Source organism: Ostrinia nubilalis, chromosome 2 (genome assembly GCF_963855985.1).
Source record: "Ostrinia nubilalis chromosome 2, ilOstNubi1.1, whole genome shotgun sequence".
NCBI classification, from domain to species: domain Eukaryota; kingdom Metazoa; phylum Arthropoda; class Insecta; order Lepidoptera; family Crambidae; genus Ostrinia; species Ostrinia nubilalis.
In genome coordinates, this window is record NC_087089.1 from 9,704,178 (window position 1) to 9,992,535 (window position 288,358).

General features: G+C 37.4%; 9 protein-coding genes, 2 long non-coding RNA genes and 1 other non-coding gene across 13 annotated transcripts in view; 6 read left to right on the forward strand and 6 right to left on the reverse strand.

The window, feature by feature from the left end:
- The first annotated feature begins 482 nt into the window (after positions 1-482).
- Positions 483-12,852, forward strand: LOC135078580 (dynein regulatory complex protein 9-like). Its single transcript, XM_063973112.1, has 10 exons — positions 483-625; positions 3,516-3,647; positions 4,516-4,586; positions 5,501-5,582; positions 6,110-6,256; positions 6,725-6,830; positions 7,138-7,308; positions 7,401-7,499; positions 12,339-12,470; positions 12,615-12,852. The coding sequence occupies exons 3-10, from the start codon at positions 4,526-4,528 to the stop codon at positions 12,816-12,818; spliced, it is 1,002 nt and encodes a 333-aa protein (XP_063829182.1). The 5' UTR covers positions 483-625; positions 3,516-3,647; positions 4,516-4,525; the 3' UTR covers positions 12,819-12,852.
- Positions 12,853-15,736: 2,884 nt separating this feature from the next.
- On the forward strand, positions 15,737-73,350 carry LOC135082652 (uncharacterized). Its single transcript, XM_063977447.1, has 11 exons — positions 15,737-16,052; positions 24,490-24,692; positions 55,429-55,610; positions 57,157-57,252; positions 60,427-60,535; positions 63,279-63,412; positions 64,274-64,468; positions 67,167-67,307; positions 68,429-68,850; positions 71,180-71,344; positions 71,924-73,350. The coding sequence occupies exons 2-11, from the start codon at positions 24,493-24,495 to the stop codon at positions 71,984-71,986; spliced, it is 1,707 nt and encodes a 568-aa protein (XP_063833517.1). The 5' UTR covers positions 15,737-16,052; positions 24,490-24,492; the 3' UTR covers positions 71,987-73,350.
- A 65-nt stretch (positions 73,351-73,415) lies between these two features.
- On the reverse strand, positions 73,416-132,489 carry LOC135082683 (ATP-binding cassette subfamily C member 4-like). Its single transcript, XM_063977469.1, has 27 exons — positions 132,088-132,489; positions 131,746-131,833; positions 131,099-131,184; positions 112,265-112,424; positions 102,222-102,429; positions 101,112-101,334; positions 99,265-99,421; positions 97,865-98,067; positions 94,088-94,333; positions 93,306-93,477; positions 92,572-92,714; positions 92,318-92,470; positions 91,455-91,648; positions 90,534-90,734; positions 89,708-89,916; positions 88,279-88,448; positions 87,478-87,704; positions 84,604-84,754; positions 83,822-83,948; positions 83,320-83,423; positions 82,908-83,025; positions 82,047-82,286; positions 78,414-78,600; positions 76,618-76,790; positions 76,232-76,331; positions 75,971-76,111; positions 73,416-75,028 (listed from the first exon to the last, which is right to left on the reverse strand). The coding sequence occupies exons 2-27, from the start codon at positions 131,820-131,822 to the stop codon at positions 74,972-74,974; spliced, it is 4,227 nt and encodes a 1,408-aa protein (XP_063833539.1). The 5' UTR covers positions 131,823-131,833; positions 132,088-132,489; the 3' UTR covers positions 73,416-74,971.
- On the forward strand, positions 85,294-86,393 carry LOC135082694 (uncharacterized). Its single transcript, XR_010259454.1, has 2 exons — positions 85,294-85,895; positions 86,177-86,393. It is a non-coding gene; the product is annotated as an uncharacterized LOC135082694 (long non-coding RNA).
- Positions 132,490-144,258: 11,769 nt separating the features above from the next.
- On the forward strand, positions 144,259-146,093 carry LOC135082736 (beta-1,3-galactosyltransferase 6). Its single transcript, XM_063977511.1, has 3 exons — positions 144,259-145,099; positions 145,184-145,374; positions 145,598-146,093. The coding sequence occupies exons 1-3, from the start codon at positions 144,485-144,487 to the stop codon at positions 145,869-145,871; spliced, it is 1,080 nt and encodes a 359-aa protein (XP_063833581.1). The 5' UTR covers positions 144,259-144,484; the 3' UTR covers positions 145,872-146,093.
- Positions 145,913-163,933, reverse strand: LOC135082710 (UDP-glucuronic acid decarboxylase 1). 2 transcript variants are annotated; one of them, XM_063977493.1, is made up of 9 exons: positions 163,859-163,933; positions 154,955-155,274; positions 154,641-154,820; positions 154,423-154,528; positions 154,080-154,193; positions 153,651-153,838; positions 153,445-153,577; positions 152,800-152,936; positions 145,913-146,850 (listed from the first exon to the last, which is right to left on the reverse strand). In XM_063977493.1, the coding sequence occupies exons 2-9, from the start codon at positions 155,117-155,119 to the stop codon at positions 146,734-146,736; spliced, it is 1,140 nt and encodes a 379-aa protein (XP_063833563.1). In that variant the 5' UTR covers positions 155,120-155,274; positions 163,859-163,933; the 3' UTR covers positions 145,913-146,733. The 2 variants fall into 2 exon arrangements, with proteins under 2 accessions (XP_063833563.1, XP_063833554.1); XM_063977484.1 differs by lacking the exon at positions 163,859-163,933 and adding an exon at positions 155,493-155,662.
- On the forward strand, positions 148,201-150,868 carry LOC135082701 (uncharacterized). Its single transcript, XR_010259457.1, has 2 exons — positions 148,201-148,619; positions 149,859-150,868. It is a non-coding gene; the product is annotated as an uncharacterized LOC135082701 (long non-coding RNA).
- Positions 161,320-163,346, reverse strand: LOC135082726 (uncharacterized). Its single transcript, XM_063977504.1, has 2 exons — positions 163,126-163,346; positions 161,320-162,826 (listed from the first exon to the last, which is right to left on the reverse strand). The coding sequence occupies exon 2, from the start codon at positions 162,819-162,821 to the stop codon at positions 161,718-161,720; it is 1,104 nt and encodes a 367-aa protein (XP_063833574.1). The 5' UTR covers positions 162,822-162,826; positions 163,126-163,346; the 3' UTR covers positions 161,320-161,717.
- A 6,381-nt stretch (positions 163,934-170,314) lies between the features above and the next one.
- LOC135086511 (uncharacterized) lies at positions 170,315-171,761 on the reverse strand. Its single transcript, XM_063981240.1, has one exon. The coding sequence runs from the start codon at positions 171,666-171,668 to the stop codon at positions 170,463-170,465; it is 1,206 nt and encodes a 401-aa protein (XP_063837310.1). The 5' UTR covers positions 171,669-171,761; the 3' UTR covers positions 170,315-170,462.
- Positions 171,762-194,729: 22,968 nt separating this feature from the next.
- Trnas-gcu (transfer RNA serine (anticodon GCU)) lies at positions 194,730-194,811 on the forward strand. The gene has a single exon. It is a non-coding gene; the product is annotated as a tRNA-Ser (tRNA).
- Positions 194,812-201,393: 6,582 nt separating this feature from the next.
- On the reverse strand, positions 201,394-227,154 carry LOC135082746 (pair-rule protein odd-paired). The gene is made up of 2 exons (XM_063977518.1): positions 226,815-227,154; positions 201,394-203,195 (listed from the first exon to the last, which is right to left on the reverse strand). Exons 1-2 carry the CDS (start codon positions 227,119-227,121, stop codon positions 202,564-202,566), a joined length of 939 nt encoding a protein of 312 aa, XP_063833588.1. The 5' UTR covers positions 227,122-227,154; the 3' UTR covers positions 201,394-202,563.
- A 54,616-nt stretch (positions 227,155-281,770) lies between these two features.
- The window catches only part of LOC135082768 (ATP-dependent RNA helicase DDX3X), a 20,379-nt gene continuing 13,791 nt past the window's right edge, over positions 281,771-288,358 (reverse strand). The window contains exons 8-13 of the mRNA XM_063977536.1: positions 288,349-288,358; positions 287,093-287,219; positions 286,112-286,264; positions 285,184-285,379; positions 284,020-284,192; positions 281,771-283,368 (exon numbers count right to left, since the gene is read on the reverse strand). The exon at positions 288,349-288,358 is cut by the window's right edge and continues 345 nt beyond it. Of these exons, the coding sequence (XP_063833606.1) occupies positions 283,262-283,368; positions 284,020-284,192; positions 285,184-285,379; positions 286,112-286,264; positions 287,093-287,219; positions 288,349-288,358 (766 nt within the window). The 3' untranslated portion in view covers positions 281,771-283,261. The remainder of the gene's footprint in view (positions 283,369-284,019; positions 284,193-285,183; positions 285,380-286,111; positions 286,265-287,092; positions 287,220-288,348) is intronic.

The window sequence follows — 288,358 nt, forward strand, 5'->3', positions numbered from 1 at the left end:
GTTTGGGCGATAAATTAGCGGTGCAGCGAGACCAAGCGGAGTCTGCCACAGGTTGTGCCACAAGCGAGGAGCTACGAGTAAGTAGTTGAAGTTATAGTTAGGTAAGTATGTTAGAGATTTTTCATTTTCAAAATAACTAGGTACCTAACTGACTTTGAAAATTTTCATGTACTTAGGTTGTTGGTTGGACTAGAAAGCCAATATTTTTAATTTTACTTAATATACCAATATTGAGAAAAGCCTAATATGAAATCGCATGCTACTCAAACCAAAAATGAGGTCATTTTTTCAGGAACTTTTACAGAATTTTACTTTTTCATACGTGCACACAGCACACCCGTGTTTTTACAGTGCCAGCTATCTGGCATGCACTTAAAAAATATTGACGTCTAGCTACGGGCGGGTAAGTTTCAGTGCAACAAAATTTGAACCCCAGGAGTTCTCCCGTCTCAGCTATAATTAACGGTGATTTAATTTGAAGGCGCCTCGAGAGCCACGTGATTTCATTACCCTTCGACACGTTTCGACACGACAACGAAAGAGCGTCTAGCCGCCGGCGACTTACCGCCAAAATTTTCACATCGCGAATTTTCACCCTTCAAATATTTTTTAACAAATAATCACAGTAAGTGCCTCGCTTTGTAAAACTTTTCTCATTGAGTCTCTCGAGTTTCTATAGAAAAAACCTGCTAAAAGCGAGCTGTAACGGCGTGCAGAGGGGTACTTACATTTTCATCGCATCTTCTAATGTATTTACCTCTAGATGTAGGTACCTACTGTGGAGAAGGATTTATGTGGCAGGTAATTAGATACGTAAGTACTTATACTTTATGTTGATTTTCACCCGTAACAGCAAATGATATCATTAATTTTTAATATCAATACTCCGAGGACGAGGAACTAAGAACACCTATTTGGATATTTTTTTTTTAATTTGGGCATTTTTAATTTCAGAGAGAGCGCGGCGCTATCGGTTTACGCGTTGCTCTCTCCTATGTGATTTAGAATTTTAATTGTTGAAAGGTTTTAGGTTGCTAACTATGTTTTCAATGTGGGTGGTAAATGTTGTTATGGAATCTTGCTTGGTTATAATTTGTTGGAAATTGAATGGGTCGATGTTGTAAAGGATGATGGGCACAAATGTATGGAAAGTGGTACCCGCTCCAATAGCCATAACCAATATATATTTTAAAAGGCCTTTAGATGTAGGAAAATGTCTGCTATGGGGCCAGTTCTAATTCACGTTTTGAAAGCAGTAATTCCACTAAGTATTATAATGAAAGTATAACACAATCATCCATGTATACGAGTATGTATTATGACTACAATCTAATAATATAAATAAAAGAAGCATTGAAAAGGAAAGGATTATACCTACGATGAACTACCCAAGCTATTAGCCCTTTATTCGCTTTCATCATCATCATCATGATCATTTTAGCCATAGGACGTCCAGTTGAACATAGGCCTCCCCCAATGATTTCCACAATGGCCGGTTGGTGGCGGCCTGCATCCAGCGCCTTCCCGCTACCTTTATGAGGTCGTCGGTCCATCTTGTGGGTGGATTTATTGGGTCTTGTGGGTTTATTCGCTTTAGCAACCCATAATAAAACCCTTAAGAAGTAATAAAACTTTAACCCCTTTATTAATAAAAGTTACACCCTAGTTGAACTCTGGCTTAAATTGTCATTTGGTATGGAAATGTCATTTTAATCCAAGGTTCTTCCTAGGTGTAACTTTTTATGGGGGTAGTACTTCTTTAAATAAAAATATTTATTTCACAATTATCCCCATCAATAATTATAGAGTTAAGGAAGGATGCTGGAGCAGTAAACCCTTCCTGCCTCGCATAATATAAGTACCATACGATGGACACGTATGATACTTCTTCTTCTTCTTCCTCGGTCCCTCACTGATGAGGATCGCGACCACAGATAGTGTTCCTCCACAGACTGCGGTCATAAGCTGTGTGGACCGCACGATGCAAACTCCCGCCCACCGTCTTCCTCACCGCGTCCGACCATCTCGTCGGTGCCCTGCCGCGAGCGCGTCCCCCTTCATACTGTATGATACTTAGGTTACACAATAAGTATCTTTATCTTCGACCGCAACCAGATCTGAGGCTGGTGGCCATAGTAAATGTTGTTCGTCTTGGTAAGACCTTTCAAATGACACTACAAACATAACTATTGGAGCCGGGTACCATTCTGCAAAAAAGTATGTATATCTTCGTACACAACCAGATCTGAGGCTGGTGATCATAGTAAAAGTTGTTCATCTTGGTAAGACCTTTCAAACGATACTAGACACATATCTATTGGAGCCGGGTACCATTTTGCCCATTGTCCTTTGGCAAACTACCTATATTATGGCTAAGTCTTGTTGATTGAAATCTTGGGCAGTCCTGAACGAGATGCAACATTGATTGGGTGGTTATATTATCACAGGGACATGTGTCATTGTCAGTAATCTTGAATCTGTGGAGGTATTCTTTATGGTATCCGTGGTTTGTGAGTAACTGAGTAATAGAAAAGGAGGGTTTGATATTTGGATATTCTGAAATATTTCTTTAAAATTTTCTTTTAAATTGTTACAGAACCCCAAAAACTTTACAGCAAGATTACCTCAGACTTTTTTGGATCTACTAAAATGATTCTCTATTTCGTTTTGCACCCTCCTCATTCAGAGAGCTTTGGTTTTCTTTGTCAGCTGACCCATATCGTGCCAAATTAGCAGTGCAATCAAATCACTCTGTACTTATTGCACGAAAGCAGGAAAACTTTCTTACCTCACTTAACCAACATATTCAAAATCACAAAGAAGAGCTACAAAATAATCAAATAAGATGAAAACAGACAAGAAGAGTAAGTAGCCGACTGAAAAATGGTATAAGAAACATATTAAAGCTGATATTCGATAATTATTACTATCAGACAATATTGATCAAGCGACCAACTGTTTGCGTACGTTGCTTAGACTTTGTGTACGTAACGAAGTAAACAGACGCTGTTGTTAGGTAAACCCATTGACCGGCAACAGCGTGTATCTCAACAGATATAACATTAATATTAGGATAATACAGATCATTCTGATCGCACCTTTGAATCGCCGCGGCATCGGAACAACGTATTGTGTGTCCACGCTTTGATGGTAAGTAAGAACTGTTTTTTTACTCTCGTTATTTAAACGAGACGAGTTATTTAATTTACCTAACATTAAGAATTACAGGCCTACTTTTAAAGTAGGGTGTGGTTACAGAGTTGCTTTGATCGTCGAATCTCGTCTCGATATCTTCTTTAGCGCGAAAGGTTTCTCTAACGCTATTTCCGTATTTTCAGATCCATTTCTCCCTCTGAAAATGATACGCTATCGATAGAGACAGATCTGAAAACGGACTTGGACAGTAGCCTCGTTTTTGGCAAATTTTATCCTTCCGATGTTTATCATTTTCGAAACAAAAATCATTAATATATCGAATTGCGTGCAACTGAAAAGAAATTCATATGTTGTTACAGCAATTTCCGAGCGAAATTAATCGTCAACTCATCCCGACGTTCGTTACCCGCAGCCGGCTCTTTGTAGGCGGAACAAATTGGCGGGCGAGTAGAGCCGGATATTGTACTTCGATGTTCATTAAAACTCCCTAGGTAAATATTCAGGTATATCACTCACTCTTTTGGGACCACTGCAGTCAGATGAGCTAACGACCGTCAATTATGTTACGTTGTTACCATGTTGTAAAGTTGTGTGAAATAAATAGTAAGTATAAGCACAGAATAATAATAAGTACTACGTACAGAAGTTTTACTTCGCGAAGGTATTTAAAAAAATGTATGCTCAATGTCATTAACAATATGGTGTAATTTAGCTTGTCTCAAGAGTCAAGCAAGTTTGTCAGAAGTTTTGTTGACAAACGTCAGTGATCGGTACTGCGCCGAAGCTATAGGGCTGACTTCGGTAAAATGATGTGACGTGAGGTGCCAATCTGCAAAAAATGGCGGAGGAAATACATGATTTAGCATGAATTATCATGAATAATATTAACTACTTATTTACCTCTCCGTGTCTTGAGGCAACTTAAAAAAGTACATTCTGTGTTTTTATTATTATTTAGGCAGTTAAATACTGCACAGTATTTAGTACACCATTTTCTTTATTTTTTTCCATCATACACAAGAATACGCGTGCGTGAGTCAATGTTCGCTCGTATGTGAGGCCTTGTCGAATAGTACTCTTGTAGGGGGCAATCGTGCGTGTTTTGTTTTCGATGTAAACTCGCGGAGATGAACAGGCCTGGTATAAGTAAGTACTCGTACTAGAGTTTGGGACGTCCCGTCATTTTGTTCGTCAGTGGTCTCCTGAGATTTTGAAAATGTCGAGACTTCCCAAAACACTCCTGACTTACATTATTGTCGGTGAGCTTTTCAAAGTGCAAACCACACTGAAAACTTATTAAAATAGCGACTAAGTTTTTCATCGGTTTATTAATAAAAGTTACCTCCGTTCATTTTGCAGAGAACGAAAAATGGACGCCTTGCTGTTTGCGTTGGCTTTGGAAGTGGTTCTCTTGCAAATGCGGATACTCGGTGAGTTAAATGAGGTAGTTAACTAACAAACATGATTGACCATCACTTAAAAGTAAGCTAAATAGCAATGGAAGAAAGTTCAATTAGCTTTCATAACTTTACTCTAGCAAAAATAATAAAAATAGTATTCTACAAAGTACCTACTTTTAAATTGCCCAGCTTGGCATGCATTCGTACCTATGATGAGACTACTGTCATGAAAAAAATAGTCTATTCCATTTTGATCACCGGATTTGATCACTCAGGTGATCAAAGTGGACCCCAGGCGTTCTATAGTCATAGTCATAGTCATATATATATGTTTATTGCATAAAGGGGTCTATTCCATAAAGGACACTGGACACCTAAGTGTGGTTGATCACCTGGGTGATCAAATCCAGGTGATCAAAGTGGAATATAACGAAAAATCTGCTCAAGCTGAATTAGACCAAGTCCTGAAACAAGAGCCTAAACAACTATCGTGTTTGTGGTCATACTGTTGGTTGGATGAAACGGTCAAAGTTATATTAAAACTCACCACAAGGTTGTAGCTCTGTACAATAATAGATAATTGACTTTGGTAGACTTTCTGTCACGACTTCGTTATTACGAGACAGTAAACAAAACAGAAAATAATAAAGACTTGTAGACAGTGAACAAGAAGGTAGGTAAATAAAGTCAATAACTGTAAAAAGACAGTACGTATCTTTAATTTAACTTAATAATACTTATCTTGTGTGCCTAGTTGTTTTTCTGCTTTGACGCTATCTACGGTATTTATATTTACATAAATTTTATTTTAAAAACTTTTGAACTTCTCCCTATTACCAAGTTAATAGTGAATTTAAAACTTTTCTCTAGTTTTCCATTAACTAAATCCAACACCGACACCCGACGCCATCTTGCGGTTGTTTCATACAAACGCTTACTTGCAGAGAGCACCACAGAACTGAGGTTGCGGGTTCAAATGAACACGAAAACCGACAAAGCACAGCGAGGGAAACTTGTGAGGGACCGGTAAGTACACTGATTCGCGAATAATAAACAGAGGGCGTTGTAGAGCCAATATCGTAGACAGAAACTTTTTTCAGACTCTACAAAATTTATCACCATTAGAGCTCATTGCAATGTCTTACTTACCTAGTAGATTTTTTAATCGAGTTCTTATTGAAAGCAGTCAATAATGTAAAGATTATGTACCTACCAGTGTACCTCTTGCGTGCCTCTTGTAATAAAACAATGAGTTTTCCTAAAACAAACATTTTTTCTTTACTGCTCCGTCATTATTCGCTGTAGTAGGATTAAATTTAGCCGAAAGTCTTCCTTGATACATGGGCTATTCGACACATTAAATAATTTTTCAAATCAGACCCTGATGAAACAGTTCCTGAGATTAGCGCGTTCAAGCAAACTAACAAACTCTACAGCTTTATAGCACTCGTATTAATATAGATTAATACAACGGTAACATACTTCCCTTAACTAAATAGATAGAGTAGAATGTTATTAATTTAATTATTAAAGTAGATTCATATTTTTTTCAGGCATACCGTAAAAGATGTTATTCGAAGGACGCTCATAGAAGTCGTAGAGAGTGGCGCGTGGGGCACCCTCCAAGAATCAGTCCAAGCTCTCCTTGATGACGACTCGTACGCCGTCATTGTACGATCGGACCATGAAAAGCTTAGATTGTGGGTTTGAAATTTTATTTTAATTTAATATTCAATCAATCAAAATCAAAATAAAAAAAATCAAAATCAAAAATATTTATTCAGTTTAGACCACAAATGGCACTTATGAACGTCAATAGAAAATAATAAAAAAAGAAAAGGTAGCCCTTATGGGGAACTTTACATGTCTCCTTATCTTTTGGGCCCTACCAGCGCTTCGAGACAAACATATGGGACACAATCATACAAAACATGGCAAGACTGTGCTTGCTAATTCTCTTTTCATGCTCTGCTCATGTCTGAAATCTAAAACAAAGTCCATGTTTTTTATTCTACATAAGTAGGTATTATTCATAAACAATAGTAGGTACATTATGGCATACAGACCAGACCTGATAAAAATACAACCAATTGACTCTACTTTCATCTAATAATAATACAACAACAGATATCTACTTAATTGAGTTTCTCATCATTTTTGTATTCTAGCTCTCGCACGTCAATTATCAATGAAATGAAGACAAAACGCAAACAATGGGCAATCGAACTACAGAATGCCGACCACAAAATTGCTGTTGTTCGAGATAAGATAAAGGTAATATAATATTTTTATTAGCACAAGCGAAGGCTTTTCTTTATTTCCCACTATTCTGTTAGCAAAAGCTGAGGCCAGTATTCTATCATGAAAGCTCAAATGAAGTAGGCTTGTTTGATTGAATTGCTGAAGACATTCGCCTCTAGCAAGTCGCTCGTTCATAGCTGTCTGATAAAATAATTAGCCGAATTGTTACTGATATAATTTTTGATACGATATTAGAGTGTCTTACGGTCAATTCGCATGAAAAAGGATTACCTACCTACCTACCTAAAAATAGAAATATAGGTACCTAATCTCCTTTCAGAACGAGCAACAGAACGCAAACGCGCGTCTATGCTACGTAGAGAAGTGGCTGTTCGCGCGCGCCGAGTCACTCGACATGCAGCTGGACGAGCCGCGTGCGCCCGCACCGCGTGCCGACCACGAGCACCGTGTGCACGACGAGCTGGCCAAGGCATATGAGTTGCAGATCAAGGTAATTTTTTCCTTTATTAATTTTCACGTATAGAACAGCAACAAGATAGAAAAGAAAGAACAAGAATGCAAACGCGCGTCTGTGCTACGTAGAGAAGTGGCTGTTCGCGCGCGCCGAGTCACTCGATATGTGCCGACCACGAGCGCCGCGTGCACGACGAGCTGGCCAAGGCGTATGAGTTGCAGATCAAGGTTTACATGATCTTCTCCTTTTTCCATAACTCGTAAGATAGAAAAGAAACAATATCAGCGAGTGGAATTATACACATTTTTGGAACCATGTTACTGCGCACACCTGGCACTCTTGTTAAATACCTCCGATCAAGGAATCACGACCGCGTAGGTATATCTAGAGTTCTTCTTACACACTTCTACTATTCCGAACGTAGAAACACGTCTATGCTGCATATACAGGGTGTTAGGTAAATGGGTATATGAGCCGACACTAGGCCATGTTAACATGGGCATATAAATGGTATGGTGAAGTCAGAAAATTGATATCTTCATTTTAATTATTTTAATTTTCATACTAATCGGATTTTGTAAAATTTATTTTGTATGAAAATTTAAAAAAAAAAACAATGATTAAATAAATTTTCTGACTTCACCATACCATTTATATGCCCATATTAACATGGCCTAGTGTCGGCTCATATACCCATTTACCTAACACCCTGTAGAACTGACTCTACTATACAGGGTGACTGGAACTGAACCCGCCATAGGTAATACGCGTATAGAGGAGGTCATTTGCTAATTATTGAACCTTACTTTCTATGACTAAAGTTTTATGGTTTAGGAGATATGTCAATGTTTATACATTTTCAGATTTTTCCGAAATTTGACCTAAAAACTGCTTGAATTTTTCTTTTCGCATGATTTTAACAGATTTCTTTATTTGATACTAATATCGAATAAACCTTTAGTCAAATAAAATAAATTTCAGATCCAGATAATGATTGAATAACTAGTTACGAGCCGCCAAAGTTCAACAAAAGTACAAACCACGATAAAAAATTCAAGTTTCAATTCGATTAAAAAAAAAACTAATGGTGATAATGGATTGCCAATGACCTTAAAAATATCTCTACCTTCTATTCTTTCCAATGATATATCACACGTAGTAATTAGATATTGAAATTTATTAAAAATTCAAAGTTTAAGGAAGAAAATGGAGTAATAATACGAAAATTATCATATTCATTATAAATTTTATCGTACATGTGATTCCCTTGACATTTACAACATTCGGTCAACATACATCAAAATTTTGGAAAACTTTCGTTAGAGTTACCTCGAAATGAATTCAGGATGGATGACTGCTGCAGAGTTTTTGGATTATTAGAGTCCACAAAACCCTACAAAAAGAAGTCTGCTGGAATGAGATTGGCGCTTCTTAGAGGCAGTGAAATTTTACCCTTGCTTAATTGGTTTGGGTATTTCGCCAAAAATGGTCAATTTTGCCTAATTTCCTTGGTACGAAATATTTTTTTGTTTTTAACTATTTTTAGGTTCCCATTGCATTAAGTAGCAAAAACTAAGCTAATATATCTAAAAGGGGTGTCATAATTCGTTTTAGAAACAAAGTTATAAGGTCATGAATTTTTGGTAGCCAAGGAAATTATTATAAATATTTTTTTCTCTGAGTTTTCTTCTGTAATTTGCTTTTTTTTGTTCGACCCATTTTTGTGTACCTTCGCAAGCCAACATACCAATTAATATTGTATCATTACGACCTTTTTACACAACTAAGGAAGATAAATGCAGTAGATTGAGTTTAGAGTTAAAAACAAGTTGTTCTACAGGGTGTTTCTTGTAACGTGTCAAGCCGAAGGCAGGTGATAGGTGAGGACTAGACCTATCGATTTCACCCCCATGTATGTTCTACGATTTTTCGTAGTTTAGAAGTTATCGTTAATTTTGTGTTTTTTTTTAATTTTATGACCTAGTAGGCTTTAAATTTTTTATCTTTTTTTTGGGTTAACTTTTCTCAGATTTCTTTTTTTTGACAGATTCCCTAGTAATTGCAGATGTTTGAAAAAAATAATCACTTTCCTATCTTTGATGCAAGATACAAAATTTTTGCTAGAAAAATAAAAAATATGCTTTTAGCAGAACATTCTAAAATTTTCAACTTAAAAGTTTGAAAAAAAAAAAAGAAGTTCCATAGGTGCAAAATAATTTTAAAAACTGCGCAGTTTTCTGAACTTTCATAATAATACAAAAAAACATGTACTTAATAGGCCATTATTTTCTGTAATCGCTCTACTAAAGTAGTAAGTCGGAGATTCCGTTACATGTTTTTGACTTTCTTAGGACTAACTAATGTTTGCAATCCCCTAAGTTTACGTTATGTAGAACACATTTAGAGACAATAACTGAAAAGATTTTTTTTTATCCACAACGTGGAAGCTCTTGCCCTTCATCTGACCTGATGGAAAGTTGGAAACTGATGGATGATCAGCGAGCTTCACCCGGAATCTTAAACCACAGAGGAATTGGCTGTCTTAAATAGGTAGTCTTACCACTAGACCACAGTGGTGATTGTTACTTTACGGTTAAATTTGATATACCTACCTATTAAAGTGTGAGAGAAAGGGAAAGAGTGTGTGTATGTGTGTGTGTGTGTGTGTGTGTGTGTGTGTGTGTGTGTGTGCGTGTGTGTGTGTGTGTGTGAGAGAGAGAGAGAGAGAGAGAGAGAGAGAGAGAGAGAGCAAAAAAGGGTGTAATGATTTAATTTAAACTAAATGTTCAAAATGTCCGCCGCTGACCTGAATGCACATTCGACAACGACGGAAAACAATTATTCGTAAATTTACAAAAGCTTCTTGCATTCTAATATGGTTTTGTGCTTCAGTCAGCTTTGTCCGCAGTTCATCAATATTTTCATATTCCCTTTTGTATACCAGATGAAGAGCAAGAGCTTCCACGTTGTGGATAAACAAAATCTTTTCAGTTATTGTCTCTAAATGTGTTCTACATAACGTAAACTTAGGGGATTGCAAACATTATTTAGTCCTAAGAAAGTCAAAAACATGTAACGGAATCTGCGACTTACGACTAAAGTGGAGCGATCACAGAAAATAATGGCCTATTAAGTACATGTTTTTTTGTGTTATTATGAAAGTTTAGAAAACTGCACAGTTTTTAAAATTATTTTGGACCTATGGAAATTCTTTTTTTTTTTCTCATACATTTCAGTTGAAAATTTTAGAATGTTCTGCTAAAAGCATATTTTTTATGTTTCTAGCAAAAATTTTGTATCTTGCATCAAAGATAGGAAGGTGATTATTTTTTTCAAATATCTGCAACTAATAAGGAATCTGTCAAAAAAAAGAAATCTGAGAAAAGTCAACCCAAAAAAAAGATAAAAAAAAATTAAGCCACTAGGTCATAAAATTTTAAAAATCACAAAATTAACGATAACTTCTAAACTACGAAAAATCGTAGAACATACATGGGGGTAAAATCGATAGGTCTAGTCCTTACCTATCACCTACCTTCGGCTTGACACCTTACAAGAAACACCCTGTATATCTATTCTGATACCCATTTCTTAAAATGACAATGATAAACTTATTCCAATAAAGAAATACTAAAAATTTTACTTAATGCCGAATTAAAAATGGTCTTTCATAATTTCCTAGGCCATTTTATGCCACGGAAAACAAGGAAATTAGGGCCACAGAAATTAGATTTATGCCTAAAAGACACCACAGACAAAAACCTATTTACCCTATGCATTTACTATTTAAATCATGGGTTTACCCCTACAGACACTACATCTGTGTAAATAAACAATAAAATTAATCCATTGCTTAGCTGCAACAAGCCGTCCAAAGAAATTGACTTTTTAGTAAACAAAAACCCAAGGAGGGACCTACTTATGCGATTTGTCGCGAAACTGGTCAACGAAGTACTGTCCTGCCTCGATGGCCTTTTGGGACGAAATGGCCGAGTGTAACGGTGCAGTGCATTACATTCTAAGTTCTTTCGTTTCGTTACTACAAGGGTCGAAATGAAGACCCAGGGAAATTATACTTTTGACTCGGACAAGAACTTAACTTCACTTTATTTCCTTCCTTTAAGTATTTGACATTTAATGTTTTTATTTTCCGATAGCCAAACGTTTCTCAAATATAAAGAGAGTGCTATTAGAATGAAATTACGCTTCAATTTGTTATAGTGTGCCTTCATTTTGGCAAACAACAGTAATGGACATAACAAGGAAATTAGAAAAACGACTTTTGATTAAGTTTTTCTACGCTATTATTTGTAGTATCTGCTATTGTAATAGCAAAAACAAATAAAACTTTTGATGAACTTTCCCAGAAAAATAGTTTTATACGTATAGATATAAAAAAACATGTGTTCGCCTGCCTGGACACAGAAAATTTACTGTTTCGGCGAAATACCCGTTTGTTGCATTGAAAGGATGATTAATTTTTGAGAGCGCTATACTGGTAGGCTGAAAAGCTTTTTGATTTCAAAGCTGCAAGATTCGCAAGGTTATGACCGGAGCACTTGGTATCATCAAGATGGGGCTACGTGTCACACTTCAAATGAGAGCATTTAGATGGTAAGAGACATGTTCTCACAAAAAATAATTTCAGGCAGTGGTGATAACTATCTCCTGGCCATCAGGAAGCCCTGATCTCACTCCAGAAATTCTTTTTGGTGGTGTTACATTAAGAATAGAGTATACTTTTATAATCCAACAACCATGCAGCAACTGAAGCCAAGCATTCGGCAAACAATTGAAAATAGGTTTCGCGGTAATTCTAACGAACGCATTTCAAGATTTTGATACATGTTGATCGAATGTTGTAAGCGTCAGCAAATCTCCTGGGAGATGTAATTTAATAAAGGTAAATTTAAAAATAAATTGCATTAAATTTCCTTTAAATTGCAATAGTTAAAGTTCTATCAAAATGTACAGTTTTAGTTTCCTTGAATTTTCAAAAGTGTATTTTCTTCTGGGCCACCCTGTACTTGATACCTACCTACCAAAATTATTGACTAATTTTACAGGAACGTGAAGATTCGTTGGAATATTGGAAGCAGCGTTACGTGAATGACACGAACAAGATGGAAGATACACTCACTAAGAAGCGCGAAGAGCTTCGAGTAGCCCTCGCTCGTCGTCAGGATCTACAAAAATTGGTAATATTTGGCACTTTTTAATTAATTTGTAAATATAATTGTTGCAAGTCACGAAGGCGAGTGAGCTTTACATGTGTGGTGGCTCGCTACTGTTCGTTTTCCAAAAGTTTATAACTACTCACATACTGTTTTTCTACCTTCCAGTACGACCTGCATGCTGGAGAGATGCGAGCTTGGCTGACGTTCAAGAGCGAGAGAGCAGCTCGCCTGGCGCGCGAGGAGAGACTCGCGACAGCCGCTAGAAGGATCCAGGCGTGGTGGCGCGGAGTCATGGTGCGACGCGCGATCGGCGCCTTCAGATACCTCAAAAGTATCAAGAAGTCACCTTCAAAGTCTAAAAAGAAGTAGAAATAGTTATTTACAATACCAAAATTTCCCTAGAGTGGGGTTGGCGTCCTCCTGAAAAATGAAAATACAGAAACACGGGTCTAATTAAAAATGACGCATTGAGACCCGTGTTTCTCAATTTTTATTGAAATGGAACACGAAAGTAGTTTCTTTCTTTCTTTCTTTCTACTTATATTTCAGAAGAGCGGCGGAGTTTGGCGTCTTTCTGTACAATTCTCGCGCTCCTCATCGTAATTAACAACATAGATTAAACATATTCGTAAGGTTCTTGTACTTAAGCCTGAAACTGTTAGTTATAGTCAGGCATTATAGACAGTGAAGTACTTACCTGCGTGTAGCATATTCTTAATAACTTATTTTAAATACAAAATAATATGTGCGTTTATAACCTTGTCTTTTTAACTATTCCCCTAAAAACATAAATCCTCAACTCCTATGACGAACAAAAATCAAAATTCAACGAATATTTTAACGAAAACAAATGAACATCAGCAGATTACACCTAACACCTAAAAAAAAGTTTATTTTTAATTTTCCTGGCTGTTATTAACACAAAAAGAAACAATTTTATTCTTGGCTGCGACACGGTAATACCGAGCCTGCGAGTGAGAGCGAGAGGATAATAAGAGCTACAAACTTTTTTAAATCCATGCATAAAATGGCGGGAATTCGTAATGTTGCCAGATAATAAAAAGGTCCCATTAATTGAGCAAGAGCTTTCAGCATCCTAATACTTCTGAGTTAAAAAAAAAAACTTACATATTTATAACATTATGCTTATGAAAGAAAATGTATCTACTATAAAAATTACTCGAGGCTTTTGTTACTATTTTGTTTGATACTGACACTGGCGGAAGGTTGATTTATTGAATATTTTAGTAAGTAGTATTAAAGGCCGGTCGATCTATTCTCATAAATAAAACATTGGATACTCATCTTGTACATTATATTGCCTTATTTTAGATACAATTCATCACTTAGTACAAAAGCGCGCGGAGTCGTCTCCGCGCGTCCCTCTATTCTGACGTTTGATTCTCGTGTGACATTGACAATACGTCAATGTCACTATGACAGCAGCTCATTGGCTATAACGATACCGCTATTTTAACGTTTTATATTTTTCACAATTAACAGTAGTTACAAATACTAGCGGGTGCGGGTCTAGTATTTTTCTGTTGGTTGTCGTCATCATTAGCCTCACCTCATCATTATTGAATAGTAATCCACTGCTGAACATAATCCTACCTTTCAATATGCTCTATTTATTTTTAAGCCTGTCTTCAGCAATAGCATGATAAAAAAAAACTATGGTCATCTAATTTAAGTAAACATTTTTAATACTCACTACTAATTATTACTCTAATGAAAAAATAAAAATAAGCAAACGCAACCAAAGTAACATTTTAAAATTTCGAAGAAAAATATTTTTATAAATACTTTATAAAATATCGAGGTAAGTGTTAAAAACATTGTTTATTATAATTGATTATTTTTTTTAGCTGTTTTATTTGTCGGAAACGGAAATCAAACACGATCTAATAAGATGGCGGCACGCTAGCGCCACCGAGTTTAATGAGGTTTTCGACACCGCTCGGCGAGGAAGCGACCACTTGTTGTTGATCAGTCATCCTGTGAAGACTTTTTGAAAACTGTTGTGTCGTTTCTCTGTTCATAATTAACACGGTCATAAAAATTTAATGTATTCTAACGTTTACAATTGTTGAAATATAATTCCGTTAAGTGAAAACCCCGATACTATGCGTGTTGTATGTTGTGACAAGAGGGTAGCTGAAGATCTTCAAAACCACCCGACATCCGAACAAACGACGAGCCACCAATCTGCTTGTAACCATGGCTGTAACTACAGAGCTGAAACTTTATGCTGTAAGTACATACTGAAGTTACTACACATTTTGAGATCCGTTGTTTACTGTTTTAAAAATATTATTCGTAATTCTAATCTTCGTGTTTTCATATAACTTTCAGACTGAACATTATTTACATTTTTAACCGACTTCAAAAAAAGGAGGAGGTTCTCAATTCGAGTGTATGTTTTTTTATGTATGTTACCACAGAACTCGGTTAATTACTTATCAACCGATTTCCAAAATGGTCCCTTGTCACCAAGTCATGGTCTGATGATGGGATCCTTGGGAAATCGTGGACAATTCTCAAATTTTATAAGCACGTATAATATCGTTTTTCATATTATTTTATAAGTTATTCAAGCGTAAATGCGCCTGGAAATTATTATCCTATATTGATGAGCTGATGATAGAAAGTAAAACTCCTTAATGCTTAGGAGTTAGATGATAATTCTTTTAATTTTATAGAAACGTAGCTTCATATTTACGTTATTCAAGTGTTTGCATCAGGTTATCATCTTCATGAATTGGTGATATGGTAGGTACAACCCTTAACGCTTAGGAGTTGGAGGTTAATTCTTTCGTGTATTTATAAGGTGGGCTGACTGTTTAAGGTTTTTTTAGGTAGCCGATGTAGTAACCTGTATTTTGTAAGGAATAATTAACAAAAAATAAAACCGTCTTCAAAAAACATGCATTAAAAAGTAGAAAAACAATTACTTATTATTATTAGGACGAATTAATAAAGTATACCATGATTGATACTTTTGGAGTCGGTGTGCCGGCAAATTTCATACGTTTCATAATCTTGGCACCGCCTCCGAAAGTATCAATCATGGTATATAATAATTTGTCCTAATAAATAAGTAATTAGTTATTAATTTTCTACTTTTTGCATGTTTTTGGAGTCGGTTTTATTTCGTAAATGCATTTTTAAACTCGCGCACTTTTTTTCGGGTAACTTAAAGATATGGTGCTGGCAACATTGTTCTGTCTCTTTCTAACAGCATGCTCGCTCGTTTTTACAGCTGTCATTTTCATTCATTCGTATGGTGTCGTCTCTTTCATTGGTCTGACGCATTCGGTCCTTGGATTGGACAATAATCTGTCTAATCTGTGATTCAGTTGTCAGTTGCTGTCATAACCACGCGGTGTTTGGTTTGGTGTGTTGATCAGTTGCAGTGATTTTGAAATTAATTTGTTGCCGGTTTTCTCAATTCGATGTAATTTCTATGAGATAAATTGGCTTAGTTTAGATGGTTTTTGTTACTATCAGTGTTGTGCCGCATAATGAACTGGAATAATACGATTGACTGACTTGGTTTAGTTCCGAATTCTGAGAACTTGGATTTTAACATTTTTAGATTTGGTGAGTAATCCTTATTTTATATGAATCGTATTTCGTTTTCTCGTGTCTTGCTTTATTTTACTGTATTTAAAAGTTAGGATGATTTGAAACTAGTAGGTACAAATGTAATTTTTGTTTTTCCAAACTTAAAGCGTGTGTTCAGATACCGGGATAATTTGCAATGTGCTTTTAGAAAAATCTCAAAGAAAGTTCAATTTAAGTAAATACTTACTGCCAACTCTTTGACAAAACTGCAAAGGACTACTAACATCAATTAAAAAAAAAGTTAACAAAAAAAAGTAACAATATTATGTTCAAGTAATAACAATCTTAAGTTTTTATAGCAGACAATCATTAAAATAAACTCTTTTTCCTGTGTACTTATTTGATAGTTTTTTAAACCTTTCGTAATCATTAATTTTCCAATGTTAAGTCAGTCATTGGTCAGATACCTAATAAATTATAAATTGAATGTCTTACTGAAGGTTGAACAAAATTATGAAATTGTACTTTAAAGTTTAAAGTAAATCATATTTTAAAATTTACCCTCTTAGATTTAAAGGATCTACAGTACTCCTTGCCTAAGTCAATGTTAAATCTTGGTCAAAATTGAATTTAGTCATTTTTTGATGTGGGCCATGTTACAATCATACTTCAGGTGTAATGGCTAAGCCTTTACTGCTTTCCATGCGCGTATTTCGGGGGGGCCGGGGTCGCACGCCCCCCCCAGAATAGTCTGGTGCCCTCCAGAATGGTCTGGTGCCCTCCAGAATGGTCTGGTGCCCTCCAGAATGGTCTGGTGCCCTCCAGAATGGTCTGGTGCCCTCCAGAATGGTCTGGTGCCCTCCAGAATGTTGGACTACTGATTTGAAGATGATAGTTGATATTAAATTAACTCTCAGCTATGAACTAATTGCACCCCCCCATGCCATGTCACAAACCCAGGCCCCCTCTGAAAAATAACCCTAGATATGCCAATGCTTCTTTCATGTTTATTCTCTAAATGACTAAACATGAAACCAATGTTGAGTAAATTACTGTGAATTGTAACAACAAACACAAAATTATGCTGAGTCAGGTCTTGGATGGTCAATGGTAATATTGATGTGTGTGTGTGGTGTTTTTCACTGGTAATAAACTGATATTTTTCTTATACTCAAAAAGGTTGATTCAAATTTTGCATCAAATTGAATCAACCAGGTTGACCACTTTCCATATTTGTGGATATTTATTCTTAGCACCCCCTACATCTTTAAGTTTGTTTAAAGTTCATTAAATGTAATATTTTAGCAAATTATTTGTCTGTTATTTTGGCCATTACAAAAGATCTGAAATTTCTTCCAGTTCTTGTGCAACAAACACGTAATTACAGTCTTAACAGGTATTAACTTGATATAATTAATGTTATAAAAATTATCTAAAAGAAGGATGTGATAAAACATAAGTGCCTATGAATAAGAAAACCTGTGAATCATATTATTACAACTGTTAGTTCAACATTATCTTATCATGAAAATTAAATCACTACCTAAATGAAAACATTATTTTGTTAAAATAAAATTATTTAAAATTCATTAAAACTTGGAAGAATAAAAACAATTTTTGAGTAGGGTTTTTGATTAATGAATATCAAAATTACAACAATTAACAAATTATAATAAAAATAAATAATAATAACGTAGTTAGTAATACGTATTTTAAAACAAAAATGCGCGCGATAGTCTTCCTGAGATAGACTGATATTCTCGCGGGCGACGCCGCGGGCAAAAGCTAGTTATTGGTAAAAAAAACCTAATAGCGCGAGAGAAGGAATCTTTTGTTACCTAGGTAGGTATTACTTTTATAGCTTTTAGAAAATATACACGAAATACCACAGAATAACTAAGTAATAGTACCACTATACTAGCATACTGTCGCGTAATTTTTTAGATTTACCCATAGAACATTACGTAGTCTTAGTAAGCTGTAAATTGTATACAACTACATAAATACAATATAGTTTATTTTTGAGTAAAGAATTAAAACACCTGGTACATTACTTTATAAAGAGACAAAACAGGTTTTGTCTGTAGACTTTAGAGTTTAAAGCAGGTACCTACAAGGTGAAACGCTTTTTTAACCTTTATTTCTCATGTAATTTTTAATTCTCGAACCTCATTTTATCATTTCAACGTTGTAAATGTCTGGCGGTGACAAATAAGGCACTCGTCAACTTTACAATGAGTTTACTTGTCTTTTAATTATAATGGCTACAAAAACCAATATCTCAACAATATTTATTTAAAGACGCGTTGTAGAGTTAATTTAATCTTCCAAGCTACACGATAAACGTTAAAAGCTTATAATGAACAATGTGCTCTCAGTGGCTCTGGGGGTAGAACACAGCATCGCTCTTGGCCCCGCGGTAATTAGCTGTTTAATCACTCTAGCTCGGTGCAGTTGATGCAACCCCGCTTCCGAGAAGGCTATCAGCGCAGCCCGCGAAGGAGCGGCAAATTGCCCACAGATATGTGTGCCTAGGGTTGCCAGGTGTCCGGTCAAATATTATCTTGTCCGGCCTGTCCGGGTTTGTTAGGCTTTTTATGTGGCTGCCGAGCCAGTCGAAAGTCGAGCCACAGAATAATATCGAGCACACCTGGGCATGGGATCTTGGGCTACTGATATAAAGATGATAGTTGATAGTCATGAGTTCGGCTTTTGTGTTTTTGAACCTGGCAACCCTATGTGTGCCGTGTGTACGTAATTGCAAAAATCACTCGGCTCGCCGGTACGAGCTTACGGCCCTTGTATTACTCATGTGCTACTGATGTCTAACATACTTACGTAGCCATAATATAATCATATTATCTAAATAAACGTATGTACAATTGTAACCGCGCTACCCATAATATGTGGTTGTCATACCCTTAGATGTAACATACCTGTTGTAACTGTACTGTTGACATAACGATAAAATTATGTATTTTTGTGCTAAACCCATAAATAGGTATTTGGGAAGTAATGATTAACTTAAGGGTTATAAAAGCTTGTAATAAGTTGGATGGAACCAAACCACCAATTCCACCAATTTTCCACATCTATGTGATGCAATTTTTTCATTTTTTTTAAAGCCGTTGCGCATGGATCATATTTAGACGCAAATGCTATCATTGTTATCAATAACCGCATAGCGCAGTCATCATCATTGTATTTTTTGATGCAATATACTCTTAGCATTGGTTACAAATCCAATAGTGTCAGTTTAGTTTGATGTGTTGCACCTACATTACCGAAATTATACTGAGAGATCCATCAACTATCGCCATTGAACGCGGTATCCATCAAAGCCTAATGAACGGCTTCAGTATTCAGGTTTCGAGCTCGTTCGCATGAAGGAATTACCATCCCAAGGCGTTTGTAACCAACATTAATCAGTGGCGATTTATGCACTGCTATCACTAGATAGCAGTGTATGGTGTAAAGTTTAGTCTGTCTCAGATAACTCATCATCATCTCAGCCATAGGACCTCCACTGCTGAACATAGGCCTCCCCCAATGCTTTCCATGTTGCCCGGTTGGTAGCTGCCTGCGTCCAGCGCCTTCCTGCTGCCTTTATGATGTCGTCGGTCCACCTTGTGGGTGGACGTCTCACGCTGCGATAAGTAGTGGCTATCTATTTTAATAAATCCGTAAAAGTGCATTAGATAAATTAGTCACTGAAATCTCTGCAGTAAAAAAAAAATGCGTTGATGATTTATTAATTTGCGTTCATCATTCAAAATCAGATTTTACTCGTTTTTAACCAACTTCTTAGAGCGTAATATTTGCCACCTCTACAGGTATGATTAATTACTCTGGTAATTAATTACAATAGGTGAATTAGGTGTACCACTGTGTGCCACAATGTAAAAAGTTTGTGAGTACATTCGCGCAGACAATACAAATCAATTAATGATCTCACATACGCCGCGATCGTTAATGTGATACACGAACATCATAATAGTTATTATTCTGTATCACACAATATGTTTACATAGTTATTTAATTTTTAGCGTTAAGAGTCGCATCTCAAACTAATTTGAAAATTATAATTTTTTCAAGTTATTTATAATTTTCAAATATGTTTACAGTCAACAGAGTGTACCAGCAGTCCAGCATAATATCAGACTAAAAAATATTTGACGCAAAACACCACCTGTCTGTTACAAATTAACATGACGCTTAAGTGTAAAGCTTTTGGAAATCATTGGGGGAAGCCTATGTTCAGCAGTAGACGTCCTATGGCTGAAATGATGATGACGATGATGGTGAAAGTGTAAAGCTTAAAGTGTCCCGTAGGGCCCGTATACGTGACAAAAGTAAACCGGATGCTATTCTAGTTACTCTAGAAAGAGTATCTTTACTCAGTCCAATGAGGTAGTCTATTATGAACCCATTAATTGACATCGATTGATATTTTCAAATTAATTTACTATTCATGCACATCCTGGTAGATCCTGGCAATTTTTTGACGTTTGAAAACATCAGCTTCGTGCCTGAACAAAATAAAACCATTACGTCAATCAATTACCTTAGAAACTGCCATTTCATGTATCAATGCTGCTTTATTAATAATTTCAATTTACTTCGAAGGTAGAATGACTTACCTCTTTTGCATTTTAATAAATTTCCTTGTTTATTGTTATTAGTTCTTAGACTTTCAGCGGTAAACGGGAAGTCTTTATTATGAGTCAATAGTTAATATTCTTGTCTTTTTCATTAGACAAATAAGTAGGTAGTTTTTATATTTATTGTTCAAGGTAGGCTATTGGTAAAATACAAACGGAATACTTTTACCATCAATGAAACGGTTTAGCAGATAGCTCTGCCTATTTAATTTTAATTAGCTACTATGCAAAGCATGTCCCTGCACTTATAATAGATTTCATTATATTAATTCTCATAACTAATCCAATCATCATTTATGACAGCTACCAAGATGTCAGCTAAAAGTTCAAACCTAACTCGCACCGAAAAAAATACCCAGTGCATTACCATTGTGTTACCATTAAGTGGTTAATGTCGTTCCGAGAACTTAGGGCCCAGTCACTCGCTCCACTGCCATATTCGTAGAATTATAGGTCATTCGTTTAGTCAGTATTTCGTTCGGCATACAAGCCATTCGCTTTTTCCATTACATACCGAAATGAATATTTAAAAACAGTTCTATGAACTTAGTCACACCCCTCCCACCTAAAGCACGACATCACTTTCAAAATACCCGGTCATTAAAAAAATATTTCAATAAAAACAATACGAAATATTTTTCTTCTGTTGTATTTTTAAAAATATTCGAACACGCAATGGCATATTAAATGTTGAAAAAACATGTATAATATCTATGAATTATTATTTACACGTTCACATCCAGGTATCGTTTCGAGTTCATACTAACAATATTTTGCTGTAAGGCATGCGTGTCCTGAAGGTTGGAGACTCTACACTCGAAGTTGTCGACAATTATGTATACCTGGGACAAACAGTCCAGTTAGGTAGGTCCAACTTCGAGAAAGAGGTCAATCGTCGAATCCAACTCGGATGGGCAGCGTTCGGGAAGCTTCGCCATATACTCATGTCCGAAATACCGCAGTGTCTCAAGACGAAAGTCTTCGAGCAGTGTGTGTTGCCAGTGTTGACATATGGATCCGAAACGTGGTCGCTTACTATGGGCCTCATAAGAAGGCTCAAGGTCACCCAAAGGGCGATGGAGAGGGCTATGCTCGGAGTTTCCCTGCGTGATCGAATCAGAAATGAGGAGATCCGTAGGAGAACCAAAGTAACCGACATAGCTCGCAGAATTGCTAAAATCAAGTGGCAGTGGGCGGGGCACATAGCTCGTAGAGACGATGGCCGTTGGGGCAGGAAAGTTCTCGAGTGGCGACCACGGGCTGGAAAACGTAGCGTGGGCAGGCCTCCTACTAGGTGGACCGACGATCTGGTAAAGGTCGCGGGAAGAGCCTGGATGCGGGCAGCGCAGGACCGTTCATTGTGGAAAACCTTGGGGGAGGCCTTTGTCCAGCAGTGGACGTCATTTGGCTGAAACGATGCGTGTCAAACAGACGCATAAAAAGTCAAATTGTCTAGAGCCACTGGCGATAGGCAAGAACTGTAAAATTTTATAATAAATAATATACAAAGCTCTTATGAGGAAATACACAATTACCTCCTCATTTATTAATCTTTGTATTTTAGTTAATTCTCCTGTGAGGCCGAAAAAAGAAAGATAAAAGCTTGCATCAAAAGTTGTGATTATTTTGCACGGAAGGTAAAATAATCTTCCAGTATTAAAACAGGTACATATTAAAAACAACTCGAACAAACACGTTCAAAGTCACAAACAACATCAGTTTTAACTGTTACTGTTACGTAAATAAAACCAATTTATTCAGAGCTTGTCAGTTTTAACTAAAAATATTATTGTTTGTCGACGAATATCGTACTTAGAAGCGTTTACAATAACTTGTCTTGTACGACTTGTACCTAGTTTGAACACAAACAATAGTGCGAACAACAAAGCTATAGGTAGAAATGACGAGGTCTACGCTGTACCGAGAATTGTTAGGGCTAAACCCCCATTATCATAATCCTTGGACTTTCTATCGAAGTACTTTCAATTGTTTCTGATACACCGGCGAACCAGTTCGATTGTTGCCAATAATTACTTAGGTTCAATTATGAGAACACAAGTAATTCAAGGAAAAGGGGGAAGCAGTAGTACTTGTTCATAAATTATATTAGCGTGGTAATTCTTTTAAAAAACCTGTTTTTTTTTACTGACAGCTAAAATACCATAAATACTTAATCCGGATTATGTCTGACGAACAATGTTAACCCGCCGAGCGTAAGGTTGGAAAAAGTAACAAATAGCGCTAGGTGGGTGTAGCACACCCAGATCGTGATTGTGTGGTTATTATACACTATTATTTTAAATATCTATTTTCTTTGATATTAAACTGATATTTAGTTATATTTTGAACTTATTTAAAAAACAAATTACAGTAAATAATTTAGCAATGTTATTTATTTAAGAAATTAAGAAAATTAACAATTAGAACTTACAATGGCACATGTTTATGATTTTTTGTCAAAAATATGAAAACAAAAACAATAAAGACTATTTTTTCTTTAAATAGACTCAACATAAGAACAAAATAACACTAAAATGGATAATAAAACTAATAAAAAGATACTTAATTCGTTTTGAGATTTTGTGCAGTTTTTACAGATGAATTTTTGGTACTGTGAACCATTTTGTTCCATGTTTTCCCAACAAATAACTACCATTGCCTTCGCCATCCTTCATGCTGCCCTTTGTCATACATCTCCTACTCCTGTGTCACTTTCAAAATTTCTATCGTTGTCATCATCAATATTTTGGTCACTACCAGACTTGTCGGAAGAACTGACTTCAGTTTGTTTGAAAAGACCTGATAATCTATTTGATTATCTTCGTAAGACATTCTAGATATTTAGCCTGAAGAAAAACCAAAAAAATCGATAAAATAATAAAAACAAAATAAAATGTGTTTGATCAAATTCGTTACAAGTAGCGTAAGGCGGGTGTCACGCACCCGCGGACAGCTTCAACCTCGTCCTCAGCATACCCCGGGCGGCAGTCGCCTGAAACAGTGGCAAGGGACGCTTCCGTATGTCCCTCCGCGCAGCTACTCAAGCGCACGAAGCATAACAACAATTCGTTATTAAAATATTAATCGATTTTTCAAGGTCTGGGTGTACCACACCCAACCTTACGCTCGCCGGGTTAAATACTTGTTTCTTTACTGCATTGTTTTATTGTCAAACAGTGAGCAGTAATGTAAAGGACAGCATATCTGAGTAAATGATTCATAAGCGGCCTTCTCGGGAGTGTAATGAGTGTTATTTTTATTTTCCTTCCAGTTTCACAAAGCGGTGCGTTGTTTGAGAGAATTGCACGTGTTGTAATACCCTTTTTCCCTTTTCATGTAATATTCAAAATACTAATACCGCTGGAATTTATGAAATTGTTAGTTACCAAATTGAGACTAAAATAATTTTGTGTATTAACCCCAGCGGTAAAGTGGAGCGTTTTTGAATAATACTTAACAGTTAAATTAAATACTGTTTATTATCTAACCACCACAATACAGATACTGTTTAGTTTAAATAAGGTTAGGCAAGTATTTATTGTGATAATAAAATTAACCATCGGACGAGCAGCTGGTATTTGTTCATATAGGTTCTAATCGCATCCTCCAAAACGGCTCTACCGGCCGAAAAATCCTAGATTTCGAAAGCTTTCATTTTTGTAACGTGAAATGTGGATTTTCTTTGGATATGATTATTCTTTTGTCTTTTATCTAATGTTTCTTCTTTTCCTAGCCCTTTTTCCCATTATCTAATGCAAGTGATATAAATTATCTGACAGCTTGTGCTCAAAACATTTTTTTGTTTTCAACAGATAATGACGTGGTTGCTCCTGACGCTAGGCGTCTTGTCCACGGCGGCTGCCACCACGGCCGCTGGGTACTGCTCAGTCAACACACTGCCCACCAACTCCTCGTGGATGCAGTTCACCAAGGAGCCAGTGCCTCTAGAATACGGCTTTGAAGACAAATTCAAGAGCATCCACTGCTGCGTGAAAGGATACAGGAGTATCGAATGGTAAGTCTTAAACTACTTTCACTTAGGCTGAGTTGCACCACCTTATTTTTACCCGACTACGGCAAAGCAAAAGGAGGGTTATGATTTTGACAGGCTATGTATGTATGTATGTATGTATGTATGTATGTTCATGTGTACCCTCGTAACTTCTAAACTACTTATCAGAATTCGACAAATGACATATCATTAGAAGCGTCTTAATTGTCCGCTGGTTATAGGCTATATGGCGTTTCACAAAATCTAATGTGGCGCTCTCTAGCGGACAAAACATACAGAGTAAAAAAATAAAGTTAAGATAAATATGCCGTGTTTGGTATCATTTGAAAGCGCTTTACTTGTACATTTTGAATATATATATGGGTGTTTCTCTGCTATTTGGAAAATCGTCCATACAAGACTGTCCTGAAGTAATTTTATTAAATGTTGAGAAATTTTGTTAACGAAATTCAGGGCAATAGTAATTTAAATACATATCTAAAAAAAGCCCACACATTTTCCCCTTAGTTTTTGAGTTATTGGCGATTTTTCGCAAAATTGCGACAGGGGAATGTTGCAACCACCCAGGGGAATGTATTATGGACAAAAACAATTAGTATTTTTCTTTGAATAAACAAACTCTTTATTTTTCTTTGCTATTATAAAAATATGTAAGTTTTTGAAACAAAAAATATTATTATTAAAACAAATATTACTAATTTATAATGACTTTTCTTAAGCCTAATAACAGTAGCATTAAACTTAACGAACAATTAAGTTTTAAGACTTAAATTGTATGACACTAAAGTCAGTCTTTATAATAATCAAAAATGTAGTATCCTGCCTTTTAAAACAGAACCAAAAAAATACAAAAAGTAATAAACAAAAAACATTATTACTGCTAATTTTTGTTTTTTGACCCCGTTTCTGGTGAATGTAATATTGAAACGCTATTCTTGTTATTTCGTGTTGGGTCAGATGATCTTAAAAAGGCGCCTGATGTTCTTCTGCGAAATCTTCTGAATCAGATGTAGGTATTTTCCCTTCCGAAATTATTTGTTCATTATCATCATCATCATTTCAGCCATAGGACGTCCACTGCTGAACATAGGCCTCCCTCAAAGACTTCCATGTTGATCGATTCGTAGCGGCCTGCGTCCAGCGCCTTCCTACTACCTTTATAATGTTGTCGGTCCACCTTGTGTACCGTAAAACGCAGCGTGGGACGTCCACGCGGCCTCCACTACAGAACCTTGCTGCCGATGGGCCATCAGTTCTGCGTACTATGTGCCTTCCTATTGCCACTTCAGCTTGCTAATCCGTCGAGCTATGTCACCGACTTTAGTTCGTTTACGGATCTCCTCATTTCTGATTCGATCTCGTAAAGAAACACAAATTATTTGTTATGTCTTCATGACTTTCTTTTTTGCACGAAACTTAGCACAGTGCTCCCTCCAAACCTTTTTTACAGCCTTATGCTCACGACAACTCATATCTTTAACTGATTTTATTTAAAGTTTTTCTTTTTTCTTCTTTTTTTCAATTTTTCTTTTAGGGTAATGTTTCAAGTCGATGATATCATAATTGCACAACTATACGTTTTTATTCTAGAAATTCTTCTCATGTTTCGCGTAGCTTCTTTTTCGGTGAAATTTTGAGATAATACCTACTAAAAAGACGTTAGTTTAGTGGTCAAAACCTAGGAAAACAGTAGTATGAACATTCCCCTGTGGTATGAACAGTACCCTGTGCTATGAAATGACAGGGGAATGTTCGCCAGGGGAATGTTATTTTTACGTGAATACTTCATAAAACAATATCATTTAAAAACATTAAAATAAACGCAACTTATGTGGCTACATACTAGAAGATTAATTAATTTAAACAAATTATCGTTATTAAAACTCTTAAAATAGTAAAAAAAAGGCTCACCAGGGGAATGTTTTCACTGACGGCCGAGACGCGTGGTTCACCAGATGACGCAGTAGTAGCATTAAACAAAATAGCGGCTGCCCACTAGCTACACAACTGAACAACCTTAACACCTATTGCGTTCCGTTTTGCGATCTAAGTGCTTTGCGCCAAAACTAAATATGACTTTAAACCGGTTTTAAAATTTTAACAGGGGAATGTTTTAATAATTTGAGGACAGCATTCTCAGAAGGATATTTTGATTAAAATTATATTGTAAACATTGTTTGTGATGTATTAAGATGCTAACTGTTATTGTTAATGTATTTGGATATTTTTTATTCAAATATCAACAGCAATATAATAAACATTTGTTACAATATGTGTAATTCTGGAAAAGGGACGTACCAGGGGACTGTGATTTGAGACGTTTGAGGTTATTTATTCGAATATTCCATGATTAAATTACTAAATATGCTATGTCATGCTAAGAATACCTAATTCTATGTCGGTATTGAAACAAAAACCTGAGAAATTTTAAGGTTTACTACATAAATTTAGCTTGGGACAGCGATTTTCCATTTAGTGGAGAAATGCCCATATATTACTAGCATTTGCTTGTGACTTTACCTGTATTCATGGGCTAATTGCATATAATTCACATCTTTTCGTTCATAGCTTCTTTACTACTTATTAGTTCATCAATTTAACTTTTGTTTTCACAAATACACTTTATCACCAAAATAGTACAAATAATAAAAAGTAAAAAAACTAAAACCCAACTACGACAAAAAACGACGCTGAAAAAGTATAAAACAAGATTTTCAGAATACTAAACTGAACAAAGTTGCTAATGTAGTTGCATAGTAATTTTCATGTTTGGAAAGGCGTAGTCACACGTTACATATACCTACCTACCGTAGCACTTTGACAACGTGTGACTGCGGTTTTCCAAACATGAAAATTACTATGCAACTACATTAGCAACTTTGTTCAGTTTAGTATTCTGAAAATCTTGTTTTATACTTTTTCAGCGTCGTTTTTTGTCGTAGTTGGGTTTTAGTTTTTTTACTTTTTATTATAACCGTAACAATAACGATAACCGACGCTTTTTGTATGGAGTTTGATAGATTTTTGACGTTTGTCAAAGTTAAAGTAAGATGGCGCAACTCAGCCTTCTGCACGGTTTCCTTTATCATTTTCCTTTGTTGGCTTTCTACTATCTCAGTTTACAAGTTGTTTTGCAGCTTCGCGTACATTTATTTGTTTTATATTTGGTTTTATTGATGAAATAAATATTTTACCGCGACAAGCATCACAGATAGCAGTTTGTGCGTTTTAGTCTTGTTGCAGCGTATTTTTTGCGCCCCCACTCCATAGCAGTAATGCCATTTTCAATCGGAACTCGATCGTAATTTACTGCACCCAGTATGTACCGAGTATTTAGCTAATTGGACTGACAGAAGATTTGAGATTCTTCCAAGTTCAATAATGCCAAGTGTTCTATTGCGTGTATTTTTTTAAGTCGTTGGTCCTGCTCAATATTTCAAGCACGCCATGTGAACCATAAGGGCAGAAATACACTGATGAGCAATGCACAGGTGTGTGATGTGAAGACACAAAATTTCTCAGAAATTGCGGCCATTGTATGCGCAAAAATACTCTTCGATAATAATAAATAGGACTTGCGAGACGGGAAACTTGTGTAATTAATAATTACATTTTATAATAATGAAATTGAATAGTCATTAAGTATTTAATTTAATTTGTGACATCGAGAAACTGGCTTAATTCCTAAAAATAAGTTTTATTAGCATTAACTTCACTTAACTGTATATTAAAATAATGTATCTGAATAAAAAATACATCCTTCCTTCTTTATCGTTACAGTTAATTTTAGCAGCAAAGTGACCGGACGTTGAAAAAATTACACCTTTCCCTAATTAGTTGGCCGAGTAAACCATTTGTGTCGTTAAATAAATTTGATTTTATTACTTTCTGAAATGAACCGTTGCAAGCGAATTGCCATATAATGATAATCGCTTTAAGTCAATTTGCTATGAAACACATTGAACGTTTTTTCCCGAACAAATATGGGACTCGAGTGTATGTAATTAATTGCTAATTAGTGACATCGCGAGTCACGCAACATTGCGCGTCGATTTATGCGCCTATAACTAATTTTACTAAGAATACCTATGACCTGAAAAGTTAATAAGAACGTTGAAGTACTATCTTCTTTTTCATATGCATATTATAAAATAATTCGACGGAATATTTAACTCGCATAATATTGGCTAATCATTCGCTACGCTATTAATTCTGGAAATTGGAAGGTGTGTACTCGATGAAATCATTGTGTAATATTAATATTACCATTATCAATAAATATGATATCATGGACACGGGCGGATAAAGGTTACAAGGTTTTTTAGTTCCACAATGTTATTAATATTAAACAAATACCCAAGTAGTTAAAGATTTCTTCAGAAAAGCTACCGCATCGATCGTTGGCAACTGGCCGTAAACGAAAAAATAAACCATTATAGCAACACTAACTTGATGCTAATATTAAACTCTTCACAGGAATTCTCGGTTCCATGAAAAAATTAATTGACATTAATTGGTTAAATTCAATTATAGCGAGTATTGGATCTCGTTCATGCTAACCCTTGCTGATGTTTTTATACGCCGGCCGAGAGCTGCTCAAAGGTTTTGAAAGTATAATGCACATCAATATACGTAGCATGATTGCACCTGGTGCGAAAACAAGTGCGCTTCTGAGAATTGGTGATTGCCAGTCGTTACTTCGCCCGCCGCGCCTCGCCCCGCGCGCATCTCACCAACCCAACCTGACATTCTATCTGCAAAAAATAATGCCCACCACGTCTATCTTGACTCGTCTCCGCATCGATTATCGAGCGTCAAATTAAATTTGCCCATCTATGGTCACCTCATCCATTGCTTATAGTTTCTATTTTCCTAAAGTAACCATTTTAATGGGCACCCGAGTTGTAATGTGTATAGCGGCTCCGGATTTAATCCAGCGTACATCTTTTTTGATATTTATTATTATGATCTTGTTTTCAACCGACTTCAAAAAAAGGAGGAGGTTCTCAATTCGACCCGTATGTTTTTTTTTTTCTATGTTTGTTACGCGATAACTCCGCCAATTATGAACCGATTTGAACAAATCTTTTTTCAGCGTATAGGTAATACCTCAAGGGTGGTCCCATTTAAATTTAATAATAAAAAAAACAACCCCCAAGGGTGGAAAATTGGGGATGAACTTTTTTATACGCAATATCTCCGCCGATTATAAACCAATTAGAACGATTACTTTTTTGTTGAATAGGTATTATCAAAAGGGTGATTTCATGCGAATTTGAAGAAAATATTTCACCCCCAAGGGTGGAAAATTGGGGATGAACTTTTTTATAATATACATTAAGAATATGGTCTCAATGTACTGCCTACTTTCAGTGGTAACATCAAGGTAATAATTAGTTAACTAAAAAGCAAGAAATAAGTTAAATTTTATAAAATAAAATAAAACCGACTCCAAAAAACCTACACTAAAAAGTAGAATAATAATTACTAATTACCTACTTATTTATTAGGACGAATTATTAATATTTATGTAGGTATACCATGATTGATACTTTTGGAGTCGGTGCAGGCAAACTTTACATGTTTCATAATCTTGGCACCGACTCCAGAAGTATCAATCATGGTATACCTACATAAATATTAATAATTCGTCCTAATAAATAAGTAGGTAATTAGTAATTATTATTCTACTTTTTAGTGTAGGTTTTTTGGAGTCGGTTTTTTTTTTATAAAATTTATCAAATGATAAAGCTCCGTATTTTTCGGCGTTATTGCCAAGATATTACTGGATTAACTGGATAACACGTGTCTGTTAAAAGTAATAAATCATACCGTTCTTGGTACAGGCATATTTTTATTAAAAGGTTTTATTCCTAACTTTGGAAAAGGAAGAAACAGATCCCTAGCTGTGAACTTCTATTTTCTTCCCTTTTTGTTAGGACTAACTTAGTCTTGATTGATTTAGTTTTAAACTCTACATACAGTTTACTTGGGTTTACTTATCAAATCAAATCAAATCAAATTAGTTTATTGCAATTGTAGGTACATATCTTAGTTTACTTGGCAAGATCTACATCTTGCCTGCTCTACAGGAGTTGCAGTTATCGGACTTAAGTGACTGCTGATTGATATTACAAGTCAATAAATTAATATTAAGTGAGTAATAAATGCCTTGTAGATGATAGCATTAAACTGCCTAGTAGTATGCTTTATAGATTAACAAAATGCGCTGGGCGTGAGTCATAAAACAGTTGATATGAACTACGTCGTCGTCGCGCCAGCGGATTATATCATTCCTTACTTGTTTTGACTTGTCGTAGAAAAACACACAATGTGATTAAACCTTATGACATATTATTATATTCATATAAGTAATATTATGAAATACTAATACATATTTGCATATTATGTAAACGGAAGATCTTTAAACCAGAGTAGGACCTTGAACAAAGCCGATGACCTAACAAGCACTGTCTGCTACCGTATCAAATCAAGTTTGTTGCTAATCACCAAAGCGCTAAGCAGCACAAAAGCTTCAGCAGCCCCTGTTTTACGACTATTGTCTTCTTAGGTAGTCACTATTGGGTGTTAATTGCGTCATCTAACTCGACAATATATGCAGGATTAGTTTCGTGTAGACCATGTGTAACATGTACACATGTATGTACGTTCTCGGCTTCATAAACGCCTACATTGGTAACTTTAAAATAACCTAGCATATTACTGTGAAACGTGTCGTAGAGCGAACGTCATTATTTCGCCATAACGACACGACAACGCTCGTGATAGTTTACTTACCGGAGACAGTTCTAAGAACCGCGTACATTATTTCCTGCGTTATAGTTTTCTACAGCAAAAAACACTTGCAAATATTCAAATCGATAAAAAGTGTACTGCTACTTTAATGTTTGCTTTTATATCCTTAGTGAATGTCATGTGTAATTTATCGTGGACAGATCCGTATCCTGCAATAAAAAGTATTTTCGCTGCACAATGAAAAGTGTCTTCATAGGGGTTTCTCACAGCCTTTTTAAGTCATCGTAAACTGCATTGTTCTTTTGAAAGTTTGCTCCATTCTTTTAACTTTTCAACTGTCAAAATGGGTGGAGATTGTTGGACAATTTGCCAGTTTGATGGTCACCCATCGGTCAAGCGCGGAGCGAGAGTGGGCCGGGTGGCTCCGTAATAAATCCTCCGGCACGGCCGCCGGAACGGGTTGTTGCTCCGCCTGGGAATTTTATTTTATCACCCCACTTTTACTTTTACTACGCCGGCTCAACCGTCTGTCAGTGTCACTCGTCTCTCAGTTCTTGTCGTCTCTTCTAACTTATTCATTAACACACGCATTGTTAACAGTGGGATAACCAATTGACTCGTCGCCAATGGACTCTACTCCATTCCGTTGAGGTTAAGTTGTTTAAGGTTTTGTTAGACATTAATATCTTAGCTGAACGGATAGAGCTGATACTTTTAGAACTGTCAGACAGAACTAAGCGATGCTCTTAGTTTTTATGTTTGCTTAAATTTATCTGTAAGTCTGCGTTATCTATCTTGAATTCTTGATTTATTGACTAGCGGTAAAACAGATGCACAAACTTGAACGATAAATAACTAACGAAAACAAATTGCACTATCGCCGAGTCCTAGTTTATCTATCTTATTCCTAAAATATACCAGGCAGGATACGTTGTTCTTTATCATGGTCGTCGCCAATCTATTGTCACGTTCAATATCTTCGCGGTAGATAACGACCGAACATCGATTCGGTTCGCGGAAAACACGTTTGGTAATTTCGAGTTGTGAAACTCGCATGACAATTGAATAGTTCGGTTGTGGTACCGATAACCTCGTTGTTTTCTAAAGGTATTTTCGTGTATTCCTATGTTCAGCAGTTCCTATGTGAATTGTAATTCGATTATGGCAAGAAATGGCAGGTAGCTCTACCTATATTTTTGACTTTCTCTTCATAATTTAACGGGTAATAGATAAGTTAGAAAATATAGCAGTAAAATTCGCACACGATATGTTTCCATGCCCAACTATAATATTCGTTCCGAATGCATCATGCATGTGTGATGCGGGTGTACCTGGCCGGCCGCGGCCAGTCTCTGCGAAGGTATCGCACGTCGGCCAACCTGTATTGTGGCGGTTCCCGGAAGGCTCTTTGTTGCGAGCCGCGGCCCTCGCCCCGCCCGCAGTCGCTTCGCCATCGAATGCTGCTGGCAACGTTGTCTGCTGCTATTTTCTGAAACCCGTCAAACCGATTTCGAAACATTCAGCATTATCTCGCTCGCTCCCACCTAGGGCATGCATTATTCGTTCGATATTGGTATTCGAATATTTCGAATACTAAAATTTATGGTATTCGAATACTTCGAATAAAACGATTTTTTCGAATACTGCTATTTTCAATATAATGTAAATAAAAAAAAAACACTTTTTTGTCTATAATCATTTTAATAAGGATCAATTTGCTTAATACAATCATCTAACTTCAATAACTACTTGAAAAAAAAAAACGCTGCTATCGAAGGTATTCGAAAAAATACTGTTCAAACGAATGAAGCCCCACATCGGCGAACTGATACCTAAACACCAATTTGGTTTCCGGGAAAGACACTCCACAACTGAACAGGTCTACAGAACCATAAACATCATCTCAGAAGCACTAGAAAAGAAACGATACTGCTCAGCTGCGTTCTTGGACATAAGTCAAGCCTTCGACAAGGTCTGGCATAAAGGGCTCTTGTACAAACTGAAACAGAATCAAAATCAAAAATCAAAATCAAAATCAAAAATATTTATTCAGTTTAGACCACAAGTGGCACTTATGAGCGTCAATAGAAAATAATAAAAAAAGAAAAGGTAGCCCTTATGAACCTCCCATGTCCGTTCTACGACATACTTAGGTCGTATTTGAAAGACAGATGCTTTGAAGTGAGATCTGGAGACTTTTGTTCTGCCCTATGCAACATAACGTCCGGTATACCCCAGGGTAGTGTCTTGGGGCCCGTGCTACCGCAGACCTGCCAACAACTGCAAATACATTCACAGGAATTTTTGCTGACGACAATGTAACAATGGCAACACACGACGATCTAGTCACGGCCTCACTCTATCTCCACGAAAGCCTGACGGAAATGGAGAAATGGTACCATTCATGGCGGATTAAAGCGAACGGAGAAAAATCTGTGCATGTTCTGTATCTGGGCTTGCACTTGGACCGCAGTCTAACCTGGAGAAAGCATATATGGACAAAGAAGAAACACCTAGATGCCAAACTAAGAAACATGATGTGGCTGCGGAGTCCAGTCACAGCTGAACACCAGTAGCAAAATGATGGTCTACAAAACTATCCTCAAACCTATCTGGACCTACGGGATACAGATGTGGGGAACAGCTGCCAACTCCAATCTCGACATAATCGAGCGCTTCCAGATAAAAGCCATACGTTTGATTTACAAAATCCCGTGGTATATCAGCAACAGGCTCATCTATCAGGACTTGCCATTGCCCCCATAGTCAGAGAGGAAATAAAGAGCCACACACTCCGCTACAAGGATAAACTTTCAAATCATAAAAACTCATTCAGTCCAACAACTCATGACCATTGAAGGCTTCCTATTCAGCAGACTGCAAAGAGTGTCAGGAGTCTCCTTAGTAGATTCCAGGATAGTTGAGAGACCATGACCACTGAGGGCAACTGAGTCACTGAACTCCTGCTGATTTACTACAAACAAAAAATCTCATTACAACAGGAGATAACTACACCATAACACTAGCACCATCGGAAACCATATGCCTGGCACTTTAACCTTTTTCGCGAATATTGGTTGGCACTTGAATGGATATCTGCGATTGCGCGCACTTGTCCATACATCTAACCTTACCGCTAACTTCTTGCCTGCAGTTTTAACAGTTTTAAGTTTTATTAAGTAGTTTGCGGTCAGATATTTTTACAAGTTTTTAATAGGAAAGGCGTATTCGTATTGTTCGAAAAGACCGAATAATTCTAAAGATGCTATTCGAATAATAAATGTGGCGAATATCCGAATAATATGGATATCCGGATATCCGAATTGCATGCCCTACTCCCACCACAAGATTCTTATATGGATGAGAGAGACGAATAGAACAAATTGATATCGCTGCAATTTTTTGCAGAATAGCCCTGAAGGCATCTCTGAATTTTCACTGTGCGAGCTTCGGACAGTTGATTTTCATCTGAATATCGCATCTGCTATTTGCACACAAGCACGGCACGTCTGTCCTATCCTGTCACAGCCCTTGTTAAATTTCCCGTTATCCGTTTGCTGTTCGATGCCGGTATTTTTTATGCTCCCGTGTGATTTTTTTCCGTTTTCCTTATCAATTCGGTCATTCAACTTCGTTGAAAGCTGCTATTGAGGACTTATCATGTGCCAATATTTGGGAATCGTCAATCTTCTGCGTAAAAAGTGACCCTTTTATCAGTATTTAAGGACGTTGGTGTATCTGGATTTGTCATGTCATTGAGACCAAGAATTAAATCAACAAAATGTGTAAGTTATCTAAGGAATAAATTTACGATCTTTTCACACAAATTCTATGGAATAACTGTCATTATGTTAAAATTTGCTACATTTAAGTTTTCGAGAAGCGGTCCTAAACCATACGTTGGTAGCTAAAATGTAGGAATTATCTACGCAAATAAATGGCTTTTATCTGTTTTAGTAGCTGAGTGAATTTAATTACACGCCTTAACATACATAATACCTATTTTAACGAGTAGGTTGTATGTACTACATGCAACTTCATTTACCTAGTAGGTACTCGCGTCATAGCCTTGGGTCTTTGTTTATGTTATTTTCTTAGAAACCACAACATAAATGATGTGTTTAGTTAAATAATTATATCTCAGACCTCAATTCAAAAGATTAAAACGCGTGGTCATCAGCTTACGGCTCGATATAAAGTCATTCAGTCGACTTTATCTATTTTTCACACCTTACTTTCAACGTTGATGTGTCAATACAGCTCGAGGTGACCATTCGACGGGCACCTTAATGAAGTGGCCATAAAATTACAAAACGACCATAGACATCCCACCGGGCCTGTAACAAAAACCGACAGCTTGTCCCGACACGTCCTAACGACTGTTATATTGAATCGATTATACGTTCTAAAGGTCGACCCTAAAACAGTCCTCGTTCAGGTAGGAAGCATACTTTTGTTTTACAAATCGGTGATTGGCTTATCGTCCGATCTATCCACTGGAAATCGGCTAATTATATGCATAAGGCAGGTTGATATTAAACTTGTTTTTGTGGTATTAAACCAACAAAATTGTGCATCAGTGCACATGGTGTTAATTTTCACGTGTGAAATATTCGCGGCGCAAATTCATTCACTCACCTTTGCCATTATAGCAGCTATCAATTGTTTGTTACCTTGATCTTTATTATGAAATGTTTTTGTTTTGATTGCAAAAGTAGCATTTTCATGCACGAGTAAATTCGTCCGCAAATAACCCTCTTGTTTTACATGTTTATTATTTCTACGTAATATACAATCCCTGAACATAATACATCTAATAAATTAATGTAATGATCCAGTAAGGTCGCTTCAGCACTTCAGGGCTCAGGCAATTCGTTACTTTCATGGTCAGTTCTCTCATTCTGTGAATTCTCATTCAGCTAGAACACTAATAGAGTCATAGAGATCCTTTGTATAATTCCCACGAATTTACTAGTCTATAGAACTTGAATGGTCTGCAAGTACGTGTTGTAGGTATACTGATCTTATGTAGGTACAGTTTCTTAAAAAGGCTGTTTTCCAAAGCCATGTAAGCAGACATGTATCGTCAAGAGCCGTTAAGTGCAGTCTTTAATTGAAAGTAAAACACCGGCCGGTCCCAATACGGGTGGTGATATACTGCTCAGCGCGTGAGCGTCTGTGTGCAGGCGCATAGGAGGTCGGGGGTCTCGCACACGGCAGCGCAGCTTTCACAATGGACCGTTTTATTTATCTACCGTATTGATCTTACTTCGCGGCTTACTATTCACTTTTTTCCCTTGATCCGTGGAATACAATTCTTTTGTAAATATTTTTTGTTCACATATTTCATTGTACTGTTACGATGGGACAAGGAGGTGTTCCGCGTGAATAGAACCCTCAATTATATTGTATTGTGCCAACATAAGTGTTTCTCGCTCTCTAGTTGGTTACTGGGGTGTGTTTAGTGACTTCGTCACGGTTTATTATCCGCTACTTGAACTGTTTTAACACTTTTTGAATAGTGTGGTATTTAAGAGCATCAGGAAGATAGCACGTGCAGTATTTTCGAAAGACAATTCGCTTTGCTTTTTTAAATATTGACGATCAACGGATTTTTCCAAAAGCCTTGAGATATTGAGGAATTCCTGTTGTCCGGTAATTTGATCTGAGGTTCCATTCATGATTTCATCGCGCTGAGACCGGCCCGCGGCTAGGGCGTGTTCACATTCCGAGACGACCGCCGAATGCCACACAAATTAGTCTCCTTAACTATCCATCTACCTGACAGCCTGGACGATCTTGTCCTCTCACGGTCATTATTCGTCGTTTCTTGTGTTGTGACACTTACTATTATATTTGTGAGCGCATTCTTCTGCGACAATGATAGCGTTAGAATATGATTAATATCTTCATCTCTACGAGCGCTTTACATTACAGTACTTTAAGTTTTGGTATTATCGTGTTCGTAATTTGTTTTGTCGGAACAAATACCGAGATTATGAACATAACTATTGTGTGAACAGAGACTCGTGACTGCGCTGCGCCGGCGCAGCGTGCATCGAAGCCTTTGGAAAGCTGGCAACCGGTAATGATTTCAAACGGAAATGACAGTTTGCTGAGATCGGATGCTTACTGCTTGCTGGCCGCTACTCGCCGGCCAGTTCACACGCTTATCCCTTTACACGATTGATTTATAAATAGGGTCTTATTGAACTTCTAAACGTTCTTTGTTTTCGGTCGTTTCAGCTCAGTTAGAACTTTTAATGCTTGAAAATTTTCACATTCACCAATTTGACCATTCGCCACAAACAATGGGTAGGCATATCATTTTCAAGCTAAGAACAATAGGAAATGAATCCGTATGTATTCAATTGCTTTGCTCAACAATAATCATAACGCACGCGACCACCGGGGTCGTCGCTATCCAAATGTTATGTCTATGATATAATACAGACAATGTAACGAGCTTCGGAAGCTCCGTGAAGGGCTCGGAGACGCCTACAATGTGAAACAATGATGATGACCCCTATACGAATGGATGTCGCATAATGGTTTCTCCCGTCTTGAATGTTTAAGTGCCAATGTCAGGAATGCGCTTTTTGCCAGTCATACGCACGCTGAATGTCTGAGTTGAGTCCGTGCTAAAGCTCTGTCTGCGTCGAAAACTAATTCAGAAACGTCGCATAATTCATGCAACAATAGAGATATTGCGCGGTCGTCGATTCGTATGGGTTTCGAGAAATGTGGCGCGAGAGCTCGTTAGGGCGTCGGCGCACGTACGACGAATGGCTTCATCGTGAAAATTAACATTCGGCCTGCACTCGCGCGTCCCTCCTCCGCCCACCTCAACGCAAATATTGAACGTCTCTAGTAGGACCTCCGAGGAGTGTCGCCTTCTCACTACACAATCGTGTAAATAACCCGCTTTTTTCGATTCTTTGGAATAGTCAATCTGTTGGTTCCCACATTAGCTTTTGTTTTTTAATTTAAAAAAATGTCGTTTGTTTTTAGATGCTTTTAGCTTTAGCCAGCTACTACTTCATGTTTGCATCTTTATCCAATATTGTTCTTTTATTTACTCGTTTAATCTGGGTTAATTATTGAACGTCATTGCAATCGCCACTGCGTGAATGGAAATTCCAGATAGCTGGAATAACAAATATAGGACTTTTAAATGAATTATGACCAGTCTAAAACGGTACAAAGCATCACTCATTCTGCCTGACTTTTTATCCCTTTTGTCTACTACTATAGTAAGTGTACATTCCAAGTAACCGCAATATTAATACCTATAGAAATAGAGGTCACGCGATAACTGTTGGTATGACATAGTCTTGCACTCTGGCACGGCACAAATATAATGATATTCTATTTTGAGCTTTACGTTTGAGATGTTAAAGATAGTTGTATGTTACGCCAATTTTCGTGTCATAGAGGTGAGTGAAGGTAATTTATAGTGAACCTGATGTAAGCGGCACCGTGAGTCACTACATGACGTCATAATCTTTTCAATATGTACCTAGAGATTTCTTTCCTTACAAACGGAGTATTGCTATCAATCATATTCATCCCTCTAATTACAAAACCTTATTCTAAAACTCATTCCAAGTCATGTGAACTCTAAAATATCATAACTAGACTACTAGAATTATGTTTTGCTATATCTAGAGCTGTGAACGTCTCTACAAATAAACGTTGTCCTTTATCATTCCAAAATTCCTGTCGACAACGCTGTATTACCCCCCACAGCGCTCTACATACCATAACCGGCGCTTCACAGCTTCCAACTCCAACTCTGGTTAGGTTAAAACATTTTTTCAATTGATTTGCTCAGTTACTGTTACACCGAGTATGCAATGGAAATCCTTATTTACTCTACAATAATGTTGAAAACATTCCTCACAATTTGCACTACAATTACGGCCGTGCTCGCTGCCAATAATGATACATATTTGGATAGAATCAGACCAATCTGCAGCCGACTCCAGCATACATGGGCCTGGTAATTGTTGTTGAGCTATTTCAATAATTACTATGTCATGCTCGTAATTTACATAAGCTTTTTGTCGGGGCTATCATTGTTCATTATAATAAGTGACTGTAACGCGAGCCGGTCCTGCAGTGCGCGGGAATTATCCTAATTCAAGGTTACGAGGTGCATGCTGCATGCGAGCGCTCCTCGTCTCTTGCCGGTCTCGATTGTTAGCGTAATAACCATTTGTAAAGTATTTAAAACCGTGCAGACCACAAATTCGATTTGTCGCTAGGGGACATTTAGAGCTTTTTTGTTAATCAAATTATCAATCAACGCCTCCAAAGTTCATTAAAACACATAACATGTATCAAATGAACCCAAAATATATCTTAGCATGTAAATCATAAACACCTAACACGTGTTCGTGGGAATGCCTCAGATAATGCACGTGAAGGAATCCACATTGAAGGTAATCGATTGGAAGGAGCAGCATATTGCCCAAGCTGCCAGATTCATTCTATCTGCAATCTGCACGTAAAATCACACAATTTGTTATGTGCAGTGCATTCCTGGCAAGGAGTGGTTGTAATAATAAGATAGGAACGTTTTCTCCTTCAAAATTTAAAAAGGCAGGCCTGTGCTTACTGTTAAAATGTAAAAGCTTTATGTTAGTTTCCATCATTATTATTCCCTTAACTTGTATGTAAACAATTCACGGAACAGTGGTTTTCTAACGACTACAGTGCAGTGTTACGATCGGTTGCACAGCAACTGTTTTATGTGGCGATGCAGCGCCTCCCCAACCGTCAGGTGCGTTAGAAACGCATACATCGTTGCGAGCGCGTACGAGATTAGTAGGTACCATTTGCTACCGAGAAGCCTAATTGCACGAGTGAGTCTGGCGATACATGGGCTGATTAGCGAGAAGATGGTTGCGTGCGCCTAAGATCCGCCGCCCGGCCCGCGGCTGCGGCCCGCATCTCCAGTCGCCACGCATGCGATCACGCACTTGAGCTTTCTAACAACGAATCCCAAAGATGCATTTACCGCACAACGCCTGTGTAATCTACGCATGCCTACCTTCACTAATGACTGTGATGATCAAAGAAAAGCTGCACCAACCGTCCAACAAAAGAATAGATATCGTAAATCGTAATGCGCGCTATCGCACGTGTATCTTGGCAGCGCCGAGCGCAGCGGCTTATTATGCTGTCGCCGTGTGTCGCGCGTCCGTCGGGGATCTCCAGCGGTGGCCAACATACATTACGGCATTCACATTATGCCTGAATAACTTACTTGGGCTGTTTTTCTTCACATTTTGCTTTCACTCGACCGGTGTTTGATTGACTCTTAAACTTTTTAAACCGCCATCCGGTTGACGACAGCCGATTGAGGCATAGAGATTACTGAAAACAGACTCTATCGGTCTGTTTCGAGCTAAGCCTGTTAATAATGGTATACACTGTGTACGTCCGTTTCGCTCCAAGAATGATCATTATCGTCAAGTTATGAGAAAAAGGGTGGCGTTCGAGTTCGTGCCATCCAAATCGATCATTTCACGCACCCGCCGTGCATAATGAAACGGTCATTTCCGGCCGTTTCGCGGAATCGAATATTTAATATTTCGCACAATCGAGTTGCCATGGCCGCCGGGGCGCTCCGACGACTCTGCACCGCCACCTTTTTAGTATTCTTCGCGTGACACACAGCAATAATAAATTCTTGTGCACTTGCAGTTTCACGTAGTGCCAAGAAACCGCGAGCGGCTACCGAATGTATAATGACCATTGTTCGATGCATAACTTTACCTATCTTTTGATCTGCAAATGCGCTGCTGGCATATAAAGTTTTATGATGCAATTCCGATGTTTTCCAACGGTCGCTCGCTAGCCGTAAAAAGTAGAATTGACATTTCTATAATTGGTAGAGTTCCTGTTCCGGGTATTTCATAAAGCGGTACATTCACTTGAATTTAAATACAAAGCATTAGTATGATTCAATACCGGTAGCTGATCGGCGGCGTCCACGTCCGCCCAAATATAACCAGCGCCGAGCGGGCTCATTACGCAGTCTGACAGCGTTACATTTCTTACTGCTAATTTGATAACTCGAACCGGATAAAATTAAAACATCAACACATACCTATTTAACTCAATCGTTAACAGCTCACATGTACCTTACCTTAAATTGTGATTTCTATCTAATCAGCAGAGCGTCGTATGCAAATGCAATTCATGAGGATAATAACCGCGTCTCGTATTGCTTGTGTCATTCAGCACATTCCCGAGCGAGTATTCCAGACACATTGGGCAATAATGAATTCAGCAAAATATTCCCAATAGCCAATAGCTAAAGGCAAATCGAATGAATGATCTTACTTCGGATTTAGGTACGTTCCTTGTTTAAGGAACACAGTCGCTATCTCTTTACATACCAGTACAGTCGCTTCGTGGAATCATTGAGCACAAAACGTTCGCTCTGGAGAGGCAGAACTTGGATTCCAGCGCAAATGTTTTCATGGCAACCCTAAGGTTTACAGTTACGCTCTCGCGCGTCCATATCGGTTGTGGGATTAGTATTTTGCCGGGAAAGTACTAATCACGTACAAGAATCGGGTTGTACAGATGTCGCGATGGTCGCGAGCTGTGTTCCCAGGCGGTGGCATTCCTTGCCCATACGCAGCCGAACCACCTGGCTGTTCCGGGATTCGTCATTAAGCTTGGACCACATCTTCACGTATAGCATGACCTAAGCAGGAACCTCAATCGGCAGACGCTACAACTTTTTTGTTTTACAAGCTGTTCTTCACGCATAGCCAGTACTTTCTGTACAAATTTTACAGAGCGCAACAACTAGCGCGCTATCAAGCTATAAAGAAGCTAAGATCTTTCTATACGCCATTTCACACGAAATGGTTTCGCAGAGTTCGTTTTAAAATAAAATGCGCAATTATACAGCTTCTATACCGAGTGCTCAGCGCAGGATTCCCCCAAAATGAGTCACGCACTTGTTTTGATAACGAAGACAAGTATTAATTCGGTCTGCGAACTGTTATTTGCGTTTCATTAACAATGTAGCTTGCATCGCATTGCTCTTATTTCCCTGACATCGCAGATGTGTCCAACGCGTTGTCCTTGTTCTCATATGTGTTTTCTAGACATTCACAAGTTAACCTTTTGCAATGACTAATGTACTGAAAGTAATATCTCCGTTCAACGTCATAATTTGCATTACACAGACCAATGATTGTAAAAGTAAACTCCTACAAGACACAATTTTTTTTGAAGCTCTTACATTATATTACTTTTTTAAGTTTAAGTTCAGCTCTACCATATCACGAGAAATTATAGGTTCACCGATTTTTCCCTGAAAATGATTTTAATGACTTGAAAATCAGAATTAAATCGATCCAATCGATCAAAATTTCGAGAACCTAGAAACAAAAAACAGAGTTACTCAGAGTATAGACACAAAAGAATTTATAATAATGAAATATCATGTTATTATTAAGAGCCATTTCACAAAAATATTCCGCGCGAATTTAGGTAAAAGCTGTCAACGCAACGTCAAAAGAGTAAAAAGAACGCTGAAATGGACAAAAAAATCTTGAGCCGTGACCGTATTAAGACTTGATTTAAGTTATTAATTTTAAGGTAGAATGAGGTGTTCAAACTTGATTAATGAATTTAAATTTTTAATAGAGTTTATTAAGTCTTTTATATTTCGATTCATAATGAAACACGAACAGGTATAATATGTAAAATATATATTAAGTACAAAATAAAGACAGTCACATAGTGAAAAATAAATCTGCCCCCTTACAGCTCCATCATCGGACCCTGGATACGAATAATGAAACACGAATAGGTATAATATGTAAAATATATTAAGTACAAAATAAAGACAGTCACATAGTGAAAAAAAAATCTGCCCCCTTACAGCTCCATCATCGGACCCTGGATACGAAATATTCGTCAAGGCGAATCACACAAGCCCAAACTCCATATAGTTCTATTGTTTTGTTACGGAGGTGGCCATTGCATCTCCTCCAGATCCATTATCAGACAGAGCTAAGAAATAAATAAATAAATATTATTATAAGTAAACAAATAACTAAAATAATTCATCTTACTATCTTACTTTTTACTAGTCTTACTAATATTATAAATACGAAAGTTTGTGTGGATGTCTGGATGTTTGTTACACTTTCACGCAAAAACTACTGAACAGATTTTGATGAAACTTTACAGTACAGTACAGCAGTACTAGGCAGTCTGTGTTCAACTATCACTCGGGTCGGACGTTCCTATCGCAAGACCTTTGGTTCACTCAGTTCCGATACGACTCTAGTGCTGTGTGTAATTATTTTCGTTAATACACTGAGTTTATTAATTTCTACGAGTGGATTTCATTTTGCCTGAGACCTACGCCATGAACCCTGAACCAGAAGACCCTGTCGCCAGCGACAGCGACGCTCATCCATCCCTGGCGTCGACCAGAATAACAATGTATAGGCTATAATTTATGACGATCTGTGACAAACTAAATTTCAAGCGGGTGAAGCCGCGGGCAATACTACATATTTCATACTAGCTTTTTGCCCGCGACTTCTTCTGCGATGAAGTGGAAAATGGTTCTAATAGAATTAAAATATTCTAAGAAAATTGATTTTGTTAAATGATTATATTTTTTGATATAAAATCTACACATCATTATGTTTAAATATTTGAATACTTACAAAATTATGAGATCTTTCTAAAACAAAATTAAAACACTACACCTGCCGCAGATTTCTTTGTAAACAATGTTTTTTTGTTTTTCCTTCAGGTGCTAAAATCACCAGGCTATTGTGTGCGCATACTCTGGAGTATTCCTCATACAACTGGTCGTCGGAGAAGCATAGATTTCCATTAAGTCTACTCCCGCTACCATAATTATGGAACTCCGCTAAAACTCGTGAGGGCGCCAACACTTGCTTTTGTATCGAAAATTAGTATGAGCAGCTGCGCACGCGGTTGCCCGTTGCAGGCTCTATGCAACCACACTATTTTAAACCGTGGTCCCTAAGCATGAGATGGGAAACTGTACTCTCTTGAATTCTCTTGAATTTGATGGTGTTAGGGGAATCCTAGGAATGAATACAGACTTTCCAATGGAATCTCCTCATCAATATTGCGAAATTGCGAGTTGCAATGCAATGTTACGTTTTCACTTGTTATTTTATTGTAATCTGACCTTGATTTTTCAAACACGTGTCAAAATAAAAAAAAATAATTTAAATCAAAAGTACTAAGGAATATTTCATTGATATCAACTTAGAAACAAGCACAGATCACATAAACTAAAGGGAAATGTGACAAGGGACAAATTGGAACATATTGAAAGCAATGATGACAGTAGCGACGTCATTATGTAAACAGTTTATATTGCTTGCATAGTACTAAAGATTATTCGAACGTTGAATACTGATACCGCAATGGATAATGAGCACATAATTTGATTTCTTTGTGTGTGTGAATTTCTAATACGACACTGAGTTTCGAACTCAGCGCATTACTTAGCATCTCTCTATATTTCTATGGAACCAATTTATCTCCAAAATAACATTCCACACCTTTATAACCTAGTCAGGTAATAATTTTAATAAAATACGAAGCACGTCATCTATCAATAGGATATTTATGTATATTTTAGAAGTTAATAAATTATGCATAAAATATAAACACTTTAGAAATTTAGTTAAATCGTAGAATTTCTGAAAAACAAGTACTAAAATCGTACTGAAAAAAAAAGTATTAACATGTTATCCAATTTATTTATTAAACGTCGAATTTTATCAAAGATTTTTGACTAAAGTTTTTGAAAATATTTTATAGCCTACAAAGAAAAAAATTAGGATTCTAAATCGTGAAAGAAATTTTTTTCGGAGCCTATTGCCTCTAGAGATGGGTTTCCACCCGGGTAAAAACCCACATGAGGGTAAAAACCCAATAAAAACCCGTTTCATTCCACCCGTGGGTGTTTACACCGGGTGAAAACAAATAATTTTATAATTATTTCAATTGGTATGTTTTCTTTATTTTTATTGAATTTTTCTAATTTAAGTTTATTGATTAATAAGTAATAAGTCAAATTTAACACTAATATGCATTAATATCGTGGCCAAATCGTAAAATTGATCACTGAAGCGATTTCGATAAAAGTGGACTGTATAGCGATAGGGAGACTTCCAAAATATTTCTGTGACTTGGGTGAAAAACTTTAAGATTGAAAATAATGTAAAAGGATTGCGATCGGGCTTACCTGGCTCCTGAAGATGTTTAGCCTGATACGTACAATTCAAGTAATCCCCCAGTGCTGGGCCCAGATGAGTTCCTACCGTCCTTGTAGTAACGGCCACGCTGGACACCTTCACACCGCCTCTCACGCAATCGATGATGGATTTAATAAATATACTACTTTAAACTACTGCGACACTAATTGAGAGTAATTTCTATGCTTGCGCGATAATTCCGACAAGTTTAACCGCCTTTTTGGCGATTCGAAAACGAAAGCGACGCGACGGCTGAATCCAAATTTTGCAACTAACTTTATTTGACATTTCAACCAAATGTTGCTATACAAAAAATATTAAATAATGCTACGACTATGGTTTCACATTTATGTCAAAAGTGAACAATCACGTTATGATGATGTGCCCAATTATTTTATAAAATGGTGTTATTTCAAGAATCGTTGAACCAATTTAGAAGAAATTTAGTAGGAACGCAATAATTTGTGATCATGGCAAGGACATGGAGGGGGGGAATGCCAAAGATGCCAAACTCTCTCATTGATGACATTACGGTATAAAGTTACAAATAACAACACCAACTACAAAGTACTTCTGCTTAAAAACTTGAAATCGAATCGCCCTTCCGCCACTGTAACGCATTGTAACGTTTTTCAAGACCTCCTCTCCCCCCAGATTGCATTACGTAACATTAGAACGCCCCCTTAGCAACAAATACCACTTCTCACTTTTAAAAAACGCTATTTTTGTTTTCACCCACCAGAATGGGTGATAATGGGTAAAAACCGGGTTTTTACCTAAATCACCCAGTTTTAACCCAATCGGGTGAAATGGGTTTTTACCCACTACCCATCTCTAATTGCCTCCAAACAAACAAACAATTAAATCTTTCCTCTTTTATTAGTATATATTTAACAACAAAACAAAACGCTTCTTTTTCTTCTTCACGAAACAAAACTCAAAGCGGATAAATAAATAAACAAATCTTTGGACAATTTCACAGCGCCATCTAGTCCAAAAGTAGGCAACCAATATGCTTGTGTTAAGGGTGCTAGCATAATGGATATACTTTTTTATAATTTATTTATTAAATTAAATACATGGTACCTACATATTATACATAGTTACACCCAGATCCGTCAAAGAAATTAAAATTCATCATTTCAATTTCTGCTCGGCCGGCCGACTCGAAACAGCCTCTCGGCATAGTATCAAATGTATTTGGTCGCCGTACAAATCACCGCTTTACGACACGAACGCACGTAAACGTCACGGCGGGAAAAATGACACAGGTCCTGCCTTGACGGGCGCTCGCGCCATACTAATCGATGTCGGCTTGCGCATTGTAATTTATACTGATATTCACATCAATATTTTGACAAAGTGGTAACTAATATTTAAACAATAACTGTAGAAATTAATTTTACAATGAATATTCTTTATTTTGGGATACTTTTATTGCAGTTTATGCTGTGTTTTTAAACCAAAAACCACGATCAAAATGTGACGTTAATCTTCAAATTTGCCAAATTATTTTTAGATTTTACTCAATAATGGTAATGAAATTCAAGAATCTATTTCATTATTGGACTACAAGAATATATGTCCGATGATAACTATATATTTTTAAGCTTATTATATGAGCATAAATAATAGATACAGGACTTTGAAAATGAGTCTGCGGCAATTTTTTCGTAAAATGGTTCTGGGAGATGGGGCACTGTGAATTAAGCAAAAGAGTTTTAGTAAATCCGTTTCATTAATGGTCAACAACAAGGATTGACCTATCTTTCGCAGTTATTAAATAATCTCTGGGTGTTGCTTAAGATAGTAATTCATGCTTTCAAAATCTTAGAAATTCGCACGAAAATGTAAAATGGCTCTTAAACAACAACCACCAGCCGAGGAAATTTCGACGAAATATCCTTAGCTAAACTATCGGAACAAGCATGCAGAGATTTTCTGGGAAGCCGTTTTTTAATAGCTTCGCAACTCGCTTCTCGTGGCCCTATAGCCTATTTGAAACAATTTTAGGAATTGATTGTTGATCCACTAGACCGTTTATAATTTTGATAGCCCAAATGTGGGTCTTCACAGATTTGTATCTAATAAATTATGTTAAACGGTTTTCGTGGTAGAACTGCAGGGTTTTTTCCCTATACACGTAAAGGACCGCGAATTGAAATTAGTTTCTTATACTTATCCTCTTAAACTGTGACGCAACAATCCTCGTCATACATTGCGTTTATTTTAGATTACGATGATGTAATTGTTCTGCGATACGTTGTTGCGTTTTTTTTTAGCAATCATGACATCATTTTAGGACTTAGCTTTTTCTGTAAGCATAGATGGTTTTTTGATTCAAAACTTGTAATGACATTTCGGTAGTTTGGCTTCAGTAGTGTAGGTAAGCAAGCAGTCCGAAGACAAGTAATTGTCGTGAGCTCAAATGTATTATTTCAGGTGAACTTTTTCTAGCTCTTTCTGTAATCTATTGGTAATCTATTAGCTTATCATATGAGTAGTTCTACAGTTTAGGAGTTTAATTCTGCGTCACTCTACACCTCAGAATTCTGCGTGTCATTTATCCAACAAAAGGCTTCAGATTAATCGTTCGTTGAATGTTATGTCGTGAGTCCCAGCGAGTCATTTAAAGATAAGTTACGGTGGAGTTGTTTTATGGTATAGTTAATCTCGTGCTTCCGCGTCACCGCGTCCAGGCTGGACTCGTCTTTACAGTTGTAGCTTGTTAGGGAGCTGCGCCCGCGCATCGGGAGACCGCGGTTTCCCGTTCACCTGTTTTACAATCGCTCAGTCTGTGCATGTTGCAAAATAGCAACTATTTCAAGTACATAAGATGCTACAGCGTTAAGCTCGATGTGCAAGTCTGTACACACAAGTTTTTACCGGACCCGGCAGTTTGCGGTTTTTCTAAGCGCTCCATTGAACATTACAGCCATTCCCATCGCGCATCCCTAAACCACACTAAATACATGCAATAGATCCTACACGTCTTGTTAGCCATGAGCTCTACATGCAAGATCATGTCTATGTTATTACAGTACAGGAATCTACTCGAACATGTGGTTATTCTTTACATGCGGATAATTATTCGTGAAGCAGTAACGAGTAACGGTTGCCATCCTCGGACGGTATCCTGTTCGTATTAATAGCTGTTTTATATGTTAAAATGCAGTTCAGTCGAAATCGCAATAAATTACGGGTTTATCGCGATTCATATACCCACGGCAATGAGCATTGCGTGCGCCCGATCGCCGGTGCGTTTTAACAGGCTCACTCGGGACCGTTAGGGAGGGAACTCGCACCGGATAAATGCATTTTAGCGCATGCATTAACGTCATACACCCGTGCGAAGTAATTCAAGGCTAGATCCTAGATTATTTGGAATGAGGACGTGTGATAGTCAATCTTTAAATTAACTTCTTTAAACCTGTTTTGCACATCTTACACTTAAATTTTTGCCTTTGATCCCTTGCATCCTGTATTTTATATGGTTTATTTACAAATGTACGTTAATTATACCGTAATAAAATTACCAGCCTCGTGATATCTGAAGTTTGGAAGCATAAGTTTGTTTTATTTCTAGTCATTGCGTGGTTTTTCTTTGAAATTATCAAATTAGGAAACAATTTGTAAATCATAAAGAAACCTATTACGGAGATTTCCCATCACGTGTTGCTGATTTTACCTGTTCGTGATTTAGTTTATTAAAGTTTCACCATCAAGTTGGGATTCTATGAGGATTACAAATCTCCATTAGCTTAAAAGCAAAACCCTATCATTGTCATGGGGTATGAGTCCCTATAAATGAAATAACATACTTTGTTGCAAACCCATTCGCCTATAACGCTGGAGTTCTTCAGCCTGCGTTTGCCTGTAAATCATAAATATTTGCAACATTTGAAGAACAATTTTTATGTTGCAGATCATACATATTCAGTTTTCCGATCCACAACGAATAGTTGTTATTATTGTCATCGGTGCGTGACTGGCAAACGTATGATTACAGAGTAATGTAAGGGAGCGCGGTGATTATGCGGTGCGTGTGTGTGCGACAACTGTTCGCAACTCGAGTGTAATTGCAGTAGTTCAGAGAAACTATCAGCAGCCCGTCGACAAAGGGTTGGCCGCGGCCTCCTCCGGCGGTGTCATTTTGGCCCGCAGCCGGCTCCGCTAGCCCTAATTACTTATTCGTGGAATGAACCTCCTCCACTGCTCTTCCAGTTACTACGCCCGACGGAGACGTTCCTCTGAAAACCTGCTGGCTTGAAGTCTCGAGGTCGCACGGGCACCCGCAGTGCATCGACCTTAATTGCTTGTAATCAATTTAACATAACATCTTCTTAATTTTTTACAATCTGCATCGGGTTAAGTAATTGACGTGAGACATGAGCTGTCTCCCACAAAAACCCGGACATAATCGCAAGAAACAATCATCTTAGTTGCTTATCATCGTGGGGAACAATTCTAATTACAATCTGCGTGACATCACTGAGATCATTTGGATTTTCCGAATATTCTTGACGTTCTAGATACTTATACTTGCCTAATAGTTTAGAATCGAATATATTGAATGTTAATATTGTTAAATAGATGCAAATTTTATGTGATCAGTGACAAACGCTTCCAGTGGCATGTATACGAACTGTCTGCTTACGATAATTCTCCTTGTTCGATGCATTACTTTACATGGCGGATGAACTTCCACTGACTAATGGCCGGATTTCATTGTACACCTTGACTATTACATTTGCTGTGAGTTTATGCTGATCCTTAATGTTCGCGAAAAACAAACCTTTGCTACTGCGAAATAAGTTGAAAATTATTGCCACACTCTTCAAAATTGAGAAGATAAGTGTTGTTTCGTGATACCAGACTGAACAAAAACCGTCACTTGGTCATATTATGTCGTTACGTAGTAAGATCGTCAGGTCAGTGTTCACTGGAGCACGCATCACAGCCTCCAGCCTTGCCCCGGTTTTTGAGTTGACTGAGCTGCACTGAATCATCAAAAATGTTAATCATGCCAATAAAACTTTTATAGCAGCCCGAATACCTGACTAACTGCAGAATGCATGTGATTTTTGAAAGTTAAATTTCAGTGTTTTAAAATGAAATATCATTTAGAAAATATTTGCTTTGAGATATTTAGTTAAAAAACGTGTGAGCGAGTGAATACAATTTCATTTGCAATAGTACCTCTATACGTAATCTTGTAAAGTGCCAATTCCAGGTATTGAATCCAATATGAAGTCGTGACCGTAGAATAAAAAAGTATGGGGCTAATCATGCAACTCTGATTGTGACCATAAGATAGGTTTTATGATTCAGAATGTAACCGAAATATTTTTAGGTGATTGTTTTGATTTAATTTTAAGATAAGCGATCAGTAAAATAAAATACTCGGAGCGGAGCTGAATGTTTGCAATGTTAATTTTTAATTGGTGCCTCAATATTGCAAAGAAACTTTTAATGAACTGCGAGTAATATTTTAACAAGATTCAAGTCTAGATCTAATAAAAGATGTTAATAATTAAGTTCCATACAACTTGCGGAGCATTTTCCTGTAACCCAAAATCTTCCTGGAACTTAAAGCTAAGTTACGGCGGGGTATTATTAGGTCCTGTATGTCAGCAGCCTCGAATGATTTGTGGCTGCGGTTAGGGCTTGCGATCCCGGGAAGAGAGATCCCATGGGAACATGTAATTATATGCATATTTGAGCAGTTTATAAGGCGAGAAGATACCAAGTCTAAGACACGAACAGGATTCGCGCAAAGACCTAAAGGAAAAGCTGAATAACTCACAAAAGAATAATATTTTTTGATCATTGTGAAATTGTGAGTGACTTTTTCTTCACTGCAACGATGCGATGTTATTCGTAATTGTTTTATCCAAAAAAAAAAAAAAAACACCAGATGCTGCAATCCCAATCTAATAATACCTACATAACTTAAGAATAATGCTCTTACTGGAATCAAGTGGACGTTATTATAAGTGTCGGCATAATAACCGCGATTGCGTTGGCTGATTTAAATATGTTAATTTTTTCATTTAATTTTTTATTTTGGCAACGATCCCACGGGACCACGGGATTGCAAAATGAAGCGAGATTGGTGCAGGCGGGCGCGGTCAAGGACCGGTTCGGGTAGGGTTGCCAGGCTTTATTCAAAGCTCCACATCAAGGCTTTATTCTTCTTTAGTGGCTTATATGATAAATGAAACAGGTCTTACCTACTTTCCTCGTCTAAGCTGTAGCTACCAACTCTTGTGTCAGATTTTCTGGACCGATGACGTCAGTCTTGGTTAAAAATACATATGGCTTATAGTGCTCTCCGAAGTACGTAATCATTTTTTCACCAGACATTCTGGGCGATTTAAACCTGCAATGTCTTCTCATCCCAGGAGTAAAATAGTCCCTTTTCACTAACTATTACTGAATCTGGGGAAGATGCTAAAATAGTGGCGGCCTTTCTCTCTCTCTCGTGTTGTTCGTTTAGTCGTGCTCTTGGTGTCTTCTTATTATAATCTTCTTCTTACTAAGTCTTTTTACCTCAATGTCTAGATGGCTGCCAAATCCAGTTTACCGATGCAATAGCTGGCAACCCTCTCTCGGGCGATTTGGGAAATGTTCGCGGGGATGAGGCGGCCGGAGGGCGCGGCGGCTGGTTGGTGACCTCACCGCGGTTTTTGTTTCGCAGACCTTCGTTATCTGCCCATTTAATATGCGCTACAATCATTAGAGATTGCTTTTGAGTTAGAGGTTCTTTTATTTTGTCCGCCATTTTACACTGACGCATTCTTCTTCAATCTGAAGATCCGTTAGGAACAGAATACTCCCCGTTCGCAGTATTGTTTGTTAAAAAGTTAATCCAATAAATGCTGACATCATTATACAATGTATTCTTCATGTAGATTAAATCTAGCTGATAGCGTCATATCAACTGTCAAACTTACCGATTATTTCTTAGAATCGTTTATAAAAGTTTCATCCTAGTTTTTATCATTGTTTGCAATACTAATCACTGCATAGTTTATCTCTTTCTGACATAAGATATTTAACATGCAATGATAGAGATGAAACGCTATTTATCTAATACACTTTATATTTTTCACACAATAGCGATGCAAAGGTCAAACATATTCTGGTTGTTTTTAGCACGTCAAATAAACAGTCGTAACAGACATCGTTCTCGATGGTGCATTGTCCGTTATGGTAAAACAAGATAATAAAGATGTCCTGGGTTTTGTTATAAATAGTCGATGATCATTATCTCAATAATTGCTTATATTGTTGTCTTTATAATAAGTCGCCGATCGAGCAGGCCCATACCAAAAGTCAAAATGGTATGATTCTTCTTATTGTTTTACTTTCGCTTTACTACAGACACGCACGACTCAAATAAAACGCAAATGTATTTCGGAGATAACAATACCTACAGTGTCATTCGGCAAAGAGAAAAGATTACGATTAAAGATTGCCTTGAATTATGATTCTTGGAAAAATCTTCGCAACGTTAATGTAGAGGTTTACTTACGAGCTCGCATTTTATCCTGCTCATATAAATATGAACTGATAAAAATATGATAAATTGTCAGACAATTTTTAACACTGTCATTGGAACATTACCATAAGAGCTTTCGATAAACAGCATGCTTCAATATTTATACGTGTGCGAACATGAGTCACTGCTGCTAAAACGATAAAAATATTCAATACATTCTCCCAGGGATGTGTAAAAGTAGGATGAATGCCGTAAATATACTCCCTGGCGACGTTTTCAAAGAAATGGCTGAAATAGCCAACTGGATTTGTTGTTGAATTCGCTCGCGGAAAACGTTTATCGCCAAGGTCGATCTACAGCGCACGTGCCATACCCCTCTGATATGGTCACACGAATAACAAGTAAAAGCTAAATAGTTTTAATGGTTTCCACGAATCCTCGTGATTAGTATCGGCTAAACCGTTCCAATATCTGCTGTATTTTCCCTGAATTTGTTTTTATATAGGTAACCACCTACCGTGCTGGTTTTGTTTATTTTAAACTGTTGGGCGGTTCCACTCCTCTACTTTAAACTCTATCGTAATGAATTAAGATTAGTGTCGAATTTGATCTCGTATTGGCAGACCACACGTGGGCTATCTTTTAACAAATACATAAATGTTGTATGTAGGAAGTGGTTCGTGCGTAGCCTCCGCTTTGTAGGTATATAAATATGCTAAGCACTGACCAATCGTGAAAATAGGATATCTTAGACATGAATCGCGCGCCCCGCCCGCTTCTAGGAAACAATCCCGCGTGGCCTTGCGATGAAACATCAGCCGAATGTTTGTTTTCCTTCCAAGCTATACAAAAACGGCTCCCGCAAAATTTTACTGTTCCTCGGAATCGCGGGGTTAGCGCGATGTCTTGTTTGCGCAAGCCAGTTTCGTCGAACAATTTACAGCTGTTAGCTTAGCCGAACTGCTAATGTAAATCGAGATGAGACGGGAATTATGCCGTGTATAATTGCGAACGTCAATTGAGTTGAGTAGCATGATTTGTTCATCGACGTGGATGTAATCGTCTATTTCGCGGAATCGCGCTGTCGTCGGCAGCTGCATTGCGCCAGAAGCCGCGCCCCACGCCGGAATGACGGGCCATTAGTCGTTACTGCGAATTATTTCCTGCACATAGAAGTGCAGAGTGGGTTTCACCGGGAAATGACAATGCGCCGCGGATGCGCCCGCGCTCGCCGCAATCTCTAAATCGCGCACCTGCACCGTTACCGCTCGGACTCGCCGCTACAGCTGGCGAATTAAAATTCATGACGTAGCTAATGAGAACATAATGGACTCGAGATAACATCGCGTTTTTGCTAGCGTACTTACACTTACTTGGAAACAAATAATTCGCGTAAGTTCTCCTTGCATGAACATTTACTGAATTCTTGATTTCGGAGAAAGCGTTTTAATCGCCACCGCCTTTAATATTCAAATTAATTATGTGAAAGTTATTGAATACTGTATGAATATGATACTTCTGAATCTAGGTACTTTTAGACTACGAAAAAATACGTTACTGCGCATTAAATTATATTATTTTCTAGAAAATAACTGCTTTTATCACTCATGCCTTAAAAATGTATTTATGCATATAAATACGAGTATAGCTTTGTGTAAAAGGTTTCGCCAGTGCCTTCTGCTCGACGTAGTGTCAGCAGGAAAAGTCACATTACTTTTCCTTATGCCGAAGGTAATAAGGTTTCAAAAGCATTGCGGCTGCACTTACTGCACCGCTCCGAATGCCCAACGGAGTGCAGCCGAGAACAATGGTCGTGTTCCGGCGCCCGTTCCGCGAAAACGCTTTGTCTGCACTCACTTCGTGCGTTTTGTTCGTATATTCTATTCAATGTAAACTGTTTTATAATCGGAGCTGTGAATTGTATAAATCACACCTTTGTATTGCTCATCCAGTTTCGTTCCGAAATAGGGATTCCCGGACCACTCGATTTAACGACAAACTCCTCACAATGTTTAATTTGCTTGATTAGTTGGTTTACCTTGTTTTCTATTCACTCTACCTTATTTCTCCATTTAACGTCTAATCTCTATAACGCCGAAAAAATGATCAGCCCCTTGTTGGTCGTTATAGAGTTTACACTGTTATATCGTTGAATTATCATCGTTTACTAATGTCCTTCTTTCTTCACCAGGTTCAAGGATGGAGTGGCGTATCCATGGTCAGCAGGGGTGTCCAACCTCATCTTGTACCCGGAGGCAGCTAACCAGACGCTCTACACTCAGCGGGCAGCTCGAGGGGACTCTGGCAACTACACCTGCCGGATGAGCAACGAGACTCACAGCGAGACGCACACTGTCAGGCTGGATATATTAGGTAAGGCAACCTTATTCAAAGAAGTAGCTAATTAGAATGGGACTAATCCTAATATACCTCTCTTTGCCATCACTGTAAATCCTATAGTCAGGAACACTGCCAATTCTACCTCTCTTTCTTAGATAGCCAGGATCTACAATTTGGCTTCCAATAAAATCCAACCAATGAAGTTTGAAACCGAGGCTTGCTATCTAGCTAAACAGAAGCAGCTATCCAATACGCTCTGGCGCACTACCTCATACTGTACATCTAAGGTAAAAGTAAAAGAGAAATAGATCCAACTAGAACCAACAGACGTATGGTACGGCGGCAATAGGAACGAGAGACACGCTCTTTTAAGCACGAAATCTTAGACAACATCCAGAAATAAAAATGAGGAATAGTGAAAACCAGACGTTATGTATGCCGGATGAGACACACACCTAGCTAGGTGTCTTAGGTAAGACCAAGACATAAACGAGGAAGAGACAACTTACCAAAGGATGTGTATCTCCATAATGAGCTAAGTAACTTGGATCCTATCTTTCTACACGCACGTATTAGATAACAGACGACAGTTCTAGAAACTCTTAGGCTGAGTTGCACCACCAAACTTTGAACGATAACCGGTGTTTTTTCTATGGAGTTTGACAGATTTTTGACGCTTGTCAAAGTGAAAGTAAGATGGTGCAACCCAGCCTTAGGTTTGTGTAAGACCTATTTTTTGTTTGCTACCTGTGTGTGCTGTATGTTTTCCCAATAAAGAAAATAAATAAATACTGTGACATCTATTAAGTTGTAAATAGGTGCTATTTTGCAACAAAAATGTAATGCCTGATGTGATTTTAACTGTACATAACTCACTGTAAATACATATTAAATGGAATAAATAAAACACATTCTGGTAAAAGGACATTTTTTATTGTAGCCGGGTTACCTACATACTGTGAATGGTGTTATAAATAAATCTACGAGGTAAAATGAGAAAAGAGTTTCGCATTTTCTCTCGTACACTTTCAATAAACATTAATAGATAATATTATAAAGGTATTAAATCTGCCTGGCTCTGTTTGCAATTCCATTAAGTGCAGCGCTCATGTTAAAAGCAAACATTTAATCTGTACTGGTGCTGGGAAATATCGTAATGGTGCTCTTAAACATACAATAAAGTATTAAATCGCTACATTTTGGTTAAATTGTTTTATTATACGTCACAGGACGTTCTTATATGCCTGCTTATAGATTTCTTCCTGTACAAATTAATTTATAAATAGGAATTAATAATTGGTAGAAGCAAAGTGCTTTTAACAGTCTCTGAATATTCATGAAATGCGTGAAACTTCTGTTTCAAATATAAATAATATTCTGGCAGCTCTTCATACAATGAATAAGTAGAGTAGGTATTAAAATCTCCGTAATGAGCGATATGAAATCGATGAGAATAATTTCTGGAAATCTCTGGCAATTTGAAACAAAAATACATAGTCCTACCAGAATAGCTTTTGTAAGTGGAAAAAATGTTTTAACGAGAAAACGCATGATATTAAATATGATTTCTGTTTCGCAGAAAAGCCTACGGGGACGCCTCGGACAATGTTCATATCCAAGGACCAGTGGGTGGAGGAGGGGACCGACTTGCGCCTCTACTGCGAAGCTCTGATCGGTAAGTTTAATATTAATCTGTAGTACCTATTAATAACTTAATAATAATTTGTACTTATTATTTCGTCCGATAATCCTCATCCGTCAATTATTTTCGTACACGTCTCATCTCGATATATTTAATACTCATTATTTTGTCTACCAATTATCATCCGCTCATTATTTTCGTATACACGTCATATAAATACTTCCCCTACCACCAAATTACTGAATGTGGGTATGAAAGAAAGGTCTATGCTTAACCGACTTAAAAAAAGAAGGTCAATAATTTGGGTAAAAAACTGTTTTTGTATATTGTTACCTTAGAACTCTTAATAGATCATAAAAATAATTATTCTAACAAACGCCCACCCTTCATCAATAACAGAGCTTATTTATGTTCCACTGAAAGCCTACAAAATAAACTTTTAGCAAAATTCAACCGCTTCAAAAATCACTTTAATTGGACTCGGTTTTATTTATTTACAAATACAATTTGCAGACTGAAAGCAAACCTTTTTAATATTCATTTGCTTTAGCTTTACTTTATCAATATCAAAGTCAATGGAAACTAATTGGAATCGAAGTTAATTGAATCAAAAGCCGCAGGGAGTCTTAACGTGCTTACAGCGGGGTTATTCCGTAAAACGTTATCCTTAGTTTCGAATCTTGCCATCCTTCTCACGCAAAGCGAGATGTCAGCATGAGCGACAGTGACAGATAGACCCAAAACTACGTGGCAGCGTTTCGAAGTATTCCTGCAGAGGTGGGCCAAAGGCGGCAGGCATATAAGCATATAACAATGGTATGAAAATTGAATGTGTTCTGTTGCTCTCGGCTGAATTAACGTGCTACCGACACGGTCCGATACCTTGATAATTGTAACACGCTTTGACCCGGCCTCTGTGTGAATTTTAACGACGTGAATTCGCGGTAGGACCCAGATGTACGAGTAGCATGATTTTGATACGTTTCAATCTTTCAATACACAGTGAAATCTAATTACAAACTAGCAAAGCTTGGTTATGGGTGCCAAACAAAGGATGTAATTATCTTGCTTCACAGTAAGTGTTAGCTCACGGATTAGTTCTATTTCGATAAGGCATTTAGTACTTCAAAATTTCAAATGTGATTTCTATCAAAAAACCGTATTTGTTCAGTGATTTTCTTCTAACAGTGCGTAAGTAATTTTTTGACGGTTTTAAAATTTTAATGCCATTGGATGAAGAAAGACCACGTGCTTTTTTCCGACCAATCTCCTGTAAAATGCACATTTTTGACTTACGCACTGTTAGAAATTCTGACGATTTGCTGCTTAGGCTCTAACTAAATATGTACTCGATTCCATCTCAATAGTTCATGTTTCAAATTGAATTTAGCCTTGAGCTCTTGTATTATGTAATCAGATCATTATGATCCTTCAATACAGATGTCGATCACAGCTGACCTGGTTGAAACAACGTGGAGTCATGCATGTCATATCTAAATAATAAGTAGATAGGTACTACCTACCTACGTCGCAAATACGTTGTAACCGTATCTCGGCAACGATCGTCAGTTGCTAGGTATGCTAATTGCTCGCTTCTTAAATAATACCACTGGCAATATTAAAAGGAACTTTCTTTCGTTTTCGAACTTTCTTTTCGGTTGAAGTTTCTTACTGTAAATTAATTTCAGAGATCGGCTTTTGGGACGTATTTATTAGTTGACTGACTGTAGAATTAACGGCACGTGGAACTTAATACTTTATACATATTATAGGGCTAGTTAGATGCGATATTGTAACAATATGAGTAGTCAATGGGATGTGGACTGTACTAAAGCAACATTACATTCAGATTGAAACCTACATCTCATAGACGTTTGTTGGTTCAAACGAAACTACAAATATTGTTTGAAGCTGCCATAAATCCAGTATTTGATGTGGATCTTTTGAATATTAACGACAAAGGCGCCCCGCTCACGCTCGTTAATCCCAAGCGCCGTGGGATTCGTCACGCCCAGCTTCCCCTAACATGTCATATAGTGGGGGTATAAAAGGGGGTGAGTAGGGCAAAATGACATCGGTAGCATCTGATACTATTCTAATATTAGTATAGATGCATCTGCTGTAACTGCGAGTGTAGTAATAATAATTAAATTGGTTTTTTACGTTTTCAATTGTCCGTTTCTTGATTTTAACCGCTGAATCGTCACTTACTTCTGTTTAAAGTTGCATAATGCTCTTAGTCTCATCTACATATATCTAGTCTTAGTTAGAGGCATGTAGTTGTAGTTTGTCGCAATAGAAAGATGAAATGGGCGAAAAGTATAAGAAAATAATACGATAAAGGCTTTTCATAATCGTCTGATATCCACGTGGGTGACGTAGCTGGCAAAGCTTGTATTTTATTTATGACCCTCGTTTTAGTTCAACATAAAGTAGGCACAACATTTTCACAAACATTTCAGGATGAAATTAATTAAAACTCAACGAGTATAGTTCTTTCACAGCAAATGTTAAATTACTTGCTACTTGCCAAGTTGGCCCGCCCTCTGTATTCAAATCTGTTAACTATTAGCAATTTAAATTGAAATGTTTCTCAGGAAGTGAATTATTGTTAATTCTTTTAAGAAATAAAGTTCGTAAACCGTTAAACGGGCTAATGTGCTAATTAATTAGATTACTAAAGTTAGTGTGAAAATAGTTTGTAGAATTTAATTAGAATTCTGACGTTAATGCGTTCAACAAAATGCGTTGAAAAAAGCTCTTGTGATAATTTAATTGAACTTTTCCTCCAAAATTGCAGAATACCTACATTTTTGACGCGCATTATTGTTTTAGACTGATCTAAAGTCCAGTCAATAGGTATTTTTCCCCTACAAAAGATGGAAAGTAAAATGTTTTAATTTGTACTGATTAAGTATAGGCTAGTCATGAAAAATGTAAGTTTTATCTTATACTAGCGGATACCGCCCGCGACTTCGTACGCGGTACCCCCTTAGAGGTTGAATTTTGTAAAATCCCGTGTTAGTGAGCACCTACTTTCTAAAAGGTTCTCCTATGCAAAATTTGAGACTCCTAGCACTTTAAGTTTCTGAGATTTCGTGATTAGTGAGCGAGTCAGTCAGTGACCTTTCGCTTTTATAGATATAGATAATCGAGCTTTATATATTATAGATTATATCACACTAATGTTAATTCGTTTGACCACAGGCAGGTCATACTTGGCCGACGCGCGCAGCGACCTGCGGTGGATGAAGGTGTGGCCCAACGGCACCGAGGGCGACCTACTGCCCACACAAACAGAGATCAAGACCACACGGTAAGTGAACATTAACAATCAGTTAATGCACCTAGGTAGATGGTTTTAAAGCTTATTGTCAATTTTCCCCAAAATCGATTCGTCAAAATTTGTAGTTAATATGTACGCGTAGGTATAAAGTGTGATGAATTTGGTTTGGTTTTCCCCGTGAAGAGTAGATTCTGCGGAAAATCGTCAATTTTCTTTTTTAATGTCTGAGAACCCCACGTTCTTAGAAACTGCCCACGCAAACAGAGATAATAATAACCGGCACCTTTTCGTTATTGTTATTTTGATCCAAAATCCATTCGTCGTAATTTGTAAGTTTCATTGAAAGTCATCATCATCACTATTTCAGCCATAGGACGTCCACTGCTGAACATAGGAATTCCCAATGATTTCCACAATTCATATTCTTTTAAAGAAAGTTACGTTCTTAAAGACGGAAGACTAGCTATGCCCGCGATTTCGTAAATCATGAAATTGTTTTTCAGAGCGTTGTCTCCTATTTGAAATTATATTATATCAAAACCAAAACCTTTCATTTATCAAATAACTACTTACGTCATTAACTAAAATGTATCCCAGATTTTTAGTTACTTACATAATGTACCTACTATCAAACAACGCTAATAAAAAGCTATTCATGTCCATGAGCAACATCACATTACGAAAAAACACAAAAGAATGACGATATTTAATAAATGTATGATTTCATTGCCCTAACATTTCATTTGTTAACACAAACTACCTATAGTTTACAAATTCGTAAAGAGAGCAACATCGTTGTTACATGACATGACATGTTTAAACGTTATATTTTCGTTTATTTTTTGTTTCTATCGAATCAATTTGTGTTGATTGATAAATAAAACAAAAGAGCGGTCATGAATAACAAACAATGGAAACGTCGCACAGTGTGTTATGGGACTGTATAATCGGACATTCTCATTGATTTGATGAAACGTATAGAGCTCAGTTATACAAACATGATAGTAAAACTCCCGTTTGAAAATTCCACGTAGTTTTCGCGGTATAAAAATTCAAAGTTACCTATTTTTTTACTTCAAAATTATGCAAAAATATTCTCACTCGTTAACTAATAACATTTAGTCCGGAATTGTTATAATACTTCATAGAGCTCTTAAAACTACACGTAATAAGCGTATTAAGTGCTTCGTGAACGCATTCAGTTAATTAGGAAAAATGATTTTAGTGATTTTTGTTTTTATTTTTTTTCTCAATTACACCTTAATATATGCAAACATTTTTAATTGCAAGATATAGTCTGATATTTAATCTAATTGTATTAATAAAATCAGCTTTAAACTCCGTGATATATTTGAGAAAAAACATAAAACGTCTTAATAAAATTTTTACGCGTCTAGGGTCGACAATTTTGGAAAGAATAATTCATGTCTAAAAAGTTTCAAATCCCGCCTGTTATGTGCATAGTGTTGAAGGTTCTAAAAAGTTACATTCACATTGTTTTTAACCTACTTCAAAAAAGGAGGAGGTTCTCAAGTCGAGTCTTTTTTATTTTTTAAAACTCTTATATTAACTTAAGTTGTATGTAAGTAACTAACTAAAAAAGTATGTAAACAAATCTAGGAAGTCGAATTTAGCCTACCTTTAATAATTATCTCATCGATTTGAAACCTATGTAAATCGAATGTCAATACAATAATTTGGTACAATCGAGCTGATGATATTTAAACATCCAAAAGAAATATTGCTATTAAAAAGTGATGGGAAATTTACAATTCTATATTTCGCATATTTTCAATTTGATTTTCCTCAAATATATCACGGAGTTTAAGGCTGATTTTTTTATACAATTAGATTAAATATCAGACTATATCTTGCAATTAAAAATGTTTGCATATATTAAGGTATAATTGAGAAAAAAAATAAAACCAAAAATCATTAAAATCATTTTTCCTAATTAACTGAATACGTTTACGAAGCACTTAATATGCTTATTACGTGTAGTTTTAAGAGCTCTATGAAGTATTATAACAATTCTGAATTAAATGTTATTAGTTAACGAGTGAGAATATTTTTGCATAATATTGAAGTAAAAAAATAGGTAACTTTGAATTTTTATACCGCGAAAACTACTTGGAATTTTCAAACGGGAGTTTTACTATCATGTTTGTATAACTGAGCTCTATACGTTTCATCAAATCAATGAGAATGTCCGTTTATACAGTCCCATAACACACTGTGCGTCGTACAGATCAATGTTTCAGAGAATTCTGTTTTAAATCATTCGGCGTATTCATTTGTAATCCCTGCCACAGTTATGTCAGCAAACTGTTTTAATAATTACTAATTCATAGGATTTTTGCTGGAAACCTAAATTGATAGATTTTAAGTATTTGGTTAATTTTATAACGATTGTTTTATCGACTTACATTTTGAACGGAATGTTTCAAATGAAATGCATATTATAATTTCTGATAGTTTGACAATAATTTAGAAACTAATTAGCTAAGTCTATTGTTTTTTGGCTTGTCATTAATTTAAAATGTGTTGTAAAATTAACAGGCTCTCTAGAAGAAAGTTTGATTCATCCGTAGCTAGGTTCAATTAAAATTAGTTGAATGTCAATTTATGTTGCGAGTTTTGAGCATTTTCAATTATTTTATAATACATTTCAAACTCTTTATTATGGTTGTCAACGTTTACTATGTTCCATAATAAGGGTTGTCTCATCTTACTACACAAAACGATAGTAATGTGATTTTTTCTGTCAATACAGGGATGATGTGGAAGACATCATCGGCTCCTACCTACGGATCGAGCGCGTAGCGGCACCGGATTACGGCATGTATGCGTGTGTGGTGCACAGCAACGACCACGTCGACCGGAAGTACGTCACCGTGCACTACAAATGTGAGTATCCACACTTTATGCGAATACTAGCCACTGTAAGGCTCTTGTCCCAACACCTTGATTGACTACATACCTATTCTCATACTAAAGATCGGAACGCATTTGAAAAATTGTAAACACAAATTCGCCGTGGATTTTTCCCAAATAAAACACATAATAACATCGAGAACAAACTTCATTTTCAATTTGCGAATAGTCCAGGGAAATAGCAGAAAAACACAGTGAAAAAGTGAAGTAACTGAAAAAGTGTTCACTGAAAATGTTCGCGCGTTTTTCGAGCGCCAGTATTAATTGGAGCAAGCCTCGGTCATCTTTTTTCTACCATTTTTCACGTTACATGTTTCCTAGCGCTACCTACGTACGTTAGCATTGACAAATAAAACATAAGTTTTTTATGCCGTCGCGTCCGGGGCGAACTAAGTAATGAGGCAGGTCACTAAATAAAAATAGTACCTTACAAGTTACAAAATTAGTACTGCCAATACCACTTCATAAAATGCTACCTTATAAAGCTTTGCTCGCAATGACCTCGCTATACTAAGAAATTAAATAAATACGTAGTCTATTTTTTGCTATGCACTTGTATTTCTGTGCATAATGTAGAATTTATCAATCGCTTATACAAGATGTGAAAGGACCTAACAGAACTGATTTTAGTGATTAAATACAACACCGTTTGAAAATCAGAAAAAAGGCGCCACAACGCGGCATTTTAATGACATAGTAATTCAAACTTTTACCTTTTTACGAATGTTTAATGTTAGAACAAAAAATAAATCAGCATAGATTATGCTGATTTATTTAAGGAGATTCCTTTCAGGGCCTTTATAGGTTGTTATCTATACAATTTTTTTTCCACAGTCAACGGCCTGTCAGGCATCACATCCTGGTCCGGCGACAGCAGCATACCCTGGCGGCCCCTAGTGCTGGGCATCGTCGCGGGGGCTTTACTCCTGGTGTCTCTCATCATGCTTCACCGGCGGTACACGCTGCGACTTCTGCTGGCGGCGAGACAAGCTAGGGCTAGGACGGCTACTGCAGCGCACAGAGCTCGAGGTAAGATTTGGTTATTTTCTTTTTTAAAGAATATTAGTACCCTGGCGGCCTCTAGTGCTGGGCATCGTCGCAGGGGCTTTACTCCTGGTGTCTCTCATCATGCTTCACCGACGGTATACGTTGCGACTTCTGCTGGCGGCGAGGCAAGCTAGGGCTAGGACGGCTACTGCAGCGCACAGAGCTCGAGGTAAGCTTTGGTTTTTTCTTTCTTTTAAAGAATATTAGTACCCTGGCGGCCTCTAGTGCTGGGCATCGTCGCAGAGGCTTTACTCCTGGTGTCTCTCATCATGCTTCACCGGCGCTACTCGCTGCGACTTCTGCTAGCGGCGAGGCAAGCTAGGGCTAGGACGGCTACTGCAGCGCACAGAGCTAGAGGTAAGATTTGTTTTTTTCTTTTTTAAAGAATATTAGTACCCTGGCGGCCTCTAGTGCTGGGCAACGTCGCGGGGGCTTTACTCCTGGTGTCTCTCATCATGCTTCACCGGTGGTACACGCTGCGACTTCTGCTGGCGGCGAGGCAAGCTAGGGCTAGGACGGCTACTGCAGCGCACAGAGCTAGAGGTAAGCTTTGGTTTTTTCTTTCTTTTTTAAAGAATATTAGGCTGAGTTGCACCACCTAACTTTAACAGCAACTATAACGATAACCGGTGTGTTTTGTATAGAGTTTGACAGATTTCTGACGTTTGTCAAAGTCAAATGCACAAATTACTAATAGTCCCGTTAGCTCCTCGTACTAAGCTAAATATATGTGTCACGAGTGGGCTCACTACAATAGTCGAGCGTCAGCGGGGTTCGAACCCGCGTTTATCAGATGACGAGTTCGACATCGTTTTCGTTCGGCTATCGTGGCTTTTACCTGTTGTAGAACTCTAGCCATTCGAGTTAGAGATAGACATAGGTGCATTTTTGCGAGCGTATTTGTTAGCAGCAGTAGGACGAAAACTAGGGCCAGGACGTATAGCGAAAAAAGAAATCCTAAACAATTCGAAACTTCTATTTATTTCTGATTACATATTATCGTAGTTAGGTACACTTTTTCAATTAAAATGTGTAATTTTAGCATGTATCACATGCTAAAATTACACATATCATCCTACGTAATGGTTTTGTTTGACTGTAGTGATTTTTTTCGCCTAATCCTTCGAATTCAGATCATAAAAATATGAACTCGAGAGTAACTCTCAGTGAGATTAAAAGGGCTATGCTTGGCCTCTCAAGGGTATTATCGGAAACGGAATTATCCTTCGAAGAACTCGAGTTACGATATACCTGCTCATTTATTAAGTACATATTTGTATATAAATTAACTTATTAGTGATCACTTATCACGTTAATATGACCTCGTATTGTGACGTGAGTCACATTTCTTGAACATAGCAAGTGGCACAAGGATACGTTCTTAGAAAAGTACCGTTCCTTTCCTATTATATGATTATTAATGATAGAAATAAATAATGCCGTATTTGTTAGAAATAATATAATTGCTAAGGATTCTATTAATAAATTATGTATTTATAAGTAGATAGTACATACTTTATTTAATCAAGATCATATTTAATCGTAATCGTAAACAAGATCTGAACTTCTGATTTGCGTGCTTTTAAATTACAGTGCCCTAAGCCTTACTATGTACTATTTCAATTGGGGACTCCGCAGCACACTTTGCGTACTTAGTTCTTGTAATAATCTCTATAATAACGATGAAACGCTACTTTAATAATTGCTTCGCTATACTACTCGCTCGATATTGCAGCGCGCATGTATCTATTAGCATTCTAAATAGGCAACAGCACTATTAAATATCATGTTACAAGTTTATAAACATATTTTAATGCCGTACTATTAGAACCTGTTGACAGCTCGCGAGATGGAAACCTATCTGTGTCAACAAACATGCTTATTTTTCCTTTAACGTGAGCTAGAAACATTTTAATAGAATTTTCTTAATACGCTTTACCGGGAATCGCAGTGAAAACTACTTTGAGCGCTTCCCGGTAAAAACAGTCGACAACATAATTCTACATGTATTATCATCCATTTCCGGAAAATAGAGAAATATTTCCTTTCACGATCGCTTCTGCGAAAAATGCCGTTAGACGGCATCGATATCCATAGAAATTACCTATTTGCATTTATATTACTTTTTCTGAACTAAGCGGGTGTTATTCATAGTTTGACGCTTTGAACGAATTTTATGTTTATTTGTTTGAAGTTTTCTGAAATATGTATGTTTATTGATTTTGGCCGTTTCTCCACAAAAGTGGAGCAGAGCGGATCGGTTTCCACTTCTGCGCTCCGCTCCGCTTTGGTGGAAACCGGGCCTTATCAATTGACAATAATACATAAGTATTCCAAAAACCCTACCTACCTATTTGTATAAAAGTTTAAGTGACGACACGAGATTTAACCCATATCCAGGCTCAAAAAAAGTCATTGCTTTTTAACCGTATTTTTAATGCTGTGATTAAAGTTGTCTGATATTCATCATCATCTTTATCATCATTTCAGCCGTAGGACGTCCACTGCTGAACATAGGCCTCCCCCAATGATTTCACAGTGGCCAGTTGGTGGCTTGCATCCAGCGCCTTCCCGCTACCTTTATGAGGTGGTCGGTCCACCTTGTAGGTGGACGCCCTACGCTGCGCTACTCTGTATCTGTCGCTCTCTGATAATAATTTATTACAATTCCTATTCCCAGTGCTGGAGAAAGAGTTCGATGTCCTGGTGTGCTGGACGGCGGTTGACGCGGAGTTGGTGCGCGGCGCGCTGCTGCCGACGCTCGCATTGAAGTACCAGTACCGCGTGCACACGCTGCAGCTGGCCACGAGACCCGACCACTGTGAGTGTTACCAGGCCTGTTCATCTCCGCGAGTTTACATCGAAAACAAAACACGCACGATTGCCCCCTACAAGAGTACTATTCGACAAGGCCTCACATACGAGCGAACATTGACTCACGCACGCGTATTCTTGTGTATGATGGAAAAAAATAAAGAAAATGGTGTACTAAATTCTGTGCAGTATTTAACTGCCTAAATAATAATAAAAACACAGAATGTACTTTTTTAAGTTGCCTGAAGACACTGAGAGGTAAATAAGTAGTTAATATTATTCATGATAATTCATGCTAAATCATGTATTTCCTCCGCCATTTTCTGCAGATTGGCACCTCACGTCACATCATTTTACCGAAGTCAGCCCTATAGCTTCGGCGCAGTACCGATCACTGACGTTTGTCAACAAAACTTCTGACAAACTTGCTTGACTCTTGAGACAAGCTAAATTACACCATATTGTTAATGACATTGAGCATACATTTTTTTAAATACCTTCGCGAAGTAAAACTTCTGTACGTAGTACTTATTATTATTCTGTGGTGTTACTTATGACAGAGCTTCAGCTTGCGTGTGCAGCTAATGTAAATGTAGTGTGAGAATATGTAAGTGCGTGGAAGTGATCTTTTGTAATAGCTACACACGTACCTAGGTACCCTAGTCAATAAGTCCACTAATCCCTAACATCCTAAGCTACGGTACAAGTGAGGGATGTCTGCACCGTGAGATCTATTAAGGTGAGACACGGAGTGTGGCGAGGAATAAGCGTTCCTGCACGGTGCCGTCACCGCGCCGCCTCCGTGCGCTTTACCTCGCTTTGATTGATTCATTCCATTATCGGCCGCGTACCGTGCACGTGCGTACGCGGCCGCCGGCGTAGGAAACGCGCGCGGAGGCGGCGCGGTGGCAGGCTTCGCGCGACTCGTATCTACAGTGTAGTTGCGCGGCGTGACGGCACCGTGTGCAGGAACGCTAAGGCTGTTCAAGAACTGATGGCTAAGAGGAGTGTAGTTACTAGGTGGAATGAATAATGTAGTCCCAAGTTCAAAAAGAGAATTTATTATACAATATTTACATCTCTACACTTTACACAATTTTTCACTGACACCCTTCTCCAAATTTTCAGGGTACAACGAAGTGATGAGCCAGATGGCGCGCTGCCGCTCCGTGCTGGCCGTGCTGTCGCCCGCGCAGTACGCGCCGCAGCAGCTGCTGACCGCGCTGCGCCAGCTGCGCGCGCTGCCGCTGCCGCCCGTCGTCGTGCTGCTGCAGGTAGGTGTCCAGCGAGCGTGCAGCGCTGCACAGCGGCGATGCAGCGCTGTCCCCGCGCAGTACGCGCCGCAGCAGCTGCTGACCGCGCTGCGCCAGCTGCGCGCGCTGCCGCTGCCGCCCGTCGTCGTGCTGCTGCAGGTAGGTGTCCAGCGAGCGTGCAGCGCTGCACAGCGGCGATGCAGCGCTGTCCCCGCGCAGTACGCGCCGCAGCAGCTGCTGACCGCGCTGCGCCAGCTGCGCGCGCTGCCGCTGCCGCCCGTCGTCGTGCTGCTGCAGGTAGGTGTCCAGCGAGCGTGCAGCGCTGTACAGCGGCGATGCAGCGCTGTCCCCGCGCAGCACGCGCCGCAGCAGCTGCTGACCGCGCTGCGACAGTTGCGCCCGTCGCCCGTCGTCATCACAATGCGTGTGATGCAGCGCTGTCCCCGCGTAGAGCAGGGTACTCACCTGCCATGTAGCATGTAACGTATCCAATCTTCAAGTGAGTACGGCTCGTCTACTGTCATCGCGTATCTAACTGCGAGCTCCCGGATCCGCAGTGATCGTGACAATAGCCGTCTTTGTGTTCTCCCTGCGAACCACGCGCTAGCAGCTCGCAGCGGACTCGTGCGTATGGTACTCACTTGATACAGTATCTGACACATTACATGCTACACGGCAAGATGAGTACCCGCCGTATTACGCACCGCAGCAGCTGCAGCTGCTGACCGCGCTGCGCCAGCTGTAGAGTGATGTGACGCTTAAAAGCGGGTATTGAGGCGCTGTACTGATTAAGATGCAGCAGCGTCAGTGCGTGATGTGGTACATGTAATATTGCAGCGTGTGAAACGTTATACAGTACAGAAGACGCAACTGCACAGACTACACGTCTTAGTCCAGTAGAATTAGATTTTAAATCGGAAATAATACAAAAGATTTAATTGCTTTAATGGCTTCATTGGTTGCCCATTAAGACTCTCCTAGGTTTTCGACTTCGACGGAGTTGTGCTTAAGTGGTGGGGGCCCCCAAAAGGGGCGCTTTTTAGGTTTTCCGGTTATACAGCGTAAAGGACTTACCCTATCGAAAAGTGGTCTTCCTGACGGTTGAAGGGCATTTAATCCTGCATTAAATAAGACCAAATTCATATGTTTTGGACAAACCGTTCTCGTGCAAATGTTCGGCAAAGTAGAAAATATGTGTATAATTAATGACCCTCTCCACGTCCAATAGCTCGTCACCCGTAGGCTCCCAAGCCTTGTAAAGGGTCACCTTAACCAGCGTATCCCTGTCAAGGCTCACGAGTTGGATTCGCCTATCCTTGTTCGTCCCAGCCGTTCCTTAACTGCGGTTGCTGCACCTCTTCCTGGTACTCTCCTGAACGACTCTGTGTTACCTAATGTGGCTGCCCCTCTTCCTTGTACCCTCCTGTACGATTGCATTGCTTAGCCATATGCCTGGTCCAAGGTTCGACGCCACAAAATCAACTTCGTACGCGTGAAAATAGTTTAAATACTATTTTCCGTGCTTGCAACATTTTTCTTTACTGCTTCGCCTCTATGTAGAGTGATTGTAGGTATATATCCTATAGCCTTCCTCAATTTATGAGCTATTCAACACAATAATAATTATTTCAATCAAACGAGTAATTCTACTAGATTAGCGCGTTCAAACAAACAAACAAAAAACTCTTCAGCGTTTTAATATGAACTTGTTGTTGTTGATTTTTGGCGTCGAACCTTAGACCAGGCATACTGCTAGGCAACGTAGTCGTGCAAGAGGATACAAGGAAGAGGGACAGCCACAGTAGGTAACACAGAGTCGTTCAGGTGAGTGCCAGGAAGAGGTGCAGCAACCGCAGTTAAGGAACGGCTGGGACGAACAAGGATAGGCGCATCCAGCTCGTAAGCCTTGATAGGGTTACACTGGTTGAGGCGCTTTTTTTCAAGACTTGGAAGCCTGCGGGTAACGAGCCATTGGATGTGGAGAGGGTCATTAATTATACACATATTTTCTACTTTGCCGAACATTTGCACGAGGACGGTTTGTCCAAAACATATGAATTTGGTCTTATTTCATGCAGGATTAAATGCCCTTCAACCGTCAGGAAGACCACTTTTCGATAGGGTAAGTCCTTTACGCGGTATAACCGGAAAACCGAAAAAGCGCCCCTTTCGAGGGCCCCCACCACTTAAGCACAACTCCGTCGAAGTCGAAAATCTAGGAGAATCTTTATGGGCAACTAATGAAGCCATTAAAACCCTAAAATCTTTAGTAGGAATTATTTCCGATTTAATTCATATTTGTGTTTAATTCTACTGGCCTAGTCTGTGCAGTATTGCGTCTTTGACGATGCAACAGGTAATATACGACGCTTCTAGTTATGTAGTATTCTACAGCCAGAGATCAATTAGGCCTTGTCCAGGAGGGCGAATTTGCCGCGAATGTATTCGCGCGGACATGAGGGTCTGTATGACGCGATTTACGCTGCTAGTATCTCGCCAGCGCGCGTATGATTCTACGCGATCATACGCGCGTAGGATTCGCGGCGAATTCGCCCTCGTGGCAAAGCCGAGTTACTCGAGTTGAAACCTAATTAAAAAATCTAACCAAATTATTTCTAATTCGCAGGACTTACCCAAACTGAAGCGGGAAGCGAAGGAAGGCGGCGAGCGGCTGTCGGAGCTGGTGTCTCGCACGCGCGTGGTGGCGTGGCGGCACGTGCACGAGCGCGCCTTCTGGACGCAGCTTAGATTGGAACTGCCGCTGCCGCCGCCGCCGCCAGAGACCCTGCATGTAAGTTTGAACCTTAAACTTTACAGCAAAGACTACACAAAGCACTGTCGACTATAGTTCATTTCATCCACGAAGACGCGCCCCACCAATTTTTGGTCCAGGGAAGCTCGAGGTGCGAGGAGTTTGATCCGAGCGTCATTATTGTAGTGTGCGTGTGCACTCATGGCTGATTTAACGTGGACCGGTAACACTCAAACATTAGCGGAAGATTGGTGGGGCGCGTCTTCGTGGATGAAACGATCTATACTTATGTGCATTAGAAAAATAGCACCTATTGTCTTACCAACTATAAAGGTGAAAGTTTAAGATGGATTCTGTTGCTTTCACGGAAAAATTTATTAACGATTTGATGCAACTTTACAGTATTATTGTTGATATGCATAGAATATTTTAGTAGCTATTATTAAAATAACAATCTGTGACAAACTCAATTTCACGCAATTTAAAAAATTACTAAATATAAAGCAGTGCTCACCTTGATGTGCCGTCGTCCATGATTTTAAAGTTGTGTTGCCACAATTTCTGCATTTTTTGCGTTGCTTTAAACACAACACATGTTAACCCACTCATTATTTCCAGATCAAAAACGAGTCGACGGACAACAAGAACTCTTGCTCGGGCAGCCTGACGGCGCTGGTGTGAGGCGACAGTGTACGACACTCCGCGCGTGTCCGACACACGCGGCGCGGCTGTGTCAGCTCTCGTGCTGCAGTGTCAGACACTCGTGCGCCAGTGTCAGACACTCGACGCGGCAGTGTCAGACACTCCCCCCGCGCGTCGCCAATCGTATCAAGACTGTGAATAGTTAACTTTTTGTAATACTAAACTTTATATCACATTATTTTTTAGTTATGTAGCTGTAGAAAAAAGTAAATTCTGTATACAGTTTTCTAAAGATCTCGACATCTTTAACCCTTTCGATGTTTCGACGGAAATTCTCATCTCGATTTCTCTTTCTTGTGCCAAAGGGAAGTAACGAATTATAATCATGACAATGTATTTCTTAGTTACGACTTATTGTGCTATTTATTTTATTTATCTTCTTGAGACTTCTGTCACATGCGCTTTAATGTGTTGCTTATTCGCTTACGTTGTTTCACAGTACATTGCCTTGAAGCGCGTGTGGCAAGAGTGTGGACTAAGCGACGTGTACATAGGGCTATTATAGGGTACTGCGTACAAACCTTACTTTCTTCCATGTCTGTATTCTGTTGGTTATAATAATTTTAAGATTTTCCCCATTAATCTACGTATTATTGTATAGTGTAGATTCTATATATAAAGCTCTTTTGTATTCGCGTTGTGGTTGTCTAGAAGTCCTTTTTATCTCGTAGGTTATGTTGTTTGATGACAGCAGAATGTGATGTAAACGTCCCAGGGTCTGTGATAAATAAGGCTTAGCTATTATCGAGTATGGATGTTGGCTGCTGTGGATTTTGAGAGGTTTGAAAAGTCTGAAATCTCATAATAAAAATCCAGTGATGAATGATTTGCAAAGTTGGAAAGAATGATAAGTTATGAAGGTTTGGAAATGCGTAAGAATAATAAAAATAGGCCTCGAAGCAAATTTTTCATTTGCTTTGCTTCATTTAAAGGCAGATTGTTTTGTTGTTATCGGAGTAGGTCAAGTTTTATTTAAATTTTAAATGTTGCTTCAATAAGTATTTTATTATTCTTATGTCCTTTGTGCAAGAAAAAGCCAAAACGGTGAATGGCTTCTACACAATGCGGACTCAACCAACGCCTATATTTTATCTTCCTAATGATAAACATTTCAGTATTGGGTGTAAATATAATTATTGTTTAAGTATTACCTTATTGTTCACAATACATCGTTATTATATGTAGTTAGATACAAAAAGCTGAACAGGATTGTAGTATAGTTAATTTTATCATAGCATTACATCTTACTCTTTACATTCCTTTAAATGTTTTAAGGTAAACATTGATTACATGTAAAACGATTGTGAAATGCGTATCAAATGGAAAATAAATTACTTTGAAAATATCTTTGTATTATTTGGTGTGATAGTGTGAGGAGAATTGGCTAACAAAAGTAGAACTCAAAATATACATAGAATAACTATATTTTGTTGTAATATCCAACAACAACAGATTCTTAGTGCTAAATATAATTCAAGTTTCTCTAAGTATCAGGCACAGCATACACATTTTAAAAAAAATTATCACATTCAAATTAAATAATAAAAATTGGTATACATAATCAAATCACTGAATAAAATAAAATAATATGCGCTAGTTCATATTGTAAAAAATATTTCTAAACATGCAATAAGATGTCTCACAGCGTAGATTTGGAACATTTCATCAAACCTAAGTACGTATTAAGGCCACAATCGTAGAAAGTAAGTATAAAACTAGCACCGCAGATATAAAATCAGTCGTGATTGCACAGATCGTAATTTACTCAGACATAAGTAATAACAACGAGCAATGGAAATACAGATGCTTGGCGTTTCCCTACAAGTTCACAAAAGGAACGAGTGGATCAGAGAAAAGACGAGGATCAGCGATGTGGTGGAAGAGATTGAGAGCCGTAAATGGAGATGGGCAGGGCACAATGCACGGATGAACCAGGATCGCTGGGCCAGAAAGACCCTGGAGTGGAGACCCCGCAACAACACCCGCGGCAGGGGAAGACCGCCTAAACGATGGACAGACGATATCCGGCAGCAGGCTGGAGTGAACTGGATGCGTGTGGCCAGGGACAGAAGTCGGTGGAGGGTTGAAGAGGAGGCCTATGTTCGAAGGCGAACCCAAAGGCTGACATAGATAGAGATAGATAGAAATAATTTTTATGAATTTCCAGATTCATAACATTTCATTTTAGTTCTAAAATCATTTCGAAAATTTGGTTAAAAATTATATAACATGTAAAATATGTAAAAAAAAATCTCACTTGTCCTTTGTATGTATTCCACAGCTACTATTAAATCTATTCTTAAACATAGTGGTTGTTTGTATAATATTAACTAATACATTCGACAAAATTATTGTGACGTTACATTCTATGACATTCACGCATATAACGACACTTCCCTTATTGAGTATGAAGTTTTTAAACACATGGCGATTTTGCAAGTATAAGCACAGGTATAAGTAACAACCGGGCAGGATGTTGCGTTAGCAAAAGGCATAAAATGGGTATAAAACAATGGCAGTAACATTTAAAAATTGTATCACATTTTCTTATTGTCGCGACTACGTCTATACAAAATAGACAAAAAGGCTGTACTCAACGTACTACTTACGATAAATTCGAAAGTTCTTAGTGGTAGAGATTCGAACAATAAATTCACCTAAGGGATTCTCAACTTTTGCTAACGCCTCATTCTACACAAAATAACCTAAATAAGATCATAAAATATATTAAGCATGTGATGGCAGCGAAATGCAATAGAAAATATGTCATAGAAAAATATAACTTATTCAAAATCTACGAAACCTAATTCACCAACAGTGTAAAGATTCAAATTCAATAATGAATTGAAAACGACGACAAAACTCGACACAAAATTGACAATGTGGAAATAGTATTTTTAGATCCGTTGTACATTATTCAACGATAGGAACGTGAACATAATTTAAACCTATTAAGTAACTTCATCACTGGCTGCTCCCGTGTGCTTGAGGTTCTTGAGGCGCATATTTCTTCTCGTATGCCTGAAATACACGTGAAAGTTTGCTTGAAGTGATTTTATTGTAAAGTTATTCACTGTACTTCTGTAGCGAACCCACACCACATAAGCATATTATATTAGCATATTTTATATTGGGTATTCAAGGATCATACCCTATAACCCTGAAATATCTTAAACAATTTTGTTGGAATTACGAATAAATTAATTATAGCCTGACCAGGAACATAAAAACCCTCGCCATGTTGCGGAAAACTAATGGTACTAATTTCTTTTAATGGCAACAGTAACTGAAAACTTCATTGACATGTCACCTTGCATGTCAGTCTATTGCTGTCAAAGTGTAAACAAACTTTATTTTAAATGTGCGCAATTGGTTTTATGAATTAAATTGCTAAAATATTTTTATAGTCGTGAAAGAAAAGTGGTTCACAATGTGTTAAAGTATTTGTCGAAGAGAAATACTAAGGGTTCGGACAATATTTTCATTGAATAATGTTTCCGACAAAGGTTGTCAAATTGATTGACATGTTTATCGTATAGTACAGTCCACTATGAAAATTAGCTGTAGTTTGTTTCACCTACCTATTTTAAAAATTTTGTCACTTTCTAAGTGTTGAATTTTATGGGATTGGGAAATAAGTACCGAGTTTGAAGCGTTCATGAGCAGACATTGCAGTTGAATATTCAAGTTCTGAATTTGATTATTGATGAATAATAAAATAAATCTACTAGCTCGATTGATGGTTTCATTTAATTTATTTAAATCAGGTTACCTATAATAATATGTTTTCGTTAATTTATGAAAATATCAAATTAGCCCGTAATCCTGAATCCTGATACATAAAGTTAGCCTATTAATTTAACACAGGTACGACTGTACTCAGTGTTGCACTATCAAATGCAATTGACGCGCCTCTATGCCAGGGTTTTTATGTTCCTGGTCAGGCTATAATTTAAAACTGACCTGTTGCGCAACACGCGCGAGCGAGTCGGCCATAGAGCGGCCGGTCTGTTCGACCATCGCGCGAAGCACGCCGCCTTCCTTCTGCAGCAAGTTGTGTGGGTGGTCGAACTCCACCATTTGACCTGCGTCCATCACTAGCACCTGAAGTAAACGTGAAGTGTTAGTAGAAGGAATTTTAAACATAATTGACGCCTTCACAAAGTTAGTTAGATTTAAAAAAACTATGTACGAGTAAGATATAGTTTAATTACAAGTGCTTACCTTATCCGAATCCATAACAGTGTGGAGCCGATGAGCAATCGTAAGTACAGTACAGTCTGCGAACTTATTCCTTATTGTAGTTTGTATCAACGCATCAGTTCTGTAAAAATTTTGGAACAATTTATCAAGTCTCAGTAAAAACAAAACCAAGTGAAATATTTGATAGTAGCGCTCTCTTGTAAATGAAGGTAGTTCAACGTGGCAAAAATCGGAACTAACAAACGTATAGACAGTGGCGCCCTCATGTCATAGATGGGACAGTTCAACTTTCTGTGACATCTTTATACCTATGTAGCAATCACGGTTTGACTCATCACATAGCGGATAACGGTCCTTCGACATACGGGCATATGACTTTGCCATTGTAAAAGTTAATCAGTACTTACTGAGGGTCGACGTTGGCAGTAGCCTCGTCGAGCACCAGTAATCTGTTGCGACGCACAATAGCGCGCGCCAAGCACACTAGTTGCCGCTGGCCCACCGAGAAGTTGCCGCCGCCTTCTGAGATGCGAGAACTTAAACCGGCTGGCAGCTCCATCACTGCTTCTTTTAGCTCCACCTGGAACGAAGAGAGCATACTCAATACCCAATATTGTTGACATAAAACAGTGATATCTAGTCACCACTACACTGTTTATCGGAACTCCTATATTGACACCGTTGGACTATTGTCGTTAAAACGTCAAACCTGTGTAGGGCTAAGATGCGCGCCGTGATAACTTTTATCGACGTCAAAATACGGGAAAAATCGATAAAATGGCGTGATAACCGTTTATCGCGGCGCGCATCTGAGGCCTACTGATATGCAGTGTGATATCATTACAATAGCACAACGGTTGACAAAGAACGAATCTGGGATATTTTGTGGGTAGCGCAGAACAAGTCGTAGTGGCAATCCATCACAGACCTTTATCCAGCGGAAGACGGCATTAGATTGAAACGAGAACAGAAGCATAAATTCGTGTCGTATCGGTTGAAAAACGGCTGTTCTAGTTCTTTTGGGGGCGTTTGTATTACATTTTATGGGCTTAAAGTGTGTTTACCCAGGTGTAAGCAACGCTTGCGCATCATAGATCCGCAATCTGTGAGGATGAGTACAGCCTGGTCTGTGAGCACGTAGAATTTTGTCCAATGACCCCAAGCTACCCATTCCTTATCGCTCGCGCGTAATTATATTGCTGTCGCGACTGTGCGACGGGCGCCCGCAGTGAGTGTGCGAGCGCGACAGCAACGCGATAAGGATGGGTAGCTAGGGGTCATTGGACAAAATTCTACGTGCTCGCAGACCAGACTATAGTAGTATTTCAGGATAGTTGGTTACCTCCTCGAGAGCGCGCCATAACACCTGGTCGGGGTACTCGTCGAAGGGGTCGAGGTTGTGGCGCATGGAGCCCGAGAACAGCACGGGCTCCTGCGGGATGATGGGACCCCAAGCTACCCATTCCTTATCGCTCGCGCGTAATTATATTGCTGTCGCAACTGTGCGACGGGCGCCCGCAGTGAGTGTGCGAGCGCGACAGCAACGCGATAAGGATGGGTAGCTAGGGGTCATTGGACAAAATTCTACGTGCTCGCAGACCAGACTATAGTAGTATTTCAGGATAGTTGGTTACCTCCTCGAGCGCGCGCCATAACACCTGGTCGGGGTACTCGTCAAAGGGGTCGAGGTTGTGGCGCATGGAGCCCGAGAACAGCACGGGCTCCTGCGGGATGATGGGACCCCAAGCTACCCATTCCTTATCGCTCGCGCGTAATTATATTGCTGTCGCGACTGTGCGACGGGCGCCCGCAGTGAGTGTGCGAGCGCGACAGCAACGCGATAAGGATGGGTAGCTTGGGGTCATTGGACAAAATTCTACGTGCTCGCAGACTGAGTCTAGTAGTATTTCAGGATAGTTAATAATAAATAAATCTTTGGACAATTTCACACAGCGCCAGCTAGCCCCAAAGTAAGCAACTTAATGCTTGTGTTATGGGTGCTAGCTTAACGGATATACTACTTATATACTTTTTTTTTTAAATACATACATATTATACATAGGCACACCCAGACCCGTCACAGAAATTAAAATTCATCATTTCAATTTCTGCCCGGCCGGGAATCGAACCCGGGACCTCTCGGCATAGTAGTCCGTTCTGAAACACTACACTAAACGGCTGACTAGTCTATATAGTTGGTTACCTCCTCGAGAGCGCGCCATAACACCTGGTCGGGGTACTCGTCGAAGGGGTCGAGGTTGTGGCGCATGGAGCCCGAGAACAGCACGGGCTCCTGCGGGATGATGGACACCTGGCTGCGCAGCTCGTGCAGACCCATCGACGCCGTCTCGCGCCCGTCGATTATGATCTCGCCCTCGATTGTTGTAAGCCTGAGAAACGAGATTCAATTTTAAAAAGAAGACTTGTAAGCCCTTCTAAAAATTGTATCTATATTTTCTTAAATACATAGGTACTCTTTAGGTTATACCACAGAATAATAATAAGTACTACGTACAGAAGTTTTTCTTCGCGAAGGTATTCAAAAAAATGTATGCTCAATGTCATCAACAATATGGTGTAATTTAGCTTGTCTTAAGAGTCGAGCACCGTTTTGTTGACATACGTCAGTGATCGGTACTGTCTTGATGCCATAGGGCTGACTGCTACAAGAAGCTACTGTGTCGCCATCTAGCGCACCACACTTGCATTCACTGCTCTTCGCGGCAACGCGCAGCTACATGCGGCCGCCAGTTATATAGTGTAAGAGCTAGCACCTAAATATTTTATAACACACATAACTGTGACAATTTATTTCACGTGGGCGAAGCCAAAAAGCTAGTAAGAAATAAAAATTCAATTCAGTAGGTATTTCAAACCAAATTTTATTACATAAACATTATACTAATTTCATTATGGGCCCTTAGTATGTGAAAACTGCAATTGACGATATTTCGCACTGTTTTCAATATTATGTATTACAGAACGTATGTGTGATGGGATGATATTTTCGAAAACACGATTAGAAAAAAAATTTCTCGAAAAAAAAACATTTACCTCTGGATTTTTTTATAAAAGTTTAATATTACCGACCGTGTTTTACAATAAAATTCCTATAAAATCACAAAGGTATCATGTTTGCCTCTTTGATTTCCTGGCTGTTTTAGATTTCAAAAACCTAAATATATTAATTTATTAACTTTCTGATAAAAATGTGAATGGCTCTTACGATGTCCCCCCCTTAAATCAAAATGTCTTTATTTGGTCTATATGCCCATCATCACTACGTAATAATTATAAAAAAAAAGTCGCTTTCCTGTCTGTCTGTCCCTATGTATGCTTAGATCTTTAAAACTATGCAACAGATTTTGATACGGTATTTAGGGTTCCGTAGCCAAATGGCAAAAACGGAACCCTTATAGATTCGTCATATAGTCTGTCTGAACATAGAACGTTTTTGTGCACTTTTTAAAATGAGTTAACCAAGTATATGGCTATTAGACTTGCACACGTCCGTCCGTTTTTTGTAGGATTAATATAATTAAGTAACATTTATTTTTTGCATTCGGCTCTTGGTCTAACCCAAACGAAACACGAACAACTAATGAACTAACAATGAACAAAGTTGATAAATTAGTAATATGTAAATAATGAATTTGTTTTACGAGCTGTCCCGGCGTACTTCGTACCGCAAATTAATATAAAGTTGTTTAAGTGATTTATAAAATCGCAATATTAATTTTTGAAAGTACTTAGGGTCATTGTGCTGGTTTTCTATCTAACTTCGGTTTTCGTCCATTTCACTGAGCTGCCATAAACACATGCGTAAAATTTGAATACAAAGTATTGTATTCACAGAAGGCAGTAGCCATCCCGCGCTAGTTTTGTTGCAATCTATAATGCCTAAGCAACAGTTCTACCTAAATGAAAATGTAATTTAAAAAGTAGTGAGTTCCAAAAAATTACGTAAATGCGCGGCCATACACCGGTCACCGGTACATTGCAGAAATCATCGCGCTAGAAAAAAAACGTGCTGACAGGAAAAGTTTTTGGCACGTATGTCTAATTGATAGCATTATAAACACAATTTTAAGTGTTTATTAAACTTCTTCATACAAAATTAAATCTTAGATGACTAAGGGTCATTTTTTTAAAGCATAGCTCAGGTCATATAGCAGGCAAATCAACTAGGAAAGGGATCAACAACGTATCGCCTTTTGTGGCATGGAGGTAATAGTGGAGAGGAAATATAGATCTATACAAAAATTCGACAAATTAATGACAAACAGCTGTTTATCTCTTTCTAACTTACCCCTGGTGATGTATAAAAAAAAGAAATAGATAATGTTTGGTCAGTACTCATTCTGGCAACATTTTCATGTGACGTCACTAACTACCTGACTTGTGCCGAGTAGGTACCTACATACAAGATTTAAGAAAACAACATATTTATAGGCAATCAGCTGACAACTACACGCACACACACACACACACACAAATACCTGTCAGCTGATTACCTATATTGCGGCCATGTTGTTTTCTTAAATCGTGTATGTATTTATAATGCGTGTAAATGTGTGCGTAATGTACCGAGTACGTTTATTTTAAAGTTACGCCAAGTCCATGAGACATTGATATACGTCAGTGTTTTGCGAGCTGTCATTGCCCTTCGCGCACTGTCATCGGCGAGGCAAGGCGTTTACGTTACGGTGCGGATTGTGTGTGCGTTGCAGTATGGACTTTAGTTGACTGCCTTTATGAGCACTCGAACGACATAAAATAATATGATACATTTATGTAAGGGTATTTTAAGATCACAAAGTTGGCAACTCCGATAGTTGGACGAAAACCAGCGCAAAGACCCTATCCTGTTTGACACCTATAATAATTGACAATAGCTGGCTCGGCGAACTTCGGCAAACTAATGTGTGACGTGAAGTGCCAAATCGCGGAAAATGTCGGAAGAAATACATGAATTTGCATGAATTATCATGAATAACAGTAACCACTTATTTACCTCTCAGTGTCTTCAGGCAACTTAAAAAAAGTTCATTGTGTGTTTTTATTATTATTTAGGCAGTTAAATACTGCACAGTATTTTTTACACAGTATTTTTTTATTTTTCTCCATAATACAAGAGTACGCGTGCGTGTGTCAATGCTCGCTCGTATCTCGTATGTGACGCCTTGTCGAATCGCCTCCTGTAGGTGGGCTATCGTGCGTGTTTTGTTTTCGATGTGAACTCGCGGAGATGAACAGGCCTGGTTATACGCTAAAGCAAAAGAGAGGTGCACAAAGCGCATGCCCGCCTTGCATCACATCGATGTTCATCTACCAACGCATTTATGCTTCGTGTTGAGGTGCATCCGATTCGGGCGTTTGGGCTCGATAGCCCAAAGCGTAGCCTTTACGCTACGGTGTTCAACTGATTTGAAGAAAAAAGACATAGGCCCACCCCCCGCCGCAAGAAGCGCGTCTCACACGTCCGAACCACACTGCGATGCCAACACTATTTACAATATAAATGCGATTTTAGCGTAGGTCCATAAACAGGCAATACGAAAAAATAATTTTTCGGTATAATATCCGTATATTTCAGTTCTTCAGTAGTACCAACCTGAACAACGCGTTGATAAGCGAAGACTTCCCAGCGCCGGTGCAGCCGACGATGCCGACTTTCTCCTTAGGCAGGATTTCAAAGCACAGGTCTTTGAGCACAGGCGGCTCGAGCAACATAGATTGTGCCTTACGTGCTGCGCAAGAGTGGCTACTATCGCGCGAGCAAGCTAGAATGTGACTTATTTCCTATGCATTAGCGTCTAGTTTTACACATACTAACCTGAAGAGCGCGTTGATGAGCGAGGACTTCCCAGCGCCGGTGCGTCCTACGATGCCGACTTTCTCCTTAGGCAGGATTTCAAAGCACAGGTCTTTGAGCACAGGCGGCTCTCCGGGCGCGTAGTAAAGGAACACGTGTTTGAACACCACGCGTCCGGCGGACGGCCACGATGGCGGCGGCTTCTTGTCCGGCTCGGACGTTAGAGGCGGCTCCGGCTCGATGTTGGAATACTCTTGTATTCTATAAAATAAAAGTTGCATTTTTTAAATTCCGGTAACCCCTCGTGATAACTACATTCTTTCAAAATAAAAATCACTTACAAATAAATAATTTTATATCTTATCTTATTTTACACACGTTATAAATAACGTTGTCGTCAACACAAGATCAACGTATTGAAAGAAATAATGAAAAAAAAAACCTTTTTAATTCAAGCCTCGGGACTACAAGGCAAGTTAACACTTCGAGATCCGACAGCGTACTGATGCAACTCGGCAGCCATTTTGTTAACTCGTCTCAGTGGCGCCACCTACTAAAGCCTGGTCCTGTTGTTGTATTGCTGTCGCGACTGTGCGACGGGCGCCCGCAGTGAGTGTGCGAGCGCGACAGCAACATAATTGCGCGCGAGCGATAAGGATGGGTAGCTTGGGGTCATTGGACAAAATTCTACGTGCTCACGGACCAGGCTTTACAAGTTTATTAATTCAGACGGCGGAAGTCTAGTGACTTTCCGGCGACAATAACGTCACTAATCAATGAATAACGTGATGGTAACATACATTTTTTATTCGATTTTTTTGCAGTTTTTTTTTTTCGATAAATCCAAGTTAATATTTTTATCCTTTAATTTTTTTCACAAACCTTTCTACGCTAGTCATTTGATTCTCCAGTTCTGTGGACTGCCGCATTCCCCACTGGAACATGCCGGTGAGGCCCATCGCTTGCGTTATGGCCAGACCCACGTTACCACCATGTTCAGCTAAAAAGCAATAATCACTACATGTTACAAAATAAACTCCTCCAACGCGTCTATATGCTCAAAAACTATTGAACGGATTTTTGTACAGTTTTCACCAATAGATAAGAATTTTTAGAGGACGGTATAGGAATATAATTTGACAAGGAGAAAAACCTAGGATAGGCGACGATATTCTTTCTGTCACGGACATATTCACGCGGGCAATGGCTAGTATACAATAATGCTACATGCTCAATCGAATAATTGAGTATTTCTGTCTATTTTCACTAAAGAGTATACGCTATAGTAACTTACTTTGTCCAAAGACGAGGAAACTTAACGTAACCACTGCTATGTATACGACGCACACGAGATCCAGCCAGAAACCAAACGCTCTGGAGCTGGCAATGAACAAATACCTGGAACAAAGATGATGAGGATGATTTTTTTTGCTTAAATTTATCCTATATTTTTTTTACACTTATCAAGATATCATCTTATCACTTATTGATCTTATTATTGTTTGAGATCTAGATCAGGAGTTGGAAACTCCTTTAATTCCTCTGTTCAATTGTCGGATAGGACAGACACATTGAAGTCACTTGGAAATATTATAGTTCAGAGGACACGTGATACCAGATGACGAAAATTACATTATAACCTCGCAATGAGTGAAATTATAACTAGAAGACTCAAATTGTGCCTCCATGTGCAATGATTAGAAAGATAGATTAACCACTTAGAATTTCTTTATTTCAGAATCTTCTTCAATAATATTTTTTTCAAAAAAAAAACATTCATCTTTACATTTACTTACCAAGCTGAACTGTGAAGGTCCTGGTGATTGTCGAACTCTCTAATCAGAGCCTCTTGCGCGCCGAACGCTCGGATCGTGGTGATTCCTTGCAGCGACGCGTTCAAGTGAGAAAACACTGGACTGCGAGCTGGGGACAAACGCACACTCATAGCATTGTTGTTTGGTTTAACCCTCAACCAAACAATGTTAATTTAGTAATTACATTATTTTGAACTTTATTGCTTTGTGTTAAGTTCCAAAGTCAATAAAAAAATTGAAATGCTTGTCTGGTTAAGAGTTAAAAAGAAATGCTCCAATGTTCACATTTTTGAATGGCAAACGTGTTAAATACCGTGTCTATTCGCCACAAAGTCGATTCATAACACTTTCGTAAGTTTCGTGTATTGACACTTTGAAAGTAAATTCGTCACAAATTAGCGCAATTTGAAACCCTTATTGGCACATGCTTTTTACAATCCGATCCAGCTAACTGCGCACCTCGCTGGAATGAGAATCCCTTGCACTCACCCGCGTTCGTCCTGTCCCGTACCAGAGCGTCGATGTGACGTCACGGCTGCCAGGTGCGCAGTTAACTCGACCGGATTGTAAAGTTGTAAAACACTGAACCGTCCCAGCTATGACATTGACAGGGGGCGCTATTATCAATACTGGTTACTATTTCAGATTTTTGCCATTTGTCGTTTCAAAATCGTTGGACTATACTGTATTTCCACACGGGTGTGACGTGTCAACTCCGTGGTAAACTAACAATAGGCCGCTATGGGCGCTCAGAGATGACTCACTCACACCCTCGAGGCGCTTGATGCTGCGCGACGACGCCAGGTAGAAGATGCGAAGGCCGTAGAACACCACGCCGATGGCCAGCGTCGGTAGAAGAAGCCAGTAGTTCACCACCGCCACTACCACCACGATACCGATCAGGGATAGACCGATCTGGAGCAATAGAACATTGTTGAAGTTATGTTGTTTATTTACATGACAAGGCATGGTTTAAACATGACAAGGCATTTTACCGCAATCGCACCTGGTGTTAAGTGAGATGCAGTCTAGGATGGTACATATCTGCCCTGTAAGTATCTATTCACTCTCGCCTTGAAAAGGCCTGAATTATACTGTTCAGGAATGATTTTTTGCAATTTGGCCTTTGAAAATGCTCTTACGTCTGATACACAGTATAAAAAGGTAACAGTAATACAATACACCACTAGCAATAAAAGGAAAAGAAAGAAGCGAGAAAGAAACTGAGAAAGACCCATTTATACACAGCATGTTTCCGTGACGCTAATTAATCACTTATGTTAGTTAACGCGCGCTGCGTTCTCGTGGGTGTCGTCAAAGGTGACTAAGATACAAAAATGCGATCATCAGGCCTCCCCAAGCCGTCTCGTTAGCATGAAGATTGAAAGCCAAATCCAGCATTTGCCTCTGTAAATTTTATTATACTCTTGCAGTGGAGACTGAATAACCTGTAGGCCTAAGATGCGCGCATCGACAATGACATGATATGATAAGACAATTTTCGATCACGTAGATAATTTTATCATTTTCCCTAACATGGGACCATCGATAGAAAAGTCTATCGACCGCTATCGCGTGATAACCCAATTGTTGCCATATTAAGAAAAATTTGCGTTATTATGTTGGCCAACCTTGAAATATTTTAGCTCATTCGTTCAATCTCGTTCATTTCTGCTATTAATTCGGCTGAAAAACATATCTTAAAGCGGTGAGAACGTCATTAAAAAAAAGTTATGTCAATTTTGTTGACATTACATGACTGCTTGATTGTATTTGTTTGTGTTTTTAAAATTGTATTTTTATGTTTCCAGTGATATTTTTAATATTTCTAAAGTACGGAAAATATCAAACGAAGAGATAACCAAGTTAAAGAAAAACAATGAAGAATTCCTAATCATACCGATAGTATTAAAGAATGAAGTCTTCAAAATTAACAGAATAACCGAACTCCACTACCTATCCCATAATGCGAGGTTTACAGTAAATTCAACGTACATGAAGCAGTCAGAAAGTTTATTGAGATTTGAGAAATAAAGTTATACTCATAAGTAGCAAAGTAAGTACCTAAAGTCTAAAATATTAGCTATACTCCGCACATCTTGATTTTCATAAGTAATAGCACCTGATAAAAGGAAAAATATCTTTATTCCTACAAATAAGCTTTCACCTTCTTTCCTATATTTATTTCACATAGTTCTTTCACTGTGTAATAATATTGATGATCAACATTTTGTATGTAAACTTAAAATACAAATAGGATTAAGTAAATGTTTGTATTTATGAACTGTTTATGTAATTGTAATAATTGTGTTTAAATAATATTCTTTCTTTTTTCAGACAGTGGATGAAGAAGTGTGGGATTATGAGTGATTATTTCATTCTAAAGCAGACATAAGCAAGTCTCGCTCACTGTCATGAAAATTCACAATAACAATCAGCAAAAAACTTCAAGGATACTGGCTAGGCTAACCAATTCATGGAATTCTGTTAGTGTTTGAAATTATCAATAGCTATTGTAAAACAAAAGTTTTCCAAATAAAGATTTTGTAAATAATGGTTGAATTATTTTGAAATTACACTGCAATAATGAATTTATTGCCTGGTTGGTAGCGACCTGCGTGATGTTGTCGGTCCACCTTGTGGGTGGATGTCCCACGCTGCGTATTCCAGTACCCGGCCTCAACTCCAGAACCTTGCTGCCCCATCGGGCAACAAGGAAAGCATTACAGCAGTGGACGTCCTATGGCTGAGATGATGATGAATGAATTTATTATAATGGAATAAATTGTACAAGATTATCATCCTGTCACATTAAAGCCCATAAGAAGCTCGGTCACCACATTCCGCCCCATTTTCAATAATTTTTACAAGATTATGTACAGATGACAGTAGGTACTTAAATCAAGCTAAACACTATGGGGTATCTCACGTCATTTGCAACTTAATATTTGTCTGATGTACCTACTGTTGTTGACTGCCTACCTAAGTAGGTAAGTAAGTAATGGTTATTTTACAAGGTAGGTAATGTAATAATTAAATGTGGGTGGGACTGTGGGAGCACTTAGATTTTGCAGTTAATGATTATAAACTGTCGCAAGATTCGCCTCACATCCATTGCAATAATTACAAAATGCTGCTTCTGATAAACTCTTGAACTAAAACTCAATCTCCACCTAGAAGTAAAAGTATCACAAAGGTGCTAGATTCCTTTCTTTGAATTTTTCTAGCCTCAAATTAATCGTAAAATGTCATTTACCATTGTAAATGATAAATAAATAGAGTTAAAGTAGCTTGCAAAAAAGTTAATCTCCTATCGTCTTGCTATCGTGGGCAAGGATCGAGGACGATAAAAACACCACATCCTATCCTATCGTGATGTCAAAATATGATATAGTTAGCGCTTCATGTTAGGGCTTGCCAGGTTTATCACAAAAAAAAAACAAATCTATCACTATCACATTTTGACAGATGACATGATAATTTTCGGGGTGCCATGTTAGCGCCGGTAGATAAAACGATATAGTGACGTCAAAATCGATATAACGCCGCGATAGCAGTTTATCACGGCGCGCATCTTAGCCCTGCTGATCATATTGCACGATGAAATATCATTTCAAAGGTAAAATAGATCTCGTTACCTGAAGCACATCAAGCAAAGCTGACGGCAGGACCTCGTCAACAGCGCCCATATCCTTCGAGAATCTGTTCAGGATTCGTCCAGAAGGGTTGACGTGGAAGAACCGCATTGGTGCACGCGTGATTGCTCCAAACATGTTATTGTGTAGACGGGTTGACGCTCGCATCGCCATTGAAAAGAACATGAACGAACGTAGCAGCGATATGATCACTAACGCCACCACCATACCTGGGGAGAAAAAGTAAATAAATATTTAAATATTGTGATTAAAAAATGTTACGGTTGAAATGGCAATATAAGCTGCCGTGGTTGCTAAAATCATTGACATTGTAATTTCAACCGTAGCGTTAAAACTTTAAGGTACATTATTATTTGCCACGTAAAAATTCCTTGCCGTGCGTAGCACTTAGCTAACCTTGCAGCGTACTATAGATAGGGGTATGCGCGGTTTCTTTATAACATTAAATTAGAAAGGAGGAGATCCGTAAACGTACTAAAGTCGCTGACAGAGCCCGATGGAATCGAAAACACGCGCGGTGGCCACGCCGGCAGCCGGTATGGCTAATTCGCAAGTAATTCACAAGCGCGCAGTGACCGATCACTGAATAGATTTAGTGTGTTTTGTATCATTTTTTGAGTAATAAGAGTGCAATGTATTTCTCTAGTATGCAAACGAAACGGTGCTCGACTCTGAGGCAAACTAAATTGCAGTATATTGTCGATTATATTAAGTAGACATTTTTAAGTACCTTTGCGAAGAAATTCTTATGATATTCATATTGTAATCATGTCAATCACTCACCAGTATAAATATAAATGCAGTCGTAGCGCGTCAGGCCGCCGGGCTGGTATTGCACGTCCTCCACGAGTCCCTCCCTTATCAAAGCTTCCCTTTCAATTGGCCCTGTGATATTCCTTGCCAGAACTAAGGAGTCTACTAATTTTGTGCTGTACGCCTCTTCGTTATTTACCCTGAAAACATGAAATATTATTAAAGTAATTGTCATCGGTTCGGTTTTGTTCCCTGAGTGCCCGAGCAACTGCACGCAGGAGGATTTAAGGAATGCTGCTGACAACGCCACTCTTGTAGCGGAGTTTTGAGCTGACACTGTGTAGGTTTGTTGTCGACACGATAAGAAAAAGAATGTAATAGGCTAGTTTCCCAAACAAAATTTTTTAGTCCGTCATGTTTAATATCAAAAAATATTGGACACATATATTTTTATTTGTCAATCTAACAAATAATTACATAGTTATGGTGCGTTGAAGTTCCGCACGACGTCACAACGTGCGGCACTTTTATGCAAGCATTGACGTCACGGGCCTCTTCTTATGAACTTTGGCGCGCTTTATCTCTTTAAATTTTCATTAGTTTGAAAAAGTGAAAAATACGTGTAGAGTATTTTTTGATAAGTTAACTGACGGACTAATTAAAACTCTTGCTTTTTGACCCAGGAAACATCCCTATTGTGATCTCTGTACCAATTGACTTGCTTATTTTTAATGGTATTTAATTTTTTATCTACCTATCTAATAAATAAACAGTGGGTCTACGCCGCAGCGTAACATTTATGTTATCGATACATTTGGCTCTATCACTCTTTCTTATACAAGCGAAGAGCGACAGAGAGAGAGGTGAAAAATCAGACATCGACTCTCGGGATAAGGGTTATTTTTCCAAAGACTCACAATTCTCGCATCACTGTCAGGACAGCAGATATTTTTTTAATACAACTTCAACTAACTCATCCGCCCGGGCGACTAGTGTTTTTAAACAATTTACTTAACGATAAAATATACTGAATTTGATTTAACACATACTTGGTATAGAAGACTGAATTATTGTGATAATAGAAAACAATCACACTAAGGCCGGGTTGCACCATCTAACTTTAACTTTGACAAAAGTCAAAAATCTGTCAAACTCCATATAAAAAACACCGGTTATCGTTAAAGTTACGGTCAAAGTTAGGTGATGCAACTAAGCCTAAGAAGCGTTAAAGCCCGGTCTGTGAGCACGTAGAATTTTGTCCAATGACCCCAAGCTACCCATCCTTACCGCTCGCGCGTAATTATATTGCTGTCGCGACTGTTCGACGGGCGCCCGCAGAGAGTGTGCGAGCGCGACAGCAACATAATTACGCGCGAGCGATAAGAATAGGTAGTTTGGGGTCATTGGACAAAATTCTACGTGCTCACAGACCAGACTATAGTAACAAAATGTATCTTACCAAAAGCTGGTCCACCAATCGGAGCCGGAGCCCAGCAGTTGCGCCAGTACAGCCACGAACGCCATAAAGAACACCAGTAGCGGGTGTCCGCTGGCGCCGAGGTACGCGCCGTACACTTTGCCGGACACCGCGCCCGCTGAGCGAAGCTCCGCCTCTTCGCGCCCACCCTCTGGCGGAGCGGTCGCGGTCAGGTTGTCCACTGAACTCACCTGGATCGTAAACGAATTTATGTTATTGTTATTTTCTGCAATTTAGTCTTTTATAAAGCGCGTTTACACAAGATTTAAATTTATGGGATCAACTGTTATTTTAAAAAAATCGAAATCGAAAATCTAAACGTTAAAGTATCGGTATTATAGCCAATGAGCTGCCGTCAGAGTGACATTGACAAAAGTAATGTCAATGTTACTCTAGAAACGTCAGAATAGAGGGACGCGCGCGGATGTTACCGCGCGCTTTCATGCTCAGTAATTGTATTTAAAATGAGGCAATAATAATGTGCAAGTTTAGTATCCAATGTTTAATTTATGAGGAAAGATCTACCGGATTTTATTAGGACTAAAGTCCGACTACTGAATTAAAATATATGTACAACAAAAAACAGGTTATTCAGTCTAAAATACATGATTCACTCTCAGTGGCGTGAGTTCTTGATGTGTGCAACTAACAAGCTGTCTTTATTATAGCACTATCAAACTCAGTTGTGATTGTTATCATCTCTCTTCTTTGTGCCAAAGTGGTACCGGTGGCCGGTTTCCGTTCCTCCTCCCCCGTGCCAGAAAATTCTTAACCTTATATTCTAAGGAGTTTCCAAACACGTACTTACCGAGTGTATACTCATCTGCCTTTTTCGGAAACTGCCCTGCAGCACAGATTCCTCGGTTTCAATCGTGGGAGTCTGTTCTGGCGCCGGTTTATTTTCTTCTTCTTCCTCCCGCGCTAGCAGCGAAGCGAAGTCCAGACCTGATGCACTGAGGGTGTCGAAGTTACCCGCAGCGGCTATGGTGCCGTTCTTTAATATTATAATCTGGAACGAATTATTTTATTGTTGAAAGACAGTGATTTTTTTTCTCTTATAGATTCCCTTATAGATTTTTTCCCTTATATTCGATTTTTTTTTTACTGGAGTTATAGAGCCTCCGCTAGGACAGAGCGGGTGCCCGCTACGGTCGTCCGACACAGGTATGCACCCGCAGTGGGCAACTGTCAATTAATACACAAAAATAAACAGAAATGAATGTCACTGTCCACGGAGACATAGTGCGCGCGTATTCGACTATTAACGCATATTTATTATTTTATTTTGTATGTAAGCTGCATGCTTGCAGCTTACATAAAATTGTGTTTTGCAAGCAGGCGTACTAAGCGGACAGTATCACTTAGCGGAGGCCCTTAAACTTGATTAGGTTAGAGTTTTGAATTCAAACCTGTTGTAACGATCGGTTGTCAATATAACCAAGGTTTCAGCGTGACCTACGAGCCATGTCCACGCACGATAGCAGAGTATTTAATGCCCGTTTTCACCATCAATCCTTAATTTTTGAGTGACCCCTATAATAACTCTTATCAGGAATTTGGTTTTCATAGGGGTCACTTAAAAATTAGGGATTGATAGTGAAAACGGGCTTAAGAGTTTTGCTACAAACAGAACAGCCCCTCCCCATAGGCTAGAAGCTAGGTACCCCCATGGCCTCGTGATTCCACATATCTATTAACTAAAGCAAAAGAACTACTCTCTCAAACTGACCTGGTCGACATCCCTAAGGAACTGCAGCTGGTGCGTGACGAGGATTCGGGTGGAGTTGCGCAGGTAGCCCACCACACACGACTCGAACAGGTGTCTGCCCACGTGTGCGTCCACGGCCGATAGCGGGTCGTCTAGTAAATAGATGTCCGCGCGCTTATATACCGCACGCGCTAGAGATATGCGCGCGCGCTGGCCTGACGAACAAAGGAAATATGTATTAGGTTAGGTTTGTGTCAGATAATAAAGCCCGTTCTCCGAGCACGTAGAATTTTGTCCAATGACCCCAAGCTACCCATCCTTATCGCTCGCGCGTAATTATGTTGCTGTCGCACTCGCACACTCACTGAGGGCGCCCGTCGCACAGTCGCGACAGCAATATAATTACGCGCTAGCGATAAGTATGGGTAGCTTGGGGTCATTGGACACAATTCTACGTGCTCGGCGACCAGACTATAGACAGTTCACATCACTAGTCAATCAGAGTTGCGGTTTTAGCGCTCTGTAGTTGGTCACCGTTACTCACACTTACAGTGACGTCACACTAGAAGGTGCAGATGTGATCACAACACTATCTTAGCCACTAGCAAGTGACAAGCCTTGCCTTTAATTGCGCCAAATCTTAACCAGTGATAGCAGAACTTCTGTACAGTAGCGCCACCTTTGTCAGTGCGAATGCGAGTCCTCCTACCTCCCTAGCGCTGACCAATTGGCGCCACTACATGACGTAGTAAGAATTCATACTTTGTTCATTATTGCAAGACTTATTTGATCGTGAGAGCACAATTTACATAGATTCGATGGACTTTAAATGCCCTTTATGTAGCCTTTTAGAAATTACTTAAAAGCATAAAGGTACTTCTTACCTCCACTAAGACTGACACCTCGCTCACCGACAACCGTCTTGTCGCCGTGCGGTAGAAGTGCGAAGTCTCTGTCGAGCGCGCAACGGCGGACGACCGTGTTGTACCGCGGACGGTCCATCGCCTGCCCGAATAATATGTTTTGCCTGACGCTGCCTGAAAAAAAAAAAAAGATTAAAATAGTACAGAGCATAGTCTTGTATAGCTGTAATAAGGGCGATTTTGCTGAACATGAAAAAAAGGCACATTTCAATTACCTGCGAATAACCATGGTTCCTGACTCGCGTATGAAACAGTTCCCCCTATGTGCACGCTTCCAGACTGTAGCGGTAACTCTCGTAATAACACGTGCAATAAGGACGATTTTCCAGCGCCTACTGGTCCGATCACAGCTATCAGTCTGTGGACAAAGATTAATTTCACTTACTAACAGATATTTTTCAGTTTTCTGAAAAGTATCAATTCAATGTTTAGAGGAGTAGTTAATTCACAATTAATGGTTTTTGGTAACAAGTCAGAAATTTCTAAAAAATCGAATAACTTAGTAACCATCCAGTTTTGACCCCTTGTTCACTGGATTTAATTTGTTGCTAATGACCTCTAGTATAATCCCTTTCAAGGAATAGGTCGAGTTTCCCTGTCACCCTGTATAGATAACCTTATAATTTCTGAGATTAGCCCAAACAAATATCCAGCTATTCAAAATTCCAACAATCGAAGATGAAGCGAATGCGGTAAATCTATACTAATATTATAAATGCGAAAGTAACTCTGTCGGTCTTGCTTTCACGCCTAAACCACTGAACCGATTTAGATGAAATTTGGCATAGAGATAGTTTGAGTCCCGGGAAAGGACATAGGATAGTTTTTATCCCGGTTTTTGAAACAGAAACGCGCGCGATAAAGTTTTTCTGTGACAGACAAAATTTCACGCGGGCGAAGCCGCGGGCGGAAAGCTAGTAATAAAATAAACCTTATTCCAATCACTCACTTGCCAGGTTTGATTGTCAGCGAGAGGTCTGTCAGCGTGTTCTCCGTGTGCGACACTATCCATTTCGCCGTGGCGTGCTTTAGCCTAACTCCCCTCGAGTCTTCCTCTACTCGCGTCGATAGTTCCTGGTCGTCTTCTTCGGCGGATTCGAGAGGCGCGAGAGTAGCGTTACCTGTGTGGAAATAGAGTTCATAATCGTGTACAACTACTTATTTTATTTCAGTATCAATTTAAATTTAATTAAAAATATGCAGAGATATCTCTGTGGTAGCATTTTTCAAACGATAAAGCTCGATAAGGCGGTTAGGCACACTGTGCCGCGCTCCGCCGCGGTACGCGGGACGACAGATTTAATCATTGTATGCAAGTACCTCAGTTTGTATAGAAAACACGCGCGGCAAACCATACTGACAACGCGTCTGCGCGCGGGATTTTTTATATGAAATCACGCGCTCCGCGGCGAAGCTCGGCGCAGTGTGATAACCGCCTAAAAGTCATAAAGTAACAGTAATTTTGAAGCGTCTTAGGTCTGCAATGTATTTTGCGAACTATGTAAAAATAAGCTGGTGAATTCCTACTTGGCAAAATACCTTCCTTTGATTTTAGATTCAAACTAAAATCGCAAGGCTTTTTATGCTAAGCAGGTATATTCTTTAGTATTAGTTTAGACCTTACATTTTTCCTAATAACCTTCTTTTTCAAAACCAAGGAGACTTATTTTACAAAATCAAGGGGGCAATATCTATAAAACAAACAAAAAAAAATATTCTAAGATTACTTACCATTGCCTTTAGCCTCATCCTGCTTGCTTGTCTCCGCCAACAAAGTTTCAGAGGTCTCGGACGCTTTGGGCGTTTCTCTCGGAGTTTCATCCTCTTTAGCTGCCTCTTCTAAATCTTTCTTGTCTTTGGGCTTCGTGGAGGTCTGTATCTCGGCCAGGCCGGGCACTGGTTTGCTCGTGTCTTCGTACAGCATGAAGCTCTGGAGACGCTTTATTGATATGGTCGCTTCTGCTATTTGAGCAATACCTGTAGTAGAAGATTATTTTGGTGTTAATGTGATTATTTATTATTTGATTTAGTACAGATTCAAGAAAAATAAATGTTGTCGAATGTAAGAATAGGTGTTCCAAGTTTTATAGACACAATCACTCTGCAAACGGCAAATCTTCTATTTACTAATGTCTAGCTGATACATTGTTACACTAAGAAAAAGTATTGACGTTTTAAGAAAAATACAGTAACACGATTTTTGTACAAGTCGAAATACTTGGCGTGTCATTTATTCCAAATTCAGCTTATTAAATTCAATTTATTCGGCTTTCTAGACATAGTACCCAGTAGTGGAGCCAAACTACTGTTGTTTTATTTCGTGCTAAGTTGAATAACACGAAACTCGAACAATACTGTACAACAATTTGTAGAATTTAAGACTTCGCAACACATCTTTATGTGATCTTTGCTCATCATAATTCATCATCGCTAACAATCTCACAACAAAGCAGTCTCAACAATGTACGATAAAACCATTTGCAACAATAATGGATAGTTAACAATGAATACAAAGCAAGACAAGATTAAAAAACAGTAGAATATCATTTTCATTTACTCGTGTGTCGCAAGCATTCAAGTTTTTCATAATAAGTAATGATGTTATCACGTCGATGTCCAGTCAACTACTGACCGATAGAATTGTTTTTTTCAATCAATAAACGGATTAAACGGTCGTCTGTTTGTTACTTTTAGAAAAATAATATTCAGATAATTTGATAAAACCTACAGTTGTACGTGATAATTGCTTAATAATCAAATGCAGACGTCTCACTGTGAACCAAAAGGCCAATCTAGCTGGACAAAATTATTTAAGGCTTGGAATAGGTACTAAACGCTTTAAAAACTCTTACTTTGATATAATATGTTAAAAAAAAATGAACAGAAAGCTTTTAATAATGATAAAACTATAAACCAGTATAAGCTGACCCTCTTTATTAAACATTTTGTACGTGTATGGAGGTCTAGTTAAACTGGACTTGTTAGGTAAGGTAAATTATTGTTTTTTTTTTATACTGGTGCTTGATATTTTAACATCTTTGCATAAGTTCTGTAAAAGTACTAAGGTATAATGCTAAACCTAAGCCTAACTTTTAAAGATGGCTTTTTATACTGAAAATTACAAAGCTGAAGACCTTGTTTGTTTTGCGCTAATTTCAGGAACTAAGCTACAGCCCTATTTGAAAAATTATTTTTGTATTGGATAGCCCATTTATCAAGAAAGGCATTAGTCGATATAACACCCTACAGCCAATAGGGGTGGAGCAGTAAAGAAAAAATTTGCAAAAACGGGAAGTATTATTCAAACTATTTTTACGCATACAAAGACGCGAGCACAGCTGGTTAATAAATAATGGAAATTAAATAAAACTATAACAATACCTGGCCAGCCATTACCAAATCGTCAGTAGGTACAGCAGGACTTAAATAAATCGTCAACTCGTTGCGTCTTCTTTTTGTTTTGAACGCGGCTTGGACGAAGTCAATCTTTGGGCGACCAGGACTTGAAGTACTAGATTGACTTTCCGAAGATGACGTAGATGGATGCAAAATACGTGTATCAATTTGAAGTTTTCACCATTCAGACATTCAACACCAATCGGCCTTGTCACAAAATCGTCCCCAATTTTACCAAACTGAACCCATTTTTCACCAAATTTGAGCTAATCTGACTAAATTCTTTATAATGTTTCTTAAACAACACTCCATAACCTCTTTTTAGTCTTATCTAGCTAAGAAATAATCGAATAGTCCTGAAATTGTATTGTTTTTGTGTGTTTTAACCATTCGTAATAAAACTCGCTTCGGGTCACCGCCACTACGTTTTCTGCAAAAAAATCAAAGTTGTGCTTCAGTGTGCTGTCTACAACCTACTATTTTTTGAAGCTCACATATGTGGCTACTTCATATAAAAAATCCAGCCCGGGGACATGAGGGGCCATGTAGTTCCTGGTCTCGCAAATACAGAAAAACGTGAAAAAATACGAATTTTCATTTTATTTCTACATGTATCTTAATTAATTAATAGGCTTTAGGAATATTTTTTTGGTTTTATATGTAATACGTACCTTCTACTTCACGATCCATAACAAAAATTTTCACAATTGTATTAGAATTAATCAGGAGACACTGATATATCAACCTCAAGAAAGTGAATAATTTGATCGAAAAATACTCACTTGTTGAAGTTTGTCTTACAATTACTAAATTATCAGAGGATAGTTGCTGAAAATAATGACTGAATCGTTGCCTCTGGTTATTAAGCTATCGTTTTTGCTAAACGAATGAACGATATGCGATGACCCTTTTTGTCCAGCTAGATTGGGCTTTTGGTTCATAGTGCGTCTGGTCGATAAAGCATTTTCACAGCCCTTTTATCATATCGATCAGTGCAATATAAAACAATAAATGCATAAGTAGCAAGTTAGCAACTACCGTCCTTGATCCTTAGATTGTTCTGCCTCGATTAGTATATTACTTATACGTCACATAATGTGGCTAGTATCGCAAAGAAAGGCATTAAGTTTATGGTTCTGATATTCACCTTGGGGGAAGAACACGGTTATAGTCTGTCTCAGTATATTATAAAGCTGGTGATAAAAACACCTACATTGACGACTCTTTTGGCGTTTCCACGCTTACAATCGATAAGGTTCTGGGGACTTTTTTATCGACAACGAGGAAGCTCTTGGCCTGTATCTCACCTGAAGGTAAGTGATGATCAGGCCGAATGTGGAAGCGAGCTTCACCCGGAATCCCCAACCATGGAGGAACTGGCTATCTTACCTCCAACTGCCGGAACACAACAATGCTGTTAATATTGTTGTTATGGCGACAGACTTAGGTAAGATGGTGGTAGCTAGCCAGGCGGACTTAGAACAAGCCCTACCACCAAACAAACAGAACAGAAAAATCTGCCCCCACTGGGAATCGAACCCGGGACCTCTGCGTCTGAAGCAGGTGGTCTTACCACTAGACCACATAGGCGGTTACGGACTCCTTGCAGGAAGAACCGATCATGGCCTGCCTCAGTAAGTTACAAAGCTGCATAATGACCATGGTGATGAGTGACGAACACTTACATCGACGACATTTTTGGCATTCGCATGATGAAAGTTTCGGAAAGAAAGGATCAAGCTCTGAGACTCACCTTGGGGGAAGAACACGGTCATGGTCTACCTCAGTATATTGTAGAAGCTGGTGATGACGAAGACCTGCTTCGCGCTGATGACGTTGTTGACTAGCATAGATGCTAGCGTTGAGGTAGGATGTAGCTCAGCTCTGCTTTATCGTGCCTGTTCAAGAAAGGTTATGTCTTATTGAAACTCACCTTGGGGGAAGAACACGGTCATGGTCTGCCTCAGTATATTGTAGAAGCTGGTGATGACGAAGACCTGCTTCGCGGTGATGACGTTGTTGACTAGCATAGATGCGTTGTTGATGTAAGATGTAGCTCAGCTCTGCTTTATCGTGCCTGTTCAGGAAAGGTTACGTCTTATTGAAACTCACCTTGAGGGAAGAACACGGTCATAGTCTGCCGCAGTATATTGTAGAAGCTGGTGATGACGAAGACCTGCTTCGCGCTGATGACGTTGTTGACCAGCACGTACGCCAGGATCGAGCAGAACAGGCAGATGCGCGTCGTGAACATTATGAACGAGGTGAGCACGCCGCGGATGTAGGAGGTCGCGCGGATCTGCTTTATTTCTTGCCTGTTCAAGAAATGATCATATTTTAGTATACAAAAGAAGGCATTTTAAAGTCCTTTGTTCATTTTATTTATTTCGTGCCTGTTCAAGAAATTATCATATTTTAGTTTACAAAAGATGGCATTTTAAAGTCCTTTGTTCATTTTATGTAGTTGTTATAGCTAATATTTTACAAAAAAAAACGAGGTTTTATGTCCTATCAACTGTATGCCTACAGTGAGCCACAGATCTAGGTGCCCATTTACGTTTTTTTGTTTCGATCTAATCAGATGATATTTTTTTTTACAATAATAACGAGACGACATGACCGTAAATGGGTAGCTGTGGCCCACTGTACATTACTTATGCAGCAGAAGTATCTAAGGTTTGTCGGATTATTACTAGACTTGTCAGTCTGTCTGCAACATACTTAACGCTCTTGAAACTCCAACAATATCGCTGATATGTAACAATAAAGCAATTAAATTGTGAAGAATACCGTTAAGCTCAATGCAAAACATTTTGCATTTGTTAATCGACTTATTATTATTTATTTCAACGGCATCAGATTACGAATTTGAAAATACTGAAAAGTTTTCTTGTAGGTACAGCTGGCTTAAGAAACGTAACGGTTAAAAACAAAAGTCGCTCATAATTGGCATGTAATAAAGGCAATCCCAAGGTCAAAATGTTACGTGTAATGTGTTGTTGTACACCATGTATTGTAGGACCACTCTACCGTGACGTGAAAGAAACGCGAAACTAAACGTATTTCGTGTTTACGAGAGCCGTTCTAAATTGCGGTCAAATTGGAGTTTCAACTGTCATTGTGTACATCAAGCAGAACTTACACGCCACACCAGCCATGTCTGATCTTGCTGTATACGTAATAGTACATGTATAAGTAAAGTACGTTATCTTATGTAATACGATACGATAATACGAACCTAAAAACCTGATGGTGTCCTTCGAAGTCTATTAGGACGGCACTATAAACCGGTTCAGAACTAAATGCTTTGGATATTTTTTCCCAGTTTCGCTTATACATAGGACAGACCAGAGACGACCCGGTTAAATTATGACCTTCTACGATGAATTTACCATTACTTTCTACTCCTTTACAAGTCTGTCAAAATATCAAACTTATCCCGAACACAAAACTTAACAAACCACTGAACAATCAGTCTTAGAAACTATTAATACTAGATTTGTAGAACTCACTTTCTAGCTTTCGCGACGAGGTCCGCGAAGGGTTTCTCCCAGGTGTACATCTTGATGACCTGGATGCCGGAGAGGATCTCGTTCATGAGTCGCACGCGCTCATCAGTCCTGAGAGCCGTCTTCAGTCGAAGCACCGAAGTCCGCTTGCCGAGATACGCTGCCAAAGGAAATTGTACTTTAATATGTTAATTGTGAAAAATCTAAAACGTTAAAATAACGGTATCGTTATAGCTAATGACCTGCTGTCATAGTCACACTAGAAAACGTGAGAATAGAGGGCCGCGCGCCGGACGACTCCGTGCGCTTTTATACTAAGAGATGAATTGTATTTAAAAATAAGGCAATATTATGTAATGTGAAATTTGAGTATTCAATGTTTTATTTATGAGAATAAATTAACCGGCCTCTAACAAATACCATGTCGGAAAGTACTCATTTCTATAACATAAATGTCACGGCTTAATGCCTCATTCCATAGTCAAATTAACACAAGGGGTTATTGTACCTAAAAATATTTAAATATTTGTAATAAAAATAGATTTTTTCTAAAAATTCACCATGCAAAACGTACATTTCATAGAAACTGAAGGCCTATTATTATTATGTAAATGAATCGTAGTATAAATTAAATCATCACCTTATTTACTACATGTTAGGTAAGTAACGGTTGTTTGTTTGAGAGAATACGTTATAGAAAATGCGGGCATGAGTGAGGAAAACCTTAAGTTGTCTTCCTAGATTGAAAATCAGACCAAATAGTCGAAACAGATTATAATAATATCCTGAAAGTTTTTGTAGTAAATATTTTTGTGATAAAATCCATTTCTTTCTATGCAAAAAGGATCGTAACTAAAAAATATTTAACGTACAACCTTTATTAAGTAAATCATACTGACCCTTGTCGATTAACATAACTTAAGTAAACAAATGGTGCATTAACACTTCACTTGTTTTTAATAAATATGTTTCAATTAAGGGACGTCCACCTTCATCGATAATTTGCATAACCCAAACAATAACAATTATTACCAAAGACGCATAATATGCGTTTAGGTACAACAAGCTAAATATTGTGGCATCTTATGTATTTTTTACAACAAAAAGTATATCTACGGTCGACTTTATAAAGTAATTTAGCTTTCGCTCGTATTCACAAACATTACTATGAGGTCTCACAGTGCGCGTGGACGCACAGGGTGATACACGAACCAATCACAGAGCTCTATTCAACGCTGTGCGTTCGATTTTCTGTTTCACTTAAGCAAGCATTGTGAATACGGGCGTATGTTTTTTGTAAAGTAAGAGATAACTTTTTGACATAGCGACATTGGACAGTTACATTAAAAATATTCAGCTGAATAAACTTGCAAATGTTGCAATACAGTACTTATTTGTATTGCTCGCTCGTTAACACGTTTTGTGAGTTTAATACGGTATAACTATAATATAGAAAATATTTATCCTGGATTGTAAATTATTGTGCAACAGGCAGTGTAGCTTGTTTTGCAGCCATGATCTAGTTTTGTCCCATTACGCGTCATTGGATATTTTCAAATTATTGTGCAATACACACACCAGTCCATCGCACTCTCAGTTAGTATGAAGGTTAAAACAAAATGTCTCCACCTATTAACGTTTGTTGAAAAATCGCACTAATTTCAACTCCCATAAGAAGCCACGTTAAGCCTATTGTGCTGCCGCCGGTATATGCATTGTAATGAATACCAGAGACCAGTGATAAGAAGTTTGAGTCACATAACGATTAAAGTTCATGAGGAACATGGCATGTCCTATCGTTGTCTGTTCAATAGAGGGTTTTATTGGTATTCGTTTAGAGCATATTTTACCTTGTAAAGGGATGAAGAGTAACATGAATCCGACTCCAACGACTGCCGCCCAGCTGATTTCCAGCCACATGAGGTATGTGATGATGACGGTGGCCAGCGGTCCTATCCACAGGTAGTGCAGGAATATGATGGCCACGTCGAACCGGTTGACGTCATTTGACAGGAGATTCACTACCTGGCCGACCGTCGTCTCGCCGAGAGCTGTTTTTGACAGCCTGAGCGACTGAAACAAACGAATAAATATTTAAAGACTGTTCCATGCAAACTAAAGGTCGGGAGAAATAAGAGTAACTTCGATCTTCTTTTATTTTCTTTTAAATAATTTTGTTGCGAGTCCCATGATAGATGGATAACTCTGCGGGAGTGGACAATCTTGGCTTTTACTCACTATTTGAGTTTATTTTGAAGGTCGAGCTGTAGATTCTGGCTTTACAAGAGTTGTAGCAGGTGGGAATGAGAGACTGAAAAAGGGGATGATTAGCTTATTCCCATGTCTCTAAAAGCATTCCTACATTTCTACTAACATTTTAATATCTTCACAAATGAACTTTGCACTTTAAACTACAGCATGTTAACACAACAGTCAAGATATGTACCGGGCACCGGCATACTAAATTATTCGTGGCATTGGCCGTGACTGCCGATAATTCCCGCGGTAACAATACCAACAATAGTCTCGTGTAGTACCACGCCTTATGGCATGGATCTCAGTCGTTGGACTCAGGTTAAAGTACCAGTTATTAAGAATTGAAACGGTCTCGTAACGGAATGACGTCATATACCTTGACTACAATGAATCAAAAGGACGCTAATAGCATTTTACAGGAAATGAGGAGGCGTTTGGGATCGCAGCCGAGTTGTCTGCATTTTCTGCATGTTATTGTTATTAAAAAAACTTATTTTAACATTGTCAAAGTACTACGAATTAATTTATTTGTAGTATACCGACATAATAATACTTAGCAATTAAATTAACACTACAGTCAGTACGCACGCACATTATTATAAATTCGAGCAAAAAAGACCAGAAATCAAATGAGTTGCCATAAAAATAAATTAAATACTTTTTAAAGAGCAAACTGGCTGAAAAGAAAAAGTAAACGCACTTACCTTTCTGTAAATAAGTGAACAGCAAGCCACTCTAAACTTCATGCCCATATGCAGAATGGCCATCATGTAAGGATGCACGACGAATACATTCAGAGCAGAGCATAGCACGACGGCCCCCGCGTATAAGTACGCTTCAGTGAAGTCCATGTTCTTGTTTTCAGGACTGTAGAACTGGACCAGTTTGCCCAGGAACACTGGTTGGGCTAACCTGGTGGAACAAAATAAGAACATGAAAATACATCGACCTTTTTAGTAGTTTAAAACAAAATTGTATCTGACACTACCATATTACATGCTTACAAATAAATAAATTCATTCCAAAATGATATTCACAATATAAAAACAATATTGCGGTTGACGACAAGCTACATGGTTTTTTAATTAATTTTAACATAATAAATAAAGTACTAAATAATAAATACTGGACCGCATTAAAATACCTATAGAATTAAATGTATATTTACGATAAATATGCTAGGTACATGAGAATGATTATTATATTTATCAAATTTTTAATTAAATTACGTTACACCTAGGTATTTGCTCATGAATAGCTTGTAACAATCAATACCTATAAATAATTAATACATAAATCGTAAAGAAATAGATGGCTAATCATGTACTAGATTACTACAGAACTAGTAAACGTACGCCACATGCTCTACAAATTGAGACTAACATTCAAGGAGCTTCTAAACGGGTAGAGCAATATGAATGTGGTTGCACTTTTGAAAACTAATAACCAGCCATAACAAACATTCAAATTCTTTATTAAATATCCTTTTCAGGCCCACATATTGCCCTAGCCCCTACCACCACCTCGAGGAAACATATCGGCAGGTTAGGGCTGAGCATTCTTTGGCCACCGTGTTGCTAAGTTGCTATGTAAAAAATTAAAATTCAATATTTTTGCAAATAGGCTTTTACACGTCCCAAAATTAACCCTACCACTGCTTCGGGACAATAAATGGGCCAGTGCTGAGAAGCAGCACACACTATAGAAAAGCATTGGTTTAGAAAACCCCTGGACTCCTAAGTTTGCCCGTTTAGAAGCACCTTTATGGACTTTTAAGATTGCTAACTTCACATCGCTGTCGTTTAGCGCGTACAATCGTGCGTGGATCACTTGATCGCGCAACTGCACAAGCCGATCGTGCATGAGGAGCTGTTCCGCTTGACCAAAGTAGCTGATGAAGAAGCCGAGCATTCGGGGCTGTTGGATCCTGGGGAGGGAAGGAGTAGGAAGGAGTTATGGGAATCTGATACCTATTAAGACTTTTAAACTAAGATTATAGTATTTTTTTCTTTTGGGGTATCTAGGGTTATTTTTCAGGGCTTGGCCCTCTCTGACATGCCACGATCGATAAGGGGATCATCCTCAATTCTGTAGCCCTACCACCTGGGGTGGGCACTAGACCATTCTGAGATGGGCACAGCCCACCCGGCCCCCAATTTACGCGCATGATTTTTTTTCTTAAAGGTAATCTAAGCCTTAGTGATTTTAGTTTTAGACTAGGCAAAAACTAGATCCATAGAACGACTGGTCGTCCAGGGAAAAGTCGAAGGAACCCGATCGCGTGGCAGGTCACCAATGCGCTGGACCGACCAAGTGAAAGCAGCAGTGGGAGACGGCTTATGTGACTGCACCAGACAGTCTGCCAATAGAGAGAGATGGAGGGAGATCGTGCGGAGAGTTGTATCCGCCTCTACAACCGATGTGAACAACGCCTCAACGTGACCACGACCGCTCTGCCAAGAGCGTAACGAATAAGAAGAAGAAGGCAAAAACTTGATTCTGTTTCCGCATAGACCCTATCTAACAGTCTCGTATTTGCATGCTATGGATGACTGAGACCAAGTTTCACTTTTTACTGAAAAACATTTTTAAAGGAATATTTAAACACAATCATATACAAATAACTTCAAGATTACACTACTATGTCTTCTTATCATTAAATCACTGATGTGCGTACGACGAGACATATTTATGAATGAAAATGTTTACAAACGTTATCTTGGATGTAGTATAGTTAAAAATAAATAGCAATATATTATGTAGATAAACTGTGAGTGATCCATAAATATTCATATTACGAGTATGTCATCATAATATAACTGATAATACTAGTATTTCCCTAATGTGGTAATTACTACAACTATTATTTCAGTTTAAAAATTGAGTTGGTCTTAAAATTATTTACCTTTTCATTGTGTAATACATATATGTATAATTATGTACTTTCCCTATTTAAGTAGTTGACTATTTTTACAAATTAATTAATTTAATTTCGGCTTTTAGTATCGAACTAAGTATCTCTAACACTTCAAAACTTTCTGACTTACGCAGTAATTACATTTTGGAAAGCGTTTTCAAAACTTTGTAAGATATAATTTGTCGAGAATCTGTGTTAACATTCTAAGTATTTGGTATCCAAAATAATTAAGTGGATCTACGAGTAACAAAATAGAAGACAAGATGACAAACGCTACAAAAAATTGTAAATGATCATAGGTTGAGCAGGTAGTAAAATAATTGGCTATTTTAATAATATAATTAACATCAATTCGATACTTATTTCACGGCCTGAACACGCTGAGATTGATTTCATGAGTGAGTAAACACTTTTGCATAGCTTCAACAATAGTCCCGATAGAGATTCAAATCCGCGACTACAGCTGATGCCTGATATTGCATACCCAGTGGATTACATACAATCCGGTACGTGAAACACCAAGCCAGGAGGTGTATTTTGGCAAAAAGCAAATGGAAAAATAATAATAAACCAGACATAAAAAAAGTATTTAAATTTTTCAGTCGTATTCATTACAGTATAAAGTTCAAATTGATGTGGAGTCTATTCAACCAGGCCTATTTTTTTGGGCTCTGTCTATCAATGAAACCGGAATGGAAAAAGGTGGAAAGTTTACTAACTAATTATATTACGTTACCTACGCATTCACATTCCCTAGTTTTATTTGATTTGCAAAATTAAGCAATTACCTAAGCCCGCATGGTATCTTTATCACTTCCACAATGAATCACCGCGTTGGTATTCTGCAAAGCAAATAATAAAACATTATCTCGATTTAACCTTATTTGTAGTAGGTACCACGTTAACCTTAAAAACTTGAAAACTAGACTAACGGTCAAGCGGATGAACGAACTCCGTCCTCGTCTGTCTTTCAACTTGAACTAATTTAGATAACAGGGTTATACAACAATAATAATATTTGATAATATGAAAGTATAAATTCGTACTACTTGAAGTTACGAAGATTGGAAAAGCGCAAACGTTCATAACAGGGAGACCCATTTATAGTTTTATATTTTAGTTAAATATTACATTATTTGGAAATTGATTTTATCATGGGGTTAGATACTATTATGGATTTTAGAATTATTCAATCCACAATAGTTTGGTGTAAAATTGCAAACGTATCCCGACAACAAATGATACTATACGAGATGTTTTGGCTTAATGTGCAGTCGTTCGTAAAAAAGATGCGCGTAAAAAACACGAAATTAACAGAAACAAAAGAACGTGAAATAACAATTAAGGCAAACGTTACACGGCGACACAAGTGTGACAGCTTCACTGCAAAGCCATTCATATTAAAATTTCATAACGACTAAAAGGGCGGTCTCAAGGTTAAGATTTAAACATTCGACAAGCTCGGAACAATGAACTCGAAAATTGGGTTAACTTGATAACGATTAAGTATTTGTGTTTGAACCGAGAATAAAACGAAGAACTCTGGATCGAGATACAATATCTCTACACGTTTACATAAAGTTATTGAAGTAAGTGATTTTAACCTGAATAAGGCGGAAAACCCTTAACATTACTAGGTAAAATAAACAATGAGTGTAGTTTTACAGCACACGCGCATATTTACAGTGTATTTAGCAAGTGGAAATATTCTTGCAAAACTAAGCTAACGTATTTCCCAAATTATTTTTTTCTATTGAAAATATGAATCATTTACAAATTAAAGTAGTGTTTATTTAGTTGTTACAGGTTTGTAAAATTACATTAACTGCCTTCTTTTAGGATAATACAAAATAGGGTTAGTGAGAAAAAAATTGCCTGTGAGCCATTTTTTATATAACTCGTACTAATTTTCACCTATCTCATCATAACATTATCTCAACATTATTAATCGTGATACCTAATAGATTTTAGACACGTCTGAGATTAAAAAATGTTCGATAACGGTTTGCTAGATAACGCCAAACTAACGCAGGCTATTTTTATCGCAGACAGATGATAGAAAACCCGAAAGTTTAGTACGGTCGCGGTCAGCGCGATAATTTATGTATTCTATACGTGCTCAATGTCCACTACTTTATTGGCATTGAAAGACAGTTCTATATTTAGTAGCTAGATACGAGTAAATGAAAGATCGCGACTGAGTATTTGTTACTATGAATTTCCTTGTAAGTAGCTATTTAAATAAGTAATGCTAATTGTAGGTTTGACCTACATTTTAACTTACCAAAATTTTGAGTTCTAGCACAGAATAAGAACTATATAGGTTCTAGTCAGCGTTGAAATAATAATTAAAACACGTTGATTACACATATGTCATAGTCAAAGGTCGATATGCAGTCTCTTCGCGGAATGACTGGTCTATCCTAGGTTTGACCAAGGCCTTCAGGCAAACCCCGAAATAAATTCTTATTTCGGCCTTTGACTAAGTCAAACCTAGAAGTGCCTAAACGCTTCAGTCAAACGTCGAAACTCAAATAATCTGTTTCGGGCTTTGCCTAGTCAATCCTAGAAACAACTGACAGACTCGGTCAAAAGTAGACGGCAAATAGAAAACTGGCCAAGTGCGAGTCGGATTCGCTCACGAAGGGTTCCGTGCGACTCTGATGTTGTATGGGAGCCCCCCTTAAATAATTATTTATTTTAATTTTATGACTTATTTTTAAAATAGATATGCAACTAAATATTATGTGAGTATTTCAAGGGTTCACCTGTTTACGTTTTAATATCAAGTAGAAAACTGCAACAAGTCAAGTTTTCTGTATGGGAGCCCCCCTTAAAATATTTAAGTATTTTATTGAATTATTTACTTTTAAAGTGAATGATTCATGAGATACGAGCCTGGTGACAGACAACATTTAGTGAAGTCATAATAATAGGGTCTAAACTCTTTTTCCTTTAAGGTAACAGAACCCTAAAAATTAGTAAATAATCAAGATCGATCTAGAAACACTGACAAATAACCTCAGTATTGTATAAGTTTAGTTATTCGTACCTTCACCTAAAGAGAACCGACCGTCGTAACGCCTATGCAATAAGTTCGAGATCAGAATTAAGTATAGTTTAGTTTAAAGTCTTAATTGAGGTTTGACTAGTCAAACCCCGATTTCATTAAATTCAGTTTCGACCTTTGCCTGACCAAATTAGTTACTCCTAGGTTTGACTAACATTCTTTAGTCAAAGGCCGAAATGTTTGGGCTTTGACTATGACTTCTAGTCAGACCTGAGGATTGACTAGTCAAACCTAGGAGTGCCGGAACTTCGAGGTTTGACTATAACACATACATTACACGACAGTGATGTCATTTACCTAGGTCATAGAAAAATAATCATGTAAAGTAGGTATTCACTGTTTGAATAAAAACCTTGCAAACATCAACCTCATCTGTAAGTTTTGAAGAAAAAGTTGAAACTGAAATTTTGCCGTGGTTAAAGTGCCAACATTATTTTGTATAACTTTGTAAATTAATACTTTATTGATGTGACTTGACTTTGCCGTGAGCACAACAGACGTAGAAAGCGACAACTCTGTATAAACAACCTTTCAAGCTTATCGGCGAATAATGGCCGTTCACACGGTCAATAAAATAACAATTTGCAAGGAGAACATAGGTCAGCGTAATATCTCGTAATAAAATTAATATTATCGAATCGGTTACTTCACTGGTAACCGTAAGATTTATTGTATGCCTATTTATAATGTAACACCGAGAAGCTTACTGATTGGAGAAACCCTTCAATCGAGACGATAGAAATCGATTGTTACCGCAGTCTCATGCGACCGCTTAGGGTTCCACGGGCTACATAACTTTTAGGCCTCAGCCTCGAACTTTTAGGCGCGCACCGCCACCGCTGCGGACCTGCGGCCTGCGCTCGCTGTCAATCTGAGTACGAACGTGAACGATGCAAAACGTTTATCCGCGCAGATTTTGTCATCACGCGTTTAACGCAAATTCGTTAAACAAAATCAGCAAACTATTTTCACTGCTATTTATTACTATAGTCGATCCGCGATGGTTAATGGTTATTGACTTACAAAACGTGCACCAGCGATTGTTTTCTGCTGTGAAGAGACGTTATTTTGATAAAACCCCTCAAGCCGCACAAATTTTGTCAAACTGGTAATGACGTCAATTTTGGGAGAAGGGGGGGGGGGGGGGGGTCATTAAGAAATGACGATAGGATGATTGTAGGGGGGGGGGGGGGTCTAAAATCTGAAAAAATCGATGACGTAATTTATGGACGGCCCCTTAGCGGGCAGCGGGGCGGCGGCGGCGGCGGCGCGGGAGCGGCAGGATCTTATGCGTAAAATCAAATAGACCGGTTCTCGAAAACAGCGGCGCGGGAGCGGCGCCGGAGCGGGCAACGAGCGGGCAGCGGCGAGGGAGCGGGCAACGAGCGGGCAGCGCACTCCTTCTTTTGCCCACAATAAATCGAGCGTTAGGAATAAATTTGAATCGAAATAAAATTGTCGCCGTTGTTCAGACATTTCGTTTGCGAATAAAAACAAATATCTCGACAACACAACCCCAAACACAACACTTCGCCGCTAAAGCGCCGCGCGAGCTGCCCGCTTGTTTCGAGAACGGGTCTGCGTTGCCCGCCCCGCTCCAGCGCCGCCGCCGCTCCCGCCCCGCTGCCCGCTAAGTTCGAGGCTGAGGCCTTATGCACTACTGCTGGCCGACTATTGATATAATAGAGTAAAGTTTAAACGATGTAGGTAATCACAATGATTCTTATTTGAAGTACATAATGGATGCAATAAAAACATGTGTATATTAAAAAGCATCAATGTTTTAGGCTTAGCACCCAATTCTCTTACGTTTCAAGAACAATGGTAACTTGGAATGACTGATAGTTGCGAGCATATTAACAGATACAGGATTGACCCTACTAGACCCTAGATAACCGTTATACTTTATCTTGGAAACCATAATACGTTTACGATAAACTTTTTTATGAAGAACTATTATACCTAACGAAGAAGCGGAAGTAAGCAACAGCGTTTGATTTTTAAAATTACAATACTGAAAACGTGCATGGCTATTAATTAGTACCTTAACAAAAATATTGTGGTACTAAATAATCGCGTTCCCACATGTCCAGAATTTAATGAATAAACGTCCATTTGTATACTACAAATCGTTTATTTCACAGCCATATATCATCTCGTAAATGAGCCAACGTACAATCGCAGTCAATTGAGCAATAAAGGACTCGTGTAGTTACATAGTACTTAACTCTAATCAACTGTTGCAAAACAGCGCAACCGCACAATTTAGTACAATCTAAACATTTTATCTGTTGGTAGCCGCTAAAGCGCGTGCGTGCGTTTAATACGCATGTCATTGTCATTCTTAGTGATAATTTTCTGATTTAGAGCAGAATAAATTCTTATTTTATCTCTACTTCATAGATATTACCTATGTTCTATTACATTGAATTTTTATACGGAACTAGCGGCCGCCCGCGACTTCGTACGCGTGGATCCCGTTTTACCCCCTTCATCTATCTTACGCGGTTTAGATTTTCTTCATTTCAGTCGTGAAAATGGTTACATTTCCGCGACTGAAACGTGCGACAACGAACGAAACGTTCCGAAAGGCGAAACGAACACATTTTCAAAGTTCCTTAGATTATAGCAAGTAGGACTTATTCTGTGGTATTAATACAGAATAAATATTAAATGAAGTGCGTAAAAACTAATCTCAAAGAAAATAAGGTTAATGTATAGTCATAAAGCAAGCAAACGGCATGTACAAACGCAAAGAGCTAGGAGATAAACTGTTTATAATAACCAAGATCTGCGAAATGAGTTTGTTTTAACATAAAACTGGGCTACTGTTTTAAAGGGAAAAGCGAATGACTACTTTGGTTTAATAGTTTCATCAAATAAATTAGAATTAGCACAGTCTAGTGTGCTCGAGCTTTGAACAAAATATGGAAATTATGAAAACTGAAGGTAGCTTGGTTCCTATTTTTTTAAGATTGTGAAAAATACCTAAATGGCTTCTGATTAGTATTTCAAAATAAGACATCTTGATCCATTAACAAATGTTATTAGGAGTATGTTTTTTTAAGATTTATTTTAAAATTGTCTTAATGTAGGTATTCCTAAATAGATATTGATATTTTGAACTTTGATATTTATATTTCAAGTCGATTCTACGAGTACAAAAATAACTACTGTTCTTTAAAACGGTTAATTAGCGATTAGGAAATCGTCCCCAATTTCGGTTTTCAATTCGAAATAAACTAAGCACCTTAATTTGTAATCTAATCTAAAGCCGCTTGCCATGTTTACCATACCGTGGCGGTCGTAAAAAGCTTATCAAATTATGGTGACGGTGACTCACGGAATATTCTGTACGCTTGTCATGGGATATTCCTCAAACTCGCTTCCGAAAATTCTAAATAAATTGCGGAGATTCTCTGACGTCGATCCTGTTCAAAGCTGTATTCAAATAACGGAGCTTGCGAAGGCATGGCCCACAACACACAACATTAAAAGAAACAAAGTTGTTACCACTCCAAGCGCTCGTACGAAGTACTCCTTAATAAGTTTTCTATGCTAACACTTAGAACGAGAAGATTGCTCCTTGATCAATTATTATTGTATAACATTTGTAGTGGGAAATTTGATTGTAATAAACTTATGAACCAAATATACATTAGAATACCATACCGTTCATATCCTACACGGGAGACCCGTAAACCGCAAATATTCGCACACGCTCCATGTAAAACGAATGCAGGTGAGCGCGCGCCGCTGTATAGAATTACTAAAATGTTCAACTGTCATTTCACCGAACTTGAACTCTTCGCAAGCTCACCTGCCTCGTTCAGAAAAGCATTGCACCAGTCTATCGAGGATGTGAGTTTGTGATGGTTGATGTTTGTTTTTCTAGATCTAGACTTAATTTTTTTTAAAAAATCTAATGTTTCAAAATCAAAATCAAAATCAAAAATATTTATTCAGTTTAGACCACAAGTGGCACTTATGATGTTTTGTTAAGCACCAAACGGAATGGAAAGCTGCCGAACGGATTTTGATGAAACTATTTATATTACACCAGAGTGCCATTTAGGCTATTATAATTTGTGCACTAAGCACACAAATTTTAGTTTATACCGACATCTTTTCCACATATTTTGTTACTCTATCTGTGGACAACGGGGCTGATTACGCTTTTACCTAATATGTGTTCTATGTCCATGTTTTATACTTAATTTATAAGTGTAATTGTTTGTTGTTCCAAAATAAACTAAAAAAAAAAAAAAAAAAGAAACGCTGCACAATTTTATTTAAGCAAAAGCCACGAAAATACGCAGGGGACAATGACTGAGGAGTTAGCCTTAGGAGTCATTGAAATGAAAACTTCATTTCCTATCCAAATTTCCGAATAAAGTGGCTGATGATGACATACTTATCATTAACAAGTTCTAACGATTGTCTCCACGAAGAAATGTAACGAATTACGACATTTCCTAAACGCTCTGACTTAATATGAATGCACCGTAGCCCTTCAAGCTCCGCTAATCGAGACAATAGAAATCAATTATTACGCGGTTTTATCACTTATGCGACTGTTTGTGGTTTGATGGGTTAGACACCCCGCAGACTTCGTCGGCCGATAGTTAGGCCCGAATCTAATTTGTATGAAGAATCGGCCGATACCAATATGCGCATTTTCACTTTCATACATGCCCGACCCAACTATCGGCCGACAAAAAGTCGGTAGTCTGCTTAATTAACTTTACAACTAAACTTACCTTATCCCACACTCCATAAACAGCAGCACCATTCCGTAAAGCATACATCGTGCGGCGTACGCTCTGAGGATCACTCGGAGGAGGCTGGGGGTGCGCTTCTTGCCGTTTGCTCTCGCGACCTCTTCCTCCCAGAGGCGAGCGAATTTGTCGCCCAGTGGACCTGTTAAAATTGAGGAAAACAAATTAAGTATTACAGGTATGGATACCTGGATGTGGAATTGTGACCGATCCGGTCGTTGTGCAAATCCTTGACGGAGACCTTTGTCCATCAGTGGACGTCATTTGGCTACTTGAAGAACTACAATAAGTGTTCGCGCTGCTACATCAGCGCCACCACCGGCGACGCTAGCGCCCCCTATCATAATCAAGCATGCTCCATAGAAAGAGGTCTATGGAGCCGAGAGAATTTTGGTCTATGCGACGACCGCCAACCGAAGCGTCGCTTCCATTTTTTTACCGCCAACGAAAAAGGCTTTATTTCTGTAATGTACCTATAATATTGTTTAAACCGAAGTAAACCCCAATGTTCACCGAAGAATGGCTTATTATTGAAAAGGCCCCTATTTTCAAGATACTACAAACTATAACCTAAGCTCCAACATGTTTTTGGCGACCGTAGACATCACGAACACGAAGAAAACTGCTGAAAAACGATGATTCCGATGAAGAACCGATGCTAAACCCAAATCCAGGCCTCCATCTAAGATTCCAAGCACCTATATAACCTATTGCACGATTGTAATGCGCATGGAGTGTCGTAAAGTGTTTCATCCAAAGTTTTCATGTTAACTCGCTAAGTATATTTTCAAATTCTCCAAGCAACAGGTGGGTTCTTTTCTTGTCGCTCTTCACTGTCTTCCTGTTTGTGCCTTCGCTATTAGCTTTTGCACGCATTAAACACCACACGCCGAACTGTTTCAGTCTAATCGGGCCTACAACGTGGGGGTGCCTATCACGCGTGCTAACCTCTGAGCTGCCGATCTCCGCTTCTGCTGCGGGCGGCGTCAGGGCAGTTGTAAAGCTTCGGGGCATCGGGCTGAGGCTGCGACGCGCACGAGTTGCGCAAAGGACCGCTATACAAGTTTGACCTGCACATTTTATTTGCTTATTTCATTGTTTGTGTGCCAATATGTCTGAGAGTGATGACTATAACGAGAGTTCCGCCAAATTGGACCTCACTAAATTGTATAGGCAACGTAGTTCTATCAAAGGCCGTCTAACTTCAATTAAAAACTACTTGCAAACTATTAAATTGATCAACCCGAGTGACCTTAAAGGTGCAAAACTTAAGGAGCTCACTATTCGGTTGGAAAAATGTCAAGAACTATTTTCATCCTTCGATAAATTGCAAACACAAATAGAAAACAATTCTGACAATTTAGATATTCAATTACAAGAGAGAGAATCAATAGAAAGTGACATGTACTCCGCCTTGTCTAGCTTCCAAGAAATAATTGAGTCTGCTACTCCAAATTCCAATTCAAAGTTTTGTGATGCATGTAGTGTTTCCAACGGCAGTCACTCACAAGAATTTAATAATATCAAGTTGCCAACGATAAAATTGCCTACATTTGATGGAAATTACCTAAAATGGCTAGAGTTTCATGACACTTTTGATTCATTAATTAATTCCAATGATTCTATTCCGGCAATAAACAAATTTCATTATCTCAGATCATCACTAGAGGGAAGTGCTCTTGTTGTTATAAAATCTATTGAATTTACATCCAAAAATTACCTTGTTGCTTGGGAATTGTTATGCGAGAGATACAACAACAAAAATATTTTGATAAATAATCACCTAAAGTCATTGTTTTTAATTGAGCTAATTAACAAAGAGTCTTATAAGGCATTACGCTATTTAATTGATAATGTCACTAAAAACTTGAGATCTCTAAATACTTTGGGTCTGCCCACCGATAGTTGGGATGCCTTGATAATATATTTAGTATCTTCTAAATTAGATACTTCTAGCAATTGTAAGTGGGAAGAGCATAAGAGTACCTTACCAAGCTTGCCCACACTAGATAATTTCTTTACATTTTTGCGAAATAGGGCTGCTATTTTAGAAACTACCTCTATAAATAAGGTAGAGAAGCCCGTCTATCAAACTAAAAGTTTTCAAAAGTCTAACAATAATACAACCAAGTCTTTTTCAGTGTCATTGGAAGACAATAGTGATGCAATTGCCACATCCTATACCCCTACATGTGTCATTTGTAGTCAATCTCATCCAACTTACCGATGTCCAACTTTCAAAAAGTTGTCTGTTGAAGACAGACTCAATGAAGTTACTCGACTAAAGTTATGTAATACTTGCCTTCGTAAGGGCCATATTTCTTCTCAGTGTAGACTGAAAGGATCATGTCGTATGTGCAAGTCTAGGCACAATACTTTGTTACATTTTGACAAACCCAATATTAAGGAAGCCGATAACATTACTGTTCCTTCCTTGCCTATATCTCTCTCAGCTGTTTCAGTTGGCCAAGTCCTCCTATGTACTGCTATGGTTGAGATTGAATCCAATAACAAATTGTACCAAGCGCGTGCTCTGCTAGACACGGGCAGCCAATCGTCTTTTGTGACTGATGCATTTATACAAAAATTAAGTTTGCTTACCGAGGACATCAACTCGATGAGTGTGTCTGGGATCAACAATGTCGCGTTTTCTATAACAGAACGTTGTAAGTTAACTCTAAAATCCAAAGTTAGTTCATTCAAGAAGCAGGTGCAGTGCTTAGTTGTGCCTGAGATAACTGGACTATTACCATCTATGAATGTCAATATTGAGCATCTTAACTTGCCTACCGATCTTGAGCTTGCAGATCCTCTATTTTACTGTCCCTCCACTGTCGATATACTTTTGGGGTCAGACATTTTCTGGGATATTGTAGGTTCAAAGCGAATTAAGTTAGGATCCAACAAACCTATTTTGCAACAATCCCACTTAGGGTGGCTAATTTCTGGGCCTATAAATACTACCCAGCCTAATAAAGATTAATTTCTGGGCCTATATGTAAACCCAGCCTATAAATGTAAACTATTTTCTGGACCTATGTAAACCCAGCCTATAAATTTGAACTATTTTCTGGGCCTATTTAATATCCAGCCTAATAAAGATTAATTTCTGGGCCTATATGTAAACCCAGCCTATAAATGTAAACTATTTTCTGGGCCTATTTAATACCCAGCCTAATAAAGATTAATTTCTGGGCCTATATGTAAACCCAGCCTATAAATGTAAACTATTTTCTGGGCCTATTTAATACCCAGCCTAATTTATACTAATTTCTGGGCCTATAAGTCATACCCAGCCTATTCTACAATCAAATTCTAATGTTAATTGTTATTTCAGTAAGGAAATACATAATTCACTAAAGTTATTTTGGGAAATTGATGAATTTCACCCCGATAAGTTAAAGTTAAAAGTTACCTAATTTTAAACAAAGACAAGATATTTTAGGGCTAAGTTAAGTCTCCTAAACTAGATTAATTGCATTTCAATTGATATCGATTCAAATTTGCCAATTACTAAACTATTTTATGATTATTCTATTTTATGCATGACATGTAAAATCTTTGACCCATTGGGACTATTATCTGCATGCACTATTAAAGCCAAAATTATGCTACAAAAGCTTTGGAGCCTAAAATTGGACTGGGATGATCCAGTGCCGCCTAACTTATCCAAAGATTGGTCTATAATTGCCAACTATCTAAATAAACTATCTTCATTATACATACCTCGCCATGTTGTTTGTAATGAACCAATATCAATTGAGTTGCATTGTTTTGTGGACGCATCACAGGATGCCTATGTCTATCTGCGCTCAATTGACAAAGATAAAAATGTTTCCGTCAAGTTATTATGCGCCAAGGCTCGAGTCGCGCCTATCAAACCTACAACTATTCCGCGACTGGAGCTCTGTGGTGGCCTCTTGGGAGCTCGCCTATGTTTTAAATTGATAAAATCTCTAAAATTGGATTTTAAACAAGTAGTATTTTGGACTGACTACAATTTTATTAAGTTGGATCAAAACACCTCAAAAATTACTAAAAGCCTTTGTTTCTAACAGAATTCAAGAAATTAACGAGCTCACACGTGGTCACACTTGGCGACACGTTCCTACGGATCTCAATCCGGCTGATTTGGCCTCTCGAGGAGTCGAACCCCAAGACCTAGAACCCACTAGTATATGGTGGTCAGGGCCTCCTTACCTAGCACATGATTATGTAGAGTGGCCACAGCAACTTATTAATTTTTATGTTGAAGTTCCTGAATTAAAAGTTCATTTAAATATTGAAAAACCTACATTTATTGATTTTGACAAATATTCGTCCTATAGTAAATTAAAAAGAATATTTGCCTATGTATTGCGATTTGCCAACAATGTTAATAAAAACAAAGCTAAGATTACGGGCTCACTACAAGTTGAAGAGTTGAATAAATCTCAAACATTGTTAATTAAATTCTGTCAATTTGAATCTTTTCATACAGAAATTAATGCTATTTCAAAGAGCCAACCATTGCATCATAAGTCTAAACTTTTACCTCTAAATCCATTCCTCGACGCAGATGGCGTCTTACGAGTAGGAGGAAGGCTAAAATTATCTAATCACGAGTTCGATAAAAAACATCCTATAATTTTAGATAAACATCGATTAACTAGATTGATTTTAATTGATGAACATTTACGTCTTTTTCACGCAGGGCCTCAGCTCCTGCTAGCTTCCATCAGGGACACCTTCTGGCCCCTGGGTGGCAGGGCGCTTGCTCGCAGCGTCACGAAGGCCTGCGTCACTTGCATCCGTTGGCGCGGCAAGACTATGCAGCCCCTTATGGGCCACTTGCCGGTCAACCGCACTAATGTGTCATTTCCATTTTATTATTGTGGCGCCGATTTTGCCGGGCCATTTCAAATATCCAGTCGTAAAGGACGTGGCAATCGCATCACCAAATGTTATCTATGTATATTTGTATGTCTTACAACCAAGGCTGTCCACCTTGAGGTGGTCAGTGACCTAAGTACTGAAGCTTTTATTTTATGTCTTCGACGTTTTGTATCTCGCCGCGGCAAACCCCATACGATCCATTGCGACAACGGCACTAACTTCGTTGGGGCAAACAATGAACTAGGTAGAATGTTGCGGTCAAGTCGTCAGCCCGTATGCAATTTCACTAGTAGCGAAGGCATAACCATGAAGTTTATACCGGCATACTCCCCCAATTTCGGCGGTTTATGGGAGGCCGGCGTTAAATCGTCAAAATTTCATTTAAAACGGGTCGCGGGCAATAGTTCACTAACATTTGAAGAACTTACTACGCTCTTCGCGCAAATAGAGTCAATCCTCAATTCCCGCCCCCTGTCACCTCTATCTTCCGATACTCTTGACCTGACTCCTATCACTCCTGGCCACTTCCTCATCGGTCGTCCACTCATGTCGGTGCCATCTCATCCGCTTGAAGAACTGAAGTCTACCAATCGCTACCACATCATAGAGAGACTCCGGCAGCAATTTTGGGACAGATGGAGGACGGAGTACCTATCAGAGCTCCAGGTCCGAACGAAGTGGAGGACAATGCAGCATCAAGCCAAGGAAGGCGACCTGGTCCTACTCAAAGAAGACCACGCCCCACCTATGAAATGGCGCCTAGGACGGATTGTCAAACTCTACCCCGGACCCGACAATATCACCAGAGTTGTGGATGTCAACACGGCCAAAGGAATTGTCCGCCGTGCTCTCAACAAGCTCGTCGCACTGCCGCCTTCGAATGAAGTTGAAACCCAGTCACCTGCTTTCAACGGGCCCCAGTATGTTCGCGCTGCTACATCAGCGCCACCACCGGCGACGCTAGCGCCCCCTATCATAATCAAGCATGCTCCATAGAAAGAGGTCTATGGAGCCGAGAGAATTTTTGTCTATGCGACGACCGCCAACGAAAGCGTCGCTTCCATTTTTTTTACCGCCAACGAAAAAGGCTTTATTTCTGTAATGTACCTATAATATTGTTTAAACCGAAGTAAACCCCAATGTTCACCGAAGAATGGCTTATTATTGAAAAGGCCCCTATTTTCAAGATACTACAAACTATAACCTAAGCTCCAACAATAAGGCTAGCACGAAAAACTTTCGAGTTCGAATCGTTTGCGTATTAGAATCGCCATCAAAAAATTTAGTACGAAAACTACAACAGCGCCCTTGTGAACGTGTCGTAAAATGAACTTAGTATGAGAAATGGTTTCACGAAACTTATTTTGAAAATCAAAATTGTCACGTTATCGTTTCATTCGAAGGTTGAGTATCGAATTTTGTCGAATACGCAAACGATTCGAAGACGAAAGTTGTTCATGCTAGAGGTACGGGCTAGCGCATAACCAAGTCTGTGCCTGAGGTATGGAAGCGGTGCGGTGTTTTTCTAATATCAAACTTCAGCGAGACTTCAGATATGCTTAAGACTTGTAATGATTGTTGCCCTCAATTGCCTGTCACGTTCACATAAGACATTACCTCAGACTAGGGATTGCAATTGCTGGATCCAGCATACAGCAATCCAGCTGGATCCAGCGCCTTCTTAAACATGCTGGATCCAGCATACAGTGCTGGATCCAGCGATGCGGATCCGCAAACGTATAATTTTCTATTGCTTAGTTTCGAATTGCCGCCATTTTCAAAACGGCGCGGTGACGTTGCCGTTCTGTTATTGTGTGCGTTGAACGGCGCCTCTCCGAAGTTACTGGTACGTTAGTGTGCTTGAAAAATCCAAAAAAGTATGAAGAAGAAGTAAAAAAAACTGTCTTTTTTCCTTTGCCAAAAAATAATGCGATGGGACAGGAGATGAAAACTTTGTTAAATCGAGTAAATAACCAAAATAATATTGTAGAGCCGGTGCAAGAAGAAAAAGATATCATGGAGTTAGAAGAGAATGGTCTAAATGATGACGCAGAATCCGTGAAAATGACTTTAGAACAAGAGCTTGAGATGGAACTTAAAAGAGAGAAGGAGAACTTTAATAAACAAAAGCCAAAGCCAAGATTAGATTACGAAAAGGTACTGAAAAAAGAAATGAGCGTTTATGAGACCGAACGAGTGCGAGGTGAACATTTATCCGGCGTTTACCCGTGGTCCCCCCAACATGTCCCCCTGGTGGGTCCACGGGTAATTTTTTTTACCCGTTGTCCCACCGTTCTGAACAATGTTTGCCAGTGGGTCTACGGGTAATTTATTTTAACCATGGTCCCACCGCACTAAGTCGCAAACATTGCATGTCACCTATGTCTGGGATGAAATATCAAACGCCGAGAAGGATATGAGTGACTTTAACCCACATGTGTGATGTGAAGATAGTATAAAGATATTATAGTGCCGTACCTACCTATAATTATTTTCTATATTAATTATAGATTTTTTATAATATTATAGATACCTAGGCTAGGTGACAAGCAATGTTTGCGACTTAGTGCGGTGGGACCATGGTTAAAATAAATTACCCGTAGACCCACTGGCAAACACTGTTCAGAACGGTGGGACAACGGGTAAAAAAAATTACCCGTGGACCCACCAGGGGGACATGTTGGGGGGACCACGGGTAAACGCCGCATTTATCTATGGTGTATGACTATTTAATTATCCTAAAACCGACTAGTGTAGAGGCCGAATGGGCATTCTCAGCAGCCGGCTACAAATGCAGTTCTGTGCGGTTGGGAGTAAAAAAGACATAGTCAGTCTCTTGTCGTCAGATTTTAAACTGCCTAATTATCGCAGAAGATTATTTCGGATTCGTAACTTCTATTTCTCGCCGTATTTCATAGATTATCGTAAGAAGTACGATAATACAAATATGAATCGCAATATGTGTTGGTAAGCGCAGACCTCAACAACGCCTGGACCATTTATTTTTTAATGTTCGTTGAAGTCCAAAGATGGTTTTTACGGCGAGAAAAATTCGAATAATTTCCGGGAAAACCCTAAAAACAGCACTTTTTTCACGCGGGCGAAACCGTAGACGGAAAGCTAGTTACTTAATAAAAAAAAGCCTTAAAAATGTCGTCTTATTATATTCGTTCCACATTTTGCTGGATCCGCGCTGGATCCAGCTGGATTCAGGTCAATCCAGCAAGAATCCAGCTGGATTGAAAACGCTGCTGGATTGCAATCCCTACCTCAGACACTGACTCAGACCTGTAACGGCTGAAGTTAGGGAAATAACAAGTAGGTACCAAGTATTTATAGCTCGATTCAATGATAACTAAGTACTAGGTAGAGCAAGTATTACGAGCAGGAATCAACCTAAATTTTTCCGACGTAGGTATTACGAGTAGCTGGAACCTACATTTTCCGAATATCGTCGCGTCGTTAAGCTACCAGTAGAATTTTAATTCGCATACGAAATGCCCCAGATTATGCGAATTAGAATTCTAATGCTTCAACAAAATGCCTAGTGTTATGGAACTTCCTAGATATTTAACATGGTTAAGATAGATAACAATGCAAATGATAAGAGTCCTCAATTAATTAATAGTGGAAGGAAAATGAGTTCTTCCGGACAACATTTACATATTGTGTCGATCGATACCATCCCATTCATAAACTGTGAGTAATGTCTTTGCATTTTAAAGAGAGTTAAACCACAGTAGATATATGAGCTAAAGCAGTACGGAAACTTAGCCCTTTCGGCGAGTTAAATACCTACACTTCAACTGAGTGTTAGGGTTGGCACTCTTAATCTTTACAAAATTAATAAGGTTCTGACTTACTTATTTAATTAAACGTTTATTTAGGTTTTTTAATTATCAAATACCTAATGGAATAAATTAATTGACTAAGTAGTTAACAAAAAAATAAAACGTTAATTAGGTTCTATAATGATCGAATACATAATCGAATAAATTGATTAAGTGCTATTAGAGGCCGGTAGAAGATATTCTATTCTCATAAATAAAATACCGGATACTTACTTTCACATAGCTATTGCCTCATTTTAAATACAGTTCATCACTTAGTACAAAAGCGCGCGGAGCAAATTACTTTATCAAATAGAACACATAAATTGTTAAAAAGCGTAATTACGTAATTTAAAAAGAACTATTACAAAATCAGATGTAAGCACTTTATTTAAAAAGTAATATTTAATCATTTTTACAATTCAGAATTATTACGAAGTTTAAAAAATGAAAGTTCTGGTTTTGAAGATGCCGAGTTCAAGCAGCCATATACTACTACGCAATACACTCGTGGCATGTTTTTTAAAAATACAGCGGACAGTGCATGCAATAAAATTATTATTAAAAACACAACGCGCGCGACACTCGCGACGGATGGACTGCGAGGTTCGCTTAGAGCTAGGGTTGCCAACATTTCATCAGCGAAATATAGTATTTTCCAAAATAAGGTGTAAAAAAATATAGTACATTTAAAAAAAAAATAGTATTTTATGGGAAAAACAAAAAAATAGACAAATATACATTTTTTAATTATTTATTTTTATAAAAACTATATTTTTTTGCAGTTCTTGCGCTGTGTAACAGTTTTTTGTATAAAATAAAAGTGTTATATGCTTTGTCACATTCAATTTTTAAATTAATATAAATCAAAAGCTCATTTTTCATTAATGATACACTACTTCTGTTTCTTTCTTCTCGCCACTTCGAATTCATAACCGAATAATATATCCTTTCTGTAAATGCCGAAGTGGCGGGAATAGAGAGCAGGAATGAAATTACTTCAAATAAATTTGGTAAGTCATTTTCAGTATTTTTTTAAATATGCTGCCATTTTTGGCCTGTAGTTTTGTCAGTAAAGTCACTACAGTCTTTTAATTTAGCAAAGATTTCATTCAATATCGTTATTTCAGAGTATAGGTCGTCCATTTTGATACTCAATTTTTCTTGTAAATTTAGAACTTCTAATATTGTCTCACAGTCATTAAATGAAACCTCCTTTTTTAAATTTAATTTTTAGATTTTAAATAACCAATTGCTTTCACTGAAATCAAACCATTTATTAAGATAGTCTAAACATTTATCAAGAAATAGCAAAAAAATCTTTTGAATTCCATAACTTTCTGTGGGGGGGATTTTGCTTCTAATGATTGCAACATTTTTTTTGTTTTGTAACCAAAAAAAATATCTTTTTTACGTTGTTCTAACGCCGATTTTAAAATTGACATAATATGTAGTGATAAGGATAGAGACATGCAATTTTTAGTTTTACAAAAGTAATACGATAGAGAATAATACAAAGCAATAAAAACCACCTGTTATAGGGGCATTTTTTGGAGAAATTGATCAAATAACCAAAAAAACACGAATTTAAAACCAGATTTTTTTTTCAAAAAGTATATTTTTTTATTATTTGTTGGCATTTTCTGGGTATTTTATGTATTTTATTAGTATCGCCTGTTATTTAGCATTATTATTGTTTTTATTTTATCAGGATATACCTCTTAGTTTAAAAGTTATTACGTTTTCTTTACGAGAAGTAATTGGAAGAAAAAAAATTCTATAAAAAATTAAAAAAAAAACTCAATAATTTTTTGACCTCTTTTTTCTCGAAAAAAATAGGTCTAGTTTCACATATTTTCATATGTGCACTTTATCGTGACTCACACTGTATATTTTGGGGATCTTCAGTAATCCAGTCATACTCTCTTTTCCACTCCGGTTTATTTTATTTGGAGTCTTTTTGGTATTTTTCGTTTTTTAATCGGCGTTAGCGGCGCAATAGAATTTGACGCACTTTCGTTATCACTACCACTTTCCATACCTAATTTATATAAGATTTCAACTTTTCAAAAGAAATAACAACATCTAGTTGAAAACGATTCTGTCGATAAATAAAGCAGACCAAAATATCGTTTCACGACGTTAAAATTTACGTTGTCAATTTGACATTGACCAGTTCGTTACGTGCGATGGGGCGGAAAGGTTCTGGAATGGAGGCCGCGTACCGGAAAACGCAGCGTGGGACGTCCACCTACAAGGTGGACCGACGACATCGTAAAGGTAGCAGGGAAGCGCTGGACGCAGGCCGCTACCAGTCGATCAACATGGAAAGCATTGGGGAAAGCCTATGTTCAGCAGTGGACGTCCTATGGCTGAAATGATGAAGTTCGTTACGCAAGCGTTCGGATACACGCTATCGCCTATCGGGTATGTTCACGGACCTCATCAAAGGAAATGGTACGTGCGCAATAGGTTATATGACTTAACCATCTTAACAGTTAAAAGTTACTTTAAAGGCGCGTTCTTATTTTTTAAAAATGAAGGATTTGTTTGTTAGATTTGTCGGTGTTGAAAATATAGTATTTTTGCGTACTATATATTTTTTCAACAGTATATAGTACGCAGACCCGAAATATAGTACAATACTATATATTATAGTACGGTTGGCAACCCTACTTAGAGCCCGTGTAAAGCGTGCGTCTGTGTGCGTGAGTCTGATTTCGAGCGTTTGTATGAAGCTTCCGTACTGCTGTGGTTAAACAGTAGGTAACATTCTAAAATAATTGGTAATTTTCGTTTTTTTTTATTGTCTATTAAACTGACATGGTAATACCTAGCTGCTATTGTTTGTATCGAACATTCTAAGCGGGCATGACAAAAAACTAAGCAAAAGTATTTCTATGAGGATGACGCTATCAAGCGAGTGCTAACGAAGTCATGAGAATAAAATTCAAGTCATTGCTTTTTTAGCTTAAAATTAGTTACCATGACAACGGAGCAAAAACGATATTGGTAGGTGGGTATAAGTAGGTAACATAGGATACGATACGATAGGCGGGGAGTCTCATACAACCCACTGGTAGTCCCCATCGGCCAGTGGGTATGCGCAAAGCATTTCCCGACGTAAAAAAGTTGATTATGTATGGCGATGCGATTGCCTTCAAGACATACGTTTTAAGGCCGGGTAGCAGTGAAAATGGCGAAAATGAGGTTTTCATTTTTCATTTTTGAGGTACTAAACAGTAAAATTAAAGGCTAAGATTTTATTTGGGCATAGTTGAGGATATTTTCTAGGGCTATTAACGGATGGAAACACGATTTGATGAAGTTGACTCGATAGAATAAATTCCCAAAGTTACCTCTATTCGTTTTCTATTTATGGTTTTATTTTTTAAATAAGCGATTTGAGATTTTGAATCTTTTACTAAACTAAAGTTCAGAAATAACTTGAGGGCTTTTAACGGATGAAATTTTTATATTGGCTCTTATTTAGTTACTATGTTAAAAAATGTGGAAAAAATCGCTCATGACGGCTTGGACAATCTCAATCAGTCGCGCGGTGGCGCTTACGGAGGACGGACGCGTGTCAGTTTTTTGGTCGTGACAGTTCGCGATTTGTCAATATTTTTGACAATTATGACTTTGATGAGTCACAGTATAATAACATCAGTGTTACTGGAGAAAGCTAAAATTTTTGATAATTAAGAATTATGAATTTTGTCTACCTATTGAAATTTAAATCGTTGGCATCCTTTTAAACTAAGACCCTACTCATGATACATAGTATGTACATTCCTCAAATATGAGACAAAACCAATGAGTTAAAATTACATTTTTATAGTACCTACATATAATCGTCTTACACTCTTTAGAAGAGCACAATGACACAAATAAATAATAAAAATTAGGTCAAATATAGGGGCAGCTGCACGTCACTGAAAGACGATTCTGTACTCGGCATCTGGGCTGGAGAACATGAATCCTTGCTTACAGATGCAGATGTAAATAGAGTTATAACTGGACAAATTTTACATGAAATGTTTAACAGAAATCAGTTAAAAGACACATACATGGAATACCAATAAGGTTGCGGAGGGAAAGCTACCTATTATAAACTAGTGGCAGCCCGCGACTTCGTTTTACCCCCGTTAGATATGATGTTTTACTTCGTTGTTGATAGATGGCGTTTCACGGCTTCCCCCGAATGAATATTTACGAACGTCATACCGTAGTTTGTCCAGTGCTGTAGATTTTAACCAATGACGATAGATGGCGCTTTTTAGACACGTCTTATTTATTTATTGAAATTTACTTGCCACATATCGTCATAATGTTAATCTGGGTTATAAACAATAATACTGTGAAGTTTCAACAAAATCCGTTCAGTAGTTTTTGCGTGAAAGAGTAACAAACATCCAGACATCATGACATCTAGACACCCAAACTTTCGCCTTTATAATATTAGTAGGATATTTCACAATCCAAACTAATATTTACTATTTAGCATTTACTTACAGTAAATATTAGTTTGGATTGTGAAATATTTAAAATAAAAAAAAGAATAAAACAAAATAGGGTTTCAAATTACCTATCTATATCTAATATTATAAAGAGGTAAAGTTTGTGTGTTTGTATATTTGTTAAATTGTAAGGGGTAATCTCGGGATCTACTGAACCGATTTTAAAAAAATCTTTCACCGATAGAAAGCCACATTATATCTGAGTGTAATAGAATATATAAAAACCGAAAAATTCCACGCGGGCGAAGCAGCGGGCGGAAACCTAGTTTATTTATAATTATGTAAGAGCATAATTATTAAAGTCGAAGTCAAACATTATTTATTTGTGTGAACCTATATATTAACGAGAGATTACAAGGCGTCAAATATTTCAAGAAAAAAATTAAAAACTATACAGTGTGAGTCACGTTAAAGTGTACATATGAAAATAGATGAAACTAGACCTATTTTTATCGACAAAAAAGAGGTCAAAAAATTTTTGAGATTTTTTTTTAATTTTTTATAGAATTTTTTTTCTTCCTATTACTTATTGTAAAGAAAACGTAATAACTTTTAAACTAAGCGGTATATCCTGATAAATTAAAAACAGTAATAATGCTAAATAACAGGCGATACTAAAAAAATACATAAAATACACAAAAAAGGCCAACAAATAATATAAAATGATACTTTTTGAAAAAAATCTGCTTTAAAATTCGTGTTTTTTTTGTTATTTGATAAATTTCTCCAAAAAATGCCCCTATAACCGGTAGTTTTTATTACTTTGTATTATTCTCTATCGTATTACCTTCGTAAAACCAAAAATCACATGTCTCTATCCCTATCACAACGTTTGCAATGATCGTTTGAACTAAGCCTCTCCGGGCGCGCCATTCAACGCTTCGTTAACAACGAAATTGAAAATGGCCCTAGATTTGTTATTTTGATAAAGACAAGTTAGATTTCAAATAAAAACAAAAGATTTCGAAGTAAAATAAGCTTTTTAGTTAAAATTAAAATTGTCTCTAACTGTAGCGGAGAATAATGTTGTGGCAGGCCTTTGTTCAAACGATCATAGCAAATGTTGTGATAGGGATAGAGACATGCGATTTTTGGTTTTACAAAGATAATACGATAGAGAATAATACAAAGTAATAAAAACCACCTGTTATAGGGGCATTTTTTGGAGAAATTTATCAAATAACCAAAAAAACACAAATTTTAAAGCAGATTTTTTTCAAAAATTATCATTTTTTATTATTTGTTGCCATTTTTTGTGTATTTTATGTATTTTTTTAGTATCGCCTGTTATTTAGCATTATTACTGTTTTTATTTTATCAGGATATACCGCTTAGTTTAAAAGTTATTACGTTTTCTTTACAATAAGTAATTGGAAGAAAAAAAATTCTATAAAAAATTTAAAAAAAATCTCAAAAATTTTTTGACCTCTTTTTTGTCGATAAAAATAGGTCTAGTTTCATCTATTTTCATATGTACACTTTAACGTGACTCACACTGTATTATAATGCTAAATTTTGCTCTCATGGAGCCTTTACCTACTCTGACAAATTAAGACTTAGAGAAGAAACTAATAATAAAACCATTTAACTGTCCTGCGATGAAAAGCTTGATCGGGTACAACACCTCAAGTTATTTCAGAACTTGATTTCATTAAAAGACTCCGAATATCAAATCACTTAGGTATCTAAAGTCAAACGATTCTGAAATGTCAAGTGGCATAAAGTTGGGACTAATGAATAACCCATTAAGATAGTAGCGCCCTCCTGTCAATGACATACCTGGAACGATAGAGTATTGGACAACTAATGAAAATGCTTTGTCCTAAATGACTGACGGATATCGTAGAGACCTGAAAGTTGGAAGGTGTGTTCTTTGTATGACGTAGGCATCTCATAAGAAAAGATTTTCCGAAATGGGGTCATGAAATGAAGGGGGTGAAAAACGGGGGCAAAGTTTGTATGGGACAAAGTGATTCCTTGGTTCAATCTACTTGAAATTTAGCTTAACAATTCCTTAATATAATTCATGAAAGACGTGTGGAACGGGTAGAAAGTAATTTTGGCAGTCATTTTCTTCGAAGTTGATATCAATACTACTTAGTGCCTTTGATTTAATTACTTTTTATTTTTACAAGTGTTTGAAAACTCCATGTCAGATTGTGTTCAATGTCAAGACAAGTGAAATCTAAAATTGAAATGTCTCAATCTCAATGAGGAGACTCTGTATTTATTCCTAGAATTCCCCTAACACCGTCAAATTGCCCTTTCGAATTCAAGACAGTGCAGTTTCCCATCAGTCTGCTTCGTAATGACTATAAACAAAGCTCAAAGTCAAACTCTAGGGACCTCTGCTTAAACTCCCATGAGTGCACAGAGGTAAGCAGGTAACCGCGTGTGATGCTCATAGTAATTTTCGATACAGAACCCCGTACATACGTCATACATATTATAGAAAGAAAACACCCAGACCAATACAAACAAATATGTTTCTGCAATTTTAGTATGATATTTTTATTTATTAATAAACAAAGAGACTGAACAAAATTAATGCGTGTACTGATTAATGTTATTAACCACATGCAAAGCTTCGTGAATTGCAACAACTATAATTTATTATCCAAGCTCTAAATAATCGCTACTAAGAGTAACTTATCATAAAATGTTTTTCCAGTCGCTCAAGCTTCCAAGGGCCTACCGATAGGTCGGGTGACGTAATCTTGAAATTCTTTAAGCCGGCGCAGAACTTCCAGAAGATCAGGCGACGCCTCGGCCACTTTGAACCGTGTTTACTTCTGCAGTTATACAGTGTGAGTCACGTTAAAGTGTACATATGAAAAAAGATGAAACTAGGCCTATTTTTATCGACAAAAAATTGATCAAAAAATTTTTGAGATTTTTTTTTAATTTTTTATAGAATTTTTTTTCTTCCGATTACTTATTGTAAAGAAAACGTAATAACTTTTAAACTAAGCGGTATATCCTGATAAAATAAAAACAGTAATAATGCTAAATAACAGGCAATACTAAAACAATACATAAAATACACAAAAACTGCCAACAAATAATAAAAAATGATACTTTTTGAAAAAAATCTGCTTAAAAATTCGTATTTTTTTGGTTATTTGATAAATTTCTCCAAAAAATGCCCCTATAACAGATGGTTTTTATTACTTTTTGTTATTCTCTATTGTATTACTTTTGTAAAACTAAAAATCGCATGTCTCTATCCCTATCACAACATTTGCTATGATCGTTTGAACAAAGGCCTGCCACCACATTTTTCTCCGCTACAGGTAGAGACAAATTTTATTTTAACTAAAATGCTTATTTTACTTCGAAATCTTTTGTTTTTATTTGAAATCTAACTTGTCTTTATCAAAATTACAAATCTAGAGTCACTTTCAGTTTCGTTGTTAACGAAGCGTTGAATGGCGCGCCCGGAGAGGCTTAGTTCAAACGATCATTGCAAACGTTGTGATAGGGATAGAGACATGCGATTTTTCGTTTTACAAAAGTAATGTGATAGAGAATAATAAAAAGTAATAAAAACCACCTGTCATAGGGGCATTTTTTTGAGAAATTTATCAAATAACCAAAAAAATACGAATTTTTAAGCAGATTTTTTTCAAAAAGTATCATTTTTTATTATTTGTTGGCATTTTCTGGGTATTTCATGTATTTTTTTAGTATCGCCTGTTATTTAGCATTATTACTGTTTTTCTTTTATCAGGATATACCGCTTAGTTTAAAAGTTATTACGTTTTCTTTACAATAAGTAATTTGAAGAAAAAAAATTCTATAAAAAATTAAAAAAAAATCTCAAAAATTTTTTGACCTCCTTTTTGGCGATAAAAATAGGTCTAGTTTCATCTATTTTCATATGTACACTTTAACGTGACTCACACTGTATTTCATATTTATTCGATTCTAGAATATATTCCCAAAAAGTCTGTAAGGTGTTTTAATTTGTATCACTTGGATATGATTTGTATTAGAAAGTGTTGTGAGTGTGACGCTTGAAGGGAAGGAAGTCGACCTAACCTAACCAACTGCGTATTTCTATACTATGTAGCTGGAAATTGTGGCGGGAGCTCTTTGGCGCGCTGTCTTCGGCGAAGAATTGCGCGCGCAGATTTTGACAGCGCGAAATACCTACTTTAGCAGAAATACCAAGCCTTAAGTCACACGTTTATAACGCACATAATTGCTGTGGTATTACATAGATACTTCGAGTCAAATGACGCCGAGTGCGGCCTTCACCTGTATCTACCACTCATCTACATTTAACGGGACTTAGATAATATGCAAATTTCAAGAAAAGTCGCGGTTTTACGACATACGTTTCAGTTTTGAAAAATGGTTTTGTATAATTATGTAGGGCTTACAAAACTCGCCTTGAAGAATTCAAGCGTTGGATGACAAATATTTTACCTATTCTGTACAGGGTTTACGTCTAAAAAGCATCAAAGGGAGGCTGTTCCAGCAAAAGAATTTATGATCGAGTCATCGTTACCGTAAGTTTACTGATGGTTTGGTGGATAAAGGGTCCACCTGTCGGTGTCGGTAGCCATGTTCTACGATTTACCTACTTATTTGACTTTTTCAGATACCTTATTTTGTATTAATTTAATTAAATATTTTCCACAAACTGAAAGTTTATATGAGGACTAGCTTTCCGCCCGCGGCTTCGCCCGCGTGGAATTTTGTCTGTCACAGAAAAACTTTATCGCGCGCGTCCCTGTTTCAAAAACCGGGATAAAAACTATCCTATGTTCTTTCCCGGGACTCAAACTATCTCTATGCCAAATTTCATCAAAATCGGTTGCGAGGTTTAAGCGGGAAAGCGTAACAGACAGACAGACAGACAGACAGACAGACAGAGTTACTTTCGCATTTATAATATTAGTTGGGATTCAGAAGGGATGTTTATTACTCTTTCACGCAAAAATTACTGAACAGATTTTGATTAAATTTAAGATTCAAACAGCTTGTAATTAGTTCATGAATCAAGTTTTGAGCCAAAAAATAAAGCACTAAGTACTAATTAAATCCGATACTGTGGATTAACGGAAATCTCTCAATGGAAAGGATGTTTGTTCACAAATAGTGCTGTCCATTTGTTTACAGAGTGCGGCGTGTTGAATCGCGAATGATATCTCATGCCCGGTGCAAAATTTCATTGGACGACAGATGGGTAATAATAAGTGTTTTCATCAATAAGCAGTTTTAAAATGTGTATGCTCCTTATATGGTAAAATAGAAGTGGAATGTCAAGTTAATACCGTACCGTACTAAACACAGAATATCCAAAAAGATTTATGTATAGTTAGAAATTTGGAGCTTTTCACACTTATTAGAAAAGAAAAATGTAAAAAAATACTGGTGTATTTTTTACTATCACACCAAAATATCCATTTGTATAGCTGATGTGTTATGGTTAAGTTTTGCTGTTGTTAAATTTATTTACTGAGATTTAAATACAATTTTGTCATCATCATCCATTCATTACTTTTTTTGTAAAAGAAACAAACATTCAACTATCCAAAAAAAAAATTGACTATGTAATAGGCTTTTGAATAAAAGAAACTTACCAGAAGCATGCTCATCTAAAGGTTCATATAATTCATGCTCTTCCATTTCCTTCTTCAGCCCTCCGAAAAACATTGGAAGAGTCCATCTGCAACAATAATATTAAATTAATCACAATCAATCAAATGTGTGAGCATATAAAACAGACTAAAATTATTAATAAAATTAATAGAGGATTTCAAATTAAAGACCTAAACAAATGGCTTTGCAGACAAATTTTATAGGTACCTGTGATCATTGTTGAGTCAAGGTTTATTATGATTTTTTATGGTTGGGTTGATAACATGGTGCATACCTAGTACAACTATGTACTCATGCAGTTATCTCTCTGTCTGAGACTCGAGTAAAAATATCATTCAGCGATGATACTGATAAAAATGTTATCTCTACACACAACTACCTAATAGTCTTCATTTTGAGATCATTGCACTACCCAGAATACCTTATAATTTTATAGTTAACTGTGTATAGGTAAAGTGCACTGTTTTTAATTATTTATTAAAAATAACTTGATTCTGGGTTTTCAGATTATACAGTATGCAAGCATGCAAATCTATTAGATTTAAAAGAATTTAAAAATATGCCCTAATAAAATTCCAGAGCAAAAAAAATTGGAGGGTACATTATTACATATTTTTAGGGTACATACGAAAATGTTAATGCTGATAATGGGTTGGCTTTGGCCCTTGGATGAGGTGGGCGACCTTTCTTCTTCAGGGATTCCATGGTTCACACAACTGCAACAATAGAAAAAAATCATTTAAAAATATTCAAAATAAAGTTAAATTTTTCATGGGTAACCCTGCATATGTTTTGCATTTCCTGTAAGGATTCATTGATGGTTCGAGTTACATGATATGTTTTTTAAGCTTATAAATTAATATTCATCAATAAAAATAATTTCCATTAGAGCAGAAAATCACACGAGGCTAAAATTAAGTTGTACTTAATATGGTCATTTATTGATAGTGTAAAATAGGTTAGTACTTACTGGAACAACCGCGATCAGAAGAATACAAAACAGGTTACTTTTAATAATTATGGTGATTTTAACATTATCAATGTTCACTGGCTCTATTGAATAAGTTCGACAATTTTATAATTCGTCGGCACGAGATGTTACCTAATAATACCCACAAAAATACTTGTAATTTACAAACTACGGTAAAACACTTTTATTCCGTCAGTATCAATCACTCTGAAGCACTTCGTTTTTATCGGCAAAACAAAACAATTATATCACCGCAACAGATTCACGGCTCAAACATTGAGATAAGATTACTCCGAGTAAATTATGTGTTGAGCCGTTTCAATGCGCTCTCCGCTAAAAATTTACTGACGGTGAATTTGACTGATGATGATCAAATCCATTCGGCTAAACCTACTAGTGCTGTACGCATTAAACACTTATCTATGATATCGATCGATCGATATGCAGCGAAACGATAAAAATAAAATTATTATTGAAAAAACAAAAACCAAACTGCGTAAAAATGAATCAAAATGATTAATTCTTTTGTTGGTGATATGTAATTTATGCCTCCGACTGCATGTCTTGTTTTTATTTTTTAGTTAATTTTTACGCAGTTGGGTTTTGTTTTTTCAATAATAGTTTTATTTGAATCTTTTTAGTTAAGTACTAGCTAACCATTTTTGTAAGCTACTTAAAAAAGCCCTTTATTTTGATACCCCACTCGATAGGATAAGAGAAAAAAAATTGTTTAAGACATTATGGCGCCTAATATCAGCCATTTTGATTTATTTCAATTTTAATTAGCCAGTGTCACTCTCACGATTAAGACCTCACCTCTCACGCTAAAATCAGTCAAACCGTTTAGGCTGTAGGCCGTGCTAAAGAAATATACATACATACACTCGAAAAAGTACCAAATAAATATTTTTTCTTTCTTTCTTTCTTTCAAAAACATAACCCTCCTTCTAGCGCAGTTGGGTAATAAGTACTATTGGCAAGTTTTTCGTTCGTTCATATTAGCTAGTTAGACGCTCGTTTTTTAGTCAACCCCTTGGACAAATAAATACAAAGAAATAACGACGGAGTAAAGTGATTTAGAAATTACAATTCCCACTTCTAGGGTGGCTAGTTAGGGGGCTGGATAGTAAAATTACCGCGTAATAAAGTATAACGTTTCATCATCTCTCACCCGCCAATGCTCACTAAAATATTAAGCTAACAGCGCGTTTGAATCCGAGGCGGGTATCCTTGGGGCGGACGGTGTCGTATTCTATTAGATCTACAAGCTGTTCATAAATAGAGATTCGTAAAAATGCTCATTTGACTGAGAAGAGTCTTCAAGCTATCAGAATCCTACATACTTACCTCATTTCAGCCGCTTTCTTTTTTAAGGCGGGTAGCTGGGCTCCATTCTGCTTCTCTGGTATTCGACACTCTGGTTCCATGCGGAGGGCACTCGTCCCGTTTATTGCCAACCGCTTGCACTTTTAATAATTAAGACGGTAGATGCAAATTTCGAATTTAAATATAATAGTACAAGTTTTACAAAACAATAAAACTTGTATTATTGAGCAGAGACGATGCACAGCATCTGGTAAGAGAGATGCGTCTACTTCCGGTGTAGTTTTTTAACATTTTATACCTTAAATGACGTCATTTCCGCAATTATTTAATAGGAATTGATTTGACTTACTTCCGTTTGCCGCCATTTTAGTCACCTGGGGGCGAGCTTGCTCGGAGTTCTTCATAGAGAGCTCACCAGGGAGGCCTTAATGGGATGCTGTGCATCGTCTCTGCTCAATAATACAAGTTTTATTGTTTTGTAAAACTTGTACTATTATTCGGCATGTGACGATGCACAGCATCTGGTGAGAGACTTGTTTATTAGCTCCTGGTGACTACTTACCAATGGCGCTATGTGATGAAAGTTTTCGAATTTCTGTAACAGAACTAGATTAGAACATGATTAATTTCAGGGTATTAACATGTTTTGATCTAAATGCCCAGTGAGAGCAGCACTAATATAAAAAAAGTACGAGGGTTTGTACTTTTGTATGTTTGAAATGAATAAACTGGAAAGCTACTGAACTGAATTCAGAAATTCTTTCCTCATTAAAATGCAGATTGAGTGTGTATTGATATAATTTGCCCGCATGGCAGTAAGATTCATGCGAGTCATCAACATAAGTTTATAATACAGGCGTACGATGTCATTGAAGAGTATCCAACATGCTTTAGATCTGTTGATTGAAAGTTATTAATTAAATAATATGTTATTTGGTGTATCGGTCGTAGATCAGTTAATAAAAGTGTCTACCTTATAATATTGCTATTATTGTTCTGCCTACGCCAATATCTCATCAAATAATTTCATCTATGGCTATATATCAACCCAAATTAAAGATGCCACAACGAAGTCAACAATGCCAGGAGAGGTTTTAAATCCAACAACCTTTATACTGTTTTTATCCATGTAGATTCCTAGTATTACTTGGTGTTGAAAAAAAAATAAAATAAATAATGGTGTTATTATATTCCGCTGTTCGCCTCTGCTCGCCTGATTCCAGTAACTTACGCAACCGTAGCAAGGGCATACCTATGTTGTTTTTTGGGATTTGCTGTCATTTTTCCCAGTTGTTTGTATGATGCCGTAACGGTGCCGAACTTACTCGTAGGTCAAGGTTTATTAACTTAATCTTGAGATTATTCAGGTGAGACTATGTTTTGTCATGTCAGCAGCTGATGTAGATGGTAGGAGAAAAATATACATAAGCTAGTCTGCGAGAAGCCTCGTAAAGGTCACATTTTAGATACCTACTGTTGGGTTTAAGGCCTTTATCAGGAAGTGAAATTGGTTAAGCTTTTATGCTTAGTAAGAAAATTAAAGTTATCTTTAATATAGTTTTAGATTAGTAATACCAGCCTCCCTAGACAAGTAGCACTTTTTGATCGAATCGAAAATTGGATACGTTATAACTTCATATAGAAAAAAGAAGGCTAATCGACCATCCTTCGACTGGTTTACGATTTTAAAGTGAATTTTGTTTAGACCCACAGGGCATAAAGGTAATAGAAGAGTAGATAAACGATTTAGTCTAGCAGATAAATCTTGCTGTCGAGCTTCAAGAGGTAAGCTACGACTGTTTTCTTTAGGCCATTAGTTTAACCACCAAGGCCAGGTTATTTTATAAGTTTTTAAAGTGGATTTTTGCCAGGTATGTTTTAGGAACGATACCTTATTACCCCCAACTCAACATACTAAAAAATTACATGTTACCTGATCCTGACGTGGAGGTTACCATGTGGTAAGAACATGGTGGAGATTCTGTATTTTGAGGGTCGGCCTCGAACCCTGCTAAGAAAAGCCAGAAAGGTCACTTCGAGGTGCTAAGCAGGTACCTTTTGCTGTGGTAAGAAACGGGACAGCAAAGATTTAGCCTAGTTTACCACCATACCCACCCTGATTGAAGTCGTTGCAAAGGCTGCTGGTGAATCTCTGTGGGGTCTCTGGATAATATCCAGTTTCCCGAACTTTTGGAATATTTACCTTTGGATCTCAACGCAGGAGATGCCACTAAGTAGGTTGCTTTCCCCGTAAATCGACCTAGATCGACAGATAAATTTGATTGAATCGACCAGGGAGATAATATTTTGCGCTGTCAGAGCTATTTTTACCCGAGTGAACCGGAAGGAGGTGATGTTTTTCAAGTTGAAAAGTTAGAGAGACAGTTCCAATAGAGGCTCTGAATGTGCCCCTTCCTCCCTTAGTTTCGAATATAGGTTATGCCTTGATTGTCCGATGGCAAAATTAGTGAACGCACATGAAAAGAATGAGAAATCCCTCATCGCTGATTATGATTTCTGATATTTTGTAGACATCCAGATGGTTGGTAAGAGATGCTGAGCTGGAGTCTTGTGTATTGGATCGGTTGTGTGGGGTCGACTTGTGATGAGCCCTCACTGGAGATCAAGCTTACCATTATGTGAGTTCACGTAATTGACAAGGTTTAAAGTGTTCCAGAAGATAAAATGTTACACACTAACCTTCCGTTCTAGTAGTTGCTGTCTCGTCTGGTTCGTCAAAGGTGACGAGGTTTAGTAAGTAGTTTGTGATTGTATAAATTTTTTTTTTTTTTTTCGGTATGCAGTAGAGAACGAGAGATTGATAATTTTAGGGTACCTTGACAAGACATGCGGAGAGGCCGGCGGTGTCTCTGTGATCGGTATCTGCATCCAGATTTAGAATTTAGCATTCAACTACTTCAGATCGGATCAATACTTACATAATTGTATCTACTGATTAGGACGTTTAAAAGAATAGGTTGTTTGGTCTGTCCTTCTTGCAAAGGAATATTGTGAGGAGCAGGCTCATGCTGAGCGGTGCCTTATCTGGTAATTTCAGCACCTGTTTTAACAGGATTTCGGTTTATTTGGTCAGCGTTAGACAGTCAAGAGTGTTAAAACGCTGAATAAAGCACGGCGTTGAAGGGACAAGCACCGGCTTGGAGGTAAATGGCAGACGCATCCCTGGAACCATTGTCAGGTAACAGGTTGACCTCCGCAGTCTGATGACGCCTGCCACTGCCTAAGATACGCTCAAAGGCAGCCTCCGTAGAATTTGCTGAGTGGAAAGTCACTTGACTTTACTATTCTTATTTGGTCAGCGCTAGACAGTCAAGAGTGTTAAGACGCTGAATAAAGCACGGCGTTGCAGGTGCAGGGGCAAGCATCGGCTTGGAGGTGAATGGCAGACGCATCCCTGAAACCATTGTCAGGTAACAGGTTGACCTCCGCAGTCTGATGACGCCTACCACTACCTAAGATACGCTCAAAGGCAGCCTCCGTAGAATTTGCTGAGTGGAAAGTCACTTGACTTTGCTATTCTTATTTGGTCAGCGCTAGACAGTCAAGAGTGTTAAGACGCTGAATAAAGCACGGCGTTGCAGGTGCAGGGGCAAGCACCGGCTTAGAGGTGAATGGCAGATGCATCCCTGGAACCATTGTCAGGTAACAGGTTGACCTCCGCAGAATGATGACGCCTGCCAATGCCCAAGATAGGTACGCTCAAAGACAGCTTCCATAAAATTTGCTGAGTGGACGGTCATTTGATTTATTGGTCGTCAAGGGGACCTGAAGGGACTGATTTGGAATCCTTGGCTTTTTGTTTTATTAGTATTTGACGATTTGTAAGAACTAATTTAATCAGTCTAAGCAATTAAAGATATTATTATGTTTTGATTTTGGTTGAAGTGACCGGCTAGAGAACCAAGGTCGGATTATTTTTTAGATATCACCAGTACGAGCACAGGGTGATTTTGCCGAATAAAAATCCAGCACTGGGAGGGTGCTCCTCGCACAATGCTTATTAGGAATTTTAGCCAGGATACGCTCGTGACATGTTCAAATTCAAATTCAAAAAAGTTTATACAATAACACATTACAATTTATATGTTGTTGCAAAATAGAAGTATACATGTTCGATGCACTTAGCACATTTTGTCATACTTATTAAGCTTCGTGATTTGCAAAAAAAACATCAGAATTTAATAATTCAATCTGTAAGCTGGCTCAGTGTTGGGGGTGGCCGCCCAGTCTACTAATAGTTGTAGTTTGAAGTGCTTTGTTGATGTGGTACAGCATTTGTAGGTGCTTTATTTTATGAGCGCAATGAGCCTTTTTAAAGGGGTATTTATTAAGAAACTCGTACCAGAAAGAGTTATCGTTCGATTGTGGTGATGCTAACAACGTATTTTGATTGGTAATGTTTGCGATTGGGGCTGACGGGGCCGCCGTTAGAATTGTATAAGATGGTTGTGTTGGGTACGTTATTCAATCTATTTATACAATATAGAGATTCGCGAGAATGCTCATTTGATCGAAAAGAGTGTTAAAGCTATCAGAATCCCACGTACCTCGTTTCATCCGTTTTAAATCTCGCCGGGGTCCGAGTTTCTCCGGTATCCGACGCTCTGGGTCCACCTGCTCGTAGACCGGAAGACACTCGTACCCTTTGGCGCCAACCACCATCACGTACATGTCGTTCGCGGTCACACACGCGCGGTCGATTGCACTTAGTATAAGAACGTTGAGAAATAAATTATTTCAGTAAAAATCTGAGCAGAGTTTCTGCTTACGATGTTGCTAGTTTGGAAGTTAAAGACGCTATGAAGAACTCCGAGCAAGCTCGCCCCCAGGTGACTAAAATGGCGGCAAACGGAAGTAAGTCAAATCAATTCCTATTAAATAATTGCGGAAATGACGTCATTTAAGGTATAAAATGTTAAAAAACTACACCGGAAGTAGACGCATCTCTCTCACCAGATGCTGTGCATCGTCACATGCCGAATAATAACATTGTTGAGAAATACATTTCAGTAAAGATTTGAGCAGCGTTTCTACTTATGATGTTGCTAGCTCGAAAGCTAAAAACGCTATGAAGAACTCCTTTGACTCTAACTAAAACGGAAATAAAAAAATGGCGGCAAACAGAAGTAAGTCAAATCAATTCCTTTATTGCGGAAATGACGTCATTTTAGAGTTAAAAATATGGTAGAGACCGGAAGTAGACGCATCTCTCACCAGATGCTGTGCATCTTCACGTCATGCCGAGTAATAATAATCTAATAGAATAGAGCATTTGCATTTTGATGATGATATAATTTAAAAAAAAAATCGATTACCAAATTATCGATAGTTTTGTACCTTACATCACTTTTGAACTGAAGGACGATTGAGCAGCTGACAAAACAATGACACTGACAAGTGACATATGGTTGCCATTATTAGTGAGGTTAGCGCGCGTTTAGTAAAAAAATATTTTTGGTAATGCAATGGGTATAGTATGTTCATAACCCTTTTATAATAACATAATTTTTTTAAACTGAAGACCTGGCTGTAAAGCGTAATTCCCATCTTTTCCTGAAACCAAAGAAAAAAAAATCACACCAAAAAAGTAAAACTGTCAGAAAAAAAAAAGGCGGGAAACTTCGAAGTGGCAAGACGCGCTCCCGAAAGTTTTAAATTAATAAAACTAAATCTGTTAGATTTTTGTTGTTAGGAAAGTTTATTAAGACGATGGGGAGGGGTAGTAAAAAAAGGAAAAAAGTGGAGGTCACCGATTTGGATCCGGGCGATCGCAGCAACGGCGATACCAGTTCATCAGATTCCGAGGTGGAGGATGGTCAGGGAAGTGTCCTTGTTCCGTATTATGTTACTGACTACACCAGGTTATACCCAGAGGACTCTGCAGCTTTTGAATTCGTAGTCTTCATAGAGTCAGCTGATAGCCAGAGGCCCATTGGTACCAGAGATTTATTATCTCTTTCCAACGTTCTGAGAAGGTACAATAAAGGCGTTAAGTATTTGAAAGCACTCAACAAGTACAAAATAGGAGTCTACTTTGAAAAGCCAGGTCTAGCCAATGCACTACTGAATAATAAAACCTTCTTAAGTGATAATCAGTTCAAAGCCAGCATTCCAGCTTCATCCACCGAAACCACGGGGATAATTCGAAATGTGCCTATAAAGTACAATAACAAAAAAATCTTTACCATGTTGAGCAGTAGCAAGAAGATTATCAGCGTTCGCAGATTCTTCCGCAAAGACACCACAACTGAAGGTTTCTCCCGTCAGCCCACAGGGACAGTCGCCATCACTTTTGCGGCGACGACCCTGCCAGACTTCGTGGAGCTGGGCGGCTGGAGGCACAGCATCACCCAGTACATCCCTCCAGTTAAGCAATGTTACCGCTGCCAGAGGTATGGTCACATTTCCAAGTATTGTAAGAACGAGGAACGGTGCTCAATTTGCAGTAATGGACACAATTATAAAGATTGTCCAACTCCTAAAGAAAATGCAGTATGTTCTCATTGCAAAGGAAACCATATTAGTATTTCAGCACAATGTCCAATAAAACAAAAGAAAATACAAGAAAATAGAGTGAAATTTGTTAAAGCTCCCACTTATGCAGACATATCTAGTAAACAAACCTTTCCAGAATTAAGAACAAATAATAAATACTTATCAAAGCCTGAAAACAACTTAATGTCTATATTGAACTCTGATGCAACGGTAATGAATCTTTTGATAGAGTCAATAGTTAAAATTATAACATTAAATAAAAGCAACAACACAACTATTTCATCCAAAAACATTTTAGATATTCTTACAGACACTTTCAGTAAAAATTTTAATTCATCAAATTCGAAGACCAAATAAATATAGTTCAATGGAATGCTCAGAGCTTTCTGTGCAATCGCAATTTATTTACTAAGTTTATTTATGATAATTGTATAGATATTGCTGTAATATCTGAGACTTGGCTTAAGCCTATACACAAATTTAAGGTTAAAGGTTATAAAATAGAGCGAAATGACTGTGGAAATGATCATAATGGAGTAGCCATTCTGATTCATGAAAGAATTCAATATTGTAGACTTCAAACTTATTTTGATAACTCATTACAAAACTTAGCAGTTCAAATCACAATCAATAATAAATCATACACAATAGTTTCAGTTTATTGTCCTACTAATAGTACACCTAGATTTCATATAAAGAAATTTTCAGATTTAATAGTAAGTTTGCCAAAGCCAGTTATTGTAGCTGGAGATTTTAACGCCCATCATACCATATGGGGCTGTAACACTGTAGACAGTCGAGGACGAGATATTTTAGATAGTTTAGATGATTGTGATTTAGTTTTATTAAATGATAAGCAGGCCACGACTGTGGGAACACATGTCTGGAGACCGAACGGACTCGACTTGACTATGGTGAGCCCCTGTTTAGCTTTATGCTGTGACTGGAAAGTGCACGATGATCCACTTGGTAGTTATCATTTACCCACCATAACCTCAATACAACTATTACCAACTGCATCGCAACCACGTCTAACATACATGCCAGCAGGTACTGATATCCCTGATCATCCTAATCTTAAACTAGTTAATTGGAAACATTACTCAAAGTTAGTCAATGAAATGTTGAATGATTTTACAGTGTTTAATAGCAATGTTTTGGAATTGTACAACAACTTTTGTGACATCATCAAGTCAGCTGTAAATATGTCAATGCCAAACTCAAATAAAAAAAGTCAATCTCAACGTTTCGTTACGTTATAAAGTCTAAACGTCTTTCGGTTCCTTGGTGGAATGATCGCTGTGCTAATGCTGTACAAAACTCGAAAGAAGCTTACGTGCAATTCAAAAATGACCCTACTCCTGAAAATTATGTACATTTTAAAAAATTACAAGCCCTGAAAAAGCGTGTTATTAATACAGAAAAAAATGAGAGTTGGAAAGAATTTTGTTCTAATTTAAGTAGATTTACTCCCATATCTCATATTTGGAATACTTTACGTAAATTTAATAAAAGTAATAATTGCAAGTTTTCGCAGAACGATTCTTGTCCGCTTTGGGTTCATGATTTTCTTACGAAATACACTCCAGACCATGCAGAATCGCCACCATTAGATTTCACTAATCATACAGCAAGTAATGCAAATTCTTATCTGTTAAGCATGTTTACATTTACTGAGCTTATATCAGCGATCAAATCACGAAAGGACACCGCTTGCGGCTTGGATTTTATCTCTTACAAAATGTTAAAAAAATTAAATAAACAAAACCTATTAAAATTTCTATTTATCATTAATAGTTTGTGGAAGGAAAATCTGATTCCAGGTCAATGGAAGACTGACTGCTTAGTTCCCATATTAAAACCGAATAAAGATAAAAATTGTCCAGACTCTTATCGTCCGATAGCTCTAACGTCGTGTGTAGGTAAAATTTTTGAACAATTGATAAAACAGCGTCTGGAGTTTTACATAGAAAGTAATAATTTGCTTCCAAGCAATCAATTTGGGTTCAGACGTGGGCGTTCCGCTCGTGAAAGTTTAGGTTGTTTATACACAGATATACAAAAGGCTTTGAAAGAAAATAACTATCTAATCTGCGTTTTCTTTGATATTGTCGGTGCCTTTAACAATGTCAATCTTACTGTGTTATCATCGATTCTCTCTTCATTAGGTCTTCCAACTAAAATTGTGGCCTGGTTACATAATTTTTTAAATAATCGCTTAGTACATGTTAAACTTAATAATAAATTATATGGTCCAAGACTCTCTTTCAAAGGAGTTTGTCAAGGAGGTATTTTGAGCCCGTTATTGTATATTATATACATCCATAGGCTAAATGAAATTTTGGGACCTGATCCCCAAATATGTAATTTACAATTTGCAGATGATTTAGCAATATATACTCAAGGCCCAAATTTGTACACGTTAACAAGCAAAATAAATGTACTACTTAATAAACTGCATAATTATCTATCGTATTTGAATTTAGATGTAAATGCAAATAAAAGTAAAGTTGTTGTTTTTAAGAAACGCTGCATACATTTATTAAGTTCGGGTATTAAATATAACCATCAAGAACTACCACTGGAATCAGGTGCAAAATTCTTAGGTGTTACTTTCCAACAAAACTTCTCTTGGAAACCCTATGTTGATTGCCTTATAGAAAGATCTCTACGTGCTACAAATATTCTTAAATCTCTTACTGGAACCAATTGGGGTGCAGATCCTAAAATACTTTTATTATTATATAAATCTTTGGTAAGAAGCCATTTTGAATATGCATTCTTTTGTTTTGCCTCTGATAAGAAACTTGTAGAGAAACTTGAAAAATACCCAAAATAAGAATTTGCGACTTATATTAGGAGCAATGAACACCTCACCAATTAATTCAATGCAAATCGAGTGCAACTTACCTCCTTTATTCATTAGATTTGATTATCTTAGGCAAACGTTTTTGATGAGATTGTTGTCTGTAAATAATAGTTTATTAACGACCAAGTTATTACAAATTAATTTTCCTTCTTATTTGAGTACTGTGCTATCGGATATCAGAAGGTTAAAAGATGATAATAATGTACATACTAGCGATTTATTACCGTGTTATGGAGGTGAATATGACAGTAAGTTTTGTTATATAAATGTAATAATTAATAAAAAACTTTCTTGTAAATATGTTGTAAATAATGAACTTAATTCTTGGGAAGGCTATAGACAAATATACACTGATGGCTCAAAAACCGAAGATAAGGTTTCTATGGCATTTTATGACTTAAATGTCAAGATTGGTCATGGGATAAAATTACCATCTGCAGCAAGTATTTATACTGCCGAGGCATGCGCAGTGCTGGCTGCTCTGGAGTACATTGAGCATTCAAACATTGAAAAATGGATAATAGTTACCGACAGCATGAGTGTTTTAGAAGCTTTGTCGAACCCGTGTCATAACGCAAAAACAAACTATATTATTTTTCAAATAAAAGAAAAATATCACAAACTATGTAACATGGGCAGAGAGCCAGAGATATTATTCTTTTCTGGACACCTTCACATGTGGGCGTGGTGGGCAATGAAGAGGCAGACACTTTAGCTAAGCTTATAACAAACACATCAGATGTAGTACCTGTTAAGAAGATCAAAATATCATATACAGACTGTTCAACCCTTTTAAAAGAATTAATGAAGAAAAAATGGCTAGACCATTGGCAAGAAAGTATTCAAACTAAAGGAAAATGGTACCACCAGATTAACCATGGAATAGGAAAGCCCTGGTTTACAAAAGGAACCTATAAGAACAGAAAGTTTTATTCTTACATATCAAGATTAAGAATTGGACATGGCCGATTTAATGAACATCTCCACCGGATGAACATGATCACCTCCCCATCATGCTCATTCTGCAATCAAGCTAATCAATCCCTCCATCACATATTCTTCGAGTGTTCTACATTTTCACTCCAAAGACTCATTTTGATAGAAGACTTATTACAAGTTTATAAAGAACCAGAAGTCATCCCGCGCTCTCTACCTGATCTTCTCAAAAATGAAAACTGTTTTGTAGCATTATACAAGTTCTTAGTTACCACTAAAGAAGAAATTTGAAGAAATTCAAAGCCGAAGTTGAAGGGAAAGAAATAATAATAATTACTCAGTCGGCTTCAAAATGAAAATGTTTCCTCTCTCTCGCGCCGTCTCCGTGAATACAAACTGAAGACTTGGCTGTATGGCGAATGCCTTTGCCTTTTCCTGCAAGAGGAAAGAACGAAACCAAAAAAAAAAAAAAGTAAAACTGTCAATGTCAGTGTCACTCACTGTCACTTTCATGTCTGCCTTGGTCTGCCTGGCTGTCACAATTTGTTTATTATTTTGTTGTAATAATTTCAATGTTTTCGTGAAGATAATTTCAATAAATTGTGGGTTACTATATCGTATCGTTCAATGATGACTGAGTTTAATAAAGATTAACTTTATTAAAAAAAAAACATGTGAAATCGAGATGTAAAAACACTTGTTGTATAGTCAAAATGAACATTGGGGGAGACAGTGTAAATAAAATAAATAATGTTGAGCTTATTGCGAAGGTATAAAACAATGGTTCTAGTCAGTTTATTTTTCTTTTATATCGGTTGTGGAATTACATTAAGCTTTTTACGACTCGAATGTGTTACTGCTGTAGCCACAAAGAAACCACAAGAGGCTCTATCAAGTGATGTGGAATACGCCGTGTTGATTCTAAGCAGTCCTGATAATAAAGTTAAAAGAGATGCAATACGAATAACTTGGAAAAAGTTATCAGAAAACATATTTATAGAAAATGGAGAAAAACTTTACAAATGGAACCAAGATTCTGTTGGAACAGGTGTCAAACATGAATTCGTAAAATTTTTCTTTGCTGTGGGCACCCAAGGCTTACATGACATGGTATTAGAAGGTTTAAGAAGAGAATCACAGAATAGTAACGACATGCTTCTTTTAGACTTTCTAGATAGATATGAATATCTAACTTCAAAGTTAATAAATGCGATGAAATGGATAAGTGCTAATTTGAAGGGATTAAAATATGTTATAAAATGTGATGATGATTCCTTTGTTAGAATTGATCTTATTATTAAGGATTTAGACGCATATGCACCAGAAATGAACGGTCCGGAACTGAGTCAGTATGTTACTTTTAAGGTAATAAAAATTTCTTATGTGCTAATGTCTCTAAGTAAAACAATTATTACAGAATAATTAAAACAGGTTTTTGTACCTTTTCAGAAAACTTTACCCTCATACAAAGGTTTGTATTGGGGGTATTTTGATGGCAGAGCGACAGCCCGTCTGAGCGGTAAATGGCAGGAAAAAGACTGGTTCTTATGCGACTCCTACTTACCTTATGCTCTAGGCGGTGGCTATATTATATCCAGGAGCATTGTTGATTACATTGCTAGAAATGCTGACTTTTTAAGGTGAGACAAAGTCTTAATGTGAAACTAATAATTTCTATGTATAGGTATGGAGCACTAAACCATAACCTTGCGAACCTAAGAAAACCACCACTGATGGCACACCTATACCATAGTGGTCATGCTAATAATACAAAGATATCTTGATAAAATAATTTTCCTTCTGCTAGTCAATAATCTGTAAGCTACAATGAGCTGTTTTCCATATGATGTTGTTTTGTTTCAGCGTCTACAACTCTGAAGATGTTTCAATGGGTGTGTGGACAGCGGCTCTTGACGGAATCAATAGAGTACACGACACAAGGTTCGATACAGAATGGAAGTCTCGTGGATGCAGCAAGCACATGTTAGTAAGGCACAAACAGACTCCACCTGACATGCTCAGCATGAACACAGCGCTAGTTAATTCTAAAGGCGAGACTCTGTGCAAAACTGAGTCTGTTGAGCGGAAATCCTATAGCTATAAATGGGACGTACTTCCAAGCATGTGCTGCAAATAGAACATAATTTTAATAAAGTCCAGTCACAAAAACAATGTAAATACTTTTGAGAAATATGTAATTTTTATTTAACAATTTGAACACAATTACAATAAAAGTAAAATAGACTTGTCACTTAAGGATGTCAATCCAGTTAAATGTATAAATACTCATAATTATTTATAAAAGATATTAATTGTAAGAATAAATCATAGATATGAAAAATATAAACAGTTAAAATGATTCAGGCAAGTTATTCGACATTGGACCTATTTGCAAGATCTGTAATATTAAGCACCTATGTGAGAACACAATCTGAAAAGCCTTGGGAAATACATTCATTACATTCTACTACATAAGACTATACAAATTCATCATCATCATCATTTCAGCCATAGGATGTCCACGGCTGAACATAGGCCTTCCGCCTTCCCCCAAGGGATATTATACAAATTACTTATCTTATTCTCAAAATGTGATGAAAGGAGAAAAGAATAAGATAGAATAGTTGAACTAAATTAGAATTAAGATTATGAAGCATTAAGAAACTACTTCCATAATTATTCAAATTATAGTTTAAAACCTTTTATTTTCCTTGCATTAATAAATAAATATAATGTATAACTTCTGGCTTTTTCTTAGCATCATTAATTATAATAATTAAATATCCATGGACATTTACATTGCATATCTAGTCCCAAACTTAACAAAGCTTGTACTATCAGTACCAGATAAATATTTATAATAATATATCTATGTATAAACAATACATACGTAAATACCTTTTTCTACATAGTAATAATAAATAGGTCTAATGTCGACTAAGCAAATTGGACAGACATCCTAATATCACATTTGTAAAGGAATACCAAATGATTTTATATTAATTGCGTGGTTTAACTTTTACATCCATGTACGTTTGATTGTTGTAGAATGTAGTCCGTGATAATTCTTCTCTAAAATACTCAATAGTCCTTTGTAACCCATCTTGTAGTGAAACCTGGAATGTTAGAATAATGTTAGTACACTTTTTGTAATAAAGTGTTTATTTACATCACTAACTTGTTTTATTGTAATTAACTATTCCCTGTGTTTCATCAATCATCTATCCATCACTGCACTGCACAGTTTAAACTTTTAAATTGGGAGATTTTAACAACTTGCAAAGTCATACATCTGATGGTTACTTGTTACTACTGTTGTACTTATCTGCATGGTATTTTTAATTTATCAAGTTCAGATCATCAGATTGGAGGATAGTATACATTTCTGTTGTTCATTATTTTTTGCGCCTTAGAAACTTGCGCAAAATCTATCATTTTACATGCATTAGTTAGTATAGGCACACCTTGGACGAATAAACCACTGGACGCGTAACGAGTGACGTTTTCGTCTTTACCCCGCTAGCACTTACCAAGGCTAAAGAAGAACGGTCATCTGTGACCCAGGCCCGACAGAAACGAGACATACCTCATTTTTTTTGTCATGTCTTAATTAGTTAAATTATATATTTTTTATATTCGAAATCTATGTATAACACCAAAATATTAACCTTTGTTTTTGTTCAGGCCTTATACAAAAACTAATACAAAATGCCTATTTATCACCAAAATTGGTAAATGTATGTACCTAAATGTCTATTACAGCTGCTATGGAATGTATCTAGGTGACCTGGAGATACAGCCGGATTATACAGGGTGGAAACAAGAAGTTACAAAATCCAAAAATTCAATGTTACCAGCTTCCATAATCTGTAACCTATTATTGATACCATTTGAAAGAGCTCGTGAAGCACTTTCAGAATCAGTAACTAGTTTTTCGATATCTTGTATAGTTTAGAAATAATCCAGTGAGATCACTTATCGTTCCATATGTATAACCACCCTGTATAATCCGGCTGTATCTTCAGGTCACCTAGATACATTCCATAGCAGCTGTAATAGAAATTTAGGTACATACATTTGCCAATTTTGGTGATAAATAGGCATTTTGTATTAGTTTTTGTATAACGCCTGAACAAAAACAAAGGGTAATATTTTGGTGTTATACATAGATTTCGAATATAAAAAATATATAATTTAACTAATTAAGACAAGACAAAAAAACTGAGGTATGTCTCGCTTCTGTCGGGTCTGGGTTTTTTTTGTATGGGGCGTGACCGTTCTTCTTAGCCATGGTAAATGTTGTCAGGTTGTCACTTTGTCAGTATGACGCGAGCTCTCGAAGAGTAAAAATATCACGAAAAATGGGTAAGTGCGCCGTACTTTATTGCAAAAATTATTCTGGTCACACAAGAAATGTTTCTTATCACGCGTAAGTACATTTTAAATGTATTATAGTAGCAATTTTTTCGTAAAATAAATAAAATTTGATATGTAAACAAAATATGATTACGTCATTTTAAAAAGTACTCATTGTACATGTAAATGCTTAAAACATGTAGCATATTTAATTTGGTTGGATTATAGGTTTCATTCATTCATTCACATCTATTTTTTATGACGTAAAGGGCTTGAAAAATGTCGATAAGTTTATCGATATACCAAACAAACTGAAACTGAAATTATTCAAATTAATTTAAGATTTCCAGTGGATCCAAATAGAAGGAGAAAGTGGATAGAGGCAGTCAGAAGACAAAATACGTGGATTCCAACTAAAAACCACTGCATTTGTAGCATTCATTTTGCGGAAGAATGCTACAATGCCAATTCTACGAAACAGAGAAAACTGCACAAAGATTCTTTACCTACATTGAATTTGCCTAAATTTGTAAGTATCATCAAATTTTATTAGATATTTTATCTTAAAAGTCAACTAATTCACCAAAATATCAGTAGACACAAAACATTTATGGTTCAAATTGTGTAACTGGTAGGGCTCAAAAGATAAGGAGACATAAAGTGCCCTAAAGGGCTACCTTTTTTAGGGTTCCGTAGTCCTGACAAGGAACCCTTATAGTTTTGCTATGTCTGTCTGTCCGAGGTTTTGCTTGGAAACTATTGGCACTAGAGAGCTGTAATTTTATGGAGGTATGTATATTAATCACGCCGATAAAACAGTAAGATAAAATTTTGAAAAAAAAAATATTACGGTAGCTAGTTGCTTTACATCTAGGGGTAGGTACATGTAAAGTGGGGGTGAATTTTTTTTATCTTCTACCTCATCGTGTGGGATATCGTTGGACAGGTCTTTTAAAATTGCTTAGGGGTTTCTAAGGCTATTTTTCCATTTAGAGATCTGTTTGCAAATTATTAAAGTTTAAAATGCCAATTTTTTGAGTCCCCTCTAAAAACTAAACCGTTAGCTTGAAAAATCTGGGAAAATTCATAATAATAATTTATTTTATGAACTTTCAAGGAAAACTATAACGGTTAAGATACATCAGTTAGTTTAGGAGTAATAGTCATTTGACTCATGTATTATACTTAACTAATAAAAATTCCTTAGAAGAAAATACAAAAGTTACTTTATCTAGTAATTGCTTAGTATAGTAATTGCTTGCTTCTAAAATATATTGTGTTAACGACGGACAACAACTACGGAACCCTACATTACGCGTGGCCCCCGCCCGACACGCACTTGGTCGGTTTTTTTAAAATTATCTTTGACATTCATAAGTGCCAAAACACTGGTCAAATTTGAATAAAATATTTATGATTTTGATAGATTTGTTTGTTTTGATAATTTTAGTCACATGAAACAAAAGATGATGAGATCGACATAGATGGAACACACAAAACAAGCACACCAGTAAATGTAAGTAATAATTACACCTTTTTTGAAATATGTTGTACATCAAAATACTGGTCAAATTTGAATAAAATATTTTTGATGTTGATTGATTTTTTGGCTTTATTTTAGTCACATGAAACAAAAGATGATGAGATCCACACAGATGGAACGTACAATTTAAACTTTTCATTGCATATAAATATTAATAATATCATCACAAAAATACGCCAAATGACTACGATTACATATTATTATTATTTTTTATTTTATTAACAGGTTTTATTTTCGGTATGCAATACCGAGGTGGAACCTTTTAGATCTGTGTCATCCCTCACGTTTAGTGAAATACCGGGGTGGTTGGAACTTGATTTGGTCCATCCTGTCATCAACTGTTTTTCAATGGGACGACTTCTGAACATCAGAGATCTTAACTGTCAAGATAAGTGAATTAGGCCACTGAACTTTTCAAAACAAAACCAACACAGGTGAAATATCTGAGCATCTCCCTTGACAACAAATTGAACTGGGCGAGTCATATCGACAACATGCATAGTGCCTAGCAAACATAGCGGCCATGGGTTGTATGAGAACCACTCTATCGGCATCACTTGACTTCTTTCTGAATCTCAGACATTTAGACCTCATTATTCAGGAGGAAGCACAAGCACCCACTCTAAGACTTAAAGGAAACGATCTATGAAAGCAAAACAAGGAGACAGGATATTCCGCGATTCTGCACAAAACCCTAAAAGAAATACCCCTCATCAACAGGATAGGTACCCTGTGTACACATCTTCGACCAAAGATAATATCCAGCTTACAGCGGAAACGCGAAATTGCTCTGGAATCAATGAAGTTAGGATATACCGACGTCTTCAAAACCGAAATAAGTACTGGGAGGTCTTCTCGAATGACCTAAACATAAGAATATCAACAACATTAGATAAGAATTAAATAATATCAGATAGTGCATCCGTACTGCAAGCGCTACAAAGCAATACATTGTCATAATGTTATCAAATTGTGTTTCATGAAATGTATAGAAATAGGCTATTGATGAAACTTTTGTCCGTGACGTGAGACAGATTATAACATTTGTTGAGACCAAAAGCTAGTTAGCAGTCGATCGTAACAGAATATTACTTGTTTATTGCTTTACGAATTTTATAATAATAACACAGCAAAAAAATATTTCACCTAGTTACCTACCTATATGAATAATTTGTAATATTATTTGTACCTATGATTTACCAATGGCACTATAATAAACACGATACAATAATTAATTATAGTCTTTTAATTAAAGAAACTTTCAATAATAAATCAATCCATAATTCATTTATCTCGTTAGGTTCATTCATTCATTCATTTACATAACTATCGATAAAAATTTACGATCTTTTCCCAGCACTAAATGTCATTATTTGACAATTGTCAAACCTCTCCCCCCGCAAAAAGTGGTTGATCGTGTTTCCTTAGAAATCTTGTAGGTTTCGTGTCCAGTGGTTTATTCGTCCAAGAGGCACACACTAGGTGACACGAGACAGCGACAGCTCGGCGACTAGACGCGATGACAGGCTGCGGCCGACAATTTCATATTATTATTTTGTTCAAAGCTTAGCAGAATGAAGTACCTAGTCTGGTCATAAGTTCTGTCACATGGTCATAACTTTTGAATTTTGAATGAAGGTCTCAAAAATATTTATTGAATTAGAATTTAGAATATTTAACGATATTAAAAATGTGCACTGTTTTGAATTTTATTTGTTTTTAAATATGTAGTGGACGTATAAAGAAGACCGAACAGCAGTTGTCACGCTGCATTGGTGCGGTTACGCGCCAAAGCAGATTTTCGATGTGCTGAAAAAATTCAATTAAATATCAATTTTACATTTATCGTTTCATCAAACGATATAATGACGTTTTAAGTGTAGAAGACACAAAACAAAAGTAATTGTCCTTGCACGGTTAGGACTCCAGCAGTGTTAAAAGCTGCGAAGGCGCGAACTCAAAAAAATTCCATGCGTTAGCAGACTTTGCCTGCCCTAGACGTAGGCTTAAGCAGAACCAGGGTGAAATTGGTATTTATGAAGACTCAAGGCTTCAAACTTTTTTAACAAAAATCAAAAATCACTTGGATGCGCGTTTAAAAGACCTGAGATTGAAGAAATCTCACATTTTGCTTAAGCGGTACGCGGGAAAAAAGGACCTTGAAATTTTTTTTTTCGAATTTTGTTTTTTACCATGGAAGAGAGTTAGAAAAAAACAAAATGGTAAGTTGGATGCGTACATCAATGAAGAAGCACCAGCTTAATTTCAGCTGTCCAGCTAGGCCAGCTTTTATCTTCACTCAAGGTTTGGTAACATGTCTCAAATTTGGGCTTTTTTGAGGTATTTTTTGCCTGAAAGGCATAAAAACGAATGCCATTCTGTATCAAAATTCAGTTCTCACAAAGTTTATGGAACCTTTTTCACATATCATGCCCAATAACAGACACTGGGAGTTCCAGCAGGATTCTGAGCCAGCTCATAGAGCGAAAAGCGCGCAAAACCCGCTCGTAGGCCGTAAAATTGACCTCAGCCGGCACGAAGTCGGGCCCTCATCCAGTCCAGACTCTAATCCGTTGGATTACAAAATATGGCAACATTTGGAGAGGAAGGTCTGCTCTATGACTCATACTGATTTGGAGTCCCTCAAGGCATCCTGTATTAAACCAGCCGCCGATATTGATACGAAACTCGCTCGTGTTTCTAGAGACCACTGACCGCGCAGTTTGAACCCTTGTATTCATAATTGCGAGGAAAATTTGAAATAATTTTTATAAGCATAAAATGTTTGTTTTAGTACCTTTCTATTGGTATATAAATGATTACCGTAAAAACAAATATAGTAACAATTATTTCGCTATAAACATGTGACAGAACTTATGACCCGACTAAGTTTTATGTTACTGAATAAAGTATTCTTATTCTTATGCTTCAACCACAACAACGCGTGCAGATCGCCATCGCCTGCGCGATTATAGGCCAATAACAGGTCGCACGACCAATGACAGTTAGCGCGACCTGTTGGTGTGGTTGAAGTTAAGTCGCCGAGCTGTCGCGTGTCGCCTAGTGTGCGCCTACACTTATTATGCATAGGTATAATCTTTCGAAAATAGCTCCTATTTCAACTACTTAACATCCCTCAGTTTAAGGTATATGTGACGCCACGTACCTTAGGTGTCCAATGCAAATGGGCCTCAGCCACAGCGATGTCTGGCCGCCGCCTTTGCGGGTCGTCCTCCACCGCTGCGCCCGTCGCCACAGTGCTTCGGCACCCGGGGACTTGATTCTTTATTATTACTGCGAATTCTGGAATCAATAAAGATGTCAATTGAGTAACAGAAAATGAAAAAAAAAAACAATACAAATTTACTCGTGCTTCGAGGAACGCGGGTTTCAACCCTGCCTCTACTATTTACCACTCGTAGCATAAGCATTGAGTTTAGTACAAGGGATTAACGGGACTATTAGTATTTGTACAGTACAAAATTATTAAATAGTTTGATGACGCAGTGAATCTCATTGACGCAATTTTTGTTGATATAAGCGTAGCTTCTTCATAGACGCGTATTCATCATTTTACGCTTGTTTGTTATACACCCGTAAAATTACGATTTTTACGCATGGCGTAGGCCCGCAGCCAACATACGAAACTATCGACAAAGTCGACGTTCTCACGTCCCTGCATGCAGACTTCATTCAAATAGGCGTATACCAAGCATATATTGACGAATATGCATCGAATAAGCTTTTCTTTCATGGAACAGTTATAGCAATAACTGACTAAGACTGGTTAATAACACTCATGTTTGTGTACCTTCTATAGTGTGCTCAACTGGATTCCCAATGTTGACAGGGAGAGTGTAACTGGACGCCATCAACGACAGAAGTCCGTCCACGAGATCTGACACGTAACAGAAAGACCGCGTCTGCTTCCCATTACCGTATACCTGAAAAAATAGTCAATATCTTAATAAGATAGTGAAATAGAGACAATTTTTTATTAAACATCTATATACTTACGGTAATAGTTAAATTCTGTAACGCTTGCATGATAAAATTGGATACTACTCGGCCATCAGACGCGTGCATTCGCGGGCCGTATGTGTTAAATATTCTCGCCACTCTAACCGATACATTCTCCTGCTTTGCATAAGAGTACGCTAACGTTTCTGCCACCCGTTTACCCTCGTCGTAACAGGCACGAGGCCCTGGGAAAGACAAAAGAAATAAATGTACTAAATGTAGGTATATTTACAGCAGAACAAATCAATGTTCTACAAGCAGAACAAATAATCAACTGGTGGATAATGTTTTCAAATGATTAAAGTATGTTGGTATCTATAGTATTGTCTTGATTAACGGATATAATATAATTTTTCTGATGTAATGGAACTAGATTGCTTATTAATAGGCATTATAATAATATTGATGAATAAACATTGTGCTGACCTATAGGATTCACATGCCCCCAATAGGTCTCAGGCTGTGGATGCACCATAGGATCTCCGTAGACTTCAGATGTACTAGCGATTAGAATTCTTGCACCAACACGTCTCGCCAGCCCTGAAAATCGTAAATATTACCAACTTATTAAGTACATTGGGTTATTTACACTGATAACTTTCAAGTTAAAAGGTCATATCAGTTTCTTTATACAGCTCAAACAATAAGGTTCAAATTAAAGAGTTTTATACTTTTATTTGTAAACTTTATCAAAGTGTTGTTGAACAGTAAGCAACAGTTTCTTATCAGAATGTGCCAATTAGCTGAGCAGTTGGTTTTATGTACTAACCCAACATGTTAATGGTGCCCAAAGTGTTTGTTTTGATTGTTTTCACTGGATTCTGCATGTAGTGTGGAGGACTTGCAGGACTAGCCAAGTGATATATTTCGTCCGCCTGAAATTTTTACAACAACAATGTCATTCATTAGTCATGATTATTTATAAAAAATATAATAATATTTATCAAGAGTGTAGTTTTGATTAGACTACATAAGGATGATAATTACCTCAACATATAAAGGATTGACAATATCATGATGAATCATCTCAAAGTTGCGATGGCCAAACCAATGTTCAACGTTACGTTTGCGACCCGTAAAGAAGTTGTCCACAACGATTACTTCATGGCCTTGTGTCATGAGAACGTCCACGAGGTGGGAGCCCACAAAGCCTGCTCCACCTGTAACCTGAGATTTTCTTTAGTTATACAATAGCTTTTAAATTACCACATGTACAAGAATACAGCTTATTGAATGTTAAATCACTTATATTTCAGAATTGCCACAAAATGCAACTTATGTTCTATTATAAACACACTAACCAGTATTCTTTTCCTTTCTTTATATCCCAGATATTTGACTTCAGGGTATTTCTGAGGGATCCTTCCTTCTAAGAATGCCAGTTTCTTTTCTAGCTGTTCTATCCGAGCCTTCGCTTCCTGTAGCTCTCTCTTCATACTGTCATCTTTCTTGCTTTCTGGCTCCATTTTTAGCACCGGAACATAGTCTTTCTTTGGCTCTGGTTCAAATTCTTTGTAAGAAATGTCTTTGAGGTCCTGGGTTTTCGCTATTCTTTGGTAACCGGTAATTTTATCATGGACACCTGAGCTATCTCTTTTTAATATCAAAATTAGCAGAAGTACTGAAACAAATACAACATAAAGTTAAAGTGTTTACCTGAACAAAGTGGTGATATCTTATGTTACTTTGTAAACATTTAACCTTATTTCTAAGAACAAGCGTGTATTTATTTAAAATAAATTGTTCGTTTATATTGCTTTCTAGGTAGGTATGTACAGTGGTTTACACTATAATGATGTGGAAATAAACCAAGTAAATAAAGAGTTATTTATTACTTACACAGAGACAGAACACACACCACTGTTATTGTCTTTCTGAATTTTAAATATTGTCTTATCATCTCTGGGAGTCTAAAGACTACACTTACATTTTTTTAGTAAACTAAAATGATATTTTCACCCAAAGATTTTCAACACCGACAAAGCCGAAAACAGCCGAAAATACTTCGCGTGAATTAGGCTTGGGTAAAAAATATCGATATATCAAAATATCGATATTTTTTCAGAAAAATATCGATATAAATCAGCGATATGTTTTCCCGTGATATATCGATTTTCGATAATTATTTTCAGATATCAAAATCGATATATTTTTAAAGCTCTGCTGTCTGCTCATGCGTCACAACATGTATTCGACCAATCCGATTTCGATTTAGAAAAAGAGTAGGTATGTAGTAGGCTGTTTTTTTTAATAATTAAACTGATGTTAAAACAGCCAGATGTGTGTTTGCTTCAAAATTTCGAATATTTTGTCATTTTTTATAAATAATTGCAAATTGCGCAAAAAATATCGATATATCGAAATATCGATATTTCTTGGGTGATATATATCGATATATTTGAAAAGTATCGATACGATAAATATCGATATTTTTTTTCCATTTGCCCATCCCTAGCGTGAATCCGTGTTTGTGAATTGTCAAATGATAAATGTCATTGTTGACATTTGCTGTCACTGTCATAGTACGTAGAAGTTTTTTGGCATTTCTTTCAAGTATTGGACCAATGTTATTTGAGTCTTTTAATGCTATGGCTATTATCAAAGTATTTTTACATCACTATGAAATTTTAATTTTTCTCTGGTTTCCCTTCAACACGTATTCGAAATTTTAATTTTACAAAACATTTTAGGAATAAAATATGCACTAGTTGTATCGAAACTCATGATTACTAAGTCCTACTTTGATTTTCTAGGAATGGAGTTGAATACGCTTATTCAAACATCTATCATGCTCTTGCTTGATATAAAAATGCAACATTTAAACCCCGGGCAAAAGTACTAAGTATTAAATTAAAGCAAAATTATAATAGTACAAGTTTTACAAAACAATAAAACTTGTATTATTGAGCAGAGACGATGCACAGCATCTGGTGAGAGATGCGTCTACTTCCGGTGTAGTTTTTTACCATTTTATACCTTAAATGACGTCATTTCCGCAATTATTTAATAGGAATTGATTTGACTTACTTCCGTTTGCCGCCATTTTAGTCACCTGGGGGCGAGCTTGCTCGGAGTTCTTCATAGAGAGCTCACCAGGAGGCCTTCTTGGGATGCTGTGCATCGTCTCTGCTCAATAATACAAGTTTTATTGTTTTGTAAAACTTGTACTATTATTCGGCATGTGACGATGCACAGCATCTGGTGAGAGACTTGTTTATTAGCTCCTGGTGACTACTTACCAATGGCGCTATGTGATGAAAGTTTTCGAGTTTCTGTAACAGAACTAGATTAGAACATGATTAATTTCAGGGTATCAACATGTTTTGTTCTAAATGCCCAGTGAGAGCAGCACTGATATCACAAAGTAGGAGGGCTTGTACTTTTGTATGTTTGAAATGAATAAACTGGAAAGCTACTGAACTGAATTCAGAAATTCTTTCCTCATTAAAATGCAGATTGAGTGTGTATTGATATAATTTGCCCGCATGGCAGAAAGATTCATGCGAGTCATCAACATAAGTTTATAATACAGGCGTACGATGTGATTGAAGAGTATCCAACATGCTTTAGATCTGTTGATTGAAAGTTATTAATTAAATAATATGTTATTTGGTGTATCGGTCGTAGATCAGTTAATAAAAGTGACTGCCTTATAATATTGCTATTATTGTTCTGCCTACGCCAATATCTCATCAAATAATTTCATCTATGGCTAAATATCAACCCAAATTAAAGATGCCACAACGAAGTCAACAATGCCAGGAGAGGTTTTAAATCCAACAACCTTTATACTGTTTTTATTCATGTAGATTCCTAGTATTACTTGGTGTTGAAAAATAAGTAAATAATATGTTATTATATACCGCTGTTCGCCTCTGCTCGCCTGATTCCAGTAACTTACGCAACCGTAGCAAGGGCATATCTATGTTGTTTTTTGGGATTTGCTGTCATTTTTTCCTGTTGTTTGTATGATGCCGTAACGGTGCCGAACTTACTCGTAGGTCAAGGTTTATTAACTTAATCTTGAAATTATTCAGGTGAGACTATGTTTTGTCATGTCAGCAGCTGATGTAGATGGTAGGAGAAAAATATACATAAGCTAGTCTGCGAGAAGCCTCGTAAAGGTCACATTTTAGATACCCACTGTTGGGTTTAAGGCCTTTATCAGGAAGTGAAATTAGTTAAGCTTTTATGCTTAGTAAGAAAATTAAAGTTATCTTTAATATAGTTTTAGATTAGTAATACCAGCCCCCCTAGATAAGTAGCACTTTTTGATCGAATCGAAAATTGGATACGTTATAACTTCATATAGAAAAAAGAAGGCTAATCGACCATCCTTCGACTGGTTTGCGATTTTAAAGTGAATTTTGTTGAGACCCACAGGGCATAAAGGTAGTACAAGAGTAGATAAACGATTTAGTCTAGCAGATAAATCTTGCTGTCGAGCTTCAAGAGGTAAGTATGTAGCTACGACTGTTTTCCTTAGGCCATTAGTTTAACCACCAAGGCCAGGTTATTTTATAAGTTTTTAAAGTGGATTTTTGCCAGGTATGTTTTAGGAACGATACCTTATTACCCCCAACTCAACATACTAAAAAATTACATGTTACCTGATCCTGACGTGGAGGTCACCATGTGGTAAGAACGTGGTGGAGATTCTGTATTTTGAGGGTCGGCCTCGAGCCCTGCTAAGAAAAGCCAGAAAGGTCACTTCGAGGTGCTAAGCAGGTACCTTTTGCTGTGGTGAGAAACGGGACAGCAAAGATTTAGCCTAGTTTACCACCATAGCCACCCTGGTTGAAGTCGTTGCAAAGGCTGCTGGTGAATCTCTGTGGGGTCTCTGGATATCCAGTTTCCCGAACTTTTGGAATATTTACCTTTGGATCTGAACCCAGGAGATGCCACTAAGTAGGTTGTTTTCCCCGTAAATCGACCTAGATAGTCAGATAAAATTGATTGAATCGACTTGGGAGATAATATTTTACGCTGTCAGAGCTATTTTTACCAGACTGAACCGGAAGGAGGTGATGTTTTTCAAGTTGAAAAGTTAGAGAGACAGTTCCAATGGAAGCTCTGAATGTGCCCCTTCCTCCCTTAGTTTCGAGTATAGGCTATGCTTTGATTGTCCGATAGCAAAATTAGTGAACGCACATGAAATGAATGAAAGAATGAGAAATCCCCCATCGCTGATTATGATTTCTGATATTTTGTAGACATCCAGATGGTTGTTAAGAGATGCTGAGCTGGAGTCTTGTGTATTGGATCGGTTGTGTGGGGTCGAGTTGTGATGAGCCCTCACTGGAGATCAAGCTTACCATTATAGGCACTTGTTGAGTCGTATAGATTTCGTATTTACCGACAACACCCTTAGAGATGACGACTTGTTGAACCTGAGTTACTGTTCACGTAATTGACAAGGTTTAAAGTGTTCCAGAAGATAAAATGTTACACACTAACCTTCCGTTCTAGTAGTTGCTGTCTCGTCTGGTTTGTCAAAGGTGACGAGGTTTAGTAAGTAGTTTGTGATTATGTCAATGTTTTTCGGTATGCAGTAGAGAACGAGAGATTGATAAATTTTAGGGTACCTTGACAAGACATGCGGAGAGGCCGGCGGTGTCTCTGTGATCGGTATCTGCATCCAGATTTAGAATTTAGCATTCAACTACTTCAGATCGGATCAATACTTACATAATTGTATCTACTGATTAGGACGTTTAATAGAATAGGTTGTTTGGTCTGTCCTTCTTGCGAAGGAATATTGTGAGGAGCAGGCTCATGCTGAGCGGTGCCTTATCTGGTAATTTCAGCATTTCGGTTTATTTGGTCAGCGTTAGACAGTCAAGAGTGTTAAAACGCTGAATAAAGCACGGCGTTGAAGGGACAAGCACCGGCTTGGAGGTGAATGGCAGACGCATCCCTGGAACCATTGTCAGGTAACAGGTTGACCTCCGCAGTCTGATGACGCCTGCCACTGCCTAAGATACGCTCAAAGGCAGCCTCCGTAGAATTTGCTGAGTGGAAAGTCACTTGACTTTGCTATTCTTATTTGGTCAGCGCTAGACAGTCAAGAGTGTTAAGACGCTGATTAAAGCACGGCGTTGCAGGTGCAGGGGCAAGCACCGGCTTGGAGGTGAATGGCAGACGCATCCCTGGAACCATTGTCAGGTAACAGGTTGATCTCCGCAGTCTGATGACGCCTACCACTGCCTAAGATACGCTCAAAGGCAGCCTCCGTAGAATTTGCTGAGTGGAAAGTCACTTGACTTTGCTATTCTTATTTGGTCAGCGCTAGACAGTCAAGAGTGTTAAGAAAGACGCTGAATAAAGCACGGCGTTGCAGGTGCAGGGGCAAGCACCGGCTTGGAGGTGAATGGACTGATTTGGAATCCTTGGCTTTTTGTTCTAAATCGAAGGGAGTTATTTTGAGGCTTATGTATTTGCTTTAAAGATAATAAGATGTGTAGGTAAAGGTTACTTATTAGTATTTGACGATTTGTAAGAACTAATTTAATCAGTCTAAGCAAATAAAGATAATTATTATTATGTTTTGATTTTGCTTGAAATGACCGGCTAGAGAACCAAGGTCGGATTATTTTTTAGATATCACCAGTACGAGCACAGGGTGATTTTGCCGAACAAAAATCCAGCACTGGGAGGGTGCTCCTCGCACAATGCTTATTAGGCATTTTACCCAGGATACGCTAGTGACATGTTCAAATTCAAATTCAAAAACGTTTATTGCATGTCACATTACAATTTATATGTTGTTGCAAAATAGAAGTATACATGTTCGATGCACTTAGCACATTTTGTCATACTTATTAAGCTTCTTGATTTGCAAAAAACATTAGAATTTAATAATTCAAGCTGTAAGCTGGCTCAGTGTTGGGGGTGGCCGCCCAGTCTACTAATAGTTGTAGTTTAAAGTGCTTTGTTGATGTGGTAAAGCATTTGTAGGTGCTTTATTTTATGAGCACAATGAGCCTTTTCAAAGGGGTATTTATTAAGAAACTCGTACCAGAAAGAGTTATCGTTCGATTGTGGTGATGCTAACAACGTATTTTGATTGGTAATGTTTGCGATTGGGGCTGACGGGGCCGCCGTTAGAATTGTATAAGATGGTTGTGGGTACGTTATTCAATCTATTTATACAATATAGAGATTCGCGAGAATGCTCATTTGATCGAAAAGAGTGTTAAAACTATCAGAATCCCACGTACCTCGTTTCATCCGTTTTGAATCTCGCCGGGGTCCGAGTTTCTCCGGTATCCGACGCTCTGGGTCCACCTGCTCGTCGTCCGGAAGACACTCGTCCCCTTTGGCGCCAACCACCATCACGTACATGTCGTTCGCGGTCACACACGCGCGGTCAATTGCACTTTTTAATTTTAAACTTAGTATAAGAACGTTGAGAAATAAATTATTTCAGTAAAAATCTGAGCAGAGTTTCTGCTTACGATGTTGCTAGTTTGGAAGTTAAAGACGCTATGAAGAACTCCGAGCAAGCTCGCCCCCAGGTGACTAAAATGGCGGCAAACGGAAGTAAGTCAAATCAATTCCTATTAAATAATTGCGGAAATGACGTCATTTAAGGTATAAAATGGTAAAAAACTACACCGGAAGTAGACGCATCTCTCACCAGATGCTGTGCATCGTCACATGCCGAATAATAAGTTATTTATTACAAATTTTTGTTACATTTTATGTATTTACAATACATAAGTAGTTACCTAATTAATAAAAACTTGTACGTAGTACAATTAAAGTTATGATTTATCAAACAGGGTAAATTATATTGTAAGTAAAATTAATATAAGTCTGTTGTACTTTGTTCTTGTTCACGTAAACTAAAAATTATTTTTATACATTATAGACTTCAAAAACTTGAAAATAGCTGAAATATTTCATTTAAGGCGTTGGAAAAATAGCTATTAGGGTTTTACTTACAAGACTAAATATTACAATACTCAGTTTAGCTTGAGGGGCTGGGGTCCAATTAATACTGTACTAAGATAACCCATAATGCAAGCATTCTAGTTAAGTACTAGGAATTGTTAAATTTTACTATAGTTTACAAGGATCTCTTAATCGTACAGGTATGTCAGGCTGATCGGAAAACAGACCGTCGATTCCAGCCTCTAGGTATACCCTTATTTCACTTCTTAAATCCCCAGTGGCACTCGGAGAGTCCCCGTTCCTGAATTCAGAGGGTAGGAACGTGTTTTCAGCACGGAACGTGTAAGGGTGGACTTTCAAGCCAGCCGCGTGCGCGTCTTGTACGAATCTAGTAGGCTTCCCGAGCTTATTGTCCGAATCACGAGGTATAATGTAACTTTTATCAGGACCTACTGCATAAGCGTAGTTCGCTACCTCTTTCAATCCTTCTGGAGTAGACATATCGCCATAAGTGAGTCCATTAGGGAGTCCGACTTGATCGAATGGCTTCAGTGATTTGTCGCTTTCGTAGAGTTGCAACAGTCTCAATTTTGTGATCTTTTTCAGCTCTTTCAAGTTACTCACTTCAAAAGACTGGATATAAATTGGGGCTTGTCGACCACGATATCCATTATTATGAAGAGTATTCACCACAAGTTGCTCCATAGGCAGGCCAAGGTTCTTGAAATGCGTGCTGTGTTTGATCTCTGGATAAATTCCTATTACGCGCTGCATGCTCAACTGCATGCTTTTTGCTAAATCGATGATCTCCTGGAATGTAGGGATGCTGAAAGCTCCGTTCAGTCTGGCGTTGCCAGGTCTAATGTCGGGTATGCGTTCTATAGCTCGAAGGGTTTTTATTTCTTCTAACGTGAAATCTTCTGTGAACCAGCCAGTGATCTCGTTTCCGTCAACGGTCTGGTTTTTGCGTCGCGACGCGAACTCTGGGTGCTCTGAGACGTCTGTTGTGAGGCCTAATTCGTTGTCGTGTCGCGCTATGAGTTGCCCGTCTTTCGTCATGACTAGGTCTGGCTCGATGTAGTCGGCGCCCATGGTGATGGCCAGGGCGTATGAGCCAAGGGTGTGTTCAGGCACATAGCCACTGGCTCCACGGTGTCCGATGACCAAGGGGTTGCACTCAGTGACATCGCGTTTCCATGGATATTTAGCTGGTGCTGCAGCGGTGAGAGCCAGCCCTGCTAGTAGCATCCATCCCGTCAGATGCAGCCCCATATTAGCTGAAACGGGTTTAATTTACAAAATGAGGAAAATGTCTTGTTTACTTTACTTAAAAACATAGCAATAATTATTGTTAAATAACTACAAGTACGTAGGCATTTAATTGACCTTTAATTTTAAACGGTGAACTATGACAAGTCTTTATCAAGGAGGTCAGTTACTTATTGACCTACATTAATAGAGTAGAAAATTAACAACATTTTAAAGAATTAATTAAAATCACAAAAAATAAGATTCTTCTAAACCTGAAGATATTTTTTTAATAAAAAATCCCTAACATAAAAATAAATTCACTTACGTTTATTGCACAATCGACACAGCGACTGACTAGAAAAACATCACTTATGTAGATAAATAACAACAAGAGTGTGACGAACGTGAGACAATCTCGATTAGCAAAGTTGTAAGTACGTATGTCAGTACTGTTAGCAACAAAATTGTTATTTTATTTTTATAAGTACGAGTAATCTATGTATCTCGTGTATTAAGACTGGTGCGTACTACCGCACTTCGACTTAGTATGAACATAACTGTGTGGTAAAGGAAAAAAATGTCGGTATGTTACCTTGTGGTGCCACCTTGATTCTTATTGTAAAATTGTAGAGACTTAACCAGAAGATAACTATGGCATTAATTAATGTAAATAGATCGTTCGTGAAAATTCCATCGGAAAATTGTCACAATGTTGAAAAATTACTAGTCAAGTTTAGACACATACATATTGCCTTTAATTAGTTAGGTATCAACAATTGTAATGGCATAAATTAATTATTGTGAGGGTCACATTTCTTTCACTTCGTTTAAAATCTTTCAAGAAAAATTCGTGGGGATCAAATGTAACGTGCAAATGTCATACAAATAAACTTAAATATTAATTGAAAGTTATAAATAGGGAACCTAACTAAATAATGTAATTTTTTATTGTAAAAGCTAAGATATCTTCGGGCGGGAGTTCACATCCCGGTCAGGTCAAATGTTAAAAGGCATAATTTTATAATGAAAAGATAGGACGGCTTATGTTTAGCACTTACTTAGTTAAAAATTTCGTAATACAGCAGCTATACACCAAATACACCAAACTGACTTCTTAGAGGAAATACAATGAACTGAAAAGACATTGTAAATCTTTATTTATCGTTCATAAAGTGTGTTCAGATGTTAGTGTTTGTATTCATACATATTATTTTCCTTGTATTTACTTATGTATGTACTCGTAAGTAAAATATGCGTTCTATGGCGCGTAATATTCGGAAGTTTTCCGTCTGCTAAGACATTGTTATATTTTAACTCGTATGTTGATAAACCAATTTTATTTAAAATCAAATTAACGTGAATTTTAATTTAAGAATAACATGTAGGTAAGCAAATAATGAAATGTCGTTCGCTACTTTTATAGAATCCCAACTAATATTATAAATGCGAAAGTAACTCTGTCTGTCTGTCTGTCTGTCTGTCTGTCTGTTACGCTTTCCCGCTTAAACCTCGCAACCGATTTTGATGAAATTTGGCATAGAGATAGTTTGAGTCCCGGGAAAGAACATAGGATAGTTTTTATCCCGGTTTTTGAAACAGGGACGCGCGCGATAAAACCCAACAAGACAATTTCTAAATATTAGTTTAAAGTGACCACACATCGTGAATTAAGATGATACAATAATGATTTTGTAACTTACTGTACCTACTTTGGATTGTTTTCAGATAAGAGTGATGCCTTGTTTTATTAGATAGAGTGTGGCCCGTATTAATAAACTTATCTCACTGTGGGTACTGATCTTAAGTAGGAAATCTTAAGTTAAAAATAAATATACTAGGTAACTACTTATTTCACATCTTCTAGACTTTGAGATTAGTTATGACTGTATGTAAGTAGAGTTGTAGATAATCTGACATTCTGTCGTGTTATGTTTTCTAGAATTTTGTGATCGCTTCGCTACGTATGTCGTGTTAGTTATACTTATTTTCTAGATGTGATCGCGTATTATTGGTTTTATTAAGTAATTCGAATTGCTAAATTTACGCACGCAATGCTGAGATACGGTATTATTAATTGTATTACCTACCTATTATTGTACTTATACATTTTTGATAGTTAATTTATAATTATGTATCAAGTTTTTACGTGTAACGTAGAAGAATATTATTACATAGGCCCTATCTATTTTGTCAATATGCACCACATGACCTTTTCGTAACGTATCGATTTTAAAGTGAATAGCCGACCTCTATGTAAAATCAGAACAGTCGTATATTTATTGTTGATTCCGGTTCAGTTAAATTTTTATCTGAAATGCTCGGAGTTTGTGTGTAAGTATTTAAATAAATGACCTTACCTACTCAATGTAAATAAGATATAGAGGGATTACTAATGTTTGGCCAAAAAACGTTTCCCAAATTATCACATCGCAAACAACGTTTCGCAAACTTTCATTTGGCAAATTTTCATTTGGCAAAACAACTTATTGCAAATGTTTAATTCGCAAATGTCGTTTTTGGCATATTATTGTTTACCAAATTATTGTTTGGCAAAGTATGTTTTGCCAAATGTTTCATTTGATGCATAGAATTGAATACAATTTTCATATTGCATTCTTTTTATCGAAATTTCCAAATGATTCATCAACAATATAGTTAGGTGATTCTAGCGCTCGGCGGCCGCTGCCGCGGCACGCTTCGCTCGCCTTCGCGCGTTAATGGTCACTGTTCTAACCTAACCTAACCTGCTATTTTCTGCAATACCTACTTTCTGCAACCATACTGTTTTCTGCAATCTCTTTGTTTTACATAAAATTCTTGTGAAAACCATGATGTGCCTATGCTTTGATTTGTGGGTAACGGTGGGTAAGTATGTGAAGTGTCAATTTGACGAAACAAATTATTTGGAATATAATACACTCGGCATCAAATAAATCGCACCTCCCGCGACAAGCACTTATCAAACGTATGCATCCCCACTTCCCACCAAAGTTGGTACCATTTGAAAGCCTAGTTCTAAACTTCATTTCATTAAAGGAAAGGTTTTTACCCCAAAAATGTGTCTTTACAAGGATCCAGAGTCACTTCTTCAAAAAATAGGTAGTTACGCTATAGCCATTTTTTATGACTATAAAACAGTTAAGTTGGGATTAATCGCTATCCATCTGTTAAAGAGGACACGTGAGATCTTTATTTGGTTTTATAACCATAAAAATTTGTCTAATTGATCCCAGAGGTGAGCCCAAAGTGAGGTCTATTTTCAAGTCACATTTATGGTATATGTTAATCATTTATTTAGAAATAAAATATATTTTTCTTTAAGGATATTTATTGGGCTTTCAAATAACACCAATATTGTTGGGGTACCATAATTGTGTCAGAAGAAAATCTTTAAAGTTCGCATCGCGGAAAGTGCGGTTTATTTGATGTTGAGTGTATTTGGCAAAATAAAACGTTTGCTATATATATAAACATTTGCCAAGTAAAATTTGGCCAAATGATAATTTGACCAAATGAATTAGTTGCGAAAAGAGCAGTTGCTAAAAGTTCATTTGGGAAATGAAACTTTGGCGATAAGTTGTTTGCGAAGTGAAATTTGGCGAAAAGTAATTTGGCCAAACGGAAGGATACCGAAATAGAGCCTTTATAGCGTGATGCTCGCATGATTATGCGTTATTTTTTCTGTTTCTTATCACCAGACACGCCTACTTGCTGCGAGATATCTAATCATCTAGCTAGTCATACCTTACATTTTTTTTTAAATTTTCAAACAAATATTATTTTTTATTAAATCTAATCATCTTTAGTCGATCAGTAGATCAAGCGCCGCAAGTGGTACTGGATCGAGATAAAACGCGAAGCTCAAGACCGAACGCGATGGAGGACTGTTGTGGACGCCCTCTGCCCCATCTAGGGGACATAGATTCTTAAGAAATCATCTTTAGAATCTATGGAAAAAGTTCTTCATTTAAAGCCATAGCTGGGCACCGTTAATCAAATGGCTAACTTCGTTAATCGTTAAACCGTTAATAAAAAAATTAACTTCGTTAAACGTTAAAACGTTACATTTAGCAAGATTTAACGCAAGTTAACGTTAATCGTTAATCCGTTAACACATGTTTAAAACGAAAAAAGTAATTGTATGCAAGGTTCAAATAATTTCGGAAGCAAATCAGCTTTTATGGTACCTATAACGTAAGCCTAACTTTTACGGTGGCTTTTTCTGTATATTCAATAGACTAATTCTACTTACGTTTACCATAAAATCTGATTTTTATGTATAATATTTGGGCAATGATTAGAAGTTGTTTCGACATCAGCCACACAGTTTTGACAGTTCCAACTCCTTGCCAGACAGTTTTTTTAGGATAGCTGCCAAAGCAACGATGACCCAAACTTCATAATCCACCAACATTCTAACCTACATTGGGAGCATACGCTGACTAACTTTCAGCTTTTATAAAATGACGTAGGTCTGGCGTTCACCAGCTCTTAGTCTATAGTATCTCAATCTCAGAGCCTTGGTTCAATTACAATACAATTTAGCACCAAAGTGCTCGAAAAGACAAATCCAACAAACCCAAACTTGATAAGTTTCCACCGTTTCGTTTAGGAATTCCTATGGCCACTTCCTGACTCCATCATCAGGACCCTGGACATAGTGGCGGCGTAGCATGGGTTCGCACCCAAGGCGATCACCCCCCACCCCTCGTTAAAAGTCCTTTACCTACCGATTCGAAGATTGAAAGACAATCGCACCCCCCCCCCCCTAGTATCATGACATACACCGCAGATTTGCCATGCAGATGCGCCAGTGAGTACTGATCTGCCCGACTTGTGTCACCCCCTGATGCTTGGCACACGGGGCGGACCGCCCCCTTACGCCGCTACTGCCTGGACATCATCTAGTACTAAAGTGCTCGAAAAGACAAATCCACCAAATTCGATGCGATGCCGCCGTTTCATTTAGGAGTTCCTATGGCCACCTCCTGACTCCATCATCAGACCAGCTTAATGGTACCATAACATTTTTCGTTAAAGGGATCGGTTTGCAAAATATTTAAGTTTGAAGTGACAATTTTTGTTCGAGTAGGGCGTCCCCATCCTCTAAAAACTGAACTGTTTTCTTTAAATATCTAGAAAAACTCGTAACGATACTGCTTTTCATGAACTCTCAAGGAAAACTGTAGCGGTTAAGATACATCAGTGAGTAATAGTCATTTAACTCATGTATTATAAAATTCCTTAGAAGAAAATATTAAAAGTGACTTTAGATGAAGTAATGAGGATCATTTCGATTTTTAGCTGTGAATGCAGATTTATAGGGCTAAGAAATCCTTAATACACAGTCCAAAAATTTTTGTTCTACGACAAAAATTGACGAAGTTATGGCCAAATTACTAAAAAAGTTCACTGACCGCCCGGCGCGGGGACGATGACGTCATTATATCCGATCCGAACGCTGCCGGCGTACTGCGTGGATAGAAAATATTTTTTTCTAGCCAAACTATCAGTTTTAGAGAAAAACTTGTAATGACATTTATTCATCAGAATAAAGTAAGCTATCGATAGGTAATTTTAAAAAATAGAAATTGTGAAAAATAACGCAAAAAATCCATACGCTCATACGGTTCAATGGAACGCAGAGACGCGATTGGGGTCTCCGCGGTGGTATATTTGGCGATTTATTCAAATAAAGTGTTCATAAGTGTTGTTAGTCATATCTTCTTCCAAGTAAAATATAAAAATGTATAAGTATTAATTTATTTACTTCTAACAATAAGGTATAGCTGAGGCAGATACACTCTGCCTAGGCTCTAAGACATTGCTATGAAGATCATTTCGATGTACACGCAATACCTACCTGTTATTTAGTTTTTCTGAGTTAAACCTACGTACCTACCTATTTATTCGCCGTTCCCATGGGCGGGCCAGGTGCTGCAGGAACGGACAGCTGCTCCCTCCTGGAAATCTATTTAATCTTAGCCTAGAAGCTGGGTATGACTCCCCCTCGGCCAGAAGCTGAGTATTACATACAGCCCCCCCCCCCCCCCCCCCCCCAGGCCAGAAACTGGGTATGACTTGACTTCCCCCCTCCCCCCAGGCCAGAAGCTGGGTAAGGCTAGCCCCTCCCCCCAGCCCATAGAAACTGGTTATGACTTGACCCCCCCCCCCCCCCCAGGCCAGAAGCTGGGTAAGGCTAGTCCCTTCCCCCAGTCCATGAGCATAAGCTAGGTATGACTCCCCGTCGGCCAGAAGCTGGGTATGACTTACCCCCCCCCCCCCCCCCCCAGGCCAGAAACTGGATATGACTTGCCTCTCCCTCCCTCCCACCAAGCCCAGAAGCTGGGTAAGGCTTGCCCCTCCCCCCAGGCTATAAGCTCCTATGAAAATGTGGTTTTTGGACATAGCGATACTTATTTTTCACAATTTTTATTTTTTTAAATTACTGGTCGATAGGTTACTTTATTTTGATGAATAAATGTTATTAAAAGTTTTTTTCTAAAACTGATAGTTTAGCTGGAAAAAAAAAATTTTCCATCCCAATAGTACGCCGGCTGCGCTCGATTCGGATATAGTGACGTCACGCGGCCCTGCGTACGTTGACTTTTAGCGGCAAAAACGGTCTATGTTTATTACTTAATATCTTCGTAAGTAATGGTCCGATTTGGATAATTCAAAAAGATATATCTTTCTTATGTCTTAAAGATTAACGTAGATACTAGTTTTATTGAATTTTCTACAACAGTACTGATCCTCATTGCTTGCTTCTGAAATATATTGTGTTAATGACGGACAACTACGGAACCCTACACTGCGCGTGGCACGACACGCACTTGGCTAATTTTTATTCTAGTGTTTTTCAGCGTGCCTGCTGTATCTTTTTGGTAAATAGTAGGTACTGGATTAACGATTAACGGACTTAGGGTAATTTAACGGAAGTTAATGAGTCCGTTAACATTTTTTAAAGTTAACTTAAAAGTTAATCCGTTAATAGAAATGTTAACTTCGTTAATTAACGATTAACGGATTAACGAGTTAATGCCCAGCTATGTTTAAAGCTAAAATAAAAATACATTCAGGAAAATTCTTTCTTGCGCGAAAGAGTTATAGAGATATAGAGAGAGAGAGAATATATAGATTATCCTTATTATTCGTAAAAAAAACACTTTATTGAAGACAAAAAAACACTTTCATGTAGCATACAATTGAACACGTGAATAGCATATTCTTACTTCACCTAATCGCTCTTTATAGCTCTCTCTAAACATTTTCAGGAGAAGGCCATACGTGACCTAGATGTTACGAAGAAAAATCCATTATAAATTAAACATTTAATGCGGGTTTATATACTTTCGTCTATAAATAAAGATAATTATTTTGTTACTCAGTGTACTAGAATGAATGAAGGTTATCAACGTAATTGTAGGGCTATATGTGTAAATCATTAATAAATATTTATAAAAGTATTTGACGCAGTGCAGCTATTTGAAGTTGCAATGAATCAATAGATATTTTCTTTCAAAATACTTTAATAATGTATATGTATAAAATCACTTACACATAGATAAGCTTAAGTGTGGAAACTATGTATTTTACGTGTAGTTCACGACACATCTTCCACCGTAATCTAGGTAGAGTCATCATCACTGTATAGTTCACTTAGAAAATAAAGCTTTCTTTTGATTCCAAAACTCCAAAGAGCACAAGTACCAATAATGTCACCAAAGCAACCGGCACCACTGACGTTGCTGAAGATCTACACTGCGAAAATTCGCTAGCGCATGGTTCTCTAATTCGAACCAATACGTCAGGTTGGTCTACGAAAAGACCGTCAATACCAGTTCTGAGGAATGCAAGCATTTCTCCTGCTGTGTCCCCAATAGCGTCCGGCGAAGTGTCATTGCTGCGAAACTCAGCTGGGAGAAAAGAATTCTCTGATCGGAACGTGAAAGGGTGAACCTTCAATCCAGCAGCATGAGCGTTCTCTACGAAAGGAGTAGGATCTCCTAACGTATCATTAACAGTGCGAGGGATAATATACGCCTTCTCCGGACCAACTGCGTAAGCGTAACTAGCAATTTCTCTTAGTCCTTCTGGTGTTGCCATCGAAAGATATGTAACGTTTGTGCCCAACACGAACTGATCATAAGGCTGACTTCCCCCTAGCAGCTGGAGCAATCGCAGATTAGTAAGATTTTTGAGTTCTTTCAAGTTGCTAATTTCAAATGACTGAATATACGCAGGGGCATCAGGACCACGGTAACCGTTGCTGTGAAATGCTTCAACTACAGGTCCTTCCATGGCCAATCCCAATTGCTGAAAGTAGGTGCCATGTTTAAGCTCTGGATAGACGCCAATTTCCCGACAGTAAATGGTTTCCATGCTTTTGGCTAACTCTATAATTTCTTGGAACGTGGGTACATCGAACGCTCCATCCATTCTAGCGTTGCCAGGTCTGTTGGCCGGGATGCGTTCTATGGCGCGTAATGTTTTGATTTCGGCGAGAGTGAAGTCTTCAGTGAACCAGCCGCTGACAGTGACTCTATCGACGGTTTTTGTTAGGTAGCGCGAGGCAAACTCGGGGTGGGAGGCGACGTCTGTGCTTAGGCCGAGTTCATTGTCGTGTCTTGCGATGAGGTGACCGTCTTTTGTCATGACCAGATCGGGTTCGATGTAATCGGCTCCCATCGTGACGGCCAAGGCGTAAGCTCCCAGCGTGTGTTCCGGAACATAGCCGCTGGCCCCGCGGTGAGCGATGACAAGAGGACCACAGGCATCTGCTGACATCAACTGGGAACTGGCACGTGCGGACACGCTCAGGAGACAGATGCTGAAGCACCGCATCCACAGCTTGAAGCTACTCATATTGAATACCACTTTGCAAGTTGTTTTCAAATAACATTAAATTCCAAGGTAACGTCACGCTGCTATTGTAACCCGATAATGTCTGTCGCGCTAAAAACACAAATCATAAAAATATATTGTAGGATTAACAGTTGTTTCCTATGTAAGTACATGTAAATACAAAACAGTTTACACTTGTTATCTGCGAACGAACCATGCATGAAACACTTAGGTAATTCAGTTTCTTTGTCGATTGCAATAAAACATATTTTCAAACCACTCACTCTTTTGACTTTTATGAATCATTATCACAACAAAGAACATGTTAGATACTAAATACATTTAGTTATTTTTAGGTATATCCTTTACCTACTACGATACCTTTACCTGAAGGAACTTTCCATAGGCTGCATCAAACTGGTGAATAATTAAAAAAGTCATGACCTTTATATCAAGAGTAAATTGAGAAATATATTTCCGATATTAGTATCATCATTAAACTGCACACTCGTATAAGCTTCTAATGTTTGGCATTTTACTACTGCTGCACATTTGCTTTCTTCATTTCACTAGTCACAAACCTGAAACAAAAACAAATTATTTTTAACCGACTTCAACAAAAGGAGGGATTCTCAATTCGGTTGGTATTTTTTTGTGATAATAGATTTGTGCTCGATCATACCAGCTCTCCCCAAGCCACTGATAAGATTTCGCGATCACTATAATGCCTTTAATTGCCCCATTATCATACTACGAGTATGTGGCAACATGCAAGAAACGCTCCAACGTTAGTCATTGTCAGTCAGACATGTAGTGTACCTATTCGTGGCAGAAAGCAGCGTAGGTATAACAATAAATTGGCCATACTTATTGTAAATCCATAGTTATCTACACTAATATTATAAAGAGGAAAACATTGTTTGTTTGGTTGTAATGAATAGGCTCAAAAACTACTGGACCGTTTTTAAAAATTCTTTCACCATTCGAAAGCTACATTATCCACGAGTAACATAGGCTAAATTTAATTTGAAAAAAAATAAGGTTCCGTGAAATATGTAGATAATGTAGCCCACGCGCGCGAAGCCGCGGGCGGAAAGCTAGTTCACTAATATACATAGGAATGGAAGGTAGGCTAAACATAACGACACGTGTATTTTCGTAGTTGTAGGTTAGAGTAGGTACTTAATTTCGGTTTCTTCAAGAAAATAAATTACAATTTCCAAGGATTCAAAAGTAGGTAGAGCATGAAACTTTATGATAGAACTTTCAGTTCAGTATTAGGTATAGTTTATTTTATATCTTTTGGATTATTAGCTACTCGTAATACCTTAGGTAAATACCGAGTTTAAATAAACTCTCGTACATTTGTTTGAGATCCAGTAATGTAATTGTGTGTGAAAGCAGAAAAAACTCCCACACACATTAAGCGCAGCATTTTAATAACGCATCTCGTTTACAGGCCCTATGGCGCCATTATTGCAGAATAAGCGGTTTATTAAAAACAAACGCGTCCCTCGGGCACAGCTCCCTGAGGCGGTGTTGTCACAGGGATTCCGATTCAGGGTTACCAACATGTAGAATGAATTAAGCTAATAAAATGTGTCTGTAGAGAAGGTTTTGCCTATCCTGTTTTCGTCTATAATTAAAAGAAATCTATGCGAAAATTATGCATTTTAATATGACGAAACCTTTCAAATGCACGATGTAAGTAACACTCATAGCTGGGCACCGTTAATCAAATAGTTAACTTCGTTAATCGTTAAACCGTTAATAAAAAAATTAACTTCGTTAAACATTAAAACGTTACATTTAGCAAGATTTAACGCAAGTTAACGTTAATCGTTAATCCGTTAACACACGATAATAAAACGAAAAAACCGGCCAAGTGCGTGTCGGACTCACGCACAAAGGGTTCCGTACCATTGAATTATGTTTTTTTTTTAATTTAAGTTATTTGTATGAAAGATTACGCGGTAATAAGCGGTTTACGATTTACGAGGTATTAAAAAAAAACTACTTACTAGATCTCGTTCAAAACAATTTTCGTTGGTAGTTTTTATAGTAATGTACATCAATATTTTTTTTATTTTTCATTTTCTTATTTTAAAAGTTAGAGGGGGGGGGGGGGGGTACCAATGGCTCAAAAAAATGGCTGTGACATACGGACGGACAGACAGACATGACGAATCTATAAGGGTTCCGTTTTTTGCCATTTGGCTACGGAACCCTAAAAAGTAATTGTATGCAAGGTTCAAATAATTTCAAAAGCTTGTATCGCGCACGGAATTTATTCCTCTTTTATGTTTGCGCTACAAGTTTTCGAAATTATTTTAAGGAACCTTGCATACAGTTATTTTTTTTTTTAGTTTTAGTAAAAACTGTATTTCAGAATAACAGCTTGTTTTTAAAAAAGTCTATAGTATCTCCATCTCAGAGCCTTGGTTCAATTACAATACAATTTAGCATCAAAGTGCTCTAAAAGACAAATCCAACGAACCCAAATTCGAAGCGATGCTGCCGTTTCATTTAGGAGTTCCTATGGCCACCTCCTGACTCCATCATCAGGCCAGCTTAATGGTACCATAACATTGCATTTTCACCGTACTTACATAAGTATACCAAATTTCAGCTCAATCGGTTGAGAACTGGTCTTAAATTCAGTTGCAAGATTTGTCCCACACATACTAAGAAGTGAAGTCAATATACATATTATAAAGCATGGGTCCATGATTAAAGCTTGTAAATAAATAAAAAAATAGCATTTTTTTATATCGTTTCGTTCTGGTTACAAAAACTGTTGTTTTGGGTTCTGGAAGTTCTGGAAGCCCGAACGTACTTGTCAGAACGCGTTTTTCTAGTGCAGTGGTTCTTAACCGGTGGTCCGCGGACCACTGGTGGTCCCTGGAAGCATTTCAAGTGGTCCACGAAGTGCACTTGCACACCTAGGTCAAAACCACTTTTAACAGATTTTTTGCAGTCAAAATTGACCGATTATGAGGTGGTCCCTGACAAGACAGAAAAGACAATGCCGGAAATTGGCGTCTTTTTTTTTTCGCGCGGCCATCGACCAAACCATGTTTTTTTGGATACAAAATAGTGTAATAAACCAAACTTACTACGACATGTATACCTTTAAACTCAGTCTGAACTGAGTTACGAGCATTAGAAGTTTGATGATTTACATACTAGATTTGCTTTTTGCGCGCAAGTTTTGTAAGAAATTGCAACAAAATAGTGACATTGTATGTGTAAATGTTACGGTCAAAGTGATAAATGTGAAAATTATGAATAATCGCCGGTTATTATGAATAATTACCGCATGATTTGGTAAATGTGATTAATATGAGGTCATATATGTGTGTATAAAACTAAATAGGCGGCTTAGGGGTGGCCCAAGGGCCACCCCCGCCGCACCTTAACCTATTTTCCACTTTAAATCAAAACATTATGTTATAGGCATCATGGAAAAGTAATATTATGCAAGAAACATTCCAAACTCATTTTGCCAAATTATATTAATATATGATATCAAAACGTTCAAAAGTTTGGCTGTACACGAACACGTACACAAGATGTTGTTCTCTTTTATGAAATTTGTTAGTACTAAGGTTGAATTATTAAATAATCACTGTTAAATGTGATTAATTTATCACTTTCACCGCAACTGTCGGGAATTATTCATAATAACCGGTTATTATTAATAATTTTCAATTTATCACATTAACTGTAACATAAACAAACAATACCATCCATTAAAGGCTCCAGACATCAGTGTGGAGTAGAATCAGCGCAATAAAAAATAGCGCAATATTTTGTTGTAATTTCTTACAAAACTTGCGTGCAAAAAGCAAATCTAGTATGTAAATCATCAAATTTCTAACGCTCGTAACTCAGTTCAGACTGAGTTAAGAGGTATACATGTCATAGTAAGTTTGGTTTATTACACTATTTTGTAATCAAAAAACAAAGCTTGGCCGATGGCCGCGCGAAAAAAAAAAGACGCAAACTTCCATACAAAATCTGGCATTGCCATTTGGTAAAACGACGCTGAAAAAGTATAAAACAAGATTTTCAGAATACTAAACTGAACAAAGTTGCTAATGTAATTGCATAGTAATTTTCATGTTTGGAAAACCGCAGTCACACGTTGTCAAAGTGCTACGGTAGGTAGGTATATGTAACGTGTGACTACGCCTTTCCAAACATGAAAAATTACTATGCAACTACATTAGCAACTTTGTTCAGTTTAGTATTCTGAAAATCTTGTTTTATACTTTTTCAGCGTCGTTTTTTGTCGTAGTTGGGTTTTAGTTTTTTTACTTTTTATTATTTGTACTATTTTGGTGAGAAAGTGTATTTGTGAAAACAAAAGTTAAATTGATGAACTAATAAGTAGTAAAGAAGCTATGAACGAAAAGATGTGAATTATATGCAATTAGCCCATGATTACAGGTAAAGTCACAAGCAAATGCTAGTAATATATATATATTCAAAATGTACGAGTAAAGCGCTTTCAAATGATACCAAACACGGCATATTTATCTTAACTTTTTTTTTTACTCTGTATGTTTTGTCCGCTAGAGGGCGCCACATTAGATTTTGTGAAACCCCATATAGCCTATAACCAGCGGACAATTAAGACGCTTCTAATGATATGTCAATTGTCGAATTCTGATTAGTAGTTTAGAAGTTACGAGGGTACACATGAACATACATACATACATACATACATACATACATAGCCTGTCAAAATCATAACCCTCCTTTTGCTTTGCCGTAGTCGGGTAAAAATGGTCCCTCATGATCATGACTTAAAGGTTAAGAACCACTGTTCTAGTGTTTTTCAGCGTGCCTGCTGTATCTTTTTGGTAAATAGTAGGTACTGGATTAACGATTAACGGACTTAGGATAATTTAACGGAAGTTAACGAGTCCGTTAACATTTTTTAAAGTTAACTTAAAAGTTAATCCGTTAATAGAAATGTTAACTTCGTTAATTAACGATTAACGGATTAACGAGTTAACGCCCAGCTATGGTAACACTGTTAAACTGATTGTTTTGCATTATACACTTTTTGGCACTCTATATTTGCCAAGACTCTATTCTATTATAATATTTATATCTTATACACCAGAACAGAATATAAAATGTAAAAGACCTAGCACATAGATAAGATTTAGTTACTAAAAACTTCTGAACTATAAAAAAAAAAATTCCTATACTTACTATGTTGTATTGTAAGTATACCTACATGTATATGCTCACGACCACACGCAGATATTGAACTTAATGTTTTAATCTAGTTAATCTTTTGCAATTTAATTATTAAAAATTGTATTACAGATAAAAAGTACTATTAAACCGCAATGATAGGTAATCAAAGATTTATATCGGTCAATAAAATCATAATTCAGTAGGTAATCAAGAACGCACTTAATTATATACCTAGTAAGTATCCTTCGATATAGGTATGTACGTATACAATCGTACGATAAAGGACTAATATAATTTGTTTCAGATAATTCTAATGTTTACTATACTTTTCTTTTATTAGTTTTTCTTTATTTTTTAATATTTAGGTACTAAGCTTAAAGTAAGAAATTTACTTAATTACTCTACAAATATTTTGTTTTGCGTGCTTACAATATGGAGTTTTGAGCGAATAGAAATAAGAGAAAACACGTTACAACTCCTTTGCGTCGCGCAGTAGGGTAATAAACGCATCTAGACGATCATACAACGTTGCAGTAACATAATTTTACACTGTAATCGACGTAAATGTCATTTGCTGCCCAAATAAATGAATAAATAACTAAATAAGTAACATCTATTTTTTATTTCACTTAGGCTGAGTCCACACTACGGTTTTTTCCCGCAAGCGGTAAACCGCCAAACCGCGAGACCGCTCGAAACGTATAAGTATGCGGGAAAAAGCCGCAGTGCGGACGCTTGCATTAGTTTTACTTGGTTATAAAATCACGGTTTAAAAAACCTCGGCGGTTTAGCCGTAGTGCAGACTCGGCCTTGAGGCAATTTTTCACTTGTTGGCAGCCCTGTCCCCGTACAAGACACCCTCAGCGAGTGTCCCTTGCTAACTTTGTTTGTTTTTTCGCGCCCTCGCCGGTAGTCGACTAATCCAGGCAGATCGAATTAATATAGCTACTCGTTAATCATTATCGCCAGTCGGAATACTGAATTAGACGTTAGCAAGGGTAGCTAAGTCGACTTTATTAAGTGTAAAGATTTACAGCCGGATAAAAATATTTTTTAACAGATTACAGATGAGGCGAGCGTGACTTTGTTTATTGGTTCTGTAACTTGGTAGATTTAAGTTAGATCGGAAATAAAGTAAACATTAATAAGTAGTTAGCCTTTAATTACCGCACAAAATAAGCATCACAGAAAATCCAAGATGCTGGAATCGGCTCAATTCGGGGTCTTTTCTTTCAGGGGTTGGGTTCGGATCCCACTGAAAAAAGTTCCGGTGATTCTGGTCCTAAAGTAGTGGGTCCTATTGACTTAACAACAACTTTTTGTATGAGACCAATATAAAACCGTTAGTTCCGAAATGGGTGATTCTAGCTCTAAAGTACAAAAACTTTTTGTACGGGACCAGAAAAAATCACTTCAGCACATTGACTGTACCTATTTTGTCCTAGTTTGGTTAGTGTATGTTATCTAGTTAGTTAGTCAACTTATCAATTTTTTCTAAAAAAAATATCAATTTTTTTATAATCCACACATTGGTCTTTTCCATCATACGTCACCGTCATCGGTCATCGTCCGTTATCAAATAAAAGGGAACGCTGGGCGGGGCGGCCCCGCCTGCGATCGTACCCGCTCATTATCCACTTAGCCCCATCACTTCTGGAAGACGCCAAGACCTGGCCGGGGAATTCCACTACCTACAGTGAGAGATTTATGGGCACATTAGACATGTCTCGGAAAAATGATCCTAGAAATAATTGTGTGTGAAATTTCAGGCACTTTATGTTTAAGGTAGGCACTTTACAGGTAGGTAAGTACCTTTATCAATCAGTACTTACTTAAATTAATTTTGTGAATTAATAGGCGATAGATGGTAGAGAGGGTTGGATTTTCATGTCCTTGAGGTTCTGGATTCGATTCTCAGATGGGATGGGACGCGACGCATAAGATTCTTTTTCTTCTTATTCGTTTCGCTCTTGGCAACTCTGCTGCCTTGGCAACGCAAAAGCTGAGGCCAAAGGCCTGATCCTGAAACAAAAAAAAAACACTTGGGGGGTTCAAAATCGTTCGGAATCGAATTCAATCCTAAATTGCAAGATTAATTAAACTGTAATTAAACTAATTGTAACTAAACTGTAATTTCTTTTTTATGGCAACCATTGTATGTTCAAATACAACAAAATATCTCAGAAAAGTAGACAAATAGGTAACATAAACTTATTTATTGAAAACCGCCGCCACAAACCACTTTCTTCACTTAGTAACCCCTACCAATGTAATTCAAGTTGTAACAATGTTAACGTTACTTACACTGTCGTAGGGGGACAATCCTTAGGGAGAGATTCGATCAAATTGAATTTGCCACAAGCATATTGTGAGAAACTGAACGCACAATAGCTTGGTATGATTTGTTTTAATAATTAGATTAAATAAAATGATTCAGTTTAATTACAGCAGGCTTTAAATTATACAGAGCTAAAATATACTGATAAATAAATAATATTAAGCGCTATATCGTGTACTTACGTATATTTATACAATGTCTGAGTATAAACAGGTGCTTATACTCAGACATTCTATAAATATCCGGCTACCTACCTACTCGTGATTATCTTTTGCCTATAGCCGGATTCGAACCGCAACCGCTGATGGCATTAAGGCTGGTATAGTGTCACGCGGACCGTCCGGTGAGGACCCACTCCGCACGGCCAATCTGTATGAACTTCTAGGGAGCGTTTTAGAGTAATGCGGTCCGGAGAAACCGCTCGCTCCCTAGCAGTTCATACAGATCGGCTGTGCGGAGCGATCCACACTGACAGTCCGCGTGACACTAAACCCAGCCTAAATCTAATCTGGCACGCAAATTGTTAGCCTACTAGGTATAGAGATGGTATTGTAGTTGGTGTAAATACCTGCCAAAAGTTTTTCTTAGAAGCTTTTCTGGAAAGGCTACATATTGTGCTAAAGCTCGCAATAAAATTATTCAGATTTTCAAATCCGTCTTGTAATAAAAGAAGGCTTCTTCACAAACAAGAACAAAAGTTTCATAACAACAACCGTAGCACGACAAAGGTTGCGGCCTTATTAAATTTTAACTCTATCGGATCCGATTCTGTGAAGCTCTATCTCATATTCCTTTCTTTTTAATGGAAAAAGAAACGATTAGGTAAGAATGGTGATTATTAAACTAGGTATTGCAGAAATATCGTTTTTGTTTGAATGAAAATATTTTGTAAAAACTGTACTGAATGCTTCGGTCGAGTTTTTAGTAGCTATAACTGTATTTTTTATTTTAAAGACAACAAGAAACGTTTCAGAATCGGCCATCGTCCGGCTGTCAAACATTTAAGCGAGTCTATCGGCACAATGGAATTGAACAATCCGGCGTTTGTATCGGCCGCTCGCCCATCGAGAGATCAACACGGCACTACAACAATAAAAGCTATTGACGAAATCCCATAAACGGAAAGCGAACTGTATTTTTAGGCCGGGGTCAATTTTTAAAATGGTAGAGAGTGCTTACATCGCGTTATTTATCTATGTGTTAACATAATCTATTAAAAAGGTCAAAATAGTGGATTCCGTATTTCCATATTAGGATTGAAGTAGATGAAGGTAAAAATGTTTTCAAGGTTGGTGAATAGAGAGACTAGGCTAGTTCATCACCTACTCGTACATAAGTCACAATTTTCCCATTCACACAACACAACATTTTCCTTCCTTATCTGCATACCTATAGGGGTCAACAAGAGCCTGTTAAGTAGGTATGAATCTCAAATAGATTTAAACATAATTATTTATTTTCCAGAATCTACGAGTTTCCTGAAATTCTGTAACTATTAACTCTTATTCAAATAAAGAATCCTATTTTTCATCAACAACTTTTCCACTTTCTTTAACAGTCAACACGCTCTCGGTCGTGCCGCAGCCTTCGTCGACAGCGTATCGAACATACCAATAGACCAAATTAAAATTACATCTAATAGCATTATAAGCGTGAATTATTAATTTGTGAGGCATTGTCCAGCTACGGCGGATAAGCCGATGGTATCTCTCTACCTACCGCTAATGAGATAAAAGGCTAATTTTCTATTGTAATTGAATTTGTGTTGACAGTTCTGACGGTTCTTTTGTAAGGTGTTATTTTTGCGAATGGTTTTATTGTATTGCTTATTAGTTGGTAACTGGTGTGGTCTGGTGTTTTTGAAAGGTTAAAATGTTCTCAAGCCCAGGATTAATAGAGTTCTTGTTGGGTTCGCGAATTACGTGTAGTTATACCTACTAATAACAGGAAATTTTTATTTATTAGTACCTATATTAAAATGTTTATTGATGTCTTATACTTTTATGATTAATTTAAAAGTGCAAACAATCAATCGCGACCACTAATTCATTACGTTTTTTGACAAACATCCATCAATCACGCGAAAGCTCGCAAAACAATAATCACATTATCATTCCCACAATAACAAATGTACCTCCGAAATGCATAAAGAACCCGCGTTATAACTTCTTTGAAAATAAAGAAATTTTCGAGAAATATCGTCTCACTGCTGCCTCGGTCGAAATCGAACAATGTAAACTTATGAGCGAACGTATTATTTATTGAAAATAAGAAAAAGTCTTACACGAAACGGCTTGACATATTGTTAAAGGTCCTTATAAAATTATTTGCTATCACGCCATCCGATGCTTGTTGCGAGAAGCAATCTTTAAGGAGGGACAAGACAACGAGTATGACAAAATATGTATATGCAACTTGCGCGCGCTCACGAATGATATACGTTTTCTCATAATAATTTTGATATACAACGACAACTTCGGAAGAAACGGTGTTCGTAATGCCACTTAAATACCTAAGACGTGTGTAACTGAAACAATTATGTAGAGCCCTTAGAGCTTGAGATTATACGAGCGTCGAATTAATGGATGGCACGAACTTTGTCTAAAGATAAGTAATGGTTGTCTTCTCATTTTAATAATATGGAACCCACTTCATGGGCGCTATTAATAATGCTTTGAATGAATTTTTCGAATTCCCAAATGTCATCCAGCTTATTAACCGGCTTCATTTTTTGTTTAAGTTTTATTTGTTTTGGACGGGGCGTTTTGGTTTTGGCGCGGTCATTCCGACCTTTCGTTTTTTGTCTTGCGCCATGCAATCTCAACAGATGAAATATTGTTTAAAGTTAATTAGTTGTGCGCTGATAAAGACTTTTCTATGAACCTTTTCAATTGTTTGTGGGTATAAGCACAGAATAATAATAAGTACTACGTACAGAAGTTTTTCTTCGCGAAGGTATTCAAAAAAATGTATGCTCAATGTCATCAACAATATGGTGTAATTTAGCTTGTCTTAAGAGTCGAGCACCGTTTTGTTGACATACGTCAGTGATCGGTACTGTCTTGATGCCATAGGGCTGACTGCTACAAGAAGCTACTGTGTCGCCATCTAGCGCACCACACTTGCATTCACTGCTCTTCGCGGCAACGCGCAGCTACATGCGGCCGCCAGTTATATAGTGTAAGAGCTAGCACCTAAATATTTTATAACACACATAACTGTGACAATTTATTTCACGTGGGCGAAGCCAAAAAGCTAGTAAGAAATAAAAATTCAATTCAGTAGGTATTTCAAACCAAATTTTATTACATAAACAAACATTATACTAATTTCATTATGGGCCCTTAGTATGTGAAAACTGCAATTGACGATATTTCGCACTGTTTTCAATATTATGTATTACAGAACGTATGTGTGATGGGATGATATTTTCGAAAACACGATTAGAAAAAAAAATTCTCGAAAAAAAACATTTACCTCTGGATTTTTTATAAAAGTTTAATATGACCGTGTTTTACAATAAAATTCCTATAAAATCACAAAGTTATCATGTTTGCCTCTTTGATTTCCTGGCTGTTTTAGATTTCAAAAACCTAAATATATTAATTTATTAACTTTCTGATAAAAATGTGAATGGCTCTTACGATGTCCCCCCTTAAATCAAAATGTCTTTATTTGGTCTATATGCCCATCATCACTACGTAATAATTATAAAAAAGTCGCTTTCCTGTCTGTCTGTCCCTATGTATGCTTAGATCTTTAAAACTATGCAACAGATTTTGATACGGTATTTAGGGTTCCGTAGCCAAATGGCAAAAACGGAACCCTTATAGATTCGTCATATAGTCTGTCTGTCCGTCCGTATGAAACAGCCATTTTTTTCCGAAACTATAAGAAAAATACTGATGAAACTTGGTATGTAGATGTATTCTGTGAACAGCATTAAGATTTTCACACAAATTAATATAGAAAAAAGCAATACATTTTGGTTTTCATTAAACCCATACGTGTGGGGTATCTATGGATAGGTCTTTAAAAATGATATTAAGGTTTCTAACATCATTTTATATGTATGTACATACATTGTACATCATGAAAACTTCCAACAAAAATTGGTTTGAACGAGATCTTGTAAGCAGATTTTTTAAAATATTTTTGAAAAAAATTTAAAGTTTCTACTTATTTCCTCATGTACGCGTAGAGGTATTAAATTAAAATTCATTATTAAAAAAATACGCTGAAAAGCTTTCAAACATAAAATTAAAAAATCTACTATACCTAAGTAGCATCGCATACGAAATGAAAACATAGAACGTTTTTGTGCACTTTTTAAAATGAGTTAACCAAGTATATGGCTATTAGACTTGCACACGTCCGTCCGTTTTTTGTAGGATTAATATAATTAAGTAACATTTATTTTTTGCATTCGGCTCTTGGTCTAACCCAGACGAAACACGAACAACTAATGAACTAACAATGAACTAAGTTGATAAATTAGTAATATGTAAATAATGAATTTGTTTTACGAGCTGTCCCGGCGTACTTCGTACCGCAAATTAATATAAAGTTGTTTAAGTGATTTATAAAATCGCAATATTAATTTTTGAAAGTAGGGTCATTGTGCTGGTTTTCTATCTAACTTCGGTTTTCGTCCATTTCACTGAGCTGCCATAAACACATGCGTAAAATTTGAATACAAAGTATTGTATTCACAGAAGGCAGTAGCCATCCCGCGCTAGTTTTGTTGCAATCTATAATGCCTAAGCAACAGTTCTACCTAAATGAAAATGTAATTTAAAAAGTAGTGAGTTCCAAAAAATTACGTAAATGCGCGGCCATACACCGGTCACCGGTACATTGCAGAAATCATCGCGCTAGAAAAAAAACGTGCTGACAGGAAAAGTTTTTGGCACGTATGTCTAATTGATAGCATTATAAACACAATTTTAAGTGTTTGTTAAACTTCTTCATACAAAATTAAATCTTAGATGACTAAGGGTCATTTTTTTAAAGCATAGCTCAGGTCATATAGCAGGCAAATCAACTCGGAAAGGGATCAACAATGTATCGCCTTTTGTGACATGGAGGTAATAGTGGAGAGGAAATATAGATCTATACAAAAATTCGACAAAATGACAAACAGCTGTTTATCTCTTTCTAACTTACCCCTGGTGATGTATAAAAAAAAGAAATAGATAATGTTTGGTCAGTACTCATTCTGGCAACATTTTCATGTGACGTCACTAACTACCTGACTTGTGCCGAGTAGGTACCTACATACAAGATTTAAGAAAACAACATATTTATAGGCAATCAGCTGACAACTACACGCACACACACACACACACAAATACCTGTCAGCTGATTGCCTATATTGCGGCCATGTTGTTTTCTTAAATCGTGTATGTATTTATAATGCGTGTAAGTGTGTGCGTAATGTACCGAGTACGTTTATTTTAAAGTTACGCCAAGTCCATGAGACATTGATATACGTCAGTGTTTTGCGAGCTGTCATTGCCCTTCGCGCGCTGTCATCGGCGAGGCAAGGCGTTTACGTTACGGTGCGGATTGTGTGTGCGTTGCAGTATGGACTTTAGTTGACTGCCTTTATGAGCACTCGAACGACATAAAATAATATGATACATTTATGTAAGGGTATTTTAAGATCACAAAGTTGGCAACTCCGATAGTTGGACGAAAACCAGCGCAAAGACCCTATCCTGTTTGACACCTATAATAATTGACAATAGCTGGCTCGGCGAACTTCGGCAAACTAATGTGTGACGTGAAGTGCCAAATCGCGGAAAATGTCGGAAGAAATACATGAATTTGCATGAATTATCATGAATAATAATAATCACTTATTTACCTCTCAGTGTCTTCAGGCAACTTAAAAAAAGTACATTGTGTGTTTTTATTATTATTTAGGCAGTTAAATACTGCACAGTATTTTTTACACAGTATTTTTTATTTTTTTTCCATAATACAAGAGTACGCGTGCGTGTGTCAATGCTCGCTCGTATCTCGTATGTGACGCCTTGTCGAATCGCCTCCTGTAGGTGGGCTATCGTGCGTGTTTTGTTTTCGATGTGAACTCGCGGAGATGAACAGGCCTGGTATAAGTAATTAAGGTGTTCATGGCGTTTTGAATAAACATCAAAGTTTTTTTAGTTGCTGAAGTAGCTTTCACGTTATGACCTTTGCTGTGCATAAATTACTAAAATCTTCTAAATAAATAAATTAAAATGAGGTAGAGCTGAAGAATCTCAATGAGCTATTTGATTGAGTTTCCAATTTGCTAACCACACATAAATTATTACAGACACCTACTTAATATTGAACGTAAGTAGGCAATTATAACTACTGAGGTAGCTAATTTCACGACTGTATTTACATTCTCAGAAGCATTAATTAACCTATGTATCCGATACCTAATTATAAATGCTGATTGAAACTAAAATTCAAATGATTTAAATACAAGCAATTTATCACTAGGTCCGTACGTCAAACATCATCTGCAAAAAGATGCCACTAAATGAATAAATTTAGATTCCAATGCGCATGATCGATAGACTCGTAGATCGGATCTATAGATCATATCGACTTCGAAAATGGAATGCGTGAGTAAGACAAAATATAATTAATGATCGTCCTTCCAAATTCGAATCGGTCTGGTGCAGACATGATGGCGTCGACGCAATAAACAAAAGGCGAAATGTTTTGTTTCGCTCTTTATACTTTTTTATTTACATGTTAAGCATTTGTAGGTGCGTTCGATTAATCATTCGTTGGTGCATTGTTGCATCTGTCCTGAAGTTCTTGGGTCTATGAGCACTATTGTTAGAGGCGAACCTCTACTTTTTGAGTCTGCAAAAAAGCATCAAACACCTGTGCCCACGATAACGGTCCAATTGTGTTCGGACTTAATATAAAATACATTAGGACCTATTTCATTTCGGAATTAACTCCGCACAATGTGATACTCATACGCCGATCAAAAAGTAATTTGAGACGTCGATCATCGACGTGTGTTTTGTATAAGTTGCACTGGTTAACATTTAACGTTGTATAAAACTTCAAGTACCTATCTGTTTCTTATCAATTGTAATAAATAATTTTGATTTCCAACAATCAAAACCAGTAGGTAACGTAGTTAACTAAGTATGTACTTTAATTTTATATAATAAGTAGGTACTTTAATTTTAACTCAATGTCGCCCTTAAAAAATCGAAGTAAGATTTCTTCTACTTAATCGAAGAATGAGTGCCTGATAGATAATTATAGGCCACTTTTTCATTTTCAGGTTTTCAGTAGAACCTTTGGTTTCACAAAAAGATTTAATAGGTATGTGTAGAGTTTATTTGATTTAAAAATCGGTACTATACGAATACCGATAAACTTAGAATACCTCCTGTTAAAATTACTTCAATGATAGATAGAAGTTCAGTAAATAACATTTCGAATAACATAATGTTTCCTTATTTGGAAACAGGTATAATTCGAATATTGTTTCAGGTAACTCAGTTTACTCAGCTCGATACCGAGAAACAATCGAGTCGGCACAATCGATCGCGGCCGATTATGACGGATGACGTGTCCTGTCGTAGCGGCGATCCGTCACGGCGCAGGCGCCGCTCCGTGCGTGGGAAACGGGCTATACCTTCCTCTGACATAAAAAAGTTAAAAGTTAACCTGTGATGTACAAAACAAGACAATAGGTACACTTGTTTGGTGACGCACCGATGGGCCACCCATGGGTCATCAGCACCTTAAAGTTACGTTAATTTGCCAAAAGCTTGTATTGAAGGGCTCTGGTAAGTAGTGCAAAAATCACGAGACATGCAGAGCTTCCTTAACGATGATATGAAAGTGCTACTAATTAATATTTCAGGAGTCCTCCTGAAATTTCAAATCTTACCATATGAGATCTATTGGAAACCTTCAATTCATGGCTCTAAACCTCCTAAGCTCGTATTTTGTCTGGTTGAGCGAAAGAATTTCCTTAGGTAATCGAAATTAAAGCGATTTTCAGTTGCCATGATTTGAGATTTGTGATAAGTATAATTTTCTCGAGTATAAATCCAGCTATTCTGGCTAAGCCGGAATTAAAAGTTTTGCTGGTAGAGCTATTTTGATTTTCTTTGTTGACTAATTATTTAACTTTTCCTGAAAGACCAGCGCGAGTCAGTAATAATAATTAAGTAGTGCGTTTACTTTTTAATGTAGGAAAGCAACTTTCAAAAGCTTGCTTTCAAGTTTCAAGCCGTAATTCCTTCGGTTGTTTTATTAAACTTCTGTCTCAGTGAGCTTAATAAAAGCTTATTGTTTGATTTGTACCTTAATAAATATCGATGTCATGGTTTTATTGAAATAATGTATCGTGAAAGACATTCAAAATTAATTGGTATTATCCAAGCGATGATAATAAATACCTTACAGAATAATATTTAATTCAAACAAAATTCTGAATAGGTATATGAAAGAGCTTTTAGAGCAATAAGTAATTACTCATTTTAAAATGCGTAATCACGGATAGTTACATAACTGTTTTGATCGGTGAAATGTAAACTTGCATTTACCAATGAATAAATTATTGCGCACCACATAAACATTTAATCTTCAAAGCAATTTTAATAATAAATTCCTATCTCAAGTTTATATCATTCGATCGACGTTCAGGTATTAATTGAATATATTTATCATAATTAAGTGATATTAAAGTGCAACAACACTTCGGTTTGAGATACGGCATGGCTTCTTAGAACACATCCCATCTTTCTATTCCGGCCCACTAAACTAAAAGCGGGTTAACACGTGAAAAAAAGAAACAAACGAATGTGCGACCGGTTTTTTTCACCTGACAACACCCATGGCTAGTTTTTGTACGCCATTTTGAAAATTAAATTATAGGTTATAATTTTAATATGATAGGTGTGTAATATATTTCTTTTGGGTTACTTTTAGAGATGCTTATCTTTTTAACTGTTTACTTTATTCTGTTAATTTGTTTAGTATCCTGGGTTTATTTATTTTGCAGTTAAAGTTTAACCTTTTGAATAAACATAGGATCATTAAGATTCATACTTTAGGAAAAGGTAGATAATGAAAATTGTCGGAAAAGTCTGTCGTATGTGTATAAAACATCTCAAACAGTAAATCCTAGGTGCGGATTACGTGCATTTTCTTTTCAAATTATTTAAAGTATTATATGTAGGTAGAGTACATAATTATTTTGACTTCTAATAAAATACTAAGGTCGCATACAAAGTCCAACATAAAAACTCCAATGTGTGTTTAATCCATAAACAAAAAACAATCGCCAACGCAGTTCGCTATCAGAGCATAGACAAGCAATAAAGATCCGATCTACAAAGCGCCGCTAAACGTCGGGCAATCACGAAGGCCGTGTGTTTGGCTGAAAAAATGCCGGTTGGGGACAAAGATCGCCTCGAGATAAGGCACAATAAATAACACATAGATCCAGGCTTCGGCATGTTAGAGTTAATGTTAAACGCGTTCCCGATCCGTGGCTCATTAATCAGAGAACGAAATAAAATTCATTTGTTTAACATAAACGTTTTTGTCGTAAAATAAGGATTAGGTGCAGTTTTGAGCAGGTAAACATGAGAAATGTAAAATATGTAGAATTACTAATTTACTTTAGTACTTTACTAGCAATGCTAAGAATTCACTTATCGTAGAATTTACATGAAAATATCCAAACTTGAGGGTTTCAGTATATCGACGCACTTTTCGATTTTGGCGAGGAAAGCTCACATACTCAAGTCATACCTAATGTTGTAAACAAACAATAAAGCCAGATTAAGAAATGGTGCTTTATTATTTTCTACCAATAAAAAGTGATCGGCTTACACAACGCATTCCCCATTATTACAACACTGACATATCCCTCTTTATTACTTTTTACAAAGCAACCGTTCAAAAACAACGTCGCATAAAACTAAAGCATGATAGGGTATGTAATGTATGAGGGGCCGCGTTTATTAAATCTTCCTTAGAATTCATTACAGCAGTCTAAATTAAGTTCCGCACCCTAAGCTTCTTTTACCAACTTGTTTGGGCGAACTTTATTTGCCATGATTTAATTTTGGGACTATGGTTGAGGTCGGCTTGTGTTTTTGCGGTTATAAATTTTGAAATCATTTTAGGAAAATCACAGACTAAAGTTTTTAATATAACTCAGAGTTATTGAATAGTTCTGGAGGCATTATAAATAATTTAATGTAGCTATTTAGTTTAAAATATTTATTTCAAATAGTGGCTCACCCTTAGCTCATTCTTTACACAACAAATTTTTTAAATTTTATTTTTAGAATGTCTAGATAAAACATAATTGTAGACTAGATAAAACGTAAACGGATCTTCGGCATGGCACACCAATATTTTGACACCATCACAATTCACAAAAGAGCATAATAGGTTTCGTCAATACTAAGTATAACGGTTTAAATAGATATTTTATTGAGTGAGACTAAAATCTTCAGCTTACAGGATATCATTTTCTTGACCAGCATGTTTCAAAGGTTGCCGTTTAAAATTAGGAGACAAAAAGCTGATCATGAAGGTGGTCAACGTACGCGGTAAGTAAGTAGCTATACTTCCCTCTTATACGCTACGTTAACCACGCTTATTTGAATTTAGAACACACAATTTTATCAAATTCCAAAACATTCAAAATTCACGACCGACGACCACAGAGTACAGGCCACAGATTCTGAAAATATCAGAAGCATGATCCTAGACAGCGCGCGTCACCGGCGGTTGCCAGGCAACGCGCCGCGGGTGGGCGTGGCAATCGATACCACCCCAGTCACCTCCTGTCCTCACGTGATAGCCCTTTTCCTTTCAAGCTAGGGTCACCATAGGGCACCATCTGAGGAAAGTCCTGAGAAAATCCAAAGGTTTTCCAGAAAGTCATGATGTGGCGACGCACTGTAGGCATCGATTCGAGATTCGAGGATCGCTAGTTTGATTCCCGTCGACCACAACAATAACAATTGTGGAGATACAACATCATTAGGATGTCACAATATATTGTGGCGACGACTCACTAAGCCTAAATCGCTAATCTTGTTGTAGACTAAGTTAGCTCGCATAACTGATCTATTTTTCTAGATAGTTGTGTGCAAATTGCAAACAAACACTATGGGAAACTGTGTCAGTTACCTCTTGGATAGCATTTCCCATAAAACTGTAGCACCATTACCATTTCAGTTATTTAGTTGTAGGTTTACTAATACATAAAATTACTTATTATGGAACAAAGATAAAGCCTGAAGAGATGTTTCGTGAACATAATTCGTCCACAACATGGTAAACTAAACTAATACCTAAATCTGGAAGGCGAAAATAGGATAATAAGAAATCACCCTCCACACATTTTGGACTCTATGCGAAACAATTTAAAATACGACATTATGACAAACCAGTCAGAGGTCAAACCTGAACGTTTGGTGACCCTCCTCTCAAATGTACTCAAGGTACAGTCGCGAAAATTATTTTCCGAATCGTAGACAGTTCGGAAGTCCGGAGGGCGCGCTTTTTAAGAGGGCGGATACTGACGTCATAGGTTTCTTTACTTTTGAATTATGAAATGAAAACTTTAGGGGTGCGTTAAAAACGTAATATATTTTTTATGTCCAGTAGACGGTACAATTCAGTGGTATGTTGGTTGGTATTTATTTATTAATTAAGATCACAACACAAAATAGTAGTTACATACATAGGTACTCACGCAAGACATTCTGGGCTTAAGCTTCTTGGTTTCTTTACTATCTAAGTGCTCAAATGCAGGTGGACTTCCAATTCGTAGTAGGTAAAGTAGGTATAGAATATTTCTTTCCATTCCATTCATTCGTGTCATCACATTTGACGGTCACTTAGTCTCGTGTGTCAGTCTTTAGGAAAGGAAATGTTTTGATGAATTTTGTTGCCTTCATAAACATGGTAGGCGCTATCACAATATAAATACAGTATGAGTAACAAGTTTAATAATCCGGGTGCAGATTATAACGTAATGAATATCGTTGCATCTACCACAGAATACACAAGGAGTCGAAATACCCAATCTGTCAAGTCTTTAATGTCGCTGTCAAAAAGAAATTGCGTTTCCCTTCTCATTTTTGTGGGGGGAGTGTTTGAGACAGGTTGTGTCGACACACTGCCTACTATTAGTGCACAAAGGTTGCTTGTCACAAGCATCCCGGGGGAGGGGCGGGAATTATGAGCTGTCAGCTGCAGGCCACGTCTCGTTGTACCTGACTCTAATTTAGATGTTTCTGCCGGTAATGACCGCGTTAGGCATCTACAAAGAACGTAAATGAGAAACAAAGCGTTTTCGCATCTGCGTTTGGTATTTGATCTTTATTATTGTTGTTGGTTGGATTATAAGATTGAGATAATGTAGGAAAATTAAACGAGTTTTGTTATGGGACAGTGAGGTTTGCAAGAGGCAGTTTACAATAAATTGCATTTTTCTTTTAGTAGATCTTGAAAAATTATGATTAAAATGTACTGAAAATTATTTCTTAACTAGTATTTCATATTATCTGTGGTTCTAACTAACTTAACAAATTCGGATCCGAAGAGAATTTCATCTTTCACTTTTATAGGTTCTTTCTGAAGACACAAAATGTGATTGTAGTGATAGAAGTAGATAGTGATGGAAGTCTTCTATTTCCTGCATTGTAGTAGTCGTAAAAATCTGTTTGGAAACTACCTAAGAAATAAACTCTACATTTTACAAACTACTTACTGTCCACTTTCTCAAAATTAGAAAGAAAACCTTAATGAACATAAACAACGTAGTTAGCTCTTCCACATTTACAATCACCATAGGTGGTTTCATTGTGAACAACTTATAATTATGTAAACAAACAGAGTTGATCAGCCGCGTTTTTTGTAAACACACATCGGCGTATCTCATTTTTACTAATTAATACAAATAGGCTCTCTCGATCCGTTCGGGACTATTATTTAGTCCCGGGATCCCAACTGACGGCCTTCCATCCGAAATATATGGACCATAAAACCACGATTACGTTTTATAAACACTACATTTGTAACTACTTTATGATTGTATTATTTATTTTACGTAATATATTATGTTGTGGTGGGGATTTTGATTTTTCCTAAACTGAGCTTTCAAATATTTAAAATTCTCTGGCACAATCCAGTCCATTAATTTATAGTATTCGAGAGCGACGGCAACTATGGAAGGGGCTTCAATGTTTCAGACATTAAAGAGAGGAATATTAAAATAATGTAGGGATTAAATTTTATAAGGTTGTCAGATTGCAAGAATCTCAAACTTATTATTGGTATCTCTTTGTTTGCTATCTCAGAAATCATTTCAATGTGTAGAACAACTTATTAACAAGTTAAAACATTGTTCCTATTGTTTCGTGAAATAAATAATTATGAGCCACAATTCTTCAATTGTTTTTTTTTTATTTTCTGACGGATAGATTGGGTTAATTAATATTCTTAAAATTGAAAATTACCACAGACTTTCTCGAACCTCTCTTCTGCTGTCAATTCTTGTCATAAAAGTACAGTCCGACTCCACACAACGCAGCCTGCGCCGGGCACCGTGCGCCGGAGTGCCGGGACTCACCCGCACTAAATTTAAATATTTTAATCCTTAATTTAAATTTTTGACATTTTTATTTTATGTTAGTATTCGTGTAGTTTCATTTTTAATGTTATTTGTCATATTCAGGAGACTGTATAACTCGGGACTGGCGCCTGAGAACATCGTTTATTGGACGCTGATGTGACTTGTAGTCTGTCTTTACCTATAGGCTTGTTTCGTATTAGATATTGTTAAAGTTGGTAAAGCTAACTGATCTTATAGGAAGGAATAGGCGTCAAGAATTGGATAATTAGTGATCTCTACATTACTGAAAATTCTTTAAGTCTCACAATCTAAAATTCTGCCAGCGTATCTAATCTAGTCTTTTTATTGAAATCCTATTACTATCCACTCATACCTAACTGCAACACTCATGAAACAAACATGAAACTTACGATAAAATAATTTATGAAACAAAAATGCAGTCCAAAAACCATTTCATCGGATAATCCCGTGTTTTTAATTTTTAAAGCAACATTAATGTGACGTATTGGGCTGTTGGACAAAACGGGCCGGAGGATAAATGAGGTTCGGGCCATTACAAATGCGTTGTCGATCATTACTCATGGCGAGGGAACAAACTCACTTTTATGAATATAGAAACACAGAAACACTAGTATATGCCTGTGACTTTGGCGTTGAAATTGTACATAATATCGACCATGTACGCGTAGCAACACTATTTAAATTGAGTTTTCATAAAGTATCTAGGTACTACTAGGCGAGGGAAAACTCACTTTTATTATAGAAACACTAGTTTCTGCACGTGATTTTGCTAGCGTAGTTTTCGGTCTAAGATGGCACTAAAAGTCTACATACTTATCGCGCTTGAGCAACATTATTTATAAGCATGAAAATGAGTTTTCTTTACATAAATGCGTTGTCGTTGTCGATCAATTTACCTACTCACGCGGCCGATGGAACAAATTCACCTTTATGATTAAGTACCTAAGTAGGTACGTATAGAAACACTAGTTTCTGTCCGTGACTTTACCAGAGTAGATTTTGGTCTTTAAGATAGCACTGAAATTCTACAAAGTGCATGTAGCAAGCAACACTATCATGAAAATTAGTTTTCATAAGGTATTTATCTATAACAATAATGGGTTGTTCCATACAAAATCGTACTCTTGTTTTGGTGACAACAGGCAGGTTCCTATGTTGTAACTTTCTGACTCCATTTTCAAAATTCATTAAATCTTCAAGAGTTAAGGTGTGAAAACATAAAGGACTGACAGACAGTTATTGTTTCTTGTATGTATCCTACTTATTATGTTTCTGAGGATTATCAGCATCCGTCCATATACATACATTGTATCGTTACTGGAAGCCCGTATCCGGTTTGCATTAGTGTATTAATAAATGTAATAGATGGCGCTGAACGTATTTATTTACTTCCGCGGTAGCAATTTTTATGCTATTTGCATATACCGATTTTAATGAAATTCTCATTATTAAAAAAAAAAGGTATTTATTTAGCTTATAAGGTAGATATAAACTGCTAATGTAGATCTGCTAACTAAACAATATGTAATGATCGGAGTATTATGTAACTTTTATCTCGTTTTCAGTTTCCCTAAAAAATCGCTGATGTGTTTGATATAAACGCACAACCTACGTGTGCAAAGCCGCGGGAAAGGCTATATTATTGTAATATTACACTTAAATCTTATGTAAAACACTAAACATTAGCGAAACAAACACATCTTTTTATCGTATGCGCATGGGTATGGGAGGTCTATGCCCGATAAAGCGTTACTGACGTAATCAGAAACGAATGAAAGCAATTTAATTATCATGTTAAAAAAAACAGCCATAAAGAGAGCGGCAGATGCTCCCTAGGAAAGTAGTTCATAATTTCGAGGCCGCTAGACATGACGAGGTGGCCGAGTGGTTAAGGCGTTGGACTGCTAATCCAATGTGCTCTGCACGCGTGGGTTCGAATCCCATCCTCGTCGGATTTTTTGTAATTCATATTGTTATTTTAATTAAATTAGGTTTTGATTGTGATTGATTTAAATACATACATGTTTGATATTGGATAGTTAACAGGTTTTTAGATATTAACGTAAATTATTTTTCTACACAAAAAATATCACGTTCTATCAGTTCTATTTCTAAGTACATAAGCCTAGTGATTTAATATTACTTATTTATTAATTTATCATGGAATTTGTTTTGCTTCTGCTTAACTACGTTATTAGGTCACGTAGTTAAGTTATAGTTTGTAGGGTAGTTAAGTTGCCGATGATACATGGCTTAGTTTGAGTTTAATAATGCTTTAGCACATTGTCGTAAAATTTAAAAAAATCCTTTCCTCTAGCGACAACTGCTGCATGTGCGTTTTTATCACCTAGATAGAACATTTAACGGTGTCACACGAACTATTTGACGCTGACTGTACTTACAATCACAGTTATCAAGCCATACAATGCTCGTAGTCTAGTAATTTAGCTTGACCTCTTACCTGCTAACTGTTTCATATAAATTAGAGGTCTTGGTTAATTGGACAGTTGAAAAACACAAAGTTGCTAGTTTTCTGCAAAGTGACCATATTAGTACAGTTCATGGTGTAAGAGACATAGGGTCTGTTAAATAAAAATGAAAGGGGTAACCAATGTGTGTTGAAAAGGACAACAATAAACTACTCACTTACTCGTATTTAAAAAAATAGAAGTTCGTGGTTTTTGATTGATTTTAGTTTTACAAAAAGTATGATGGATTTGTAGAAAACTAGGAGGACCACACAACTGTTGTTGTTGTCACTTTGTCACGGCACAAGTCACGGTGTTTAGCTCGTGCTACCAGTGCTACGGCCCTATAGTCTATCCAATATAGCTTGATTAGAATGACGGCTGTCAAACGAATGTGACTAGTGTTGGGTATGTTTCGTACGGTTCACATAGATGTATCGATAAGTTTTCGAAAAAATGATATAAAAAAATGCACCCAATTTTTCTTCATATCTTTATTCATAAAAATGTCAATTATGATTTAAATTTAAAGACAGTAAAATTTAAAATTCATGTCAAGGGTGTACAACCTAAGTAGTAGTCATTATCATCAGTGTTCTTCAGTGGTTTTTTCCTCTCGCTAGAGGGCGGTGGGCATCTCTTCTAGAGCAACGGTGCTATGAATACCCAAAAAATTACCGGTGATTGATTTCCGATGTTTGATTATTTAAGAATGAAATGTTTTTTGGTTTTTAATAGTGAACATTTAGAAAAACGTATAACTTGACTTAAATATGTTAAAAAATTAGTTAGAAAAAAATGTTGTTAAATATGTAAAAAAAAATAGTTTTAATTTAATATGACATTTGTCGATATGTCCCAACACTAACATTTTTGTAACTCGAGATAACCTTGTAGAGACGTCGTTAATACTCTAGCTTGATTTTTATAATTTCGAATTACTACTTATTGGTGTAATTTAACGCTGCATTTACACGAAATTAACATTTTTATTGGAAGCACTGTCGTCGAAAATATTGTTTGTAGGTCAGACGTGAATTATTTCTTGTCCGCCAATATTTAGCTCTCATTGATCGCTACTACAAAGTTATGTCGTTACTTTTGATGGCAGCTGTCATTCTAATCAAGCTATATTGGATAGACTATAATTGTTATATCTCAAAAGCTCATCTTGTACTCTAGAAACATCGTTTAATTTCATTGTATTACTACAATGAACACTTGTATGTAATGTAGTACTACAGGGCTGTACTTTCTTCAGTCTAGTTCTAGTTTTAACTGAATTAAAAACCGAGCAAAGGAATTAAGCCTATACAGCTTTGAGTTATTAAAAAAAAATTTTGGCGGGTACTGCATCTGCGAATAATTAGATGTGGCGTGTCACGTGGCACGCGCCGGCGCGTGTCGCGTCGTGGCGTTATGACGCGATTTATTTATGAATATTGTTTCGGCCGCCAAGTGGATCGGCGACGCGTGGCGTATATCCGATGGATAACATGCACTTAGAACACTTTTGAATCTGTTTAACTGCCGAGGTTGTTGGGTTGGTTATTGATTTTAATATCCCCTATCTTTTACAACAATAAGGTTCATTCTACTAAAATCTCTATAAGCTCATTTCATTATTAGATAGCTTGACGAAAATACGGGTAGTACTTATTCGGTAATTTTGAAAAAGTATTATTCATTTAAATTGATCTTATTGTAGCTCAAATAAGGTAGATAATGGGTAGGTAATTGATTTTCATAATGATAGCACACATGCAGGGAGCAAAGAGCGATTAAATTTTTCTTATTTATTTTGTTTGCAGTTTCAGGACAAGGTTTGTATGAAAGAAAAGTACCTAAACCGAAAGAGCTTTGACTGAAACTGAAAAATCGAATTTTCCTGCTGTAGTTTAGACTCAACTTTTAAAATAAACTGTGCACTTACCTTTAAACTTTTCTGTGGGTTTTCTTGACTTGTCGACTCTTGGTTGAGCCCCCGATTTGAGATGAATTCCAATGTGTTTTTCTTTTGCAGAATGAGCTTCGTCGCCAATAAATTATGAAATACTGCTTTTGGGGTAGCCCAATGATCGTCGGATGCGAGGCGGGCCGGGCGCGAGTACTTCCGAGTTCCGCTCGGTAACTCATCATCAACGCGCCGCGGGGATTCCCCCGGCTAACACAAAGAAACGAGCGGATTTGAGAAAGTACCCCCGAGAAAGGGGCGCGAAAAACTAAACCGATGCTGAAGACGCAATGGTTACTTGACAATGGCCTTGATTATTGCTTGATAGGACTTTGGTTACTGTTTTGGATGTGGTATTGATCTTTTTACGTGCTTCTTAGCTTAAGACGACATGCTTCGCCATGAATTTTACAATAAATGGTGACATTTACGGCTATTTGGAATATCTAGGTCTATCTTTTGCTTCTTTATCACAATATTTTGTGTCTTATTTGCTACCTTTGTATGTAATAATGTAATCACGTTGTACCTATTGGTATTTGAGTGCAGAGTGAGTATAATTATTTCTCTTTTCTTTTTAGTACACTGCAGGCACACAGTGATTGTGACGTTTAAATATACAGATAGCGCTAGTAGATATTATCATACAAATAATTGTGAAAAAATAATTATAGTGAACCTGTATGTTTAATGCTCATGTAATATTTAATGGAATTAGTGTAGCCACCTTATCTACACTATTACAGACCTTGTAAAGACAAATGTGACATTTAAAAGGCAACGTCTCAATCGATGTGACTGATATGCAAATATGTAGAGCTTCTAAATGCGTTTTCGTGTTCGGTTTTGACGCCTTTGCTACGTGACTAGTGTCACACGCACTATGGTCTGCCATAGCACTTGCCCTAAGGACTTTATGGCAAGGTGACAAAGTTTATTTTTGTACGCACATAACACTATCGCTCATCTTCTTTGGACTGAAATTATCAAACCGCAACATTCTTTTGTGCCAGTTCCATATCACTTCCGCACTCCTTGATTCGGATTCACACCACGTTCATATTTTGAAATTCAAACTCGGAACTTTGGAAGTGAGAACGATAAGTAGGGTAGATGACACACATTAATAGTCAATTGACATACTTTTTGAAACTGTCACAAAGCGTTCCTCAAACCTCTCCAACAAGAAATGACGTCACTTTAGTGCCAAATCATTTGACTAATTTATCTAAAATCATATTATTTTACAGCTAATTGAAAACTAATTTAGTTTATCAGGACTAGAATTAATGTGTTGTCTTTGGCAAGCTGATGCAATGTGTTGTATTTTGAAATTATTGGTCTACGATGTCAAATATGAAATAATAATGTATAATGTTAGCCATTGTTTTGGCGGACACAATAAATAAATAAATATAAATAAATATCCTTGGACAATTTACACTGCGCTTCTAGTCCCAAACTAAGCAAAGCTTGTACTATGGGTACTAGACAATGGATATAAAAATACTTAAATACTTTTTTTTAAATACATACATATTATACACAGAAAACACCCTGTCCAATACAAACAAATATGTTCATGCACACAAATGTTTGTACTGTGCGGGAATCGAACCCGCAACCTCCGGAATAGTAGTCCGTTTCGAAGCACTACACCAAACGGCCGACACTTATTTTATTTCATTTTGTTCGGAAAACATACAGTGAAACAATGATAAATTAATCGAATAATAAATATAGTTAATTACAACAATTTTAAAATGTTACTATAGGTAAACTTTGTCTGAGGTGGGTGTAAGTAATTTTTTTAATATTAATTTAATAAAATTAAGGTGAATAATTTACTTTTTCATTAGTTATTTAGCATTTCATACGAATTTTATATTGAGACTGGCGTCTAGTTGTCCCCAGATGGTTTTTGCGATCTGTCAATAACAATACGAGGGACATAAAACACTCGAGTTTTATAATTTGCCGATTCTAATAAATAAAGATTTCAGTCCTTACAGACTGGCGTGTCTAAAAACGACCGCCCGGACTGAATGCATTAGAATCCCGACTCTATTGTATTTTATTATACATTCTTTTTTGCACCTCACCAGAATATATTTGCAATTTCGCTTATTCGATATCGTGTAGGTTTTTGCGTAACGTTGATTGCTTCCTATCTGATGCTTACTAAATATTTTGCGAGTTTCAGAGGCCGAGGGCTACGGCTCTTTTGCTAAAAAATCGAATTTGAATCGCATCGATCGCAATCACATTCCAAAGATCTTTTGTTAATTGAGTGGTGGTGCCACGTGGCATGAATGACGTAGTAGCTGCTACGTCACTACGTGTACGTAGCTGCTCCACCGTAGACCGTAGAAGATAGTTCGTTCGTAGCAGATACAACGTGATGTTGTGGATTTTTTCTTGAATGTGGTTTATTTCACACCTTACGTCATTGTTTTTTTACGATAACTTATGTTGCTAATAATGTTTTTACATCGGTTTAGGTTTCTAGTTTTTTATTGTCATGAATTTTCGGGGATAAATTTAACTTGCAACGGTTGCAAGTTCTTCCTATAAATAGTTGCGTGGACGGGCCTGTAATGTATGTAATACAAAAAACCCCTAGCTAGGGTTGCTCTGGGCGGGGCCAGGTGTCAGTCGCATGCAGATCTTATCTTGGCGATGCCGCCCGCCCGTCGCGTCGCGCCGGCGTCGCGTCGCTTGACGAAAATTGAAAGTATGTAATTAGTGTTTGTTTTGTTATTACAGTAAATGTCAAAGTCAAATATTTTATTACATATTGTGTTAGGCAAAACATTTTTATATTTTCGAGGACGTCGCCAATTTTTTTGTGAATGTTCGGTATTGTGTAGACTGTAGAGTTATGTACTAAATATCATCAAAATTAGACGGACAACTCGAATCTTAAAATAATTTAAAAGGAATCTTTTCGTCCTTAAAATTAACATTTCACATTTTCCCTAATTACCTATACATACGGGATAGTTGTCTTTATGTCTATACATAGGCATCATGGAAAGTAGATCTCCATATTAGAACAAAACACTTATTACCTTTTCAAATTCGAAATATCTGCAATACTGGTTCATTTAATCACTCGCCTACTGCATTACTAAGCTGTAAGTACGCACAGACCATAAGCTCATTGCAGTAACCGAAGCAAAACAATGTAGAGGCGATTGCGAAGCGTTCTCAGTAAACGACAATAATGTCCGCGTCACAATCAATTAATCGGGCAGTAAGTCCGAGCTGTATAACAGAGCACGGGTTTCGTGCGCCGGCGCACTAACTTAGTCAACCAATTACCTCCAATGTTCCACGTCGGCCCTCGCCCGCTCCTCTACCAGCAATATGTTAACATATTTTTTAATTTCTCTCCCAGACAGTTAAAGAGGCAATCGCGAGTGCATGCGCAGGAGTGAGATTTATAATAAGAAAACGCTCCTACCGCGCATGCACCATAAGGATCTATAAATCTTTAAGTACTGCATCGGCCAATCCCTGTTGAGAAACGATAAATCATCTCCGCGGACAGTGAAGTCGAATCGAATACGATCGCCGTCTCCCTCGCACTCGTCGCCTCGGACGCCGTTTAGATCATTTATCATTTCTGCCTCTCGTTCCTTCTCAATGATAAATTCAATTCTCTTTTGGAATATGATTGTTCCTCGTTTTGTTATTGTGGTGTTTTATTGTGGGTATCGTCACGGAGTAGGTTTTTTGATCGGAATCCGATCGAAATGATCGCGAGAATTGGATTTCCATTTTAGATTTCGTGCATCGAGCGATCAATCTTGCGGCGCTCGATCGAGTGACTCTTGTTTACGATCGAGGTCAGGAAAAAATTATGCATTGTTATGCGACTTCAAATCACCGAATTATGTCGGCCTTTATGAAAGCTTCTTTTTAATGATTGGAATAAAGCGGAGAGATCATTGACTCTATCTATGCCATGCTGTATCTTAATCATTGTCTAAAAAATTTACTATTAATTGATTTTATTTGATATTTTATAACTTACTAAATATGGAATGTAATGATCGGAGAAAAGGAAAAACATGCTTTTGAAATTGAAATATGTTTTTTTCTTTATTTCTCGCTATTTACAGGGCTGTAGAAAAGACAACAATTTCTTCTTAAAATAACTTAAAATACATCGTGCTCTTTCAGTCATTTATTTATATTTTTATAGACATAGGTTCAACTTTATTTATTTATCTAAAATGTCGGTCCGTGAAAAAATAGTATACTATGAAATACATACATATTCATATAGTTCAGGAATAGTAGCACAATAATATAGCAACTACGCGAGTAATTTACAATAAAATCAATCCCTTATTCTATTATCACTGGGTATTTATAATTTATTATTTTTACACGAGACGTTACCTATCTTAAAGTTACTTTACACAATTTTACAACCTATAAATCGTAGTTTTATTAGACTTCGGTGCTTTGGCCATGCTGATCATTAATAAATTTATGTTACAAGACAAGGCTTCGTTTCAAATATTTTGCTAGTTATTAAGCGAAGACAATGTAGTGTTTATTATACGTGTTTTGATGTATAAATTAAATATGATTCTTTTGTTGCCTCCACTATTTTGTTTTCTCGATAGTTTTTTTTATAATAATATTGTTTGTACATCACTGCTTACTCTAAATAAAGGCTGCAATAAATCACTGTCAACAAAACTGTTGACAAAAATCTACGCTGTACATTGTAGCGTGTTCCATCACAAAGGCTCCCAAGATCCTAACGGACAATACCCAGAAACTCACCAAATTAAGGGGCATCTTGCGAGACTTTGTTTACGGAAATATACAACACGCTGTAAAACATTCAACTAGTGGTCATTGTCTCTAATCTCGTTGTCTTAGCGCAAACAACAGTACGACCATCTATTGTCACGACTACATTGTTACAACTTCCAAATAATTTATTTAGAGATAGAGTCTGGGACACATTAATTAAAACTTTAGGACGGTTGTTGTCTGGAACTTTAGAATGGTCGGATTTGTACGGACTATTTAGTATTCATAAATAAGCGTATGCACTTTCAGTAGCACTAAACACTGGATGCGCTTTAGCGAACTTTTCATTCCACGTCGGCAACGTGAGATCTTCTATTTTAACCAGATTTTATTTCTTACAGAAACATTGAAAAATAATAAGTAATTTATTAGATTTTTCTATTTTAGCTACATAGAAGCGTTCGGTGTCTAGCCGTCGAATGAAGAGTTCCCTAAGCGCGATGCGGTCAGTACGCAGCAGCTGCACCAGAGTGGTGCATCAAATGATGGTGGTGGTAGGACTCCTGCGTAGGACACCACCAGTCAGGCACTCCGTGGGGCACGGTCGGGGCCGGTTGCTGGAACTGCGTCCAGTGGCCACCGAAACCTAGTTTATTGTCCATGACACCGTTACCCCCGATATTGGTGAGATGCGGTTGATGGTGTTGATGAGGGGGGGCTGGTGGTCTTTCGTAAGGTTTTTGGTCGTGGGGGTTGAGGTATTTGTCGTTGAGGCTTTCTAGTTTGTCTGTTATAGTGGGGTGGTGGTGCGGGTGGTGGGGATGAGGGGGTACGGGGGCTGGGGGTGGAGGAGGGAGGGGCGCGAGAGGGCTGGCGGCACCGGCGGTGACGCTAACGCTGCCTGCGGAGGAGGAATCGTCGCCGTCACTGTCGTATCGCGGTGAGGCGTCGCCCGCGGCGCCGTGCACCTTCATGTGCTTGCGCAGCGAGGACGGGTGCGTATACGACTTGTCGCAGCCGTGCACGCGGCAGTTGTAAGGTTTGTCGGAGGTGTGCACATGCGAGTGTTTCTTCCTATCCGACGAGTTCGCGAATCTTCGATCGCAGCCGGCGTATTCACACTTGAACGGCTTTTCACCTGTAAAGAAGAAAACGATTTCATTAATTAAGATATTAATAACGATTGAGATATCACAATTGAAAAGGTTTTTGTGACAATATTTTCCGGGACCAATGTAAAGGTTCAATATATTTTTAAAGCGTCTGAATATCGTATTTATTTATCTCCCCAGCCATCACATTTCAATCGGATCCCAAATGTAAATCATCCCAGTAGACCGATTCGCTTCTTTCCCCTTTCAATCTAAGAATAAAACGAACGAGCGCCGAACGCGAATGTCCAATCACGCCATAAATAACCAGATTTGCTCGTTGTTTATAGTTTACGAGTACAAATAAATATATTCACAACAATTGCACGGGATACTTAACACGGCTATAAATCATATTTATAAGAAGACTTTGTCACAGAGCTCTAACAAAGCCGTTGTTGTGGCAAACGAGATTGAGCTTTAGGCGTTTGGGATGAAGACATATATTTGGAGGTATTGGATGAAGAAATTTTGTAGTTTACGCTAAAAGAAGGCTTCACATTGACCGGCGCAGGATTGGGGTGACAATCAAGCTAAATCTGTCAAGTATAATAAGTAGTGTGAACTACAAACTAAGAACGTTGAAAGGCACTTTGCCTTACCTACTATAATTTAGAGCCGATTTTGTAATTTGTATACAACGTAGTACAATTACTACTAATTCTTTAAATGCATTTTTGTTAACATTGTTGGCTTATAGAGTTAATTTTTGTTAAAATTTTCTAGTATAAATCTGCCAATAACCGAAGATGTAGAAAATACACGTAGTTAAGTATAATTATTTCATTTTGTGACAAATAAATCATACAAGCAGGTGGATATTTATACAAAAACCACGTATATAATTCCATGTAGAGCAAGGCCAAGTAGGTAATATTCGATATCGACCCCATTTTTTCTATACATTTTTTCCGCATATCGACAGCTTCCCGCGCCATTGATACATTCTTCGAGAGTTCACCGAATCGTGTGAGTAACATTCAATAACATGTTACAAGTAGGTTCTAGTGTGACCGCGTTCACAATGAGCTTTTTATTGTCATGTTTACAAATAAACCTCTCTGGTGTAATCCCCTGCATTGTGTTTGAAACTTGAGGATCGGTACGAAGCACAGATGCTAATCTCAAGTGTCTGTTAACGTGGCAAGAATAGGGCTTTTTACACGATCCCTCACCGCAGCGTTTGTAGTGTCGATGTTCTGAATGAATCACGCATTCATCAGCTATATTCGATGGGCTGTTACTTCCTTTCATGCGCCTTATTCACCGCAATCCACAGTGCGTATTAACGTATTTAGCAAATATTTTTCACGGCGGATTGGAAACACACAATTGGCCATATTGGAATGCATCGTATTTGTGTCATGCTTTAAAGAAATCATAAAAATTCATTCATCATTTAGTATTGGTAGTAAAACAACAAGGAATCCTTATAGTTTAGCTGACGAAGCGCTAGAAATCTGTCAGGGTTTAATGTTCAAAAGTATCCAAAGGTTTAATTTAACATGGCTAGTTCACAACTAGCCATGCTAGAAGCTATGTCAATAGCTTTTGTTGAATATGACTCTACATTTATGAAAACTACTTGAAGAAAAAGAAGAATTCTATTAGGTATATCTTTCGTTTGCAGAATAAGGCCTCTAAGGCCTAAGAATGCATTTTGTGATGGAAACTTCCGACGATACGAGCTTGATAAAATTATAATGTTATCTTGGTAACAACTAAAGAGTTTAATTTCCGACCTAATTTTACAGCACAACCAATCAAGTCGAGGACACAATAAAACCAGAGATCATGTCATTCCAATAACAAAAAGGCTCGGACCCAAATCCTAATGAGCTAAAATACAAGATAAAAGATCTAAAAGGATGTGTCGCCCGTCTAATTACTAATCGGAGGTTTGATCTTGATCCCACAAAAAAGAGCAGCGACAAACACTATTAGACTTCAGATACGTTATCTGCGCACGCGCCGGCGGTACACTCCGCGATAAACGTCTTATTTACATTACTAGAAAATTAGACTTCCATAATTGGACATCAGCATCATTATTACACTCATTAGACAACAAGAATGTTGATTACTTAACAATTTACAACGAAATCAGATCAGAATGTTAACAAGATTTTATCCTGATCTAGATTACGTCCTGACACTGATCGATGCTAATTATTAATTAAATGTGGAGATGCGTCATTTATTATTTTACTATTGTGACTTTAAGAGGCTATTAATAGGGATTAGCTTTGGAGTTCGGTTTAATTTATAGGCTTATCAAATATTTTATTAGGCGCGTTTACAGGTAAGGCTCCAGACGCAAACATTTTAATACTCGAGGAAATATATTTGGTACAAAACAAAAAGAGAAAGAACATCAGTTGGGAATGCGCGTCGTGAATTCGTCGGATGCCGCGCCGGGACACGGGCTAGGGTCAGATGTTTATCTTAAACGGCTGTATCACCCACGGGAGACACTTTTTTGTGTTATTATCGATGTGAAACTTTATCTTGAGCTTGTTCGCCCAAAATGTATTTGACGGCTTAAACCTTTGAGAGGATTTGTGTGTAGATCGCTTGTGACATACAATCAAGGTAGTCTGCTTCTTCAGTAGCGGATCACTGGCACACGGTTGTAGGTTTCAATTTACGTTACGGTTTGATTTGATTATGTGAATGCTATTTTATAATATTTATTTTGAAACTTGGAGTACTTAAATTAAAATATTCAGTAGCATGCCAAATTCAATGTTAATTATATCATCAAGGGAAAATTAATCAACTTGTAATAATAAACATTGAGATGTGCTGTGCTGAACGTCCAAGCGGTTGGCACACCGCCTAGACCGAATTACACTCAGGAATCAAGTTTCAAAACGCTACTTAAGTGCGCTCTGCTGAGAAAACAGCTTTTTAGAAATAGCACGAGTTGGTGAAACCCGAGAGCGCGGCCTTTGCACCCAAATTGTGGTAAATGGCTTCGGGTGTGTTTGGAGAAAAAACAATCGACCGTCACCAGATATCAGGTTCCGGAACCACATATAAAACGCTATTTATTAAGACTCTTTAACGATTATCATGAATTGGACTACTCGGACTACTGCGTGGCATGTCATCACCTTGAATAATAATGTAATTGGCGTAATTTGATATCCGCACACCTGTTGCGGAGTCGGTATCATACCAGATTTTGTCTGCCATTCAATTTTTAAGTGCAAATGTCAACTGGTACACAATGGTGTCACGTAATAAGCCTGGTTATGTAAGAGAATGGTATAAAGAGCTAATCAAATTAATACCGAATTAGGCAGCAAAGTTTCTGTAAAGACAGCGACTAGCAATAATACAAATTACAAATGTATAAAGAATTTATCAATCCTGAGAACTTGAATGATTACAACCATATTAAAAATGTTAATGAAAACAGAATAAACGGACTCTATCAATTTAATATCTTAAGTGTTCACGGCATTGCATTGTTTCGATTATTAAACGCATATCGAAGTTAATTCAATCTCCAATAGACAGGCAGCTAATGAACGGCCGATGACTGGTCTTTTATTGACACACCCGTCCAGCTGACATGCTTACAACCATATCGAGATCGACCTAATGCGGTAATCGCTACGTTCAAGGACCACCACTAACTATTTAATAACCAATGGAATGACCATTGTTAACCAAGTTAGCTAGGCATTATTATACCAATATATTGAAGTCATAGTGAAATACTACTTCCTATTAGCAAACTAGACAAACACTCAAAGGACCTCTCAGAGCTGTCACAATAATAGCTGATTGACGACACTTCTCGGAAATTTTCTCTCGCATATTCAAAAGGAATTTCGTACAGCGCATAATGATTTATGATCCTCCTTTTATCCGAAACGTATTTCGAATTAGAAAGATATATTAATATCTTCATTTTTTCCACTTCTCAGAGAATACGGCCCTTGTCCGGGCACAAAAAGAATATGCGGGGTCGGGCGAGCGCATTCGGCGCCCAACGACCGTGTGACAAGGTGCTTTATGCGGACGATTATGAGCGGACCGAATAATGTTCCGATACCCGATAAATATCTGCCAACTCATACAAAAGCATCCCAATAAAAATATAATAGTAAATGTAGCAACAAAACAAGCCACAAACTGCACAGTCATATCTCGCTGATAAATATAAATTAAAAAGAAAACGTGCTGCGTGAGAGGAAGGACCGTGTGTACCGGACGAAAACAAATTAAAACTGATACAACATTCAACATGTTGGCGATGGCTTGTGGAAAACTGAACATGCACTGGGTTCGCTGTAGCCTTTTTTGTCGCGGGCCTCTGTCCATCGACACTGATTCACAGCTCATACGGCCAAGCAGAAACAGATGCCCGTTGGTTGCTTTCATTACCGTCAATACTTACATGATCTTAAACATTTAAATATCCCCCCCTCTATTAAAAATGACAAGGATATCAAAATGTTGTAACTGGATTTGCAATACCAAAGAAAAAAATGAAGTGCGTACAATTTGCAGAAAAGGTGAAACAGCAGTAATTAGATCTACATCAGCTCTTGTTGTTAATTAAAGTTAAAAATGGAATAAAGCCAGCTAAAAACATCCTGGCGAACATTTTAATTCTTTCACGTTGAAAATAATAGCGCATTTGTCCCGTCTCGCCGTATACGAGTGAATTAAAGCTCGCCTTCTATTGTTCTGGCTGAAGCCGTGAAAACATCATCCGTCTTGCTCTGATAAGTATCTGCTGGGAGTGCGGGAATGAGACAATCTGATCCGTAATATATTTTGGTACAAATAGAAAAGTAGACAAGAAGTTTTCCGCTACTTTCTGCGTCATAATTGCTTTTTTAACGTTTATGGCTTTGTCAGATATTGTTTTTGCTGTTTGAGAAAAACGTTTGGATTTTTTATTAAATTCAGAGGAAACGTTAAGAACGTCGTCATTTTGATATGACACACCTAAATAAAACAACGAAAAATCATAACAACGACTTTTAAAGACATTGTTCGGTTCAGAAGATCCTTCGGAGCGATAAACGGGCACTGTGTGTGTATCTCGCAACACGAGCAACGTGCGTTCCTGACGCCGCCTTTGCCCTTTGGTCTCGAGTTTGCTATAGAACATATTGTTTGATACGTGTGCTGTTTTGTCAATGATCATCCTTGACAATAATTCAATACAAACATTCATTTTCATGGTCTCGAGCTCTTGATGTATCGATTCGATATTGATTGTTAGCGTTGTTTCGCATTTCAGAACAACTTTAACCACTTTGGAAAATGAAATCTAATTTTTGTGCCATGCCCATCTAGCTTTTTTTGATAAATTATTTCCTAACATATTTTTAAAATTTATCGTGTAAAAGTAACAAAAAGTATTTGTAAACATTTAATTGTATAAAAAATGAAATTAATCGATTAAAACAAAATTGTCTTGTCGCGTCTTATTATAATGTCGTTTCAAGAGTGTTATTTATAGGACGACAGTTAAAACTTAAATGGATACCTGCACAATTCTTTATATTTTCCGAAATCAAGACGGTATTTTCGGTTATTTTTTTCGTCCAGCCGTGATGCCGGTTAGGTCTGTCAAAACCTGACGTCGACATTGACGAGCGTGCCTTCGTTTTGGTACCTTTTTGTACTTATTTCAGTACAAGCAGGTGCCTTGTACTTTATTGTTTATCAACAAGTTGTGGGAACACGCTCAGAGACTTTACTCCAGTTGACAGGCCTAGTTTTTAATAGATTAGTTACGAAGATACGGGATTATAATTAAAAGTAATCTTCAGTTTGGATACTGTACTTAATTGGAACAATTTTTTAATTAGTAACGCTTGATCAATTTTGACGTGGCATATTATTGAATTAAAATACATAGGTAGGTATCTCAAGACCTTCACATAGCCAGATTTTGATTGTAGATCGATCAGTATCAGGCTACACAGGAGTTGCAGCGGTGGGAACGAAAGGTGGGAATAACCAGATTTGGAACAAAACAATATAAGAATTACCTAAAGAAAATAGAGCGTTGTGGACTCTATTAAATATGTTCTATGTTATACAGTTATGTATTCTCTATAATATACAGGCAAATAATTGACAGTTTAAAGTTTATTTTTGTCAGTACTACTCTCGTATTCCCAAAAGATCCATGTATGGATGATTTAAATACCTGCATAAGTCTTTAATTAAATAAACTAACATGAATCAACTAAAATGAAGATACTCGGAGGTAGAGCACCGAAATCGTTTTATTAATTTGTACTAACACAGAACCGTATCAAGTTACTCAGGGTTCAACTTATAGGCCGATGTACACGAAAGAATTTACATGGACATAACCCTTTCAAAATTAGGATTAGTTAAAAATTAAATAGCGAAAATATTATATTGACTACGTTCTAACAGACTTTGATAATGTCTCAAAATTTTCATTATTATGAAGCTCATCAAAATGCATTTGCAAAAAATTAAGCAAGACAACTAATTAGGTCAGTTTTTAAATGAGATTGAAATCAGGAAACGACCTAACAAATCAAAAATCTCATAATTCCGCAGCATTGATACGCAAAACTTGACCAATAAATTGTTTAACTAATGTTTTGAATCGGTCCGGCTTGTCCACTCGACGCCTACGCCCGTGCCAGCCCCCGGGCACATTTTTGGGACAAACCAATATTTCTAACGAATATTAATAGCTTGTTTTGTTTTTTTCTTAGTCTTCAATCTTATGCCCCACGAGACGTGGGCGCATAACGTACAGGCCACGCATTCTTTAAACGTTTGGCATTTTAAATGCCCCATAATTATCATTTAATACCGATCTAGTATGGGCATTTAATTAATTATTAAGTGTTATTATAATGGATAAAGTTATCTCTGGTTTTGTATACAGAATGGGTTTTGAGAACTAAATGAGATGTAACATTTTGTCTATTTGCGGAATATGTAGGTTAATTTAATAGTTAAGATTCAACTGCAAAATCTAGTTTGGTTGTGGCAAACGCCTTATAAATTGGTGTTAATGCGTTGGGCATATTTTTGATGGACACCCTAAAATAGAGAGTCAAAAAGTTGATCTGTGAAATGCTTAAGAAACAATGTTAAACGAATTAAAATATCGTTCTTTTGTCGTGTAAACATTTCGATTCTTATCCAGCCGGCTTGCACGGCTTCCAAGCTGTTTTTGGCTGAGCGTGTAAATGGCTTGCATTTTTGTGCCCTTCGCACAATAGCCTGTCCGTGTAAATTTTTTCAGCGTCAATAGTTTCCGAATTCTACTGTGAACTGACATCGATATGTGTATCGAATGAAATTTTAAGTCACAAAAGTAGAAGTGGAATTTTATTTAAGACAAATTAACCGAGGCAGGTATCAACTTGCATTCCTATTTAATTTATTCTATCTATGACATGCGATGTGAGTGTCTTTTGTGGAGGTCAAACTCCCTGTAATTTTAAGAACAAACTCTTAACTCTCTAAAATAGGGTTACTAGGTATTTTAATTTTTTTGGACCTAATGATAACAATACATTATTGTAAGTACAAGGGTTCGATAAACTTGGGTGACCGGATTTATTTAAACGTTTTTTGGACTGTCTTATCTATGTTAGGTTGATTTGAATTATCCGACTACTGTTCCTCACTTTTTGTACCATCCAGCATTATCCGCCCCATTAACCTGCCAATACGGCATTTCGTAATGACGTAGACAGGTTGGGTCAAGCGCGCCCGCGGTGATATCACACACGCCCATACATATTGATAGGGACAAGGTGTGGACAAAAAACACATGAATCATGCAGCGAGACCGCCGGGCAGTCTACAACCCGAAAGAATTTCGCACAGTTAAGCCCTAACCTAAAGTTTCTCTTAGCCATTGAAAACGCCTGATAGCTCATTTAATTTAATGAGCCCACTATTTGTGTTTGATACGGTTAATAAAGTACAGAATTATCTATTAGTTCTCTAATATGGACTGACACTAGTGACACAGTGAAATCGTGCTTTCGTATTCCGTACAAAATGCTATAAATTGGGTAATATGGACATCAAATCAGACTATAAGTTTTAATATTGTATGGAACTGTATGACACTAATTAGAACTGTCAGTATGATACAGTTGCTACAGTTACTTTTCTATGCTATCGTAGTAACTTTTAACGGAAAATTATTTTGATTTCGTGGTTTAGTTACTTAATTGTTTTTATTTTTCATATTTCCTTCAGTTTGAAATATTGTTTAGTATGTAAATTCAATCAAGCAACACATTGTGTCACCTTAAAAAAAATATAGTGACGTTCTGTAGCCTGTTCCGCTATAAACTCGCAAAAAGAAAATGTAGAGCAAAGGACTTTTCCACTATTTTGCAGTAGAAATCGTATTTGTGACTAAACATTTATTGAAGGTCAGAAGTATTGCTATTAATCTGACATTATATTAGGATCTACCCACATTGTTTTGTATCATTATGTCCAGTTTTTGCCACAGGTCACTGTTAGCCAGTGTATCTATCTATATCTACCTACAACTACGTGTCTCGTACACCTTGCGATCGCGACAGACAAAAAGTGCTGTCATTATAAACTACAAGCGCAGATAGTAAAGTGTCATAAGAAATGATGGTAATAAGATAGGAAGGGCGTAGGCCGAGGAGCATCCACCCGCAGCCATTGTGCGTCGCATGCAACCACTGCAATTTATGTCACCTTAGGAACACTGGCGCGTTTTGTAACGTGAAATGCTTTGATTTTCAGTAAGCTATTTAAATTCTGCAATGAGATTTAAACTGAACTTAATTTATTGATTGTTATGATTAAGATAATATAAAATATTGTTAAAAGAAGTTTTAATGCGAGTAGATGGTAAGAGTCATAAGGTACGAGTAACTAAATAAGTAATAGATTTAGAAGCTTTTGAGCCCTAATTATTAGTATTACATAAAAGAACTTGTAAAACGAATATCAAAAAAAAACTAAAACCCAACTACGACAAAAAACGACGCTGAAAAAGTATAAAACAAGATTTTCAGAATACTGAACTGAACAAACTTGCTAATGTAGTTGCATAGTAATTTTCATGTTTGGAAAGGCGTAGTCACACGTTGTCAAAGTGCTACGGTAGGTAGGTATATGTAACGTGTGACTACGCCTTTCCAAACATGAAAATTACTATGCAACTACATTAGCAAGTTTGTTCAGTTCAGTATTCTGAAAATCTTGTTTTATACTTTTTCAGCGTCGTTTTTTGTCGTAGTTGGGTTTTAGTTTTTTTACTTTTTATTTATTATTTGTACTATTTTGGTGTTAAAGTGTATTTGTGGCGCATAATATTAACAAAAATTAAATTGATGAACTAATAAGTAGTAAAGAAGCTATGAACGAAAAGATGTGAATTATATGCAATCAGCCCTTGAATACAGGTAAAGTCACAAGCAAATGCTAGTAATATATATATATTCAAAATGTACAAGTAAAGCGCTTTCAAATGATACCAAACACGGCATATTTATCTTAACTTTATTTTTTAACTCTGTATGTTTTGTCCGCTAGAGGGCGCCACATTAGATTTTGTGAAACCCCATATAGCCTATAACCAGCGGACAATTAAGACGCTTCTAATGATATGTCATTTGTCGAATTCTGATAAGTAGTTTAGAAGTTACGAGGGAACACATGAACATACATACATACATACATACATACATACATACATAGCCTGTCAAAATCATAACCCTCCTTTGGCTTTGCCGTAGTCGGGTAAAAAGAAGATAATTTTCCTACTAATAAATAATCGAATAAGAAAACGTAAAGGTGTTTCGAGCGGATATTAATAATAAAGTCAATAATAGAGCCGATCTCATCCTTGTTATACGGTGTTTAAGTTAGTAAAATGATTGATTGTTCCTTTGATGATCTCGTCATCGAACAAAATAACTTATAATATGAATAATTTTATTAGCAAACTAAATGAAGGATACAGTATGGAAGAAGCGGATGATTAGCAAAATAAATTTATTCATTAAAGCGTATCGATGCGTGTGGCGACTTTAGAACTGCTATGGAAGATAGTAATATGGATTACCAATAAATTACCCAGTAACTTGTTTAACCAGCTCACTAACTAATGCATTAAATACATACTAGTTAATTTTTAATGGAATACGGGATGCATTTTGGATTAATGAGATGTTGATGTGAGCTCAATTTATCATATGCATTAGCCATCCATAGAATGTAAGTTTTTTTTTATTAAATTGCAGCTTTTTTGTCGGACTGATTTGTAATTAGCTAATTGCTGTTCCCATTACTAATGCCAGATTCGTATCTTTTAGGCATGCGATCGTGTCCGATAGAAACGAGCTCTGAATACATGAAATCCGATGCGTAGAGACGTGTCACGGCGCTGTTTTTGTGCGCACTCCTGAGCGCTGTTCGCACCATCTCTTTGACGTTTAGCAAAATTCTTGCGCAAATAAAAACGATTTTCACGTCCTGCCCTTAGGAATGTCCACGCTGTTCGAGAACGTATATTCGCCTCCTTGGAGCTGTGAGTTTTTTCAGCGATCGGCGTCCGTTTCAACGAAGAGTAATTTTATTCAAGTCGCTCACTTTGTTATTTAAATAGCCGTCGACAAATCCGTATATATGGGATGTATGTGCAGGGACTCGTCACCTCACTGATCCGTCAGGGGTGTCGCTACAAAAGAGACAAAAAAGTAAAGCGCTTAAGAGCCATTTTACATTTTCGTGCGAATTTCTAAGATTTTGGAAGCATGAATTACTATCTTAAGCAACACCCAGAGATTATTTAATAACTGCGAAAGATAGGTCAATCTTTGGCGTTGACCATTAATGAAACGGATTTACTAAAACTCTTTTGCTTAATTCACAGTGCCCCATCTCCCACAACCATTTTACGGAAAAATTGCCGCAGACTCATTTTCAAAGTCCTGTATCTATTATTTATGCTAGTATAATAAGCTTCAAAATATATAGTAATCATCAGACATATATTATTGTAGTCCATTAATGAAATAGATTCTTGAATTTCATTACCATTATTGAGTAAAATCTAAAAATAATTTGGCAAATTTGAAGATTAACGTCACTTTTTGATCGTGGTTTTTGGTTTAAAAACACAGCAATAACTGCAATAAAAGTATCCAAAAATAAAGAATATTCATTGTAGAATTGATTTCTACAGTTATTGTTTAAATATTAGTAACCACTTTGTCAAAATATTGATGTGAATATCAGTATAAATTACAATGCGCAAGCCGACATCGATTAGTATGGCGCGAGCGCCCGTCAAGGCAGGACCTGTGTCATTTTTCCCGCCGTGACGTTTACGTGCGTTCGTGTCGTGAAGCGGTGATTTGTACGACGACCAAATACATTTGATACTATGCCGAGAGGCTGTTTCGAGTCGGCCGGCCGAGCAGAAATTGAAATGATGAATTTTAATTTCTTTGACGGATCTGGGTGTAACTATGTATAATATGTGGGTACCATGTATTTAATTTAATAAATAAATTATAAAAAAGTATATCCATTATGCTAGCACCCTTAACACAAGCATATTGGTTGCCTACTTTTGGACTAGATGGCGCTGTGAAATTGTCCAAAGATTTGTTTATTTATTTATCCGCTTTGAGTTTTGTTTCGTGAAGAAGAAAAAGAAGCGTTTTGTTTCGAGAGAGAAGCTTTGTTGTTAAATCTATACTAATAAAAAAGGAAAGATTTAATTGTTTGTTTGTTTGTTTGGAGGCAATAGGCTCCGAAAAAAAATTCTTTCACGATTTAGAATCCTAATGTTTTTCTATGTAGGCTATAAAATATTTTCAATAACTTTATTCCAAAATCTTTGATAAAATTCGACGTTTAATAAATAAATTAGATAACATATTATTAATACTTTTTTTTTCAGTACGGTTTTAGTACTTGTTTTTCAGAAATTCTACGATTTAACTAAACTTCTAAAGTGTTTATATTTTATGCATAATTTATTAACTTCTAAAATATACATATATTATTATATCCTATTGATAGATGACGTGCTTCGTATTTTATTAAAATTGTTACCTGACTGACTAGGTTAAAAAGGTGTGGAATGTTATTTTGGAGATAAGTTGGTTCCATAGAAATATAGAGAGATGCTAAGTAATGCGCTGAGTTCGAAACTCAGTGTCGTATTAGAAATTCACACACACAATGAAATCAAATTATGTGCTCATTATCCACTGCGGTATCAGTATTCAACGTCCGAATAATCTTTAGTACTATTCAAGCAATATAAACTGTTAACATAATGACGTCGCTACTGTCATCATTGCTTTCACAAGCAATATGTTCCAATTTGTCCCTTGTCACTTTTCCCTTTAGTTTCTGTGATCTGTGCTTGTTTCTAAGTTGATATCAATGAAATATTCCTTAGTACTTTTGATTTAAATTATTTTTTTTATTTTGACACGTGTTTGAAATATCAAGGTCAGATTACAATAAAATAACAAGTGAAAACGTAACATTGCATTGCAACTCGCAATTTCGCAATATTGATGAGGAGATTCCATTGGAAAGTATGTATTCATTCCTAGGATTCCCCTAACACCATCAAATTCAAGAGAATTCAAGAGAGTGCATTTTCCCATCTCATGCTTAGGGACCACGGTTTAAAATAGTGTGGTTGCATAGAGCCTGCAACGGGCAACCGCGTGCGCAGCTGCTCATACTAATTTTCGATACAAAAGCAAGTGTTGGCGCCCTCACGAGTTTTAGCGGAGTGCCATAAGGTAGCGAGAGTAGACTTAATGGAAATCTATGCTTCTCCGACGACCAGTTGTATGTGGAATACTCCAGAGTATGCGCACACAATAGCCTGGTGATTTTAGCACCTGAAGGAAAAACAAAAAACATTGTTTACAAAGAAATCTGCGGCAGGTGTACCTAGTGTTTTAATTTTGTTTTAGAAAGATCTCATAATTTTGTAAGTATTCAAATATTTAAACATAATAATTTGTAGATTTTATATCAAAAAATATAATCATTTAACAAAATTAATTTTCTTAGAATATTTTAATCCTATTAGAACCATTTTCCACTTCATCGCAGAAGAAGTCGCGGGCAAAAAGCTAGTATGAAATATGTAGTATTGCCCGCGGCTTCACCCGCTTGAAATTTAGTTTGTCACAGATCGTCATAAATTATAGCCTATACATTGTTATTCTGGTCGACGCCAGGGATGGATGAGCGTCGCTGTCGCTGGCGACAGGGTCTTCTGGTTCAGGGTTCATGGCGTAGGTCTCAGGCAAAATGAAATCCACTCGTAGAAATTAATAAACTCAGTGTATTCACGAAAATAATTACACACAGCACTAGAGTCGTATCGGAACTGAGTGAACCAAAGTTCTTGCGATAGGAACGTCCGACCCGAGTTATAGTTGAACACAGACTGCCTAGTACTGCTGTACTGTACTGTAAAGTTTCATCAAAATCTGTTCAGTAGTTTTTGCGTGAAAGTGTAACAAACATCCAGACATCCACACAAACTTTCGTATTTATAATATTAGTAAGACTAGTAAGAAGTAAGATGAATTATTTTAGTTATTTGTTTACTTATAATAATATTTATTTATTTATTTCTTAGCTCTGTCTGATAATGGATCTGGAGGAGATGCAATGGCCACCTCCGTAACAAAACAATAGAACCCTATGGAGTTTGGGCTTGTGTGATTTGCCTTGACGAATATTTCGTATCCAGGGTCCGATGATGGAGCTGTAAGGGGGCAGATTTTTTTTCACTATGTGACTGTCTTTATTTTGTACTTAATATATATTTTACATATTATACCTATTCGTGTTTCATTATGAATCGAAATATAAAAGACTTAATAAACTCTATTAAAAAGTTAAATTAATTTATCAAGGTTGAATACCTCATTCTACCTTAAAATTAATAACTTAAATCAAGTCTTAATACGGTCACGGCTCAAGATTTTTTTGTCCATTTCAGCGTTCTTTTTACTCTTTTGATGTTGCGTTGACAGCTTTTACCTAAATTCGCGCGGAATATTTTTGTGAAATGGCTCTTAACGCTCTCATTGTTTCTGTAAGCGATTATACGCGATGCGCCTGTGTGCGTTTGGGGTGCAAGTGATTTCTTTTCTTCGTGTGCACACCCTACGCATGTGAGCATGATCTGGTCGATACATTTGGGTGTGTGAAGAGGGTTGTAATGTTGCTACCGACGGCTGATGGGTCGGCCACGCCCAACCAATAATCGTTTGTTTTTACACGAATATCCCACGTAAACCATGTCGTAATTGCGTTTAATTAAGTTTGAACAATGACATGTCAGTAGAATACTAAGGTAATAAAAACTCATTAAGGAAATTCTTTGATGAAGGATGATCAAAATTAAATATGAACTTCCAAGAACGCATTCCTCTTAACAGCAGACGTTTAATTTAGTACGTGCCTTTAGTTTTTGTTGTAATAAAATAGTTCCCTAAATAGCGTCTGTTGTTCGGCATAATACTGAAAACGGAATATTCGAACAGACTGACAATGTAACGATGACAGCACAACACCCAGGAGTTTCCCCGTAAAGTCCCCTCGAACTCACACACGCGAGTTTTATTGTGCCAGCAATATTTTTATACAATTTATCAATCCCGGCAGATGGTCCCGGCTCACATAAACACCTTTAAAACGCACCCGACTATTGTAGGGTTACATTATCATACGCGGATAAAATGGCCGAACGACTTCATCAGGGAATTAGGACTCGTTTTGGGAAAAAACACGTTTAGGCTGATATCCAGTTAAAAGTTATCTAATACAAGAGCTTTGAAGCATCTTTGCTTTCATGCAATTAAAAGGTTTTAAAATTCACATTAGTTTAAGAAGATTGCATTTATCGCCTCTATGGTCTAGCTCTAGTGGTATGACCAGCTGATTCAGACCCAGGGGTCCCGGGTTCGATTCCCAGTGGGTAGTTTTTCTGTTCGGTTTGGTTCGTGATAGGGCCATAGGGCTTATTCTAGTCCGCCTGGCTAGCTACCACCATCTTACCTAAGTCTGTACCCATAACAACAATGTTAAAACAGTATTGTTCCGGCAGTTGGCAAAAAAACATTTAAAATTTCATTGAAACTTAAATCACTTCAACTTTTAACTTATTTTGATGATCATATTAACTTCTGCCAGTTAACTATACCATTCAGTTGTAGTCACTTGCAGTCATCAGAACTTCATAAAAAAGTAAAAAAACTAAAACCCAACTACGACAAAAAACGACGCTGAAAAAGTATAAAACAAGATTTTCAGAATACTGAACTGAACAAACTTGCTAATGTAGTTGCATAGTAATTTTCATGTTTGGAAAGGCGTAGTCACACGTTGTCAAAGTGCTACGGTAGGTAGGTATATGTAACGTGTGACTACGCCTTTCCAAACATGAAAATTACTATGCAACTACATTAGCAAGTTTGTTCAGTTCAGTATTCTGAAAATCTTGTTTTATACTTTTTCAGCGTCGTTTTTTGTCGTAGTTGGGTTTTAGTTTTTTTACTTTTTATTTATTATTTGTACTATTTTGGTGTTAAAGTGTATTTGTGGCGCATAATATTAACAAAAATTAAATTGATGAACTAATAAGTAGTAAAGAAGCTATGAACGAAAAGATGTGAATTATATGCAATCAGCCCTTGAATACAGGTAAAGTCACAAGCAAATGCTAGTAATATATATATATTCAAAATGTACAAGTAAAGCGCTTTCAAATGATACCAAACACGGCATATTTATCTTAACTTTATTTTTTAACTCTGTATGTTTTGTCCGCTAGAGGGCGCCACATTAGATTTTGTGAAACCCCATATAGCCTATAACCAGCGGACAATTAAGACGCTTCTAATGATATGTCATTTGTCGAATTCTGATAAGTAGTTTAGAAGTTACGAGGGAACACATGAACATACATACATACATACATACATACATACATACATAGCCTGTCAAAATCATAACCCTCCTTTGGCTTTGCCGTAGTCGGGTAATAAAATAGACGCGAAGCGAATCGTGAAGGTGTGTACATTTCCTATTCATACCAACGAGCTCATGCTGACGTTGAAAATTATTGACTGGTCCACATTAACCGCTCTGCTTGTTCAGTCATAACCGCGGACTGCAGGCGACGGGTCTGTCCGACCACCTACTTTGCATTCGTCGTTTAATTTCCACTCTTATGTCAACACACATAAGAAACTTCGTATGCATTACATTGGTTCGCATCCACAGGGGTGAGAGGGTTCCGTATTGTTTGCAAAATATTTTGAAAGCGTCATTTTATACGGCGTATTAGGCACTGCTTTTGATAGTTGGGGGACGTCTTCACCGGTCCAATCATATCATCATTACGCATTGTGCTCACCCTACCGCGTCGCCGTTGAAGTACTCATAAAGAATCTAATAAATCTATAACGTTTTAAAAAAGTTATCGATTACCCGATCGTATTTAGTGCTTGCGTTAGAGCATCGTTGCAAAAATATAAAAAAAAACTAATAATATTTAGTACGTTATTGCTAGGTTTCAATTGTTTTTCTTATTTGATTTCAGCGACTGCTTCCAATCTCACTGTGGCAAATGTTAGCTTGTTGAGCAAGAGCATTTGTAAAATAATAAGTTTATCACTAAAAAAGTTATTATTCCAAATAGTAAAAAAATCTTAAAACCTTGGATTACACCAGGTATATTAAAGTGTATTAAAAACAGGAATAATTTACAACATAAATTAAGGCTAGATGATACAAATGAAATTCTTAAAATAACTTATCGTCGTTATAGAAATTTTTGCAACAATTTGATTAAAAAACTCAAAATTAAATAGGGATCTCTTAGATAAAGCTAAATCAAACAATAGAACACTCTGGAGCTGTATAAAAGACATTACTAATCTAAAAAAACATAAAACTCTAAATAAAGAACTATATACTTTTAAAAGCAGTCCGGAAGAATCTGCAAATTACATTAATACGCACTTTAATAATGTTGGAAGGTCTCTTGCTGAACAACTCAAAACGGATGTCAAAGTAGTAAATGATTATTTTAATAAGCTACCGTCAAGTCCAAATTCTATAGGTGTTATAGAACCGGAAGCTTCTGAAGTTGACTCTTTGATATCAAACCTTAAATCAGAATCCGCAGCTGGTTGGGATGGTATACCCACTTCATTTATAAAAATGGCAAAAACAGAACTTGTTCCAATAATTACACATCTCTGTATTATGGTTTTCCGACAAGGAACTTTCCCTAGACTTCTTAAACGAGCGATAATACATCCTATCTTCAAAAGTGGGTGTTGGGGACGACTCGCCGAGAAGGAGGAAATCGGCGAAATAGTGGCGCGAACGAATGCGTACACCGTTGCGCGTAAACTGTAAATGTGTATGTTTTGTATGTTAATTATTGAATATTTAAGGTTTTAACATGTATTTGATGGTCTCTGTAATAATATTAAATAGCTTGATATATAATTTATGGAAATAATAACCGTTTATGTAAGTTACGTAAGTAAAGATGGAAAATGATGAATAATTCTTTATAGAAGATGTAATTTATTAAGGACTAACTTAAATTGTAATATATAAGGAAAGACGAAATCTATGTATTACTTTTTACATGAAAAGTAATAAAGAGGACACATATTAATTAAGGAAAACAGATAATTAAGAATAAGAAGATAGGGAATCGCTTAGGAGTGAGCGAGATAGGCATGTGAGCGCTCACGGACGCGTCTGTCTGAGAGGGAGGGTTTGAAAGAGAGATAGCCTACATTCGGGCATGGCGATTGGTGTAGATTATGGGCGATTGCCGCGACTAAACCCTCGCTCTCAGACAAGACATAAGAAGCGCGCCTCGAGCCCAAAGAGTTCGTTCCTGAGTTTAGTTCGCAGTTCGTCAGTTCGTGAATCCAGTCAGTCCAGTGCAGAGAAATCGGAATAAGTGCGAGTCGAGCTAAGCTCCTCCTAAACGCGACGCGGTTGCCCTATTCGAACGGGCAAAGTGTAGTGTAGTTCTAGACTTAAGGACAGGACCTACATAGTGTTAAGTGAAGATTTGTGAATTTGTGAAGTGATTAAAGAAGCTATACAGTCCATTGCGTTTTTATTTATCAAGAACTATCGATGAACGGTTGGCGGTTCGAGCTCCGCCGATCAGACCCAGTGCACGCACCGACACACCGAGCGGCTACTTCAGATCCCAACAGTGGGCGGTCGTGCACAGTGGGAACAGAGACGACATTAATAATTATAGACCAATATCAGTGCTCCCAGTCATTTCAAAAATTCTCGAAAAATTAATTAATTCTCGTCTTATCAAATACCTCAATCAATTTAACTTACTATCAACTTGTCAATACGGCTTTCGTGAAGGCCTGAGTACTGAAGATGCCATTCATAATCTCACAAAAAATATTATTAAAAACATTGATGATAAAAAGAAAACGCTCTGTGTTTTCCTCGATTTAAAAAAAGCATTTGATGCCGTCTCTGTTCCCCTTCTACTTCGTAAAATAGAAAAGATGGGAATCAGAGGTACCTTCTTAAGTCTACTAACTAACTATTTAACTGACCGTTCACAGCGTGTGAAACTTGATGCCAACACTTGTAGTGACGACTTCACAACGAACAACTATGGCGTACCGCAAGGTAGCGTCCTCGGACCTACCTTATTTTTAATGTTCATAAATGATCTGACAAATCTACAACTTAACAACGGAAAAATTATATCGTACGCAGATGATACCGCACTACTCTTTGAAAATAGTAGCTGGTCGACCGTATTTCAGGATGCTGAACTAGGTTTACAAAAAGTCATTAAATGGCTAAATCTAAACCAACTCTCATTAAACACAAATAAAACTAACTACATCACATTCTCCATTAAAGATTGTATGCAACCTGAAAGTGACTTAAATATAACTGCCCACTCATGTGAGAACAGATCAACAGGATGCAACTGTCAAAAAATAGAAAGGGTCACTACCACTAAATATCTAGGCGTGACAGTTGATCAAAAATTAACATGGTACCCCCACCTAACGATAGTTGCTAACAGAGCTAGAAAATTGACTTGGTTATTTAAACACCTGCGTAATATTGCTGTAAAAAAACTTATAACTTACATCTACACAGCCCTTGTCCAATCAATCCTACTGTACTGTATAACAATCTGGGGAGGTACTCATAAGACTCGATTTATAAGCATCGAGCGAGCTCAAAGAAGTATACTAAAAGTCATGCTAAAAAAGAGAAAAATGTATAGCACATCTAAATTATATAGGGATGCAAATGTTCTAACAGTCAGACAATTATTTATACTACAATCTGTTCTCAAAGTTCACAAGAGCTATAATATAGACCCAGATATTCTCAAAAAGCGAAATCCATACTCTGTCATAAAACAACCTCCAGCTAGAACACTATTTGCTAGACAGCAATTCTTGGTACAATCCATATTTATATATAATAAAGTAAACAGACTAAAACATATCTATACAATGTCTTCTAATGAGTGTAAACAGACTTTAATAAATTGGTTAAAGGAACTTGATTATGATCAGACTGAACAGCTACTTTTGCGGTAAAGCGGTCGCTACCTCCTCGCCGCAGAAATAGCCGTTCAGTTTGTAGGTACTTATACAGATAAATCACAATTAGGGAACAAGCAAACACAAGAAACAACTAACGCATGCACACATTCACACAAACCCACACACACAATATCTCATACTCACACAACTTTTTGGTACGAATTAATTTGTAAGTAAAAAATCATGTAATTTTATTTATTTTCTTATTGTATAAAACTGATCGAAAGAGCGGGCGTCTTCTAATACAGGTTTTCTAAACTTAAAAGGAGACACCCAACCCCTGTAAATGTGTCTTATAAGAAAATAAAGAAATTTTGAATTTTGAATTTGAATTTGAATTTTGAATTTTGAATTTGTTTTATAAATTCACATGTATCTGGTTAGATCATTTGTCATCTTACATTTTAAGTAGAGCTTAAGTAGGTATGTTCTAATCGAAATTGATCTAATATTTGGATTTGATTTATTAAAATTCTTTCATAATATAGACGTGATCTCTACATTTTGTAATAAACAAACATTTTCAAAACAAAGTCACCGTTCCGTTCATAAGTAATGATTGCATGAAATTCTTTACATTATTGCCTGATACATTTTCATCAATGTTAAAATTATATCAACCGTATAACAAGACCTTATAAGCCTTCTTTATGGTGTTTACTCACATTCTGTGACGATAGGGTTAGTTTATTAAGCCGAGTCATCGGGGATCTTAAGCATAAGCAGTTTCTATACTCCAAAATCTCTGAATAACAATTCATATCCATTGTTAAGTGACTTAAAGTGTTATTTATCGTACGATTTGAGTGGAAATAAAGTAATCGTCCGCCCGTAGGCGGTTGTTGTTACCGATACAATGGATACGGACTCATTTTGGTCTCAAATCTGGATAACATTTTTGTTCTTGTAGGAATTTTATTATATTTTAAACAAATCAATTTAGATATTAAACCAATCCTGAAATTTGGCTGCGCGGTCTATTTATTACCTAAAAACACTCATAAAGCCAATTTTTTTTGCAAGTCGGCTTTCAAAAGCACTTTCGGACAATATTACCTTCCTATAACACATTCGTTTCATTCTTTTTAAAAGTTTATGATAATGGTTAGTAAGGATACCTTTTCCGTATCATTGTAATTACCTACTCGTTAAATATTTTTTAAGTATTGTTGTTGTAAGTTAAGTGCATTGTCGATGATACTGAATAAACATATCTTCTTTCTTTCAAAATAATAAGTAGGTATTATAAGATGTCAATTTTTCATTTCAGTTTTCTGAAGGAAAGTTTTTCTTACTTAGTAATGACTTTTATAGGTAATGATGATTATAAAAAATATAGTTGGGTTAAGTATATTATTTTTCTCCATTTTTAATTCTTCTTGAATCAAATCAAGTTTTACGTATTCTAGTGAAGTAGTTTTAACATATTTTATTTTGAAAGCAGAATCTTCATCAGAGGACGACTATTAAGATAGGCCTAGCTAATATTATATTAAATTACAACAACACAACAATGCTAACTTATGTAGGATATTCTCTTTTTTAAATATTATGTATCTTACTAATTATCATGAAAGCTCACAGAGTGTCAATTTTAACTGTTTTAGTAAAAATTTAATTTTTGCGTTTTAAAAAGCACACTGGCGGCTCTACTTGACGCTGTGTAGTCAAGTAGAGCCACCAAACCCGCCCCGCCCGAGGCTGCGCGCGCGTCGCTCCTCAGTTCTCACATCAGCGCTTTATTAGCCCCGATTCTGACAAACTTTATTAGTCGCGATAACATCGCTAAGTTCATTTGAGAGTTATTTGTTTGAAATGTATTTATTACTCATTTGATAATGCGAGAAAAAGCGAAGAAGTTTTTTAGGCTACTTATCATCATCATCATTTCAGTAACAGGACGTCCACTGCTGAACATGGTGACATAGCCTCTCCCAATGATTTCCAAATTACCCAGTAGCTTAGACTACTTGGGTTAAACTCTATTTTTGTTATATTTTATTTATTGTTGTAGAGACATTAGAAGAAGTTTTCGTTTATCTTTCCCTGAAGTTTTTTATTACTTAGTTCAGTTCGAGTCGTTGTATTATTTATAAACTATTTAATGCCATCTTTTATAATCAACGCTAGGTACATTTTTCAGAACCCTCTGATACTAAGCTTACGAGCCACTTATATTTTTATTTTTATATCCAGGCCATTTTGTCAAACTTTCAAACAATTTCACCTGCATCGATATTTTATACAGAAATTGACTCATACCAAAGCAATAGCTACCGATATTTTAAGTATCACCTTACAGGCTGCAATAAAAATATCGGTTTCATGCCCAGCGCATACCCATCTTATTGCATATACGCCCGTATTCACAAACGATGCTTGTTTAAGTGAAGCAGCAATTCGAACTCACAGCTTTGAATAGAGCTCTGTGTTGGTTCGTGTGGGACCCTGTGCGTCCACGCGCACTGTGAGACCTCATAGTAATGTTTGTGAATACGGGAGATAGTTATGAAAATGAGAAGAAAGTAGAGTTTATGACTAGCAATTTAAAACAAAGATCGGTCAACGGGAATTGTAGTTGCATTATCGAGAACTTTAGTGTTGTCACAATGGTTTTATGCTCATTGTTATGGGGCTGTAAAGGTGGTCACAATTTGAAAGTATAAGTGACAATAGGTTTTGGTAAAAAATGTCACAACGCATATTATAAAACATCAAAATGGTACTAAATTATTAAGAAAATGTTCTCTACCCTATTAAAATTAAGTTAATTTTGTAACGTTACTTATAAAATGCACCCAAAACTCTCGAATGGATGGCATTATCACCTAACTTTAAACGATACATTTTCCTTTTTCGATTGATAGTGGAAAATGTAATATCTTACACGTCCTGTTTACTGCAAGAAATCCCACAATAAGGTCTTCGTTGATTGGAAAATAATGTAATATAAAAGACTCTACTATCGTATTCGCTGGAAAACTTTTTAGGGCGTAGCACGAAATCTTAGACATAGCTAATAAAATAAAAATTAAACCATAATTGTGTCTGACCCTTAAAAAATGATAATAATTTAGTAGCTCAGACTGACCCGGCTAATCAACACAATAATGACAGTAGGCTCTGTCCACCGCCTTCACGCAGCCTCCGAACGCTAATTTATAGCGCCCATAAAACAATTCTCCCAACCTCCCCACAAAAAGGTCGCCTATTCAAAAGCCCGTATGAGATAATAGGACGGGGGCACAGGACAAAAGTCTGAACGCAACACCAAACAGTGACAACCGAAAAAATAAAAACATCTGCCTACGACGTCATACGAATTCCAGGATGGTTCCTTTAAAATCGACATTTAAAGTTAAGTACCAATACTTTACAGCGCAACAATGGCCCGTGCGAGAGACGAGCAAGGAACCGGGCGACGGAACTGGACGTTTTAATTTATGATATTTTTTCATCTAACATTACACAGTTCAGATGAATCTTTCTACTTTTGTAATGAATTGAAAAATGGAGTTGTGAGTCGAACGGTTTTTGTTCATACCCAGAAACGGACTTCACAAGTCGACGGAGGACACGGCCAAGACGCCTGGAGCTTTGTTTGTGTTGGGGATCGCGTTACAAGGATGCTCTTTGACAGTCTGTGTTTGATTGTGTCCGTTTGGTTATTATTGAGGCGTGCTCGAATGGCAGAGGTGAGCGGCGAACCAGCTGCGGTCAGCGTGGGGGGCGGATCATTATGCATTAATGAGAATCGAATTGTTTCGGCAGATCAACGCTCTTTCGGTCCAACGATTTCGATATCTCACTACGCCGGATGCGGGCGGCATTTTGGCCTTGACTCCTAAACGTGACGAATCAATTCTACTAGTTTCTTTATCAGCAAAAAAATACTACATGGGCATGCGTAAGGATATGAGATATTCAGGAAGTACTCACCGGTATGCGTTCTCTTGTGGATTTTGAGGTTTTCTGATCTCGCAAACACCTTGCCGCATCCAGGGAACGGGCAGGGAAACGGTTTTTCTCCTGTATGCACGCGTATATGATTCACTAATTTGTATTTCGCCTTGAACGGCCTTCCGTTCCGCGAGCAGCCCTGCCAGAAGCACGCGTGCGTCGTGCACTCGGGTCCGCCGACGTGTTCCACGGTGAGATGCGTCACGATCTCGTGCATGCTCGAGAACAGTTTGTTGCACAGCTTGCGCGGAGGAGGCTGCTCGGGGTCGAGCCACTGGCAGCGCATGTCGCGGCGCGGCGGCGCGCGCACGTAGCGGAGGAACGCGTGCGGCGCGTGGGCGTGCGCATGCGGCACCAGCGGCGGCGCGCCCCCCTGGTAGTGCACGTCGCCGCGCCAGTCCCAACTCTGCTCCAGCGGCTGCTGCGGGAACAGCTCGCCGCAGCCGCCGTACTCGCGCAGGTACCCGGGCTGGTAGGAGTGCAGCGGGTAGGGCTGGTAGTGCGGCGGGTGGTGCGCCGGCGCGTGCGGCGCGGCGGCGCGGTGCTGGCCCACGCCGCACCCGGGCTGCGGCGACATCTTCAGGCCGTAGGACGCGAGGTGCGCGTGGTTGGTCTCGAGGAAGGCGTTCATGGCGGGGGCGGCCGACGCCGGCGCATAGCCCCACTCGCCCGCCACCATCCACGCGGCGGGAGCGCCCCGCTGTCGCCGGCGCTGCGAATGTCACTCTCTCTTCGCCCGCAGAACTCGTCACGTCCTCGATAGCGCCCACGTTACCATAACTCTCCTCTCCCGCTCGCGACACCCTGTTAAAAATAAAGAGATAACGTTAGACACCGCATCGTCATTATACGGAATTTAAACGCCCTCGCCGATGCATAAAACGTTCCTAACCTTAATAAGGTGATCATAACCTTCCGAGACAAATTCAAAACCATTTCTCAAAATAATAACACACATTCGTGCACCCATAACCGGCGACGAGCGTTTATTTATAATAAAAAATGTGAGGCAGGTACTTTTGGACATTAAATTAAACTGTGGGTAAATTTATAGGACATTTTTATATGCCTGAGACAAAAATTTCGATTGTGTTCGTGTATATTTAATTTTACTTTATTTGTTAGGTTGGCTCCAATCGCTTTTATGGTCGTGGTTTAGCATCGATAGTTTATTAAAATAGTTTTATGAATGATAAAAACCAGTTTTGCTGCGGCGAGCCTGCAACGACCTGCACTTTATTATACCTCGTCCTTTTTAGATGTAATTATTACATACTAAAACAGCAAAAACGTGCATTTTCTACCTAGTTAAGGTTTTTTATAGTTCTTTACTTTCTTGTATTGTGCGACTCTACATTTTCAACGTATGGTGTCAGGCCGGCACAATCCAAGATTGAATATTAACAGGTACATATTTTAAAATTACCAAGGGAAGGAGATTGATATCTCTGCCTAAGGATTTTTTTTTACTTTAATAGATTAAGAAAGAAAGTACGATAGGGACGATGGCACTAATCACAAAATTATATAAATACCAAATTCGGTATTAACGAAAAAATACAACAAATGAATCGCTAAATAATCAAGATTGTAAGGGCTATAATCGAGAAGGTGTGGATCCAGGGCCGGATTAACCATCTCGGGGCCCCTAGGCACAGCTCGTTTCGGGCCCTCCCACAAAACCGCAAATTAGAAATTTAATTTTTACTGCCTACATTACGAAATAGAATGAAGGTACCATCATCATCAACAACAGACTTCAGTCATCACATTGCAAAGGTATACGCCTTCCTTCAAGTGAAAAGACTTTCGCCACTATCTAGTACAGCACGAAGTATCGGAGTCATTTAAAAATGAAACAAAGAATAAGAAAATCTTGCATATTTTTATAAAACTAACATAAACATTAAAAAATAAAAATGTACATAAAGTCATGTAAACCAAAGCAGTAATACCAAACCAACTAGGCCAGTAGAATAAGACATGAAAATCAATCAAATCGGAAATAATTCCTACAAAAGGTTTTCTTGTTTTAATTAGATTTTTCCCGCGGCTTCACCCGCGTGAAATTTCGTTTGTCACAGATCGTCATAAATTATAGCCTATTATTCTGGGTTATAAACAACAACACTGTAAAGTTTCATAAAAATCCGTTCAGTAGTTTTTGCGTGGAAAAGTAATAAACATCCAGACATCCAAACTTTCGCATTTATAATATTAGTAGAATGGTTTCATTTGTTGCTCTTTAAGACTATCCTAGGTTTTCGACTTCGACGGAGTTGTGCTTAAGTGGTGTAGCCCCCCGAAAGGTGCATTTTTGCTGTTTTACGGTTATACCGTGTAAATCACTTGCAGTATCGAAAACTGATCTTCATGATGATTGAAGGACATTTAATCCTGCATTGAATAAGACCAAATTTTTTCATAAAAATTATTTTTCCCGCTAACTCCCGTTCCCGTGGGAATTTTGCAATATCCTGTTGTAACTAACTTTTAAGTGTACTAAGATACCTTAATGCCAAATTTCAAGCGTCTCACTTAAGCGGTTTAGATTTTTCATACAAAAGGATTTTCCCGCTAATTCCCGTTCCCGTGGGAATTTCTAAGTATACTATAACCTGCCCAGGAGTAATAAGAATAATTGTGCCAAGTTTCGTTTAAATCCGTCGAGTAGTTTTTGTTTCTATAAGGAACATACAGACAGACAGACAAAAATTTTACTGATTGCATTTTTGCCATCAGTATCGATCACTAATTTCACCCTCACCCCCCTCGAGATCACTCTCTAATAGTTATTTTGAAAATATATTTCATGTACAGAATTGACCTTTCTCCAGATTTATTATAAGTACTAGCTTTGGTCGCCCGCTACTTTTGGACAAACCGTTCTCGTGCCTATCTTCGACAAAGTAGAAAATATACGTATAATAATTAATAACTAGAGATTGCAAACCGGGCCCGGTCACCGGACCCGGTAGGTGAAACAACTTGTGTTGTTTATACCAAATCTACCAAAGTTTTTTTCCTTTCACATACAACGTGTTTCTGACAATATCCTGTAACTCTAGGGGTTAAAACCACTTTAAATAATCGCATGGCATTAAATTTTTTGTTTAATTCAACAATTTCTTTCGCCTTATTTTTCATCTATCTATGTATAGTTACTTATATTACTTATAATAAATCTGTAGAGAGGTCAATTCTGTACATGAAATATATTTTCAAAATAACTATTAGGGGGTGATTAGTGATCGATACTGATGCCAAAAATGCAATCAGTAAAATTTTTGTCTGTCTGTCTGTATGTTCCTTATGTTCCTTATAGAAACAAAAACTACTCGACGGATTTTAACGAAACTTGGTACAATTATTGTTCATACTCCTGGGCAGGTTATAGTATACTTAGGAATTCCCACAGGAACGGGAATTAGCGGGAAAATCCTTTTGTATGAAAAATCTAAACCGCTTAATTTAGACGCTTCAAATTTGGCAGGTACCTTAGTAAACTTAAAGCTTAGTTACAGGATATTGCAAAATTCCCACGGGAACGGGAGTTAGCGGGAAAAAACATTTGTATGAAAAAATCTAAACCGCGTAAGATAGATGAAGGGGGTAAAACTGGATCCACGCGTACGAAGTCGCGGGCGGCCGCTAGTACAACATAATTCTCTTTTTCTCTTCTGCCTCGCCTTATTCCGATTCCCATTACACGAGGTCGACTTTCCCAATCATGCGCCGTCCATTTGATTCTATCTTGAATGCATAAAATAATTCGCCATAGTTAAATAAATTGAACTGGGTGTCAATTTTGGTACAAACTCTAATTAATAAGATGGATGATTATTATCTTCGAAAATATGCGTATAGGAACACAAATGTTCTTAAGACATTTTAACTAGTTTTTATTCATAGGATAGCCTTAAAGTTACGGGAAATTAAAAGGAACACGTATAGAAATTTTCATAAAATACTTTAACGCCCATATTCGCAAACGGTGAAGCAGCAAATCCAACGCACAGCGTTGTATAAAGCTCTGCGATTCGTTCGTGTCACCCTGTGCGTGCACGCGCACTGTGAGACCTAATAGTAATGTTTGTGAATGCGAGCGTAAAGGTAACACACAACCCGGCCGGGTCCGCCGGGCCCAGCCGGGTTGGCGACGAAAGTAACCGGGCCCGGCCGGGTTGAGAAACATACCGGGTTGCAATCTCTATTAAATACCTCTCTACGTCCAATGGCTCGTCACCCGCAAGCTCCAAAGCCTTGAAAAGGGCCACTTCAACCAGCATATTCCTATCAAGCCTCGCGAGTTGGATTCGTCTATCCTTATTCATCCCAGTGCAGCCGTTCCTTTACTACGGTTGATGCACCTCTTCCTTGCACTCTCTTGAACAACTCTAGTGTTATCTACTGTGGCTGCCCCTCTTCCTTGCACCCTCCTGCACGACTGCGTTGCTAAGTCTTACAGCTGGTCCAAGATTCGACTCCAAAAATCAACAACCGGTTCATATTAAAACGCTGAAGAGTTTGTTTGTTAGTTTGTTTGAACGCGCTAATCTCAGAAACTAGTGGTATGATTTAAATAATTAGTTTTGTGTGTACTAGCTAGTAAATTGAGGAAGGCTATAGGATATATGCCATCACGCTACGACTAATAGAGACGAAGCAGTAAAGAAAAATGTTGCAAGCACGGGAAATTGTATTCAAACTATTTTCACGCGTATGAAATTGATTTTGTGGCGTCGAACCTTGGACCAGGCGTACGGTTAGGCAACGCAGTCGTGCAGTAGGGTGCAAGGAAGAGGGGCAGCCATAGTAGATAACACTGAGTTGTTCAGGAGAGTGCAGAGAAGAGGTGCAGCAACCGTAATTAAGGATGAAGGAGGAACAAGGATAGGTAAATCCTGTGGGTAAATCCAACTCGTGAGGCTTGACAGGGATACGCTGGTTAAGGCGCCCCTTTTCAAGGTTTGGGACCCTGCGGGTATATTTTCTACTTTGTCGAAGATAAGCACGAGAACAGTTTGTCCAAAACATATGAATTTGGTCTTATTCAATGCAGGATTGAATGTCCTTCAAATGTCATGAAGATCAGTTTTCGATACACTAAGTCTATTACGCGGTAACGTAAATGCGCCTATTACCGCCAGTTTAAGCTGACTTCGGATAAACGTTAGAAAATTAGATTTATGACGTGGTGATAGAAAAGACACTTTAATTTATTTATAACAATGATGAAGTAATCTTTGAATTCAAGGAGTAACAATGAGTATTCAATCACACAATAATTAATAAATAGCAATTTAATCTGAAAAAGCAGTTGTTTCTATTACCGACCTATAGACGAGGTGTGTTTCTATTAACGTTTTTTCTGTTTCTATTACCGACCGCTAAGAATATTGCTCTTCAATTGGGTATATTCCAAGAGGCACGGGTTCGATTCCCGCTCAGAGGCTCGGGAACCACTTGATTTTTTTAAGTTAAATTTGTTTTGCTTTTTAGTTTTAGTTAAATTTGTTATTTTTTTTCAAGTTATTTTTTTTTTATTATTAAACGAGAAAAGGCACGCTTCTCGAAAATAAATAAATAATCAAGCAGAAATAGTAGAATAAAAAATTCCTCAATTATACCTACTTGATTACGCGATACCCGGTCTTCTACTGAGTAGTGGGGGTCATTATTTAAACTATATTTGAGTTTTAATAAAAAATAATTTTCATTTAATATTTTATTTTTATTTTTAATTTGACTATAATTTTTAATTCGTTTTTGACTGATGTTTTTGATTTTAATTGTGTGTAATTGTGTATTTTAATTTTAATTATGGACAATTGGACACTGTCTGTATAATTATTTTTTTATTAATCCAAAAGATCTTAAAAAGTTACATAGTAGTTGTGATAACGCATGATTGGTTTGGTGTCATGTCATAAATGTTAGTTATATACAAAATACAGGCTTATAAGTCTTCACAGGTGGCGTTATAGTTATGAGGCGGTAATAGAATTAAGTATGAATATTACTTTATTCTATTACCGACCGTAAAAAAAAACAGTAACCAGCTAAAATACCTACTTTAATGAAGACGTGATCAGTGAAGTATCATTTCTATTAGGTTTTATTTTATATCAAACAGGTACTAATTAGAATTTAACAGGTTTTTATAAAATCTATTGTCATACATTATTAGAGATATTCTTTAATGTTCATCGCAGTTTTATGCCAAACCTATGACAATTAACGTATGGCGTTAATTGATTTAATTATGTGAAATATTCTTATGAATCGATCAAGACAACAAAGTAGAGGTTAAATGCGTAATTAAAGATATAAATACTAAAATAAAAAACTTAATCAAAATTCTAACAACGCCATGGGTCGTTATTAGGAACCAAATTATGAAAAGTGTTTCTATTACCGCCCTTATTTAAAATTGTATTTAAGCCACAAAAATACAGCGAGAGGGCTATATTGAGGGTTTATTAAGGAAACTAAAGTACGAATTAATATTGTTATGCAAAAATATGTTGGTATACTCATTTTAAATGTGTTAAAATCGCTAATTAATAACAAGGTGCACCTTAAGTAGCTGGGAGCGCGTCAGTATGAAAAGTGCGTCCGTTGCGGGCGCGTCCCATTTAATGTCAAATAACTCCGTTTACTGGTTATTTACGAACACAAACTTTAATCGTTTTGATAGTCAATAAACATATCTAGATATTTTTTAGATAACGTGTTTTCTGGAACCTGTTATTATGTCTTTTATGAAAGAAAGAAAAATAGGGCGGTAATAGGATACAAATTTTGGGGGGTCGTTAATAGGCGCACTTACGTTATAACAGTAAAACCGCAAAAATGGCCCTTTCGAGGGGCCCCACCACTTAAGCACAACTCCGCCGAAGTCGAAAACCTAGGATAGTATTAATGGGCAACAAATGAAGCCATTAAAACAATAAAATCTTTTGTTGGAATTATTTCCGATTTAAAATCTAATTCTATGGCGTTATAAACGTTACGAAAATGAATTAACTTCCACAATATCGAAATATGACGATTTAATGTGTAAACCAAAATAAGGCGAAGTTTTGAGGTGGTTTGAGTTTTGTTGCATAAAAATAATCTTTAACATGTTTTTTTTTTCTTTTTTTTTAATCGGGGGTGCTGGGCCCCTGGTCATAGTGGGCCCCTAGGCACTGGCCTAAAGTGCCTTATGGATAATACGGCACTGTGTGGATCAATACAGCAAAGGTATCAAAAATACCATTGTTAAAGGCATACTAATTTACCAGTATGCATCTCTTTACTTTCAATAAACGAACTGTTAAATAAAAACTTTTAACAAGGATAACATTAATAAAGGGTGTTGCGTTAGATAGGTACGCACGTAGGTTTATAGAATTCAGTAGGTAAAGTTTTTTTTTTTTATGTGACAGGAGGCAAACGAGCAGACGGATCACCTGATGGTAAGTGATTACCGTCGCCCATAGACACCCGCAGACCCAGGGGCGTTACAGGTAAGTAAAGTAAGTAGGTAATCACAAAAGGACTAAAATAAAATAATATATTTTATTTTATTTTAGTCGTTTTGTGGTAATTTGTTTGTTCTATTTATAATTGCATTTTTACGATCCTATTAAATACTCGTAGCTCTATTTTAGAAACAATCATTCGACCTAAAGTTTTAATTTTAACAATAGAAAAGTAATCATGAGTAAACAAGATCGATATCGAAGATTGCTTAACTCATGTTTATTTGAAACCCAAATGAGGTGTGAGTAACTCTATTTTAAAACATTTTCTATTAAGTACAGCTTAAGTTTTTGCAATAGCAAAAAAGGAATTAGCCTGACGGCCGAGATGAACACGAATCCTTTGACAACTTCCAAAATCCCATCACCGCCCCCAACAAACATCTCGAGCTGTCAATCAAGGCAACTGTTTATTTTTTGTTGGCAATAATCGCGTTACTACAAAATAATGTTGTTTATGTATTGTTTAAAACACTTCAACGCTGCATAGAGGGCGCTCTGCGGGCCTACCTGGCCCGTTAAACAATGTCGTACCTTTCAGATTTCCATCTAATCTTTACATTATCTTGCGACTCCCCGCAGCGTGGCCGCTCCATCACAAAGCAACGGGTTGACAGATAGATATCTACAGGCAGGCATCGGGCAATAGAATTAAAATGTGTCATTTCTGTCCAAACGTTGCTGTTTCCGATACATTCCCAACGGGAATCGTTACCATTTGTATCGTTAAACTTCTTTTCCAACGGCAAATGTAACTTTGTCGTTAAACAGCTGCTATAGAATTCAGTTTTACGGAATTAGTCATAATACTATTAGCGATGAGCAGATTATCTTCGTATCTTTACGCGGGTTGCACACGATGCCTTAAAACCGTTCAGTGAACGTACTTAATTGCTTTTGTTAAATTTTAATCTAATTAAAAGCAACGTTAAGATTTTCATCTTCTCATTAATCCGACTAAAGTATGACGACGAAATCTCCCGAGATAAGTATCAATTTACCACGCTAATTATTAATAACAAATTATTGTTAATGTGAATCAACTGACACAAATTAGACAGAATAACTTTCGCGCCAGAATACAAGAATATTATTTGTTACGTTTATTTTCGTGCGGTATAATTAATAGTACCTACTATGAATTATTAAATTAGGTTTATCATTAATTAATCAGTACGAAGATGATCATTAGCAAAGTTTGGAAACGCAATTAAAGAAAGTTTCAGACGCTCAGAGAAAAGTTCATAATTTCTATTACCTATTACTTCTACTTAGGTAAGTGTACCTATTTTAAAAGTCATTTTTATAGTTAGCAGCTTTGAATCTTTCTAGGGGTGAAGTTTGTGTTATTATGCTAATGTAAAAAATACTAGATATTTAGACTGAGTTGCACCACCTAACTTTGACGGTAACTATGACGATAACCAGTGCTTTTTGTATGGAGTTTGACAGATATTTGACGTTTGTCAAAGTTAAAGTATGATAGTGCAACCCACCCTTAGTACCTATGTAAATTATTAAATTAATCATTGGGGAAAAAATAACATTTTATTAGTACCTACTTAATAATTTCAGTCTTAAATAATAATTTATTTAAAACTAGCGGCCGCCCGCGACTTCGTACGCGTGGATCCTGTTTTACCCCCTTCATCTATCTTACGCGGTTTAGATTTTTTAATACAAATGTTTTTTCCCGCTAACTCCCGTTCCCGTGAGAATTTTGTAATATCCTGTTGTAACTAAGCTTTAAGTTTACTAAGGTACCTGCATGCCAAATTTTAAGCGTCTATCTTACGCGGTTTAGATTTTTTCATACAAATGTTTTTTCCCGCTAACTCCCGTTCCCGTAGGAATTTTGCAATATCCTGTTGTAACTAAGCATCAGGTTTACTAAGGTACCTGCATGCCAAATTTCAAGCGTCTAACTTAAGCGGTTTAGATTTTTCATACAAAAGGATTTTCCCGCTAACTCCCGTTTCCGTGGGAATTTTGCAATATCCTATTGTAACTAAGCTTTAATTTTACTAGCCCATGTTAACATGGGCATATAAATGGTATGGTGAAGTCAGAAATTTGATATCATCATTTTATTTTTTTAATTTTTTATACAAAATAAATTTTATGAAATCCGAATTAAATATTAAAATAATTAAAATGAAGATATCAATTTTCTGACTTCACCATACCATTTAAATGCCCATGTTAACATGGGCTAGTGTCGGCTCATATACCCATTTACCTAACATCCTGTATATGCTAACAATTTAATACAATTGAGATAAACTTAACTGAATCTGGACTTTTTTTGTTAGAATATAACGGTGTAATGATCATTGTTAATTTTTTATTACTTATCTTTTGAAAAATAATAAACATACTTCCCGTCTCTTGCGGGCTTTAGTTTGAAACAAAACCGTCTACAACTCATCGAATATTAATAAATTCTTCGATTAATTACATCCGATTAACTTCCTTACCCAGCCGGGCTAGGATGTGCGGCGTGATAAAATCTTATCGATGATTTTAGACGACAAATGTATGGGCGTATCGCGTAAAAACGATAAAAGCTTATCACGGCGGGCATCCTAGACTTACAGGACAACTATTTAATTATTTACAATTTCTGTCAGTCCAGTTCATAGAATGTTATGCACGTCAATTTATCAATGTTTTGTTTCGACAAATATGTAAGAATTAAAGTCGGATCACTTGTAAATGGTCGCGGCCGATTCAGTGTAAAATTGCAGGCTAAAACAGGGAAAATGAATGAATAACATTTTTCAGTAAGTACACCATATTTTGCGTTATTTTTTCAGAGAAAACAAGTCTAAATTAATTGTGTGATGGAATGAATGGAGACAATATTAAGCTATAAGAATTTTTGGTTAAATACATATTAGTAACTAATTAACCCCAGAGATTTTAACTTTTGAAATAAATCTTATAAATATTGAAAGACTTAAAAATTACTCGTTAGACAATGCATCTTATAATGCTTATAGATCGGTTAGTGTGTAGAGATACGAGTATATTTTGATGTTTGTATCAATTGACTATCATAGTAAATTATAACCGACAATAAACAGTTGTAGTAAAGTAGGCTTAGTACTTAAATGAACAGATTTTACTATTTTGCACAGTCCCTCTAAAAAATCTTTACTTACGAGTAATTAGGTACAATTAATTATATTTTTATAGTTCTATCATTTACCTACTCTACGACAAAATTCTCAATAACCTTAATGTTCAGGTAGTTAAGATGTGTATGTGGTAGGTAGAGTTTATTTATTTATTTTTACAATAACTAAATCATTTAATAAGTCAGAAAACTTTTGTTTATTTTAACTCTACGCCTGAAAAAGTGTCATAGCCGTAGCTAATGAGTCACTTTCAGTCAAGTCTTTTTAGTTTAGGACTATTTTACTCTTTTGTAAATAAAGGAGGCAAGTGCCTACACTAGGCTGTGCTGAAAAAGCTCCTACGTCAATGAAGCTTTTAGCAAGTACAACTCTGCTTTAAAACGTACTGCAACGTTTATTTAATAAACATAGTCACTCTACATTCGTGTTTGTTTTCAATTCTTGAACCTATTTTACATGTAAACAAATACACTGTATATTAATAATAAAAAATTACACTTACTTTGCAATAAACAGAAATCCAGTCTTTAGTTTCCCAAACGGCAGTATCACTAATGTTGTTATACGCACAGGAAAATATGATCACTACACTGAACGTACATAACTATGAAAACTGTGTATAAAATAATTTTCAGTATCCTCAACTAACTAGATCAATACTATCACAGTGTTTGGCGCGTCGTTATAACGTTAACGTGATTGTTTCACGTGCGTATATGCGTTTATTTATCGTGTGTGACATGCGTTTTTCGGCTAAATTGTCACGGAACGATTTTTTTTCGTAACGTAAGATGTCGCGGCGTGTGTGCGGTGACTCCGCTGAGGCTCTCAGCATGACTGCGGGCTCCCGCGTCGCCGCCCCTCGCTACAACCGACATACTGTTTCTTAGAACAATATTTTGTACGGAGGCGCGAACGCAGCCCTGCACGCCGCCAAAAGGGCGGGACGCCGTAATCTTTTCACCCAATCGTGCCGGCTTCAAAACGAACTTCTAAAAGTCGTACCGTCCCTTTCCAACTCGCACGCAGCCGGGTCACGAGCGAAACAGCCTGATACTAAGCTTGAAGAAAATTTCTTTGTGTTAGTGCCGTAATGTGTTCGCTTTATCAGATTTACGTTGAAAGCTCGCTGTTAGCTTGGAGGGCGCCGTATCGAACCTCTTTTTCTGGCCAATCGATTCTTTCTTGTAAACGAGAGGGACAGCAGGCGCCCGGGAAATGACGGGCTAATGTATTTTCCTGTGGGAAGGAAAACACATGTCGTCGCTTTTAATTTAATACGCGTCACGCTGCGTTCCCGTGTCTCAAAGCTTACGAAGGTTGTTATTTTCTAAGAAGCTCTATTGTACGATTGCCCATATAGAAAATTTACTGTAATAGCTACCCACTTACCTATTTTATTTGTTAATGTTAATTATTTGTCTTTTTCGATATTTTGTTTATTAGCCTTGCGTAACTGGTAAACAAAATTATGTTATGATAAAAAACTGTTAATAAGATTAAAGCCAGTTGTGTATGTAATTTATATGTATGAGTAGATTCGGACTCACATCAAGTTAAGTATTGTAACATCTTATGTAGTTGTATTAAGAGCTATTTTTCAATAGAGTCTGAAGTGCTGTTGCTGTATTTTTTTTACAATAGTGTTTTATAGTAGTATCATAACAATGTAGTGTGATTAGCATTCAAAATGCAAAAGTAGAACTTTGAGAAAAAAATATTGTGTTCAAGTTCGAAATTAATAGAGTACCTACCATGCCTAATTTGTCTTTTTTTCTTGAAAGTACATTTTATCCAATTCTTTAATGCAACTTATTATGTAACTGAGTTACTGACAATCTATTTATAGTATGACATGGGCTTGTGGCATATAAAAAAGAGGCAAATCACGAAAGAATAAAAACAGCTATCCATACAAAAAGTTAGTACCTATCGATTCAGCAAGAATGAAGTAGCAGATTTCGTTCTAGTTGTCACTATTGGTTGGGATTTTTCCTTCATAGACATGAATAAATTCCAGAAAATTAGGAAAAATTTAAACAAAGCAAATGTTATAAAGATTTTAATACTATAATTTGTGACTTAAGTATGTGATCTTCTGAAATATTCAAAACAAACAACGTAAATTAAAACCTATCTAAGAAAAACAGAATAATTTGCATAATAATTTGAGTGGAGTTTGAGTAAAACATATGGAGGAATTTAATAAAACTAAACCTCAATCGTGATGTTAAAAACACTTATTTGAATATTATAACAGTATTGAAAGTGCATTACCATATTTTTGTAGTAAAAGCTTCGTGTTATTATAAAATACATATTATTATAATAATAATTTCATGAATGAGTAGTAAATGTGTATTAAATTAAATTTGTATTAAGGCCTTGTCAATATTTTATACTAGCTGAACATTGGCGTAGGCGCAGGTACTCAATTCTATAGAGTTTTCGCAATAGTAGAGATGATAGAGATCGTATGAAATTGTGCTATAGGTTCACATTAATTATTATGTTAATAATTACACATGTGTAGTTTTGATTTATTACGTATAAGTATCATGTTTTATATTTATTTTCAATTATAGTAAATCAAAGTTCTTAAAGTATTTTTTTTAATTCCACTAATGAGGTAGTTTATTGAAAAGATTTTGACTTAGCATAACCAAAATAATACGTGTTACCTATTACCTGGTTCAAATTATACGTCTCATTTCAATTCAAGGTTAATAAACTTGGTATTGTAATTTTGTTGTTTGTAATAGTTGTTGTGTGATTTGTTGAATTTCAATATCTGAAGTTATTCTTTCTTGATCTCAAGAACCTGTGGCATTATTCAAACTAGGTAGTATCCACGAGTTGACACGTAACTCCAATACAATCCAGCGCATGCCACGCAATCCTAACTTCCAACTAGAGCTGGTAGTTCCAGATATACCTGATACCTTTCAGTAACCGTGACCAATTAAGATTCTAAACGCACCGTGGCCACGCCAAGAATAATGGAAATAATTAATATGATCCGGCCCTAGATCGTAATTATGAAAAGGAACATTCCACATGTGCAGTACTGAGTGCACGCCCCCTGCACGCGCTGCCATTGGCCGTAAGCGGGGGCGGTGCGCGCACTACTAAGTACGATTCCAACTTTTTACTTTTTTCAACATTTATTCTCATTCGCCGCACGAACGCGTGATTAATTTAATATATTTTACTAAGATGCTTTTCTCACGCAATATGTGCGTTTTTGCGATGTACCATAATAACATTCCAGTTTATTGGTTTAGGTAAGCGAGCTTTCGTGCTGGACTGAATGAGATACGCAGGCTCGTTCGTTGAATGTTTTTAAGTAAGTAATTATCGTTTTATACGCTCGTTTCTTACAAGAAAAATGCTAATTGGATTTTAGTACTGGTTTGAATAACATTACGCTGTATTCCAGTCTTTGCGCTGATCTCATATTTTTTATATTCAAAGGTGATCCTATGAGATCCGAAAATTAATTTCATGTTAAGCAATAGTCATTCACACTAAAAATTTTAGATACCTATGTAAAATAAACAAAATAACATAAAGAAGATGCCTCATAAAAGCTCTTTTCACACTTTAGATTTGTATTCAAACTTGCTTTTTTATTATTACTTAGCAACATTTTCGCAAAGTCCCCATAATAAAGACTGTAGGTATATTTAATTTCCTATAAATACCATTATTTGTTTGCAATGGTAGCTACAAATGAGTCGGACAATGCCTCCGCGGGGCACCTAAGCGGATCAACAGATGGCGGGCGACCCTCTACAAACTTATTAAATTAAAATGGTTGCAATATAAGCCAGTTTTAATTTTAACAGCAGTCTGGTAAAAAGGTAAAAAAAATGAATAAAACTGTAATTTTTTTGGATGATGTTATCCAATTATCTACATTTAAAAAGTGGCTAGACTGACTCATTCATAAGTCATTCACTTTAAATGTTTAATAATAAAGCTGGGTATTACTTTCTAAAACTTTCAGATTTCATTTAGGCACTATTTTTAATAAATAAATGGGATTACTAAATCCTCTTTTTAAGATTTTAAAATCTTTGAAACATATAGGCTAATAAAAAAGTAAAGCATCCAATATTTTGCTGAAAGAGAGACCACAATACCAACACTTTAAAGTTGAACATAAATCACAATCTCTACGGTAAGAAATATTTAAGCATTACAGTAATTTAACAATAATCTTTTTTCCACGAAACGAAGACTGATGCACAGGCGGAAAATTGTGTTCAGTCAAGTGGAAAGCGAGCCATCTTGTTTTGTGTTCCAGTTCAAATAACTGAACATTACTGCTGGTGCTGTAACTGGGGTGGCAACAGAGGCGCGGAGTAAACTATCGAGTGACATAGCCTGCTCCAATAGACTCCGAAAAAATTGAAAACAAACTTTGATAAGAATCAACTTTAACAATTGGATCATCATTACCTTTAACATTGCACGTATTTCACGTATGACGACTAGGTATATGCTTATATTATAAATTCATTCATACTATGTAGAAAATGTACACATTGAAGCTAAAAATCTCAATTCAGAATCAGGGGATAGAGTCATTGACAGTTCGGTGACAATCCTCGGTATTTTATTAATTGCCTAAGTATTTCTACTAGCAGGGACTATTTTAAAATTAACAGACAATGATGCTTTTCCAGTGCAGTTAGTAGAACTTGACAAACTTGACTTGACAAAGTAGGTAGTACTTTTACAAACTCTACTGAGTAAGTATGTACCTAGTTATAAAAGTGTGACTAAAACTATTCTTATTCTGTCACTAATTATCTATTCTAATTAAAATCCTTTAACTCTATAATTTTCGCATTCGTTACCAATTCCCAAGTCCCTTCAATTCTATTGCCATCGGGCCCAGAAACGCCGATTCCGATTTTTTACTCGATTCAACTCAAATTAGATTCGGACTTGCCCCTTTGTGACAGTCTACCTGCTGCGTGGATCATTTACATAAAAAGCGTTTTAAAAATGTATAATAGTCACCTGCGATTCGTTTGATGGCAACAGCATTTGTGGAACTGACAATTTATTTGGCTGATATTTGTTCTGTTGCTATGAAACTTCTGTCAGCGACTTCGCCTGCGTGGATTGCGCTCTACCTAAAGAAACTTTATTTCTTACCAACTTTTTGTCCCAAGTGCTTTTAGACCAAGCTATACTTTGTTGGACGCGTAACTAGTGTCCTGAAAGGGCCTACATACTAATAAGGAGTTTGAATTATAATTTCACCTCTTCAGACATTTCCAGGAGGCCTAATCTATTTTCAGGTCTAAAGGACATTGTCAGAAACCGCCTAAGAACCGCCCAAAAACATTAACCCATCATAATTATTTTCTATTTTTTTTAATACATTAAGCACCCTTTCATTCTAATGGACACTTAAGCATTGAAAAATTAAATAAATAAGTCTTTTAACGTTTATTCTATAATACTATTACAACTTCCGGACGTTTTGGTGCGTGGCATGGTCTAAAACCTATCAAGTTCCTTAATTTTTGCCGATAAAATCTGTACGAGGCATTACCGTACTTTATTGCTGGGAGTCCATGTATAGTGATGTTCCTGCGGCCATCATAGACAATAAAATATCGATTTTGAAAATAAAATAAATCGATTAAACTGCTTTGAAGACTAGATTTGCGTTAAAAGCTAAAAAGATATTGACACTATGACAAGAAGCTATTTAAAGTGTCGAAAGTCGTAAATAAAATAAAAATAATTAGGACCATAAACTGATATTCATGGTATCATAACTGTAAAAGTGTCAGAATCCGATGTTGAATCCAATGCCAGTTGAAGTGTGAGAAACATATATCAACCTAGTTTAGTTGCCAGTCTCTCATAATCTATGCCAATGAGGGTTTTCGCGATTGAAAAATCCGCCAGATGGCAATACGTAGACGTGAGGTCCAAATGCTGCATGATTGGTTATTTTTGACATGACATTGATAGATATCCACCAATCATGCAGCATTTGGACCTCGCGTCAACGTATTGCCATCTCGCGGATTTTTCAATCGCGAAAACCCTCATTCATAGCACATGTATAATAATAGACCAAAATTAAATGAACTTTTATAGATTGTGAAAGAGAAGATAAAGATTTTATTATTTTATTAAAATCTTGCCACGAGGTAGTTTTTCAGTAGAAACCAGGATTGAATAATCGCTACAGGCAAGTATCAGAACATTTTATAAATATTTTTAATCGATTATATCCTTGTGAATCGTTTTAATAAATTGTCATTTTACTTTTTCAATTAAAACTTTTTCAATCCCTAGTCTTGTCAAACTGTCATAATGTCAACAAATTATAAATGTCACGTCAGTTGACTCAATTTCAGTCTTCTGTGCGTTTATTGTATTTTTATTTCAATGAAATAGTGCTAAAGGGTTAGTACTAAAAGTGAAAGCCTTTTTTCAGAAAGAAAACCAATGTGGTGCCCTTATTATTCATACTGTTTGAAAGTTACAAGTCAGTGATACAGAGTTGCCGACATTATAACTCCGTAGTGATACCATACCAAAGAAGAAGTTTTCCTAAACACTTGTGTTATTTTTATATGTGATCAAATAAAAAGGATTAATTCTACTGCTCAAATGGAATAACTTATCCCAAGAGACCGAATATAAAAAAAAACCTCTCCATAGAAATTATCACCATCACGAGGATGTGAATTTTTTTGAGAATTTGATATTGGTCCTGTAAGAAAAGTAGTTGTATTTTAGTAGTAGAATCATCAACCCTTCTTGTTTCATCAGCAAGAGCAAGATTACTATAAAAACGCCCTGTAGGTAGGTATTGTTAAGCTGAAGAGTTTGTTTAGTGTCAAAGACTGTCACACAGTGTAACTTAAATTGGCATATTATGATAATGAACATAAAAACTTAAATAAATATTTATGTTAATATTTTTTCTATTTATTTATTTTCCCAAAGCTTCACAGTGACAGCTGAAACAGCAATACTGTTGTAAAACTAAACTTGGAACAAACTGTTACAAATATTTTACAAATTAAAATAAAACGGAATGTTGCTTTACTTTCTCGTATAGGTAATTAATTAATGGCTAGATTACTAATGTTACTTTGTTACCCTCAATAGTGAGGAGATCTTATAAAATGGTAACCCTGATTTTCATTGTCATTCAAGTGCTCTTTCTACGCAAGCTTCTGTGATTTGGCCAAGGGCCACACACATTGCGATAACATTATGCGACATTGATTTGACAGCAGCGGAGTGAAGTCTTGCGACTATGCAAAATGATACCCTGTAATCGTAGCGCATATAGACATAGACGGGGCGGGGCACATAGCTCGTAGAGCTGATGGCCGCTGGGGCAGGAAAGTTCTTGAGTGGCGACCACGAGCCGAAAGACGTAGCGTGGGCAGGCCTCCCACTAGGTGGACCGACGATCTGGTGAAGGTCGCGGGAGGTGCCTGTATGCGAGCGGTGCAGGATCGGTCTTCGTGGAAATCCTTGGGGGAGGCCTTTGTCCAGCAGTGGACGTCTTTTCGGCTGAAACGAACGAACGAACGATACGTATTACCACTATTTACTAGACATTACTATTTATTGCATACTCGCCGGATTACACGTAGGAGCACGCGCGTTACAGCTTCGGCCTTGCATTATTATAAGATCTTGTTCCGCCCTTTTACGAACTTCCTCCGTGAGGATATCTCCGCCGAATTCTATGATGAACCTATCAAAAGTCATATTCTGCAATGTCAACCCACCACAAGGTGGACCGACGACCTGATAAAGGTAGCGGGAAGGCGCTGGATGCAGGCCGCTACCAACCGTGCGATATGGAAGTCATTGGGGGAGGCCTATGTTCAGTAGTGGACGTCCTGTGGCTGAAATGATGATGATGATGATGAAATGAATGAAAATGACAAATCTTCGAACGTGTATAATACCGTGCCAAAGTAATCATATAATTTTGGCACCTTAATAACTATTGCCGTTTTTGTTGTAAAGATCATGCAGCGCTACTTGCGGATATTATTGGAAAGAAAACTATGTGGGCTCTAGATCTGAAGCCGCTTTAACGAACACGAAGTGCTCATACAATGCGGCGTATTTTCTTCCAGTCTTTAGTCAGGACTTTAGTCGAATTAAAACCCCGGTTGAACGTGATATAGCCGCACTAGAATACGATGCTTTTTTTGCAAGACTTCGTTCCGGTGTCGACCGAATGTTATCATGATGTATGTGGCCCAGGGGTTACCGTAGCCGCTAAGGTTTGAAACTTCTTGCTTAAAATAGTATTTGGCATAGACTACGACGGTAGTCATGGAGATAGGAGTTTGTTATCTCGTGTCAGATGTAAATGGTGAAAAGAAAACTCATGATTCGTGTTATTTTTATGCAATATGTAGGTATTTTATAAAAGTGGAACCCCGAGTGATCTCCAAAACCCATTCTATTATTATATACGATTCGGCTTCGATATCTATAATACAACAGGAGTTTATTTCATGTGTCAGATGACAAGGGTGGAAACAACCTACGATTCATGTTGTTTATTTACGTGCAATATGTGGGCATATTATAAAAGTGGAATGCCGAGTTGTATTTCTAAAACTTGTTCTATTATTTTATACTATTTGGCTGCGACTCGGCGTGACGACAATACAAAACATTTTTTGCGAATCGGTGTTCATACATTCACACAATACATTAGACGCCATGTTGTCATAAACGACATATTATAAAATCGCTGTGATTTAATATTCTTAATCATTAATTTTATGGCAAGTGTCCATCAGGAATCATTGTTCTTACACACAGAATCGTATTATTTCGCTTTCGGGTAGTAATATGTCAAAATTGTTGGTTTTTAGGCGAACAATGTATGGAGAACGAACATTGTCCTTTCAATACCGGTACCAAAAGCACAACTGTTTATTTACCTGGCATAGTATGATTCTTCAAACTTCACAAAGTACCTAATTGAAAATGTTCTGATCAAAACAATTTAATGTTTGTTGTTGTTATTATTATTGGTGTTCTTTTGATGAGTAAGATCAATCTACCTTTTACCTTTCGCCGAGTTCAAGTTAGGGTTAGGCGGTCAACAGGATTTGCAGCAATTCAATTTATATCTTTAGGAACAACCTGAGCACTATTTATTATTCTTTCTTTCTACACAGGTAGGTTGTAAGACCATATAATCAAAATCAAAATCAAAATTTTCTTTATTTGTTTAGTACTTGCAAATCGTCAAATGCTCTTAAGGAGCCTATACATGTCTCATTCTTTTTTTGCCCTACGCGCTTCGAGACAAACATTTGGTAAGTGCTGAGAAGAAGCGCCGCAACTAACTCAGTCACCACTGTCTGCCATATAGTTTCACATCCCACTTTCGGAATCTAACATGGAACTTTCTTTCAGACCAATTGCATAACGGGACTATTCCCAACTCTCTTTCCCCCGACTGCAACTCTACTGCTTGACCGCAAATAAAAACCCAACCAGTGAAGGTCAAGTTTGTCCCGGGGGCAAGTTAAACTGTCATTGCATAGTGAAGTACCTAGTATTTCGAAATTCTAATGCATGTTATTTAGTTAGTACAAGATCATACGCGTAACTAACTTGCAATAACAAAATTATCGTCTGAAATTGCCCACTAAGCATGCCTAAACATTTCAATTCAAAATTGAATATTCCACTCATCGTTAGGTGAAATTGAAAATGCAGCACGATAATTCGGTTCGCCACGAGTGACCCTAGTTCACCCGCGGCTCTTCAATAGCACAATTTACTTGATTAAATCCAATGTCATCGGCCAATCATTTCACTGACGCATTGTGGCTGTAATGAACCATATCAAGTTAATCTCAAGCGATTGAAAGTCTAGTTTGAAGCGTTTAGCTGAATAGAATGATACTTAGTTGGTTAGGTAGCACGAATTTAAAAAATATCAGATCTATGGTCTGTTTTGTTGTAAATTATATTAGTCATAGAGCAAACTATTTTTGACTGGTTGCAACGAATTAGTTTTAATACATCCTAGGTACCTAAGTATGTACTTATTCTTTCTCGAGAAACAGAAGTTACAGAACTTGACAATTTGAAGATTTGAATTGGCATATTAATCTTTATGCTTTTCTTAGTCAATTCATTAGGTAAATCAATACTTTACACAACTGACTTATAATTTATTCTTATAAAGCGTAGGTAAATTGTTTTCAGCATTGTTTGTCTGCGTTTTCAAAAATGCTTCATGTCGCTGAAAATACCTGAAGGAAAGCTTCTCGAAGCTTCTCTCCAGTCTCAGTAAATACTGAACTTATGTCTGATCATGAAAATATCAATCTGAACAACTGTAGACTGATTGTACCTACAACTGTACGAGTAGTCTGCCGAATGCGTGCCGCGCCAACCCCCGCAGAGATGCAAAGAAAGCGTACTGAGGTAGCCCAGCATTCGTATGATAACCAATAATTTAATATGCCATTTGCTCCAGACCAAATTGAGCAATTTATAACCGTCGGGGCACGGTACCGTGCGTGCGCTCGCAGGCACGGGCAATTAAGGTTATTACGCACTCATTATTGATACTGTTTATAAATACACGTTAATATGCTGCCGGTAATTGGTTTGATGAAGTACACATGTAAATTTTATAGTGCAACTAGCCCCTGCCCCTTTCTCGTGCCTTTGGCTTTTGCCTGACCGTATTATGTTTTTCATGATAAATGATTAATTTTGAACACGCAGAAGAACTTGACCTTTTTTTTAAAGCAGTATACATTATACCTAATTAATATATTTTATCTGTGTTGGGTGGTGCCTGATAAGCCATCTTACAAAAGCTCGAAAAGCTGGGCCACAGATAGAGTATCCCTACTCTAAGAAAAACTTCTACCTTAGGTGTATCTGTATCTTTGGGTATCAGCATTAATTACCGTTCGGCTACTTATTTCGCTCATCAGTCAAGGTGCTATTTTATGTGTGCAATACAAAAGTATGGAGGCGAATGAATATGCTCACCAATACATTATGCAAGTTGCAACACAGTACTAGATGTACGAGTATCACGTTGCCAATCGAAAACATTATGACTGATTATTCCTGTTACTGTAGCTTTGAAAGTAAAAGGGGCCGGTACCTACACGAAAGTGGTAACCGATTCCGAGTCGGTGAGCCGATAGATGTTTAATTGATGCTGACTCAGAGCCGACTTCTTACGTGGCATTCAAGATGCTCTATTATTTAGATATTTTAATCAAGCCGATCGATTGTACGTATAGGTATAAAGGAAGGTAATTAATAATAAGAGATCGAGACCGCGGTGTTGCCACATGCCGCAGCAAAAACCGATTTGAAATGGATCGATTCGAAACGGACTGATATAAAACGGTCTCGATTGTAACTCAGCCCTTTTTGCTGCTCAACCCGTATTTAGATGATTTGCGGTACCGGCGGAAAGCGGCGACAAACAAAAGACACACGAATAAGATACTCATCTGTTTCTAAATTCAAAAAATGCTGATTTTTTAATATTTTTTTAGCCAACCAGTGTTTTTTCAATAAATAACGATAAATTTTATCACTCTACGGAAGCGTGTTTTATAATTATCCTAGAAGATAACGGTGTAAATAAATCAAGGTAAAGTTATCACCATACCTACCTACAATAAGTTTCTTCAAAAGGTGACAGCGATGGTTGATGGCGATTTGCGAAGAACAAACTTTAAATTTTAATTTATTTGTGTTGCTATTCTCTAAAATTGTCTTAATGATTTTTGCTATTCTCTATCAGTGCGTCATACCTACTTATGTGATGTATTAAATTAATGTATTTTCAATATTATAAAATAGAAGAAAGTTTTAGAAACTTACATGTACCTATTTTTGAAAATTTTAATAAAACATTTTAAATATTGAAACTAGTAATTTTATTTTATTCGTGTGACGCTAACTATAACCTGATAACACGTGACTACAGGTCGCACCTAGCCTGAACTTTTAAAATAGTGTATTCTCTGCCCCAATGCGCAAGAGCACCGCCTCGCCCTCACAAAAGCGCGTAATTCAACTATCAAGCAACCGCGCGGCCAATCGCGTCGAACAAAAACCGATCAAAGCCGCCGCGCCGCCACGAATCAGTCGCGACAAATTGGTTCCATTTTCAAATAACAAAATAGGCCAATCGTTTGAAAAAGGAACGAGATGAGCTCACGAGAAACGGGCAACGCTAATTGAACGTTTCGAGTACTGTCGTGCCGCAACTCTACGCCGTCGCCGGAATTACGCTTCGGCCTGGCTGTTTGAAAATTTAAACGTCGAATATCGAAATCAAGTAGACGCCTATTTTGTCATAGCAGTCTGCAAAACAAAGTAAATAGTATTTGCTAAAATACCTACTGAATTTTTTTTTACTGAAGGTTTTACAGATTTCAGCCGTTATTGAGCAATAGAAAAAGAGTCCCTGTCGCTGTCTCCAAGGCGAAAATGCATTTAAAATAACCTAGTTATGGAATAAAAAGGTTTAAAAAGTGCTTGCAGTTTCGAAATATTTTAGAGAAAATCTGTATAATAATAAAAAAAAATGTAGAGCAGACCTGAAACGTAAAAGTGCCTATCAACTTATCTTTAAAAAAAGTCATCGACCGCGGCACACAGGTAGGTAATAAGAAATAGAGTTTTATGTCCGATAATTTAACTATCTGGAACTTTATCAAAAACTCATGATATTGGCTTTTAGTGTCTTAAAGTAAGGGAGTTGCTTGTGACTATCAAAATCATAAGGCATTGATCTCGTCAATTAAACATATCAAAACATAAATAAATACAGACATTATGAGATATCATAAACTTGCGATATTATCAAGTACATATTTAGTACGTAACATTTAGCCATAGGAACATAAACTCGTGTTCAGTATCCATTTAAACACATTGCCGCTGATACGATCGCTGTTGGCTTCTTATCTTACAGCCACGACCAGTCGACACCTTTGAACCCAGGCTAGTGTCAACATTCAGATACAACCTGTGAGATTTAGGCCTAGATATTATGAAAAGACCCGTAAGTGCATATAATAGATCAATTTCAAACATAGATTGAAGCTTTTTATTGGTTGAATATCAAAATTTAGACTAGTGTGCTTCCCATGAGTTTACATTAGGTGTGCTGATGGAAGGACTGAGTAAAAAATGAAGAGCGCCCAGCCTTAGCAGCTACTTTCATAAAACTAAAAAAAATCTCATAAAACTCATATATTTTTGCAAATAGGCTTTTAAAAAGCACTTTTACACATCCCAGTATTAACCCTACCACTGTTTCGGGACAAACAATGGGCCAGTGCTGATACGAAGCAGCGCAAGAAACTCAATCTACCTATTCAAGAATTAAAATCTTAGGTATTTTTGACGCACTCGCTAGCGAGCACACTTAACGTAAACTCGTGGTAAGCACACTGTATAGGACAGACTCTATGAAAGATTGAATCGTATTTTGAAAATTAATTATTTAATATGGACCTTATATGTGTACATATGTATAAGAAGTATCTCAAGAATAGATTGGGGTCTGTGATTTGCACGTAGATATTAAAATTCAACCAACATAAAGAAGCTTGAGGTCTATGCTTTAGTTTCAATCATATTATGAGAAACTTATCTTAAATTAAGATTATTACGGGATATAAAAATGTTAATACGGCCCAGTATAATTTTTTCACTATGTATTTAAATGTAATTGGAGCAAAGTTTTATATCACACGCAAATATGTAATGGGCGTCTCCGCCCGTATGATGTTTTTATTACTTTTTTATGTTCTTCGAGAACTGGTCACATAGCGAGCAATAATGACGGTATTAAGCTAAATTCTATAAGGTCTTATGTGGTTTTAATAAATGCTATTTTTCAACAAAAATATAAAGCTTGATATGCTCTCCGCTCTACATAATAACTTTATAATTAAGCTTTTACTACATCTTAAAAATCTACATACCGCGGATTTAACTGGCTATGGCGGGCTAATTACTAAGTTTGGAATGTCTTAATATTTTTATTTTATTTAACGGCTTACTGATTACACGTCAAGATAAGATTTTACGGTGAATTTGTGGGACTAAATAAAGTATTATGGAAACAAGAGCCAATCAGAGTGAATGGGAGAAATCTATGGGAATAGTCGCAAAGTAATTGCAGGGGTTGATAGCTTGGCTTATCAAGATGGAGCCAATCAATGCCATTGAGGTACTCGAATAATGTGTATAATGAATAGTCATCTTTGCAGATGTTATTCGCTTTTTGCTGATGCTCAAATCGCACATTAGTGGACAATAACAATAATTGATTACTTTGCTATTCAAACATTTGTATCTTTTGCTCTGGGTGATTGAGGAGGCGCTTTCGTGTCAGTTTGGATATTGAATGTAAACATAAATGCGTTGAACCATACGAGTAAGAAAATATAAAGTTAGTTATTTTGTGCAGTTCAAAAAATAATTCATCAATAACTTGGAAATTTGGAATGTCTTGCTCTTATGTGTGGAGCTTGCCTCATTCAAGAAGCATATAAAACTAAAAAAATGCAAACCATTTATAAAAAATTATAAAAATAATGATGTCCATTGCTAGTGTGGCAGATGGGCATTCATAGTCATTGAACATCTTCTAAAAATACTACGACATAACGAGCAAAATATCTAGGTGATGCACGGTGCTCAGGAACTTTATTGTCACACATAATTTCTCAAAAACCTCACGATCTAAAACAGCCCAAAACAATACCTCGCTAATAACATCGTATTAACGAAACCCAAAACAAAAACAGCGTGTTAATCAATTCCAAGGATGATGGTGCTAATATGTGTTGATGTGTTGCTAAGGGCAGTAGCACACGCCCCCCGCCCACGGCTGCGTAGGCGCACGCGCCCTTTATTTTGTTTACCACTGTTATTATAATGCTATAATTATTTCGGACGAAAAGGTTTGGTAAGTTGAACGATATTTTATTGATATGTGTGATGATATCTTTATATTTGTCAGGTACTTTAGTATTTAAAGAAACTGAATGATAAAGAAAATTTTTACGACTTGTGTATTACGGACGCGAGGACGTGATTAAAAATTTTTCATAAAGCAAGGTTGACGAATCTATTATTTAAACTCTTTCAGATTTATTTTACCTAAAGATGTGAGCAATAAGAATATACCTACTAACAATAAAGTAAGAATTTGTAATTAATGGTAGACTTCTAATTAACTTATGAAAATCGTTTCTGCTACCGGATTCCATGCTACGCGATGTTTAGAGTCATTTATTTAGTTTTTTTTTGTGGGAAAACTGGTAGTTTTTATCACGAATTTTCATCTTTTTAATTAGACAGAAGACAATTAAAACTAAATTAGTCTTCAGATGCATTCCTGACCTGCCACATAAAGGCCTAATTGCACTGTTAATGCCACTCCCGTAGGGTAAGTAATAACTGTATATCTTATATTGTAGTTTTATTTTTACTGAAATAAAAAAGCGGAACTCTACATTTTTATTCTCCGAATTTTCCTGTGTGTCAGGTAGTTTGAAAAAGCGCAATCAGTTTTTCAGTTTTTCACTATACCCAATTTCTTACTATTTCTGAAGTAACATTCAGAAATAATATATTTTTATCATTCACTCTGAGTAGGTATTTAGAAGGAAATTCTTTATTTTCCTCTACCTATTGGATCTCTGAAGAAATCGAATAAAGACCACCGACTTTATACATCTGTACCTCTAGTACGAAAAACTTTCGAGTTCGTTTCGTTGCGTATTCAAAGTGTCATCGAAAAATTTTGTATGAAAAATTAAACAGCGCCCCCTATATTATAGCCGCCCTAGGGGGCGCTGTTTAATTTTTCATACAAAATTTTTCGATGACACTTTGAATACGCAACGAAACGAACTCGAAAGTTTTTCGTACTAGAGGTACTGTCTGTTTAATTGTCTATACTCTGTATTGTATTGTTATCGAGCAATACAATCTATATTAATTTATCTTTCAATTTCCAACCTTTTCGCGGCCCGCGAAAAACAAAAAGCGGCGCAATAAAAGGCTCAAGGTACACATCGGTGGCGAAACACAAAGACGGAGCCGCGGGAAACTGTTGTCCTACAATGGTATTAACGGCCCTTGTGCTTAATATCGCGGTGTTGCCATAGAAAGGCACTTATGGGCGCGCGTTTTTCCCGAGACGTTATGCGCGCCCCGCGGGGCCCTGCGGGGCTCCGGCCGCCCTCACTTAATGCTATTTATCGCGACCCTTTAATAAATAAATAACCGAGGAAAATTCGATGAAATAGAGCCGGCACGCGCGGTTTCTAGACGTGAAAAATTGGTTTAATTTCTAACGCGATGAGTGGCTCTCGAACCTCGATAATAGGAAGGTAAGAAAGGTTCATCGTTAATATTGTTTGCCACATTATTATTTATTTGTGGTAATAAATCTTCGGAAATGACATGATAGCCATAATTTATTATTGAAAGGTAAACATTTGAAAATATTTATTCAAGTTATAGAAATGTAGAGACAAGCAAGTCTATATGAAACTGACAAAAATGACTGACGAGTTTTGTGCAGAGTCTACCTATTTCAATAACTAATTGAATCACGATTTACATTCTATCTACTTACCTATCCTACCCACTACTTTCGAATCTTGAAAATCGCAAATTACAATTACAGCGATACACGTAAATGTTTTCTGCTAACTACCAAAGTAGAAGCTCCAATCAGCGCCTATTCTGAAAATTCAACCTCTTTTTGCGTTCCATTTCACCAGATTACGCGAAGGTGCCTTCGTTTGTTTTACTGTCTCAGAGGCCGTACAAAAAGCACAAACTTATTTAGTTAATTAACTATCATAAAAAATTACAAACTGTATGAAAGAAAGAAACAAACTGAGTAAAGCGTTCTATCACGAAAGTAGCAGCACCTATTCTGAAAATTCAAACCGCTCTTTTTGCGTTCCATTTCACCAGATTACGTGAAGGTGCCTTCGTTTGTTTTACTGTCTCACAGGCCGTACAAAAAGCACAAACTCATTAGTAAGGCCGATCAGGAGCACGGGAATAATGAAGGCGAACATTATTTAGGGTTTAATTAAAACTGCAGCCCCCCGCGGCGGCGCCTCCGTACCGAATTATTATTTCTACATAATTTGTGAAAGCGGTAATCTAATAAAACTCGCTCGAGGAAATTAAAAGGTAAATAAGGATAGGGCTTTGTCCAGCAGTGGACGTCATTTGGCTGAAACGAACGAAGGATAGGGCTGTTGGCCATTAGATTTATGGACAAGTGTTTTGGTTGGTTTTACGGTAATTTGGAATGTTTGTAAAACAATGCTGGTTAGTTGGTTCTTTTGTAACAGGCCTATTAAAAAGAGAAAAAACTGTCCATGGATGATGTGGTCAATAACAAACCTTACAATAAGGTAGAAATGATAGTAGAGTATTCTTCATGTTAGGTATTACCTGTTTATGTATGCTGCTAAGGGTTATCTAGAATTTTTTCTACTTTACTCTAAAGAATAAGTGTAAGTAGGTAGTTGGAGGTTCTATTCATCAATATTGTCAATATTTCCAAATTCCCGTACAAAATGATTTCAAGTTTAAAGGCGGTTAGAAAAATGGCGCCTATAAAAGAACACAATATTAAGTGTAATAGGTAAACACCTACACCCCAAACTCTACATTGCATAAAGTGTAAGTCTCAAACTCAGGTGCGCAATCAAAATCAGGTGTTCAAAGTGCCAACAGAATGGTGCACAACATAAACACTTGAACCAACGTCTTTTCTCACAAGTATCGCGTTGAACAATGCTAGCGTGACCCCAGCACTAAAAGAATGGCGCCTTTGCCCAAATCACTGTTATTACGGCTACAATGCTCCTGATCAACTGGGGCTCTTATTGTAGAGCATGAAGGGCTTTCTTTAAGAATAATAGACTTTTAGATGCTTACTTCACAGTTAATGGCCATTAATTGTTCTCGATATGGCATTGTAAGTACACTGCAATATGTTTCGAATATTTTGAACGGACTCATTGATTGAATACTGATCGAAACGAAAGTGGAAGAAAACTATTAATGAAAATCTTTTTCTTATACAAGTTCTTGTAGCAGCATTACTTGATTCATTCTTGCTGCTTGTAATAATTTATGTGCAGTCTATAAGAATTTGTGTTAACAAATTTTAAGAGGTCCAACAATGACAATAAAGCTATGCACTGCTCAGAAATCGTGAAACAATGTCACTGTTAATGCATGTGTTCAAAAAAGTTTAATGGTAACTCCTCATGTTGCGTATCCATTGCTCTTCTACTAAAGATGTGCAATAAATGATCTGGATAAAAGCAGCAATCGACTGCAAGCAATCGTTCCCTATCGCATTACTCACGAATGTCGTCCCTTTCAACCCCCTGCTTGGAAACCCGAAACCGAACGGAAGTGCGCGGACCCCCGGGTCGCGCGTTTTCTTGCGCTCGCGCACTTTCGTCCAAAAACCTTTGAAATACTCCGAAGAGGGCTAATGCCGTGCCATTTTTATCGAAGCATTGAAGTCAACTCGCGCCGGCATTGTTCAAGAGCATAATTATACGATTCCTTTATTGTCGCGCGAAATTAAAGAATATGTTATATTTGATTTTGATTTCCCCTGACTTCTGCTGAGCGTATTGCGCAGACTCAATGGAGGACGGTTAAATCTTCTCACGAGCTAATGCGTTTGTTAGTGCTTTTAAGATTTTGGAGATATTTAATTGGTTGGTGTGTGTGATAGGGAGAAAAACGTTAACTGTAGCTCATAATTTGATCGTGTTGTTGCGAACTCACGATTAGGAGTGGTACTAAAACATAATACTGATCTACCTACCTAGCTATCTAAGTATCGTCATAAAAATAGAGATGATGAAGACTTTCGAGGACTATCTGCAGTTCTAATCAGGACTCCCAAACCATCCTTAACTAAGCAGAGCTTTATGATATGCTATCTTCATCAATATCATAAATTAATTCCTGTACTAAAACTTTCTTGACACCGGATAAGAAACTATTGTTTATCACGCTATCATTTACCCTTTCAGATGAAACAAAGCTGTACATAGTTACTATTAGGACACCCGGTCTTCTTTATTTTCAAATTTTGAAAATAAAATAATAAATATCCTTGGATATTTTACACTGCGCCGCTAGCCCCAAACTAAGCAAAGCTTGTATGGGTACTAGACAACGGATATGAACATACGTAAATACTTTTTTTTGTAATTAAATATATATTATACAAAGAAAACACCCAGACCCGTCACAGAAATTAATAATAATAATAATAATAAGCCCCCCAAAAGGCTAACCTTACGTCCGAGCTCGACCATCTGAGCCACGTGGGGGGCGGACGCTCGCAATAAAGTTACCATGCGAGTGACCAACAAGGCCATAGCAAAACCCGTAGTATGGAGAAGCAAGAAAGAAAGTATAATTTGCGGCCGCTGCCCGGGGGCTATCGCCGGGGCGCACCTGGAGCTGACGCTGGGTGTCTCAGCATGCGAACCGTCAGTGGCGAGGAGCTGAGCAGGCGGGCACTCGCTGGGCATGTACCCGAAGACATTACAGCCGAAAACTTATCCGCCCGCACACCGTCACCAATATCATCCACTCAAAGTCTCTTTAATACACCAGATTCTTCACCCCGTTCTTACGTATCAAGATCTCGTCTATCTAGTATCTCGTCAATGTCAACTGATGTTGTGCAGGAAGCATCAGCTAGAAAGCCTGCACCCACTGTTGATAAACCCCGTACGCAAAAGAAGTGGACTGAACAGATGAATAGATTTATCTGGCGTACGTACCTTATAATATCCAAACTTGAACAAGCAACACGTGGCTATTTAGACATTTTACACCAGGAGTTCACACAAGCGTTCCCAGAAATGGGTGCCTCCAAACAAAGAATAGGGGATCAGCGCAGGGCAATAATAAATAACAAACTACTACCCCAAACCACGCTAGATGAAATAAAAGCAGAGGTTACTGCTTTGCTGCAGAACTCACTAACACCTAACTTACAATTACCCAATATACAACACACAAGCAATACAGGAAAAAGAATGCGATGGACCGATGATATGAATGAGGTCATAATGAGATGCTATTACGAGGTAACTGAAATGGAAAAAGATACGACAGCTTACAGAGGAAAACTACACAAAGCATTTCTTCAACACTATCCACAGTTAGCACATATCTCCGAGCAACGAGTATCAGACCAGATGAGAGTGATACTTAGAAACAAATATATTAATGATGACAAACTAACCCAACTTAAAAATGAAGTAGAAGCACATTTACTTGAGGCAAATATATTAATAGACAGCACACTACAGACAACAGATATTATTAACACACAATTAACAAACGACTCGATGAATACCCAAGACATACAGAGCACTGGCAATAATCAAAACATTAACCTGAATTCATTAAACTTGTCACCTACAATAAACGATACAGCAAGAGAAACCAATGATAATGACACATCAGAAAATACCACAGAGCCAAATACTGATACTCGTACCTTTGTAGATCCAAATGAGATTGAAAGAGTGTTTAATGAGACCTTAAGCAAATACACGAATACAGACCCCACCTCTAGACCTGTTATACCCAAGCAGAGAACATCCCGTAAACTAGCATCAATAGTTGATCATCTAAATAAACATTTAATCCCAAAACATTTAGCAATAGACCAGGAGTTCCTTGAATTCCAGACCGTTATATACTCAGCGGCGTACACCGCTGCAATATGTAATGGCTATAAAATCTATGAAAAACGCCATGAAGACGAATATTCACCACCGCATAAAAAAGATAGGAAGCCAAAGTGGCAAAGACGAATAGAAAATAGAATAACGAAATTGCGTTTTGAAATTGGACACTTAACACAATACATGAAGGGAAATAGATTAGCAAGAATTTTGAAAACTGTTGAAGACATTAAGATCAAATACAAAATACACGCAACACATGAAAACCCTAACACTGAACTTTCTGACTTCCTTGACACCCTAAAACAGAAGCTTAATGCTGCTACAAGTAGATTAAGAAGATATCTTACGTGCACAACTCGAAAAACACAAAACTCCAGATTTAATAGCAACGAAAAACAATTCTATAGAAACATTGCAAGCGAAAATCATAGAGAACCTACAACAGAAACCCCTTCACTCGAAGCTCTGAAAGAATACTGGGCAAATATATGGGAAAACCCTGTATCACATAATAGTCAGGCTGAATGGCTAGATGATATCCGCGAAACACCAGGATCCCCAGAAATGGAATACGACCATATACCTGTTGACACATTCATACAAGTCATTAGACGCACCCACAACTGGAAGTCCCCTGGAACAGATAACATACATAATTGTTAGAATATGCATTATCTGTGATGTAAAGTTGGCAACACTGCCTATCTGTCAGTTGTGTGCAAGAAAATAAAAGTGTGCTATGGCGTCTTGAAAGTCTTCGTTTTATTTTACAAATAAAGTTCATCATTAATACTAAAAGGTTATGGGCACCTCAAATATATCGCTTCCGCAATTGTCTGCGGACAATTTCGGTCATTGGAAATTCCGAATTAGATGTTTGCTAGAAGAAAGGCAATTGATCGACACCTTGGACGATGACGAGGTAGATAAAAAGAGTGATTCGCGAGCCAAATCCATTATCGTACAGTGCATCACCGACAAACACTTAGATCTGGTGAAAGATGCAAAAACAACAAAAGAAATGTTTGCCATTTTGTGTTCTATTTTCGAGAGAAAATCCATCGTAAGCCGAATTCATATAAGGAAAAAGTTGCTAACCTTAAAACTGCAAAATAACGAGAAATTGGAGGAATATTTCCTGAAATTCGAGTCAATAATCAGAGAATTAGAGAATGCAGACAAGAAACTTGATGAAGAGGAGAAAATTACCTATCTTTTGTTGGGACTTACTGAAAAATACAACACTCTGGTAACGGCACTGGAAACAATGAATGAAAAGTTGACATTAGATTTTGTGAAAGGAAGATTACTGGATGAGGAACTGAGGAGTGCAGGACAGGATGAACAGAACCAGCAACCCCACCAGATGGCATTCAAAACCAATGCAATAATATGCTACAAATGTAAAAAGGAAGGCCACAAGAGCTTTGAATGTCGATCCAATGCAGCGAGAACAACAAGTGGTAATTATAGAGGAAGAGGTTATAGAGGTCGTAGCCGAGGCAGAGGGTATCATCAGAGTCAAAGTCATGCTGCAACTACAGAGGAAGATCAACGAGAATTTACATTCTTATCTGGAACCGAGAACCAATGCAACATATTTGAAGAAAAAGAAAATATAGAATGGATCATCGACTCAGGATGCACGGAACATCTCATTCAACAAAAGTACATGAAGTATATGAGCGACATTACTGAAATTGAACCAGAAATGAAGATATATATTGCAAATGGAGACTACGTGATTGCCAAGAAAAAAGGGACAATAACATTAAAGTGTAGCGGTCATAAATTAACTTTGAATGCTCTTATAGTTGATAACTTATCATTTAACCTAATTTCAGTCAAAAAGATAGTGCAAAAAGATTGTAATGTTCAGTTTACTAAAAATGAAGTAAAGATTCGCAAAAACTATTCAAATGATTTTATTACAGGGTATTGTAAGGGAAAACTATTTGTTCTAAAAGCATCTTTATTTTCAGAAAACAATTTTTGTGGTATCAGCAAAGGATTTTTATGGCACAACAGATTAGGTCATGTTAACAGGCACAGTTTGAATATCATGCAGCTTCCTGTCTCCAACAAGCCATGTGGACCATGTATGATGGGTAAGTCGACTCGTCAGCCATTTCCACACACTCCGAAGCCGAGGTCATCACACATTGGTGAACTTCTTCATACTGATGTAGCTGGACCTGTGAACATAAAAGGGATTAATGAAGAACTATACTATCAGGTAATTGTTGATGATTTTTCACATTTTGTAGTAGTTTATCTATTAAAAAGTAAAGATGAAGCGACTAATAACTTAATTAAATATATTAAAAACATTGAAAATCAGCAAGACACTAGAGTAAAAAGAATACGTTGCGACAATGGAGGTGAATTTAAGAATAAAGTCATAGAATCTTTTTGTATAGAGAAAGGAATAAATATTGAATATACTCGCCCCTACTCACCCCAACAAAATGGAGTTTCTGAAAGGATGAACAGGACTCTCTACAACAAAGCGAGAACTCAAATTTTAGAGACAAATCTTCCAAAACATTTATGGGGAGAGGCCATACTTGCTTCAGCTTACCAACTTAACAGATGTCCCTCATCAGCTATTAATTTTCAGATACCAGCAGAAGTCATGTTTGGATCTCTAGACCTGAGTAGACTGCGTGTTTTTGGAAGCAAAGCTTGGGCTATTCAACTACCCAAAGGAAATAAATTTGAAGAAAGAGCTCACGAAATGAGATTAGTGGGTTATGCCCCTAATGGTTATCGACTGTGGAATCCAAAAGAAAACAAGATAGTAATATCAAGAGATGTGAGATTTGATGAGGAAGACATTAAGTACAAACCAATAAATGAAGAGACAAAAAAGGAACAAAGATATACTTATGGTGAAGAAAATGAAAATGACATGAATACAGGATGTGACAACAATGAAGACGACTCAAATACAGGATGTGACACAATTGGACTAAAAGATAGATCGGATAAAAATGAACAAAGGCAGAATACTGAAAGAAACCCACAGGTAAGACCACAAAGAACAATTAGAAGACCTAACTACCTAAAAGACTATGAGACATATGATAATAATAATGAAAGTGATTATGAAAGTAGTGAATCTAACATAGCATATTGTTTGAACACCTTTGTTGACACAGAACCAATTACCTACAAAGAAGCTATTAAAAATCCAGAATGGACAGAAGCAATAAAGAAAGAACTAGATGCTCACAAAAAACTACAAACCTGGGAATCTTCTATTCTACCGGATGGACATAAAGCTATTGACACTAGATGGATCTTCAAGCAAAAGTCAGATGGAACAAAGAAAGCTAGATTAGTAGCTAAAGGCTATCAAGAAAATAATACCTATGATGTTTATGCACCAGTTGCTAGAATGTCTACTGTGAGATTATTGTTAAGTATATCACTACAAGAGAATAAACCAATAAGACAGATGGACATACCTACAGCTTTTTTAAATGGAAACCTGGAAAAAGAAATATTTATAAAATACCCAGAAGGAATAAAAGAAGAAAAAGGAAAAGTATTGAAACTGAGAAAAGCACTTTACGGATTGAAAGAAGCGCCGAGATGCTGGAATGAGAGAGTTCACAACTTCTTTATTGAAAATAACTTTGAGCAATCTAAATATGATGTTTGTCTATACTTTAAACCTGAAACTTGGGCACTAATTTTCGTTGATGATTTCTTATTAATGGGGAATTTTGAAGAGATAAAAGAAAAACTACAGACAGAATTCAAAGCAAAAGATTTGGGAGATATAAAAGAATATTTAGGAATGGAAATACACAGAAGTAATGATACTATATGTATAAAACAAGAAAAACTGATAAGAAAAATACTGAAGAAATTTGGAATGGAGGACAGCAAAGCAGTAAAAACACCTATGGAGAAAGAACCTATAACTACAGAAGAGGAGGAGATAGTAAATGTACCTTATAGAGAACTAATTGGAAGCCTTACTTACCTTTCGGTGACAAGTAGACCCGATATCACCTATGCAACTTCTTTCTTGAGTAGATACCTGGATAAACCTACATCACAGCACTGGAAAGCAGCGAAAAGAATTTTAAGATACCTAAAAAACACTATTAATAAAGGACTTACATATTTCAGGACTGACAAACCAATACAGCTAATAACATACACAGATGCAGACTGGGGAAGTGACAAAACTGACCGCAAAAGTGTGAGTGGATCTGCAACTTATTTTGGTAAGAATTTAATATCTTGGTCATCAAAAAAACAATGTACCGTCTCACTATCATCTGCAGAGGCCGAGTACATAGCAGCAGCTTCAGCCACAACAGAGCTCATCTATCTAAAAGGTATTTTGAATAACTTCTACAGTCATAATTTTGAATCCTTACTTTTGATTGATAATCAGAGCGCTATAAAAATAATAACCAATAGAGAAAATGGTAAAAGAACAAAACACATTGACATTAAATATCATTATATTAAAGATGCAGTTAGAAATCATAAAATTAACATTACATATGTACCAACTGAACATAATGTATCAGATATATTTACAAAACCACTATGTGAGATTAAACATAACTATTTTACATCTAAGTTGAATATTGTGTAACCAAGTAAATAAGTAAAATAATGTATAAACAGTAAATAAGTAAAAATTATGTAATAATGTAAACAGCAACTAAGTAAAAATAAAATGTAAAATTCATTGAAAGTTCATCTAAACTGAATAGTATTGTATAAGTTAAATAAAATCTAAAGTTCATTTAATATTGTATAAAGTTTAAAAGGTAAAAAGAAAGCATTTAAAATTGTATGACTTATTAAAGTGGTCTATTATAAATACCTATTGCAATGTTACAAATGCTTATGATTTTAACATTGAAGGGGGGTGTTAGAATATGCATTATCTGTGATGTAAAGTTGGCAACACTGCCTATCTGTCAGTTGTGTGCAAGAAAATAAAAGTGTGCTATGGCGTCTTGAAAGTCTTCGTTTTATTTTATAAAGAAAGTTCATCATTAATACTAAAAATAATTACTGGTACAAAAAATTTACATGCACATACCCCCATTTACACAATCACATTAATAACTTTATCCAGAACCCAAATACCGTACCAAAATACATAACGCAAGGCATTACATACATGATTCCAAAAGATAGCGACACCAAAAATCCGGCTAAATACCGACCTATAACATGTCTACAGACTATTTATAAAATTCTTACAGCATGCATAAGCGAAGTCATATACACACATTTATCCGAAAATGACATTCTGTCAGAAGAACAGAAAGGATGCAGAAAGTATAGCCAGGGATGTAAAGAACAACTTACAATTGATTCTATAGTAATGAAAGAGGCATTGCGGAAAAAGCGAGACATACATACTATGTACATAGATTACAGAAAAGCGTTTGATTCAGTGCCACACAGTTGGCTCATATATGTTCTTAAGCAATATAAAATACACCCCGATTTAACAAATTTTTTAATTTCATCCATGGAAAATTGGCAAACTATTTTAAAAATTAGGAATGGTAATGTTTCAATAAATACCGACCCGATTCGAATTCAGCGAGGAATATTTCAAGGAGATGCTCTAAGCCCGTTATGGTTCTGTTTGGCACTGAATCCTTTGACTCACCTTTTAAATAAACCTGAAATAGGATACCCACTCAAATTTAACAACACATGCCATATTATTTCACACTTGATGTATATGGACGACATCAAGCTATACGCAAACAGCAAATCTGATCTCTTTAAACTAGCAGATATAACTCAAAAATTCTCTAATGATATACAAATGCAATTTGGAATTGATAAATGCAAAATTCACTCTATTAGCCGCGGAAAATTACAGCACAATTCATATACACTTGAGACAGGAGAAAATATCACACACATGGACGAACACTCAACTTACAAATATTTAGGATTCCATCAGTCAAGACAAATTCACCAAAAACAAGCTAAACTAGAACTTAAACATAAATTTACACGAAGACTAAAGCAAATCACTAAAACACATCTTAACTCTAAAAATATTGCCAAAGCCGTAAATACCTATGCTATCCCTATATTAACCTACTCCTTTGGAATCATATCATGGTCAAAAACAGAATTAACCACATTACAGCGAACAATTAATACGACTCTTACAAAATCTAGAAAACATCACCCCAAATCATGCATCCAAAGACTCACACTCCCCAGGGAAGAGGGCGGGCGTGGTCTCATCGACATAACTAATCTACACAATAAACAGATTGGTACTCTCCGGCAATACTTCCACTCAAAATCTGAGCACTCGAAACTCCACACGGCTGTGGTTACAATAGACAAAAAACTTACCCCATTAAATCTATCTGACACGAACCCCCAACCAAATCAACACATCACTGAAAAGCAGGAAAAGCTGAATGCGTGGGCGCAGAAACAGCTCCATGGAAGACATAAAGCCGACCTCAGCCAGACATTCGTCGACAAAGACAAGTCGAACGCATGGCTGAAGCGCGGTGAACTCTTCCCGGAGACCGAAGCATTTATGATAGCTATTCAAGACCAGGTTATTGCAACACGAAATTACCGAAAATACATAACAAAAGAACTTACCTTCGACTTATGTAGATACTGTAACAGTGCACCCGAAACCATCCAGCACGTCACAGGCGCCTGTAAAGCTTTTGTCCAAACCGATTACAAGCACAGACACGACCAGGTCGCCTCAATTATACACCAACACCTAGCACACGCAAATAATCTCATCCTCAAAAAAGTTCCATATTACAAATACTCACCATCTACTATTCTAGAAAATAAAGAATGTAAACTCTACTGGGATCGCACAATTATAACAGATAAAACTATCCATTTCAATAGACCGGACATAACACTATTTGATAAAACCAACAAAACAGTCTACTTAATAGATATTGCCATACCGAATACCCACAATTTACAATCCACAATATCAGGAAAAATCTCCAAATACCGCGACCTTGCCATTGAGCTGAGAACTCAGTGGCAAGCACAAAATATATTTATTATACCAATAGTTCTATCCTCGACCGGAATAATACCGCAAAGTCTAAACAGAAGCATTGAGGTCCTCAACATGCCACCCAGTATAATTTACACTCTACAAAAAGCCACTATCCTAAACACCTGCCGAATTACTAGGAAATTCTTATCTTCTAATTTAACGACTACTGCCTTACATCCTATTTCGCTTGACTGAGGTCCGCGTAATAGGTTAACTACCCAGACTTTTATTTATAAAAGAATGGAGAAAAAATAAAAACTAGAAAATAATAATAATAATAAGCCCCGCAGGGCAGCTTTGTGGCGAGCTGTTGGTGAGTAGCGACACCACGGGGCCAGTTGTTAATCCGAGTGCTCCCGAGAGTCGGTCAAGACCCTCGTCTTCGGCTTGCCGAAGTGGAATCCGAGAGGGCCTGCAGGACTTTCACCTCTGGCTTGCCTTAACCGGCCGGCCAGAGTGGAGTCGCTAGAGCTATATGCTCCAGGGGTGGAAGTGTTAAAGGGCATAACGCCGCGAGTAACTTCGGAGAAAGCGCAGCACACCTCTCTACACCCCTGAGCTGGCAGACGCCAATGTTGCCCCTCAGTCCGGTCTATACGACCCATGACGCCAGGGGGGGCCCATTTAGTCGCTGGCTAGTCACCGCCTGCCATTTTTTCAGTCCGAGACTATGAACCAGGCAGGTGTCCCGTAGTCTCCATCCGTAGCCCAGTAACCAGTCCATCCATCCTTCATCCATAACCCTAGTCCATTCTCCAATAACTGCAATAGCTCCTGTGCACAGGCTGGGGATGGTCTCTGGCTACATCCCATGATATAGTCAGAGACTAGATCCAGCATGTGCACCACTTTCACTTTTGTCGATTATTTTGCGCTTAAAACGGCCTCTACGTGTTGGATCTGTATCCCCACGCAAGCCTTATAAAGGACCGGGCCACTTTTGACCCGTGAGCTCCAAAGCGTACAATAATAATAATAATACCACGGGGCCAGTTGTTAATCCGAGTGCTCCCGAGAGTCGGTCAAGACCCTCGTCTTCGGCTTGCCGAAGTGGAATCCGAGAGGGTCTGCAGGACTTTCACCTCTGGCTTGCCTTAACCGGCCGGCCAGAGTGGAGTCGCTAGAGCTATATGCTCCAGGGGTGGAAGTGTTAAAGGGCATAACGCCGCGAGTAACTTCGGAGAAAGCGCAGCACACCTCTCTACACCCCTGAGCTGGCAGACGCCAATGTTGCCCCTCAGTCCGGTCTATACGACCCATGACGCCACGGGGGGCCCATTTAGTCGCTGGCTAGTCACCGCCTGCCATTTTTTCAGTCCGAGACTATGAACCAGGCAGGTGTCCCGTAGTCTCCATCCATAGCCCAGTAACCAGTCCATCCATCCTTCATCCATAACCCTAGTCCATTCTCCAATAACTGCAATAGCTCCTGTGCACAGGCTGGGGATGGTCTCTGGCTACATCCCATGATATGGTCAGAGACTAGATCCAGCATGTGCACCACTTTCACTTTTGTCGATTATTTTGCGCTTAAAACGGCCTCTACGTGTTGGATCTGTATCCCCACGCAAGCCTTATAAAGGACCGGGCCACTTTTGACCCGTGAGCTCCAAAGCGTACAAACATAATAATAATAATAAAATGTTTATTTCAGACAGAATTAAAATTCATCATTTCAATTTCTGCCCGGCCGGGCATCGAACCCGGGACCTATCGGCATAGTAGTCCGTTCTGAACCACTACAACAAAAGGCCGACAAAATTGGATTACATTCGCGAATTTCGATGCAGAACCAAAAACCGTCACCTGAAAGCTCCCCAATTATTACCGTTGTCGTTGTGTAACGTAATGAAACGGTAATCGTTTAGCTCTCATGAAGTCAAGGGTCTCTCCATATGCTCCCCGCTCAAGGACTCGCAGACACGTGCGCATGAGTGTAGCCCAAAGCCCTCGCATCACTTGATGTTCCAAGTCGTTGGTTCTTGAGGACTTAGAGACTGGGAGCTTTTGGCTCGTGGATGTGAATGGGTGTAGTGGACTGATGATGATCGATGGAATGATTAGACCTTGGATGTAATAATGATTTTGAGGGCAGCTGGCGGCGCTATGATAGCTCTTTAGGTAGTACTTAGCTTGGAGCGTCTTAAATAGTAACTAGGTAGGTGTTGGTCAATTACATTAATTTTACTATGAACAGTTAAAGTTCTAATAATTATTTTTTACTATATTTGCAACGGCAATTAATTCCCGGAACTTCCTAAAAGATTATCAGTTTGAACGTTATTTTTTTATTAAAAAACAGACTCGATCTTTCCGTAACCATTATGATTGTAAATTACTGACATGAGTTATGCAGTAAGAGTAATTATAATCATTACGGTTGTGGCTGCACTGATAAAACAGAGGACTATCATTATCATAATGATCGCAGATTCGTAACAGAGGGCAGCAGCGGCACACACCGGTTTGCAAACGCACCACCAACCACGCGGCTCTGAATGGATTCAAAAGTCGACTTTTTTCAACAAGTATAATTTGTTTGATTTGTAAAGAGTGAATGTACGTCTGTATTAGTTGTGTGAGGCCCGCGGAGCCATTGTTTGATCCTCACGGGTGTCCGCGGAACCCTGCCATTTTCTCTCCAGGGTTCCGCTAAAGACCCCGGCTCAGGGCCCCGTTAAAACTGTCAAGAATGGACTCTTGCCCTTTGAACGTTGTCATTATTCGTCAAACAATCAGAGCATGTAAATGAAAAATTTATTCCACACAAAAGCGGTAAAAGAATCGTAGCACACACGATTGCGTCTGGCTTTGCTCGCTCTTTTATTTTTTAACGTTAAAATAGATCGATAATATTACAACCGGGATTATAAGTTTTATGAAGCTACGAGTATTATTATTATTAATTCTAATCTACTAACATCATCACTGCAATCTTAAGATGTACTCGTAGCTTTTTAGTGCGTTTTCAGCAAACATACTAAATAGGTATACCTTCATTGGTTGGGTTTTTATGGCGGTCAAACTGTAGATCCTGGCTACACAGAAGTTGTAGCGGTGGGTACGAGAGGTGGGAATAGTCCCGTATACCTTTACTTACCTACATGATAATTGTAATACTAATAAACATAGTGGCATACTTAGTGCGGTGTTCCGTTTTTTCTCTGCAGTTTATTTTTTATCTAATCACCATCGGTCGTTTGCCCATCATTTGAGTGTAACGAAACCTCGGAAAACTTCAGCCATTGTGGTGGAAGGAATGAGTCGTGGCCTCTTGGAGTCGCCAGCCCCAGAACTAATCGCTGTGGACGTGTTAAACGGGGTTCTGTTGTTAAATAAATAAATTAAAAAATAATTTTAGATTTCATTTGTAAGTTGTCATAACGTGTATGTTAAGTTGTTTTAGACATGGGACTAAATTAATTTTTAGCCATAACAATACCTTGGATCAGTGATGAACACATTTGATGTCAAATGTAAAAAGCATTTTTCGTGTATGGACGTATGGACGATGGGACATCTATCTCTAGCATCGTACCTATAGTTCTAATGGGGAGTATTTTGGTATGTGATTTCTGCAAAAATCCAGCCACAATAGATTATAGTCTAGAAAAGACGAGACTAATGAAAACTGTGAAATTAATGAAAAAATATTGCTTGTAATTTTTCCTTCTTAGTTGCTACCTAAATAAAGATAATGATGATGATATCAAGATCTATGACAAAGACGTTAATTTAAGGAATCACATATACCGTTTCGTGGACCGACGACATCGTAGAGGTAGCAGGGAAGCGCTGGACGCAGGCCGCTACCAATCGATCAACATGGATAGCATTGGGGGAGGCCTATGGACGTCCTATGGCTGAAATGATGATGGTGATATACCGTTTCATTTAGGTATTAATTACCTTAAAAATAATTTATTCATTTCGATCATAATTGAGTAGGTACCTAACTAATTAATAAATATTTTATAACGCTAATTACTCGACAATCTATGAACATACCGCATTAAATCACGCAAACAAAAATGCAGAACCCAGTGAAGCCTATGCACCGATGGATCATCGAGCTCGCTGAGCGGTCACAGCACGGCGCAGACGCCGACACCGCCGCGTAATTAGATTTCGCTCTCCAATGCTTTCACGTTTAGCAATGCACACAAATATTTCTCAGATTGCAGAAGAATTATGTGGTTATAAAAGTAGAATAGGTGCTCAGTAAATTTTGGTATACTTACTGAGGCCAAAGAATTTGCAACTCTCTCCAAAGTTTTTCGAGAGATCTCATAGATTGCTACCAGTGAAATTATGTTGAGGTGAATGAGAGTATTCGTCTCTCTTTTGATCATAGATTATTTCATAAAAATGGTATATGAATATTTTGATGAACAGCAAATTAAAGAGGACGTCTTTTCCTCCAGTTTGGTAGAGACTGGAGTGAAAAATCACTGGTAGAAGGTGCATGCTGAAGAAAGGGTAACGCGTATTGGGGGAATATATCCAACAGTGGCTTACTTAGGCTGGTAATGGTGATGGTGAAGTAAAGAGCAAAGGCAGTGGTCTCGGGACAAATTGGCTAAACTTAAAATTATATTTAATTTTACAGTTAATTAAATAGGTAGTTTCAATAACTATGTGAACGTAAAACACTTAGAAATGTCAATAAATAATAAAGACTGTGGGAATAACGTCGCGTTTGAATTAATGTTTACCTACTAGTTGTAATACTACATTAATTAATTTGTAATGGTTCTGGTGTTTGTTATTTATGGTATATGGAAGAGGATTTAAATATTAATCTGTTATTTTACGATTGTCTCTAACTATATCACGTTGGTTAGTAAATTATGGTAGTTTTTAGTTGGGTTTAAAAGTGACCCCGACAAATGCGCGGACGGGGCCGGGCCCGGCGGGGGTCCAACGGACGGGCCCGTTGCATAAACCTCCCATATTTGGGCATACATTTGAATACGTATGTGATATTTACCAAAAAAATATATTATATTCTTCTAATATCGTCAACGCTGATAAACCTGTTTTAGATTATGGGCGATGATGACAAAATTATAGAAAATAACTGTTCATATTTACTTAAAATGTTTAGCATTGGAATTTCATTGATGAAATATTATAAAAACCTCGGTTTCGTCCGCGTAGCTTTTGTTTTTCGGTCAGAAAGTTTTCAACGCTCGATATCCCTCAATGTCACGACCTTTAAGTACATAGGTAGTTATTTGACTAATTTATTTATTTATTTAATGAGCAACATAATAAGCTTACAGAAAACCCAAAGCGCTTACATGTTCAGTCTCACCACATCGGTTACAATAAAATTATAAGTCAAAAAATTACACAAATTAATAAATTAACTAATAGTATTATGATAAAAAGACTGTTGGTCATCTCACCGAATCAACTAATTTTCCTTAATAATTAGAATCCTAATTGCACCTCATCAATCTACATAACTTCTATTCGAAAATTCATCAAATATTTGTGTTGTAGACAAGAAACTAAGAAAACATATACCTACATAATAACGTAGACGAGTAAATAAAGTGTGCTACTGCTAACATCAGCGCAAAAAATAGGATGGAGAAATCAACCTTATTTTTTCTCATCACCAAATCTTGCAAGTGGAACATTATTCTCGGTAACTACCGGGCAGAGTCATAAAAGAGTTTGTTCCGATAATTTATGGAACAAGTAATGTTCCGCTTCCGCTGCGACGTGCAGTGTGACAAACTGCACGATTAATCTTCGGTTATTGTTCCAACTAACTTTTATTACATGAGAATAACATGTTCATTTTGTGTTTTATCTATCTCTCGTTAGTTTTGTATCATGTTAGCTAATGATGCCAAAGTAATTTTAACTTTATAGTCATGTAAAGTAAGCAGTAAAGATGCTAGGACTCTACATTATACCTCTGTCATTTTATAGAAGTAATAACTACTGTTATTGATAATTATTTCATACGATAGTATGGTTTTATATGTGGGAAATAATGTTGGAACTAATAAAGTAATGATTTCATACCTGAAGCACGTACTTAGTCGCAGCATCAAGTCGTTTTCTTTCGCCACTTTTTTTCAGCTGCAGACAATATGATGTCCTGAAGTGGAGTAGAGCAAGCAATATTTTGGGACGTCGTCTATGAAAACTGCGTACCTAGTCCTGAAAAGATATTAAATAACTTTGAATGCTACATAGGGACGCCTGCCACACGATGGACTGACGATCTGGTGAAGGTCGCGGGTAGCTTCTAGATGCGGGCTGCGCAAGACAGGTCGTTGCAAAAAATATTATTTTGAACGAATTCTAGTGAATGAAATACTAATAGAAAAGTAGGTAGCTTATCCTTCATCAATAAATTACCAGTTCCCTTGCTTTAAGGCGTAATTTTCCTTATTATTTCCTACGGGTAAACAAGCCAAACGTGCCTATATACAAAAAACCTTAAAGGTGGGTAATTGCACTCATAAATATCGGATCATAGCAATCCATAATAGCACAAGGGCCGTCCATTACTTGCGCCGTCGGTATCCTATTTACACTTCGTAGTGTTATTTATTTCCCCACCTGTGGGATACTGGGAAATGTACAGCTGCTGGGTAATGGAGTTTTAATGGTAATTTACTTTTAATTTCATTACATGGAGGTTTTACATCGTTTAATCAGGATTGTAGGCAGATAGTAGAGTGCGACAGGTCCGTAGCAAGGCTCTTTTACTTAGGTAGGTAAATACTGGCCATCTATAGATCAAGGGACCTAATGAAAACTTGTAATTAAATTAGAGGATCAAGTTTAGAACCTGGTTTTACAATACCAAGCGAAGTGAGAGTAGATTCTAGACGCGTACATACTTATCATAGATTGTTTTATTTACGAATTACCTACGTAGTAAAAAGCATTATCGAAATAGAATTAGGTGTTTAATACTGAAAGCTCTCACCTTTATGAAATATTTTATAGGAATTGAGGCCGTTATCCAATACGATACCTAACATTGACAATTTTTTTTAGGCAGGGTAGATGAAGTATGAACAGTAAGATTTGCTGAGCTTTAATTATGATGTTTTTATAACTCAAATTAAATCATGATTTAATACTTCTTTCATATATTTTTAGATATTTTCTATGTGTAAAAATCTTTAGGAACACGAAAAATTTCCTCTAAAATTAGTAACCTTATCTAATGTTGCGTCTATAAACTTGCGACATAAATTAACTAACAATACACTATGACATTTTATTAACATTATAAACACATAGGTAGGTCACATTACATAATGTGCTCGCATATAGTCACGCGCGCTGGGCGGGGCGTGGGGCGTGGCCCCACAGGCTCCGCCCATTCGCGCCCGGTACCAACTGGTTTATTGAAATTATTTCATATACCTATCTACATGCTTAGTAGTTATATGTTCTGTAGCATACGAGGAAGCTTTGCCAAAAATTAGGCTTTATTTTACTTTGTGAATTTAGTTGAGAAACTTTCTTAAGTGCAAAAATGGGCACATAAAATGGCAAATACCTACGTGGAGTTTTATGCAGTTCTTTTTAATCAAATTAAAATACGCTTTAATGGGAGGAAGTAAGTAGGTACCTGAATGAGGGCAGCGCAGGACCAGCCTCCCCTTGGAGGAGGCTTTCCAGCAGTGGACGACGTCATTTGGCTGAAACAAACGAACGAAAATACTCTTTTTATGGACTGCTGCAGTTCAAGTCACATATTAAAAAAAAACGTGTAAGTATATCGGTTTATATTTTAACCAGTTTTTCAAAGTAAGTAGATGACACGATTTATCTCCCACACAAATCACAATCCTAAAATCAAATCCAACCTCTGAAAATTCCACCGTATCAGTCAAACTCTACAGTGAACGGCGTTAGGCTGAAACGAAGGAACTACTTACCTACTTAATTATTTTCAATAGAGTTGACGAGTGCATAATGCACTACTGACCTCATTGATCAGCAATCCACTCCATCGAGTGTGGGGTTCGGTTCAGCCTTCTAAAGTGAGGACGCGTGCGCCTGCACTCTTTGCGGCCCACCGCTGCGTTCGCGGATTGAAGGGTATACCTACTGCGGTTCATTTATTTGCAACGCTCGTTATATTGGCCAGTGAGTGCTATCAGTTTAATAAAAAAAAAAACTCAGCTGTCTTAAGCTACCTTGTCGTCCAGTGCCGGCTTAGAGTTTTAGGATACCCTGTAGGTAGGTACGAGTAGGTATACGAGTTCTTAAAGTAATACCTACCTGCTTTTATTTAAATTGTTCCCAATAGAGTTGACTATTGGATATTGCTTGCACATGCACTACTGACCTCAATTCCTCGATTATTCACTCCACTCCATCGAGGGTCCTGCGGTTCAGCCCTCTAAGTGAGGACGCGTGCACCCGCCGCGCTCTATGCGGTCCTCCACCGCTGTTTTGTAGATCGAAGGGCTTGTACAGCAGCGGTTCATTTACATATTAGCATTTCAGCATCGGTCGTTATATCGGCCAATAAGTGCTATCAGTTTAATAAAAAAAAGAAAAAATCTAAGAGCTGTCTTGTGCTAGCTTGTCGCCCAGTACCCCCGCCTGACGTGACGTAGTTTTAAGACACCCTAGCCTGTGGGTATATTTAACTACAGCTTAATTATTGTCAATAGAGTCGACTATTGGCTATTGATTTTTGATAGAGTTTTGGTATAATAAAGTGCCTATTGTTTGCTAACTTTAACATTCTTTACTTAGAGCCTTTGCCTTAGACTGTCGCCCGGCCCGATGCTCGCTTGACGTTGAGTTAATAATTTCACAATTTGCTTGCATAATACAATGCTTACCTACCTCAAATCAGCACTCCATCGGGTGGAGTGTCCTGCGGTTCAGCCCTCTAAGTGAGGACGCGTGCGCCGCGCTCTATGCGGTCCACCGCTGCGTTCGCGGATCGAAGGGTAGACAGCTGCAGTTCATTTATCAGCAACGGTCGTTACAATCACAATAAAAATATTGTTTTTTTTTGTATTGATCATGATGTTGAGTGAGACTTGACTGTGATGTGAGAGACTTGCTGAAAACGAACGGAGACCCAGTATCACACACGGTTGTTTGGGCTCTTCATGATTTCGATGTCTTATCTATCCATTTGGCATTTGTAGTAATATTTCTTTAGAGCTTTTTACACGCAATTAAAGTAGGAAAAAAAACAACTAGGAACTCTATTCATAAAGATAATTTTAATATTGAAAACTTTACTAAAAATTGTGAAATTACGACTGTGATTTTATTGAAGAATAGAAGACAATAACGTTTTTAAAGTACAGTTACGTTGCCTGTCTGCTTTAGTTAACTTCATAGTACGAAGAACTAAAGTGCATTGTTGGATCCAGATTCTAAGATCTTCATTGTTACCCATTTTGTCATTTGCAAGTGATTTATGGTTCCGATCGTGCCACACCGGGATCGTCACGGTGGCCTAGTGATTTTCACTCAACAATTATTAGACACAAAGTATGTTTCCCAAACAAGACGTTGGGTGCAAGTATTGTCTGTAGAACCTTTGTCTCCTTTTGTGGACTCGGTGACGTTGGTGACAATAGAACGATACATTTTAGTTGGGCGTTACTGATTCTGTGACAGATCTATTACATTCCCTCAATTCGTTGTTAAAATGTGTTGTAAAAGTTTCACATTGGTACGTTTTATGGCGTATTGTTTTAAGCTGTATGTTTTATGACCGATTGGAAAAAATAGATACAAAAGCAGTTCGTAAGTAAAATTAACAAAGAAGCCTAATTCAAGATTTTACAAACTTTTTGTTTTTACATTTTTCTGTACTATTTAAAAAACTTCAGCTTTTTTAACTTTCATTAACTCATTTATTAATGGTAACTTTGATATTCGTATAGCAATTTTAATATTAATTGGTAGAGTTAAACCTAAGATAGGCTTTTCACAGCATGAGCGTTCGATGTTAGATTTCAATATAGTTACCTACTTAGTACATTTTTTTTAGATTTATTTGGAACTCTTTCTGCTATTTTACTCTCGTAGAGACCTATAATTATAGGTATATGGAATTCTTGATGTTAGTTCAATGATCTCAACTTTACGAATATAGGAATATAATATTTAGCTTTTAATGCAAGTATTTTCATTAAGTTACGTACCTATGTACCTACCCACCTAATCAGTGTGGGACTTCATAAATCATAATGACGGACAGTAAAAAACCTTATTTTTTTAAAGATTTGTTTACCCAGTTCCTGATAAGAAAGCGCAATAAATTATTTTAAGACAGTAAAATGTTTAATTGGCGCTGTAAATAACCACTTCATAGTTTGTGCAATGGGCAGCCTGTTGCTGATTTATTGCCTTTTATACCATTCACAAAGGAAGCCCAGTTCATTGTTACATTGAATTTGGACAAAAACATAATTTCCAAGGCTGCCATTGTTTAACCAGCCTTTACCATGTGGTTGAAAACATTTGAATGACATTCGAACAAATTGCCAACACAGAAACAGTTCATTAGTTTTTTTGTAATGATAAATGATCCTCTGACTGTGCCTAAAAATAGAGCTTTATTTTTACCACATATTGAACTCTCTATAATCGATCTGTAATTTTTTTTCCCTACAGATGTATAATTTTAATAATCCAATATAATGTTGTAATATGACACGTATAATTTTAATAAGTAAGTATTTTTAAAAAGGAGGTCAGTGTTGTAACGTGCGACGTCAATTAAGTAATCGATCTCAAAAAGCTTCGATCAAAATTTGATTCAAACTTAATGTTTTCACTAAGACTGTGGTTAGTTTGAGTCTCTTACGGCCGAATACTGAAACGCCATTTAAATATTTGACGGCTTCTCAAATAGTTAAGCAGCTCCTAAACTTACATTTCGCATACTCAAAACAATATCTGAGCAGTTCTCAATTTTTAAGCACCTCTCAAATTAAGTTGCACTCAAACGCCACTTAAATGAATTTTCGCATACTGAAACGCCATTCAACGCTAAGCATTACTCAAACAACTGTCAAATCGTCTTAAGCAGCTGTTAAATTTGAGAGTGCTTGCGCGGTATCTTAAATCCTATTGTTATACCTAAAACGACCTAAATAGTGGTAAATAATGTGTGTCATCGTTATCATTTCTTTCGAGCCTCGAGGAAATACCTAGATCTAATCGCAGGAACGCAATAAGGCTGAACGCTATTGAAAAATATTATTATAATGACATGCAATTCCGAGCGAGGTTCCGCGTCTCTAAAGAAACGGTGTTGTTTCTGGATTCATAATTTGGAAGCTCTTTGAAACCCCTCACCAAATGCCATACAACCAGTGGACCAAATACTTATTATAACCCTACTGTTCTACGCAACGGGAAGTTATGAACGTGTACTAGGTGATATCTTCCACATCTAACAGCCAACTGTGCATCGTATAGTGCACGAAGTAACAACCAAAATAGCTGCTATGAAATCGCTTTACATAAACATGCCTATTTCTGAGGATTAAGGGGACATCGCATAGCAGCATTTCCAAGAGTTGTTGATTTGTCAATTTGATGCTCTGTCAGTCAACAATGATAAATGTCAATTGTGGTTACGTTTCGGTCCACGATCGCCACTTAATAGATTTCAACAATAAAAAGTATCATATTTAAAATTATTTTTTTAATTAAATAAAAATGCAAGCATTATTATTTTTATATGATAAAACGAGATTTATATATAATAGAAACTAAAAATAAACTGTTCTATGTTAAGTTGATTGATTATATTTCCATAAAAGACAATACATAACCAAACGATGCTGCGTGTAATGGATAAAAGACGTAAAGTTATCATTTGTGTAAATGAAAACATACTTTTTTTGGTAAATGTTGCCATTATGTAAACATTTGAGAGCTGCTTAGCTGATCACGGCTTCAAATCCGTTGAGTAGCGTTTGAGAATACCATTTAAAATTGAAGGATACTTAAATTTAGGAGCCCGTCAGCTGAGTGACAGATTTGAGTAGTGTTTCAGTATTCGGCCGTTATGTATTGAAATTGAATTGAATTCATGCCTTGAATTAAGCTTATGCATCGACTCTAAATATGAGTTCGAATATCGTCATCGTAGGTAACCTTTGTAGATTTTTTACCGCGGTCTTCTCTATCGAGATTTGAGCGGCCCGGCCACAGACATGTTCATTATAAATAGCTTGATCTTATCGCGCCTAATCACAGCTATTAAACGGTCCACGAAAGCTCGAGTGTTTTGTTTTTGTCGGACACTGACGCAGATTGTGGGCCAAGAACAAAAAGGAAAAGTAGGTTTTTTTCACAAGACCTACTTTTCCTTTTTGTTACTTAAAACCATACCAAGTAAATGCTGTTTTACTGTGCACCTATCAACTACGAACTATAGGGATCATGATAAATCGCACCAAAATATTAGGTTCTGTTTATTTGACAAATACTCGTAGCTAGTAGGTGTTAGTTAGTCGAGCCGGAATCGCACGGTCGCACTCCAGCGGTAAGACTAATTAAAAAAAAATGTATTCATATTTTAAACCCACTTATAAAGATATTGTTGTACTGGTAGGCGATTTGTAAGCATCTTTTATAAGCAGTAACAAAGTACGTCCGAAGTTTAATATGTGTAGGAGATACTTAAATAACAATGTAATGAAAATTATACAGAGCTGCCTGCCAATTTATTATCGACTGTTCCCGCATGGGAAGACGCCTTAACGACCCCGACGACCACTCCATCAACGAGCAATTAATAAAATTACCTCTTACATAAAACTAATAATGTCCAGCCGCGCGCACCACCGCCCTGTGGGCAACGTCGGGCGAGCCAATAATAAATTAATTGTTTTATTATGTCACCAGCGCGAAGCAATAAAAAACCGACAAATTACTAAATTGAGACATCCCACTATCCCTTTATTAGACACGTGGCCACAGAATAGCAGTTAAAAGATAAAACCTATCGGAAAATCAAAATGGCTGCGCCTCTAATTTTTTACCCCGACCGCAGCGTGAGCCTTATGCTAATGAGTCCCAAAAACAAACATTGTTACAAGCCAAATGTGTAACATACAATAAAAATAAATTAAATAATAAAGGGAATCGTTAAAATGAAAGAAATGCCCGTAATTTATCCACGAGTCACCTTTTAGGCATTCCGTGGATGCCTTCGCGGCGGGGTCCCGCCCGCTCTAGACGCGATCTCCAAATAAAAAGGCGCCACAAAAAGACGCATTCAATAAGCCATTGGCCATTACCGGCCGTAATCGATGAGATAAATTAATAATAATGAAATCTGAAACAGACGGACGGACATAGGCGCCCGCTGATATTTGACAAGCGCTAGTGAAACACATTCGAAAAATATCTAGTGGTTGATCGACTAATTTAATTGATGGCCGTTCGGTTAATTAGGCATACTGGATTGCAGTCAGTTCACAGGTTCACATTCCGCGGAAGGAGAAAATGTTTGTTGAGCACGAATGTATTCAGTTATTTTAATAACGGGTCCTATGTTAGAACTACATAGATAAAAAACCAACTTAAGTATACGACGAAAAAAATAATTTTAAAGCAATACGAGTGAAAAACGTTGACCGATTGGATCAATGTCGATAAGTAGGTAACAAAAAAAATGAGTTTAGTAACGAGGTAACGACACTACATAGTCATAATGCAAACGTCCCATTCATAATAGATGGCTAAACCGGGTTAATCTACCGCTCTTTTATTTCAGCTCATACTTACTTAGGTACCCTAAGCGCAGACCACTAACGGATTTTTTAGTTGGGCCCGATTTTAATAACCGCCTCTGTTATCTAGTGGTAAAACCACCTGCTTCAGACGCAGAGGTCCCGGGTTCGATTCCCAGTGGGGGCAGATTTTTCTGTTCGGTTTGGTTGGTGGTAGGGCTTGTTCTAAGTCCGCCTGGCTAGCTACCACCATCTTACTTAAGTCTGTCGCCATAACAACAATGTTAACATAATTGTTCCGGCAGTTAGAGGTAAGATAGCCAGTTCCTCCGTGGTTGAGGATTCCGGGTGAAGCTCGCTTCCACCTTCGGCTTGATCATCACCCACCATCAGGTGAGATACAGACCAAGAGCTTCCTCGTTGTGGATAAAAAAAAATGTATGAAGATTTGGTCGATACCAAATCGGTGTATAATGTGCGCACTTTCATACATCTCCATACTGATTAACAGCCCGACCCAACTATCGGCCAACTAACAGTCTAGTCGGTGGTCTGCGCCTAGGCTTTGGTAGTGTTCCTTAACCTTTTTAACGCCAATGACGGATACATGCGTACATCAGGTTGACCGCCAACGACGGATGAATCCGCCTTAAAAATGATGTCAGTAATAGCAGTAATAGGCTAATTGAGTACTATGTAAACTGAATAATAATTAATACAATGTTTATCAAGCGTGCGTGGCGTCAGAGTGATTGCTTTTGTATTTGACGTGACGCTGAATAGGTTAAGTCAGGTCGGGTAAACAAAAGATTAGAGAGAGAGCATACCTGTTGTTCCTCGGCTGCGCCAGAACGAGGATTGTTTTTGTTTCAGTAACCGTCTGTCTACGTACGGACATAGCCCGTGGGCGACGCGGACCTCTGTTTCATGAATGTTCAGCTCGCAGGCGAATATCAACGAACAGCACCTTAAGATCACTCTTTTCAACAACTTCGTATTAAACGGTCTTACCTTGTAATTTATATTGAACTTGGCTTCACACGCTGCCGCGTGTCTAGATGTACCAAAGTTAAAAGATTTTTAATTGTATAGTCCACTCGTAATTTCTTTTTACTAATTTCCATTACGCACACTACTTATCGAAGCAAACACCGTCATTCAGAGAATGTTTGCTTGCACGAGTCGGGAGCGCATTTATCGGCAGAGTGCATAAAACGCAATAGGGTATTTTGTCACCACCAATCAATTGAAGTACTTTTATGAACTGACAAAACGAGTAAACCCGGGATGAACACTGGTTTAAAATGTAACTAAATGTAAATTGAATGTTGTATGTATTATGTGGGATAGATTTTGTAGGGCAATGCAAGCAGATGACGTCACTATTTGCCAACTCAATTTACTATTTTTTAAATTACAAATAACAAAAATCTTAATTTACAGTTGATTTAAAATTAATTGAGTTTTTAAGACCAGAATGAAGTGTGTTTTAAAAAAGTTGTCCTTTAGAATTATTGGTGAATGGTGTTAAAACAACTTCGTGTAATAAAGTTTGGTAAAATAGTCCAGTTATTATAGTAAGTTCACCTCGGAATTCGAGATACCCAGCTGTAAGTCTGTAAATACGTGTATATTGACACCCTAAAAGTTGTCTCAAAACCTACATATGGTAGGGTGTAAGCAACTATTAAATTTCAAGGTCAACGGTCACAAAAATCGGTTTTTTGCGCTTTTTTTAGAAATATCTCATTTCCTATGGGTTTTTTGCTATTTGTATTTATTATCAATATTGTAGAATACAAAATTCTCTACAAATTTTGTTTCAAAAATTTTTTTATACGGTGAACCGTTTTCGAGATAGAGGGCGGAGAGCGCGCGGTCACTGCATCACTTCAGGTCAACTTAAGCGGTTTAGATTTTTCATACAAAAGGATTTAACCGCAAATTCCCGTGGGAATTTCGGGAATTCCTTGTTGTTTACTTTTACTAAGGTACCTACATGCCAAATTTCAAGCGTCTAACTTCCGTTAAGCGTTTAGATTTTTCATACAAAAGGATTTTCCCGCTAATTCCTGTTCCCGTGGGAATCCCTAAGTATACTATAACCTGCCCAGGAGTATGAAGAATAATTGTACCAAGTTTCGTTAAAATCCGTCGAGTAGTTTTTGTTTCTATAAGGAACATACAGACGGACAGACAGACAGACAAAAATTTTACTGATTGCATTTTTGGCATCAGTATCGATCACTAATCACCCCCTGATAGTTATTTTGAAAATATATTTCATGTACAGAATTGATCTCTACAGATTTATTATAAGTACTAGCGGCCGCCCTCTATCTCGAAAACGGTTCACCGTATAAAAAATTTTTTTTAACAAAATTTGTAGAGAATTTTGTATTCTACAATATTGATAATAAATACAAATAGCAAAAAACCCATAGGAAATGAGATATTTCCAAAAAAAGCGATTTTTGTGACCTTTGACCTTAAAATTTAATAGTTGCTTACACCCTACCATATGTAGGTTTTGAGACAACTTTTAGGGTGTCAATGTACAAGTATTTACAGACTTACAGCTGGGTATCTCGAATTCCGAGATTCTTACCTAATTTAAGCTTAAATGACTGGACTAAAAGGATAAAGTATAGGTGTTTGAAATGAAAAAACTTGAATATAGTGTTTCTTAATTTTTATTGGTAAATTCACATTCAAATTATAGACCACGTCGATGACAGATGTTACAATATGGATTTCTACAGACAAAATTTAGTAATTATTCTCTATGATACTGTATCGGTACTTTTCAATTTCTAAATCTACTGCATCAATAGCTACATCGATTTTAAGTGCATAAATGCTTCAAAATTCCGGTGTCAGGAGTGAAGTTCAGCGATGAGACCGTCAGAAAATAGAAAATACACAATGACATCATTCATTAGGAATTCACGATACAGATCGAACATCAAAAATATTTCTATATTAATAGTCGACTACTCACATAATCGTTATTCAAATCATAAACGCGTGCGGGTCACGAGAGACATGACACAAATGATTCGTGATTGTCATAATTTATGCTAATCGTAGAGATTCAGCGCGGCGGGCCAGCGCGCTCAGTCGCACCGCTCTCTAGTACAAACACTATCAGTAATCACGGGGCAATTTCAGTCCGACTCTCGGTAAACCGATAAGAGAAAATTAATCTAACACCCCTCCCTCACCACGGCGCGAAGCCTTGGCCACTTAACGCTATCCTCGTACAGAAGCTGCTACAGTACACTAGTCGGTAAGGAAACGTGGGAACCGAGACCATAATCATCATTGTAATTTCGCATTTTGTGACGACAAGATGACAAGCTTTGGCATCATACAGTATCGTAGGTATAGATAGATAGTGATGGGCAACGCCACGACTCATATGGACCGTACCGGCCCCGACCTCTCGTGTATAAAATATAAAAATAGAAGTAAAGCATATCGGTTCACATCGTAACACTATTTACTTGGAATTCATAAAATAGGTTATTGCGTGCTATTTAAAAATCCATTTAAAATATAATATTTCTATTAAAATTGCGATCATGAGTTAAAATTGCTAGAGTGCAATATCACGCGGCCGGTACGGAGGAGACCCGCCCGTGTCTTGAATCGTCAGCGGACCTCGGCCTTCGGGACATCGACACGATTGGGGACCCGCAGTAAGTTACCGCATTACGTTATCACTGGGATGCGACGGGTTATTGCATACTCCCTCGACCACAGTGAGACTTTAGCCTTGGACGTTTATAACATTGGCACCTCGCCATATAGATCTATAAATAAAAAACGAAACTATAAAATACGATATAAGACTAAATATACTTAATGCGAAAGTGGTGCAACAATAGATCACACACTGAAACATTACACGGTACGGTCGTATGGGTGTTTATTAGTAAATTGTTGATATTGACAAAAATTTCATACAGCCTAGGGGGCGGGCGACATGGACGCGGGTGGAGTAAGTAAGGCGTAGTTCAGACACGCGCGATAACGGCGCGGTTTTTGGGTGATTCTCATTGGCTGAGGCGGCAACCGCGCGATTATCGTTGTGTCGGAACCAGGCGTAAAGAGAGGGGTGAGTCGTGTCGATGTCCCGAGAGGATGGCGCGGTGAGGCGGCGCTTACGAGTCCCACCAGTCGGGCCCGCCGCTGCCGCCGCCGCCGCCGCCGCCGTACGAGCCGCCGTAGCTGCCGCCGTACGACCCGCCGCCGCTGTAGCCGCCGAATCCTGGGGGAAAATATTTATTTTGATGTAATTCACTTCTACTTGGCATCAAACAAAAGACTATCAAGATGAAAACTTAGAGTAGCGTTACTGAGTATTTCCCGCCTAGGTGTGTCCTAAAAACATTTATTTCCAAGAAAATGGTTTTATAAAATTCTTATAATTGATAACTTTAAAATCTGAACGTTCAAATAGGTTTGTAATCAATAGTCAATGGGCCAGGTTACGAATGATAAGATAACTTGGGTGTATAAACCCAATACAATGAACTGTCCCACCCATGACATTGACAGGGGGGCGCCACCGTCAATACCGGATCGCTGTTTCCAATTTTTGCCATGTTGAACGATGGTAGCGCCCCCTGGTCAATGAGTTTGGTAGGACAGTTCAGTGTAGGTCATCTATAAAACGTCAGATTTGCATATCACGCGCAACAATCGCGCGTTTTTATAGCTTCGTAAAATAAGTAAAGTTCGGATTATTTTGTTGTAAAATATTTGAAGTTCACTTGTAGTATCGAGTGCTTTATTTTTGACACTTCGACAGGTTATGTCTGGCGTAATGTGATATTGTATTGTAAATACCTTTGATACAATAAATACATTCGATACATCCTGCCACATTTTATTTCTAGTAACAAATAGCTTCACAAACCTGAGCCTCCCATAGTAGAGGGCCCGGCGGAGCGCGGCGGCTGGCGCGGCTGGGTACGGAAGTCCCTTGCGCCGAAGCCGGCGCCGCCGAAGCGCCCGCCGCCGGAGCGAGAGCCGCCGGCGCGCCGACCGCCGCCACCCAGGCGCCCGTCGGCGGCTGTGCTAGTAAGCCAACTGGAACACACGTGGGAAATATTAGTCAAGTCTTTCATCTTAAATTAAAAGTAGTTTCCTAAAATTTACACGAGCACGATTATCAATAGAAGCTGAACGACTTGACACACTAATGACGTCATCTATCTACCGGGTATCTTCCATGTCCTTCTGGATGTACTATATCGTTTCATCCACGAAGACGTGCAACACCAATTTTTGGTCGAGGGAAGCGCGGGGCGCGGGGAGTTTGATCGGAGCAATCTGAGCGTCATTATTGTAGTGTGCGTGTGCACATGGATGATTTAGCATGTACCGATAACACTCAAACATTAGCGGAAGAATGGTGGGGCGCGTTTTCGTGGATGAAACGACTACAACGTCTGCATCTGATAAGTCTGAATGCATATTTCACAATTAGACCACAGTAATTTATAAAAAACTCGAGATTTGTGTGAAAATGTACAGACAGTGTCAAATAGTTTGTGAAAGTAGCCAATAAGTTCGCAACACATCTTTGCAGTAGCTTTGGAATAAGGTTGTCAACTTTTAACAATGTTGACAATTAATTTTGCAGCATCCGAAAAGGAGTATAGTCATAATCCCTCCACAAAATCATACATGATAGATAATAGTGTTTCTGCAGTGGAGACTGAATGACCTGACGATGATGATGGGACTCACTTGGGCACGTCCTGCTTGGCCTCCACCAGCAGTTCCACCAGGTCGCGCGCCAGGCCGCGGTTGGTGTCGTTGAAGAAGGAGGTGGCCACGCCCAGGTTGCCATGCGGCCGGTAGCCCGCTGCGGTGATTTTAATGATGATGATGATGATGATGATGGGACTCACTTGGGCACGTCCTGCTTGGCCTCCACCAGCAGTTCCACCAGGTCGCGCGCCAGGCCGCGGTTGGTGTCGTTGAAGAAGGAGGTGGCCACGCCCAGGTTGCCATGCGGCCGGTAGCCCGCTGCGGTGATTTTAATGATGATGATGATGATGATGATGGGACTCACTTGGGCACGTCCTGCTTGGCCTCCACCAGCAGTTCCACCAGGTCGCGCGCCAGGCCGCGGTTGGTGTCGTTGAAGAAGGAGGTGGCCACGCCCAGGTTGCCCATGCGGCCGGTACGACCGATGCGGTGCACGTATTCCTCCACGTCCGACGGCAGGTCGAAGTTGATCACGTGGCGCACGTGAGGGATGTCCAACCCTGAAGGAAAAGGGTTACGTTTTATTTACTGTCACAAAAACCAATTTAATTCAACCTTAGAACAATCGCAGTGGTAAGCATGTAACACTTCTGTTCTGAGCGCGAGCGATTGTCGCACTTGGAAGCGGTATTTTTATAATGCGAGTAAGAAAATATTCAGCATCGTCTGCGTGCTTCTATCGCAATCGATGAACCACAGATGACCTTTAGTAAGTTTGTCATTAAAGGATTTGCCACACTGAATGCGGTTTGCGTTTAGGTCAAAGTAAACGCAACTCGCAGTATGTGTGTTTACTTTGACCTGACCACAGACCGCATCCATTGACTTGTCTTTTAGTAAATCAGCTGGCACTGTATAAAAAGAAAATGAAAGGTGAATTTAATAACACATTTCCTGCTTGCTGCGTTCTTATTATGATAATAGATTTTGTAAGATATTCGATACGAATCGAAATCTACGGCGAATGTCACTGTCTTGTATCGTTTAGACTCGATTGGTCCAATTCGCAATTGGGCCAATCGTGAAAAATTCACAAATTGGCGATTAGTCCAATTCGCTATTGGTCCAATTCGTAATTGGACCAATTCGTTTTTTTCTGCAATAGTAGTAAAAGTTGAATAACTTCCTTATTTCTTTAATTTTGGATATCCTTTTATTTTGGACCAATAGCGAATTTGTGAATTTTTCACGATTGGCCCAATCGCGCCTAAACGTCTTGTCGTTATGCATACCTCTGGCGGCGACGGCCGTGGCTACGAGTATGGGCGTCTGGCCGGTGCGGAAGCGGCGCAGCGCCTCCTCGCGCTCGCGCTGCGAGCGGTCGCCGTGGATCGACGTCACCGGGTAGCCCTGCGTGTCCAGGTACTCCTCCAATTGGTCCGCGCCTGAATGAATAAAAACAATCATGAATAAAAACCCGTGGACATTTTTCGAAATCCTATATTCTTCTGACAAAATACTTGCGGATTCAGAGATATTATCTCCCAGATCCCAGACTACCTAACCTTTGGGTTTTATTCGAAGTCAAAATAGATCCTGGCTATAGGAGATGTGGCGAAAGTGTAGGGACACATTGTATTTTGTTGAGTTTGCAATATTGTATTTCATGCGAGTCGCATTCTGTGGCGCTCACTGGTGATACATAATAGGTGCTACATCGGTGACAAAGGTATACATAGGTGTTACAAAAGAAAAAAAAGAGTGGTGGAATTAGTCCTGAATCAAAATTGTATACCATCTAGTTCCAATAACATAGATCTGACAAAAGTTTAGAGTTTAGACATTCTCAAACAACACAAATACCGAGACATTTGCATTGTGTGAGGATCGAACTCGCAAGCTCTGGTGTAGTAGCAGAGAACTTAACCACTGCTAACCATGTATTAGAATCTTAATGAAGTCACCATGAACGCCTCCTTTCTTGCCCATATTTTCATATATTTCAGTAACTCTCATAGATATGTAATTTGGTTTGTATACATTTCCATAAAGTTTAAATTATGGATCAAAATACATTAGCATAAATTGACCAGTGTAGTTTGGACGATTGCCAAGTCAGATGTTTGTTTATGCAGTCGGTAACAAACATATTTATATGTACTTCCTGTTTAAGGTGTAAGAAATGGTTATAATTATACGAATACCTTGTAGCAAAAGGATAAAACTCCGTTATTTGCAACTGTTAGGTTATTTTTTTTTTATCAAATATTTACCTTTTTTAGTCTCGACGAATACGAGGATGAGTTGGTCCTCTTCGGGACGCGAGCGCTGGAGCAGATTGGAGGCATTCAGCAGATCCAATAGGAATGAACGCTTGTCCATTTCTTCCACCCAAACAACCTGTGAAAAATAAACAAAATATTTTAACCATTATTTCTAAACTGTATATTGTGCAAAGACCAGAACATCATGCTAGATACTATGGCGTCTTATTTAGTTGATAAACAGTTAACAGACTATAACGTAGTTGTTCCAGAAATCCTGCACCTTGAATGTGCTCGGGGAAAGTCACGCAAAACTTGATTATCTTGCGGATCTGCGGCTCGAAGCCCATGTCCAATACACGCTCTGCCTCGTCCCATACAACTTGATGCTTTTTAAAGCATTCAGAACCTAGTGGTTAATTACATAATCTTACTTTCTGGGTAATGTTCTCCGATGTGGACCCAACGCGGCCGACGACCGAAAACACGTAGTTGTGCAGGAAATCTTGCGCCAACACTTGGATCTGCTTCGGGAAAGTCGCCGAGAACATGAGCGTTTGTCGTTCCCCAGTCTTCGGCATGGTGTGGCATTCCACGATCTTGCGGATCTGCGGCTCGAAACCAATGTCCAACATGTGGTCTGCTTCGTCCAGCAGAGCATGATGCTTTTTAAAGCATTCAGAACCTAGTGGTCAATTGCAAGGTCTTACCTTCTGGGTAATATTCTCCGACGTGGACCCAACGCGGCCGACGGCCAAAAACACGTAGTTGTGCAGGAAATCTTGCGCCAACACTTGGATCTGCTTCGGGAAAGTCGCCGAGAACATGAGCGTCTGGCGTTCCCCAGTCTTCGGCATGGTGTGGCATTCCACGATCTTGCGGGATCCGCGGCTCGAAGCGCATGTCCAATGCGCGACCTCCTCGTATGAAGACACCTTGATGCTTTCTAAAGCATTCAGAACCTAGTGGTTAGTTGCACGATCTTACCTTCTGGGTAATATTCTCCGACGTGGACCCAACACGGCCGACGGCCAAAAACACGTAGTTGTGCAGGAAATCTTGCGCCAACACTTGGATCTGCTTCGGGAAAGTTGCGGAGAACATAAGCGTCTGGCGTTCTCCTGTCTTCGGCATGGTGTGGCATTCCACGATCTTGCGGATCTGCGGCTCGAAGCCCATGTCCAACATATGGCCTGACTCGTCCCCTTCACCTTGATACTTTTTATAGCATTCAGAACAGTACCTAGTTAATTGCAAGGTCTTACCTTCTGGGTA

What these genes read in the sequence shown, in the direction of transcription:
- LOC135082683 (XM_063977469.1), bottom strand. Translation starts at nt 131,822, where the DNA reads ATGGAATCCCTGAAGAAGAAAGGTCGCCCACCTCATCCAAGGGCCAAA. An exon ending in CAAGCGCCTCGAGGGTGTGA is followed by an intron (nt 83,949 to 84,603) that starts GTGAGTCATCTC and finishes GTTTGTCCCCAG; the next exon opens with CTCGCAGTCCAGTGTTTTCT. An exon ending in CTGTTATGGATTCGGATAAG is followed by an intron (nt 76,112 to 76,231) that starts GTAAGCACTTGT and finishes CGTTTACTTCAG; the next exon opens with GTGCTAGTGATGGACGCAGG.
- LOC135082652 (XM_063977447.1), top strand. Translation starts at nt 24,493, where the DNA reads ATGACGTGGTTGCTCCTGACGCTAGGCGTCTTGTCCACGGCGGCTGCC. An exon ending in TGCAGCGCACAGAGCTCGAG is followed by an intron (nt 64,469 to 67,166) that starts GTAAGATTTGGT and finishes TCCTATTCCCAG; the next exon opens with TGCTGGAGAAAGAGTTCGAT. An exon ending in CGCCGCCAGAGACCCTGCAT is followed by an intron (nt 71,345 to 71,923) that starts GTAAGTTTGAAC and finishes CATTATTTCCAG; the next exon opens with ATCAAAAACGAGTCGACGGA.
- LOC135082726 (XM_063977504.1), bottom strand. Translation starts at nt 162,821, where the DNA reads ATGGGGCTGCATCTGACGGGATGGATGCTACTAGCAGGGCTGGCTCTC.
- LOC135082736 (XM_063977511.1), top strand. Translation starts at nt 144,485, where the DNA reads ATGTTGAGCTTATTGCGAAGGTATAAAACAATGGTTCTAGTCAGTTTA. An exon ending in GTCAGTATGTTACTTTTAAG is followed by an intron (nt 145,100 to 145,183) that starts GTAATAAAAATT and finishes GTACCTTTTCAG; the next exon opens with AAAACTTTACCCTCATACAA. An exon ending in AGAAATGCTGACTTTTTAAG is followed by an intron (nt 145,375 to 145,597) that starts GTGAGACAAAGT and finishes GTTTTGTTTCAG; the next exon opens with CGTCTACAACTCTGAAGATG.
- LOC135086511 (XM_063981240.1), bottom strand. Translation starts at nt 171,668, where the DNA reads ATGAGTAGCTTCAAGCTGTGGATGCGGTGCTTCAGCATCTGTCTCCTG.
- LOC135082710 (XM_063977484.1), bottom strand. Translation starts at nt 155,553, where the DNA reads ATGATAAGACAATATTTAAAATTCAGAAAGACAATAACAGTGGTGTGT. An exon ending in GGTGTGTGTTCTGTCTCTGT is followed by an intron (nt 155,275 to 155,492) that starts GTAAGTAATAAA and finishes TATTTGTTTCAG; the next exon opens with TACTTCTGCTAATTTTGATA. An exon ending in TACAGAATTTAACTATTACC is followed by an intron (nt 153,578 to 153,650) that starts GTAAGTATATAG and finishes CTATTTTTTCAG; the next exon opens with GTATACGGTAATGGGAAGCA.
- LOC135082746 (XM_063977518.1), bottom strand. Translation starts at nt 227,121, where the DNA reads ATGCGCTGCCAGTGGCTCGACCCCGAGCAGCCTCCTCCGCGCAAGCTG. An exon ending in CCACAAGAGAACGCATACCG is followed by an intron (nt 203,196 to 226,814) that starts GTGAGTACTTCC and finishes TCTTCTTTACAG; the next exon opens with GTGAAAAGCCGTTCAAGTGT.
- LOC135078580 (XM_063973112.1), top strand. Translation starts at nt 4,526, where the DNA reads ATGGACGCCTTGCTGTTTGCGTTGGCTTTGGAAGTGGTTCTCTTGCAA. An exon ending in CTTGCAAATGCGGATACTCG is followed by an intron (nt 4,587 to 5,500) that starts GTGAGTTAAATG and finishes GCTTACTTGCAG; the next exon opens with AGAGCACCACAGAACTGAGG. An exon ending in CGTATGAGTTGCAGATCAAG is followed by an intron (nt 7,500 to 12,338) that starts GTTTACATGATC and finishes CTAATTTTACAG; the next exon opens with GAACGTGAAGATTCGTTGGA.